The following is a 265319-nucleotide window of genomic DNA, read 5'->3' as shown; positions in this document are numbered from 1 at the left end:
AAGAACAAAACTCCAGGGCCAGATGGATTCACTGCTGAATTTTATCAGACATTAAGAGAAAACATAATACCCATTCTCCTTAAAGTCTTCCAAAAAATAGAAGAGGATGGAATACTTCCAAACTCTTTCTATGAAGCCAGCATCACTCTATTATCAAAACCAGGCAAAGACACCACAAAAAAGAAAATTACAGACCAACATCCCTGATAGACATAGATGTAAAAATACTTAACAAAATATTAGCAAACAGAATTCAAAAATACATCAAGAGGATCATACACCGTGCAAGTGGGATTGATCCCAGGGATGCAAGGATGGTACAACATTCGAAAATCCATCAACATCATCCACCACATCAACAAAAAGAAGGACAAAAACCACATGATCATCTCCATAGATGCTGAAAAAGCATTCAACAAAAATTCAACATCCATTCATAATAAAAACTCTCAACAATATGTAGAGAAGGCAAGTACCTGAACATAATAAAGGCCTTATATGACAAGCCCGCAGCCAACATCATACTTAACAGCGAGAAGGTGAAAGCTTTTCACCTACGATTGGGAACAAGGCAGGGATGCCCACTCTCTCCACTTTAATTCAACATAGTGCTGGAGTTCCTAGCCATGGCAATCAGACAAAACAAAGAAAGAACAGGCATCCAGATAGGTAAGGAAGAAGTCAAACTGTCACTGTTTGCAGATGACATGATATTGTACATAAAAAACCCTAAAGAATCCACTCCAAAACTACTAGAATATCTGAATTCAGTAAAGTTGCAGGATACAAAATTAATACACAGAAATCTGTTTCATTCCTATACACTAACGACGAACTAGCAGAAAGAGAAATCAGGAAAACAATTCCATTCACAATTACATCAAAAAGAAAACTTAGGAATAAACCTAACAAGGAAGTGAAAGACCTATATCCTGAAAACTACAAGACACTCTTAAAAGAAATTAAAGAGGACACTAATAAATGGAAATTCATCCCATGCTCTTGGCTAGGAAGAATTAATATTGTCAAAATGGCCATCCTGCCTAAAGCAATCTACAGATTCAATGCAGTCCCTATCAAATTACCAACAGCATTCTTCAACGAACTGGAACAAATAGTTCTAACATTCATATGGAACCACAAAACACCCTGAATAGTCAAAGCAATCCTGAGAAGGAAGAATAAAGCAGGGGGGGTCTTGCTTCCCAACTTCAAGCTCTACTACAAAGCCACAGTAATCAAGACAATTTGGTACTGGCACAAGAACAGAGCCACAGACCAGTGGAACAGAATAGAGAGTCCAGTTATTAATTCAAACATATATGGTCAATTAATATACAAAAAAGCAGCCATGGATACACAATAGGGAAATGACAGCCTCTTCAACAGATGGTGTTAGCAAAACTGGACAGCTACATGTAAGAGAATGAATCTGGATTATTGTCTAACCCCATACACAAAAGTAAATTCCAAGTGGATCAAAGACCTGAATGTAATTCATGAAACTATAAAACTTTTAGAAAAAAAAAGGCCAAAATCTCTTGGATATACCCATGAGCAAATTCTTCATGAACATATCTCCATGGGCAAGGGGAAAAAAAGCAAAAATGAACAAGTGGGACTATATTAAGCTGAAAATCTTCTGTACAGCAAAGGACACCATCAATAGAACAAAAAGGTACCCTACAGTATGGTAGAATATATTTATAAATGACATATCTGATAAGGGGTTTACATCCAAAATATATAAAGAGCTCACACATCTCAACAAACAAAAAGCAAATAATCCAATTTAAAAAAATGGGCAGAGGATCTGAACAGGCACTTCTCCAAAGACAAAATTCAGATGGCCAAGAGGCACATGAAAAGATGCTCCACGTCGTTAATCATCTGAGAAATGCAAATTAAAACCACAATGAGATATCACCTCACACCAGTTAGGATGGCCACCATCCAAAGACAGACAACGACAAATGTTGGTGAGGATGTGGAGAAAGGAGAACTCTCCTACACTGCTAGTGGTAATGTAAATTAGTTCAACAGTTGTGGAAAGCAGTATGGAGGTTCCTCAGAAAACTCAAAATAGAAATACCACTTCTAGGAATTTACCCTAAGAATGCAGGAATCCTGTTTCAAAAAGACATATACACCCCTATGTTTATTGCAGCACTATTTACAATAGTCAAGAAATGGAAGCAACCTAAGTGTCCATCAGTAGATGAGTGGATAAAGAAGAAGTGGTACATATAAACAATGGAATATTATTCAGCCATAAAAAGAGAACAAGTCCTACCATTTGCAACAACATGGATGGAGCTAGAGGGTATTATGCTCAGTGAAATAAGGCAGATGGAGAAAGACAAGTATCAAATGATTGCACTCATCTGTGGAATATAAGAACAAAGAATAAACTGAAGGAACAAAACATCAGCAGACTCACGTAAACCAAGAATGTACTAACAGTTACCAAAGTGAGAGGGACTGGGGAGGATGGGTGGGATGGGAGGCAGAAGGGGGAAAAAGGGCATTATGATTAGCACCCATGGTGTAGGGGTGGGGCACAGGGAGGGCATTGCAACACAGAGAAGTAGTGATTCTATAGCATCTTACTACCCTGATGGACAGTGACTGCAATGGGTTATGTGGTGGGGACTTGATAATGGGGGGAGTCTAGTAACTGTAATGTTGTTCATGTAATTGTACATTAATGATAGCAAAATAAAAAAAAACCACACCACTTTTTCCAAACGAATTGGGTTTTAGCACCATGAAACAGGTGAGGTAGGCAGACAATGGCTCACCAGATGTTAGCAAGGAAGCAGGGGACTTGGCCCGGTGTCACAGGGCAGTCAGATAGAGTGAGGGGTGAAAGCAAAGCAGTTTTAGTGCCCTCTGTACAGGACAACAGCCCTGGCCTGCCTAAGTGAGATGGCCTGGCTGCTTACTGCCAGCCTTCTTTTATGACATTTTCAAGGGGCAGAGAAGTCCTTGATTGACAGCTGTTGGCTCTCTGGGTCTGTTCTGATTGGTGAAATGTCACAGTCTGGGTTGTGCCTGTGCTTCTGATGTTTCTTATCTGGGGAGACCCTGGACATTTCCTGAGTCATCTTGGACCCTGTGGCTTCATATGATTCACTCTGAGTCATTTCTGGCTCTCTGGCTCTGATTAACTCCCTGAATCATTCTGGTGGGCCCCTGTCTCTTTTTCATCCCACTCATCTCTGTCTTTCTGCCTAACACGAAGATATCTACATCCTAATCCTCAGGAACCTGGGAATGTGGAATCTACATGGCAAAAGGAACTTTGAGGGTGTGATTAAGGATCTTGAGATGAGAGATTATTCTGGTTACAAAGGTGGACTCAGTATAGTCACAAGGGTCCTTACACATGAAAAAGGAAGGCAGAAAAGTCAGTCAGAGAAGAACATGTGTCCGTGGAAGCAGAGGCCACAGTGATGCAGTTGTTGGAAGGGACCAGCAGCCAAGGAACACAGGAAGACTCTGGAAGCTAGGAAAGGAAAGAAATAAATTCTCCTCTAAGCCTCCAGAGGAATAACCCACCCTGCCTTCCACACCCTGGTTGTGAGCCCAGATCCACTTTGGACATTACAATTGTACCAACTCTACTTGCAGTTTATTCTTTTTTCCCTACACATCCAAGCAATTCTCCAACACCAGCCGAGTGTCCTCTAGTTCAACTCAATTCTCACATGATCTACTTGGAAAGAATGTCGGATTCTACAGGTTAAGGATTCAGTCCTGCAAGACTGCACCCTCCCCTCTTCAGAGGCCCATCAGAAGTCCAGGTTGTCACCTATAATGCTGACAGACCACCCCCTCCTTGGGTTTGACGAGTTTGCTAGCGTGGCTCACAGGACTTAGAGAAACAGTTTACTTATTATATTTCAGTTTTACTTTAAAAGCATGTAACTTAGGAAAAGCCAGATGGAAGAGATGGGTAGGGCAAGGCCTGGGAGAAGGCAAGGAGCTTCCATGCCCTTCCTGGGGACACTAAGCACCCTCAACCTCAGTGTGCTCCAACATGGGAGCTGTCTGAATTCCACCCTTTTGTGCTGTTAATGGAGGTTTCATTACATACGCCCAGTTGATGAAATCACTGGCCACTGGTGAGGGAACTCAACCTCTCAGCCCTCTCTCCTCCTCAGAGCTTGGGGGAGGTGACCTGCCCGTTCCAACCTTTCGATCAATTGGTTGGTTCCCCTAGCAACCAGTCCTCACTCTCAGATGGTTCTGAAAAATGACTCATTAACATAAAAAAGAAACTGTATAACTGTATTGTTCTCTTCAGTTCAGAAATTCTAAGAGTTTTAGGAGTACTATGCTTGGAATGGTGACAAAGAATATACATTTCTTATAAATCGCACTCTAACAGCTTCTGAACTCCAGAACTGTAAGAAAATAAAATAGTGGTGTTTTAAACCAGTAAGTTTGTGATTATTTGTCATAACAGAAACACAAAACTAATATAGTAGCCAAAGAGAAGGGCTCTCTGCTCCTAATTCAGAACCTCAACCAATGTCTAGAAACATACACACTTAGCAAATGTTTGAATTGCCAGAGTTCGATGTGTAATTCCGTTTGAAATCCAACATGTAAGACGAGATGTTAAAATACAGGCTGTAAAGACCTCAGTTATAGAGTTCTCCCCAAGTAAGGATGATGGTGTGCATCCCTCTGGTAAAGCCCTAGTTTTCAGCAGCTAGAGAGTATCTCCAATAGTGTCTACTTTATTCATGACAGGGTCACAAATGGGCATAGACTCTGTAAAAGGAACTACAAAGACAATGTAATATCAGTCTCAGGAAAGGCCACATTAAACAGTATGAACTGTGCACATCCTGAAAGTCGGGTCCAGATGTACTCGGCGGCAGGGAGTTCACAATGCAACCAGAACAGTGGGGGCCGGGAAGGGAAGGGGGAAGCAATGCTGTGGTCCTTGCCCAGTGCGCTGACCTGGGTACTGCAGATGAGTAAGGCAGAGTCGTGCCTTGGGCCTCCAGGGTCACACTGCCTGGGCTTGACTCCCAGGCCTTCTACTTGCCGTAATCCATCAAAGCTGCAGGGGGAGTCAGGCAAGACCTAGAGTTAAAACAGCCCAGTGCTCACCACGCCTTACACCATGGGGTACGGCTGTGTCTGCTCCGAGGAAGGGGCACCTCTTCCATGACAATGGCAACATCTACACTCCAAGATGTCTTGGCTGAATCCCCCTCTGGCAGGGAAGCATATGGACAGAGGGTCAGGCACCTTTTTGCAGTCCTTTGCCCAGGGCAGCGCCTTTCTGTAGTTTGTCCCCCATAGTGCCTTTTTAGACTTGACACAGGGGCCAGATACAGGCAAGCCTACCAGGATGAAATCTTGGGCAACTTACCCATCTCTCAATAAACCTCAGCTTTATCAGTATCTATGTCTCCTGGGGCTCTTATGAAACTTGCATGATTTACATAAGGCACTGAGCACACAGAACATGTTCAACATTGGCAGTGATTGTAAATGTATAAAACACTCAGGACCCCATGACACCATTTTGTCTTAAAAAAAAAAAAAGCCCCCAGAACTGTGCCCTCTCCCCAGCGCTGGGTCGGAGGCCACAGAAGTCTCCGGGGTGCCTTCCTCTGGGCCTGCTTGCTTATGTTGCTTGTTAAATCTTTCTTTGTGCGTTATGCCCTTCTAGGCCTGCTTGTAAAACTGCAGGATGCTGATTTCCTTACACATAATATAATTCTCACAATGGATATTTAAAATTTATGGCCAAATCTCCCACGTGAAGGTGGTCTGGCAGCCATAATTTTTTCCTTCTGTACATAAATGACTATTAACTTGTTGGCATTTTGCAGACAGGTTTTGATGAACTATGATATTTTGCTTAAAATCATTCCAAGAATAATGTCAGACTTGGTAATTGCCTTACCCATGACCACCAGCAGGCAAAATTCACCTCCACTGCACTGCTTATGTTCAAAGGACTCAAACTTCAACCACAGACAGAGCTGTGTGAGGGTTTTTTTGACTGCATTTCCTATTGGCAGGCCATTGGTTTGTTCTCGTGTCGAGAACAACAATAAAAAAAAGCTATATGACTTTTGGGCAAGGCCTGGGAGAGGGCAAGGAGCTTCCTGGGGACACTAAGCACCCTCAATTTGAGAACCCAGGGCAGATGGCTTCTTCTCTACAAGGTTACACAGCTCTGACTTAAAATATCTGTAAGTTGATTTCCAGAAGCATAGAAATAATGCTGCAAGAAAGGCTTTTGTAGGCTCTTTCAGATTACAAAAAAAAAAAACATGGCAGATGGTTTAACATAAAAACAAAGCAATAATCAAAATTTAGTCATGGTGGCAATAAAAATATTTCGGTTTGTAATTTGGTGCTTAAAGCAAGTGTTGCCAAATAACAGACTATATTAAAATGTTCACTCATTCAGAGCAAGATCAGACGAGTTTATATATGTAACATTTATATATGTAAAAATGTACACATGTGTCAAGGCTAGATTGCCAACAATCTTTACTTAGGAAAAGTTGTCAGCTATTCTGAGATTATATCCTTCCAACTTCTTTGATGTTAAGATGTTCTTCATGTAATGATCTTCATAGCAAATGAGAGTTATCAATCTGTAGGAAATTTAAGATTCAGCAGCCTCTAAAGTTTTGTTTTCTTTGGAAATGTTAATCCTCCATTAAATTGAAAAGCCTCAGAACCAGAAATTGACTGCATTTCCTATTGGCAGGCCATTGGTTTGTTCTCGTGTCGAGAACAACAATAAAAAAAAGCTATATGACTTTTGGGCAAGGCCTGGGAGAGGGCAAGGAGCTTCCTGGGGACACTAAGCACCCTCAACCTCAGTGTGCTCCAACATGGGAGCTGTCTGAATTCCACCCTTTTGTGTTGTTAATGGAGGTTTCATTACATACGCCCAGTTGATGAAATCACTGGCCATTGGTGAGGGAACTCAACCTCTCAGCCCTCTCTCCTCCCTCCTCAGAGTTTGGGGGAGATGTCAGAGTGGGGTGGGGCTGAGGGGGCATCACAGGGGCACCAAGACCTTCAACACATTCTCAGACCACCTCAAGGCAAATAGGTTTACCACAGCCCACCACTTAGAGACCTACTGAGGAGAGTTATAGGAGTGTTTTTTCTGTTTATGAAACACAAATGAAAAAAAGAGAAAGTCAGGCTTGTTATGTAATATATAGTTTCATTAGGACCTTTACTCAAAAGTTGATACTGTGTATCATTTGAACTCAAAAGTTGATACTGTGTATCATTTGAATGCATTACGAATGAACTTTCTCACACATATTCACCAGAGAACAGCTTCCATGCCATGCAACCTTGAGTAAAATTGCTTTTCCCAGATGGGCCTTTCTGTCCTCCACTGTAAAATGGGGTTGCTAATGTACCTCCCAATGCTAACATTATGCACTTACTGGCTCCTTCAGCTTACAGATACTACTCTGCTCTCTAGAATGTTTAGTGGGAGGATTTGAATATTAAGTCTTGCCAGCCATTACATAAAAGGCCATGTGCACCAAATTTAAATACATTTTCATACATCACTTTATCCCTTCTCTTGCTTCTTAGAACTCTTCTTTCATTATGTACCCTCCTCCTGAAATCCCTCCATAGTTCTTCAGTATTAAATCAGGGACCAGGCAGGTGATGAAGAGAGAGGTGCACCTGCAGTGCAGGAGGGACAAACTGAGAAGCCTGTGAAAAGGGACTCAGCCACTCGCTCCAGCCACACAGGGCAACCAGCCAAAGCTGCCAAGACAACATGCAGTTCTGACTTTGAGTGTATGACCATTATAATTTTTATAGTTGGCAACTACTTTAAAAACCTAAGAACCTAATAGCCATGTCTAAAGGATGTAACTGGCAGGCTATGTGTTTCCAATTTCAGCTAAAGGATAAAAATTCTGACAAATTTGGTCATGTAACCCTGACTTGTTTTAGTGTCACCGAAATACACTCTTTTCATTCTGTTCTTGAAGTCAGCAAATGAGTCCAACATTCTTAATCTATAGACGAGGGCATGGATCATGGGCTTTGGGGGAAGATCTTGATACAAGCTCTGATTGTACTACTTGCTACAGCAGGAAAGATTTTTGAACCTCAGTTTCTCTAGCTCTAAAATGAAGACACTAATTCTTACCTTCTGAGTTTTAAATGGTTCCCACCTTTGTCTCCTCCGTCCAGGCTGGACATATCTTTGGACACATCCTGGTCCTCTGCGGTGTCCGTTGTCCAGGACCAGCCTCCTTGATTTGGCAGAAACTTTATGGCCTATACCTTCTGCCCCATATTGTTGTGGACCTTTTAGACCAGCTCAATCTGTAGTGACATTTTCCGTTAGATGTCTTTTTACTGTCAAAAACATCTTTTTTGTTGTTCCATTGTCTCATTCTGGATTTTAGAGAATGCATTGAAAATGATCAACTCCCATTTTTAAATTCAAGTCTCAGAGTAAGATTATTTGGAAAGAACATGCTCAGAAGTCATATAGCTTTCAAATTTTTATTATTCCTAAGCATTACCCTGTACATAAAACCATATAATCACCCTGCAGTGATACAGAACTTCGATGCTGGATAATTCGGAGTTAGAAAAGAGGGAGCTTTTTAACAGTTGCTTTTTTAATACCTACAAGGACCATTTTCAGTAGGTACAACCAGGAATCTGTCCTACCCTGCCGGTTAAGCAGTGTCAATAACTAGGATGTATTATCACAGCTGCTTCCTCTTGTACCCCCAAAACACAGCCCTAGTTCTCAGCTAATAAGATTCTGCTCTAATTTTGCCCTGGGCTATGTCCAGACTTGATGGTGAAATGGCCTGGATACCCTGCAGCAGTGGAAGCCCCAGGAGTGCTTTCCGTCAAAGCTGTGCTTTAGTGATAAGCCCACTCTCTCAGGAGATAAGCAATGCCCTCCTGCGGCAATCCATTTCAATAACTGTTCAGCATAGGTTTCTCTAGAGATTTGTTTGCATTAAGTTCCCCTGATGTCACATGGAGGTGGTGATCTGGAAACAGAATTAGAAATGTTTGGGGGAATTATTCTGAGAATGATTGATCAAGGAGGGTGGTAATGGAGTATACAATACTAATGAGCCTTCCTTATTTGGGATAAATGATCAGCTGTCAACTGTTCATAGTCCCTGCAGCTAATAAAAATGAGCCACACAAATCAGTAAATGTACACAATGTACCTGAAGTACAGAGGGAACAAATGTTATGAGACATTCTTGTGTGTGCTTAGAAAGAACTGCCTATAAAACTTTGTTATGTGGCCAGAAAGCAGTTTGAAGAATAGGAGTATGTTGTCCAGCTGGACAGTAACTGGAGACCATGAGCATGATGGAGGAGGTCAGTCAAGGAAGCCATTTTAGTGATGTTGCTAAACAAGATCTGAGGGGCCTCGCCAAAATTGCATTTTATGTTCTCTACCACCACCACACAAGCTCCCCCCCATCCCCCCCACCACACAAGCTGCCCCATCCCACCCCCCACCATCAAGACAAAGGCTTTAAATCTTCATACTCAACATTCATAAGGTTTTGGGACTCGTTTTCATCTTTATAATGATCATTATTTTTCTTGGACAAAATTTTGGGGTGGGGACTACAGTGTGACTTCCCAGAAGTTTTGCAGGCCTATAGAACAGTATTTAGAATCAACTTAGGACAGTTAATCAATGAAACAACACAAGAGACTCATATTTTAAGTTCACTTGCAGTTGCACACCTACAACACCCTTTCAGGGTCTCACGGGATGGTGGCTGAGGTTACCCCCTTCACCGTGGAGGCAGGTACATCCTCTTAACCTCCTGTTCCCTCAGCAACTTACTGAGCATCTGGTCATCTCACTCACCTCCCACTCTTCCAGGAGAAGCCCCTGACCAGTGCCTAAGAGCTGATTTGAACAAGGAATCTAAGGCTCATCTCACTGTGTGGCCAGCCCTGTGACAAGGAGCTTCCTTCAGGCCCAGGGACAGCAAGAAACAGGAAAATTGGAGACTACAAAATTTTATATTACAGAAATTAGAGTGAGTCCAGACTTGTGAAATTTCATCAAGATGAGAACAACAGAATTTCTCTTATAAGCCAAAAATAGAGTGTTCAGGAAGCCCTGCCCTGTGAGCAAGTCACAGTAAAAGTCAAAGGTGATTAGTAATACTACAGACACTCAGGCCTTCATTCATTCAGACTTTGGAATGTGGTCCAGCAGTTGCCAAAGATGTGCCTCAGAAAAGGGGAGAGAGAGAGAGTGAATGGGCTGTACACCAACCTAAAGGACTTGTTAACTTTATCACTAAAGTAAAAACCAAAGTCCTCAAAATGGCTCACCAGAACTTCCAGGGCCTTCCAACTCCCTCACTTGCCCTCGCCGGCTCCTCTTTCTCTTCTCTCTCTCCTCCCTCACGGCAGCCACTCTGGCTCATTGCTGTCTTTGAATGTGCCAGGCTTTTTCCTTTGCCTGAAACAACCTTCTTCCAAATAGCCACCTAGCTCCCTCCCTCCCCCACTTCCTGTCTGGTTCACCCACAACCTACAGTCCCTCTCCCCACCCTTCTTTTATGCTCTCCATTTACCATCTGACGTTCCACATATACAGCTGCTACCTTTGTTGTCCTTTCTGACTGGAATGTAAGCTTGAGGAAGGGAGAGACTTGTGCTAAGTCCCCAGCAACTAAAACAGCACATGCTGAATTCTAGGTGCTCCCAGACATATTTGCTCAATAAATGGATGTGGGGGAGAGTGGCTGAGATGCATATGTGGGCCATATTCAACTCCCATGCAGAAATGTTTTCTGGCACGACATTTGATATTTTGCTCTTAGGAAGAGCTATAGAAAATAACTTTATACAAATGACAGTCTTTCCCAGAGTTTGAAAATGGCTTTTAGTTACTCAGCATCTCTCACACAAGAATCAACACAAATTCCTTCAAGAATCCAGGGCCAGAGACTTCCCCCAGCATAACACTTATTTGCATTTTTAAATTCTGACTATGCAGACCATATACAGCACCTTTCTCTTAACTGCCAGGAAAACACCACTGTTGTAAATAATGCACAAAAACTGTGTGTGTTTGGGAGGAGGGGTGCAGGAGGCTGTTCTAATGAATACCTGAGTGTTTTGTAAGTTTTATAATTTTCACTTGCTAGATATATTTATATTGATACAAGACCGTGTGTGTATTTTCCAACTCCTTACCATGCTGCATGAATTAGAGGTAATGTTATTTTACCGTTTCCTAGGAGACCTCCTGATCCTTAAGATTGCTTGTTGAGTCCTCTGAAATAGAGGGAGTGCAAAAGTAGAGCTGAATATCATTGAACTCGAATAAACCAAAAGAAGAGTTCATCTCCCAGAGCATGGGGCTGGGGGCAGACAGAAACGGGAAATGAAAAGAGAAGCAGGACCAGGATGGGGAAGGGGGACTGTTGTGCTCTATTGCCTCCAACCTGACCTACAGGTAGCCTGGAATCTTCATTTCTTCACTGAGTACTGCATTCACGTTGGCCTCTATCCAAGCAGGTTTAGTAGGAAAAGTATTAACACCTGCAAGGTGGTCCCACAGCAAGTCCCTAAGGACAGAGGTTCCAGTATAGCTGAGGGAAAGCTGGAGGAATAGGCCAACTCCAGCATCTGTGGCCAAGTGACAAGGCCCTGTATCATGTAACAGACTGCAGCTATGGACCGGGAGGTGGGGAGGCATGACTGAAACCAGCAGGTCCCACAGTTGGCTACAAAAAGAGAGCGGGGCTGTCCTCGAAGAACAAAATCTACATGCCAGAACAAGCAGGGTTTGTTTAGGTCTAAGTCTTGGCAACAAGTTTTAGCTTTGCAGCGATCAGAACAGCTGTACTGGGAGGCCTTGGGCAAGGCCGGCAGCCTTCCTGGCCTCCCTACCCTGGGTTGTGTTGTGTTATATCCTCAAACAGCACCTAAGCATTAAACCTTTGGTTCCTTTGCACAGCACAGCTAAGAAAACAAAGCCACTCCCAGGCCTCCTGTGTGGCTGCAGACAACCTTTCCTTTGCCCTCCTCCCCCAGACTGAAGCCAACTTGCCCCTTAGTTTTAGGGGGGAAAGCATTGAAAAAATGGGTTGTGGTTAAAGACAAAAACAGAAAACAAGGAAGCTATGCTACAGGAGAAGCCTGTCATTGCAGGAAAAGCGGACGAGGCGTATCAGCTGGGACAGCCGGCCTGCCAGCTCAGTGATTTACACAGCTTGTTCCTGAGAACCTAAGGAATCCAGAGCTTCTTTGGTGATTTTGCAAATGAGAAGTATTTCTGCTTAAAAAAAGAAAGAAAGAAGGAAAAAATACAGAAGGTCAAGTATCCAGTGCTTACCTCTTGCCTGTTTTATGTATTATGCTCTGAAGATGCTTCAAAAAAGACTTACTAAAACAAAGTGTAGAAACCACTGGTCTCATGAATTTTATAGAGAAGGAAAATCTGGGCAGGATTGGTTAAGTGCCATTTCCAGAGTCAAGAAATAGTGATCAAGGTGACCAAGCCCCAAACCCACTGCTTCTGGCTCGGTGCAGCTCCTACCCACCCCAGAACATTTATCTTTAGAGGTTAGGAAAATTTACACTCAATCTGGAAAAATGAAAAGAAAGCCTGTCACTTGAGATTTAAGTACTCACTCCCTTGCAGGGCTGCACACCCACTGCTAGTGTTTAGGAGCCCCACTGAAGCAACAGCCATAGCCATGTGGGACCTGTCCTATTTGCTCTACTTTCCAGGAGTGCCATAGAAATCCTAGAAACAAAAAAAGGATGGAAGGAACTTGCAAAATTCCCAGAGTAGACCATATTTTTCTATATATCTGATTTTCAGAAATTGAAGCACAAGTATCTGATTTTAGACATAAAAAGAAGAGAGAAAACATTGGTTCCTACCTGCAGTCTCCGAAGTCTCCTTGCCATTCCGTTTCCAGACAAGTAGGCAAGATGAACCATCCTCTGAGTGTGGTCTGTGGACCAGCAGTGCCCTGGCCTCATCAACATCTCCAAGCCTGGGCCCAGGTGGGCCCTTTAACAAGATCCTCAGGTCATTTGCATGTTAAAGTGAGTATTGGCCTAGATCTTGAACAGGTGCTTCCCAAAGAGTGGTCTCTCAATGAGTAGTATCTGCTTCACCTGGCAACTTAGTAGAAATGCAGATTTTTTTTCACTGTGCTCCAGATTTACTAAATCAGAAAACTGTGCAGATGGGACTCAACAATTTCTTTTTAACAAGCCCTCCAGAAGATTTTGACCCACACTAAAGTTTGAAGACCACAGTCCAAAATGTGAGACAGGCTATGGATAAGATGAAGGTTCCTGTGGCCAGGATTCTCCCCTGGCCCTGGTTGGCTAGCTCACTACACATGTGGGCAATATGTTGCTACTGACTCTATATAAAGAATTCCACCCAGTGCTCTGGGTGACTCAGTGGCATGGCTGCAAAACTGCGGGAGAGCAGAGCAGAGGCTGGAGTGGTGGCAGTGCCAAGGACAAAGGCCCAGAGGATGGCTGTGCAGGTAGAGAGGCTGTGGGGAAGTTGGGGTTCCTATGGCCAGGATCCTCACTGAACTTAAACCACCTGATGATGTAACTGGCCTGTTGCTAGGCCACTGCTTCCACACCTTTAGGCAATAAGCTGTATTGTGCTATATAGAGAGCTTGGCCCAGTGCTCTGAGCCGAGGTAGAGATGCTAGTGCTCGGCCTACTGCTGGGAGAGCAAGCCGGGTAATAAACCCCTTCGCCCCAAAGAACGTTTTGCTGTCAATTTCTTTGATCACATTGAATCCATAGCGAACTTGCCCAGGGCTGAAACCCATTGGCAAGATACAGGCACAACTCAGAACATTCACCCTAAAAAAAGAGAAAGGAGAAACCAGTATTTCCCAAATTGTGTTAAGGTATTGGTAGGTGTTTAAGTAAAGGGTTCATGGCCAAATATATTTGGGAAATACATAGTTAAAACTGTTGATTTCTTAAATTTTTCATGGTAAAATTTAGTTTATTGTGCACTGTGCATCTCTAAGATAGTTGATGACAAGTTCCAAATTTATGTGGGAACACTTTAAGATTTAAGCTATAGCAGTCCACTCACATATTTCATAATGAGTTGCTAGAAAAAAGTCGGGATAGTGGCCCTGGTACGTTTACATACACTACCTCATTTAAATGTTATAACAACTCTCCAAAACACTGAAGAATTATCCTCCAAGATAATGAGGGGACACAGTAGTGGAAAAAACAAAACAAAACATAGGCTCAAATAAGTTCCCTAGCTTTCCCAAGGTCAGAAGGTTCATAAGGGAAGGAACACCAAGAAGTTGGTCTGCTAGTCAACTGCTGTGGATCAAGTGAAGGTTCCTGTGGCCCAGATTCTCACCTGGCCCTGGTTGTCTAGCTCACTGTGGGCAATATGTCGTTATTGATTCTATATAAAGAGCCCTGCCCAGTGCTCTGGGCGATAGGGTGGCATGGCTACAGGAGAGCAGAGCAGAGGCTGGAGTGGTGGTAGCGCCAAGGACAGAGACTGGGACAGCTGTGCGGATAGAGAGGCCCAGAGGTAGAGACTGGCTTGCTGCATGCAGACTCTCTCTAAGTGGACGGGATTCTAGTGGGTCTACCACTGTGGGAATAAAGTTGTGTATAAGTCTTTCACCCCAAGTATGTTCTACTGTCATTTCTTTGGTCACATTGAATCCATAGTGAACTTGCCTGGAGCTGAAACCCATTGGCAAGACAATTGTCCAGTGTGCCAATCTATAAGAATCTCTAAAATATTACTGGAAACGTTAGGGGATGGAGAAAATTGTAATTTACTAGGGCAGTTCTTGGGAAGAGAACTTCAAGGCATGTGTTGGGATACTTTGATAAGCAGCTAAAAGTCAGAGATTGAGAGTCAAGGGAGATTCTGGAGCAACACCAGCTAACACCTGGCTTGGAGCTCTTGTGCTGAGCTGGTGGACTAATATGAGGCATTGCTAAGTGGATCAGAACATTTTAGGAGGTTGATCTCTGCTTTCAAGGATCATCTGCCTCTTCCTTTCCTCCCAACAAAGCGCTCAGCCTTCCTTCTGTGTAAATGTCGAAAACAAAAAAGGAACTCCATTGATTTGGAGGATATCCAAATTATTAGCCTGCCTGTGGCAAACCTATATATAAGATCAACTTGAACATAATCAAGATTCAGTCACATAGGTCTATCAAATGCCAATGCCTGTGTTCCTCCTAAATAAAGCCTTCTCTCATTAAGCACTTGATTCATGTATTTACATAAAATTACTAGATGCAGTGTAACCGGTAATGCTCTACTTTGACAACAGCTTAAGTTGGTCTTGAGATAAACTGAACTGTGCTCTTAAACATTTTGCATGGTTGCCCATTGTGTTAGTGTGAGAATGGAATTTATTAGTGGGGGAATCAGCTTTATTACAATCCTTTCAAGATATTCTTTAATGACTTTTATCCTCTTTTATATTTTTAAAACCTGCATTATAACCTGGAACTCAGGCAAGTGCTGTAAGTCAATGCTCTCAAAGAATCTGAAAGTGAAGTCACACAGGTTCTTGACATGTGATAAACGTAGTTGTTAGAAGTCTAAAATACACTATTTCTTCAACATTATTTTCATTTGAACCAGTTTAAGAGACTAAACACTTATGACTTAAGCCATAAAAATCCATTCACATATTTCATAATATATCTCATTTTATCAACAAAGGATTAACAACTTGAATGTAAGAAGCAGGTGTAGCACTCTTGATAGGTCAAAACCTTAACACCACCCAGACAAGTTGATAATTTCTGGGCACAGTACATGGCATGCGTGAATCTGGTTTCAATATGTTTTCCATAGTATAGCTCAGAAAGTCATAGAGCCATGCCCTACCCAGACTTCCCTTCATAGTGGCAGAAGTATGTGCTGATGATTGAAAGGTCATGCAAAACAGATGTGAGGGCAGCTGGATTTTCCAGCTATGCTTCAATGGACTTAGCAGTGGTGCCTGCCATTACCAAATAGCAGAGAGATTTTATTTCAATTGAGTAAAAAAAGAATCTTAGGCAACCTTGTCAGTATAATTGGCCATATATGCAGTTTCTCACTGAGGTCTTACCTTACCAGCTTCCACTTTTTAAGACTCACAGTGTGAACTAACTTCATCACATTGCAAAGATAAGAATGAACTAGGGGTCAACCATCTTGACCTGTTTTCCAACATCTTATAAATAGGCGTTTTTTGACCTATGTGCAGAAGTAATTTTAATTGCCCTTCCAACAGCCCTCTCATTCATTTGGTATCATATTTGATGTTATCTAACACTTCAGACCAACTTATTCTCATTATGCCTGTGCTTCTTTGTAGCCAAGGGACCAAGAACAGGAAATGGTGCATTGCAGAGAAGGCTACCATGGCATAGGTACCCTTCAAGAACAGACAGTCCATTTGCAACCCCCCTAAATATTGACAACTGTGTGGCAGGCAACTGTAGTTAAATAAACAGAGGTTTTAAGTTTTACATATTCTATCAAAATTAAGTAATTCCTAAACCTTATTAAAAAGAGGGACTCTGAGAGAATGTGGATGAAATTGTAAATTTTCTCCTCAACCTACTAGAAAGTTAAGCCTCAGACTTGTCAGTTAATAACTACATGTTTTTAAAAAATCATTTCTCTGAGTTTTTATTTTCTCATCTCTAATATTTGGGTTAAAGATACTGGGCTCTGAGTCTATTAGAAACTTACATTGTATCACCACACAAATTACAAAGACTATACAAAATATAAGTTGTTATTATAGATCTGCTGGACTTGGTCCTTCATGGTTTAATTTATTGTGAGGAGGAAACTTAATCTCTTTGCTATTAATGAATATGAATTCATTTTTCTATATGACAGGGGTTTAGGCTTATACAGAAAAACTTCTATTAACTGAAAGCCAATTAACTAACACAAACCTTCAATTAGGAATGTTTTAGTCATTTTAACTGTAGGAAAAATGAAATCATTAAAAAATACTTTGGTTATATCTTAGTACAAATCTAATAAATCTCTTAAATATTCAGAACTGTTCGATTATACTGGATGTTTATAGGGTAAGCTTTGAAAAACACAATATTATGTTGTTTGCTTTGCATATTGAAGGTTTAACAACAGAGAATGAAGTCAGAAGAATGTCTTGTTTGACTTTCCAATTCACCAAGAATTTGCATTGATGTTTTAGATAACAGAGGTTTCATTCTAGGAGAGAACATAGTTTTTATTTTGTACACAGATGTATCTATTAGCAGTTTGGGTTTGGTTCCAAATTCATCCTTCAGTACTTGCTCTATGATTGTAAAATACTCTTTAAGTCTTTCTCCTTTATAGTGAGCAGTGTTAAGCTGCATCAGCCATCAGCCAAGCGAGCCAAGTAGTTTAGGGTCAGGTGCGGATCCTGGCCATAGGAACTTTCATTTTCCCTACACTCACCCCTCCAGGATTCTCGCCTCACAATGTACACATGCTCAATCTTCTGCAATGGTCCCTGTGCAAGAAAGCTGGAATGTTGTAACAACAAAAATTTTAATAATAATAGTCATCGTCAAGCTTGAAGAGATCGATTGCCATCAAATGGTCATTCCAGCATTATTCAAACCAGTCCCAGTTGATGATTTGCACTTTCCATGGGAGGCCAGTAGAGGTAATGATAGGGAGTTCCATGTACATCCAGTGAGTAGCAGTGTTTGCTAGAGTGTGTGCCCAATCCACAGAGATATTAGAAATGATTAACTTCAAGGACAATAAGATGTATGTTTTAATGGCACTAGTATAGGCAAATCTTGTCCATTGGATAGGATGCATGCAAGAGAGTGGTCCTGTGATAGGACCATGGCAGGAAGGGGTTCCCATCCAGGTCTAGTATAACATACCTTTTACTCCTTTTCCTGTGGTGGTTACTGAGGGGTGTATGTATAGTGCTACTGGAAGTACGTGCACCTGCCATAAAGATAAAACGAAACTCCCTGGCAAGATGCTCTTACCTTCCAGCCATTTAGGGTAAACTACTGTGATTTCTAGAGGCCACTCTGCCATTACGCCAGGAATACATAGGAGGCCAGCCTCCAGGCCTTGTTCCCAAGGTGCCATGAGGGCCAGCCATCATTGATCCATGTGTTGAAACGTCCAAGGCCATATCCACTGAACAGTCTCCAGGGTTTACTGTTGGTTATGGTAGCAAAATATTATTCTGGTAGCCAAACCTCAGCTGTAATTATTCCTTCTTGGTTTGTACTTGCAGTTGTGTAAGGGAGGCAGACATATGTGTATCAGCATGTCTATGGGGCTCAATGCCCCTTTACAGCACTTTTCATTCAAACACCGTAGCACTGTCCATAAGCAGACTGACTATTCCCATAGACTATTGGTTTGATTTCAGGCCATATTTTAACAAATCTTTGTATCTCTCTATCATGCCTGCCCTGGTAGGATTATGTGGTACATGAAACTTCCACTTTATCCCTAATTGTTGCACCCATTCTTATAGTGTATATCCAGTAAACTGGGTGCCTTGATCATTCTCAATTACCTGCGGTCAGCCATAGACTGCAAAGAGATGCTCTAAGCCTTTTTTGGTCATTTGCTGGTCTGCACAATATGCAAGAAAAGCAACCAGAAATCCAGTATCTGTGTCCACACCAGTCACAACATATTGATTCCCCTCTGACATTTAGTCTATCTGCCACTTGACAAGGGACACTGGCTCCTTAGCAATTGTCCAATGTTGCTGTGGGACTCAGTGTAACTCCCTTTTATAGCAAAGAATGCACTTCTGCCATGCTCTGCTGACTTATTCAAAGGTCAAAGGCAGACCCCACTGACAGACTATAGCCCACATTTTTTTCTACCCCACATGCAACAAATGTTGATGTACCCATTGGACCAAATCAGAGGCAGACTTTCCTTCTAGCCAATGTATGGGCCAATTCATCTGGTTCATCATTTCTTGGGGATGCCAGTGGCAAATGGTCTGTCACATGATATACTGTAACTGTTTTAGTCTGACCACAGGCCCATAAATCTTGCCACAACTCTTGCCCTGAAGGAGTTGGTAACCAACCAACCAGTTGGCATTGGTATCATGTTGGTAGCCACAGGGTCAAGCCCCAATAGATGGTCCAGCTGTCAATGCAGACAAGTATTGGGGAGGGCTCTTGGGTGATCACAAGCCATACTGTCCACAACTCAGCCCATTGACTGCTCTTCCCCTCCACATCCTCCATCCATATTATCAGTCTTAGAATGGTAAGCTACCACTCTACATTTTGGGGGCTGCCTATGGCTGGAGCCATCTGTGTACCATGCATCTTCAGGTATAGGAGCTCTTCCTTCCTGATTAAGGCTCTTGGTTACTAATGGCTCTAAAGCAAATTCTTCCTGCCTTTCACTAGTATATGCCACTCACCTCAATAAGTGTTAGAGTTCTTCACTCAAGGGGTTAGTAGAGAGGGTGCTACAGTGCTATAGGTATATGCCCCACTTGGCCAGTTTAGGCATCTGTGCCACACCACTCTGTGGCTTTTGGGTCCAGTCTTGTACCCACCCAGTGATGGAATAAGTGGTTATTACCATTATCGGGGCCATTCTGGTGATGGGCTCTGTAGCCAGCAAGGCATGGTACACATAGCCAATTGTTTCTCTGGTAAGATGTACCATACCTCTGCTCCTTTCCAGAGTTCTGACCAGAATCCAAAAGGTTGGAGAGTTTGTTCAAGCTGTTTCCAGAGACCCCAGCCATAACTATCTTAGGTCATATGAACATCCAGCTCCCAAGGCCTTGATGGCTCTATTTGTCACGGTAAAGGCCTCTATGGACTTGACTGCCCGTTTTGCTGTAGTAAAGGCAGATGTCTCAGCCCAGTCCCACCTGACACCCTTTCATACCAAACAGTACTAAGGGCTTCAGAATTTGTGCCAAGTGCAGGATAAACACTCCCCAGTAGCCTAGAAGACCCCAAAACCCCTGTAACAATGCCAAGGTTGTAGGGATAGGGAAGGCCTGGACTTTATCTATGACCACCTCTGGGATAACTTTAGTCTTACCCAACCAGATGACCCCCAAGAATTTGACTGACAAACCAAGTCCCTGAACTTTGGTGTTCACAGCCCAACCTTTCTCCTGTAGATGTTGCAGCAGTCTAGATGCTGCACCTTCTAGATCTGCAAGAGAATCAGATGTGAGCATTATATCATCAATGCAATGGTACAGCCACACCATTGGCAGTTTCTCCCACGCTGCCAAGTCCTGGGCTACAAGTCCATGGCAGATGGTGGGGCTGTGGAAGTATGCCTGTGGAAGGACGGTGAAAGTTGTTTGCTGTCCTTCCCATGTGAAGACAAATTGTTCCTGACTTTCCTGCTCTGTATCAACAGAAAAGGCATTGGCAAGATCTACAACATAATGGTATGTTCCTAGTTGATTACTGAGGGTATCCATCAGGTCTGCAATAGAGGGGACAGCAGCATGCATAGCAGGTATGACTTTATTCAGTTCTCTCTAATCCAGTCATATGCCGGGTGCCATCTGTATTTTTTACTGGCCACACAGGAATTAAAAAGGTTATAGGTAGGCTTTATAATCCACCCTCTTCTCCAGTTCCTGGAGGGTTCTGACCTTCATGGGGCCCTTTAGAGCCTTTCTCTCAGTAGCAGACCTAAGTGAGGGGCAAAGGAGCCATTTGCAATACTATAACCGTCATTCCTGCCATAAAAAGCTCCTTGTCCAAGTCATAATTTACTGGGTTATAAATGGCACTTCTCATGCTTAACTCTTGTAACACCTGTTGGAGCTCAGTATACATCTGCTATCTAGTGGAGGAAGATGAAGTCACCCTGGCTGGACCATACAGTGTGAAGTGCAGCCACTACCCACTCAGAAAGTGAATGATTCTCTGGGGTCTGGTGTGCATACTGCAGTCACTGCCACAAGGCAGGGTGAGTTGTCAGAGAAGTCAGCTTTCTCATCTCTGATCCAGACAGAATGATTCCCTCCAACCCTACATTCCAAAGGTGCAGGAGCCAGGCTGATACAGACTCTCAGGGGTTCTGCCAAAACCAGGAGCCCAACTACACCAGCTCTGCCTGTTTATAGGGGTGAAGAATAGAGTGCTCCATGATCTGGGGAGAGGGCTGCACATCTCTCAGAGGAACCTGCAGTTGCAGCCTCTTTATTTTCTTGACTACAACCGGGTGGGATTTCAATAGAGAAAGGGTTGGCACTCCAGCACCACCTCTACCTCTTTGCTCTCCTCCAGCTCCTCCACCATTTCCAGGGCTGACAACTGACTCTCATTCTGCAGAGCACCTCCTCTGCTACATCCTTTACCTTCTCCACAGTGTCTCGCAACAATGCTAGCTCAGTCTTCAACAGCTCTCTTACTTTTTCCTCAATACCTCACAGCTCACGTTCTTGTACCGCTTCTTCTTATGCTTCTCGCAGTAATCCTCCTTCATGGCCTTTTCCTCTTCCACAGTTCCTCGCCCCCCTGCTGTCTCATTCTGCAAATAATCTTTTACCTCCCCTACAGCACCTCACAGATCACGTTCTCATGCTGCCTCTCCTAGTGGTTCTTACAGGGGTATGTCCTTCTCCTTCATGGCCTTTACGTCTTCCACAGTGACTCACAGCAATGCCACCTATTCTTCAACAAATCTTTTACTTCCTCCTCGGGACCTCGCAGCCTGTGTTCTTGTGTTGTCTCTTCGTGTCTTACCATTACACATCCTTTACCATTTCAATAGCACCTCACAGTGATGCCACCTCAATCATCAGTGAATTTTTTTTCTTCCTTCATGACCTTTACTTCTTCTTGTGCTTCTTACAAGAGCATATCATTTTTATGGCCCTTCTTACACTGTGAGGAATAGCCAAACCATGGTTCCCACAACCACCCAGGCAGTTTCTTTAAAGACCTATTTTGCAGAGGGCCTCCTTGACTTCCTCAGGCAACACCTTCACCTCCCCCCAGTCCTGGGGAGGGGTCCACTCCTTGAGGAGGAAAGCCACCTCAGACCATATGCCCAGTGGAGGATACCTGAGTGTCTCCCCATCCATAGAGGTAACCTGCTGAAGTACTCCTCCTGTGAAGGCATATTACTGGTTGTTTTTAAGCCTGCAGCAAATCTTGCTGAGGAATGCCAATTGTCTTGTCTATGGGGGATTGCCTCCAGGCAAGTTAACTCTGGATTTGGTGAGACCGAATAAGAAAAATGGAATATTAGGGGTAAAAGGGTTTATACCAAGCTTTAATCTCATGGTGGCAGGTCAGGTGATGGAATCACATCTGCCTCTGAGGCGTTTTCCATCTGTTTTTGTCTCTGCCTCTAGGCAGAGCACTGGCTGGAGCTCTTTATACAGTAACACCAACAATAATGGCTCATTGTTAATGGGTATGTAAGCATTAGCCTACACGGAAAGCCAATTATATCATCAAGTAGTTTAGGGTCAAGGTGAGGATCCTGGCCATAGAAACTTTCATTTTCCCTACAACTGGGAATTACAGGCCTTGTGCTCATAGCAACCCTCCAACTCCCTCAGCACACCTACCCACCAACCTTGGTTACCTGCATTCTGGACTGTTTCCTTGTTCTTAGCCACCAAGGACCAGCACTGGCATTAGCAACTAGAAAACTTCTCTGCCATTCAGGGGGCTGCAACCACACTTTCCCCAAGGTCTGACTTGAGGATGTCAGGATTCTTGAGCAAGCAGTGGTAGAGAATGCTTCTGGGGTCAGGTGACATTAAAATATAATCACCTAAGCAAAAACTTTTATTTGCACAAAAACTAATATTGGTATGATATGTCACTGGAGTTCAATTTACTTTCCTATTTACCAAGGTAACAGCTTGGCCTATCAGTGATACCTTCAGGGAAAAAAAGTCAAGACACCTCTATGGCAATAAAAGTCCACTAAGATACTTTAAACAAGCAATGGTATTTTTGAGTAAGTGCTTAGAAAGCACCAGCTGTGTGTGATTTACAAGCAAAAGAAGAAAACAGGGAAAAAAGAAGAAAAAACAAACCTAAGTATATTTGAACTAGAGAGCAAACATGACAATTTAGAATGTGAAGATGAAAAACTAATTTGGAAACAATTCATTAAACAGAAACTTTGTCCTTTGAAACACGGATGCCTTAGAGACTGTGTCACTCGATTCACAGACCTGGCACAGAGTTTTCTTTGGGAACTAGATTTGCCTATAGAGAAATTGAAAACTGATACTATCTGTGAATTGTAAATTGTCTTATTTTTCTCCCCAAGGTCAGTGATCAGTGGTTTTCTAACATGTAAATGTTTTATTTTTCTACACTAAGCAACGGCTTCAAGCTTTATTATATGTGATCACACACAGTTACAAACACAGGAAAAAAATTACCTTCTTGGCAAACTTTCCTTTGATAGGGCTCCCCCAGTGCTCTGCCATTACTGCCAATCACTAAACACACCTTGTTTTTTCCCCAACTCTGGGTTCAAGGTGTGGAGGACACACCTTTCTTATTAATCATTGATGCAATCTTGCCACCTACTCAGACAGCTTCTAAATCATGGAATAAAAAGTTCAGTAATATAATACCATACATGAATGGTTTGTTCCAAATTCTCTTCATAAAGTAAACAGTTGAGCGATCAGACACTTGCCACATTAAAAATACTGTGAGTATCTCCTCAGTATGATAAATAAAGGGGCAACTTTGGATTTGGGGAGGGAAAGGGATCCTTTCACAACTTTTGAGCCTGCTACTTCCTGAGTTAAATGCTCTCATTCATAAGTATAACACAACACTGTATCAGTCTGAGACTTCTGTTGGGTAGCCATGTGTCCCAGTCCCTTTCCTCTTTTAAATTTTAAATACTGCAAAGGAACCATTTTCCCTGTGAGGCTCCCACACTTGGGATGAAACCTTCTCTACGGAATTTTTGCACCCTATTAATTAGTGGTTATGAGTGGGAGCTGCTCTCTCTCAGCAACTCCTATTCTGCCATCAGTCAAGTGTGATTCTGCAATAAATTCCCACGAAGCAAACTATTTCTGGTAATTCTCCCTAATTAACACCAGGCCTGCTAATAATACATCAGTACCTATGTGTTTCTGATATAACCAAGATCTTGTCTGAGGGTGTTCAAAAAAGAAAACGGCCAACCTAAATTAAGCTTTTGCTGGCAAAAAGCATTTTATATGTAGTTATGTAAGACAACCTTTGATAATCTTATATTGGGGACATTTTGACCAGAAAACACTGAACAACAGGGAGGCTGGTTCTGGTTTGAGTACTGAATGGGGATTTACTGTGAACACACACTGTTGAGACTTAAGCCTATAAATCTTGTACTGGATTACTGTTTCTTAACGAACGAATGACAGATCTCTTATTTTGTTGGTGCATTTTAATGTGCAATGACGTGATTGATAGAAACCAAACAGCAGCTATTAAAGTGTCAGATGCAGACTTGATGCCCTTATAAGTTTGGCTTCTGGAGTTTAATATACTGTGAGCAAATAGACTCAGAATTTGTCTTTTATTTCCAATATACAGCCTATAATAGAAACATTCCTAACTTCATACAGTTGGAAAAAATCTTACTCAAACCAATAAATGAGGAATAGGTGATCATACGTAGTTAAAGAGGAGTTTAGCATGAAGTAACCCATCCCAGACAATGAAAAATGTGAAAATGTAGATGATAACTTGTGTTGTTTGAACATGACATTATGATACAATATAATGCATGATACGACAGGTTGTTCCAATAAGTAACTTTGGCAATATTTTTTAAAGACAATAGAGCTATTTGTCAATTCACAAACAATTGTGTACACAAACATTAATTGTGTAAATGCAGAGCATAGAAATGGAATTAAATTCTGAAGTAGAATTAATGTGGCAGTACTTATAAATGTTTTGTTTCTGGGACATTTTGACAGACAATTTTCCTAAAAGGGAGATTTTTCTGAGAATTTTTACATCTCATCCTAGTCTGTGATCCTGTTATTTTCTGATGATGACTTAATGGAAACCACTTGCCACCCGAAAAGAAAAGCCAGGAGAGCTTGTCTCTGTCACTGCAGCCATTTATTTATTAAGTATGTGCACATTAAGGTATTACTATGCTGATTATATTTCTCTTGTGTTTTTTAATTAGAAAATGTATACAAAAGCGTAATAGCACAGACATACAAACTTAAAAATGTGAAGAAACAGAAGACAAAGTTTAATAGATAAGGCAAATGATACATTGAGAATCTAAACCCAATACCTTAAAACATCTGGGGGATTAAACAGGTCAAACTGAAACCCCATTAGACTTGTGTAAAATTATTCAGTATGTTTTCCCTTCTCTTATATCTGAAAAGCCTCTCCTTTCAATAGGGATGACTAACTATAAACTCCAATCACAAAAATACTAATATAATTCTAGCTTCACACTTGAACAGGGAGTGGAAAAAACTGCTTTCTATAAAAGTGGTCCTAATACAATACCCCCTTAAAAATAGTACCATGAATCCACTTTTGTTGTAGATAATTTTAATTATAATGCTATACTAATATTTTGAAGTTTTAAACTCTTATTTCTATTTGTCATAATACTGTGACCAAATGAGCAGGTTTTAGCTTTAGACTCTGAATGTAACCTGAATCAGTGGGAAATACAGATGCTACTAGAAGCATAAGCAGTGGGGGGGTCACTTTTAGGCTGCTATTACAGGGAGCAATATTGAGTCTTTGTAAAGCTAAAGAAATATTATAAATCTGAGCCCATCACAAGCATTCTGAAACTGGGAAATGCAAGGAGGGGATGTTTTATAGAGTCATGTACTGTGTTTTAATCTGTATTATACTAAGTACAGCATTCCAAAATATACATGTAGAGAGACTAAAAGTAAATGTTCTGCAGTAAGGACGTAATAATTAAAAAATGCTACTGATGTGGAATATTTATAATCAGAAAAATAAATATTCAGGGAGCTCAACAGAAGAATAAAGTGCTCTGCCAGTTATTAAAAGATTAATGCTTGCATATTAAATATGGCATTCCCCACTGGAAAACACAGAGATTCTTCTGGGTTTTAGTGAATATTGATTTCACAGGATTAACTGTTTTAGGAACAGATACAAAGCTTCACCAAAAAAGAGGACAAAGCACAAAGACAAAATGATAAATTAGGAAGCAATGTTACCCTTTCAGGGATAAAATTTAGAGAAATACAACACTATGCTCCATGAATAATATGTAGGAAAAAAGTCTAATAAAAATGATACCCTCAATGTAAGATAATTTTATAAGAAATCCAGGTCAAATAAAATTCTTTGAAGAAAATACCCAAATGTCATTGACTTATCAAAGACTATCTTGGTATACAATTAATAAAGGCAAAAAAACTGAGTAACAACAAAAAATCTCTACCACACCAAAACAAAACCACCAACTTATTTCCTATTGTGTAAAGCAGGAGACTGACATTAAGATACATGACAATGTACATTAGCCAGAATGTCCTCTACAGGTGGTTTCAGCAGCAATGAGAAATAAGGCACAATGCAATTCCAGCTCTTTATTTTAAAATGGACTTCCTACCTCCCTACAAGCTGCAGGGTGAGGAGGTAGTTTGGGGTTGCTATTGGTGAAGTATTCAGTTTGCCACTTTAAGTCCATATTTTTTTATCCCCAGTTAATTATTATCTGCATATAATACGAATCTGCTAGACCATAAATTAACAGCTTTCAGGACAGATGCCTTGAAAAGTTCTCAGGGAGGTCAAACTAATATTGTAGACTAAAACCTCCCTCTAACAAACATGCATGCAATGGAAGTGAAGCTGTTAGCCAATGATGGTGCAGGAGGGCCTCGAGGCTCAGCCTCAACTGTAAAAGCATCTTGCCCCCATTGGGTTTAAATTATAACTTAGTGGAGTCATTGGCTTTCATCCATTCTGGAAACAAAGACGAAAAACTATCAAATGCCATAATCTATTTTCTTACTGGGCACATATCACTAGATCTACAATATTACCACAGTTGTTTCTCTGCCTTCATGTGGTGTCTACGTAAATTTTTCCCCAAATGAAGAAAGAAAATAATGGACCAGTGTGAGTAATTAATCACATTCTCCTGTATTACCAACCTCTGTGAATAAAACCTTTCCAAATTTTATGATCACATTTGGAAGTGGTTCATTTATTATTAAGAGCTACCAAAGGAAAACAGAACTTTAGATTTTATCATATCCCCAAGCCAATCTTTTATTTTTCTTAAGCAGAGTCAAAGAAAAAAAATTACTGCAAAGAGGGCTCTCAGACCTTCATCAGTCAGTTAGTAGTATAACTCTGAAACTGATCTAACTGATTCATTGTCTGAAAAGGGTTAAATTTTTTTATATAATCCTCTGATTTACAGTAATTCCCAATATTATTCTTTTCTACTTTGTCTCTTTAACTTAGCATGAGGGAAGGGAAAAAATGTAGTTTGATCAATATAGGTGATGTAACAATACACAATGAATAGAAATGGTAGTATTTTAAAAAGGCAAAAATTTGAGACTTGTAAGCTATATGGTGGCTTTTCGGGGAGCAAGAATGAAAGAAAAATGTAGTATCTCTTATTGGTATGACACATTTTGATCAAAAATCTCATTGGTGTTTCCTACTGGAATGATCAACTCTAAGACAAAAAAACACGTACTTACAGCTTTTTAAAAAACCGACACCTATGATTGTTAAAATTCTTTGTTTAAACTCCTATTCACTGTTTTAAAGATAAACACCATTATTTAAAAATACAATGTTTCACTTACAGCGTAAGGCATTTTCATTTCCTTTTACAGATTTACACGTAACTACCTAACAAGGAAAAAAAAGTGTAATTATTTGAGCATAAAGGTTAGAGGTTTTTATTCTGAAATTTAATTCACTAATTTATTCTAAGATGAATTTAATAGTCAACCAGGAAATTGGTTTTTATAAAAGTTATTTTATGGGCAGAAAATACAGGAAAAGTAATAAATGCCAAACTGTCTCTCTATGAAGCCAAGTATTTTCTCATAGACTTGATTTTTAAGCTGGAATTTATCCCTTCAGGGTCACTATTATTTTTCAAAACCCCAAATAAATATTAAATCTAAAAATTAATCGGTAATTTGAATTTTCCTTTCTCTTCAAATTTCTTCTTTTTTCCTGAATTGTCGACTTAAATATTCACTGAATGAGCATGTTTCTTGCAAAGTGGTTTGTCCTTCTTGGAGAAAAAGGTCTGACCTTCCAAACTTTCACAACATACCTGAAAAAGAAGCATTATTTAAGAGAATACCGTTATTTTATCAATTATGCCTAAGAAGGGGAAAATGATTTTTCACCCAATGGATAAGACAAACATATTTAGTTGGTTGTGTTAGACACCCTGATATTTCAGGCAATTTTTCAAAAGCAATGAAGAATGAATTTTTCCTAGAATGCATTCTAATTTATTTAAATCACTGATCATTACTTTTGCTTATAGGGAGTGAAGCACTTGGCCCTAATGAACAAATTAATACATAAAGAGACAACATTTAATATAATTCTCTTCCCAAACTTCTAATCAATGCTTTACATTTGCTTCCTGTTGTAGGGAACCAAAGCATTCAAAGAGAAAACACAACATGATTGCTTTGCCAAACATTCCAAAGCCCCAAACAGTCATAGAATACCTGAGGGGCTTTTTGAGTCATTTCTTTGTTTCTCAAAGTGAAAACTGTGGTTCACATCTGACCACTGGTTAATTATAGAGTCAGTTAACTACCCACATTTAAATCTTCTTGCCTTTCCTATTGCCTTTGTTAATAATAATATTCATGAGCAGCTCTATCAGAGAACAGAAGGCACATCAGCTAGAAGCTGTTGCTTTTTATAGACTTTATGACATCCAAGGGAAAGATGAGGTATAAACAAATTAACAAGATCAATGGTAATGTTTAGGGAAATCATTTGACTTCAATTAACATTACTTTTTCCCCTTCATACAATAGATACTGAAAACTATTTAATATATTGAATCTAATTTAAAAACAAATCAAACATCTGAATGGAGTACCTTTGCTGGATATTTACTAAACTAAATATTTTATTTTAGGTACTGTTAATCTCTGAATCTATCCTCATCATTAAAAATAAAACCAAAATATTAAAATATCAAATGAAACAAATATATCATTACATGTTTACTATAGTCTCAGAAAGAAAAGAGTATTCATGGACTACTGCTAAGGAAGGAAACAGATCAACATATAGTTTGTTTCCAGTGTTAATAATAGATTTTTATAATTATTTATTTCTCTTTTAAGAAGTACCTGTTTCCAAAAATTACTAAAAATACTCTGGTAAAACAGTTTAAAAAAAAAGTAAAGGACTCTCACTGATTTAAGAAATATAAAAATCCTCCTTATAAACAAAAACATGTTAAAATAGGATTTCTCTAAAGGTGCAAGCATCTTATTCTGTGCCAAATAATTTCAAAAAGTGCCAAAAATTTTAATAAGCAACTTTAAAGTAAAAATATTCTTAAGTTTGAAGAACTGAAAGATATAAGAACTGGTATTTCCATTTATTACTAAGGCAAGAACTAGACATACTGTGCTCCTTTAATTTAGAAATAAGAATATACTTACTGAGCACACAAAACAAGTGTCATGCCAGGTGTAGCCCAGAGCTTCCAGGAACATGTCACCAGCTTCTATGGGAAATTCACATCCATGGCATATGGTACCAAAGAGGGCATAATAATCTATATGGGGACAAGTTTGGGGGAGGAGAAGACACAATTTAAACATGACATAGTTTTAGAATGATACTTCCTAGACAGTAGCAACAAAATTAGAATTAAGTAAGATGATAAAGATAAATTTATTAATAATTGGAATATCTTCAAGTGGCATAATATTTAGCTTGAGATATATGTGTAGTATATTTTTCAGGTTACCCTTGGCAAATGTTACTTATACAACTTAACATCCTTTATTTTTCCATGTAATCCTCATTTCTCTCCAATTACTTAAAAGCCCAAATACGTATGAAGAAGAACACTGTTCTCTGATAAGTTATCAATAGAAATGACTGTTTCAAAGAAATACAAAAGAACTTCCAACAGCTAGCAACAATAAAACTAGTGATCATAAATCAAGAAGTATCTGATATTAGCAAACTTCACAGCATGTCTGACTTGTTAGGAAGAAAAAAAAGTTACAGGAAACTTCCATGAATAAATGCCATGACTGAGTTTCTAGCTGGACTGAATCTAGCTGTACAATAGTACCAGCCACTATTTCTTTTGCTGTATTTTCCTTTCAATTTTATGATTTTGTGCTGAAAATCCTTAGCCAGAGAACACCATTTACTTGACACAGACTACAGTTATAAAATACTAATAGGATTTCCTTTGGAAGAAAGTAGTTTTGGCAAGATGTTTCTTTATTATTACTAAATTAGAACTTACTGGCATTTTTTTTTCTTTCATGCAGTTACTCTCACTACTTGCGTGTACTCCTGCTTGAGCTGGAGGAGAAAGTAGGCTATCATTTGTAGCTTGATATACCTTTCTTAGCAATCTACAATATTCCTTAGCACCATTTGCTCAACAAACATGCACAGGGTTCACTGTTCTAGGCAGTGAGAGGGGAGTATAGCAGTTAAGAAGGCAGACGTGGTGGTTCTCCACACAGGGCTTGTATTCTCATTAGAATCAGGATGTCATCATTGATTGTATTTTCAAAATAAATGATAAAATTTCAGATTGCGGTAATAAATTCCAGGAAAAGAAAATAGTGACAAAATATAGAATTATTAGGGAAAGTATGTAACATTACATTACATAGGGGAGGGTATTAAGAGGGGCTTCTCTGAGGAGGTAACAATAATGCTGAGACTTGAAAAAAAGGAATCACCACAGAAAAGCTGAGTACGAATATTCCATTAGAAGAAACAGCAAGTACAAAAGCTCTGAGGCAGGAAGGATCTTAGCATGTTCAGAAACAGCAAGAGGCAAGGTATGGCTAGAATCCAATGATAGCAGGTAAGGTGGCAGGAGATAATGGTGGCCTTAGTAAGCAGGCCCTAGCAAGGAACATAACGTTTACTCCAGAGAATACCATGAAGGGTGTCAAGGACAACCTAATTCACATTTAAACAAATAGTACCCACAGCTGCTATTTGAGGGTTGGGGGAAAGAAGATACATCATTTTAGTTGGCAATTACAATGTTCAGGCAAGGGGTTAAGAGTAAATTGAGTTTAGTTGTGACAGTTCACATGAACAGAAATGAATGAATTCAATATGCATTGGGGTAAAACTGCTAGAACTCACTACTTAGATTGGATTATGGGGAGAACAAGGCAAAGAGCAGAATCCAAGATGACTTCTAGGTTTTGGGAGAGGGGACAAATGGGGCCATTTACTGGATTGGGGAAGACAGGGTTATGAATAAGGTTAAAGAGAAAGAAGAAAAGGTTTCTTCTTTTTTTTCTTCATAAAAGAAATGTTATAAAAGTTCACTTACAGCCTTTGGGAAGGAAAAGGAAGTGTTCAGAGTCCAGGTAATAAGACTAATATATTAGATTGGTCCTTTCTTGCTGCCTAGTTTATTAAAAAAAACCTTACTAAGGGGGCAATCCAAGTCAGGACTGCCCTCCATTCAGGAAGAGTAACAAAGGCTTTCCAAGTCATTGTCAAGGCAATTATCCTAAAGGATAAATTACTATCATAAGAAGTTTAACATCCCTCTTGTTTAGAACCACTCACAATTCACTGGAGTATAAGAGGTACCTTTAAACTACAGGATTTGATAGAATTTCTATCTATAAATTATTGGGGAGTGAAGAAAAATTTTTCCCACTAAGTAATGTTTTATGTGCTCACTTCTCTTAGTAAAGTTGAAAATACTGTTAAGACAAAGATATAAAAAGTACACATTTTTTGCTACATATTCAAAGTAATATTAAATGCCCCTAAAACAATTAGGTAAACTATGTTGCCTAATACTTCCTTTCAACTTTATAGCAATACAAGGGTTAATGTTTTATTTTTATTCAAAACTTAAGAAACCAATGGCTTCAGGATCTCACCAGTCTCACAGTACGGGTCACCGTCTTCCAAGTGAAAAACATTATTACGAATGGGTTTCCCACAGGCCACACACACAAAACAGGAAACATGCCAAGTTTGTTTCAAAGCATTGATGACTTCCTGTTACAGAAAAGTAATTGGATGTAAAGAAAGATGACAATACACAAATGCTTATTCTACTAGCTACACCAACACAGCCCTTTTAAACTGACCCAAAGTAGACACACACGCTTTGTTTTGGCTTTGAGCTTTTCATCTAAGTAACAGAAGACACTTAAGGAAAGACTCACAAATCATCTAAACTGATGTACTCTGTAATATGTGCACTTTTCACAAATACACATCAATAAACTTATTTGAAGACTGATTGCTGTGTTATTTAAATGTTATACATGTGGTGAATAAAGTAAACATTTCATAAGTGCTTGCTTCAATACATTCTGCTTTCTCTCAAAAGGGTGTCAGGAAACATTAACTTAACAAAGGTTTCATAGTATTATCTTGAGAATGTCATGGAGGAAGGGCAAAACATTCAAAAACTAAAACAAACCTATGCTTTGGTGCATTATGGAAGCAATAACATAATCAGTATAATCCAATCAGTTTCACACATGTTTAGGATTTTGAAAATCAGCTGTGACTGTGCTAAGCACACACTCAAATGAGAGATTCTCATCAACAGTGGCCCTATGGTTAAATATACTAAATATCAAAGACTTGAGCCAGATTTTAATTACTCAAACGTTTTGGGAAGTTAGTTTTGCAAGGAATCATTTCTTTGGATTGAGAGATGAAGCCATTAATAATTCCTTTTGAAGTATAGTTACTAATATAGCAATTTACTCTTTCCATAATATCATAACAAAGAAGGATGCTATAACATAAAGTACAGCTGTAATTTTGTAAATGAATTACTTATAAAAAGCAAAATGGAAGAAAACACATCCTAACGTTAATAGGAATTATCTGGGATTGGAAAATATATAGTCATTTTAATTTTATTCTTTCCATTTTTTTTCTGTATTTTCTAATTATTGTGTTTTGTATTTTCTTTCATAATGAAAAAGTCAAAATAAAATAAAATGATATAGAACGAATTGTTAGCCATAGAAAATGCCACAGTTCGCTACTGAAGGGCAATGGAAAGAAACAGCAGTTGTTTAGATGCAAAAAGATCACCATGAAAATGTACAACAAACATGTATTGAACCAAATCATTTCTCAAAGCTTTGAGATATACTTCCCCTCCCACACTACCATTCTGTCTTTACTAGGTAATCAACTAAAACAAAAACCAGAGAATCTATCCCCTTAGTGAAGTTCTGGCCCATCTCTAAAGCTATGAGTAAAAGATTTCCATTCCCTAGAATCTCATTTGGTTAGTTTTAAGACTCTTACTTGACTTTATTAATTATATAAGAATCCACAGAATACATTTATATACTAAAACAGTATTCATATATATTCCACATATAATTTTTCATCTGGGGAGTTACAGCCTGAATCATTCTATTCTTTTGTTCCCTACATACTGTACAAATTAATAATACAGAAATATTTCATGTGGTCTATTTATAATTTAAATGTCCTCAAAGTTTTAGACCCATTTAAAGATGAATTATAAAATTGAGGCAACGCAATAATCACACTAAATTTTTCTCTCAACTGAAACAAATTAGTTTCATTATATTTTCATATTGAAAATATTAGAATTCAGCAATGCCATCTCCAATTTTATGTAGAGAGTTTTGTACAAGATCAGACACCTTGACTGCTTCTAAAATAAAACTCCATCTCCTGGCCGCCCATAGGAAATTCCTACTTTGTAATTGTAAACTGAGTATTTCAGAGCAGGAAATTTATTCATTCATTATTATTTATTATGTATCTGACTCCTAAATTACTCCCTTTTTGGGGGGAAAAAAGGTGTGATTTGATTATTTTTTATCACATATATGCTCTCTTAAAACTGGAGTTATATTTTCACACATTATATGCATTCAAGAAAAATATATCATTTATAAAGCCTCATGTTTTATATATTTCATGAGATTTGTGCCCTGTGCTTGAACCCTGACAAGTGGGGAAATGCCGTTCTTATAAAAGCTATGGAATTTAATTTAAAAAACAGTGAAGGTGTCAGTTCTGAGAACTCTGATGTGTGTGGTCCTGTACAACCTCTTCATTCCTGCGCAAACACGGTCTGGTTGAGGTAGCACACCCCCACTAAATTACTTTTTCCCTACAGTGGCTAGACTTTCACAAGACAAGCCAGTACTCAGTAAGACAAAACCAAAGACAGCTTAACCCCATGAGTCTGATACACTTCCCCAGAGGCCCATTTACTTCTACTTTATAATAATAAATAGTGATGAAAGCAAAGAGGGGATGAAGCAAGAAAAAAATAAAAAGTAAAAATGATGGAAGGGTTTCAGAACAAAAATTATTCTACTCTAAAACTCAGACTAAAAAGGTTTCCAATACTTACTCCAAGGATCTTCCTTTGGCATCGACCACATTCAGGAGCAAAGAATTTCTCATAGCACAGCTCACAATATAGGGCTCCCTTTTCCTCTACAAATCCAATGTAGGCCATTGTATTTTTGCAGTGAGCACAGTTAAATTCTTCTGGGTGCCAAGATTTCCCCAGTGCCACTAGAAATGGTCCCCTGCCAGAAGAAAAGAGATCAAGTTAGTTCAAGAATAAAAGTTTCTGAAGTTAGCCTGGATAGAACCGCTTTTACAAATAACTAAATACTTGCTCAATTCTCTCTCTCAAGTACTGAACAAGAATGCTATAAACTGACATAGGAACTCTCTGTGTATTTATGTAAAGAGGGGAGAGGAGTAAGAGCACTTAAGAGATTCCATCAAGAAAGGCCATTTCCCCCACTTTTTTCTGTCTTCAGGGAATTGGTGGTTATGTTTTTTGATGTGCAATGGGTGTCTTGTGTCATTTCAGTTATGACTGAAAATGAGAATGTAGAAAATGACATAACCAGAAAAAATATGGTTGAGGCAGAAATGAGAATCTGAAATTTCTATAAAATAAGCAAAAGTAAAATCTCAATTTTGTAATGTCAGACTCTTAAAAATGGTAATTACCTGAGAAAACAATGTAGTCAATTTCTCCTCTCCACACATTCTTTCATATTAAGTATTTCTGAACTTTTATTAAACACATCAAATTCTCACCTTCCACAATGACCACAGAAACTGAAAGCTGGGTATTAGAAATCGTTTGAAACTACTTAGAAAGGTTTTACTTAATTCAACATGACTGATTTTTAATGCACATTTGTATCAAGGTAAGAAACATTTGTAAAGAGATTTTTTTCCATTACATACTATACAGTCGTGAACTGATAAGATGGGTTTTGGTTTGCTTGACAGGAATCCATTATGAAGCCTTATCCAATCATGAAGCCTGCAGAGATGAACCATTCTAGCCTCTGCAAAACACTTTTCAGTTACATTACATTAATTTTTTATTCACAGAGTAGCTTTACCTCCAAGGCACTTATACACTTATCTAATTTGTCCATGCAACATTCCTGTGAGATAGACCAGGACAGTTATTATGAACTCAGTTTAACAGATAGAGAAGCTGAGATAAAGAATGTTTGAAAGATATGACAAATATCATAAAATCACAGGTTGAGTGAAGGCCAGAAGCTGAATTTCTTCATTTCTAGTATACTATACTAGTCAACTGACATCTTGTCTTTGATCCATTACCATCAAGTTATCATCACTGGGTGACCAAAGTGTACTAGTTAGTAGCATTAGGTATCTGATTTTGAGGCAGATTATTAATAGGAAAAGTCATAGTACTGAGCATTATAAAGTCAAGGCACTTTTTTAGTCTCTGCCAATAACATAAACCTTGGTAATTCAGTAACTGTCTCCCTTTGGGAAAATCTTTGCAAATATGCTGCTGTTTCCTCAGAACCACCACCTAATTCTGTAAGAATCAAGAAAGTAAAAAGGCCCTTGATGAATGATGAAAACGTGTCCTGTGGGTATAAGAAGGCATTTTCTAGCCCCACTTTTTGTTAACTTTTTTAATACCTGGATGCCATTTTGTACCAGCTAGTGCACACAGCAGCCTTAGCATCTGAGCCAAGTAGTTTATTACTATTTGTTAAAGCTTAAGGTACTATAGTTTTGTTATCACTAACAAGGAATTTCTTTTACAAATTTCTGCTGGGGAAAAAAAAAAAAGAGGGTTAGAGATCACTATTCTGCAACCAGGTATGTTACTTTCAGCAGACTGTGCTATCCAACAAGTCCTGCTTTACAGATTCTTTCACTTTGCTTTCTCAGTATACACTTGGCAAACAGTTTACTTTCAAAGATAAACCACAGTGCTCTGAGCTTTTCCACTAGGTAGGTATCTGGTTATACATGCTTAAAAATCTGCCAAGCTACACTTACTATGACTATAACATGGAGTACGGTAGAACGTTGGGTTTCATGCTACCATTTGTCTGGACATTAAACTGGATTCAAAACAATTTGCTAGGGTGAATTTTTTATTAGGGCACATTCTCAGCTCATCCTTGAGGTTGATGGCTCCTTGAGGCCGTTATTCTTATTTAGCTTTTCAGTTAGCAAAAAATGTCAATGTAACCTTGAACTGCTCGTTCTGTGTAAGCACGAATGTTGGCACACACTTGGAGTAAAAGAGCTCTACTCCTGGAACATGTCCACTGGTGCTACAAGCTATTTCACAAAATTCATCAGCGAATAAAAGACATTTAAGAATAACTCAGAGACAATCCATTTTCTAAATTTTCTAAAAAAAGAAATGTGTTGAGATCAGGACAGAATAGCAAAAAAGCAGGTTCTGTGATCCATCAGACTGGGCCTGACCTATTCCACAGAATTATTCCTTTAGTGACCAGAGCTGAGTGTGGTATTCAGTCTGCGCAGACACTTGGTATAAGAAATCGCTTTGAAGTTCACCTTGCTCTTCCTGGAAGGTGCTCTTTTCACAGTGTTGTTTCTCGGATCACATAGGGCCATTTTCACACAGATTCCTCAGACAGATTCCTTTTGGGTTTCTGTAATAAGTTTTTTGCTTGTTCTCAGCAATAGGTTTATTTCTATTTCATTGTATAGTAAACTGAAAAATTAACTTTCTCTTTGTTGACTACTAGAAGGCTTAAAGCAGAATTTAGTCTACCACAGGCAAATGTGTCATTACTGTAGATTTTGTCCAGGCTCAATGACAAATTTTTGTCTAGTCTTCATTTTTAATGGTCCCATCCATGATTTTCATTCTTCTTTTGCTCTCTTTTGTAATTTAGAATTATTTTCTTTTATTTCATGTATTCCTAACAATGTTTTTAAAAGCTTTCTGGAATAAAGTCCACTACAAATAAAAGTTACCATCCAGGAAAGGTAACTTTAAGGTATTTCCTTAGTTTCTTTAACAAATTTGAATAGAGAAAGGTCTTAGCGACAGCAAAGAAACTCCCTGTGCTCCTTTAAAAAGTAAGCTGAAAGAGACCCTTGTTCCTGCCAGATCTCCTTTCCCAAACAAACATGGTTAGTGCAGATACTGGCCAACCTGATAGCCTCAGCTGTGCTGAAAGGGCATCTTTCTCCATCACTGCCCTTGAAGTTACATACAGTTAAACAATAAAAATCTCTTACACATAACAAAGTACCCCCTTCAGAGACTAATTTAACAAATTCATTAATGCAGGATTAACCCTGAAGAAGTTCTTCTTGTTCCAGGATTGGGTTTCTATCTGTGAACTGGAATGACAGGCTTGGATAACTGCAAAATGGAATTTAGTACTCAGCTACCTCTAAAAGTACTCTGCACCCTCTGAGCCCTTCTTACTCAACACTCCCTGACTGATGGAGGGAAGGAGGGGAGAGAGTTAAAGCACTGATTGGCTAAGAGAAGAGTTATGGCATGAAACTTACTTTTTACCCTGCTTATCTTCTGTGAGACTTTTGTTAAGAAGAAAAAAAAAATGAAGGAAAAGGTAGGGAAAGATGACAAGAAAGAGTTCAGAGGAAAATAAATGTCTACAGAAAGTCAGAAAGGTGAAAAAAATTGCAAATTTCAACAGGCACAGTCTAACAGGGATTTAGCTTCAAAATCAGAGGCTTGCTTCTTACTTCCTTGTTATTCAATTCTCACAATAGCTCTCAGTGCCAGAAATGACCTCCATAAATAGATGAAGAAAACATCAGAAATGAGAGAACTTTCCTAAGATCATGTGGATGATAAACTGTAAAGATGAATCCTCGTAGGCCAAGACACTACAGATTAAAAATTATATTCAACTAGAAGTTAGTACATCAATAAGAGTTAAAAAAAAATCAAAATAAGTTAATCAACCAAAGTTTAAAAACAAAGCCATAGTTCATGTGTTCCAAAATAAAAATAGAACCTAATATTCTATTTCATTAGATATAGTAATATAAATGTATAAACCAGTTTTATATTGTGCTCAACCTATATGAAGGCCTTGGCATGAGGAAAACCTATAGGAAGGCCTTGGCATGAGCAATGAATCCAGGAACAGCACAACCAAAGGCAGAGAGTAAGACAGAAGAGATTACTGGGAGAGACTGTACAGGCATGGTCACAAAGACACCTGCAGGGAGAGAATAAAACAGAATGGAACACACTTGAAAGTGACTATCTTTCACGACTTGCAATACTCCAGATTAGAAATATTAACAATCCTTCCTAAAATTTAGAAGTACCATGTTTTTGACACCTTAAATTCTTCGTTTCTAGTTGATTATGCCCAAACTTTCCAATTGGAACATTAAAAAATATAGTTTGATTTTTCACTGAGTGTCATCTTTAACTTGCAATCCCTTCAAAATACTGCATTTAAAAGGCTGAGAGACCAACTGTAGCTTTTTATTTTAAAGACTTAAATGACTTGCTCCTCAAAAATAAATGCACACGTAAAATAATCCTGAACATAATAGTGAATAAAAGAGCAAGTTCTAAAAAAGGTAACATTAATTGCTAATTAAAAAACAAAAGTCTACTGGAGAAAACTATAGTCATTTATTTATACTGCAATTATTATAAAACCAGCAGAATAGGAAAAATATGATTCCACATAACAAAGCAAGTGGGACATAATTTCAACTTGGCAAGATTAATACCATACATTCCTACAAACATTTTTTAAAAGTTCATTTATCAACTAAACAAATATTTACTAAATACAATGAAATGTGCCAGGCACTGTTCTAGGAACAGAGATTATGGCAGAAAACAAATTCAGAATAAGCCCTTGTCAGTAAAATTGCAGTATTTCCAGCATCTCTTGCCTGGCTTTACTGCATCTCTGTATCAATAGGTGTTTCCAAGGGATGGAGAGAAGTAGTACATCTCCTTATCAATAGGTAATCAATGGGCCAGCAGTGCATATCTGGACCAGAGAGATTGGGTGGGGTCTCTTCTGCTGCAGCTGGTCACAAGAGAGATGTGGGACAACTGCTTGTAAGAAATTAATGGGTTTCTCCCATTTTATTTCTCCCTTTGACTGATTTTGGTTTCAAAAGTATTTAGCCCTGGGATTTTCCCCCTGGAGGTGTATCTGGCATACTTGGCAGGATCTCTGAACCCGAAATCTTTCTACACAAGTGCGACCCTTGGGCAGGCTGCCTCTAGGGGTGGTGGGGAGACCCCAATGGTTGCAACAGTAGAGGGTACAGATTCACTCAGGAGAACCCTATGTGTGGGGATTACAACTGGGGAGCCCCTAGTGGGAAATTGGTCTAGGGTAAAGCAACTCCTAGACCAAGAGGGGTGGGGCCTTCCCCAGAACTGGGGAAGGGTGGAGACACTGGAAGCTGCAGAATTAGCCCTCCATGAGACAGAAGACTGCTTAGAGGCCCTGAGTGGCTGTGTAGCAGCTGGGATTGTAAGATCTCTTTTCCTCAAGATAGTTTAAAGTATTATTGAGGAGAGAGAGAGGGTTATCAAGGAGAGAGAGACATGGGCAGGAGACAGACACACTTCAGCATCACTTGGAGGAGCTGGGCAATGGCCTATGGAATGCCCTTAAGGAAGAGAGATGGTTATTGAGAAGACGGGTTGCACTCTTAGAAGATTCCTTAGCAGTGAGGGAGGAGGCAGCCAGAGAATCTGTGCTGCAGGAGGCTGTGGGGGAGGGGGAGGAAAGAGTGATGCCTTCAGCCCCAAAGATGGAGATGTCAGGAGAAGATGAGGGGGTGTGGTTGAAGGCTGATCTGCTGCCAAGGCCAGCACCCAAGGAACCAGCCTCTCCTGTATTAAAGGCCTGTCCAGTTGTAATTAAGAAAGTACAAACACAACAACGATGGGCTCCTAGGGGGGAGGAGCTGCCCCTTCCCCAGGTTGTGGAGCGCTCCATGCTCTGCCCCTATACCCAGGATGAGCTGGTGGACATAGGCATCTGGTTTTGGCAGAAGCCGCTGGAACCTCTGTCTACATAGCTTCTGCGTCTCTGGGATATGGGGGTGGAAAACATTGTTATGTTGTGTTCTGAAATGAGTAGACTGGCTTCCCTTCCCACCGGCAGTGGTTTCAAAGTGCCCTTCACACCTCAGGTAATCAGGCACTTCTGGATTATCTGACAGCAGCCATCAGGAGAGTTTGGCCTAATCAGGGTGATTTACCATACTTACCCACTAGTAGGAAAATATATGCAGAGGTCCAGCAGGTGTTATGGGAGCTGGGAATGAAAAATATCACCTATAATATGGACCCAGTGAGTTGTTGCTCATCATAGGAATGAGATATCTGGTGCTTAATACAGCTCCCTCATCTCTTTTTGGGTCCCTGGTGACTATTCTTGCCCCCCACATAGGGCAACCCGTAAGTGAGGCTACTTGTACTTTAGCACATCTGGGGGAGTTTGAAACAATAAGAGTATGGAAGGAAGTATAAGCTACAACTGAAAGGAGAGGTGCAAAGGGCCCTGTGAAGGTCTCAAGGACCCAGATGTGGGTTGATTTCATAAAGGCTGGGGTAGTGAAAGAAAAACTTGATGGGCAGCCTGAAAGATCTTGTTAGAACTGTGGCACCAATTAAAGCCAGAGCAGTAGTTCAGGTCCAGGACACAGAAGCCAGAGGCAATGCCCCATGTCTGGCCTGTGTCCCTGCAAGACTTCGTAGGGGATAGTACCCAGGCTCCACCTGGGCCCTCACCCCCACAGGACAATTGGGTGACACAGTTCGACTGCAGGGAGGGTCAAGGTCCCCACCCTGGGGGAAGTGATGAAGAACATAGAGGCCACATGTAGAATTAGCAATTTATTGGTCCCCTGTGAATGTACAACGTGTCCTGGCGCTGGTGGACACAGGAGCTAAGTGTTCTCTGATTTATGGCAACCCTGAGCATTTCCCTGGGACCCTTGCTGTAATAGGTGGCTACGGGGGTAAGGTAATTAGAGTGAAGAAAGCCCAAATCCAACTGTTGCCGTATTACAAGAGTTTTTACTGTTTACCTCCAAAGAGTATGCTGTGTACATTTCTCCTATCCCTGAATATATTTTGGGGGTAGACATCCTGCAGGGCCTGTGGTTACAGACTCCTGCAGGTGAGTTCAGACTGAGGGTACGTGCAGTAAAGGCAGCTCTGAGGGGACATGTTAAGCACCCACCTGTAGCTCTGCCTGTACCCTGGTGAGAGACATACTAAGCAGTATAAATTGCCTGGGGGGCACAAGGAAATGTTGAAGAAACTCTACAGGAGTTGGAGGAGGTGGGCATCATAAAGCCCATTCATAGTCTTTTTCATTCCCCAGACAGCTCCTGGCATATGACCATGTACTACAGGGAATTAGAGTCACATCCCCTTTGCATGCTGCTGTGCCCTCTATAGCAGTCCTTATGGACACCCTCAGTCATGAACTAGGGACGTATCATTATGTTGTGGACCTTGCTAATACTTTCTTCTCTATTGACATAGCACAGGTAAGTCAGGAACAGTTTGCTTTCATGTGGGAAGGCCAGCAGTAGACATTCACTTTTCTTCTACAGGGTACCTCCACAGTCCCACCATTTGTCATGGACTTGTAGCCCAGGACCTGGCCACATGGAAGAAACTGCAAATGGTGTGGCTGTATTATTACACTGATGATATTATGCTCACATCTGATTATCTTGCAGATTTAGAAGGGGCAGTTCTACAGGAGAAAGGATGGGTTGTGAACAGCACCAAGGTTCAGGGACCTGGTTTGTCTGTGAAGTTTTTGTGTGTTGTCTGGTCAGGTAAAACTAAAGTTATTCCTAAAGCAGTCGTACACAAGGTCCAGGCTTTCCCTATTCCTACTACTGTTGCAGTATTACAAGAGTTTTTGGGTCTTTTGGGCTACTGGAGAGTGTTTATTCCACATTTGGCACAAATTCTGTATCTCTTATACCAGTTGGTATGAAAGAGCATCAGGTGGGCCTGAGATGAAATATGTGTATCTGCTTTTACTGCTGCTAAGCAAGCAGTCAAGACCATACAGGTTTTGAGTGTAATGGACTCATCAAGGCCTTGTGAGCTAGATGTTTATGTAACTGAAGATAATAATGGATGGGGTCTTTGGAAGCGGCTTGAATGGACACACCAACCTATTGGATTCTGGTCACAACTATGAAAAGGAGCAGAGGTCTGGTACACCTTGATAGAGAAGCAACTGGCTATTGTGTACCACACCTTGCTGGCTATGGAGCCCATCACCAGAACAGCTCCGACCAAGGTAATAACCACCTATCCCATCATCGGGTTGGTGCGAGACTGGACCCACAGGCCACGGAGTGGCATGGCACAGACACCAACAGTGGCCAAATGGAGTGCATATTTACATCAGCATAGCATCCTCTCTACTAGCCCCTTAAGTGAAGAACTCCAGCACTTATTAGGGCCAGTGACATATACCAGTGGAAAGCAGGAAGAACTTGCTTTTGAGCCATTGTTAGCCAAGATAACCTGAAGACACTTAATATACAAATGGCTCTAGTTGTGGGCAGCCCTCGAAGTGGAAGGCTGTGGCTTTCCATCCTAAAACTGAGACAATATGAATGGAGGATGGAGAGGGGAAGAGCAACCAATGGGCTGAGTTGCTGGCAGTAGGCTCATAATCACCCAGGAGCCCTCCTCTGCAATTGTCTGCACCGACAGCTGGGCCATCTATCGGGGCATGACCTTGTGGCTACTGACATGGTACTATGCCAACCAGATGGTTGGTCACCAACCCCTCTGTGGGTAAGAGTTGCGGCAAAACCTATAGGCCTCTGGTCAGACTAAGACCATTACCCTATGTTATGTTGGCATCCCCAGGGAATGATGAAGCAGGCACACTGGCCCAGGTGCATTGGCTAGAAGGAAAGCCTGCCTCTGATGGGGCCCAATCAGTATTTGTTGCACAGGGGGCAAAAGACAATGTGGGCTGTAGCCTGTCGGTGGGGCTTGCCATTGACCTTTGAAGAAGTCAGCAGAGCCTGGAAGGAGAGTCTTGTGTGCCCTAAGAGGGACTTACACGGAGTCCCACAGCAACATGGGACAATAGTAAAGGGGCTCATACCCCTTGTCAGGTAGTAGATAGACTGTATTGGGCCTCTGTCCATATCAGAAGGATTATCAGTATGCCATGGCTTGCTTGGATACAGCTACTGGCCTACTGGTTGCTCTTCCTGCACGTTGTGCAGATCAGCAAACTACCAAGAGGGACCTAGAGTGTCTCTTTGCAGCCTATGGCCAGCTGCAGGTGATTGAGAGCAATCAAGGCACCCACCTCACTGGACATGCATTACAAGAATGGGTGCAGCAATTAGGCATAAAGTGGAAGTTTCATGTACCATATAACCCTACTGGGGCAGGAATGATAGAGAGATACAATGGTTTGTTGAAATCTGGCCTGAAGTCAGACACCAACAGTCTACAGGGTTGGTCAGTTCACTTTAGGCCTCTCCTATACAACTGTATGTACAAACCAAAGCGGAGTTATTGAAGTTAGGATATGGCCAGTAGAGCAACATCCTGCTGCCAGCCCCACCTACATTAAACCCTGGAGACACTGTTGAATGGATGTTGCCCTGGACATTTCAACACATGGACCAGCAATGACTGGCCCTTCTGTCACCTTGGGGAAAAGGCCTGGAAGCTGGCCTAGGGTATTCCTCACAGCAGAGTGACCCCCAAAGATCATGGTAGTGTACCCAAAACGTCCAGGAGATAAAAGCATCTTACAGGAAGTTTTGTTTTATCTTTATGGCCAGTGCATGTACCTCCCATAGTCCTATATATTGACCCATCTGTAACTCCCACAGAGAGTGGGGTGAAAGTCTATTATACTAGACCAGGATGAGGTCCCATTCCTGCCACTGTCCTATCATAGGACTACTCTCTTGCATGCATCCTAGCTGATGGACAAGATTTGCCTTTGTTGGTGTCATTAAAACATGTATCTTATTGCCCCCTTAAGGTTATTTTTTTCTACAGTCCCTGTGTTCTGGATGTGCCCCCTGGCTGTAGCTGCTGCATGATGATTGCTCTGAACTCCCTACCTGTTCTGCTACTGATCACCTGTGGAATGGGCGAGCTACGGACTTAATCTGCCTAGGACTATGAACCTAGCTGAAGCCTCCAGCTTGAGGATTATCATGATTTTACTGCTGTTGCTATTTTATGTCATTAGTCTGGTTACAATGCTCCAGTTTTCTCAGACAGGGGCCACTGTGGAAGATGGGGAACATGTAGATTGTGAGGCGAGATTTCTGGAGGAGTTGGCTGTGGCTAAAATTGCAATATTTCCAGAATCTCTCCCCTGGCTTTAGTGCATCTGCGTATCAATAGGTGTTTCCAAGGGGTGGAGACAATTAGTCCATCTACATATCAATAAAGTAATTACAAGGGCATGTGAGGGTTTATCTGGACCAGAGAGGTTGGGTGGAGCTCTTTTCTGCTGCAGCCTAGTCAAGAGAGAGATGGGATGACTGCTTGTAAGAAAAAAATGGGTTTCTTAATTTCATTTCTCCCTTTGACTGATTTTGGTTTTAGAGATATTTTGCCCTAGGATTTTCCCCTGGAGTTACAATATGACAAAAAGGATTATATAGAAGGAACTGAGTCTCCTAATCAGATGATAGTGAGTTAATCAAGATATTGTCCTACATGGGTCTAACCTAATCAGGTGAGCACTCAAAGGGGTAAAAAGCAACAGGAGATGCTCTCCTGCTCCGCCTTAGGAATAAAGCAAATAGTCATGTTGTGAACTGCCTAGACTGGGGATGGACTCTAGGAGCTGAGGGCTTCAGATCTATAACTGCAAAGAACTGGACTTGACCAAAAACATCAGTGAGCTCAGAAGAGGACACTGGTCCCCAGATGAGAACTGCAGCTGAGCTGACCCCTTGATTTCCACCTGGTGAGATTCTGAGCAGATGACTGGGCTGACCCATGCCTAGAGAATAGACGTATGTTGTTTTAGTCATTTGAGTCTTTTTCTTTTAGTAGTTCATCTAAAGGTTTGTCAATTTTGTTGATCTTTTCGAAGAACCAAATTCTGGTTTCACTGATTTTCTCTATGTAAAAACAAAGTTCTCTATTTAATTAACTTCAACTGTCATTTTTATTGTTTCCTTCCTTCTGTTTGCTTTAGGTTTAGAGTTTGCTCTTCTTTTTCTAGTGTGTGAAGGCAGAGGTTATGTTATTGATTTGAGATCTTCCTTCTTTAATATAGGCATCTGCCACTGTAAGTTTCCCTCAAGCACTGCTCTAGCTTCATTTAATAAGTTTTGATATACTTCATTTTCATTCATCTCAAAAGTATAATTTCTTCTTTGATGTCTTCTCTGACCCACTGGTTATCCAGAAGTCTGTTGTTTAATTTCCACATATTTTTGAATTTCCCAAATTTCCTTCTGTTATTAATTTCTAATTTCACTTCATTTCTAGTCAGAGAACATATTTTCAAGGACTTCAAACCTTTTATATTTATTGAAACTTGTTTTGTGGCTCAGCATACAGTCTCTCCTGGAAAATATGCATTTGAGAAGAATATACAGTCTCCTGTTACTAGATACAATGTTCTAGAGGTATCTGTTATGTCTCTTTAGTATACAGTGTTGTTCAAAACTTCTTGTTGACTTTCTGTGCAGTTCTTATAACTATAACTGAAAATGGGGTACTGAAGTTTCCAACTATTGTTGTTAAACTGTTTATATTTTCTCTTCTATTCTGCCATTTTTTGCCTCACACATTTAGATGTCTATTTACTACTATTATACCACCTTGGCAGATTCAACATTTTATCATTAACAACTTTTTCCTTAATGCCTAATTTATGTGATTAGGCATTAAGCTCTCTTTTGGTTACAGTTTGCATGATATTTTTCTATACTTTTACTTTCAACCTATCTATGTCTTCTAATCTAAAGTGTATCTGTTGTAGGGACAATATAGTCAGACTGTGATTTTGTCTATCCTGCCATTCTTTTAATTAGAGTGGTTAACCTATTTACATTTAATGTAATTACTTATAAAGCAGGATTTACAAATGCCATTTTGTTATTTGTTTTCTCTATGTCCTGTCTTTGTTTCCCCTTTCCTATGTGAAAGAAGAATCAAAGTTATCAGCTGACAGTGAGAATGGGAAAGGAGGTATGAGAGGCTTAAGGGAAAGAAGAAATGAAGTGGCTTTCTGGGAGAATGGGAAAGTAAACATACTAGAGAAAATCAGATTTTTGTCACTATTAAGAACCCACCTGATATTAATCGTCATGAATTTAAAGTAAAATTGGTTAGTATGGTTGTGGGTTTCCTTCCAGCCACATCCACCTGTTCAGGTATGGGCCCAGACTAACAGTTGATTTTTATCCAGGTTTAGTTAAGTAAATATGATCAAGTGAGAGATGGGCAAAGGAACTGAGGATGTATGTGAGGGAGTGATTATAATGACTGACTATGGAATTCAGACTGAAGAGAGTGTGGATATCGGGACCCGAGGGACAGAGGCAATTATTTGGATCAATGGATTAGAGGCTGCTAGGAGGTATGGGGTAGTCAAAGGATTGTTGGAGTTGAGGTAAAAGAGTGGAAATACAGGTGGTAATTCCTGAAGGAGTGGGATTCTTAGAAAAGAGGTTTGGAAAACAGTTAATGGTGATAAGATACATGAAAATGGGGACTACCTGTTAATCTTTATACTCTATGGTACCTGCTGTATGGCAACTTGCACATGAGGCTTTAAAAAATATATTTATTTTATTGAGATATAATTGATATATAACATTGTAAAAGTTTAAGGTATAGAATGTGTTGGTGTGATATGTTTATATATTGTAATGATCACCACACCTTAGAATTAGCTAACACTTCGTAAGTTTTCAGTGGATATGTTATATACAAATAACAACTTTATAAGCAGATTACTGAACCTTATTGCTTGCCATTCCTTTCAAATAAAAGAAATTGGTTTGTTGAAGCTCACCCCTTTTTGTGCACCAAGAGATTTCTAGGTGTATCTCTACTGGAGTTACATTGATACGGTTGTTGATCTGCTTGTTTGTATTTTTTACTGGAGCATCACTATATTAGCTTGCTAGGGCTGCCTTAACAAGGACCACAAAATGGGTGACTTAAACAACAGGAATTTATTCTTACAATTCTGTAGTTTAGAAGTCTATGATCAAATTGTGAACAGGGTAACTTTCTTCTGTGGTCTCTCTCCCTGGCTTATAATGGTCATCTCTCCATGTGACTTCACATGGTCTTCACCCATGTATGTCATGTATGTCTGTGTCCTAATCTCCTCTGCTTTAAGGGACACCAGTCATATTGATCATGGTACACCCTCATGTCTTCATTTTACCTATTTAAAGACTCTAATACAGTCATATTCTGTGACTTTGGGGGTTAGGACTTATTATTATTAATTTCAAGGGGACACAATTCAGTCCATAACAGTAACCTTAAGGGAAGGGAGTATATCTTGATTTCTGTATCATTGGTGCCTAAAAGGGGTGACATACAAAATACTTAAGGAGTGTTGCTTATAGAGTGACTAAATTTATACATAGATGAAAAACTGGAAAAGTGAGCCTCAGACTATCTATTTGAGTCTAGGAATGCATATATGTGATACAAAATCATTTTGGTGGGGAAAAAAGAATCTTTAACTGTTCAACCTATTATTTATTCCCTTTTTACTCACTTACATACTCAAACATTAAAAAGAAAAGTATACGGTTGTACTCTTAAGTTATGGCAAGGCTGTTGAAGTTTTTTTTCTCCTGATTAATACAGTAGTATATATGACTGTGTGTGTGTGTGTGTATTCATACTAGTAATATATGTTAAATATCTTGGTACATATTTTCTTTATACAAAATTAGAACCATACTTTGGAGTTTTATATTTCTATATTTTCATCTTAATGTAATGCTATTAACATTTTCCTAAGTAGTGGTAGTTAAAAGCACTGATAAAATTTAAAATTAGATCTGGGTTCAAAATTCAGTTTCTAGCATTTACTATCTATGTGACTTCAGGCAAATAAATAATTTCTCTGTACCTTGGTTTTCTCATCAGTGAAACTGAGGCAATTATAATAACTGCCTCACAGGGTCGTTATGAGAATTCAGGTAAAATTCTTTGGACAACATTGGCATATGCTAAGAACATATTAAACTATTATTATTATTATTATTATTATTATCCTAAAACAGGATCTTAATGGCACTATAATATTACACATCATAGATGATGAGAATTTTTGTGATCTTACCAATTTTTTACTGCAGTGAATTTTAAATCTTGGTCTATGTCTTGCTCATAAATCTTGGTCTTCGGTTTTGGTTGCTTCCTTAAATTCAGGGGCTAACACACTAAGCCTAGAAACTTTTTATTTTCAAGTCAAATCTTGACCAAAAGGGAAAATAAATAAAACCTATCAACAAGGGAGCATTCAGAGATTGAAATGGATGATAAGACAGGCAAAAAACTCTGCTGGCCTCTCCTTCGGGTAACTGAGATGGCTCTCCTCAAAAGAAAAGTTCGAAAATCACTAAGCAAGAAACAAATCAATAATGTTAAAATTCTCTCACTGGAATAAACAATGAGTGCTTACTTCAGGCAAAAACAGAACAAAAGCATTTTTTTTTAAAGCATTCGATACTTAAGAAGAAATGCAAGCACCATAAATCCCTTACTTCTTTCACAAAGATGCTAAAGCTAAATCTGAGTGGTTGAGTTAACTCTATGTAACACAAGTGGTCAAAAGATTTTAATGCCACTAGACCTAAGAGTCAAGACATAAGCTACAGTTTTCATAAGTTAAAATGTGAAACTAACTGGGAAACTAAAATGTGGCTTTGGCTATATTAGCCTGATTTTCTATTTTCCTTTAATACCAGTAGTCCAACATTCAAACAGTCAAAGAAATGGTACTTCTATCATAAATGGATTGGAAATATTCCATAGCAAACTTAATCAAAAAAGTCTCAGTAGAATTTATCCATCTGTAAAAGGCAACTAATCAAATTAATGTCGAAATAATACAACTCAGGCAAAACAACCATACTGTTTTCAAGATTCAAATAAACCAAAAAAAAAATTTAAACATATGACACAAATAAAATGATCTATACAGTTTTAAGCTAACTATGTTCTGTAAGACATAATCAGTTCAGTGACTCAGGTTTCTGTAGCTTTCCAAAAACAATTAACTTTGCTAAAAAAAGAAAAAGAGAAGAAAAAACATAATTGGCCTTAGTTTTCCTTTACTTAAAAAATGTTTTTGAAGACTTGGATTATTTAGAAAATAAATGTAAAATAAAACAATATAAATCATAAATGAGTAATACAAATTGCACTATAGAAAGCAAACAATACACATTATAAAATTATCTTAAACTTCTCAGGGTTTGCCAGGTTAATTGAAAATAACAAGCCTGCATCTGCAGCCTGTTTTTAACAGGTGTCCAAGAGAATGTCACTTGATCTAAGGCCTTCTTGCTTTGGTAAATGATACATTGAGGCCTAGAACTAGAATTATGCTTTGACTACGTTTCTGAACTGACCTCAATCTATTCAAGCTGCTTTAGCATCTGAGCACCAAGCAAATGTGCTATGTTAATTACCGTTATGTGATCTTGACATGAACTAATTCCTGTTCCTATTAACTTCCCTAGTAAATGAAGCTTTAATGCTTAATTGATAAAAAGTGCTGGAATAATCCAGAGTAATATAAAATTTAAAAGACGAGGGACCACTAAGTGATGACCATTCGTGCTATTGATACAATATGTGTTTTATTTCAAATGGCAAGAAGATTATGAATTAAAATCATATCCTGGTCAGGCATTAAAACTGAAACCAAGGCAGGCAGGGCAGGGGTAGGGACAATAATTTCTATTTAGGTCTTCATATTTTCTCCACAGTAAGTTTCTCAGATGTGCTGGTAGTAGTGATTATAGGATGTCACAGAATATGATAATCAGACATGAATCAGCAAATGATATGGTTTGACATTTTGTTAACCCATCCGATAATTACTTGCTTACAACACACAAACAGCAGTGATTCCTATCTCCACAAGGGGTACTTTTATCTAGAAGACAGTTATCTCGTACCATAACTTACAAAACTAATGTTACAAGTCAGACTTAATTTTATTTTATTAATACTAAACACTGAAATATAACAACTAAATACAGTTTGTAGTTAAAAACAGTGCTTTATTAACTGGATGGAGCACAGCAGCCCCACATTAGATTTAAAATTAGATTAAATTATTTCTGTAAGGCAGTGACCCTAAAGTAGTACTTGTATGAAAATACATCTAACCAAATCGATATTATGGCATGACAATGAGGGGGACCAGTGTCATGCATGATCTGTTCAGGTCAGCCACTCACTGGGTGCCTTCTGGGTGCCAGATACTGTGCAAGACTTTGAAAACATCTGCTGATTTTCTCCTTCTCCCCATAACCACTATTATTACTACCACTGCTGCTGGCGAATTCTTGTGAAGCAGGCGCTTACTGTGGAAAATACAACTTCAGTGAAAAATAACAATTTATAAAATACTGTATTGATTCTATTTCAATACACAATGACATCTGTCTTTATATGTGTATGTTTTAAAAGTATGAACTAAAATACTAATAGCAGTTATCTTGGGAGGTGGAATTACATGTACTTTTATTTTTGCCTGCTATTTTTCCATATTTTTGAAATGTCACAATGAATGTGGACTACCTTTAAAATACAAAAGCTATTTTACTTTTAATCATGTACTGTGTACTGTGTTCTTGATACATTTATTATTTAATAGTGGGTTAAGTAGATGAATATTTATATTTGGTTCTTAAAGCATTGAGGCTTCTTGGGCTCCATTTTCAGTGCTATCTAGAAACATTAAGCAATAACTTTTTCAAACAGAATACATTAAGAAGCAGCACATCAGGGGAGCAGTCATTTCAACTGATTTCTCACTGCCAACAAGGCAACTCAGAGGCAATGAGGTCCTGCTGGTAGGAGTCCTTGCCGTCAACATTCATACCTGTACCTTGTAACATTTTAAAAGCCACTTATTAAGAAACATTCAGAGATTTAGTAAGTGACCATATAGTACAATAACTTTTAAGATCTCTGGGCCTTTTTTCCTTCTTGGAATTTAAGAAACAATAAAACAGATTTGGATAAAAAATATTTTTAAAGAAGGAGGTTATAACTTAATCTAAAATTTTAAGCATTTATGAATAAAATCTGAAGGTAATTATACCTTCCAGTGCTTGTGTGTGACAACCCAATCTTTTTTTTACTCTAGGGCTCAAAGTTCTTTATTTTACATCACTAGTTATTTTTCATCTACATGAAAGTCCTCACTTTTATAATTTGTGAAATAATCAAGTTCAGATAAATGATCTTCAGAGTTCTTTTGAGTCTTAAAATTTTATTATTCTCTGAAAGGCCATGATAATCATGATTTTTCCTAAGTTCTAATAGGAATTAGTAACTAATAAAGTGATATTTTTAGTCTTATTTCCACAGAGAATTACTTTTCATTAAATAGGTCCTAACAAATATTTATTATTTATCTACTTCAATTACAACTAGTACATAGAAATATGGCAAGAACATTTGCACTAATAAAAAAATTTCAAATTTTTCATTTGATTTTCATTTATCATTAAAAAAAATCAACATTGGTACAAAGTACTGTCAAGAAAATTTCAAAAAAAAAACCCAACCTGATAACCTGGTTACAGTGGGCACACATTGGAGTTCGTTTCCCCGCTGGAATATGCTCGGCTCTTTGCACTAAAGTGTCCTGGTCACTTGGCTGGGGCTGACTTCCAGCTGAGCTGACTGGTGCCACTGCTCCTAAGGATGTCACACTGTTTGAGATTCTTCCAGTGGAAGGTGCTAGGAGTTAAAACACAGAAGGATTAGAATGAGATTCTCTAATAATCAAACTTTTTCAAATAATCAAATGATACGAGTTTTAAAAATAACCTATTCACTCACTTTTCACTTACATTTATGAAGGAGTTATGTACCAAGCACTGGACTGTGACTACAGAGATAAATAGAAAAGAAAATCAAAGATTACAACACAAAGGAAGAGATGACAGACGAATACACATGACAGATGAGTTGTAGGAAAAGCAGAGTTACCTCTGCTTCCAGGAGGAAATGTGATTCAGGTGAATATTGACAGCAAGATATTTCTGGTCATCCAGACATCTCTGCTAACCATTAATTAGATTTAACTCCAAATATATCACAGGCACATTAAAAAATTCCAATGTATTAAAGATAACAAAAACAAAAATGAACTCACTATATTCTCTGTCTTCCTGTTTTCTCTAAAAATCAGTCACCTGGTCAAATAAGGTACCTATGTAAGAATTATCCCAAGGCATTCCTCTCCCTCCATCTTTTGTTATAATGGGAACTGCTGTTCTAACAAACAGTTCTTGATTCTGCCTCTCATCTCCGTTCCTACAGTATCGTCCTGGTTTAGGTCCTCCTTGTCTCCTACTTGGACTAGCTGCCAAAATGTCCTGTCCTCCTTAAATTCATCCTCCCCACTGCCACCTAGGACTGAAATCTTAACCAATCACAACCCTGCACAAACTGTTTCAAGGCTCCACCTGTGATCACTGTGATCATCGAATGTAGTTTACCTTTCTAGGCACTGCACACAGGCCCCGGCAGCCCCATCACTCACTGCTGCCCTTCTCTTCATGTTGCAGCCAATACCTAACTGCCTCACTTTTCCTTGTGAATGGAGCTATCTATGCACAGGCTGTCTATGCTGTCATTTCCCTACCTTTCTTTCTAGTTACCTAGTAACGACTACTTACTGTACAAAATTCAGCCCAGAAGTCAACTACTTCAAAAATCCTCCCTGAATTATCTCTCCCTGCTACCTCTTCCACATAATCCAGATTAAATGTTTCTCTTCTATATTCCCATAATTAATTTTCTGTGAATGCCTTTATTACTGCTTCTACTACATATACCTATGTTTCCTTCCAGAACTAGACAGTAAGCTCCCTGAGGGCAGGAACTATGTGTGTCTTATTCATCACCCTAGTAGCTAGTACAGTGTCTGGAATGAACACATAAATAAATGAATGAATAAACTGGAATCAATGCATACGTGAATAAATGAGAAAACTGAAAGACTGAAACCAACAGAAGGCCTGCTTCTTACTGGCAGGCAATTAAAGTGAGATGGAATTGAAAACACATGTATTTAAAAGGTTTAAAGGAACAACTTTTAAGAAAAACATATAAATAATGTGAATTAACAATGTCTATGTGGGTGTATTGACAGGATTCATATTAAAGGTATGGTTAGATTTCGATAAGATTAATTAGGATACTGAAACAGATAATTCTCCCTCACCAAAATAAAGCCTGTTTGCAATGACACACTTACAGACCCGGAAGCCCAGGGTTTATGAACACCCAGCACATGTGCTACAGCACTCTGCCTGGCACCTGAGCTGTGAAATGCACTCTGCAGGCCAGGGTGCTCTCCTACTGCCCATGTTTCTAGTAAGTCAGCTGGACTGGGAATGGGTGGACACGATAACATGGGTGAATGTAGTAACCACATTGTTTTTACATGTGAAATCTTCATAAGAGTGTATATCAATAATACCTTAATAAAAAATAAATTTAAAAAATTTAAAAATTTAAAACAAAACTGTATATATACATCTTTCTACCTATTACCAAAAAACTTTCTTATAAATAGAAAGCAAAAAATCAGTATTTCATCAAGTGAAAAAGGGAAGGTTCCAAATCACTTCCATTTTGCCTTTTTAAAGAGCACTATGGAGTAGATACTTTTAAAACATGGATTAAGTTCAGGATTTCAAACAGTGGGAAAGTTACCAATTGAAAAATCTGAAAATCAGACCTCAAAGAGAGTCAAGCCCTTTCATCTACCATATGCCTGTATTTTATCATATTATCTATGCATAAGCCCCAAAGTACTGAGTCACTGAGACATTTTTAGCAATAAAAGAGTGTGGTAATTCTCCATCAGTCATTGTAAAATGGGACAAAATCCATCTGGCCCATGCCTCAAGGAGAAGGTACACGGGGAACTAACTTATTACATGAGAAGCTGTTCTTAAACATGAAACATGTGACTGTGTCTGAAACACATATAAAAAGGCTCTACACTTACTGCTGTCCCTTCCTTGGGAAGAACAGCCTTGCTTTCTGTTCCTGCCCCACTTTAACCACTCTGGATAAGACAGAAAATCTCACAGCTCCATTTTGTTGCTGTGTTGGTAGCATACTGGCCCGCACACAAAGCCACAGAAGTCCTGCTAATTACCAACCAAGCCCTGAACATTTCCAAAGCACAGTTATTTCCCATATGAATAATGTGATGTTTCACTTCCGCAGATTGAACTTCTCACTACTCTTGCACAGGACTGGGCAACTCTGGAGCTGTTAAGTGCCAGCCCCCTGCTCTCCTGCCTAATGGGGAGAAGAGACATGAGAAGGTGAGGTCTTGGGAGGAGGGGAGGCACCACAAAACGAGCCCTGCTTCCTTCATATTTCTGTGGAGAATGGCACTACACACAGAGAAAAACCATCTGCCACAGGTAGCACACAGACCAAAATACTTCAAATTTATTGAACCTATCATCATCACTTTTATGTACAAAAAAATAAATGTCTCTTTAAAGACAGCTTAAAGATGATAATCTACTTGTTTGAAAACAAAATTTTTTCCCTCACGTTCTAGTGGAACTATTAAATAGGACCACTGATTAGCCCCATTTCATAGTCTAGGAATCTAAGTCACAAAGAATTTAAGTGATTTATTCAAAATGAATAATAAGTGAGTCAGTAAAGTGTCACAATGAGAATATTAGAAGGAAGTTAGTTTGACTCAGGTTTTCCTTTTTAACCTGAAATCTTGAGCAACTTCCATTAAATTTGGTTTCTTTTGTGGCTAATCCCTACTCCACTGGGACCATGTCTGAAAATGTTTTTCTTTTGTACAAAATACACTTCATCTAGAAAGGTAAACTACCAGCTGCTCTCCAGACCAATAGTGATTGGTGAAAACATCTTTTTCTAACTTTAGAATGGTTATTTATGAGTTGTCTAAAGGTTTAGAATGACATACCTTCATACATATTCTATGCTTTTGTCTGTTAGCATGACAGTCAAACCTAGTATTACAAAGATTATCAGAAAATACATAAATATAAATTAATGGGAAAACCTAGCTGCATACCAGAATATATTCTCAGTATAAAGTTGCCAAATAAAACATGTCCAACCCACAATGTATTGAGTTCCCAGTTTTTAAAGTATTTGTCTGATATACATGAGATTTCTAAAGGTAATAGTTTTTTTAAAAAAGTAAACAGATCCTGACTTACTAAATATGAAATTTAATTTACTACAAAGAAATAAATTTCTCTCTCAGACTACAGACTATAAATTGGAGACAAAGAATTTTTAAATGAACCACATAACATTCATTAATTTAGAAGAATACTTACCCCTTGTTCTTATGGAAATCTTTGTTATATATCATTTGGAAAGATAAAGTCAAAATTCTTTATCCTAGAAAGATCTTAGTTGCATTTTTCCCCCCAAGCAGATGATTCAGGTTTGCATTACTTAGCAAATAAGTTAACACAAGGTTTGATCAATCTTTTCCTGAGATTTAATTTTCTTTTCTAATCGTGTAAGGCCTTAACAAAATAACTATCAAGTTTATCCAAGTAACTTCTGCACTGATGGGCCACATAAGTATAATACTGGGGATTTATATATTATGTTATATATTACAAAGGTAATATATAATACTATAAAATACTATGTAATACATAAGGAATTAGAAATTATCTAATTTCCTACTGTGTGCTTCAAAAATAGCTGAGCTCACTAAAAAGGCACTTGTTAATAAAAATCGTTTCCAGAAGGAAAACACAGATTAAAACCAGTAGAACTCTTGGTAGTACCATGTGTGAATTCTCTGCAACAGATGTTTTCTAACTGTATTAAGAATAAGGTGGGTTATTTGATACTTTTGCTTTCTACCGCTGTTAAAAAGACTGCTAACTCTAAACCAATCCACTTGAAAAAAAAACAGTAGTGAAAATTATAATGCATACATTAAACAACTGGCCAGACTGTACTTGAATAGGCATGAAATTCATCAGTTAACTCTTTTCGTTCAAGTCAAACTCAACTACCAGTAAAATATTCTGATATATACTGATATGTACTAGGTAAAAAACTACTATATTATGTCAAACCTTACTTGGAAACTTAACCAAGTCAGCTAAGGCTGGGGGGTGATATCCCAAAAGACAAAGTTAAGGCAAACAGATGTTGCTCGTGTCATTTAAGGTAAGTTACTCTTACTAGATGTAGTGCTTTTGAATTAGTGAACATATTACTCATCAGGAGAGCAAATCTGGGTTGGAAGATGAACTGCTCATGACAATATGAGAAGTAAATCACGTGATGAGTTCTCACCCCTCTGTAGTACATCCTGATCCGGTCCACACCACCCTCTTGTTTGGCTTATTGCAGCGACTGATGCCAACAATACAGCAAACAGTAAAAACTGGTCAGATCATGCTGCTGCTCTGGCTCAAAACACTTCAGTAACTCCTTTCTAACTCAGAAGTACAACCAAAGATCCTATAGAATCTGACTCTTGCTACCTCTCTAACCTGACCGGACACTCTTCCTTTGCCCACTACATACAAGAACATTGACTTCCTTACAATTTCTACAAATGACCAGTATACTTCCGATTCTATTCCAGTACATTCTATTCTGTCTGCCTGGAAATCGTTCCCCCAGCTGTTTGCATGGCTTGCTCCCTGCCTCCTTTAGGCTCTCTGCTCACAGGTCCTTTTATCAAAGTAGCTTTCTCTGACTACCCTATATAAAATAGCAACCTCCTCCCCCATAAACCAGCATTCTCTATACTCCTTAACTGGTTTGTCTTTCTCCATAGCACTCAACTCCATCTATTGTATATTATATTCCTTTTGCTGCTTTTTATTATCTATCTTCCTACACCTTGAGGCCAGGGACACCATCTATTCTGTTCATTGCTATAATCTCTAGCACCTAGAACAGTCCCCAGGCATATTGTTTAATAAATCTTTGTTTTGAGAATGAATGACTCTAGCACCAAAAGGACTGTCTTCCTACTAAAAGAAACCAGACTTCTTAGTGAAGCAGCTGATTCTGAGGAAAATAATGAACAAAAAAAACTCCAGAATATCTTGTCAAAAGTTAAGTAAGGTATCAAAAACTACTCCAGAATATCTTGTCAAAAGTTAAGGTATCAAAAACTACTCCAGAATATCTTGTCAAAAGTTAAGTAAGGTATCAAAAACTACTAAAGTTGCATCAAATGGGTTTGAGGAAGCAGATGAGACAGCTGAGTATTAATAAGAATAGTAACTACAAAGGATTAAAATACTTCAAATATGTTTAAACCCATGAACTCACAATGATTCTGGAATTTAAAAAGAAAAAGCATTGATCATTTTTTGGGAATGCTAAGGCAACAATTCATTATTTTAAAAACCAGTAAAATGTAACAAGGGAAACAAATCAGCTTTAAAAATTTATCACTTTATAACCAATCACATTTCATGCATATCCCACTCACTCTCCTGCCATCTCTGAACTATTTTAAGCAAATTTCAGATATATCATTTAATCTACAATATTTTCAGTTATCATCTCTATAAGAATACTTTTTAAAAACCTAGCCATAATAACCATTATCATACCTAAACTAAAATTTTCCTTATTGTTACCAAATAACCAATTTTCAACTTTTTCTTATTATTCCCTGTACTAGTTTATTATTGCTGCTGTAACCAATTACTAAGGACTTATTGTCTTAAAAAAACACAAGTGTACTATTTTATAGTTCTCCTACATGGTCATTACTGGGCCAAAATCAAGGTATTGGCAGGACTGTGTTTCTTTCTAAAAGCTCTAGGGAAAATTCATTTCCTTGCTTTTTCCAGCTTCTACAGGCAGCCCAAATTCCATGGCTCGTGGCCCTCTCCTGCCACCTCAAAGCCAGCAAAGCAGGCTGAGGCCTCCCGCTGTATCACTCTGACCCTCTCTTCTGCTTCCCTCTCCCACTTCTAAAGATCCTGTGATTACACTGGGACCACCAAGCTGATGCAGGATAATATCCTATAAGGTCAGCTGATAAACAACTGTAATTCCATCTGCACGGCCTAATCCCCTTACTTTAATTTAACATGTAATATAACATCTGCAGTTCTGGGTATTAGGACATTGACATTTTTGGGGGGAGGATTATTATTCTGCCTGCAACAAACTCCAACACAGTATTAATCAGGATGCAACTAAGGTCCATATATTACATTTTGTTTGACTCTTAAATCGCTTTTAATGTGTAATTCCTTCCAAATCCCCATCCCTTGCAGTATACATGCAGAAGAGACCTAGTCTCTAGTTAAAGGCATGTGTATATGTATTTAAACTTTTTTCTGTAATAAAAAGAGAAATACATGGGAAATTTTATACATATGATACTTACTTTTTCATCTTTACAACACAGCATTATAAGGTAATATTATTATGCTACTATTTAATGGATCAAGAACATAAAGCTCAGAAAGGATAAACGACTAGCTCAAGGTCTTGAAAAGCAGTAACATGAAGCAAATGTTTTCTTGAACAATTATTAGGTACCTAAAAATGTGCTCTGTTTTATCACCACAATGAACAAGGAAGACATGATTTCTGCCCTCATGGAGAAGGTTAAAGACCAGTAAGCAGTCAATTACGTCACAGTGGGGTAAGTGCTAGAATGAGGGACAGATAATGAGTTTAATTATGGATATTCATCCAGTTCAAATTGATAGTGAGAGCCTAACAATGCAGCAGGCCCTATGCTGGGCACAGGAGTGAAGTAGAGGGGATAACACGTATGGTCCTTTCCCTCATAAAGCTCACAGGTTTTTTTTTTTTTGGTTTTGGTTTTTTTTTTTATTTGGAGGTGCTTTTAGTTTATCTAGTAAGTACTGATAGTCTAAGGAATATATGAACTCAGGAAAAAGATCTGAGTTAGAAGAATTGATTCAAGAGTCATAAGCATCTTGATGCTCTCTGAGGCTGGGGGAGTTAATGCAATTGGAAAGGGGCAGAACAGCATGAAAACAGAGGCGCCCCTAAGGCATAAGGCAAATAACATAAATACTTTGGGACAGAAAGAAGTAGGAGAAAAACCAGGGCAGTGCATCATGGAGTCCAGAGGAGGGCAGTGGGGAATTTGGGATCCAAAACCATCTCTGACTGCCTCCAAAACCTATGTCCCTATGCTTTCATCATCAAATATTCATTACATGCCTACTGTGTGCCACGCCCTTCTCCAGTCACTGCCTTGACTCATGAAAGCACAGAGACAGAGCTCCTTAAATGTGATCTCCACCTGCAAGTACTAACTTCCGGATCAGTTTAGGAGGGAATAGTGGTAACTAAGATGAGTAATTTCTATTGTTTTAATTATCTTAATGAGCTTTCTAGAAGAAATCTACAAGTAGGTTTGAAAGAATTATTTTTTAATTGCCCTGGTATGACTAACAGCTTAGATTATCACTTTTAAGCCCTTCATGTATTCTGTGAAAGTTTCCAATAGAGACTTATCTTTCCCTTAAACCTGGCTGCCCATACTTGTCAGCCATTATAATTAATGGCTGCAAAGTCCTTGAAATAAAACATATGGATATAAGACTAGATTCTTCATGTTTGAGAAACATTTAAGAAGATTTATATAACTGCTTCAAAAAGGAAATGTAGTTATAGATTTAATATTTTTGCCAAGGACAAACAGGCTTGGAGCATTAGAATGTTGTATCCATTGTACAAACTTTATGCTGATGTAGATATTCCAACTGCTACATTTGAATTAAGATGAAGCAGCAGAGAAAGTTATGGCAGTAAACCTAGGGATAACCATAAAATTTTTAATAAAATTCCATATTTCATTCTTATTTAAGTCAGAATAGAGCTGACATCCAGACATTAAAAGACAAATACCATATGATTTCAATTATATGCACCAAAACAAACAAAACAAAAATAGGCTCATAAACACAGCAACAAACTGGTGGTTGCCAGAGGGGAGGGAGCCAGGAGATGGGTGAAATAGGTGAAGGGGTAAAGAGGTACAAACTCCCAGTTATAAAATATGTAAGTCATGGGGATGAAAGTACAGCATAGGGAATATAATCAATAATATTGTAATGTCTTTTTAGGATGATTGGAAGGTAACTACACTTACCATGGTGAGCATTTCACAAAGTATGTAATTGTTGAATCACTGTTGTACACCAGAAACCAATATAGTTTTGTATGTCAATTAACTTTAATAAAATCATTGAAAGCCCTCCAAAACAGGGCTGATATCAAGAACACTAATGCTCCCCCCCTAAAAGAAAAAAGACAAATGTTTACATCCCTAACACGACAGAAGTCATATGTGAGGTTTTCTGGTGTGAAAAACAAGTGGCTCAGCTGCAAGGAGTGTTCCTGTTATAAACACTGAAGCTAATGTACTTATATAAATAACTGGGCTACATCAAAGTGACATTCTGGCACTCTTGCAGAGATAAAGTATTATAGTTCAACATCTCAGAGAATATGTTCACAAAGGTATGGTAGCAATTTTACACATACTAAATTGGGCTGCAGTGATGGCAACACACGTGCGTATTATCGTGTCACAGCCATGGCTCTCTCCTCTGCCCCTTCCCCAACCATCTCAGACAGATGGTGGCCAAGAGCAGCACAGAATCTGTACATTTTGTATGTCAAGATCCTTATGTTACAAGCATAAACAACAATCTACTTTTCATAATCCATGCATGAAATCATATCCAGTAGAAATAGAGAGGATTTAAACTTAAGCCAAGATCTAGGATCAGAGGAAAGCACATTCTAGAGAGGTTTGTGCAAATTTTATTATATCGAATCAAGGATTTTTTAATTCAGTGATTAAAAGCAAAACTGGACAGATTAAACTATTATCATTTCTCTAAGCAGTGGAGAATGCTGGTATGTATGCCATTAAGAACTGGAACAGGTGCGCCCAAGGCTGAGTATCAAGTATTTCTGCAACTTCGGAAGGTTAGTTTCTTCCATTAGCAACCAGTCTTTCAACTCTAAGAACCCAGATTAAACTGGATCTAGAGGGTCTTAATTAAAGTGAGTGTGGGGACTTGGATTAGGTCCAGTTCTCTTTTTGTTGCATCACACATCATCAAAATGTGGGACACACAGACATGCCTTTTTCTCCTGCCCAACTGACTTTACACAGAAAACTTAAATTTGGTCAGAGTTATAAGCAAAAGTAATCTGGTTTGCAACTTGCAGATAAAGATATGAGATCTCAAAATATCTGGTTCTGACATCATTCAATTAAAATTTGACAAATGATTTACTTTTCACTTATATACAGGATTTTCTAAGTAATCTCAGTATCACCACTCCAATTTCTAATTTTATAATGGGGAGACAAGCCCATGCTTTAATTGAGGGTGGTCAATGTGCTTCATGTTAAAAAAAAGAGAGAGTGAAAGAGGAGGGAAAGGAAGGGCGAAGGGGGGTAATAAAGAAAAAGAAACAAAAAGGAAAAAAACTCAGATAAAATACTTTAAAAAGCAAAAACAAATCTTTGGCATGACTAAGGACCTCAGTAACAGGATCACTGGTGAACGTGTACAGAGACTCTAGGCTAAGAATTTATTTAAAATATTAAGCTTGGAGAAGTTTGCTTGTCTTTGGATGAGAAAACTGTAAGGACATAATAACATTAAAATTATTTATATTCACATTATATCTAGAGCTCTGACATATGAAACTCAAATGGATGTGGCTTTTACCATATTCCCACCAATTTTCATCTATTTATGTAAGTGAGAAAGCAGCTTATTCTCAGAAATAAAGGAGAAAGGTACTTCAGGTTTGAGTTGCTCAGATAAAGAGAACTGTTTTAATGTTAAGTAAAAACAATGAAGCAGAAAGGGAAAGAAATTTATGCCTGGGACACTCCTTACATTTCTACTACTCATTCTCTATGATAGCACTCTCAATTAAAGTTATTAGATCTCTGACATAAACGAAACTTTATCATCATTATCCAAAGTTACATTTGACTTTCACATCTTTTAAAAGCAGAAAACACTGCTCAGCTATTTTACGGAGGTAGCAGTATATCTAGCATAATGACTAGTGTTAATATATACTTGCATTTCTAGTTCTGCTAATTTCTAGCTGTGTGAACTTAAAAATGTCATCTTCCTGGGTCTTAGTTTTCCTCATCTGTAGAACAATAGCAATAACAGCTACCTCAATCTGTGAGAGGGCTAAATGAGTCAGTGTAAGTAAAGTGCTCACGTACAGTTCCTCGAATGTGTGAGAAATGCTTCATAAATGGCAATTATTACTACAGTCTGAAATAAGATCTTACACAGTTAAAAAAGTAAAGTATCCACTCAGTCAACAACTACTTACTACTGTTTCAGATGTAGGTACTTCTAGGTACTCTTCTGGTATAAAAGATAAAACCAAGAATAAGATACCTGCCCCAAAAGACTGTATCTTCTTTTACAGGTGATGCTTACAAGCAAATAGGCAACAGAGTGCCTTAGCTATCAAGGGTGCTCACGACCCCCAATAAAGTTTGTATCTACTGTACAGAATTATCAAGCATAATTTTTCTTATTCTTATGGTACAAATCTAGGGTTAGCAGTTTTTTTCTATAAATGGCCAGAGAGTAAATACTTTAGGTTTTGTAGGTCATATGGTTTATGTTGCAGCTACTCAACTCGTCATTGCAGCATGAGAGGAGCCACAGTCAACATGCAAAAAAATGAGTATGGCTGAACTCCAACATAACTTTATTCCCCGAAACAGGTGGTGGGCCAGATGTGACCAAGGGTCACAGTTTGTCAACCCCTATTTTAAACCATATGTATTAATAAGTAATAATTCTTTAATGAAAGCATATATGAATAAGTCCAGATATCTTCCCTTATAAAAGGTTCAGTATTTTAATCTCAGGATGAAAGGAAAATGGGGAGAAAGAAGAGCTTTCACAACTGCACACTTGCATCAGCACTGGAAAGCTTCTGACATGGAAATAAATTCCAATAAGAGGATATTTAGAAGAAAAGAAAGAAGGCAGTTAACAGTAGTTACTTTTATTTTTTCCTAGCTGAGAGTCATGGCTTGAAACAAAAATCTACTTGTTCTGTAAAGAGACAGAGCATATTTAGATGTTTCACACCAGTTTTGACAATGGAAAAGCTACAGTCAGGCCTTTACGGCAAGTGGACTGTTTCAGTTTAATGATGTCAGAATGTAGGGGAGCAGATGGCAGTAAAACATTAGAAGAGATGCAGCATATGCACTGGTAGCAGTTTACTTATTCATATAAAAATTTTAAAATGGAACCAATAAATCTACCCATCTTAGCTAAGCAAATCTAGTTACCTCGATTTATTACTGCAATGTAAAGCCTACAATGAAATTTGGGATGGTTGTAGAAACAGTAATTTCCTTTCTCACCCCTATCTCCTTTGGACTTCAAATAAAAGATAGAATTTACATCCACTTATAAATGAGATGCACATCATTCAGTCTTTGATCTAATCAGATCTCACAAATATATCTGAATTCTCCTTGGGAAAAAAAGCAAATAATATATCAGATCTCTCCAAAGTTCTGTCCATAATGAGTAAGCAAGTTTTACTTTATTGCTAACACGCAGAAAATGCTAGAGGCAGGGTATGATGGAGGGTCATGTTAACTAGACTCTTACCTAATTTTTTCAAATAGAGTTCAGATGCAAAGATAATGTTGCTGGAAACAGATCTTAGCAGTTGTTAGTCAACTAGTTTATCCTTCCTATACAAAGCAAGAATCCTTTCTACACAGTCCTAAGAGATTCAGTACTCTTTAAGTAAATTCACTGATGTTATCTTGTGATACAGGAAACTGTACTATGTAGTTAATTATAACTGGGTTCAAGTCACTGTAGGACTCGGGACAATTGTTTTTACTTCTCTCAGACTCTGTTGCCTAATTGGTAAAATGATGCCCATTTAAAATTTTAATGACACCTATTGTACATTCTGAATAAAAAGATACTTTTTAAAAAACTGATACACAGTCTTATATTAGTTTCAAATTTACAACACAGTGTGGCTCAACAGTTCCCTATTATTAAATCCTCACCATCCTCACCACCACTACTACAGCTACTATCTATCAACATAGGAAGATGATACAGAATCATTAGCTGTATTTTCCATGCTGTCCTACTATCCCCGTGACCAACCTACATTATAATTGAGAATATAGGATACTTTTAAAAACAAAGCATTATAAAAACATAATTATTACAAGTAGTCAGTGACGCCTGCCATTTTACTGTCACATGAGGTTGTCTGCTTCCTTCAAGGCAACCCATTCTATCCCCGACCCCAAATACCCAAATGCAAATGGTGAGTACTCTCCAAGACAGTATACAACAGAAGCTAAAATTACTTAAATATTCATTTGGAAAGGTAAGTTTGTGTCTTTTTCCCTTTTTATTTTGACCAAAAGAAATTTCCTATGTCCTTAAGAACCTTCAAATGATCCCAACTTTTCTATTTACAGCTTACTTGTACCATGCTTCTTCAAAACATTTGTAGTTTCTATACAAATCTCATTATCAGTTATGAACCCTTGCCTTTACTACATTAATGCTGTTTTCATAGACAAAAGCAATTCACTAATAAAAACTTATATACATATTACTTGATATATATAAAGGGAATGATGCTGTGAGTAGAATATAGGGAAATTATTTGTTCAGTATGGAGTACCAGAGGTCAAGAATGTCTAATATTAAGTTATAAACTACTACTAGTGTACTGAATATGTCATCAGAACATCAACTAAATGTTTTTCCTTTCCTGAGTAAAATGCCTGCCTCCATGGACATATTTAACAAAAGTAAAAAAAAAATTTTTTAATCCAGTAATTTCTTACCAACATCAGGGTATATAAAAATAAACAGGATGTGTGTGTACACAGAATTAAGGAAAGCATGAAAGTGGCATTATTTTAACAAGCTATAAGAAAACAGCAAAAGGAAAAATTTTAGCACAGCTAGAAAACACTACTGTGAAAGAAAATATAATAAAGCCTTTTAATTTCAATGGTTCTGTGAAATAAAGTCACACTGTTTTTTATAGAAAACGTGGCTTAGAGTATCAGCCAATACTGTGTAACTCAATGATTTTCTGAGTAAGGGATTATATTATTTATTACTGCTTATTGTAATATTAATATATTTAGGTATCATTACAAAGACTTTCAAAATCAGCATATTTTAAGAATGAGAAAGAAGAAACTTACGATAAATGAAAAAATTATTAGCTTCTATATGGACTTAAGCGTTCTGAACTACATACAGTAACATGAGTATTTAATTTTTGACCAATGGGACGCTATAGAATTTCTCTTCTTTTGTCTTCAAAGAAGGCCCCTTTCCAACTCAATGTTTATTTCCATGACAACAGAGTACAAGTGCTTCCTGCAAAGGCTAGCAATGCAGTGAGGATCATGCCAAAGCTACCAATCTCCTATTTACAACTTCTGCAAAGAACTGAAAAGAGTAAACATTTAGAAAATGCTGATATTTAGGGGAAATAAATACACTTGCCAGAGGAAATGCTGCAAAAATAGACTAGTTATGTTACAAAAGGAAACTTTGACTTATTTCTCAAATAAAAGATGTGGTTCATTCAAGACTTATTTTTTGTAAGCAGATGCATTATATGAAAAAACTAAAGATATATTCAACCAATCATCTCTGCCATAGTCTGATTTACTCAGAACTAAGCATAGTTTGTCTAAGCCAAACACTATCTTCTCCCATGTTTTACCAGAGGATACATAAATGCTCCACAGGAAATAAAGTTCCATGGAAGAACTTTCTTTTTTTTAATTCAACCTGATTGTTTTAACCTGATTATTTATTTTAATTTTATTTAACCTAATCCCAGTCAGGTTAACATGTAAGAACTTCCTATTTTCTTGCTTTTGGAATTCTCTCCATTCCCACTGCTGTTGCCCAGGGTAATATTCATTATCATCAGCTCTATACTAGGTTATGTCAATGACCTCTTAAATACTAGTCTCCAGAACTCCAATTTTAATCTCTACACTGAGGTCATAATGATCTGTAAAATACACTAACATTATAAGCATCTTTTAATAATGCAAATCTGATTATGTCACTTTCTAGCTTACAAATCTTTTAAAAGCTTCTTTTCTGCATCAGTCCATACTCTTTTTCAAAGCTCTTTCTGACCAGGCTTCCATTAACCCACCCAACTTTCTTTCTGGCCACTGTAGAGTCCTGAACATAGTGAACTACTTGCTCTTCCTCCAGGAAGCCAAGTTCTCTGGGAACTTTTACACATTTTGTTCCCTCTCCAACTTGGCCCCTTCCTAAAAATATTCAAGGGGCATTGACTGCATATGATTTTCCTTGAGGAACAAACATTAATGCTTTATCCCTGCATAAAATACAATTCCACCATAACCAAATACATATTCTACCTCAAGATTGTTATCAGTGAAAATGTATTGGTCTCTTCTGCTTTCCATTGATCCAGACCTCTTCATGCCTTCTGCTCTGGATCTTACCATCTGATTTAATTCTGAACACTTTTTACTGATACCTGTTTATTTACCAGTGCTTTGCATCCAAGCTAATTTTTCCAGTGACAAAACAGATGACCTTTCCTAATATTTCCTCTACACTCCACTGCTTGATTCTTTATATGCCATAAATTCCCATAATTTTTGAGAAAAAATATTCCTATCATAGGGCTTCAGATCTATTATTAATTTTTAATTACTGGAAAGAAATAATAAAGTACTACTTATAGTACTGCTTATGTTCACAACTTTATAAAGTCTTTCTGGAGTTTAATGTTTCAAGGAGAGTGGAGTCCTCTTCTCCTTAAGCAATATGTGTAGTTTTTAATGGCAGCCTTTGGCAGGCAATGTGTCCACCTTTGTTCAGTGACTGTTGTGGGAAATTCAAATCTGGTAGGAGGAAAGAACAACATCTTGTGAATCCTTCAAATCATAAGAAGATGTGCAAAGTAAGACAAACTGACCAATCCACCCACTCACTATTCACTCATTGACATTTTTGAGGGCCTAGGAACTGTGCCAGGTATTGTTTAAGTGCAATAAAACAAAGATTAATAAAACTTGGCCCCTGTCCTTAAGGAAATCTAAAAACAGTAGTAAAAGGCACATATTTTAACAATTAAAATGAACATGATGAATGCTATAATAAAATCATCATCAAATTTTATAGGAACATAGGAAAACAACAGGCTGCTATTTAGAAGCTCAAGAAAGGTTCACAATGGAGATGACATCTATTTTTAAAGGGTGAAGAGATATTTTGCAGGGGTAAAAGAGTGGAAAAGCATTTCAAATAAAAGGAGCAGTCTGTACAAAGCACAGAGGTATTATGCCCAAAGAACAGTATGAACTCCCAAACTTTAGTGTGACTTGACTACTGGGAACATGAGGAAAGGTATTACAAAATTAAGCTGGAGAAGTAGTTAGCACAAGGTTGTAATGGACTGTAAGCCCTGTCAAAAAGCCAAACATTTAATGGAGGGGTAGCAGAGAGCCCAAACACTTTCAAACAGGGAAGTCACATGAGGAGACATGTTTTGTTGGATGGTAACAATGTAAGTTATTAATTCTATCACTAAAAGGAATAAAGACATTGAAGGCTCAAAATGCTCCATTTAGGAAACATCTCTGGCCTCCTGAAATTCATACCCCATGAGGCAGACATTCCTATTCTCCAGGGCCACCACCAGTCAGCAAACTGGGTTTAATGAACAAGAGGCCTGATGTAGCAAATCACTGCTTAAATTCCAATGAATTAGTCATTCTCTACTTGTATACAATTCAACTAAAGTTGGAAAACTGCTGTACTTCCAGCATACAATGGTTTATGACTTCAAGACAGAATTTGTGAAAAAATCTGACTATACTTGGTAAAATAGTAATACTTTATACATAAACTTACATCAAATGAACTAAATTTACCTAATCTGGTATCTAATTACATAGCAAATTAGGTCACCCTACATAAGCACAAGAATGTATTTATAACGTACACCATTAAATACACAAAGGTTTTGAAAGTATCTAACGACTTACTGATTATACACTACAGAAGGTTTCAAGCATGAAAAAATCTATTAGACGTAAAAATATAGTGAATTAAAATATAAACTTAAAAAAGTACAAATTCCCAATCCCAATTCTGAAAAATAAGAACTCACCTTTTATGTACTTTTTTAGATCAAGTCAATGTTTCTCAAGTGACTACTGCATCTGAATCATGGAAGTACTACGAAAGACAGTGGACAAGTAGGAAACAGTATTGCTAGCTTACAAGCAAATCAAGCTTGGATTCTTACTTCTTTTGTACCTTAACACTTTCATGCAGACTATGAACTTTTGAACATTTTGCATTCCAAAATATTTAGCTCTTTGTCAGTCACTGGCAAGCTTGTGTACGTGTGGTGGTGTAGGTTAAACTACATGCCTGAGGAAAAGAAGATGATCTAATCTAAACTACAATGCTGTTACATACACACCTGGTTCCTATTTGTCAACTGGTATAGCATTATTATGTTCTGGAAAGACTTCTGAGCCTAACATTTAAAATCAATTTCAGTGAAGGTAATAAAAACCCATTACAGGTTCTGAATATACTAGTAGCCTTAAATTTAAATTAGCCCTTTCAATGAAGTCCTTTTTTTTTTTGAGGGCTATCATTTCAAAACTAAATTAGTCACCATCCAATAGGCAGAAAGTATGACTAAAATGCTTATTTAATTACATGACCTTCAAACTTTTTCTTAACTAGAAAACACAGTAAGAAATACACTTTACTTACTGACACAAAATAAATGTGTATATGTTTGTATATATATATATTCACATATAGGTATGTGTGTTATATATATAATGTAAAATAAGTTATCGTATTTTCATAACATGATACCTATACTCAATAAGTTAAAGTTACTTAACATATTAAAATATCCTTCAATTTTCTATTCTCCTCTATTTTTGGGGGAAATACTGGCTATAATCCATTAAGTGGATTGCAGGATCAACTAGGTGAGTTACAGACTGCTTAATGATTTTGATCCCATCCTTTCCACCCAACTGTAGGAATTATTTTAAAATGGCATCACTGGTAATAGTTACTCTTTGTTGGTGGAAGGTAAAGGGGAATAAGAAGTCTCTTTCCCCCCTTTTTCGTCCATACTAGAGCACTGCTGTGAGTTATCAAGAGAAAGAAGCCGTAAGTTCTCCCTGCGAGAGAAGCAACACCACCTGCCTTCACACTTTGTCTAGTCCACACCAGCCAAGCAACCTGCCTTTCTGGCTTTTGTGTCCCTTTGGCTGGTGGTGCACCTTTCCCAGGGGACTTAGGAAAAGCCTAAGAACCTACTCAGCAACCACCTTGTAAGTCAAAAGAAGTTTTTCATTTGTATTAGGAAGACCTTGAAACTATCAAGACTAAGTGGATCCCGAGGTGCTTTTGTTTTGTTTTTAAATACGGAATGCTGTTAAGCAAGGTAGAATAAAAGAATCTGAGTGACCACAAATTTTCTATTTATTCTTCGATTTTATAAAATAGTATAAAATAATTTTTACATAATTATAGCTCATTAAATGCCATGTAACACTTAGAGCAAGATAAACAGCAGGCATTCCACAAATACTTTCTGATTTAAGCTAAGCATCATGATGCAATTCAACTATGATTTTTCAATGGCAAAACCTATCTTGTTTATATTAATCTTTTATAATGTTATATAATATACAATGCTTTATTTATACTGTTATAATTTTGCTCAGATTAAATTCACATATTTTCTTTGAAAAATATATTAAATAATAACCATTTGAATCATGATTATAGTTGCATCATTTGCTTTATTGTAATAAATTAGGTTCAGAGAAGAAAGGATTGTGTCACCCTCTTGTGGTGATTTTGCTGTAGTGTATTCTCCAGAAGTTCCACACCAATGAGAACTTACTCTTTTCCTTTCAAGAGGCAGAATAGTATTTTGACCATAGTTTCTGAATTTCCAAAAGTAGTACATATACTTTGTGTCCTCCCTTCAGTTACTACCTCAGAAATTTAGTCTTCTCCCCATCCTGTTAGGAAACATTCTGTTCTCTTCCACTTACCATACCATAAATCTTAAGTTATTTTCTATATTCTAATGCACATACAAAATAACCACAGCAAATCTCTATCACCATAAGTAAGCTTGAAATAATTGGACATAATTAAAAATGTTTGGGGCTGAATTGCCCACATTTTTTCTCGAGAAAATAGGTCTTGCTAAGTTGTTAGTCAAGAAATTTCAGAGGCTTATGATATTACTCTAAATATTTCAACTTTTCAAAAGTAATAGTGTCTTCTTTAAAACAGTCTAGATCATATGTAATGGCCTATTCTCTTTCCCCCTCAACACAAAACTTCTAACTTCTTTGCAAAATTAGTAACATGCAGTGGTGTTTCAAAACCATACAAAATGACACTATGAATAAATTTTAACTATATACATAATTAGTATTTTTCTAAAGATAATTTATTTACAATAAATGAAGTTCAATTTGGTATTTAACATACTTAAACACTACAGGAAACACAAAACAAAGATAAGTCTCTAATTAACTAAGATCTGCTCTTACAACTATAAAAAAATTCTTAAGTAATAATAAATGATCAATGCTTAAAGCTACCCTATTTTAAAAAGCAATCCCATATGTATTCAATCAATATTCACCCCAAAACTGAAGAGGACAATTATAGAGAGGACTAGGTAAAAAAGCACATTCTGTGGCAGAGGGATCAGAACTTTCAAAAGCAAGGTAACATGGCATGTCTTAGTAACTGAAGATGTTTTAGTAAGACCACAGCACTGATTATTAATTTGATTATGACACTGAAGAGTAGGTAGGAACCAGAGTGAAAAAGGTCTTAAATGATAAGTTAAGGAATAGTGAGACACAGTAAAGCATATGCAGCAGGAGAGTGACATGACAAGTCAGAGTTTTAGGAAGACACTTGCTGCAGTACAGAGGACAGGTTGACAGGTTGAGAAGGGGAGAGGGAAATTAGTTAGAAGTTGTTTGCAGGGACATGGGCCTGAACCAAGGTAATGATTCTGACCACAGAGAGGAAAAAGGAAACTTGAGACATACTAAGAGGTGAAATCATCAGATGTTAGTTATTATGAGAATATGGGGGGAGAAGCAGACTGTCTAAGTTTTATTTCAAGCTTTGGTGACGGGATAGCTATATGTGGGGAGGTTGGGGTTCCTAGGGCCAGGATCCTCACTGAACTTAAACCACTTGATGTGACTGGCCTGTTGCTAGGCTACTGCTTATATAGAGAGCTGGGCCCAGTGCTCAGGACAGAGGCAGAGATGCTATTGCTAGACCTACCACCGGGAGAACAAGCCAGGTAATAAACCTTTTCACCCCAAGAATGTTCTACTGCCATTTCTTTGGTCACACTGATTCCAAAGCGAACTTGCCCGGGGTTGAAACCCATTGGCAAGACACTATACCATTCCCAAAGATAGGCACTGATATTTTTGGACATGCTGTGTTTAAGATGCCACCTGGAAATAGCAAGTAGGTCAACACGTTTGAGGATACAGAGTTTAGGAGAGAGAGGACTGTAAATTATCAGTGGCTAGATAGTACAAGTAATCTGGATGAAAGATTATCCAGGGAGAGTATAAAGAGTGAAAAGAGATGAAGGATGGGACTGGCAACATGTATGTGGTTGTGTGTGCGTGCATATGTGTGTATACATACATACATACATACATATATATAGTCCCATCTTCCTTTCAAGAGAGGTACTTTAGTCCTTTAATCAGAACTTTTGTTCATGCTGGGAAAACAGGTATTATTTAGTCTGCCTTCATTTTGCAGATTAGAAAACTAAGGATCAAAGAGGTTAAATATCTTTATTTAAAGCTCTTTATCCACAGGAGTGAGTGAAAACTCAAGTTTCCAGACTGAGCCCAAGCTGTTCCATCCTTCCATTCAAATGTTCTCTTTCTGGTCTTACATCCTTCTGCTTCTGCCTTGTAAATCTTCAGAGGATAAGACGTCAAAAATTCTTTCTTCATAATTGATGGTAATAAATGTTTCTGTTGTTATTTTGTATGTATCATCAAAACTAAACTGTATTCTCAAGGCTAACCTTCTAACAATGTGGTTCGTTAATAAGACACCAAATTTATAACTGAACACATACTTCCTGAGTACTCTAGGAAACAGGGAAATACCCGTTCTATAATTCTATAATTATGAATAGCAAGTGACAACTGTGCTGAACATACAGAGAGAGTGTTATGAGACACTTCAGAGAGACAAATAGCTATAGCTATTTTTTGCTCTCCTTTTACAATCTTAGATGGTGTAGCATGGGTTTCACCAGTGATTTCCACCATATAACCCAGAACACATTTTCATAATTACAATTAAGAAAAGCAAAAGGCAAGAGATTTCTTTTGCCTACCTGCTTGGTCTGGCCGTTGCCAGCTTGGTGACTTGATAATGCTCATGGATCCTTGTGGCTTGAAGGCTGCAGCAGTTGTGAGACTGGCCACCCCTGGCCTGGCCGAGGCTGGGCTTTCCTGCCTCTCAGGCATGCTCCGTGCTGAAGCTACTGATGGAGTTAATTGCTGAGAAGGATCCTGGGTGTTGCTGGAAAGAAAATAAGAAAACATTTATGGTGAAGTATAGCAATCTAACTTAGCAATGATCCTTCAATCTATAAAATCTCTAAGAAAAACAAAATATTGACATTCAAAAAAAGAAAAACTCTAAAGCCATGACAGACTGCCTCTCATTAAAACAAAGATCCAAAATATATAAAGAATGTACACAACTTAATGTAAAAAGAATAATAATCCAATTAAAAAATGGGCAGAGGGCTTGAATAGACATTTTTCCAAAAAATGCATACATATGGTCAACAGGCACATGAAATAATGACGATCATCAGGAAAATGCAAATCAAAACCACAAGGAGGTATCACCTCACACTTGTTAGATTGGTTATTATCAAAAAGACAAAAAATAAGATTTGTTGATAAGGATATGAGAAAAGAGAGCCCTCTCCTACACTGTTGGTGGGAATGTAAACTGGTGTAACCAATTACAGTATGAGGTTCTCAAAAAATCATGAATAGAACTAACATATGATACAGCAATCTCACTTCCGGGTATTTATCCAAAGAAAACAAAAAACACAATTAAAGGAGATATATGCAACCCTATGTTCATTGCAGCATTATTTACAAGAGACAAAATAAGAATGTAACCTAAGGGTCCATCAACAGATGAATGGATGAAGAAGGTGTGGTACATATACACAATGGAATATTACTCAACCACAAAAAAGGACAGAAACTTATCATGAGAGAAAACATACATGGACCTACAGGGCATTATGCTAAGTGAAGTAAGTCAGAGAAAGACAGATACTGTATGATTTCTTTTTCATGTGGAATCTAAAAACAAAAGAAATGAACAAATAAAACAAAGCAGAAACAGACAGAAATACTGGAATAAACTATTGGTTACAAGACTGGGTTGGGGTTGAGGGGAAAGTGAAATAGGTGAAGGTGATTAAGAGGTATAAACTTTCAGTTTTATAAAATAAATCACAGTGGTAAAACATACAGCATAGGGAATACAGTCAATAATATTGTAATAACACATGCTAAGGAGACAGTAATTAGACTTATGGGAATCATTTCATAATACATAAAAACATTAAATCACTATGATGTACATCTGGAACAAACAGCATATTGTATGTCAGCTATACTTCAATTTAAAAAAACAGAAAAAAAAGGAAAGAAAAAGAGTCCAGTTGCATTTGTCTAATTGGAAATTCTCTTGAAAAGGTCTACCATGAGAAATTAGGCTACTAATTATATAGCCAATCCATTTATATAATGAGTTAATTTCCTCTTCCTATTTCTATCTCAACATTTCAGAACAGTTAATATTAAAACAACTAATTATTGGAGAATACCTGATAATCTCTATGAAATGGCACAAATCTTTCCCTTTCCACCCCACCCCACATTCTCCAGGCATTTTATGAACCAAGATTCTCTGACGTCTCACCAGTCACTCTTTTCACTCACATACTCATTCATTCATTCAATAAATATTCAAACACCTACTGTATGCCAGACATTGTGCTGTGCACTGACCACACAGTGGTAAACAAGAGACAACATCTCCAGTCTAATAGAACATCCAGTGTTCTATGGTCATAATACAGGAAAATAGGCAAGACTGCCATTGTCCTCTCTCAATCAGTTATTTGCTTAACGGGCCTTAACTGTGCTGGCTCCAGTTTAATTTAGAACACATGGTTTTTAGTAGCCAGTCACTTGTTATTTATAATTATATACTATCATTTCAAAAAAAAATTTTAAGTAGCTCAAATTATAAAACATGTATTTTTTAATGAGATTTACTATAGCAGTAATGATACAGTAGCAGGGATGATATAATACTACAGCAATTTCTCTTAAGTATTATAGTAACAATAATTATAAAAATAATAATATATCCTGATAACTTTTCAGTAGAAATTGAGGAACTGGTTGTTTAAGTAATTCCATGCACAGAAACTCAATTCCTTCAATAAGTTAAATCAAAAGCTGAAGGAACAGATTGATAGAGATGCTATATTAATGACTTTAGTAAAATAAATACCCTAAATGGTACTATTTAGGTTGAGATTATTACAACAAAATTTCAAATTCCATCATTTTCATTACACTGTCAAATGAAAAAGAATTTACCTGATTTTTCCCATGTTTCTTGAATCTTGGATAACATCTAAAAGAGTAGTAGGCTTGAGACTGCCTATCCTTAGGAAGGGCTGCTTGCAAAGCTGGCCTCTGACTGATATTTGGGAATTTGGCTGGTAACAGTCCTGTGCAGTCATATAAGACTTTCTAAAACATGAGTGGCTCACTGTGCCTTAACTATATAAACAATGGGGTTTATGCTAAACACCTGCTTTAGTTCTGATAATCTGAGGTCTGGTATGAACTAGGCACAGCATACCACATGAGGAACCCCAGTAAAAACGCTGCTTAGTTGTAGTTTCTGATGAGCTTTTCTGGTGGACAACACTTGGCACGTTGTAGGAATCAAGCACATCCTGGGACTTGGATGTGACTTCACTGGGACGAGGACTTTTGGAAACTGGAGTTTTCTTCTTGACGTGATCACATGCATGTTTTTCCCTTGTTGAATATGCTTTGTATTCTTTCACTGCCATAAATCTTAGTTGTGAGTGTTAACTACATACCTCAGTTCTTTAAGCTCTCTAATGAATCGTCAAACTTGGAGGTGATCTTGAGGCACCTCTCTGACACTGAACAGTTTTGAAAAATTACACTACAGCTATTTTAACCTTCTTGGCTTATTGTTCCCTATTACTGTTTTCCCAGATTCAAGTGCAACAGAGCCATCACCTTTTATCTTTAGTCAGTTTAATGAAAAACTAAAACCTGCTTTAATGTGAAAAGTGTGGACACTTGAATAATTTTTTTCATAAATAAAAAGTGAAAGATTGGCAATGCTGAACTTAGTTATTAAGATGACCCAGTAAATAATATTAATGGAAACAGAGTTTAAGCATTCTACTATAGTGGTTTATAAGCACATTTTAAAAGCTTTGGGATGGACAAATTATTTTACTTCTCTAAACCCCAATTACCTAAACTTTAAACAGGGATAATACTTTGATCATAAGAGTTTCATGAGGCTTAAATAAGATAATTATGTACTAAATACTTAGCAGACTCTAAGGCATAAAATATTAACATCTGGAAAGGATAATTATTTTCAATATTTTTACAGATTACAAATAAATGATTTGTAATCATTTATTTGTCATTTTAATTCTAGTTAAGTGATGCAGAAAAAATGATAATCCATATAGACTCAGTTCTGAGAAGAAAATTTATGACCAAGAAATAGTATAAATTACAATGAAACAAAAATACAATCTGGAAATATTAACAAAACCCAAATCATCATTTAATGTTTAATAATCTGAAGGAATTAAACTATAATTCCAGGAAGAGTGCCAGACAAAATTACTTAGAAGAAAGCGACGAGGATGACAGGCCTACTAGAGTTTGGCTGAGGGAACTGGCATTATTAGCTGAGGGTATGAAAAACACCCAGGACACGCATTAAGAGCAATCTTCAAATTACGTGACTTGTGGATTATGACTACATTCTGTTTGCCTAAATTGTTAAGTCAAATCTATGGTGAGATAGATTTGGTTCAATAAAAAGAAGTACTTCCTGATATGAAAAATTGTCCAAAAGGAAAAAAAGTGTTTCCTAACAATGCCTTTTGTGAAAGACCTGTCTCTAGGAGATATTTAAGAGGATGGAGATGTTGTAGGGTGAAGGCTAAGTTACACTTCAGCATGACATTCGGAGCCTTCTAAAGATAAAGCTACAATCTACCTGTCCAATCCTATCTCCTACCATATTGCTATCCAAACTATATTCTGACCCTGCCTTTCTGTCCAAAGTCTCCATTTTTCCCAGGTTCCACACAAAATGTACTTCCCCCAACTACACCTCTGCACCCATCCAAATTCTATCCATAATTAATAGTGATAGCAGTAACAATAATATCCATCATGCACTGTGTACTATACTATACAAGTAACATATGTTATTTAATCATTCAATTTTCTAGAAGTAAAGACATTCCTTCCTTTCAAATCATGGCACATATGAACTGCATGGCATACAGTTACATTTCATTTAGTAAGAGCCAGGTTTTATTTTTTTTAATTAATAGTAACTTCTTTATGTATTTTGTCTCCTCCACTACATTATAAACTACCTGAGTCTGGGGTCTTTACTGTGACCTTGGGTATGTTACTTAAATTTGGTAAGTTTCCTTACCTATAATATGTGGTAAAAATATCTAATGATAAGTGCATTTATTAAATAAATACCCCTCATTTCTACTAGGAATTCTGCTTCCAAATGTAGTCTGTGGATAGTTTTGGTACCTGACACAATCTTGCTTCCTCAATTTTGGGACCTGACACAATCTTATTTCCTCATTTTTATTAGCCTGCTAAATAAACAAGCACTGAAATGAAATCTTAAGTTAATAGGACTTCCATCTCAAGAATACCAAACTTTTTGTTTTATATTTCAAAAACTGAAAATGGAGAAACATAATACTAACAGAGCAAGGGTTTCTTTTCAGAACTGGGCTAAAGAGGAAAAAAGAAAAAGTTAACTTCCAGATTCAGCAACCTGATTTATCTTGAGTTTACATTCCTTTCCCACATTTGTTTATTATAACAAATAAATTTCAGCTACAGATTGGGAACAGTCATAAATTTTAAGTCTATTTTCAAGGGAAAACTGTTCAAAGAATACTCATGAGGTAACCTTTATTCTAATTACATGTTCAAATTTTTTGAAAAGCCAGGTATACATTGCAAGTTTAATTATCAGTGTTTAAACAGTTTTTAGCTAAAGTCTTATAAAAAATTGATACACTAACACACAGACTCTAATGCGGTAGGAAAGGAGTATTTCTGGAAAGGTCACAACTATAAGCAAACTTTTCTTTTAACAGAATTCTTCTGTCAGAACTCTACACAAGGACCTAGACATACAGAGGAGCCGTGAGTCACCTTCCTTCCAGAATCCTTTGTTTGCAAGAAGACTTTTTCTATTTTCCTAAGCAAAATTCTTTAGACCTTTTTTTTTGGTATCATTAATATACAATTACATGAGCAACATTATGGTTACTAGACCCCGCCCATTATCAAGTCCCCACCACACACCCCATTACAATCTCTTTAGACTTTTTTGTACCAAAATTCAAAATGCTGAATATACTATAATGGAATGAAACAAGTTTGATATTATACTATATCATAATTTTAAAGATTACTGTCATATGAAAGCAAAAATCAGACATAAAATATCTCTGGCATTATCCCAACTGCTCATCTCACTACATTAGCGAAGTCTTCTCAGGAAATACTGCATTTCCTCTGGAAAACAGGAGTTTTCCAGAATGCCAATTAGCTTACCTTGTCAAGAAGCATTTCCCTTTCCCAAACAGCAAACATATTTAGTCTGTGTGTCTACTGCTGTTAATCCAAAGTCCTACTAAAGACTACCAACCCGTGCTCTAGAGGTGAGCCCACATATAGCTTCAGTCAGTCCATAACTGCATGAACACTTTTTTTTTTTAAGTAGGCAGTTTATTTCAACAAGATGCTTGACTTGAAGGGAAAACTACCTAGGACTCATTTCTTTTGGAGTAATTTATCCCTATTTAAAGAGAGATTGCCCTACATGTAATAATAGCTATGTACAAAAAGTTTAAAAGTTGTTCTTGGTTTTATAATGATAAATAAAAAAGATAAAAAATCTTCAATTGAATAAGGTATACAAGGATTTTTATGTTTTTTTGTCATCATTGCTGTTAAGCAGTGAGAGCAAAATAACTTACTGGAATGTAAAGATAAGAGTTGAATGAGCATGCCGCTAAAGGAGAAAGGAGTACTTTTACAGGACCAGTATTTTCCCGCATCCCATCTCCATTTGATGGCAATCAAAACATACCATTGGCCATTTAGTTTTTAAAAAATGCAATAGGTGCTTTTCTGGAGAAAAGATCTACAGCATTCCATTAGGTTCTCAAAGAGATCTTTTATTCTAAGCATGGTCAGTAACCTGTCTCTGTACAGACTTAGCCTTGACAGTGAAAGATATCCACTCATTTAACACTCAAAATTCCACAAATATAAATAGTTGCAGTTTTTATCTTAGAGCAAAACTTACAATGATCTCTCTCTTCCTGTTTAAACACTGCCCTTAAAAGTTACCTAGAATTGGCCAGAGACGGGTAAGATTCCTCAAGGGAGGAACAACCTAAGACAGGCACAGTCGCAGGGGGACCATCAGGTGAGAAATTGGGGATCAACAGAGGTGAGGCTTAGAACCTCACCCCCCACGTTTTGAGAGAAATCTTCTGCATCCGTGGATGTTTTGTTGCCCTTGTCTAGCTTGGATTCATACTTAGTCTATAGGCACAGACCTGATCATCTACATTTGCTCTCTTACAGCACTAAACTATGTTTTCTACCTTTATCTTGCATCTACCTACCACTTCAGCATTTTATTTTAAAAAATAAATAAAATAATAATAATAATAATAATAAGGGAGAAATGTGGGATTCACATATAAATCAAGTATAAAAATCAAACAAATATTCATATTTGACTTGATTGTTTATAGTTCATGATGCGTGATCAAAACCGAAAGTTTTTGTGATGACTGCCCTTGTACTGTTCACCATGTAAGAACTTATTCACTATGTAAGAATTTGTTCACCATGTAAGAACTTGTTTGTTATGCTTCAGAAGATTGGAGACTGATGAGAATTAGGCTTGGAGGGGATTAATGATTGCGCATTGAGTCCCCTATACAGAATTTTATTGTTATTAACAACCATTTTGATCAATAAATATGAGAGATGCCCTCTCAAAAAAAAAAAGAAAAAAAAAGTTACCTAGCATTATGATTAAGTAAAGTTGACCCTTGAAAAATAAGGGTTTGAACTTTGCAGGTCCACTTACACATAGATTCTTAAAAGAAATACTGGACAGTACTGTAAATGTATTTTTCTTATGATTTTCTTAATATTTTCTTTTTTCTTTTTTATTTTATTTAAGAATACAATCTATAAATAGTATAACATACAAAACATGTACTAATTGACTATTTATGTTACTGGTAAGGCTTCTAAGAAGTCAAAAGTAGGGTGTTAAGTTTTGGAGAAGTCAAGTTATATGCCAATTTTCAATTGTGCAGGGGGTCAGCTCTCCTAACTCCCAAGCTGTATAGTGGATAGGATATAAGCACTTGATCAATAGACAGCTTATATCAAATCAGGCTTTTACTAATTATAGTGATAGCTGTACATTATGCCATTAATTTTGTTGTCAGTAACGATTTTAAATTTCCTTAAGATTGTAACATTTGTATACACTTGGGATGTTTTTATTTTTTACATAATGCCTAATAACTATTGGCATAATTGTTAAGTTTAGGGAAAAAATTAATTTGTGTGTTTCAGTGTTTTCCAGATATGGTGAAAATTAAGCCATTTGCCCAAGGAAAACATTCATATTTAAAATCTGTCAGATAGTAGACAATCAAAAACCAAATCTTTTATACTCTTTTCATTTTTTCAAAATGTATAAAGGTATGTTTTACTAAACATTTGACTCTTCTAGTACAGTTACATCCATGCAATAAAAGGCAGAGTTCTACTATAATTTAAATACTTGCACAACTACTCATAATTTCCTAACAAATATCAAGTGTCACAAGATGAAGTAAAATATGTCCCAAGAGTTAAAAGGCAAGTTAATAATCATACAAAATAACATGCTTGTGCATTAGCGTTCCGCTGAAATTACAGTTAATTTGAAATGACACAAATCAGCTTTGGCTTTCTCATCTGGCCTGTTAATGTGGTGGTTAAGTGTTACAGAAAGCAGTATCTTTTACAGCAAACCACCACTGATTCTATCTGCTCCCACAGTACCTTGTGTTCCTAACACGGATAGAGCCAGTCGATTTCCTCGAGGACTGGAGATATGAAAAAGCTAAAGGCTTGGACACAGGGCTGATGCAAAGTGCATCCAGGAGCGAGGGATATTGTTCAGGATTGGAGAGCCTGGTGAGCATTTAGAAAGAGTTTTAAGTAAAAAATCACACTACCAAGAGCAGAAAGTAGTTTTCATAGTCTATGATTTGGAACATTTCCAGAAAGGAATACAGAGAGAAGAGAGACAGGGAGAACAAAGCAATATAAAAAGAATGAAAAGAAGTGCTAAGGGTCTATTATACTATTTTACTCACTAATATAGATTTGATTACATTTTGACCCAAATTGATAAAGGCAATCATTTAGAAAGTCTTTAAAAACTACTAGAAATTATGTAGTAAAAACAAAACTACCCCACAAAAATAAGTTTTTCTTCTTTTTTTAGGAAGAAGGGTTATTATAGAGAACAGTGAGCCATTAGCTCACCCTCAAATATAATCAGTGTGTGGGATATGATATAACTACTTGAAATTTAAAATACCTACTCTATTCCAGATATAAAAACTAAAAATTACAAAAGCCCCAAACTCAGTAGACACAACATGCAATAATCCACACAACTGAGAAGTATCACAGATAAATGATAGTAATGGAAAGAGATAAAAGGGTGATTAAAAGAAAAGTTCAGTAACAAACACTGTAGGATAAAGCCACAACCTGGATAAAATGTCCACAGTACAATTCAATCTCATAATAGAACTGTGACTGTTTCAAATGGGGACATTCCCCTTGAGTTGAGGTGACTTGTAAGCCCGTGAAAAGTGTTGAGATCACGTCAGAGACACATTGTTCATGCAGTTCTACCTGGTTTTTGCAGCTATGACAGCAGACACAGTAGCAGCTGCACTGCTCAGAACTGCAGCAGTGTATCTAGCAGGAGAGGAGAAGGTAGAAAAGTTTCGAGAACCTTCCAAAGAACTTGCCACATTTCTTGTGGAGCTGCTTAAATTGACAGAGGAGAGGAACAAAAGGTAAAGTGAGAAGAGGCAGCATAATAAAGGTAATTTATTAATTACTTTTTTAATTTATTAATTAATATATTAATACTTAGACATAAAGATGTGACATGTCAAGTATAATAGGTGTTCAGGTCCTTTTTTTACTGCTGCTATGGTTTTCCTTAGAAATTAAAATTTGATGTGTAATCCTCAGCAAAACTGATCTTTAAAATACAAACACTTATGAATGTATTTAAGTTCACTGTCTCTAAGTCTATTTAAAGTTAAATCAATATCCTATAGTAACACACATTTGAAGATTGATTTAACAACTAAGTAGGCAAATAAATTTAAACATGAAGTTTGAATTTCTAGAAGCAGAGAAAGGAAGGTTATATCAGTGTTCCCATAAATCTCTACATAAAGTTTTACATTAGAGATGATATATACCCAGAGCTTGACACTTTAATGATATTTGTGTTTTCAGGAGAAGCAGGTACAACCAGCAGAGCTGCCTATTCAGAAGCAGCAATACATATTAATATGAACAAGAAATAACTGTTAAAATATTGAGAGTAATGCTATTTGGGGAGGGCAAACACCTTTGTAAAATAAACAGCAGAAATAGTGAACATAACTAAAATACCACCTTCTCTGTTGATGTTTTCTATTTCTGGTTTTAGTTAGCTCTGAAGATTTATAAAATGCTGGTATGAAATTTTATCTTCAGAATTTTGATTACTTAAAACAGTAATTACTTTCCTTTGGTCTTTAAGAAAAGAGCAAATTCCTGAACAAGAATTAACATTCCACCTTAGGACTATATTTTCAAATTGGTTACCAAACTGAAATTGAGATATTTTTTTAATAAATGAAAAGAAGTCTAAAATGCATAATATGAAACTTGTAGTCTCTCTTCCTTATTTATGCATGCAAGTTATTCATGAACATCCTTGCTATTTTCAAAAATTTGTGACAGTGGCCACCTCCAACACAAATAATTATCTGCCAGGTTAATGAGAGCTCACATGTCTAAAACTGTGAAGGCTGACATCAGTCTCCCTGTCAGAAGAATTTGATAATCCACTATTTGATAACTGATAGCTCAATTCTCTGAAACTTTAGAAACCATTAGAAGGCAAATAAAGAAATAGTGGCAAGCCACTTAAGAAAAAATTATTTAGAATTATTTAAGTATAATTTTTTTGCACGTATATAATTTAATTGAACTTTATGGCTACATTTTTAACAACTGCTATGAATGAGTAGAAAAGGGAAAAGAATGGGGGCTGGAAAGAAGAAAGAAAGATGCTGAGTGGTAGAGCAGGGTAATACAAGAGTCATGCAAAGTGGAAGAATAAATTACCAAGTGATCCAACTTTGAGTTTCTCAATTACTTTGCATCTTTGAGGCAGTGGCTACTATTTGGGGGAAGTTATGGCAAATAATAACTAGAAACTTATGTCTATTTTTTAAAAATCAGAGAAATTACCCTCCTGTAAGAAAAGGAGACTCTAATGACTTTGTTTCATCGTAGTGCATCACAAATAATAATATAAAAGGACTTACTATCAGCATAGTCCCCCAAAACTGTTTGGGAAGAATTAATCGGAATACCTTTAGAATATATCTGGGCCCTTGGAACATAAGATCTCTATCATTCCTTTTCTTACAGGTGAATGTTCTAATAAAGTGAAGTAGACTTATGACAAACTCAAGACAACTGACTTTCCAAATCACAGTGAATAAATAAAAGGTACAGGCTTCCTGAATCTAAATTAGAACTTAGAATCTAAACAAAAAAGAAAGCAGTGTAAAGTGGTGTTCCAAGACTGGATACCAAGCTTTATTTTCTATGTATTGTGATGTCAGTTTAATAATCTATGATCACTTTTTTCTTTTTAGTCAGTTTAGCATACAGTTTCACCACCAGCAATAAATTTCAACATACCAAAAAGGAAAAATTCTACTAGAATGCGTAGTTACTTTAGCAAGTGTGGCTACTTGGCTACCAATATGTAAAACCTGAGGAGTTGCAGGTGGGTGAGGTCCACTCTTAGGTAGGTCTTCCAGAGAACTGTCAAACCTAAGTTTTCAGAAGTAAAATAAGGCAAAAGACATATTAATAAAGTACAGACGTTCATCATTTATACTACCTTCACATGCACAATGGTTCCATTTGGGGTATTTTTTTTTAACTTCCTATCTGTATAAAGTTAAAACCAAAACCTTCACCAAATACAGGCTTCTTTCCACTCCAGTTTTTTAACATGGCTACTTCCAGGTGAGGGAAGAAAGGTGGATGGGAATTCCCATACACTGACATGTATTTTGCATGCTTCAGAGAAACTAAAGCTCCAAGAAGTTAATTAAGTTGCCCAGTATCATATACCTAGTAAGGGTCAGATGGAATTTGAACCAGGTCTCTCTGTACTATTTGCACTACATAATGCTTTGTAGCATCTTGTGGAGGAGCTGCCTGAATATTGGACTACAAGAAAGCAGCTAGGAATTTCCTTCCAAGTTAAAATGCTGCTTCTGCAGATGTGGAATTACACAGATGTTGTTTATCTTGATGTAAACAAAGTATTTTATCAAGCCACACAACAAATGAATACACACATCCACTTTGAGTATTTTTTACTTTGTTTTTCAGATGTCCATACCATTTTTCCCTTTGAATGACAGAATTAAATTTTAGAACTACCACCATGTAAAGAAAAGATGAAAAACTTGATGTGAGAGGTTTGAAAGAAGAAAGCACCAAGTATAGCACTTCAGGAAGAAAAAATAAATAGAAATACAAAAGTACACAGTATTTTTTTAAAAGCCTGTGGATAAAAAAATAGAATAGGTTAGTCCTGTTATACTGATTTTCAAATGAAAAAATGAAACACTAAAATAAAGACAGAGAAAAAGAGAGACTATATTCTCATTTTTAAATTTAGCATTGGTCATACTTTTATCAGTGTGTTTTTAAAAAACGTAGACAACTTAAGAAAAATGTCATGGTACTAAAATGATATTTGGCTCTCAGGACAAATTCAGCCTACCACCTGTCTTTGCATGGCCTGTGAACTAAGAGCGGTTTTCATAGTTTTAAATGTTTTACTGAAAAGAATACTATTTCATTACACAGGAAAATTATATAAAATTCAAATTTTATCACCTACAAATAAAATTTGATGGAATATGAACTGTTTATTCGTAAACATGTCTATGGCTACTTTCACAGTATACACGGAGTTGAGTAGCTGTGCCAGACCACATGACTCACAAAACCTAATGCACGTACTATTTGGATCTTTACAGAAAAAGTCTGCTGACTCCTGTTCTAGTGCAAAAAATCTCCACACAGTTACCAAAACAAACTTTAACAATACAAATCTTCCTATCTGTTGCTTAGACCTTCCAGCACTGTTCTAAAGGCAGTTATGACCCTGCGCTACCTAACTCTCCAGCCTTATTTATGGCATTCTTCCACTTCCTCTGTCTGGACCTGGTCCAACAGGTCTTTCATCTTTTCTTGAAAGAGGCCAACCTTCTTTCTAGCCCAAGGGTCCACAGCTGACCACTTCTCACTTTCTATACCCACTTCTCTACCACACCCTCATTAGGCTAATTCCTAAGTGCCCTTCTGGCCTCAATTTAAGTGTCACCTCCTCAGGGAGGCCTCCCCGATTCCCCAAATAATCTTAGGGTGCCCATATCATTGGCTTTCATGGCACCCTGTACTTTCGTCACAGCATTTGTTATTTACTATTTTAATTATACAATTTGTGTGGCTACTTGTTTAAATCTGGATGTCCTCACTAGATTAGAAACTCCCTGAGGTCAGGGACCATTATTTTTACTGGTATAAATGAAGTGTAACAAAGTACTTACCACAAAGTTAACAACAAGTTAAGTGTTTGTTGCATAAATGCATGAATGAAATTTAATGTTTCCAAACACAGAATTCAACTCACAATATACATGTTGCTTAGAATATATTTGTACCTTTTTTCTAGGGACTATATTGCAATTCAAGTTAAAAAGATATTACCACCTAAGAAAAGAAGGGACATATCATCAACCTTGAAGCAGTTACTGAAACTCCAAAAATACCTTTTATAAGAATTATTAATACTCGAGAAAAAAAATACAGTTATGAAGAATTATCAATGTTTGCATATCAATCCCTTTATGAGGACAGGTAAGAAAAGGAAGTGAGTTGGAAAAGCTGAGTCTTACAACATGTCCATGAATTACGATGACTGGAAAAATGAGTGCCACTTGAGAAAATAAAGCTGATGTAACTCATGAAATACCTTCTATAGCCAGATTTCCAAATTTCCAAATAAATGCACTTGGGAGGTTTCTCATGTGTTACACACACACAGGTTACCTACTGCTTTGTTTAGCCAACCTCTGAAAATACTAGACTTAAGGAAATCTTAACCTACCTAATTTAATATGGGATAGACATCAATATCTATTCTCATTCTGTTATTCCCCTAATATTTATTCCTTTTAGGGATGGAAGCAGCTCTGATTTAGCAGCACCTTTGGTGCAGCCAGATTTTCTGCTTTGTCTGTTACTTAAGTGAGTTTTCATTTATCAGCAGAGAGAGGTATAAAAACTTTCTCCTTCCCAGATGTGTCTGGAGAGCTGGGCTTGCAGCCTTTTCACCTGCTTTTTGCAGGATAATGTTTTCCATTTCTCCTTCTCCACTGTGCGGAGTCCATGTTCAAAAATGCTATAGTTTCTCTGAAAACAACAAAAAATTACCTTTACCTTCTATTTTCCTGTTCCTCTTACCAGCCAAACTGCGAAATAATCGTGTATTCACGTAGTCTCCATTTTCTAACCTGCCTGTCACTCTTCAACCACACCCTCTGGACCTCATTCCACAACCTCTGTAAAGCCACATTTTTGCCAAGGTCACTAATGAACTCTTTGTGGCTAAATTCAATTGACAATTCATATTCTCAATTTTCTTTTTACTGTGGTAAAAAACACAATATGAAACTTACTCTCTTAACCATTTTTAAGTAGACAGTTCAGTAGTATTAGGTACATTCACTCTTGTGAAACATCTCCAGCATTTTTCCATCTTGTAAATGTGAAACTCTATACCCATTAAACAACAGCACCCATTTTTCCCCCTCTCCCCAGACTCCAGTAATCACCTTTCTACTTTTCTGTTTTTACAAATCCAACTACTGTGGATACCTCGTAGAGGTGGAATCATACAGTTTTATCTTTTTGTGTGCATCCTTTCTTTACTTAGTCTCAGAATATGACCCAACTGACCAGTCATTTTGTCCTGTCTTCTGTGCCTTGACCCTGTACACTTGCTTATTTTGAGTACATTCACTGGTTGCCAGATGTTAAAGCTCCTCATCAACAACAAAATTTCAAAATGCTAATTTGGCTCATCCATATTTTGATAGAATTATTTGCAAACTACACAAGAATAAATTCTTCACAAAGGCTTACAGTATCTGAATGTAGAAACTTTCCTTTGCTGCATAAAAACTTCAAATATCCACCTAAAAATTTCAATACCTTATTACTTTCCATGTGAGTATCATAAAACAATCAAATAGAATGACTTATTCCATTCCCACATGGCAAATTCTCAGAAAGAGGAGAAATACAGATACCATGAAATATGTGTTTTATAGCAGGTAAAGGCAGATAATGACAGTAAATTTCCCTTGGTATTCTTTTCACTCTTCCACAAAGCAAACATTCACACAATAATACTGCCAAGCAGAAAGTGGAATATTTCAAGATCACAGCTGCATTCTGTAGTTTTGGGGTTCACTGGCCAAGCAATGTTATTTATTTTAGCCAAGGAAACTAATAGTCATCTGGAAAAATAAGTATCTTCCACTGGCTGTCTGACAATAAATATGGTGAGTATGTTCACTTGCAACTGAGCTCCCTTCTGGAAAATTTAATCAACTAAACCTCAGCTGGAAATTTCTGGCACTCTTAATTACAAGCTAAATTTATTGAGTTCAATACCCTTTGTTTCTGTAGCACCCTGAAAAACATTATTTGAACCTAATTCTACGTTACAGATAGCATCTTGAAAAATCAGCAAGTAGGGGCAACCTTGCTTTACACATGAGGGAGCAGAGAGGACTGTTAGAGGTTAAAAGATTATGAAACGTGAAACATAAAAGATTTTCAAACATGAAAACACCACCCCAAGTGAGGTTTATATCTTTGTGAGAGCAAAGAAAAAGAACTGATTCCAAATTATTTTTCTTGGAACATTCCACTTAACAGAAGCAAAGGAAGCAGGGAAACACAATGGGAAACCTCTGAAGGACTGGAACCTAGTATTTGTATTGGGGGAAGTGTGGTCTCTCTGTTAATATATTCCATTTTGTTCATACCCTTCAACTTCTGCGTTGACTCTTCTTAACTACTTCTCTGCGTTGCTTTCCCTAATGGATTTTACCATTATTAAATCATGTCCATCTTAATATTATGTGAACTCATTAGACTATTCTTTGATCTCTATACAGAAAATGTTCTATGGGGTCAGAAGATTAAGATAGATAAAGAATGAGCATATGTTATACTACGTCTTTTAAAAAAATACCAATATAAAGATTTTAAAGTTTAAAACCAGTTTAAAAATCACTCAGAACAATGCCTGATAAAGTATCCCCTGATAGTAAGTCTGACTCCCTTAGTAACTACTGGGTATTTACAACTAATCTTAGTGCCTCTCACTCTGCACCATCAATTTCTTCATTGGATCACTCCTACTGGTGATTTCAACTAGTTAGGAACAGCTTTCGCTACAGGGAAAAAATCTGCCGTTTTGTAGTATTAACATAATCCTATTATTATAAAAATAATTTATATATGATAAAGGTATTTTTTTTCCCTGAATCAGAATAAAAGGATTAAGTATTCAGTGTTGAGTCAACCTCTCACCTACTTGAAATTGTAAATGAATCTGTCTCAAAGCCTACTGTTCAGCAGCCACCCCTGGTGAGTCCTTGGAGAAGCCAGCTGTCTCAAGAATGCCACCACACCTAAAGCTCCAGTGACAGCATCCTGCCAGCGTTCCACAACAAAAGGGCCACCGTATGCTCTAGCGAAATATTATGGATCAACAACAACATATTATTTCAATTCCCACTTTGTGTAGGCATCCTCACATATTCTACTGCCCACTTTAGTTTCCTACCCTCATGAAACTTACATCCTAACTCACTTTCCTTTAGCAAACCCTGACCATCAATCCTATCATGTTTTGCATCCCTATTTACCTGCCACAACCAGAAATGTAAAACCCTTTGGGTCATTAAGCACCTCCTGGACTCTTATTTCCTTACTGTTTTATGAATCTTCTAATCTGTTCCATTTCCAATCCCCTTCAGCCCTCACAAATCATCTGTCCTTCTACTATACCTGCTATCATTCTACACCTTTTTTGACATTCCTTCAAAAAGAGGTTCTTTTTCTCTCATACTTCCTATGATTACAAAACTGGAAAGGAGCAAGCATCCTCCTCATTACTGTTTCTAACATCATCAGTCATTTCTAATCCTTCAAAATTCCAAGTCCTTTGAGGCTCCTGTCATCAGACTATACCACTCACTACCTACCCAACTCACTGTCTTAACACTGTTTGCTTTAGGCCCTGGTTGTTAGACTTTCCTTTTTATCCCATTCCAACAATCTTTTTGATGGATTCAATATGGTGTGGAATCAATGAATAACCTGATTGCTAAATTCTTTGACTTCTTCACTTCAATGACATTTCTCTAAGGTTAAGTCTTAGGCCTGGAATATTTCCTCTATGTACTTCAGAGAGAATAACATATTGAAAATCTGGATTTTAAGCACCTTCTTTTTTCCCAAGTTACTCATTTACCCCTTGATTCTAGGGGTAAACCTCTTACCAAAATCACTAACATTTAGCAATTTTCCACTATCCATCAGTTCCCCACCCCACCCCCCATCAATATTCTAATACTCCTGTCAGCTGTTCCTCTAAAAGACAAATCCTCTAATTCCTCCTTCTCAGTTAGTACCTCCACAGTGTAAGCCACTACCATCTCTTGCCTGAACTAAGGGATACACATAACTAGTCTCCCATATTCATTATTTCTCCCTTATAATAAAATTTTCCATAGTATTCAGAGTGATCTTTTAAAACTCACATCAGATGTTACTCCCATGAATAAAATCCTGTATTGGGCTTCCCCATTAGTTGGAGTAAGAATCTAAATCGTTTAACATGAACTACAAAGCAATAAATGATCTGGCCCCTGACTACTTCACTCAATCCCTTATCATTCACTCCTTTATTTACTATGCTCCGATCCAGTCACAGTGGCCTTCTTTCAGTTTCTTAAACACACCAAGCTGATTCTTGTCCCAGGGTCTTTGCACTTGCTCTATCCTCTGCTTGGAGAGCCTATCTCCTGCATATCTGCATGGTCAACTCCTTCAGGTCATTCACGTTTCAGCTCAAATATCTTCTTTTTCCTTAACTAGTATCCAATGACTTTATTCCCCTTCTCCCCTCTTTATACTTACTATATTGCCTATATTATTTTCTTATAAAATACACAGTAATGTAAAACTATATATATATATTTTGCTTTTTTATTGCATATCTGCTCCACTAAACTGTAAATCTATGACAGCACCTTGCCTCTGCTATAAAACAAGCACCTGAAACAGTGAGTGGCACAGAATAAGTACTTTATATGCATTTGCTGGATTTGTTATGTACAATATATAATAAACATGAGCAGGGACCACTGTAACCATAAGGTCTAAGATACAGGGATAATGTTTAGGGAAGAAGAAAACAGAGCGGTAAATTTAGGTCAAGGAAACTAGCCCATGTTATCAGCTAAAATTGATTACTCATATAACTTCCTCTGACACAAAGACAGTTTTCCCATGATTTTTCAGTTGATTTTCTTGGGATTATATATCTAATTGTCAGAGATTAATGCCAAGGATTAAACATAATATGCCAGGTGAGATTTTACTAGTGTAGAATAGAACTATTGTTTGCCTTATAATTATAGAAGCCATATAACATGACAAACTCATACTGGGTTTATTTTCTTGTAGCTTTTCTCTTTTTAATATTTGTTTTTGCTAGTAGTACCCCCTTCCCGCACCAAATATGTCCCAGAAAAGCAAAATGACTTAATTCAAACTACATAAAACCATATTAAATTTCTTCCTTCCTTCTTTCCCTTCCTCCTTTCCTTTCTTCCTTCCACTCTCTCGCTCTCTCCTTTTCTTTCTTTTACTAGATTCGGTCCATTTTCCTAGCTTCACAATATATTTTTGAAGGATTATGGAACAGGTATACTGTATCTCCCTGCTTCACAACATCAACAAATTTAGGCAGCAAACTGTGGAGGTTCTCATCCAAGTCACTCATTGATACCTTAAATAATATCCTTTGGTTAGAAACTCCTTCAACCTGTTAAGAATCTAAAAACTTTGTAATCATTAGCCTCACTGCATTATTAAATTCAATGGATCTTACAATCCTTTCTTTGATAACTTGTTAAAATTAACATTTCTCCCAGTCTGTTCAAAATGTGTTAATTTAGGTGTGATTTGTTTCTTGAAACTTAATTCAGGTTCTTGGCAATTCAGCCCTCCTTTTCTCCACACTCACTTGCCAGGCTTTAAAAATGATTTCTAGACTTCTTTCCAAGTAGTCTCAAGTTGAAATTAGTTTTTAGTTTAGAAGTTAATCTTTTCTTTTTTGAACATCAGTATTGTATTTACCTGTTACCAGTCTTCTATTTTCTTTCTCATTCTCCAGGACTTTTTTTTTTAAGTGCTCATAGTGTTATTTAGCAAATATCATCTGGAAATTCTCTAAATACTTGGGCTATAAGTCACTGACAAAAGAGACTACAGAAAACTCACTTAGAATCACCTTCTACCTAGGGCTTCAGTTCCCTACAGGATATAAATAAACTAAAAACTTTTTCAGTATTTATCTCTGGGTTTGCGTGATATTTTTTGTGTGCGTTTATCTTCAACAATGAGCATTTACTATTTCACAATAACTCTTGACAAATCACTTTTTTTTCACTTTTTCATCTCTTAAATTAATGTTGACTAGTTGTCTTACCTTTCACATTTAAATGATTGCTGTGTGTACATTTTCTTAACATGTATGTGGTACTGCTTCAATATCCCTGCTAAGATATTTGCCAACTTTAATGAGATATTTGATTCCATGGCTCTAAGAAAAGGGTAAGTTTGAGTTCACAAATTTTGTTTAAAAGTGTTGCTTCTCTGTTTCAAAACCTCAAATTCACTCATTTTCTAATCACTGATATAGTACTTAAAGTCATAAGAATTTATTCTCAAGTAAGAACTTTTGTGAAATTATCAGATATACTCAAATATTTTTTCTCCTTAAGAATTACTAGGATATCAAGTTATAGAATAAAGTATGTGCAAAGACAGTAAATGTATACCCTAACTCAAAAATTGCACAGGTATCATCCTAGCTTCAACACACTCTTCTAGTCAATGAAATGAATACAGATTCCTCAGGAATTAAGTAATTAGGTGCATCTGGGAGGTGAACACCTATCACAAAATTGTACATACAAATAGCACTCAACATACACACATTAATAGATGGAAAATTAGAGAAATAAAAAACAGTAGACATGGATATTATCCTTTTAAGATTATGTAATTTGAAAGCAGAGTTCCTTAATTTGACTGTGGAAAGGAAAATTAAGGTATCTAAATATCCATAGCTGTCATGTGTTTTATACTATATTATAGACCAATTATTTTAGTTTTCTTTTATACTATCATACTATCTCAATAAACACACCCTCACATAACGTAGATGGTGAAAAACTTAGTCGTCTGACACTTTCAATGTGACTAAAATATGTAAAATTGAACAGTGCAAAAGATAGAAAATTAAGCTTTCCATCATGGAGAAGATTGCCTATTATCAATGCTCCTAATTAATTTTTTGAAGTAGTGATTTATTTTGAAGTTAAAAAAAAGGTAAACTGCAGGAAGTGTCTTCAATGTTGAGTTTTAGGTAGGAAGATCAGTTCCTTTTATTTTCTGGTTTATTTCAACAAAATAACTTTGATGTCTAATTTACCTCTAAAGATTAATTAGAAAGAATTTACCCAAATAGCATGAGAGAGAAGCATTGCTGTTCTGATAAAATTTATAAGGAATTTCAGGGAGTATTCCAAATTAATAAAGTCAACTTTCGCATATTATAAGTACTGATTTTTATGGAAAAAATCTTTATAAGGGGTAGTCTTTGCACTTTAATTTAGGGAAAGTATATAAGCATTTCCACAATTAAGCAGAGAATTAAACAGTTTGTGTGTGAAAACACACAGTAGATAGGGACTATGGTTCTTGTCTCAATAATTTTAAAGTACTGTTCTCACAAGGAACTAAAGTGTAGTAATTACTTATGTTCAATAGATGGCAACCTTTACATTATAGTTACCAAACTAGCATTTGCATGAAACAGTACAATCCACCAGTAGAAAAATGAAAGATAAATTATAAATATTCCATATTTTGCAACAGACAAAATGATTGCTTAGTATGGTTCCACTTTACCTTCAGTACAGATATTAATGTCTTGATACTTTTATGAAAATTTTGCCTTTTATTTATATTCAATTAAAACATATATATATACTGTGCTCTAAACAATTTCCCTAAATTCAACAATTAGGGAATCGAAGAAATATGCAATTAGGCAATAAATAAAAAATCTTTAGTTAATGCTAGCTAGTGCCACATATGGTGTTCACAGAGCTTACAGTCCAGTTTAGGGATACAGGACATGGAGACAAACACCTGTCCAAAGCAGAAAAGGAGTCACCATAACAGGTAACAACAATCATTCCAACAGGGTCCAGAATAAATTTTTCCTTGATGATAATCTGTCAAGTCGAGCTGGTATATGTTATGGACTGAACTACATCACCCCTGCCCCCAAACACATATGCTGAATCCCTAGCCCCCACTGTGACAGTTTTTTGAGACAGGGCCTATCAGAAGTAATAAAGGTTAAATGAGGTCCTAACAGTGGGGTAAGACCAATGAATTTATAAAAAGAGGAAGAAACACCAGAGCTCTCTCTTCATGTGCCCACAGAGGAAAGACCATGTGAGGACACTGAGAAGGTGGCCATCTGCAAGCCAGACAGACAGACCTTGCCAAAAACCTACCCTGAAAGCTCCTTGTTCTTAGATTTCTAACTTGAGAACTGTGAGAAAACAAATTTCTGTTGTTTAAGCCACCAAGTCTGTAGTACCTTGTATGGCAGCCTGAGCTAATACAGTATATCTCTCATTTAAGCAGTTTACCAGAGAAGGCTCTTAAAATCTTCACACCTACTTTCAAGTTGAATTTGTATATTTCTATATTTGTATACTTATATACTTATATATGATGTCCATTTATATATTGAATGTATAGATTTTTACTTACATAGCTATGGTTGCATCCAGGAGGAAATACCATGCCTATCAGAATGCCTTTTATTTCCAATTTAAATTATTTTACTAAGACTTGTGTCTTCAAAGAGCTCACATTCTAGGTGGAGATTTAGGACATGTAGACAAATTAAGACAAATTAGAAAGGGAGTGGTAAAAACTATGTGGTATGTTATTGGAGAAGTGAGGTTCTTTCCACTGTAGAGGGTGGAGGTGGTACAAGGTGGGTGGGGCTATGTGGCTGGAGTTGTAGAAAGAAGTAAGAATATCTTGGAAGAAGGAGCACTTGCACTCAGCCGTTATTCTCAGCGGCACACTACTGACACTTTGGGCAGAACGACTTCCTATGGAATTATTCAGGGCATTATGAGACATTTAGCATCCTTAGTGCTTCCACAGAACCCTCCTGACCTAAGATCTGTATGAGCACCCACACACTTTCAAAGGCTACTTAGCAGCCAACACCTCCCCCAGAAGAGAAATGAAGGTCAACTTTTAAGGAGGTGACGAAAACAGCAGAGGTGTTCAAATAAAATGTATTATGTGACTGATTAAATGGCTAATATATTTGATTTTAAAATGCTGCATATGTAAAGTTATAGCATGCAAAATCATAGTAATATTAAATGCTGCTTACCAGTTACAAGAGTTGATTACATTTACTCAGTTAATCTTAATTTTCTATTTTGAAGCTTCTCATTTTATTGATTCATTCATATAGCCCTGACTATATGTCTAAATACCTTTACTTTTTACTCCCAGGATACTTCTGGTGTAATCAATAAACATCCTTACTCAAGACAAAGAAAAATAAATGTATCTTCCTTTTGTCTTCCTACACCTTTCAGGCTGCCCTTACTTGATCTTTCACTTTAGTGATTTCCCTAATTGGTATTTGTGACGTGGGTTGAAAATTTAAGGAGCAGGGATCAGAAGTGATAAAGACAGAGAGAATGAATAAGATGATAAAAACAAGGAGCCTGCTGAAGAGAGCCTGTGCAACTGAGGCCCAAACTGGGATCTCAAAGAGAGAGAATGGCTCCTCCAGGTTGTCCCCACCTAGGCAAAATGACCAGGCTTTTCACCTCTCCCTCCCTCCAATCAGCTCAGTGCATGCAGATGGCCCCAAGAAGGCTGTAACCTCGGAAGAGGAGGCAGCTGCAACTGAAGTGACATGTGAAGGGGTTGCCCCAGGGAGGCACCCTGCCACCCACACCCGCCAGCAGCAGTGGCTTCAAGTGAAGCAGTGTATGGAATAGCTTCACAGTGTCCACCGTGGATTCTTACTTCATATTTTAAAGAAGTGAAAACTCAGGGGCAGAAAGTAGTCAGTTACAAATCTGAGGCTAAAAACACGAATTTATCATTCCTTGCTTGCTACTCTGGAATGCTGATGTCTGTTGTGGAAACAAGGAGCATGGAAAATATTTTCTTGGTTTAAGGGATTTCCTAAGAGGGACAAACAAACAGAACGAGTCCAAACAATTCTAGACAGGTTTTTACAGAAAGAACTAAATTGTCAACTTCATCGCTAAGTTATGAATAGAACATTACATACCAAATTTCTATACATGAAAAGTTTTATTTTTGAATAATTTTGTGTGCTCTTTAGAGGCCATTCTGTTCTCTGCACATATAGTATACAAATGCCTCCTTTTTATAGGTCTTCAATGGGTCTAATGGGAAAAGTATTAAACTGGCAACCATGCTGGGGGCTGACACTAACTAGGTAAATGTACCCTTTAAGCAAGTTGATTAACCATCTTGGTTCTTCATTTTTTCTAATTTTACTTGAAAGTAGTTAGATACAATAATAAGACAACTTCCCATTTAAAATGCTGTGGACTGTACTGGGAATATAAGTTATATGTACAAGTATTATGTTTTTATATCATGCTTCCCTTTACATACCACATTTTGGCCTTATTTTCTTTTCTGTCATGCTTCTTTCCACCTCAGGGTCTGCAGCCCTATTTCCTCTGCCTTGAACACTGATCCCCACCTCATTACATGGCTGACTTCTTTTCCTCTCTTAGATGATGGCAATTAGGTTATCTCCTGAGGGCCACACAATCTAAGTAATCTCTTTCTGCCTAAACCAAATTTCCTTTATATTAACGTATTTTATTATTTTGGTAACATGATGACCCCAGAACATCATGTTTATGTATTTACCTGTTATTCACTACTGAATCCCTAGTACGTATCAGTGCCTGGCATTTAAGTATTTGGTAATTACACAGGTAAAAGAATGAATGAAGGCAATAAATGAATATTTGTGATTTATATGATCTTAAATACACATCAGAAACACAATAATTGCAAAATTTATCTAGGGATATCAATTCGTCCTATGTTTCTGAATAAATATGATTAAAAGAAGGAACTACTACTCTCTGTTTTAATGTCATAGTTTTTATTAAACCAGCTATTTTTTATCTGAGTCCTAGTAAAAGGCATAGTAATATGTGCAAAATGAGTAAGTTTCTGTTTCCACAAATTATGTTTTTCAAGGTAACAAAAATATTAACTGTGTGGGAGACATTCCATCTTCTAACTAGTAAAACAGTATAAGAAAAAAAGGTTGAAAACCCTAAAGGATAACTTTTCAATTTTACATTAAAAACAAGCCTATGATAAAGAAAGTCTGTTTAAGAGAGACAAACAAAAACAAGCTATAAATTAGGTCACTAGACTTAGAATAATATTTTTCCAAGAAGCTTTTACAATTTTTGGCTAGCTTTTAAGCTAGGAATATATGATGTCCCAGAAGATTAATTGAACACAGGAATTCAACCTCTGACAGGGTCAAATAGAATGTCCTTTGTGATCCTGGCTGAACATTTACCCTCATACTCAAATATGGATCATTCTATTTATCTAAGTCTATGCTTTCAAAAAGACATTAAATACTTTATTTTTATTAGGCAAGGTATTTAAATTTTTTTCAACTACACCTATTTCAAGTTATAAAGATCTATACATGTTCTCTTTACAAGGGAAAAATTATTTTATTTACCTAAAACTCTCTTTCTAGTAGTTCTCTCATATTCTAGAATTTGGTTCATGGTTGAAAATACCATGTTTACTCTATCCACAGCATTTAATTTCATCATAATTTGATTTCATCTTCTTTCAAATATCATCTTTTATGATCACTGGAGAATTATTAGGTATAGTAAAACCTGGACTAAGAAAACAGATTTTCTCATAAAGGCCAGAAACACAGTAATAATGGACTGATGGCAGAATCATAAGATCACAATCAGTATCTGAAGAAGAACTGATATAATAAAAGAAAAACATTTTAATATATTATGAAGTATAGCAGAAATGAGCATAGATAAATCTGAGAATTATTTTTAAATACCTTTGATATGCCAAATTCTAAATAGTAATCAATTACTAAACAAAATTAAATATTAGTTACTCAAATTATCAAGCAGCTGTCTTAGCCTATGGTTGAAGTGAAAAAATAAATAAAAACCTGGAAAAAATAAAAACGGAATCTTGAAGTCAGGCAAGATCCTCCAGTTAATTATTTTCACACTAAACTAATTCTGTGTTGTGCAAAGTCTAAGTGATCTTATTAGATGTTATGTTAAATAATATAACAATTCAGGAAAAAAATCAAATATAGGCTTTTATCACATTCCATGCACTCACATTTTACCCAAGTGATACTGTAACAAGTCTTGGATGGCACTATTACTAGCTTCAGGGAAACAGAAAACAAGTACAAAGCTAAGTTAAAGGCAACTTTATTACTGTATTTTTTCAAACTTCAAAATGCATTTATTATTCAATTTAGATCTGACATATAATACATTATGTTACAAGATAAGGCATTTCTGGTCAGATATTTTAGCTTCCATGTAGTGCCCAAAACAGCTTCCTAGGAATAGCAGCAATGCACAATAGTTCATATCACTAAGTAAAATATTTCTCTGACATCACATAAAGAATCATTTATATTGTAACATGTTCATTTTCTTTTATGTTCATTTCCTCTGATATAAAACAAAGCAAAGCCATCTTTTCCATATCTTCCTACTTAATGCCTAGATGTTGTCCATACCTTAAAAATATCCACCAGTTTAGAAATACTTCCTTTGCTAGAAAACAGGATTTAAAAAACAAAAAAACAAAAAAACTAACCAAACCAAAGAACACTGTATTTCCCCATTGCAAATAAGAGCAGAATTCTCTTCTTTCTTGTTTTAGGAGCCAAATCTGGGCCTCCTTCTCTTCAAATAGCCATCCCAAAAAGTTCCTGCTTTAAAAGATACCCAAATCTATAATGAACTCTATTGTAACAAAGTCTTCACTGTTTTATTTTGCTTCTCTTATCTACTTATTTCAAATAATTTAAAATCTACTTTGAACATTATGTAATAATGAACTTAAAAGTAATCTTGGGAAATATAATAACATAAAGGAAGTATTTTGCAAATTAGATGAGGACAGGATTTACTCATCTGCCTCTGCTAGAAATGACCAACCAAATTCAACTTACAAAAGAATTCCCTTTCCAAGGTCACTACCCTTACAACGGAAACAGATGTAAATTCACTGAATAGATTTAGTTCCTTAGTTTGCTCTCCTGAGCTACCAACTAGCACAAAATATGTTCAACTTCCTCATTTTTACAATGGTTAGAAAATATAGAAAAGGGTCTCTTTTTCATAAGGCAGATGTAATACAGATTTTGCTATGAAGTTGGAAAAAAAAGTGAATGAAAAGGTACATGCTGGCTTGGGGGGTGGGTGCAAGACTCATAAATCACTGTACGTTAAGAGCACGTGCTGAAACTTCATGGTGCCAGTCACGTAACTTTGTATATTTGGGACTAAAGATGTGAAGGGGAATCTTTTCCCTGTGAAAATAAAAAAGAAAAGAAAGGAAAAGAAGAAAGTAATAGAAAAGTCATAAGAAAGAGAAAGAAAAAGTAAGTTTCTACACTTAGTTCATGCAGAAAACATGCCTTATAAAAGGTTAGTTCCAGAGCGCTATTTTAATTAGTAGCAAAGATTCTAAGGATAGAACACCTTTAAAAATACAGAAACTAATCATAAGGCCTCTTGGAAACATCTTTTATACTCAAAATAAAGTTACTACAGACAACACAAGAATTCATTCACAAAGATCTATAGTGTTAGCAAAGCACCCCAAAGACATCCTTTGGCCCACTTATTTCAACACTAAAGGAAAAAGCCTTAGGCATAAAATCCAGACAATATCCACTAATTTGAAAAAAATCTATAAATTGTATATTTAAGTCCCTCAAAGGGCACCAAAGTTAAATGCTTAGCTTCTAGTTGCAAAGACAAAATGCCATACCATTATACTTGAAAATGTGAAAAAACAAATTGAGACCATTCATGAAAGGAAAGCATTCAATTTACCAGAAAGTGGACAAAAAATGGACTTACTTTGCCTTCTTTGTATTATCAGTTTCGGAATCTGTCACTGAAATATAATAAGGAATATCCAATATTAGTTTGTTTTTAACTTTAAAATCACTTAAGCAATTACGCATACCAATTAATACCAAATGATCAAGTTGCAAAGAGCCATTCAAAAAAACTACATATCATAGTATAGAGCTAAGTTGTCATTAGCTCTATACTATAGGCAACACTATTACTACTACTAATTCTATTCTTCCATGTAACTCTCCTGGGCTGGTTCCTTATTTGCAGTACCCATATTACACATGACATAATATAAATGTAAACTGTCTCAGGAAAATTACTGTTTTCCAGTCATTGTCCATCAGTTCAAATGCTACCTTTCTGTGGCAGAGAACATTCATCTATTAAAATCTCTCAGTATTCACTTACGATGTTCAGTCCCAGTGATCTGGGCAAGGATTCGGAAAGAGCGAGACTGAGTCGTTCCAGTTCTTGGGCGCCAGTCTTCAGTGTCTTCCATCAGCCTCTTCTTGCTAGCGTCACTGTGAGTGGGTATGTGATAAAACTCTGTATTGCGTTCCACAATGTGTTTCCTTGGTGGGCTAGGGTTAAAAAGGAAAAGGAGCACTGAAAATTCTTAAATTACACTAAGGATACAATATCCTCTGACAAATTATTTATGATTTATATATTTAATCCTCAATGTTCCTTTTTAAATATATTTTCCATTTGTAAATATACTCAGCCTCAATTTTTTTAAAGGGTATCCTTCTAAAAAAGACTAGGTTTTTTAAACATAGAAAAGGCCTTATACACTAATATAAAATAATAGTATAAGTATCTATTCAACAGGAAGGTTACCGTTTAGGTGGGATTTTCCTTTTAATTGACAGAAGAAGGCATCAGAAGAGAGATTTTTCCAGCATGAAGAAAAGGAAAAGAAAAGAGTAAGAAAAAAAAAGGGAAATAACAAGAAATTGAGAAGCCCACAGTAATTAAAATCAAACAATTATAAATTACTTGTATTGTTTATCTTATGCCTAACAAAACATACATATGGACTACATTCATAACCAGCTGAATATCAATATACTGCTAAAATGTATTAGCTTTCACAAAATTAAATGATCATGTCTTCAGTAGGCCCAAGAACCAAGATGATTTAGTATAGGCAAACCAGCAATCCCAGACACAATTTTGAAAAGGGTCAAAACTGTTAGTTTCTACAGTTTTCTCATTCACGTGTACAGATATTCATTATCCTAAATAAAGTTGTGGGCAGGGGGAGCACAGCGAAGAAGACCTGCGTTACAATAGGAGCCAATGTAAATCCTGACTCTGATTTTTTTAGATGTGTGATTTTGGACAATCTCACTGAGCCTTAGCTTTTTTAATTATAAGGTAAGACTATCATATAAAGTAACATTGTTCTGAGGATTAAATAAACTAATACCTGTGAAAGGAATTTGTAAACTACATTGTTCAAGAACTCTGAGTTTGCTAAGACATTCATTTTTCTATTAACAAAGCATAAATGTTAAGGAATTTACAAAGTATATTATTTTAGCACTTTTACCTAAGATCTACCAAACAGTAAATACTCTTCCCTTCTCTCCCCACACATCCCAAAATAGGATAAATGCAACTTTTGGAGTCTATGAGTTTAAATTCAGAAGAGAAAAAGGAAGTTCAGTCTAGACTAGCAGACTACTGGTACAAGCTCTAAGCAGGGAAAGTGCTCAAAGAGTGTTAGATATGAGTAGCAACACCTGCTAGGTATAAACTCACAGTGCTATCAGTCATGTAACTGTTGGCATTTTTAACAGTTACACTGTCAAAAAAACTATCTCAGTTTTTGCCCAGTGAAAAGCATGACAGAATTAATATTAACACTGGCTCTAGAGTCAGACAGTTAATAGTTTTAAGCACTATATCTGCCACTTAATGTGTGGGTTATCTAAGTCATGTAATTTCTTCAAGTCTCGATTTTCCCCATCTGATAAATGGGGCCTGCATCCATCTTAAAGGGTTGTTTTGAGAAATAAACAATATAAAAATTTATGTTAAGTGCTTTTCACAGTACGTAATGCATAGTAATTAACCACATAATGTATTCTTTTATGATTACTAGAAAAGTTATTTACAATGCATGTTCTAAGACTATGAGTCATCTACAAATATAAAGAACAGAATAAACAGCATTTACACACAAAATTAGAAATACTTATAATTTATAGTAAAATTTAGGATTCCAGAAGTGAAATATTTAAAAGACCTTTTACTAATACTGTACAAAGCCTAATTCTTCAAGACAAAATTTCTAAAAATTAGAAAATACTTGGCACAGAATACCTTCACAAACACACTACCTTTGGAAGATACAAGTTCTTTAACAGACAATACTTCATCTTATGCAATTACCTGGAAAGCTTTATAGTTAGCCACTAAATATTATCATTTTAAATTTCTCTGTAATCAGTCAGTAAGTATAGTTTACTCTAAAATGGTGTAAGACTATTTTACCCTCTGTAAAAAATTTGGTCTATAAAAATAAACAACTGTATTAATATACCAAGAATAACACAATGATACCACCTAAGAATAGTTTTTAGTCAAGACACACTTGAAAAGGTACAGTACACCTTGGCTTAAGGTATGCCATAGTTTAAAGCCTTTTGTTAATGAAGTTTCTCAATATTTACTTGGTGTTTTCTGGGTTTGAAACTCTAACCTCTGATGACTATGATTAAAAAAGAGAATAAACTGAATGATTTTATTTTTACAAATATATTTGAGAAAGAACATAAACATAGCCACCAAGACCAAATAATATACTTCAAAATATAAACATTCAAAATTAGCAAATTATTCAAACTTTTCAAAAAATACTCAATGAGGGAGCCCTAACTACAACTCTAACTCCACTATACACTGTCTCTAATACTTATCTACTCTCTAAAGGTTAAGCTTGCTAAATTTTTCCACTTGCAGAGAAGTGTGGGTGTTCTAATGACATCCACTGATTTTCACTTGAAGCTCTCTAGCATGGAAAACATGTTTCTTAGGCTCCTAACACATTTGAGAAGTCTTGCAACGAGAAGATACTAACAAAATCTGCTGATTGTGTTACACTGAAAGTAAGATGGAAAGTTACACAAAGACAATGATAAAAATTCCAAGAGAAATCATTGATCAAGTACTTACACAGTGCCCGGGTTACTGGAGGAGGAATGATACACACAAAAAACATGTGACAGAGAAGACATTGATGTTCCCAGGATGATGGAAAACAGACAACAATGAGGCCAAAAAAAAAAAAAAGAAAGAAATGAAATGAAATAAAATTCAAAACAATGAATTTACATGAAGATGTTACACAAACATCATGCTCCAATATAAACAGGTAAACACAGACAGAAACAAATGTTAGTCTAAATTTGGTTACAGGGTTACACAGAAAGATCCACTACTTTTTTTTTTTTTTTCAATTTTAGGGTTTTAGATGTACTATGCAGAAACAGATCATTTTAGAATCAATTGTCAAATCAGAGTAGAATAAAAAAAAAAATCTTTCACTCTCACTTATGTATATATTATCAGCAAGTGTAATTGTTTCACATTAATTATCCTAAATCATATATTATAAAGAAATAATGACCTATTTGAAAATTTTCTCTTGTTTTTAAAATGTAGTAACTATGACGAAAAATAGAGGAACAGTGAACCATAAATAGGGCTATCACTCAATTTTCATATGCTCCCCTGTCTGTTATTACAACTGCCTATATTGATAAGCAAATTTCATTAAGTTTAGAACTGATTTGTAGACACTCTATAGTTCAATGTATTATCAGTACCTAATTATTGCCCAGGAAGGCATGTCTGATATGATACAGTAAAGAAATTAGGTTAATAACATCTGAAGAAGAAAACCTCAAAATATAATTCACTCAACCTATTTAGTATAGAATCATTAAAAAGTTATGATCATATTTCATTTTAGATAGAGAAGACTAACGTATAAACTCTATATAGTTTGTCAAAACATTGTTGCATCAATCCTTCTGCAATCAAGTTTAGTCAGAGTAATTTATAAAAGTAGTAAGAAAACTGTCTACCAGTTTTAATGCTAAGACTTTGCAGTATAGCTAAAAATTTCCACACATCAAAGTCAGTTTCATATATTCAACAGAGGGCTGAGTTTCACTGAATTGGGGGTGGGACACGGGAGTAAGTTGATCTCAGTAGTTATCAGTATTTATTCTTCTTTAGCCACAATGCAAAGCATCCTCTTCTCTGCTTTGCTATTTTAAACAGTAGAGAAACAGTTTTTCAAAATAACCTCCCCTGAATGGAACAGAATTTTAGACAAATAATTAAACATTGTAAAGTTTAAGAATAGTTTTAAGTCAACATGAAGCTGGTTGGGGGGATGTTCTGTGGTGTAGTGAGGAATAGCAAGCACAGGGCTGATTGGTTTCAATCTAAAGATGCCAATCTGAACAAATATGTTCACACACACTTTAGAAAATGTGTCCAAGTGGAACAGCTCATCATACACTGCCGTGGCATCTGTGCCAACATGAGCAATGACCTGGCTGCTCACCCTGGCTATGCTGCGAGCTTCCCTGTGCCCTGGGCAAGGTGTAAACTACAGAAGTCTCTTCTTCCTCAACAGCGAAATGGATTATAATTTCTCTGTCTTTCAGACTTCTTGTAAGGACATGTGTTTAACATATTTGAAGGCACTCTAAAATCTATACAAATGTAAGTTTGTTTGGGTGGATCCCCCAACTGCTCAGTATAAAAAAACATACTATCAAACACAACTATACTTAATGTACATTATTCAGTCACATATCCTCAACTCACTCAATTTATTCTCAAATTTATAATCATTAAAAACAAATATTAATTCAAAGTAACAGAAATAAGTCCAGGTCACAAACGTGATACAGAGGAAGGCACAACAAAATATGGCTTCAAAGAACCTAGGCTAGAATCTTAGCTTTATCATTTATAAGCTGCATGAATTGAGAATATTAGATAAGCTCTCAGAATCAAAGTTTAAATGAGAATTAAATCACATAATGCAGTTAGAAACATCTAGCCCAATGCATAGTAATACCTAATAAACAAGTGCATCTGAATCTTGAATTTTAAAAATATACATTTAACCTAAATGCTTATTTTTCCAAGTCCCACATTTTCTCCTTTATGATTCAACATGTTTATTATGTTGTAACATAATTGGTCAAAGTCTTTGCATGTAAGAACTTAACTTTAAGTAGACAAACAATAAAATCAGGATATGGGGATGTTTCACTTGTACATTGGTGTGCAATATTTCTGTGTGTACCACGTTAAACTATTCAATTAGTGAGACCACAGCCATAGTGGAATCCAGTTGCTCTAATAATTCAATAGCTATTTTGTGTCAAAAATGCAAATTCTATATTTCTAATTCTATTCTATACTGTGATGATAAAGAAATTTCAGCACATGCTAAGAAAAATCATAACAATATATAACTTAATTTTAATGAGTTAATAATTATTTTAAATTCTTATCTAATGTGGTTTTTATCTATTTTTAAAGCTAGTTATCACCAGCCAATTTACCATCAACACCAAAGTAAGGTTTGAAAGTTATACTACAGCAATTCACAATGTCTGTGCCAACTACTTATGACATTTAATAAGTTAATAATTACCTCCCTTCAAAGGTATGCATAAACTTTTTATCTTCTAGTGACACATAAGAGGCCTACACCTCCCAGCAATACTGAAAAATCAAAAAAGTTCTTAGAGACTTTTCTTGGGAAACACTGTTTTTTTTAAATGAATTTGGAAATCAACTCAGTTTTATCTTCGCCTTTTACTAATGGTACACACGTTTATGTTACCTCCTCTACCTTAGTCTTCTAACAGTCTTCACCGATACAAATTGCATTCCCCCAAGAGTTACCTCTTTTAAACCATTACACAGCAAACCCCACATTTATTTGTTGACAAAAGTTAACACTATTATTTATTACCATAAAGCACTACACCACAACATAGCAATGCAAACCAAACTTATTGTGGTGTTTCTAAATTACTGTTTTGCAAAATTTAACTTAATTTTGCAAATATCAGGCATCCATGCTGTTTACTCATATATAAATCACCATATTTCCTCTCCAGTAATGTGGATACTAACTTTGTCACTTGTATTTTCTGCAAAGAGAAAAGCATTTAAAAATATTACTACCATATCATTTTATTTTATCTTCCAAGGCCAGGTTCTTCAAAATACTACATGGGAACTGTTAGAAGAAAATTGCAGTCCAACAACATTGGAATTAATGAAGGATGCATGAACGACTTACCTCTTGAAAGCAGTGGCACATGATAATGCAAGGGCATATGGAAAAGGAAAAAGTAAGGCACTTAAACTACTTGAGGCAAAACAGCTTCCCTTCCAGTTTGGAATACAAAGTCCCATTTTACTCTGAGTAGAGTAAGGAGAGTAATAGAGAAACTATAAAGCCAAGACCAATCATTTGTGTATGTAGAAGAGAGATTAAAAATTTCTTAAAGTGACTTTTCATTATTATGTATGAGAGGAACAGGAATGTTTCATTGTGTTATTAAGAAATATTCTAAAAATATCAACAATTATAAATTGCATACTATTTGGATGAATAACTATTTCTCAGTATTGATGCATAATTAATAAGCACTTGTTTGTGTCTTACGTTTAAATAAATTTGGGTAGGATGTCTATCAAACTGGCAAATTAACTAGCTACTTTAAATCACTTAAAAACTAATAATCTTCCTGCTTTGAAGAAAAAGATAACTTATGCATTTAACTTCACATCCTTCTGAACTCTTAAACTTTTGGTTACTGGCAAAATTTGGTTTAAATTATTGTTAAACTAAAAAATAAGTTAACAACTCTCAACTTTGAAAGAGTTTTGTTGCAGATCTTTTGTAATATTACAGGTATGGGAAATTTAATAATTACACAATAAGTAAAAAGTCTGAGTGATTTCAGAAAACCAGTTTGACACCGATGCAGGAAATGCATTCATCAATATCACAAAACATGTACCCTTCAGAATGACACATCACTGATGAGTAAAGTGTGTGACTTATTTTCATTTCTCTAACCTAAGTGTAGTGAAAAAAAAAAAAGCATTGTAAATTTGTCCTAGAATTTTACAAAACACCACACTTTGTTTACAGAATAATCAAGTTTTCATTGCCCTAACCTCTGGATAGCACTTAAAGTCAACCCATTTTTAAACTCATCAGTTTGTAAATGCAAAACAGTTAACTTGCTTGTTCATGATGAAAATATGTAAAAATACCTTTTCTCCTGAATGCTCGATGCTGGATACCAGGCATGTGCTCAATAATCACATGTTAAGAAGCCACCATAGAGGCTCTATACTACACCACTGTTTACAGTTTGCTTGAAAATAACAACCTTTAGGTCATTTGAAGTTTAATCACCAAAGCTGTATTTATAAAAAACAAAATATAAACTTTGTATTTTTCATGTTTTAAATGTAGAACTTTCCATAACCTCAATTACTTTTACCTCTTGCTCACTAAGACTTTCTTATAAAACCCCAAGTATTAGTAGAGAAGATTTTGGTTCAGACACTTCCTTCAATAGACTTTTTTCTCCTGAACCTGGAATTTAATAAACATAGCAAACTTCTGCTTTTAGTCATCTTTGTGGCTAGCATTTGACAGGCAGCATCTTTCCTTTCAGAATATCTACTTTGACTACTTTAAAATCTATTGTCTTAAAATAGACATACAAAAAAAAAAATACAACCAAAACCACCTCAACACTACATATTCTTCCTCACATGAAAGAAGAAATAACATTCTTTCCCTTTACCCTTCCTTAATATATACATCAAAACCTTAAAAAGTCACCCACAAGCACAAAACCGGATGTATGACCCAGCAGCCATTCTCCCAGCCCCTTGCTCGCTCCCTCAGCAGAAGCCTGGAACCCTTCCACCTTCTTTTTCACAGCCCCAAAGTTGCCATGACAGCAGTGCTGGAGAGAGCACAGCCCCTTTAGTACAGGAATTCACATTCACAAGGGATTACCTCAGAAAGGACCTAGCCAGGCAATTATTTTGATTATCTTTTCCTGGGAACTGGCATTGGTAAAACCCATCATGCATGCAGATGATTTCCCTTTGTTTCCTTCTTAAAGTACATTTTTGTTTCAATAAATCTCATCAGAATGATTGTACAAAAATGACTTGGGCTTCAAGTATGGCCCCTGAATTCCAAAGAGTAAAATGACCAACTACAAATGGAAGCTGCTGCAAAAGACTTCAACCAATTTTTAAAAAAAATGTACCCCCAAAAGGGAAAAATTAAAAGGAATGGATTTTCAAAAACTTCTGCAAACATTGTATATTTAGGACTCATTGCTTTAAATCCATTCATTTTAGAAATATCTTTACAGTGAAAATATTCTCTAATTTGCTTCTGATGTTTTTTAAGCATCTTTTGATGTTACTATTCTGTCAATACTACTTGCTTTTAAAGACTAAATTCTGGCTTAATCTTATCTGAAAAGAATGTTGCTAGGTAGCTGACCTAAGCTATTGTATCCTACACAGACATGAGTCAAAATTAAATTTGTTTTCTGTGTTTTTTAAGAAAAAAAGCTTCTTAGAAACTCCTTCCTCTCTCTTTAGGATGAGATACATAAACTGACACAACTGTAACCTCTCTGTTTAAACTTTTGGTGGCTGACAAAAGGATGGAAAAATTGAGTAAGAAAGATTCAAGATTTGCCTTGCATTATAAGTGCCAGCTGCTCAATGTTTTTCCAAGACTTGGAGAAAGAGTTAGAGTATGTTACAGGGTTGATAGCATGTCACAGCACATATTTAGGTTTGGATTAACCTATAACTGCCTAGCCCAAAGTGCTATATGTATATAATATAAAGCTACAATGTTAACAAAGCAAATAGAACTTCACCTCCCTTCCTTCAAAGAACAGCTGACTTTGGGGGGTTGTAGACTAAATGTTTCCTGAAAATTGCCTCAAAAAAGAGTTTTGGTAAGAGCAGAAAGCACCCTTGGCCACCTACCCATTTTGCTGTTTACTGTCACCCTGGGATCCTCTTCTCTGTCCCTCTGCTAGCTCCTGAGCAGTCTCGGAACACACGCTGGTGACTGTGGGCTGCCGTGGGACATTAACTGCAGGTTTACCAGCGCTCAGTGCAGATGAACGCTGGTCAGCACTAAGATTGGCATTAGCATGCAGTCCAGACGCAGCGAATGGGGGAGAAGTGACAGCAGCCACAGGTGGAGGGGAAGCATGTGATGAAGTGGTCGCATGGGCTGGGGTGAAGGCAGACGATGGTGATGGGATGGATGTGACTTTTGGTGAAGACACAGAACCAAAGGGCCGTGGTGCCTTATTGTAGGCCATGTTGGATGTGGAAGTGACTTTGGACACAGCAGGAGATGTAATGGGCACAGGTTTAACTACTTCTTTAGGTTCTCCCTATTTAAAATAAAAATAAACATACACAAAAACACCAAATACATGCAGAACAGATTCACTGAAAAGAACACACAACTAGTTTTCAAAAAGACAAACACAATCATGTTAGCAGCCCAAACTTAACGTTTCCAGATAAAAACAATGAGTTGATAATAGCATAACATGCATGCTAACTGGTCCCAACATGCGTAACACAGATGCACACACTGAGCAAATATTTTTTTATAAAAATTCAAAACAGAGCAAGAAAAGTATCAAAAAGCCTAAAGGTCATCTTAAGCATCAATTTAGACGTATTCCAAAGGAAAACTTTTCAATATTCCACAATAAACAAAATATTGCTAACAGAACATTTATTTTAAAATATCCAGTCTCAATTATAATTCTTTCAAGCGTTTTTAATTATTCTCCAGAGGACAGATATTTAATTTAAACAGAAGCAGCAGCACATTTCTAAGTCTTCAATTAAAAAAGAGGGGGGGGGCAGGAATAAGATCATGTTAATCTAGCTCAGAAATGTGCACATTCTAATTATTTTCAATCAAGAAATTGTTTAAAAGGAAAAATGTAACTAAAAAGCAAGCAAATAAATCCAATCTTTTCCCTTTTCTATAATCTACCTGTTTCTCTCTCTGGAATGTTTTGAGGTATCATGCAGAGATGGAATAAAATTCTTTTCCTTTTCCAAAATAAATCGTTAAGAGTCAGTAGTTACATGAGGGAAAATTCACCTTAGGCATTTCTTCAGTGCCATCAGCCAAAGAAAAATAACTTATAAGAAACATCAACTACTCCTAAAATTTTAAAAAGCATACAGTGGTGGCTCTATTATGTTTGATTTTAAGGGAAAAAATGGTAATCTAAATTAACCTTGTAGAGATAATAAAGCTAACTGAAGGGGAAAAGGTAGTGTAATGCTTCAGCAAATCGATACAATAAGTATTTCAATAGAAAAGGCAGAAGTAAATTTAAGGGAAAAAAAACAAAAGCATAAACCTAATGTATATGAATATGGTTTGGAACACTTTGAGGAGATATATGAGAGAAAAAGTATACTTGCCAATAGCTTAATCCAAGAATACTCTGAAAATGTAATTAAAACCTTAATAATATTATTAGTAAAATGTTATTAAATACTTTTTATGATATTCGTTTTCAGTAACCACTTATTTGTTCTCTGTAGAATATGTGACTAAAGATAGGCAAATTAAAAGTTAATGTGAATGTAAAAAATCTGGGCGGAAGTTATTGACTATACGGCATTGGAAATGATGTTTTAATAATATAGGTACAATTACAGATGGTACTTCTGTATATGCTCATTTCCATTCTCAAGTCATCTTCAAAGGAAAAAGAACTGTGAGGAAAATTGCTTAAAACTATCAATTGTCAGTATGGCCTGAGACAGGAATGGAAATCACAGCAGTTCAGGAGGGACTGTCAAATGGTACCTAATGCTACTAGGTTACAAACATACCTTTTGAACGGGAACTGGCTCAGGCTTGGGTGTAGCAGATGCTCTGAGTAGGGGAAGAAATAAGAAATGGAAAAAAAAAAAAACATGAATTTTTGCAAACTTACAAACATTTTATTAATGGAATTTTTATTTTTATATACCTTAACATACTAAATCATAACTTACAGTTCCATAATTCATGGTTTTGACTATTCACAATCTACTAATTAGTTCATGTAACTCAAGTGCTACAAGATCCAAAACCTTTACACACTAGGTATTCATTAGCTCTCTACAGACTCACATGAGGAAAGACAAACACCAGTCCTGTTTGCTAATACACCCATGTTTAATCTTTAAATTAAGGCTATTCTCCACCCAAAAGGGCAAAGTATAATGAACATGACTTTCTGATTCTTGAATGCTCCTGAAACATCTAATCTGAATCTCTACCACCAATGATACCTGCCTTTTTTCCTAACATCCATGAGTACATCCAAAGGATAATGGTCTCTTTGTGAAGACAATGAACAAATTCTGGTTGAATTAGGTCACCAAATGAGTATTTATTTTGTATGTATATTCTTAAGTGCTTATGTACGTATTATATTTGTTATGCTTACACTAAACTGTAAATTATCCCAATAGTCTGCAGTTTCGATAAAGGAAATGACCATGTCCCATTTGTGTCTCTGTATCAGCACTGTGCCTGGCATGTAATCGGTCACCAATAATGAGTGTGGAAAGGAGAAAACAAGGAAAGGAAAAAAAACCAAAAATCCATGCATAGAACTTGACTCCAAATTCAAATTAATTATTTTTTCTTTATCAAATGTACATCACAACAGTTCAATGGTCCTCCCCTCCCCCTGCAGCAACCACTAGTCACTTCTCAGTGCTTATGAGTCTACTGCTGCTTTGTCCCTTCTGTTTTGCTTTTTTTAATACTCCAAATAAGTGAAATCACATGGTGCTTGTCTTTTTCCACCTGGCTTATTCACTAAGCATGATACCCTCTAGATCCATCCATGTTGTTGCAAATGGCAGGATTTCTTTTCTTTTTATGACTGAATAATATTCTATTGTGTATATGCATCACTTCTTTATCCATTTATCGACTGATGGACACTTAGGTTGCTTCCATATCTTGGCTATTGCAAACAGTGTGGCAATAAACATGGGGTATATATATCTTTTTGATTCAGGGTTCTTGTTTTCTTTGGGTAAATTTCTAGGAGTGGAATTACTGGGTCAAATGGTATTTCTATTTTTAGTTTTTTGAGGAATCTCCATACTGCCTTCCACAGTGGTTGCACCAATTTGCAGTCCCATGAACAGTGTAGGTGGGTTCCTATTTCTCTGCATCCTTGCCAGCATTTGTTGTTTCCTGTCTTTTGGATAGTGGCCATTCTAACTGGTGTGAGGTGATATCTCATTGTGGTTTTAATTTACAGTTCCCTGATGATTAGTGGTGTGGAACATCTTTTCGTGTGCCTGTTGGCCATCTGAATTTCTTCTTTGGAGAAGTGTCTGTTCAGGTCCTCTCCTCATTTTTTGACTGGGTTATTTGTTTTTTGGGTGTTGAGGTGTATGGGTTTGTACATACCTCATATTAATTATTTTTAATATATGTTTTTTGTATTACTATTGTCTCTTTGGTAAGCATAAACTAGTAATAACAATAACTGATTTGATCAATTGTCTCATATAATCATGGCATATAACTAAAGAAGCAACTATCATTATCCCCACTTTTCAGATGAAGAAATTCAAAGTTAGAGCAAGTAAATTATGTAGATGGACTATGGTCAACAGTTCTCACACTGCAATATACTGGCTGTAGTCAAGGATAGTAACTAAACAATTGGGAAAGTTTCCAATGATTTAAAGACTATTTACCCATTATTAAGGTACATGCTATATTTAATAATGCCAGAAGTAGTTGGATTCCTCTTTTATCACACATGCCTGAACATAAGTATAGAATTCAAGAAATGTAACCACAGTAGGTAAATTATAAGTGATAACAATTTTAAGCTACAAACCATGAGATTGTTTTACAGAGATAACAGATCACCAATTAAGATGAAAGCACAGGATATCTGGACTCTGACCATAACCTAGTAATGAACTCTGATCAACATTTTTAGGGGCAATTGAATTTTTCAGTAACAACTGATTTGGTTAGCTAGAGCAAGCACTGACTAAATAAGTGACTAAACTAATGAGAGGCCACAATGGATGCTAACATTAGATTACTGCAACAGAGAATTATACTCTGTGCAGTTGCATAACTTGCCATGTGTACTCTCAAATAGACAATTTCTCTTTTTGCTTATGGGATTATTATAACAAGCAAAGAAAACAAGTATAAGTACAGAACAGTGGAATCTTACTTTCACTGACATTTCACAGTAAGATGCAATTATAAAGGATCTATTTATTAAAACCATCTAAGGCATTAATTGAAAGTTTGTCATAATAGAGGAAATGATATACTTTCTCATCTGGATACTTAAAGGTAGATGGATCTCTTCTAGCAATGTTCTTCCAAGAAAAGAACATGATGTTTAACAGTCACCAAGTTTCCAAACAGAATAAAATACATATACCTACATCTAAGAAAAAAAAAAGTCTTTCATTGCTCTTAGGTGACTCCTGTTGAAGCACATTAGCGGCAGCAGAGCCCCTAGTGGTTAGTTTTTGTGCATTTTGGAGTCTAACTTCTTACTTTGTTGAGAAAGCACTGAATAATAATGACTCCTAACATAATTTATGGATTGAAAGTTCTACAAAAATACTGCTTGAAATCTTGAATTCACACAAAAAAAGTTTAAATCTGAAAGCCTGAATCTGTTTGCCTTCTGACAAAGTCTCACAGGTGCAGTGGCATGAACTAAAATGAGGAGTCAGAGAAAGGCTGGGCAAAATGCCCTAAAAATCCTAGGATGGAGTCCATTACACATTAAAAACCCAACAATCATTTTAGGAAAAACACAGACTGGCTTATAATTAAATGTCAAATAAAAGAGCTGACAGGAGATGCAATAAAATTTAGTTCTTGGTTTAAATATTTAAGCAAACAACAAGTGAGTTACAAAATCAATGAAACTTAGAAGGTTCCTTAAGAGTTACTTTAGCATATATGCCAATCAGGTATTCCTGTGACCTCTGTTTGAATATTTACAGGAGCCCACAATTTAAGCCATATAATTTTTGAATCCTTATATTTAAAGTGGGCTTCATGCTAGTGTGTTATTTTGCTTTTTGGAGTAAACAGAAGAAGTCAGAACTGTCCTCATTAAAAATACTTGGAAAACCATTTTTAACACACAACATAAAATCTGTAATATGCATGTTACATTTTAAAAGAAAAACAGGCTATATAAATCTTACATTTAAATGTAATTACATACTCTCAGACACTTAAAACTATTGTGGTTCAGGAAATTCAGACTATGTAACAAGTGAAACCTGCAATCTTAATGAACTACAAGTGAAACCTGCAATCTTAATGAACTACAATAACATAAGTTTTTCAAAAAATCAAACTTTACTGAATATCAAAGAATAACAAAATAAAAAGATAAACCATCTTTTACTTTCAAATGTGTAGATATTTCTTTTAAAGTTAATACATAATGCTTGTGAGAGTACTCCGTATGTTGCTGGATGAACTATACATTATTATAGCTCTTTTGAAAAATAATTTGACATTTATGAAAAGCCTTAAAGAAAGTTCATACCCTTTGACATAACAATCAACTTCTAGGAATCTACCATAATGAAATAATGTGAAATATGAAATTATGAATAAAGATATTCATTCCCTACAGTATAACTTACAATAGGGAAAATTGGAAATAACCAATTAAATACACAACATTGAGGAAATGGTTAACTGTAATATAATCACATGAGGAAACATTATGAAATGATTAAATCATTCTAAAAAAGAATTCTGAATTGCATGATAATATGCTTGCTTTATGATGTTAAGTGAAAAAAGGAAGACATAAAATAGCATACAGAGCATGAGCACTGCATGGAAAAACACCAGTATTTTAGTAGAGGTTCTCTATGACCAATATTTGTTTACTCTCTTTTGTGTGTGTTCTCCAAATTTTATACAATATACATGTGCTACTTTTTGTAAGTTAAGACTATTCCTCAAAGCATGCTTCACAGAAAACCAATTTCCAAACCAGAAAAACAAATAAACAAAAATAAGATTCTGTTGAGCAGCTTAGCCAGAGGACTTCTCAGAACCTTTAAATGCCCAAAGAAGAAAACACTGTGGATTACTGCTCTTACCTATTTATGGAATATTTATTTATTTAGAATACTTATTTATTTAGGAAACTTTTCTCAAGACTAGAGTGAGGAAGGGGAAAACCCTGGGAAATACTATTTTAAAGAATCAGTAAAGAAAGTAAATCTTTGTTAGTCTGAAATGTTTACATAAGTCTCCTACAAGTAACTCCTACAAGGGAAAAATATTATAATCCATAAAGTCCTCAAAACCTTTTGTTATACAGAATCTTTCTTACTGAACTAGTGCTTACTTGAAGTTTAATAAGATACCCAGAAACTGTGAGCATAATTTAATCAGTGTTTAAGAAGGAAAATACTATTTTCTTCACCAAACTGTAAAATATACTTCCTACATTACCTGAAAAAACCCTAATATATGAATAAGAAAAACTATTTCTCAAATTAAATTTTTATCATTGTCTTTTTTTTTAGAAAAATTTTATATTGAGCATCTGCTCCTTTACTTTGGAAATGTCCCAGATAACTTAAAAGCAAATAATTTTGTATAGACTTTTAAATAAATGAATAGCTTTAAAAACTGGGGCATAATTATTAAAAATTATTCCTACATTTTTCTCTTCAAATCCTGGGTAATTTGCAATGGGATAACATATCTCCCTTTCAACTGCAGTGATCATCGCAACTTTACTTTTGTGTAGTGTTTCAAATGAGCAGAGATCCTGGCAATGGCTTAGTGCCATGGAACAATTTGCTTATTGTTCTCTCTTCCCTTAGTGCAAAGCACTGTACAGGAGTAAACCATGACAGTGAGAGACTAGTGCCTTGGCCCAGTACTATTCTCAGCTCAGGAACTCAAAGAACAAAGCTGTCAGTGTGACTAGAACTATCTATTTGGAAGGCTGATTAATTTTTGTAAGAGCAGTATCCAAAAAAAAAAAAAATCCCTGATGCATTACAAGCTTCAGAACTTGCTGAACAGTTGAAAGAAGTTCTAAGTTGTAATGGATTGTATTAGAAACTACAATTGAGCTGTTCTGGTTAGAATAATGCATAGAAAAAATAATGCCATAAATAAGCAATAGCTCTATCAAGGATATGATTCAAATACAAACCAAGCAAAACTGCATTTTATGAACTATCTTATATAACATTTATTTTTAAATAATTATTACATTTTTCTAATACTGCATTGTGAGTAACATGTTTTTAGTTAAAGTAGCCAATGAATGTTCATGTTAGTGTTAAAAATGAGAAATTAAGCAACAGAAATAGACTGATAAAGGTTATTCACATTACTAATGTCTTGGTGACGCCTTCAACCATATCTAATATACTTAACTCATAAACAATTATACAGAAAAGAAGAAGAATATTTAGCTCATCTTCTGTGAGATGAGCTGTATCTTAGTTTCCCACAGCATGACCATCTTTGGGATCATTGACCTCAGGACCCATAAACACTAGGGTATATCATTAATCACTTTAATTGCAAAGTTGTCAATTTGCAATAACAAAGCAACTCAAGATGGGGGGAAAGTGAGCACTCAAGTGTGCAGAGGGATGTCTCTCTAAACAATTCCCCATATTTTATAGTACTTCCAGTGAATCTACTTTCCTAAAGACTCAAACCTTAAACATTTATATCACTTACACCAAGGTTATCAGCGGTATTCTTCTAAATGATCTGAGATATGTAAAGATTGTATTTTCAATAAACAAAAGCACAAAATAGTCATGTATCAACATGTTATAATATCTTTTAGCTTATAAAAATTGGACTCACCACATGCACATGTACTCATACACACAGGCTCACTTTCTCACTCCTTTCATCTGCTCTGTCTTAACTATGAGAACTAATTAAGTGCAAGTTTTCCTCTAGAGAGAAAGAAATAATCCAAAGCAGGATAGACTTTGACGAGTGGGAGAAAGAAGGTGAGAAGACAGAAGCAAGGGAATTGCTTTAGCCCCTCTGAGTACCTGGGGCTTGAGTACCTACTGCTTGGGTGCAGCCTGAAATTGGGTGTGGCTCTGATAAACTCAGAACAGGCAACTACCACCTGTTAATTACCTCTCTAGATAAAGGCTTTTGTTGTAAACATCCTTTTCAGATGATAGGCTTTGAGCAGGGGGTGGGGGGGTAAGGAAGGAAGGAAGGGAGGAAGGGAGGAAGGGAAGGAAGGACTTGTACTGAGCATCCCTGAGCGGACCTGCATGGTTACACTGTTTTCAAGGAAAAAAAAAATGAGGGGAGTAGAGAAGGGAACACTAGGCTACATTTAAAATATTTCCCATTATACAAGCAATAATAGCATCAATGTCAGCATTACAGCTATCTTTTATTGGGGTCTTACTGGGAGCTTAACAGTGAATTAAAGGCCTTATATACAATATATTGCATAAGTTTCAGAAATAAAGCCTAGAAATGTTAAATAATTTGGACTGCTGAAAAGCTTAATGCCAATGTCCACGTTTTCCTCCCTCTAATATATCCATCCTACCCAGCAGAAGCCAACAAATTAACAGATATTTCTTCCTCTCATAATATGCTGATTTGTTTTCTGTATTAACGTACACCAACTCAATGCTATCAAGATCTCCAGAAATGCAAATTGAATACCAATTAATTTAAATAATGAGTTTTGGTGTCAGTTTTATATATAACTTGACATCCTTCACTTGAGATCATCCTTTCATGTCTGGTCATTAATATTTATTGAGCCAGAGACACTGTTCCAGGATTTGGGAATACAGTCATAAACAAGTCAAAGGTCCCTTGCCTAGAATCTACATTCTAATGGAGAAGGCAGATCAGTGAATTAATAAGACAGTTTCATTTAGCGATAAATGCAAAATTTCATATTATTCTACCTGATTTTAGATAGAAAATATATATATATTTTTTACTCAACATTTATTTCAGGTAAAACAGTTTCATCTGTCCATTGTGCCTCAGTCTACACTCAAAATCACCACAGAATCATTTAAGGAAAAAAATGCACTTTTCTAATTAGTATTTATAAAGTAATTTCTATCAAAGAGATGTTGAAGAGATTGCATATTTTAGATGTGCTCAAGGTTAAATAACAAGAATTACAAAGTTTAGGATTATTCATTCTTATTATGGGTAAAATTATTTTACAGTGAAAATACTATTTCAATAAAGGTTTTTATACAAGAAATCTATTTTACATGCCCCACTGTTAAGAAATGACAAACTTCATTACAAAGGGCCAGATAGTCAATATTTTAGGCTTTGTGGGTCACAGGATCTCACTTAAGCTATTCAAGCTCTGTCATTACAGCAAGAAAGATGACACAGACAAAATGTAAATGAGTGAACATGGTAATGTTTCAATAAAACTTTATAAAAACAGACAGGGGCTAGATTTGGCCTGTAGGTCATAGTTGCCCAACCCAACTTTAGATCATTTTATGGTTTTGATTGTAACAAAACTTTTGGGAAATAATCCTACATGAATGACCAAGGCTTTTTTGGACTCACGTCTCAGAATCATTCTACATAAGGAAAAACCCCTAATTCAGTTTGTTCAGACACTGGTAGGTATTAAGAAATGAGAGTTGAGCTTATTATTCTTTCTGTGGTTGCAGGATATTACCTTTCAATTTTCTCAACTACTTTACCTTAAACTTTCATACCATTTGCTGAATGACCCATTTAAACTTCCAAACCACCCATTCAAATAAAGTTCACCAAATGGAACTATATTGAAGCTTGGTGTAGGGATAGTATTAATATTATTGGATTAAGGATGACATTTTAAGCATTATTTTTAACTCTGCTCCTCAGCATCTCAATCTCAGTTCATTTGCTAATAACATGATAAAGGCTACTAAAAACCTCTCTAATCTTCTGCTTCTATATATTATAAATGGAACTATTAGTAATGAAATTGTGCTTTTAAAAATTCTAAGACAACAACTAACAAGGATAAAACATGTATTCTATAAGACAAGAAGCTGAAAAGTATTTTTCTTCTTTCCCATTTTTTTCCACCAAAATCCTATACATTTTTATCAGGCATGGGTTGTAATACTTTCAGGATTGATATAAACAAGTCATCTAGAGTTGCATTCTCTGAAAAACCTACTAGGTTTATATCTTACTTTGGGCATAACAGTAACTACTTCTATTTAATATATTCTCTTCCAGCTCTAATCAGGTAAAGAAAAAAAATTATCAAAACAGTACTTTTTTACTGTATGAAAATAATAGGATTTGCAAAGCAAAGCAAATAATAAGCAAAAAATTAGTAGAAGTCCCATTTATACATCTACAGTTTTCCAGATCTTTCATAACACTATTAAAACGTCCTTCAACAACAAATTTTGTTATAATTCGTATTAGGAAAGTAGGCTTCAATAACAAACCATATGCATAAATGGATTTTCACAGACTTCCAGCAATGCATATAAAATTAACTGCTGCAGGAAAACCTTGATAAGGGTCAGATGTTAGAGAGTAGTAGAAAAATGCTTGTAAAAGTAGTAGAAAGCAGTATAAGCCAGCACAACCCATGACCCAGTATTTGTCTACTTTTATTTTTCTTCCTTTTAGGAAAAGTTTAGAATCCTAAAGAGACAGAGAAATCCAACCTTTTATATTTGCACTTTCTCTTATCAAGCTTTCACTGATAGAGGTATTTTCCAAGAACTAGAAGAAATAGCTAACTGAGCGTTGCAAGTCTAGATTACCAATAAAAGTAGCTATTCTACAGTTTTTTAGCTGGTACAACAAGGACAGTAATCCTCCCCTCGCAGAATTGTTTTGAGGATGGAATGAGGTCATGTGTGTCACATACCCAGAGGAGTGATTTACACAAAATAAGCAGTGACAGACACCACTTTCTTATCCTTATATGGAAGATTTGACAATGGGTTTTTGGAAATTATCCTGTTTCTCATTATATACTGTTACATTACCTACCAGGATAAGTTTCAAGAGAAAATAACAACAAACAAAAAATGGATAAGAAAATACCACTTACTGAGTGCCTACCAAATGCAAATAATTTTGTTTGGCCTATTAAGTAAAACATCTAATGTACTCTTCTTTAGTAAGTGGTATAGTTCTCATTTTAAATATAGGAAGCAGAAGCTCAGATAGGTTAAATACTTTGACGATTCAGAATTTGAAAATGACAGAACCAGGATTTGAACCCAAGTCTTCCAACTGCTTTATACGTAGCTCTAACACTCTGCCTTCCAGGAATCATACCAAATAAAGTGAAAGTTACAAAAGTAACTTCAGCAAAGAACTTCAGAGGAAAATGGTTTTAAACAATGAATAATTATTATCTTTCTTTTAACTAATAATTATTCATTTTCATTGCTGTCTTTGGTTTAACTTATATAAACAAAAGTTACTGATTGTAATACATACATCATATATATATTTATGTAGTTAACATACAGAGAGAGTTGATATATGTAGGTATCTATCTACCTATCTATAGAAATTGCACACTTTATAGCTTGAGCAATATATACATAAATAAGGGTTTAAGTTTTCAGAGAATTCCCAGTTAAAGTTTAATAAGCATGCAAAAACAGAGAAACAAAAGCCTTCGGTCCATTCTTCCCTATTTTTCCAGAGAAGAGAAACATTTCTCCCCACAGCAATAAAAATTCTCTAATAGTTTCATTTTCCAGCAGGATGGGGCTGGAGGTGAACATCACCTTAGGTGCTAACAACATCTATGGTGTTCTGTTCACAACAGAAACCAGCTTCTGAAATTAGTAGTCATCCAAACCCCATGATACCCACCACATTACACAATCTTCTTGTGGGTATGTGTCAAGAACCTCTCCTCTCCCTCACAATCTTGAGAAAATAAAAGGGACTGACACCATAGTCCCCATTACAATTATTGATGGTGATATGCTACCAATAATCCAGAGTGAATCAGACTGCAGATCTAATGTATGCTCTGAGATACAGGGGTATATACTGAGCATGTAAGATTACAGAAGTAACCATGATGGCTCCTTTACAATTTGGTTTTGGCTACATATTCATACATACCTAATCACTGAATATAGATCTACATACATAATATATATCTAGCCACTGTATAACATATTTTTGATAGTGCTCAATTCTTTTTTAATCAGCCTGTACTTTCATAAACAAACACATGCCCTTTTGTTATGATCAGAATGTAGCTCCTGTAAAACACCAGATTTGTTATGCTTAGCACGGCATTCTATATTACCATAAATTATTTTAGCCAAGTACCTTCTCATTTCTGACCAATATGTACTATACCCAAATGTCACTTCAAGTTCAAGATAACACTTGTGCTATATCTCTTCCTTCAATTAATTTATTTCATTAACTTATTAACTAATCCCACAAATATTTATTGAGCCCCTTACAGCACAAGCTCTGTTGTAGGACGTAGGCCAACAGTAATGAATAGAACAAACCAAATTCCTACTTTTAAGTGCTTACATTCTATTTGGGAGAAGCAGACTAATAACAAACAAGCCAAGTATATCACTCTGTAATGAACATGATGGAGCATAAAAAAGCAAGACAGGGACAGAGATGTTATGTTATATAAAGGAGTCAGAGCAGGCCTCTAATAAGCTGAAATCTGAGCAGAGATCTGAAGTAGAGAATTCCAGGCAGACCTTAGCAAGCCTAAAGGCTCTGAGGCAGGAATGTGCCAGTGAAGCTAGAGTGGGAGTGAAAGCTGGGAGAGCAGTGAGATGAAGCCTGAGAACCAAAACACATAAGCTACTTTATGCCACTGTAAGGACCTTGTCTTTTACTCTTCTCAGTGAGATGGAAAAGTATTCCTCAACACAGTACTTCATTCTGTAACAAAGGTAAATCCAAATCTCAAATTAAAAATAATAAAAATACAGTGTTGAGCAATAAACCCGCATGTGTGTTTGAAATTAGCCTGTATAAATTACTAACTAAAAGAAGAGGAAGAGAGAGGGACTAAAACTTGCCTTAAATCTTAAATATACAAATGAAATAAAGCAAAATATCTAATTTGTTCTTCATTCATCCAAAGTGTAAGATAATGCTCTTTGAGCTTCACATTTATAGAGTCTCTCTCCTATGCCATTATTAGAGATACAATTTTGTCACTTTTTCCAGATACATCTCTTTTTCTATTCTTGTCTAAACAGCAAACACTTTTTGTAAAATGGGTATTTTTTAGGTATTTCAATGAAATTCAAGGGGACAAGCATTCAGCATTTAGCACAGCCTTATTGCAGAGAGCACAGAAATGAAAACTTCACATTCTTTATAGTCTCAACTTCAGTTTTTTTCATTTAACACTTAAAAAATAATTTTGAGTAGGTTTAGGTTTTTCAAAAATCTGGAGATAGTTAAGAGTCAAAGGAATTTAAAAAGTAATGATCTAATAACAGTAACCACACTAGTGGGGGGTGAGAATTTAGTAATATGGGTAACTGTTGAATCATTGTGTTGTACATCTGAAACCAATATAAGATTGTATATCAATGATACTTCAATAAAAAATAATAATCAAACGTGGCTATTCCAATCATAGATATGCCAGGTTTATCCTTGTTTAATAACTTTAAGAAAAGCCATTAATTTTACATTCATTCACAAGTAGAATCTTGTCCAACATCCTCATCACTGAATCTCATTAAATTAGTTCAAAACATTCAATATAATATTATCTAAATATAAAAAAGGAAAACTTAAAGCCAGCAAATGTTCAAATATGTTCATTTTTTAAAGTTAACTTCATACTTATACTATCACATAAAAAGGCCTGAAATGCATTCAATTGTTTATTTACTCAGTTTATTTTTATTTACAAAAAGTGAATTTTGTTCATAAAGACAGGATTACTTATATTTCTGATTGATAACTTAATGGAGTTTGTTGTAAAATTGAAGCTACATTAGAATTTCAAAGCTTTCCAATGTTAACAAAGTATTACCTATTCTTTTAAAAAGGAATGACATAAGAGAAATTAAAGAAGACACTAACAAATGGAAACTCATCCCATGCTCTTGGTTAGGAAGAATAAATATAATCAAAATGGCCATCCTGCACAAAGCAATATACAGATTCAATGCAATCCCTATCAAATTATCAACAGTATTCTTCAACAAACTGGAACAAATAGTTCTAAAATTCATATGGAACCACCAAAGACCGCAAATAGCCAAAGCAATCCTGAGAAGGAAGAATAAAGTGTGGGGGATCTCACTCCCCAACTTCAAGTTCTACTACAAAGCCACAGTAATCAAGACAATTTAGTACTGGCACAAGAACAGAACCACAGACCAGTGAAACAGAAAAGAGATTCCAGACATTAACCCAAACATATATGGTCAATTAATATATGATAAAGGAGCCATGGACATACAGTGGGGGAATGGCAGCCTCTTCAATAGTTGGTGCTGGCAAAACTGGACAGCTACATGTAAGAGAATGAAACTGGATCACTGTCTAACCCCATACACAAAAGTAAATTCGAAATGGATCAAAGACCTGAATGTAAGTCATAAAACCATAAAACTCTTAGAAAAAAACATAGGTAAAAATCTCTTGGACATAAACATGAGCAACTTCTTCATGAACATATCTCCCCGTGCAAGGGAAACAAAAGCAAAAATGAACAAGTGCGACTATATCAAGCTGAAAAGCTTCTGTACAGCAAAGGACACTATCAATAGAACAAAAAGGCATCCTACAGTATGGGAGAATATAGTCATAAATGACAGATCCGATAAAGGGTTGACATCCAAAATATATAGACAGCTCATGTACCTCAACAAACAAAAAGCAAATAATCCAATTAAAAAGTGGGCAGAGGAGCGGAACAGACACTTCTCCAAAGAAGAAATTCAGATGGCCAACAGACTCATGAAGGATGCTCCACATCGCTTGTCATCAGAGAAATGCAAATTAAAATCACAATGACATATCACCTCACACCAGTAAGGATCACCACCATCCAAAAGACAAACAACAACAAATGTTGGCAAGGTTGTGGAGAAAGGGGAACCCTCCTACACTGTTGGTGGGAATGTAAATTAGTCCAACCATTGTGGAAAGCAATATGGAGGTTGCTCAAAAAGCTCAGAATAGAAATACCATTTGACCCAGGAATTCCACTTCTAGGAATTTACCTAAGAATGCAGCAGCCCAGTTTGAAAAAGACAGATGCACCCCTATGTTTATCGCAGCACTATTTACAATAGCCAAGAAATGGAAGCAACCTAAGTGTCCATCAGTAGATGAATGGATAAAGATGTGGTACATATACACAATGGAATATTATTCAGCCATAAGAAGAAAACAAATTAATATATGATAAAGGAGCCATGGACTCCTTTAAATGTCCATTTAATGGTAATTTCATGATAAAATAATATCATGAAAAGGTGCCCACACACACAAACAGATCTAGCACACACACACACAAATAATAATTAACACAGGTTTCTGTGTTCACAAAAAAAAATATGTGGCACATATACACAATGGAATATTATTCAGCCATAAGAAGAAAACAAATCCTACCATTTGCAGCAACATGGATGGAGCTAGAGGGTATTATGCTCAGTGAAATAAGCCAGGCGGAGAAAGACAAGTACTAAATGATTTCACTCATATGTGGAGTATAAGAACAAAGAAAAACTGAAGGAACAAAACAGCAGCAGAATCACAGAACCCAAGAATGGACTAACAGTTACCAAAGGGAAAGGGACTGGGGAGGATGGGTTGGAAGGGAGGAATAAGGGCGGGGAAAAAGAAAGGGGGCCTTACGAATAGCATGTATAATGAGGGGGAGGGGGGCACAGGGAGGGCTTTGCAACACAGAGAAGACGAGTAGGGATTCTGCAGCATCTTACTATGCTGATGGACAGTGACTGTAATGGGGTGTGTGGGGGAGGATTTGGTGAAGGGGGAGCCTAGTAAACATAATGTTCTTCATATAATTGTAGATTAATGATACTAAAAAAAAAATTCTTATGACAAATAAAATTATAATGAAAACTTTAAATACAAAAAAAAGGAATGATATAAAACATTAGAGTATATTCTCTATTCTAATAGAAAGTCTGAAACTAGAAAATCAGCAATATATTCCCCCTATTTTACAAAAGGTAAGCTTATCATCCTGAGAAAATTAGTCCCACTAGTGTCTGAATCTAATATATTAAAGAATGACCCTAGTCATTTACAATCTTAACAGTACATAACTCTCAACATACATGCCTCATAATGCAATCATGCCAGTTCAACAACACCCAAACTGGTCTACATCGTTCAATGGGACAAATCCAGTGATCAAAAGCTTGAAAACTGTGGTATTGTCAAATTCCTACAAAAATTTCTAAATGCACATTCTCAATTTCATTATTTATCTCATTAATAGTGACCAAGAACAAACAGTTCAAACTGACATCAGTGTCCAAGGACCACAAATTGAGTAGCACTGATGTAAGCCTCTCTTTTCAAACTTTTTATGACAATATACAGCCAGAAACGTATTCTGTATCATGACCTACTTAGTACAAATATGAATCAATAAAACACACAGTTTAATGTACAATCCATTAAAATATGTCCTATAGACAATTAAATTTTTTTTTTAAGTGGGGAGAGGAGATGCTGATCCTGACCCAATAAACAATGCGTAATAAGCCTCAGTTTGATAAACACTAATCTTCACTCAAAGGCAGTGAACTCAGAAGGGACTAAAAGCTTGAGAGATCCTATAATAAATATGATGGCTGGATAATAGTGGTTACATAACAAATATACACTGAACTGAAATGGCCTGTTCATAGAACAGTATTAAACTAGTTCTAACTTCTGGGAAGTATTGCATTCAATAATATCATGAAAAGGTGCCCCCACACACAAACAGATCTAGCACACACACACACAAATAATAATTAACACAGGTTTCTGGCTTGGATGTGTCTGTAAAGCCAAATTTCACCACATTTGTTTTCAACAGAATTATAATCACCAAGAACAGAAGGGCTGACCATATATTATTATATGTATTGTTCCAACAGTGAAATCTTCTAGCAAGTACTTATAAACTGAAGTAGATGACGGAGATTTTCCTATTTGATAATGTGTGAAAATATAGAGAATCCAAACACTAATACCTAACTCTTAAGTAATCTGAACTGCATTAGATTTCTTAGTGAGAGAAAGACACACCAGCTAATCTAATGTCTCCTTTATGCTGGTGTTATGCATCCCCTAAAAGATGTCAAGAGAATGGGAATAGGAGATTCCCATCATACTTACTTCCTCTTTTGATGAGATTAAGAGAGGGACCTGAAAACTCACAAAAGATTTGAACCAGTTCACAGAAAAAACACACAATGTGCTCTATACTGTGTTCTTAAAAAAAAAAAAAAAAAAAACTATTTACAGTAAATGAAAAAGCACTTATTAACTTTGGCATCGAAGTTCCTGATTGCTTTCAAGATAACAATGTTTCTTTTCTTCAATAACCATTCTGATATTTAACTCTTTTGGCTACTTTTCTAAGATATTCTTGCTGAATACCAATGAAATTTTAATTAAAAGGACTATCTCTTACTTAGAGATGTCTAATTGGAATGGGCTGCCCACGGTGATGTTCTCACAGGAGCTTTATCACTGTTTCTGGAATTGTTTTGTTGAAGGCTAGACCCACAAGATCTCTTCAAGCTCAGAGGAATATGAGCACCTCTACAACACAGTCTGTATCATACACTGTTCTTTTTCATTCTGAAAATCTGTCTATATTAGCTAACTCTTTTATTTCTCTTAGGTATGTATTAGCCATAACAAGGTGGAAGAGTCTCAGAACAGACTGGCAAATAAAACCAACGTTAGCGCTGGCTTTGAAGACAAGCAAATCATAGGATAAATTTTTAAAATTCACCTAAGTCTTTGCTTGATTACTTTGATAAGCTGTGTAGCCCCAAGAATGTCCAGTATCTCAGAGAGCTAAAAAGCAGATGCCCAGACTCTAATCCTAGCTCTTTCAGTTACTATTTGTTTGGCCTAGGACAAATTACTGTCTGTCTTCATTTCCTCACCTGTAAGATAAGAACAGTAATGAACACTTAAGGGTTATTGTAAAAACTAAATGAAAAAATACTCTGTAAGGTGCCCAAAGTAATGCTTGCCATATAAATACATATTATAGTGTCTAATGTATTTATCCTTCTCTATGACATGAAAACTGAACATAAATGGCAGCTATACTCTCTGCTTTTATGAGAAAGAGTCTAACATTAAACACAGTATAGTTTTGTGAAAGCTACTTCATCAGTCTCATTTCAAAATATGTCTGTTCTTGGCTACCATGATGGGGAGTATGAGGTGATGAGAAATGGAAGCAATAACTCAGTTCCAAATCATCCCTAAAATACACTATCACCCCTAATTGCCCAGAGTGAAAATGAAGTCTACCTGTCTTCTAGATCATTCTTTCAACTAGCAACAATCTGTGGCTTGCTGATGGTTCTGTTTGTTTCTGAGAAGTTAGATGGCAGATGGAAGAGAAAGCGGTCTGTATGGAATCATCAAAGTGAAGTCAATGACTCCTAAATTTCCCTCAGGCACTTCACTGAATCCAAGGTACAAGGACAACACCTAGGCTCATCATGGCACAATTATAACTTGCCCTCGGAGGTAACCTTTGGGATAGTGCCGCCTTGGATGCCTCTGGCCTTCAGTGATTGGCACTGGACTCTACATAGATAAGAAACTATCATGGACTAGTCAGAGCACAGGCTCTGTTCCCAATCCTCCTGAAGAAATTCAGCATATTAAAACTTTCTCCAAAAGAACTTCTAAGTACCCAAGTTGTATGAACAAAAAAAGTTAAGGCACAAATAGACAAAGCCAGAAACCTGTATGCTACAGTATATCCCGCGTGTTTCCTTCTCTCTCATTTGCATCTATGCTTATAACCCAAAGGCCCAGTCATACATGGCAATAAAATAAAATAATTACAGAACAGAGTTAGGAACTGAGTTCATGGACCACACCCAAAGCTGTGGATGACCAGTGTATCTCAAGTAATGTTAGGATCCATGCTTAAGCAAATTAAACTTGCATTATAATTTTTGTTCCCATTTTGACATGCACAACATCTAAGAGTTTGACTGCTTTCACACATGACCTTATTTTCAGCTGCCTGTCACAGAAAATTGTAATTTAGCATCTCACTGATCTCCTGTTTTCTAAGAAAACCCTCTCCAAAGCAAACATTGATATACGCTTATGCTTTGGTGTTCCTATGAAAACAAGATGTAGCATGACTCACTGGTCTTCTTGTTGAATTATATGTATTATGTGAGTTCTGAAGAAAAAGACTAGCAGTTAAATGTGCTGGAATATTGATGAGTATGACTATAAGAGACCAACTATTTAGAAGGAACAGCTGAAGAAATAGAGCAGCCTTGCAAAAATTGCACCAGATAGAAGGTCTGGTTCAGATAATTACAACTTCCTATTTCTGGAGTCACCAAAAATATTTTCTGGAACTTAGATATTTGTGTAGACTAAGTTCAATAAAGCTGGATTCTAAAAAAATTCTAGGCCAGTTTCTGAAATTTAACAAAACTCTCAGGAAAGGCTTGACAAATCAAAGAATGCACAGATCTTAACATGCCATTTAGACTGACTTTACACAATATCAACATTAAAATCATAAAAAAATCTTTTTTATTTTTCCAGGTTTCATGATAGACAAACAGTAATAACTTGGTTTATGCCAAACTATCAAAATCTCCTACTAGTCTAATCAAAATCCCTCATTCTGTAAGTTTATTTTCTTTATTTTACCAAAAATATTTAGCATGAATATCTACCCTTAAGAATCAAGTATCATTCCTATAAGCTTATCTGCTCTGGACAAAAAAATTTCACCATAATTACTTGCAGAGGAACCCAACATTTGGCTTTATTAAAAATACCCTTCAAGATCAATATCCACTGACATAATTTCATTCTCATTAAGATTTTTGCTACCAAAAAAAAAAACAAAACTCCTGACAGTTCATTTTACAGAAAAATATAGTAGAGAACTGATTTATTTATGCTCTCACCTAGACTAAAGGTAAAGCAGCAAATCAAATCTGAAAGCCAAAATTTTATTCCTAAACTAGATTAGTGTTACAATCCTTGGTTACATGTGAATGTACTTTAAGGTCTAATATTATAAAACAAGTAAAAGCATAGCTTATCTGGTTGAAGTACCAGCAAAGGCAGAAAATTTAGAATGCATTCCTGCCACTGGCATCCTGATACCACCACTGTAGGACACTTCAGGGTAGATTTAATAGAGATGATTCTCTTATACTGTATACAAACAGAAAAACTGAAGTTCAAAAAGAATAGGTTGATACTGTTTCACTGTCCTTTTACTCTACTTGACATCTTCGCCTTTTCTATGATTCAATGTTCTCATTTGAAAAAAGGAGATAATTCCCACTCATTTACCTCACTATTGCAAGGAGAGAGCATAATATCAGAAAATTAAAAGCATGCATTTCATTTGAAGCCAATCAAGGCTCAGATCTCTCAATACTACCTTCCCAAGAGTAAGTTATTCCATGTTAATTAACTTCTCTGAATTAGTTTACTCATCTGTAAAAGGTTACTACTTATCTCTCACTGGATTATTCAGAAGATCAAATGAAGTAATATATGTAAATTATCTAGCACTATACCTACAATTTGTAGTCAATAAATAAAATAGCCTAGAGTGTGTATAGTATTTCCTCGTATTTATAAAATGAATCTACTTAGTACTACAATCATCATATGGTACTCCATAGGCAGATTCATTATAAGCTATCTCATCACAAATTCACAATCTCACCACTCTGGTACTTCAGTAGTAACTGAAGTAAAGGATTCAAATGAGTAAGTTTACATATTAAAGATAAAGTTAAAAACAGAAGGATTCTTCACATTAATATTCAATTCTACTAGGCCACAGTTCTATATATCCTAAGGAGAAACAACATTTGACAAACTTAAACACACTGGAGACCAAGATAGAGAGAGATATATATTAAGAGGCATTTTATTATATATCATGACGGTTACTTTATGACAAACATGCTCACAAATTTGATAACACTACTCTCTTCCTTGAAACTGTGATCTTACACCATAAGTATTTGTCAAAATTATAATTGTTATTATATGACTATCTCTTTTATTAGCTATTGCAGCAGTTTCATGAGGCACCATGTCTATCTTGTTCACCACTGTATTCCTGAAATATGTGTTGAAAGAATGCATAATCTCTGTGTATCTATACTGTCAGACTAAAAGAACATTTACCAGAACATGTTTGTTTTCTCTAATGGCATGCAAGTTTTACTTCTTTACCTTCCAAATATTTTTCAGTATATGTATAATTGTTTAACAAAAAAATTATCCACTAAGTATTTTCTTAAAGAGGAAAGTGCTTGAAACAAAAGATAACAGAGAACAAGGAAAACAACTGCATTAATTTGAAAGCTACTTAAAACTCAAACGATTTTGTAATCTCTTGATAGAAGATAGCCCTAAAAGGGATTACAGAAAGTACTCAGAAAACAAACAGTACACAAAGAAAAACAATTAACTAGTTTTAAATAATAAAATGATGAAAATTGCATAAAGACAGGAAGATGGGAAAGCCAATAACAAAAGGGAAGATGAATGTCTCATTCCTAGGAAAGACTTGGATGACAAAGTGATTGCAAAAATGTATCTGAAAATAACACTGTGGAACAAATACTTCGAAGTGAGTTTTTTAACATGTATTCTTCTGAAAATATTTTCACATTTCCCAGAAGTTTACTCAATCCATTCATCCTCTGCCATTCCTATAACACATACCCCCTAAAATGTTAAATTTCATCATATATATATATATATATATAATATGCATCTTTTAGCTACCTAAAAGATACATAAAAGAAGTAGATTTCAAACATGCAGCCACTAAACACAACATAAAGACAGCTCTGCAATTTGGCAAGTAAAGATGGGCTCCAGGGTCACAGGCACGGCACACTAAGTCAATCCATAATGAGTGAGTGGGTCAGTAGCTCACACAGCCTTTAGGGCCCGTAACACCAGGAAGTGCTTTCTGTGGGACACTGCAGACTCCCTTGTTGAATTCTGAATTCTCACAAACTTTGGCTTAGCACTGAATATTTATATTGCCATAAGAAAAAGACCGAATTTTTTTTTTTAATTTGTTAAATCACCTTCCCAAAATGATAGTGACAAAATGGCATGTGAAGTAGAGCTGTAAGTAAGGCAAATTCTTACCTATCAGAATAGGAAGTCAGTGAATAATAACTAAGACTGATGATCCAAGAGTTAGCAGATGATTATTATTTAGAAATACCAAGTTAATTACCAAGAGAAAGAACATGTTGCCTCTGATAAGAGACACCAGGTAAGGCAAAGGGCAAAAAAGGGACTGCTGGGGTTTCTTGTATATAAGCCTTTTAATTGCTTAGAATATTTGCATATTTGCACAGTATTTTGATAAAAATTAAGTGAAACTTTTAAGAAGTATATTTGTTGATTCAAAATAAGAAACAAGGCAGTAACATTAGTGATATACATATAAAAAGAGAATTTATGACTAATAATCTCAAATACCACATAAGAAAATTAGATTTACTGAAAAACAAAAGAAACCCACAAAAATACATATATCAACTAACATAGACACCTCCACTGCATTTCTAGCAACTCCCCTCCTGCCCCGTGTGTGGATGACTTGAAGTCAGCCACCTTGCCAGCCCTTTTCAGACTCTATACTAACACGTCACAGATGTACCTGACATTTCCCTGAGGCAACATTTTCCCCCCACTGCCACTGTATGAAACTACAGCAATCTTTTTTCAGCCAATATCAAACATCACTATTTTATGAAGCAAAATCTAAAGGAAAATTATAGTTTCTCCTCTATGATTCTTTTCTTTCTTTTTTTTCTTCCTATGGAAAAGTTCATATTTTTAAATTTATATATTAACATACATTAAAATGAGATTTGATGTAGAATGAACTTTGCTATATTTAAGAGATTTTTTATACCTATTTTTCATTCAATTAGTCAACAAATGTTCTGCTGAGGTCAGAGAATGCATAATCAGAAGTTAATCTTTAATACTGTCTCTTTAAGTGACTTCTAGCTACACAATATTTACAGAGTTAGAATTTAGTCTGTTTTCATTTTTATTTTAAAAACAGACTCAATCTCAGATACAGTCCACTTCACAATACAAGCTTTAAAAACATCTTTTAAAACAATACTTTCATTTTCTCCCTATTTTTTCCAACCACAAAAATGTTACCCATATTTCTTTAAAGAAATCTCTCAGGCACACAACCTGACAAAACTTGGTGATATTTTAAAATTATACTAGAGTATATATTACTCTGTCAAGAAACAGTTGTCACTAAATAAAATATATAACTTATAAAGAAGATTAAACTCATATTCTGGAAACAGTTAACTGGAATGTCACATAAAAAATCATCAAAGTGTTTGTTTTATAATTGCAGTAAAACACACGTACATATCCATAGGTCATTTCAACTTGGAGAAGCACACTCTGGTTAGGAATTAGGTAGCTACTGAGAACAGTAGTTAAGCAAGCTTCAAAATCATTAGGCAGAGTCAAAAATCCTACATCAATTAAGTAAACATTACAATGCAGTATCTTTTCGTATTTATCATACAAGAAATAATCGGTTCATATAAGGAAAAAGTTAATCAGTCCTTCTGTAGAGAATGCATAATATATTTCCTAAAGCTAAAAAAGAAAGGAAGCTTCCTCCATTCCTCCATTTCTTCTTAGAGAACAATTCTTCAAGGATCTTAACCTTACCTGAGGATGTGGAATAAATAAACAGTAAGGGCCAGTGGTTAAATAAATGGGCTTTGAGTAAGAAAGACTTGATTCTCGAATTAAAATGTTTGTAGAGGGATCCCAGTAATCTGCTTCAAGTTCTTTAAATTCAGCAAAGATTCAGGGCCTTGGTTTTGGAGAACCTAAGGGGGAATGCCCCTCAGTTTACCGCACACTCATAAATTCATTAGAATCCAGCTTTAACACAAGCAGTTTACACAGTCCCTTGTGAACAGTAAATCAAGTAGTCTTCATTCAAATTACTAATTTTTCTATCCTTAGTAACTGGCAGAATGGTTGGCATAAAACAGGTATACAATAAATTTATGAAATAAATGTTAATAAAAAAATTGAATAGCTTCACTGAAAGAGAAAAAAAAAGCACCTGTGGATTTAACTGAGTTGGATATAGACTAGCTGCAAAAACTCAGAGGGGCTGATCCTTTCTAGAAGAGGCATTAAAATGACTTTGCAGCCTCATGTCACCAATCCCATACTGCCCTTGGCTTTCCATTGGGATAAATGCTAGGGTCATCCTCTCACCTTGTTAAGTTCGAGCGAGCTTTTATTTATTTATTTTTTTGGCATTTCTCATTCTCTTTTTTCTGTATCTGTTTAATTTTATTCCAACAAGGACCTTGACCTCATATTTCAGGTAGAGTATATTTCTGAGAAAGGTTACACACTATTTTCATTGATTTCTTTCTAGTAATGCTTATGCAAATAAGTTACCAAATATTATGTGGGGAATTTTTAATAAGAGAAAAAAATAAAAACATCATTAATTATAATTATCAAAAATACTCCCTTTTGTCCCCACAAGTATGAGAACTGCTGTTATATGCTATAGAATTTCTAAATTTGAGTTTTAGAATTCCACACTTTTAGTGTTCCAAAATTAGACACCTTTGGAACTGCAAGTCATCAAAGCTTAAGTCAATCTGTGGTGTCTCTGATGGATATTTTGAAGTGGGCCAACTAAGCTAAAATGCCACTGAAGATAATACACCAAAGTTATTCTGAGAACTGATAAGCTCTAGCCAAAACCGCATTGTTTCCTTGCATCTTTCAATGTGTGACAACAGATAGAGCTTAAAATAATTCTACAAGGACAGTAGCACATGTTAAATGCTTTCTAACAAGTCTTAAATTCCTCATCTTCAGTGATTCTTTTAGTCTTTACATACTAGTTCAAGAAGTAATGGAAAGATTTCTACCAAACAGATAATGTATAAGTCTTTTTGAAATGTCTTAACTTTGAATACAAAAAGTGAGAGTAAAATGTATTTTATATAGAAAAATAATTCATATATAATTATAGATTAAGACAAGAATGATATTTAAGACTATGGAGATGTCTTAAATCAAACCTTATAAAATAAGCAAACTAAGAAAACATACTCTGATAATTCTATTGAATCATTATATAACTATGTAATTTCATGTAATTAATATGTGTGTGTGTGTGCGTGTGCGTGTGTATGAACTGACATCAGCTGGACATTGTACCACTGACTTCAGCAAGCATATAAAAAGAAGCTTTATATTCTGCCAAGTCATTATACAGATACCAGTATCAGTATCATGACCATGTTACTGAAGATTTATGTTCCTGAAGTATTTTAAAATCATGATATGTGTAAGACCTCTCTAGACTCTAAGCCTTCTGATCGAGCTACAATTTACCAATCTCAGTTTTCCTAGCAGTTGTAAAGAACTTGGCCCAGAGATGCTTAATGAATGTTTAAGAATGGATGGGTGAAGTAGCTGGCGAAAATCCCTTCTGATGATAAAGAAGCCATCCAGACAACCAGAGCAAATAAACACAGAAGAGAAAAGCGACTACTTAATTCACTGTGCCAGAACAGAGGGGTACTCGCATAGGTTGACAGCCTCTACATAATGCTGGTAAGCGACAAAGATGAAAGAGATTTCAAAAGGAACAATCCTGGAGGGTAATAAACTCTATTGGCAGTGACAAAAGAGACAGGGCGGGGTGGCAAAAAACAGGCACTGACTTCAGAGAAAAGAACCAGAAAATAAAAAGTGAGTCAAAGCATAATCTAAATTTAGTACCACAACAGCACTTTGGCCAAAGGGCACTTATACACATGTGCGTGTACAGTGTGTGTGCACAGGCGTGAAAGAAGAGGCAAGTAGAGAAGTAAAGACAGGCAACAGAAGGAAGCTAACATGGGGTCATTAGGTTTCAGTAGTCCCTAAGGACACCAAAATGTTACACTAAAGATGCATCTGTTAAACTAAGGGAAGTACACTGTAGAAAAGGATGGACTCTAGAGCCTGGCTGCATTCAACGCACAGCACTGCCATTTACTAGAGGCGTGACCTCAGGTAAACCACCTAATCTTCTGTGCTTTACTTTGCTCATATATACAGTGGTGAATGAGAGTAATATTTACTTCACAGGGAAGATGCTATGAGTTGTATGAGTTAATATATAAATCAGTTAGAACAATGATTTGGCTATTATGAATTAATGTGAAAACTGTTCTAGCACGTGGCTCTTCTCATTTTTACTATCTTCCCGTGTACCTTGGTGGCAAAGCATACCTCAGACAATGAATGTTATCAGAAAAATCCATTCAAGAATTGATCTATCATACAGGTAAAATACAAAGCTTTCAGACTACTATGAATATTAATGTGCCTAATAACCAGAATTCAGTTTAAACCAAAAAACTACCCCAAAAGAAACCTCTCAAGATTTCTGTGACATAGTCATATGCCAAAAGCAGAAGGAAATGAATCTTCTGAAACCTGAAGAAAAATTTACAAGCACTGGAATAAATAAAGGTCAGCTTAAATTCTTACTTTCAAGACTGCTGCTCACACTCCATGAAAACTCACACTGCAAGTGAGGCAGAAGAGAAGGGTGAAGAGAGTGCCTGCTTTCCCCTATTAGTGATTTTTTTTTAAAGATCAAAAATAGTGTTTTCCATCTTGGCATGTTAAAGACATAGTAATTGTGAAGAATTAATACTCTTTTGAAGAAAGAGAAAGATATTATGGAAATTTTGTTTCCTTTCTGAAACACAAACTACTTCGAGAGGAGAGCCAAGTAACAAGGAGACAGAATGAGTCCACAGGCTGGTTCTATCTGTATGGATGGAGATGAATTAAAAAGTAACAACACTGACGATTCATGATGTCTCAAAGAGTTGCCATTCAGCTGACCCATGCCCCCTCAACATTCCTACATGCCACATGAGGAACAAAAAAGAAGCACTGTTAATTGAGTATACACAACATTTTGTCCAAACACTCTGACATCTCTAAGGTCTGTTCCCTTCTAAAGATAAGGAATAGATATAACCTCTGACCAAAGAATTCTATTTCTAGACATTAACCCCATAGTTACTCACACATGTATGAAATGAACCATATTTAAAGTAAACCATTACAGCATTGTTAACAGCAAACTAAGTGTCCATCCATAGGAAATAAATTCAATATATTTTGGCACATCCATATAATGGCATATTATATACCCAATTTTAGAAGTAAGCAAGTTTTTTTTATTTCTGATATAGAAGGATCCCCAAGATAACCTTAAGTTTAAAAAGTTTAAAAAAAGCAAGATATGAGACAGTACACATAGTATCTACCATTTATAGGAAAAGAGAGGAAACTGTACACATGTATTGCTCTCACATGTATAAAATACCTCTGCAAAAGTATAGCTGCACAGTGTTTCAGTACATGGATATAAAATATATATATATATCTAAGGTTGCTCTAAGGACTGAGAGACAGGAGTGGGGAAAAAGAATTTCACGTCAAAAGCTTCGTACCTTTTGGATTTTAAACAATATGAATATATTACTTACTAAAAATACAAATTAATTAACAAAATTTTGCTTAAAACCTTTCTAAAAAATGAAATTTTCCAGAAGTCCCCATGGCCAGTAAATGGCAGAGCAAAGACCCAAATCTTAGACTAACACCCAAGTCAAGAATATTTTCATTACACCATGCTGCCACCTACAACTCCATCTTTGGCACCTTTTAATAAGTGTTATTTATAAAAAAAAAGACTGAACTCTCAGATATATTAGATCATGCATGTTCTAGTACAAAAAGTAAATTTTACCAGGACATACCTTCAGCTATATCTGACAATGAAGCCCTTTGTCTATGTAGTCTCCTTCACTTAAAGAGAATAACTCATTTATCCAGGAGATTCAGATAGTAATTTCCTATAGTCAAAAATTTTTCTCAGGTTTTAACTGAATTTTACCAGCTCCAAGTTGTCATATATATAAATTTCTTTTCCAAAACACTTTTGCTGGAAGCAGTAGTTACTTGCAAGAGTTACTGACTTGAAGATTTTAGACTACTCAGATGCCAAATCTCTTCCAGTAACTTTGGTCATTCTAATGGTTTAATCAATGAGACAAAAGATTTCTAGATCTTTCTGAAAAATTGACAATAGAAGCAAAGAGTGTGAATTCTAGTTACAATCACTAATACAGTCTTCCAATTGTAAACCCTACTTTCTAGTAGTTTCCAGTTTAGAGAGTATTTATGCATTCTCTTCTACAAAAAGAAAAATTCTAAACTAAAGAAATATGAATATGCTAAAATCTAAGTTCTTACTGTCAGAGTTCATGTCCCTCAAGAGTCTTTATCTGGGAACACATATAAATAGGCAACCTTACAGAAAAATGAGAATGCATATACTATGATAAAGAGTATAGAAATCATTTAGCAACTAACCATATGCTCTGTTTAGAATCTCTTCACTTAATTAAGAATATGAAGCTTCCAGGCATTATACTGACCCATTATACTGCAGACATTATATATATTACCATGAGAATGAGGGTCAATTAATTATGCATACAGTACCCTAAACTTTGGATCAAAGAGCAAATATGCAAAAAAATGGATGTTCTCTGCAAAAAAATCACTTGTGGAAATCAAGAATGTAGTATACCAAGAAGAACAGCCAATTAAAGCAAAACATAGATTAAAAGACAAAGCGACCATCATTATTTATTTAGTACCTTACATGGCTTTTTCAACTCATGAAATACTGCCAAGGCAGTGAAAGTTTAGGATTAGGTAAGATATTTGTTAGTCAGGTACTCATTTACATAAGAAGAAATGGAGATAGAGTAAGAAGTTGGGCCAGCCGCAGGAAATCAAATCACTGTTGGCAAGGTGACTGCATAGCCAAAGTGGTGAGCTGAGAAAGACCAATTTATCTGTGAACTATACTGGGCTTAGAGGGAAGTGGGTGTGCCCTAAAGAAGATTAGATGAATTCCTAGCATGTTTTTAAAGCAGAATAATATGAGTGACTCACAGGGAGTAAACAGGCACTTAAAATCTGATGTCTTTTGATTCACCCCTTTATTTCCTCTCTTATCTTCCCTTAGAAAAATGTCATAAAACAGCCCAATTCCTCATCTCCTTAAGTTGAAAACTGGGTGTATATATGAACTGTTTCTACTGAAGTTTACTAACATTTAGGCATTATCCTTTGAGCTCCGTTTTAGCCCTCTACAGGGAAAGTATCATTCCATCTTACTCCTATCTTCCTTGTAGTAAATACATTTCTGTTAATGTAAGGTTCTTCCTTCTAGTTGCAAAGACCTCTTCATTAATACATCACGGCAAATGAATTTCAAAAGAAAATGCTCAGGGCTTGGAATGAATGTTGGATAGCATTTCAGTCAAGTGGTAGGCATGGGCTCTCCTTGATTAAGGAACCCAGGTTAATCCTCAATCAGCCACTTTAGATAGAGGTAGCCTTGTGAAAGTTACTCACACTATCACTTTTTCATCTTAAAAAAAAGTACTCTTGTACACACATACACACACACACACCAAGTGTGAAAGAACAAAAGGTGTAAAAGATAGCAAAAAGATTAAAGCAAGACTGGAATCTGATATAGATCAGATCTCTCAAAGAGAACAGAAGTCAGACATATCAATCATGGCGATGGTGAGAAACATAATGATAAGGATGGGAATAGGACTTATTTTAGTAATAAAGATAGTCAACAATTGAAAGATTATTTAATAGCACTGAACTTACTAGGAGTGAGAAGGGGTATCAGTACTGATCTGTATCCCAGCAGTAGCCCCTTAATGACTCTGACAGAAAATCTCCATTGAGTTTACAGAAGTTGGACACCTACAAAAAGTACCATAGAGCCATAAAGAAGGACCACCAACTAAGATGACTGGCAGCCTGGAAGGGGCTTTTAAATTCACTCCTGGGTAATAAAAGATGGTAAAATAAATCAGTTGAACCTCCTGTCTCACACTGTCTCCATAGTTATAGTCAATTCAGCATGCTTAATTCAACATTTTAAGGCAAAGTGACATAGGTAGAATAATGGCCCCCCAAAGCTGCCCCCATCCCCATCTTCAGAACCTGTAAACAATGCTGAATTACATGGCAGTGGGGAATTAAGGTATCCTTTAAATCTGCTAATCACATGACATTAAAATTGGGAGATTATCCTGGATTATCCTGTGGGCTCAACATGACAAGGGTCCTTAAATGTGGAAGCAGGCATCCAAAAAGTTGCTGTTAGAATAATGTGATGTGAGAAACTCCGTAACTTTTGCAGCCTTGAAAGATGGAAAGAATGGGAGCCAAAGAAAGCTGGAAAATGAAAAAGAACATATTTTCCCCTAGAGCCTCCAGAAAGGAAGACAACCCTGCCAACATGTTAATTTTAATTTAGTGAGACCCACTTTGAACTTCTGACCAGAATTTTAATATAGTAAATTTGTGGGGTGGTTTCTGCCACTGAGTTTATGGTAACTTTTTATAGCAGTGCAATAAGAAACTAGTACATAAAGAAATAAAATTTGAAAGACTTTTCATGAAAATGTTACAGTAAACATTTTAAAGAATTGAGGTATTTAGTGTCAATTTATCTAGAAAATCCCATTATTCAAAATTATTCCCTGAGGTTTTGGGGATAACTAACATTTTATCACTAATAAGTTTTTTTTTTTTCCCCTTAAGCCTAAAATCATTAACAGTTAACTATAAACCTAGATATTATGATGCTTACTGAGATAAACAAAACATAACTAGATGTAATTTCTAATACCTTAAATCGATTAAATATCTAGATTTGAAAAAGGAATGGCCTCTTGCCAAAAGGAATGTTAAGATCGAATATATTAAGTAAAAGTGAATTATAAAAAACAATATTTAAGTTTAAAAATTTGACATCCCTGATGTCTTCATGCCTCTTACCATCGATTAAATTTAGCTTTATATTTTTTAATTACTTCAAATTACAGATTGGATATTATAAAAATCAAGAACACCTATTTATGTTTCAAATCTTCTACTGATAACAGAATATTTTATTTATATTTAATATCAGAGAAATAATTAAACACATTAATGTATTGCCCTAAAGAGCAAGAGTATCAGGAAACATATCTGGAACCTCTCCAGAGTAAATTCCAAAGATTTCCAAATAGCTTTTGTATGATATCAATAAAAAAGGTAAATGCGAGGAAGAAAAATACTACTTATATATACTTCTTTAGGGGAAGCTTACCTTCTTTTTCTACATTGTTACTTGCAATTTGAAACTATTCTGCTCTGAATACAGATGTGGGTGTGTGCACATGGGTGTGTATGTGTGTGTGTAGAAGATGCTCTCAATGGGTTGTTGTAGAAACAAACCATTTTCTACCCCGGGAGGAAATTAATAGCAGGCTCTGTATTAGTAATGCAAATGCATTTGGGTCAGAAATATTTTTAAAAATCCATCACTACATTCAGTTCTATGAGAATATATTTTTCCTGAAACAAGCTTCACTAAATGCTAATGGCTAAAACAAATTTTGTATCCATCCATCATTTGTATTATCTGCACAAAAGTGGAAAACAGATACTTAAAAATACTACTCAGTTGGGCTTACACCTTCAAAGGCTTTTGCATTATGAGTCAACAGTTTCATTTAAGAGATTATATTGTGACTACAGTCTAAAAGTTTTTATAAAATGCCAAGGAATAAGACATATTTTTAAAAAGCACTGTTTTCTAAAATGCTCACTTTTGAGAATTTCTCAGTTGTCAATAACTGGATAAGATAATCATGATTTTTAAAAAAATCAATCCTTTCATCAGAAAATAGATGAAAAACATATCTAACCAACATGACCTTAAGGAACAGCCTTATGCAACTGTGAAAAACAAACAAGACTAAGTAAAAACAACTAGACTGGAGCAGTTTGTTTTACCCAGCATCCAGTATTCCCAACAAGCTTCTATTATAAAGGACAATAAAATGAAGGATGTTCATACTTCCTGCCTAGGAAACATTACTTAGAATTGGAACACAGTGCTCTTGAAAACAGTGACCTCCAACCTTAAGAAGAATGTCTCCTTAAGAAGCTGTTACTCACAAAATGCTGAAAATACAATAATCCATGATGTGATCTGAGCAACATTCTTTCTTGTAATTTTTCCATTTTTGGTTATGTGTGTGAGGCACTGGGTAAAAGGAATGATCCCTTTAAAAAAATAAACAACAAAACCAAAGTATTCTTCTCAAAGAGATACCACCTCATAAGATACAAGATACCATCTATGTTCATGGATGGATAATGAAAAGTGTTAACACATTAAAATTTTGTAAGTTTCATGCCCCATTATTTGTGATGTAGAGAATTGCTTAAAATTACTAAAGAGGCCTAAATAACCCTTAAGAAATTCATAGACATTAGAATTTTATTTTTAAAAACATTTATAGGCTTAATTTATGCAAAATACTTATCAAATGCTCAGGTTTAACTTTTTCAACTAATCTAACTACTCTAAAAAACAGGGGTCCCAAATTTATGAGTAAATAAACTGAAGTTCTAAGAACTGAAGTAACCTGCCCATAGCCCCAGAGCTAGTAAGCGATGAAGTCAGGATTAGAATTCTGATGTTGGTGACTGGTCTCACTCAACCAGAAAAACAAGTCTATGCTGCCCTCAAAGAAGTAAGCTGCCTTTTCTTCTGGAATTAACCATGGCAAGGTAATTCCCCTCTTTGTATCAAGAGAATTTATCAGTTAATCTTATACATACATATACTTCCCAAAATAGACACTATGCAACAGTAGAAAAAACTTACCAGGTATGAATTTGTTTCTAATTAAATAAATGACAAGACACCATATAGGTAATGCCTTAAAACTGTTTGTCTCAAAATAAGACTGGAATATATTAGCAAGGCATCACAGTGTGCTGGTGGAGAGGCATAGCACCTAGTCATAACAGATTCACCACTGACTCAATGTCTCCCTGGAAAATGGGGAAAACAAATAAATAAAGAGTATGTGCCTATAGTGGGCTGAATGGTGGTCCCCAAAAAAGATATGTCCATGTCCTAATATCAAGACTCTGTGAATATAACCTATTTGGAAAAAGGGTCTTTGCAAATATAATTAAGTTAAAGATCTTGAGATCTGAATCACCCTGGCTTACCTAAGAAGACTCTAAAGCCGATGGCAAGTGTCCTTATAAGGAAGAGAAGAGCAGAAGAAAGACACATGAAGAGGAGGAACTGAGGCACCCAGGAAGGGAGAGGCTGGAGTGATGAAGCCACAGCAACGTTGACGGCCACTGCAGCTGCGCAAAGCGAGAGCCGTCCTCTGCAAGAGCTCCCAGAGGGACTGCAGCCATCCTGCCACCTGGCTTTCAGGCTCTGGACTCCAAAAACTACTGTTGTTTTACCACCTAGTCCATGGTCGTTTGTTACATCAGCCACAGAAAACTAATACAATACAATATCAAAACGGAGTGTTGAAAGGATTTGCTAAGATGGTGAATCCAAAGCATCTTAATCTATAAATATACAATAAATATTAGCAATTACTATTAATGAATGAATTTTTAAGATGGGCAGTCTTTCTACATGCAAATGTCTGTTTTTACACTTTTCCAGGGAAGAAAATGTTACATATTTCTTTCCTCACTGTAAAATGATCTGCCAAAAGGTACTTGATACCCCAGTAAAAATAATTTAAAAATTAGCAACTGTAACCATTGAGCTTTGTTTTTAGGAAAGACAAATAAATTCCTCTTTTAATGATTTTCTCATTTATTTCACTAGCTTGGGCTACAGCTAAATGTATTAGTAGCTTTGGAAGAAGTACCATTCACTCTAAACCTATTAAATAAATGAAATACAAGGGATTTGAGATCATTAGTAACAGCTGGAATTATAAAAACAGGGTGAATTATTTAATAAAGAAAAGGGTGGGGGAAGGAGCCAAGATGACGGCGTGGGTAGGGCAGCAGAAATCTCCTCCCAAAATCATATATATTTTTGAAAGTACAACAAATACAACTAATCCTAAAAGAGAGACCAGAAGATACAGTAAAACAGCCAGGCTACATCTGCATCTGCGAGAACCCAGCACCTCACTAAGGGGGTAAGATACAAGCCGCAGACCAGCAGGACCCAAGCGCCCCCCACCCCAGCCGACCGGCGGGAGGAGAGGAGTCGGAGCGGGCAGGGAGTGGGAGCCCAGGACTGCTAAATACCCAGCCCTAGCATCCGCACCAAGAGCGCAGACACACATTGCATGGTGTGCTGAAAATTAGGGAAATGGAACAGTAAAATCCACGAGGGGGTCCCCACAGCCAGCGGCCATGGGACAAAAGAAAAGAGAGTGCTTTTTGAAAGTCTTAAAGGGACAGGGGCCTCACAACTGTGAGGAAGCATCCTGGCACACTCAGTCCAGCAGCTGGAAATCACGGGGAACTCCAGGCGCCCTAACCTCGGGGGCGACAGTGCAGCTCTGAGGCCCCTCACGGCAATAAACAGCCTTCCGTCCATTCACCATCTGGGGTGGCCCCGCCATAGCAGGGCAGCAGACTGAGCACGAACGCACCCACAGCGGCCACCCAGAGCCTCCTCCGCAGCCTCCCAGGCCAGACTCAGAGTCCCTGCCGGCGCGCAGAAACCCAGCAGAGACAGAGGAAGCCGGGACAGGGCGCGAAGGGTCGCTGTTATCGCAGGAGAGCACACCTGGAGCACCTGCCAATCCCACCAGGCTCTGGGCTGCCCTGACGGCTGCCCCACCCACGGCGGCTGAGGAAGTAAAACCGGAAGCTGCTCCTCATGTGTGGGTACCTAGCACAAGCAGCAGAGAAGGGCAAGGCGCAGGAAGGAACATTGTTCTCCCAGCTAACACATGTGTCAACTGCCTAGGACTACCTCCATCACCATGAAAAGGCAGAAGAATTTGATCCAGCCCAGAATTACCAAAACAACCCATGAGAGGGAGCCTGGGCAGATAGATTTAACCAATCTTCCTGAAAAAGAATTCAATATAAAGGTCATAACAATGCTGACGGACCTGCAGAGAAATATGCAAGAGCTAAAGGAACAAGTTAGGAGGGAGAATACAGAAATAAAACAATCTCTGGAAGAACTTAAGAGTAGACTGGATGAGGTGGAAGAGGCCATTAATGGAACAGAAATCAGAGAACAGGAATACAGAGAAGGTGATGCAGAGAGAGACAAAAGGATCTCCAGGAAAGAAAGAATACTAAGAGGACTGTGTGACCAACCCAAACGGAACAATATTTGCATTATACGGGTACCGGAAGAAGAAGAGAGAGAAAAAGTGTCTTTGTAGAAATAATTGGTGAAAACTTCCCCAAACAGGGGGAGGAAATAGTCTCTCAGACTATGGAAGCCCACAGAACTGCCAACACAAGGCACCCAAGGAAGAAAACACCAAGACACGTAATAATTAAAATGGCAAAGATCAAGGACCAGGACAGAGTATTAAAGGCAGCCAGAGAGAGAAAAAAAGGTCACCTACAAAGGAGAACCCATCAGGCTATCATCAGACTTCTCAACAGAAACCTTACAGGACAGAAGAAAATGGCATGATATATTTAATGCAATGGAACAGAAGCACATTGAACCAAGAATACTGTATCCAGCATTATTACCATTTAAATATAAAGGAGGGATTAAACAATTCCCAGACAAGCAAAAGTTTAGGGAATTTCCCTCCCACAGACCACCTTTACAGCATATTTTAAAGGGACTGCTTTAGATGGAAGCACTCCTAAGGCTAAACAGATGTCACCAGAGAAAATAAAATCACAGCAAAGAAAGCAGACCAATCAAATAGGAACTAAAGGCAAAAAATAAAATCAACTACTCACAAAAGCAGTCAAAGGAAACACAAAAGAGTACAGAATAAAATACTAACATACAAAGAATGGAGGAGGAGGAGAGAAATAAAGAATCATCAGACTGTGTTTATAATAGTTTAATAAGCAAGTTCAGTTAGACAGGTAGATAGTAAAGAAGCTACCCTTGAACCTTTGGTAACCACGAATCTAAGGCTACAATGGCAATAAGTACATACCTATCGATAATCACCCTAAATGTAAATGGACTGAACACACCAATCAAAAGACACAGAGTGACAGAATGGGTAAAAAAGCAAGACTGATCTATATGCTTCTTACAAGAGATTCACCTCAAACCCAATGACATACACAGATTAAAAGTCAAGGGATGCAAAAAGATATTTCATGCAAACAATAGGGAGAAAAAATTAGGTGTTGCAATACTAGTATCAGACAAAATAGACTTCAAAACAAAGAAAGTCACAAGAGATAAAGAAGGACATTACATAACAATCAAGGGCTCAACCCAACAAGAGGATATAACCATTATAAATATATATGTACCCAATACAGGAGCACCAACATATGTGAAACAAATACAAACAGAATTAAAGGAGGATATAGAATGCAATGCATTCATTTTAGGAGACTTCAACACACCACTCACTCCAAAGGACAGATCCACCAAACAGAAAATAAGTAAGAACACAGAGGCACTGAACAACACACTACAACAGATGGACCTAATAGACATCTACAGAACTCTACACCCAAAAGCAGCGGATACACATTCTTCTCAAGTGCACATGGAACATTTTCCAGAATAGAACACATACTAGGCCACAAAAAGAGCCTCAGTAAATTCAAAGAGATTGAAATTCTACCAACCAACTTCTCAGACCACAAAGGTATAAAACTAGAAATAAATTGTACAAAGAAAAGAAAAAGACTCACAAACACATGGAGGCTTAACAACATGCTCCTAAATAATCAATGGATCAACGACCAAATTAAAATAGAGATCAAGCAAGATATGGAAACAAATGACAACAACAACAAAAGCCCCATCTACTGTGGGACGCAGCGAAAGCAGTTCTAAGAGGAAAGTATATAGCAATCCAGGCCTATTTAAAGAAGGAAGAACAATCCCAAATGAATAGTCTAAAGTCACAATTATTGAAATTGGAAAAAGAAGAACAAATGACGCCTAAAGTCAGCAGAAGGAGGGACATAATAAAGATCAGAGAAGAAATAAATAAAATTGAGAAGAATAAACCAATAGAAAAAAATCAATGAAACCAAGAGCTGGTTCTTTGAGAAAATAAACAAAATAGATATGCCACTAGCCAGACTTATTAAGAGAAAAAGAGAATCTACACAGATCAACAGAATGAGAAACGAGAAAGGAAAATCACGACAGACCTCACAGAATCATTAGAGAATACTATGAAAATCTATATGCTAACAAGCTGGAAAACCCTGAAGAAATGGACAACTTCCTAGAACAATACAACCTTCCAAGACTGACCAAGGAAGAAACAGAAAATCTAAACAGACCAATTACCAGCAAAGAAATCGAAGTGGTAATCAAAAAACTATCCAAGAACAAAACCTCCAGGCCAGATGGATTTACCTCAAATTTTATTCGACATACAGAGAAGACATAATACCCATTCTCCTTAAAGTTTTCCAAAAAATAGAAGAGGAGGGAATACTTCCAAACTCATTCTATGAAGCCAGCATCACTCCAATACCAATACGAGGCAAAGACCCCACCAAAAAAGAAAATTACAGATCAATATCCCTGATGAACATAGATGCAAAAATACTCAACAAAATTTAGTAAGCCAAATTAAAAAATACATAAAGAGGATCATACACCATGACCAAGTGGGATTCATCTCAGGGATACAAGGATGGTACAACATTTGAAAATTCATCAACATCATCCACCACATAAACAAAAAGAAGGACAAAAACCACATGATCATCTCCATAGATGCTGAAAAAGCATTCGACAAAATTCAACATCCATTCATGATAAAAACTCTCAACAAAATGGGTAGAGAGGGCAAGTACCTCAACATAATAAAGGCCATATATGATAAACCCACAGCTAACATCATACTTAACAGTGAGAAGCTGAAAGCTTTTCCTCTGAGATCAGGAACAAGACAGGGATACCCACTCTCCCCACTGTTATTCATCATAATACTGGAGGTCCTAGCCACAGCAGTCAGACAAAACAAAGAAATACAAGAAATCCAGATTGGTAAAGAAGAAGTCAAACTGTCACTATTTGCAGATGACATGATATTGTACATAAAAAACCCTAGAGACTTGAATCCAAAACTACTAGACCTAATATCTGAATTCAGCAAAGTTGCAGGACACAAAATTAATACACAGAAATCTGTTGCTTTCCTATACCCTAACAATGAATAGCAGAAAGAGAAACTAGGAAAACAACTCCATTCACAACTGCATCAAAAAGAATAAAATATCTAGGAATAAACCTAGCCAAGGAAGTGAAAGTCCTATACCCTGAAACCTACAAGACACTCTTATGAGAAATTAAAGAGGACACTAATAAATGGAAATTCATCCCATGCTCTTGGCTGCAAAAGAATAAATATTGTCAAAATGGCCACCCTGCACAAAGCAATCTACAGATTCAATGCAATCCCTATCAAAATACCAACAGCATTCTTCAATGAACTGGAACAAATAGTTCAAAAATTCATATGGAACCACCAAAGACCCCAAATAGCCAAAGCAATCCTGAGGAGGAAAAATAAAGGGGGGGATCTCGCTTTCCAACTTCAAGCTCTACTACAAAGCCACAGTACTCAATCACAGGCAATTTGGTACTGGCACAAGAACAGAGCCACAGACCAGTGGAACAGAAGAGAGACTCCAAATATTAACCCAAACATATATGGTCAATTAATATACAATAAAGGAGCCATGGACGTACAACAGGGAAATGACAGCCTCGTCAACAGCTGGTGTTGGCAAAACTGGACAGCTACATGTTAAGAGAATGAAACTGGATCACTGTCTAACCCCATACACAAAAGTAAACTCAAAATGGATCAAAGACCTGAATATAAGTCATGAAACCACAAAACTCTTAGAAAAAAACATAGGCAAAAATCTCTTGGACATAAACATCAGCGACTTCTTCATGAACATACCTCTCCGGGCAAGGGAAACAAAAGCAAAAATGAACAAGTGCGACTATATCAAGCTGAAAAGCTTCTGTACAGCAAAGGACACCATCAATAGAACAAAAAGGCATCCTACAGAATGGAGAATATATTCATAAATGACAGATCCGATAAAGGGTTGACATCCAAAATATATAAAGAGCTCACACACCTCAACAAACAAAAAGCAAATAATCCAATTAAAAAATGGGCAGTGGAGCTGAACAGACAGTTCTCCAAAGAAGAAATTCAAAGGCCAACAGACACATGAAAAGATGCTCCACATCGCTAGTCATCAGAGAATGCAAATTAAAACCACAATGAGATATCATCTCACACCAGTAAGGATCACCACCATCCAAAAGACTAACAACAACAAATGTTGGAGAGGTTGTGGAGAAAGGGGAACCCTCTTGCACCGCTGGTGGGAATGTAAACTAGTTCAACTATTGTGGAAAGCAGTATGGAGGTTGCTCATAAAACTAAAAATAGAAATACCATTTGACCCAGGAATTCCACTTCTAGGAATTTACCCTAAGAATGCAGCAGCCCAGTTTGAAAAAGACAGATGCACCCCTATGTTTATTGCAGCACTATTTACAATAGCCAAGAAATGGAAGCAACCTAAGTGTCCATTAGTAGATGAATGGGCAAAGAAGAGGTGGTACATATACACAATGGAATATTATTCAGCCATAAGAAGAAAACAAATCCTAACATTTGTAACAACATGGATGGAGCTAGAGGGTATTATGCTCAGTGAAATAAGCCAGGCGGAGAAAGACAAGTACCAAATGATTTCACTCATATGTGGAGTATAAGAACAAAGAAAAGACTAAAGGAACAAAACAGTAGCAGAATCACAAAATCCAAGAATGGACTAACAGTTATCAAAAGGAAAGGGTCTGGGGAGGATGGGTGGGAAAGGAGGAATAATGGGGAGGGAAGGGGGCATTATAATTAGCATGTATAATGGAGGGGGGCGCACCGGGACGGCTGTGCAACACAGAGAAGACAAGTAGTGATTCTACAGCATCTTACTATGCTGATGGACAGTGACTGTAATGGGGTTTGTTGGGGGGACTTGGTTATGGGGGGTGTCCAGTAAACATAATGTTCCTCATGTAACTGTATATTAGTGGTACCAAAATAAAAAATAATAAATATATAAATAAATAAATAAATAAAAAGAAAAGGGAAAGGGCTCATTACCCAATAAGTGAAATATTGTCACAGGTAATGTACAGCTATTGAAACACAGTATTTCTTCTAGCCCAAAGAGACACATCAGCCACTTAAGCATTCCATGAAGTGTACTAACCAGGTCAGGCCCCCAAACCTCTTCTCACCTAGAAGGTAAAATGTATCACTGAAAGCTCCTTCCCACAGGGCTATGGCCTACTAACAAATGGCAGGCAAATGAGAAGTAAACGTAAACCCTTTATAAAGCAAGTCCCCTTAAAGGCCCAAAATGCAGGGCCTCTGATTTGTGTTGGAGCCAAAAAGGGACTCTCCATTTAAATTAATCTCTTTTGACTCCACTCAGTTATCAAAACAGTAGATAAAACTGGAACAGGAAGTGCAAGAGAACAGCATGCTTCTCCCCTGCCCAGGGCACCTGCCACACCTGAGGACAAAAGTTGAGGAAGTAGAACTAGGAGACTCTGACCCTGTAATGGCACAGTTTACGTCATTCATTGGTAAGTGGAGCCCAATAAATATCAAATTAGGACCAATTAGGCACAGACTCCAGCTCACAGGGGAGGAAGATGATCTGGATGGACAGTTGTACCGCCCACCAGCATCCTCTGCAGGTGGGTAAAGAAGATGTGTACGGAGGCTCCGGTATCACAATGGGCAGAGGCAGTAGAAAACAGAATGAATTACCTCACTTCCCAGCTGGCAATGGACACAAGAAGGGGCTGGATATAAAGGAGCTGCCCCACAAAACTGTTCTTGCCCATCTGTGGGTACAATTTAGTGTAGTCTGATTTAGCATCACACACTTATCTCATTAGTCTCACTTAATTCTGTACTTCCATTTCCTAACTGTTGGTAAAAGTATTTTTAGGAAATTTTCACCCTCAGATGCACTATTGAATTCAACAAACATTTTAGCACCCAGCATGGGCCAGTCTACAGGAAAGGCCAGAGCATATTACAGTCAACAAGATAAGCATCACCCTTGCCCTTAGGAACTTACAGTCCAGTAGTAGAGGCAAATGGAGGTTTATACTAATGAGATGATTTTTTTTTTCTCTTAAGGCCAAAATGTTGGAAGAGGTGTCCTGTGTTAAGGGGCACTAAGTGTAGCATGTGGGATTATGCTCCTAAATATAGATTATGTAATGGTTCTAGAATGGCCCAGTTCTGACCTTTAGGGAAACCAGGGAGCTGCAGACCTCACCAGCTCAGGTGAATCTATCTCAAATAGCTGTAGAAATACAAATGGAAGATTGAGTATACAGTCAAATGGATATGGCTCTCCCAGAAGTCTGCATCATTCTGATGGCCTCTCACACCCACTTGAATTACAGGTTCTGTACTTACCTGTCATGCCTTGTCAAACAGCCCTGCAGCCCTTTTAAGTCAGGGACTTTGTCCCTGCCTTCCCCCACAGTAAATGCATGGGAATTAATGCAGACTCACATCAATAAAAACCTGACTAATATTTGTTAATATAAAGGGTAAATAAGTGTTACTCATGGGAAAAAAGAAGAGAGAAAAACTAAACAAAATAAACAGAACAGTTTTAAATAGGAGATGTGACAGAAAGGAGGCAAGGTGGATCAGCATAGCTGCTCAACAGAAAGTTATTCAACCAGCTTTGGAACTACCGCCCTCACCAATGAACACTTTCGTCTCCACCCCAACTCTCTCTAGCCCAGGCCTCCATTAGTTCCTGCCTATACCCATGAAAGATTCTCCTCATGGACTCCTTTCTTTCTCCACCCACCACCTACTACACACAGCTAGAATACCTGGGCTCATCCTCCTGGCAGTTGACCTTAGGCACTGTTTTCCTCCATTTCCTTACCTTTAATGGAATAACACAATCCATATCTCAAGAGTTATTGAAAGGATTAAGTAAATTGTATGTAAAGCATTTAAAAGAATGCCTAACATATGGTATCTGTTTGATAAATATTAACTCATTATTATTATTAAATCTGTTTTTACTGCATTGCAAAACAACTCTTCAGTAGTTTCCCCTTACTCAGTACCAAAATTCAGAATTTTCCTTATGGTAGCTGAGATCTTTTATAATAATCTGAACCTTCTTCACCCGCTAGTTATCTCCTACTTTTCCTGTTCCCTCAAAAACTACACTTCACTGAAGTGTAAGAACAGTGTGGCTTTAAGCTGTCCTCTCTGCCTACAATGAGTCCTTTCCTCCATCAGTTGAACCCCTGGCAAGCCCCTATTCTATATTCAAGCTTCAGTACATGAATTCCCTCATGGGTCATCTTGGCTACCTCCTTCAGACACCTTCTTCTATGTTCCAGATGTCGATTGTACATACCTATATTCTGACAATATTCAACTTGTATTATAAAAATGTTGTGACATCTGTGGCCCCAATTTTCCCCTACATTTCTCCATTCTCCATGTGCATCCTAAAGCACAAAGACAATCTACAACATAAAGGAACTGGGGGTGTGAATTATATATTATATATTGATACACATGCATTAAGTCACAGAAAACTCTGTTCATCTTGTCTGTCATTCACATACTGCTGAGATTTTTACAGTTCTTTCAAGTTTCTTAATTTATGTTTAATCCTAATACTTAGCCCAGCTCATCTCATCTCATTTAACGCCTGAGAAAATGAGCATTTTTGTACTAACTTATAATTTGCCCTGTACTTTAATCACAGAATCATTCTGAACTAGGACCTCTCTTCTCTAGGATCCTGGTGAACTTTCTCACTGCCCTTAGTCTAAAAAATCCTGTCTTTTCAGCACGAAACTTCAGATGCCTCAACAATGGTACTCTGCTCCTTCCTGCCATCACCATTCATCCTACCTGTGTGTGTGGGGGAGGGGGGCGGCAGGGGCTGTACTTCAGTATTTTTAAGGTCTCTATGTCCACTGAAACTAACACAAACTTGTTTCCTATTTCTGTAATTCAATTAGATATAGTTTATTCAAATTCCAGTCACGCATAATTTACATGCAAAAATCAAAAACAGCACAACAAATTTTCAATAAAGGAACAATTCATTTGACACTCTGGAGTTAATGCTTTGGCTCATTGGAGCAAATATAATTCTCATTAGAAAATGACATCTACATGAACATTATAGAATCCATGAAATTTAAAAAAGAGATAGTGTTCAATATTTCAATGTGTCAAAGAGATTAAAATCCTACTTTGAAAGAAGCAGTTAACTATCTTATCTTTCAAGTACAAAAATGCTTTTCTTAAGTTTCGGTAACCAAAAATATTCTCAGTTACAAAAACATTCTGGACTAATAAATAATCCATTATTTCAAAGTATAGTCCATATAATTCCAGTAAAACAAAAGAATCTGGAAAATCCCTTGTATTCATTGCAACAGGATGAATTACACAGGAAAACAATGTTATAAACTTCAGCCAAAACAGGCAAGATAAAGGCAGACTCAATTATAACACTGGTCACTGATTTCAGGATTATTATCTATGGATTTTTATTGTAATGCAGAAATCAATTATTGATGTATCACCCAAGAAATTAAAATTCATACACATGCAAAAATAGATGAATGAAAGACTATTTTTCATGAGCATTTATTTATACTTGTGAGAAAGGCTGTTAATAGGGGCCATGGCTGGCAAAATAAATTATTAGGACTAGTAACATGTAGAAACTTACTTACAAAGCTTATTTAGTATGAAAATGTAGGCTTTAAAATACATTAAAGAAAAAGTAAACTACAAAGTTAGACAGTATAAATACTTCACTGCATATGTGTTTTGCACACTTGAGCTATTTCAGTCTTTGAGAACTTAATAGCGACAACAGCCACTGGGAACAGTTGGCAGTAGCTCGAAATTCAATCCTTTCAAAAGCTCTGTGGTCAATGGACAAAATGTTTACCTGAAACACCAAAGAGACTGCTATTAAATATGCAAGAGTGACCAGTTTGTCACTCTATTTAATAATTTATTCTGAATTACTTCTAAATTTGTCAGGCAAATGCAGCAAAAATTACTGTATTTTTCAAAGGAGCATTCTCTATAGTTCAAAACAACAAATATTCATTGAGTACCTTTTATGACCAAGCCATAGTGGTAGGCACTGGAGGATGTGATAAATAGAACATTATTTCTGCCCTTCACAGTTGGGAATGATTTTCTTGCCACTTAATCAGAATGCACATTTTATCTTACTCAGCTATTTCTTTTTATACAAGCAAATACTGTATGTTTCTCATTTTAAAACTCTGAAATTAAGCTTTTTTTTTCTCTTCCTTAAAATGATAATGAAGGTTAATTTGGTAGAATCTGCTGTTGCAGAAATACATAGTCTTTTTAATTTGCTAATAAGCAGATGAGATCAAGAGAATCTTCTTGTTACTCTACTGTAATTTACTGTTCTTTATTCATTTCATAATTTTAAGTTACTCTTCTAATGTTACTCTACTCCTTCAAGTGTCCTGCTGTCTATGTCTTTCTGTCTCTGCCTCCCCATTCTCATGTTTTCTATCCTCAGTCTCAAATTCCCTTGGATGTCCCTGCTTGTCTGCCTCTCTACTTTCAGATGGCTTAAAATGTTTTTGGCCAGTGGTTTTCAATCTGTGAAACACATATTGAGCACTGGAGGCAACTGGCACATAGTTTTAAGTTTTCACATCTGACCCATGAATTAATCTGTATGCACCGTTTGAAGTCTGCTAAATCACGTATATATTTGGATTTTTAAATAAATGTAGATTCTTCTTCATATTTATAGTATATGCAATTACTAAAAATACAATTGTTACCTTAATGTGGTATGGGAAGAACTGCCTATGAAAAATTGACATAAATAAAAGAGTCCTTATTTAGGTTAGAAACCAATGCCCCACACTGTGAGCTCCTTGAGGAGAGGTGTAAGGACTTCTTTCTATCCTCAGTGATCAGCACAGCAAGTGTTCCATTAGAACATACGAAACAAATGTTTAAACAGAAATGTTTAACATACAGGCATTAAAACTAGGAGCTCTGCCTCACCCCACCACCACACTCTGAGGTCATGTTAATTTATTCTATTAACTCACAGTCTGCTCTGAGCTACATACAAATGAACTGAACAGGTGGGAGATTCAGAAACATGAGTCTTTCTGATCTGGAGAATGGGGTAGATGGCCAACTGCTTACCAAAGTGCGCAAACAGGAGAAGATACAAATTCGTGATACAAGGTGTAGAGCTAGGTTTTGATCATGTTAAGTTTGAGGAATCTGTGAGACATCCACAAGGGAGGCAGTTCTGGTGACGTGCTCATCCCAACACATGCCTGGGGCCTGGCCACCTTCACACTACTTCAGAGGGTCTTCCTATGTCTGAGAGCTCCTCCTCTTTCAGAACCTAGCCCAAGGTTCAGCACCACCAGAAAGCCTTCCCACTTAAATGGTGATCTGACTTCTTTGAACCCCTGGAGCACATTTTGTCTCTTCTTATCCCAATGAAGAGATATAAATTCCTTAAAGCACAATCATAAATCACTCCCTTTAACACACCCTTTACAACTGCTAGTCATAAGGTAAATCTGGAGTAAAATTCAGTTATTAAATATTTGGAACATTATAAATTTTTCAACTAAAGTAACTAATTACAGTGTTGATGACAGATTATAAGAGAACATTATTTCTAAAAGTTTCATAAAAACAGTCCAGAAGTTAGAAATTTAACTTGATTTTAATATGTTGCTCAGGAAATTAAAAGGAATTCATATGAATTAGGAGGGAAGAATGAGAGAAAAGATTTATTTTTTTGTTTATCTTTCTGACTTAATCCACAGCAAAAAAAGAATCACATCTGCATTGTTCCTCTAAGGAGAACAAGAGGAATTAGAATAAGCAAGACTAGGTGTGTACTGGTTCTTTTTTGCTGCCACAAATGATTGGTTAAAACAATAATTTTGACCCAAAGCAGTATTTAGCTGGCAGTAAGTATGTTTGTAAATCTACTAATCCACTGCACTCTTTTAAAAATCCATAATTACATTGTCCCATCAAAACCACTCACTCAACTAAACAATTATTTCTTCCAACACTTGCATCATCACCTTTCTTTCTCAGATAACCACCTACCTGACTGCCCTCTACTTTTCTCCTTATTTCCTCCAGTCACACCCATTTTGTTGCTAAGAAACAAAATAAATATGAACTCCTGGGACTTACTTTACAATAGATACTATGTTCGTAGTCACTTATCACCTGAGGAGAGAAGTAGGAAGACAGGAGAGAAAAGTTAAGTCCTGGGTTCTATATGAGCTATTTCATTTAATCTTTGTAACAGCCCCAGAGAGCAGTTATTTCTATGTCCGCTTACAAATGGCTATGTGAAACTTAGTTATATGACTTGCCTCAGGTCACACAGCTACAAACTGGTGGAACCAAGGTTTGCACAAAGTTTGCCTAATTTCAACACCCATGTTACAACCATTCCCCTCCTTTATATCTCTATTTTGGTGGCCTTGTTTAAATACTCTGCACACACACAAAAATCCTACACATTAAAATTCTGCAATAAAGCTTTAAAATTGAACAGGTTTTAAATGTATTCTTTCCTAGGGTTGTTTTCCCAAAGGATTACAGATTGAAATAATATTTCCTTTAGAGGAATAAATAAGGCTTATATGTTAAGAAATAACCATACACTTTCAAGTTCAGAGAGAAGAATTTCAAACTGCAAAATACACCCTGATGAACCTATACTTACCAAATCTATTGTCTAATTGCTACAGACTATCAAAAAGATGAACTCTAGCCTTCAAGTTCATGTTCAACAATCTTGATCCCTACCAAACTGAAGAAAAAGAGACATAAGATAAATACTTTTTTATGTCTGCTTATTGATTTGAATTGACAGTTACGGTCTACTTTCCAGATGTTATATTGAGCAAAAAGTTCTAAAAAAACATGTATTTTTTAACAATTCTGGAATCCTTTCTCATAGAATGCATAGCTAGAAGCCTGCTTAAAAAACTGTATCTTTAAACTTTAATATTGAAATAAATTAGGAAATACAGTCAACATGCTAATAAACTTCGGAGGAAAAAATAAAAGATGACATTCTGATTTAAGAAAGGCAACCATATACGCAAAGCAGCAACCAAATGTATGCTCCTGTGTAGTGGCCCACTAGCTATTTAGCCTCCTTTTTTTCTTTTACTCTCATTCTAATATATTCATTTGGTCTATGAAGACTGCATTAAAAAAGAATGTTAAATGCCAAGAGGAAAAAAGTAATCTGAAATGGATAATGTGCAATTCAATAAAAAGAAAAGATAATGGCACTAATATCTTTTAATTCATATGAATTGAAATACCCCAAGTAGAAAACTGAAAATTTTGAAAAAAAAAATCCTCTCTAAAATCTTGTCTCTATACCATTAGTGAGAATGAGTAGAGCTGAACCCATAAAGCTAATATTAATAGGATGTTAAGCAATCCATTAAGAAGAAACACAAGACGGCTAACAGCTTCAGTCTGGTTCAACAGCTTTTTCTTTTTTCTTGAAACTCAATGTGCCTACTAAATTATTCCAATCTGTCATTCATTAGTAGTAGTTGGACCTCTGACAACTTTTTTGTTGTTTGAAGGATGAGGAAAAAGTGGGAGGCAGAAAGAGAAGACATCAATATTTTTCAAAACTCAATCCTTGTAGATCTTTCACTTCCAATCATACTAAATAAAGTCTAAGGAAAAAAATAAAACACCAGACATGCCACTAAAAAAATATAAAAAACCAGGAAGATTAGAAAAGTTATATATATTCTCTGTGATTCCAAGAGGATTAATTTTAAAATAGAAAATAAGGACAAATACATAAAGGATTTTTTAATGATCAAATGCTGTTTGAATATCCTTCTGTGACCTACCTTTCACCTTAAAGTCAGCAGAGTTGTACAAGTCACTTTGCTAACCTGGCAGAGTTTAAGATAATTCCAATAAAGAAAGTCCAATTTCCTGATTCTCTCAGCCAACATAAGCAAACTTAAAGTGAGTTTGATCTAAGAGCACGCTCTAGGGAACTTATCCATTTATAGATGAAAAACCAGAACAAGAACCAGAATTTAAGGGAACTAAGAAATCACCCATGACCTCATTTTATAATCAAGAAAATGGAGGCCCAGAAGTTCAGCAACTTGCCCCATTTCCTACACTATTTAGTGGCAAGTTTATCTATGCCATGCAGAGAATTATTGGGAAAAAAAAAGTTAAAAATCCTACTCATAGAATCCAACTCTAATATAGTTAACAGAGTTATTAAACATGCAAGCTATAGAAAGTAATTTTCATCTTTTATTAACTGGAATAATGTAACTTTAAAAAGGATCCACTTTGACTTGGATTCAAAAGCATAGGCAAAACGCACTGATAACTTAAAAGAAAGCATACTGGTATTTGCCTTATTTCCCCAAAAAGGAAAAATAATTTCAAATAAAAGTGTTCATTGTCCAGGTGTAGTACTCTTAGAATCAGTTCCAGTTGCAGAAAATTTTTTTCCAATCCTTTCCAAGGATAAAAGACAAATCAAAATGAAATCTTCCATACCTCCACATTCATTAGATACCCAGGATACAATGAGTCAAGTCTTATTTTTTAGATATGATAGATATATTTACTACATACTCCCAAATTAGACTAGATAGAAAAAGTACTTATAAAATAGCTTTAATTATAAGGAAGCATCTTTACCTTTTCTTACTTAAATCCTATTTTAGGATTATTGAGGTTGGGTCTAAAGACCAATTAAATATACATACACATATATTTTTATTAACAGATGAATAACAGTAATACCTAATGCAAAAACAAATCTGCAAAACAAAATTGCTGGTTATTTTCATTTCAAAAACAAAGACAGTTTTCTCTCTTATAGGGATTCTTGGATGGAGGTGAGCAGAAATCAGCAAAAGTGGTCATCTACCAGTGTTTCTACATAACTGGAAGGAAAAGGCAGTGCCACCTCTATTGGCACCTGAAATAATGTAACTTTAAAAAGGATCCACTTTGACTTGGATTCAAAAGCATAGGCAAAACACATTGATTATTTAAAAGAAAGCATACTGGTATTTGCCTTATTTCCCCAAAAAGGAAAAATAATTTCAAATAAAAGTGTTCATTGTCCAGGTGTAGTAGTCTTAGAATCAGTTCCAGTTGCAGAAGAATTTTTTTCCAATCCTTTCCAAAATGAAATCTTCCATACCTCCACATTCATTAGATACCCAGAATACAATGAGTCAAATCTTATTTTTTAGATATGATAGAGATGTATTTACTACATACTCCCAAATTAGACTAGATAGAAAAAATACTTATAAAATAGGTTTAATTATAAGCAAATATCTTTACCTTTTCTTACATCTATTGGGGAGATGTTTGATCTGCCTTCTAGACCCTCCCTCCAATACTGAAGTCCTTTATCTCTCAAATCCTGCTATAGGACTGGCAGAGCAGCTATAACTCTCTAAGCCTTTCTCACAATTTTGTATAGACTCAGGGAAACTTTAATTTGATTACAAACATTACAGTGACCCACAGACCCTACAAATGGAGACCTCTACACATTTCCCACTACCTCTCTGAGCCCACTTATAGCAGTCTGCCTTCACTCCTTTCAAGGAATCTAGCTGCTTTCAAGGAATATAGTTGGAGAAACTGAAATACTATACATGGAGTAATTAATTACATGGGCAGTATTGGGTTACTAACTAACTAGCTTTATTTGTATGACTATTAACTATTTAGTTATATTTGTATATGATTTATGGAATCTGCCTTGTTATTCTTGGTTATATCTAGTGATAATTAAATGCTGAATCAAATGGCATAAACCTATCTTAGGAGTTCAGAGGGGAAATAAAAAAATGAGTTACAATCCTTATAAAGACTATGAGTAGATGATGAGGTTTGATATGGGGTTTGTGGATGAAGAGGCATGTATTGGCAGTGAATAGGTGGAGAGGCATTCCAGATGAAGCAAATTTCATGAGAGGACATAAAGGTATGTAAAGGACAGTAAGAAATCAATCTTAAATGGTAAAATGGTATTCATGATGAATAGTGCTATCAGGAGAGGACAATTTAAATGGACCTAGGTCTACTAGAGAACCCAATCCTCTGAGCAGAGAACTCAAGTCTGGATGGAATCTTATAGTGTGTGTTATACTGGTGCCCAGCCTGGGTACTTTGGACCCCTTCTACCAGTTTGGTACACCCATCCCCAAGGTGCTCCCTGCATTGCTGCTAAAGGTTCACACCAGCAATTATCTGTGGAAGCAACAGAAGCTACCTTCCAGCCCTCCCCTACATACATTCTCTCTCTCTGTCTTCCAAAATAGCGCTGGCCCATGATTAACAAACGCAGGGGAGAACGACAAAAGCCCAGTTCTCTTGCCTCAAGGCAGAACAGAATCTATGGTACAATTTTGTTTGCAAATTCCACCCTAGATCAAGCTGAGGCTAGACATCCCCTGAGACCACATCCTTGCTCATCTCAGTTTCTTCTGCTTCCCAGTTCTTCTTCACTCACTTCTTTGTAACATTTGAAAGAACTCCCTTAACATATCACCTGCACATGAATCCCATCTCATGTCCTGCTTTTAAGGAAAACAGACTAGACTAAGACAAGTCTATATAGGAAAGTACTACATATTCATGAAGAAAAGCACATGCTTATGAAGAAAACAGTCACACAGAGAAAGTACGATTATAGATCAGTTAGTGGAAGGAGAATGCAGAGCACTCTGATTGGTGAAAAGTGGGATAAAGAGGGTAAGGTGACTAGAAACCAGTTAAGGATGCTGTTGTTCAAATTCAGAAATAAGTAGGGAAAAAAAATTTGCTTTGATATGAGAAAGAGAAGGAACTTAAGAAGAAAATGGTCTTAGTATAAAGAAGAATAGAAAATAACTCTTCAAAGTTTTTTTTTTCCTTAAAAGGCAAAAAGTATTTCCTTGGTAGCATTGCCAATGTTATACCATAAATCTCTTAAATGAAAATCTCTTTTCAGGCTGGCAATACCTAACACAAGAAGTGTTCAAAAACATTAGAAGAGTTATAATAAATACAGCAGAACTCTAAAATTCTTTCATATTTTGGATCCCTGAATATCTATATTCAGAAATATGAAGACAAGATTAAGTAGTATCTCCAAATGTTTATACAAGTTAGAGTTTATATTAAGGAACTTAAAAGAATCTTTATTAGAATCAGTAGCAGATTACTTAAATTGGAAATGCATCCAAAAAGGGTAACATCTGTTTTTCATCTATTTTTATGGGACTGAGAAGTGTTTTCAATAGAAAATACTATACTGGGTCCTGGGTCATAAAATAGCACAATGTGGAAACAGTGGGTTGGTAAGAAAGAAATGATACTCAGCTCAGGAAAAGAGATTATATCCTACATAAACTTTCAACTTTAGGATTTGAGAAACAGCCCGTCACCGTGTATATTTGTTCGTTTGACATTTCAGACTTCTTGATTCTGGTTCCCTTTCAGAATTCGTATTTAGTAAAAATGTCTATAAATAAAAATCATAACTTTTAATTAATTACTAACAATTTTTTGTCTACATCCCAATATATATAGAACAGAAAGGATGCTACAGAAATAGAAATTCTTAGGTAAGATTATTTTTATTTATTTATTTTTTGGGGGGGCTGTTCCTTTTTATTGAAAATTTCAAATATAAACAAGAATTGGTAAAACAGTATAATGAACTCTTGTGTATCCATGACTCAGCTTCAACAGTTCTCAACAACTGGCCAGTCCAGTACTGTTTCATCTGGTCATCCCCCAACCTCCTTATTTATTTATTTATTTATTTTGTTATCGTTAGTCTACAATTACATGAAGAACATTATGTTTACTAGGCTCCCCCATTCACCAAGTCCCCCCGACAAACCCCATTACAGTCACTGTCCATCAGCATAGTAAGATGCTGTAGAATCACTACTTGTCTTCTCTGTGTTGTACAGCCCTCCCCATGCACCCCCCCACATTATACATGCTAATCGTAATGCCCCCTTTCTTTTTCCCTGCCCTTATCCCTCCCTTCCCACCCATCCTCCCCAGTCCCTTTCCCTTTGGTAACTGTTAGTCCATTCTTGGATTCTGTGATTCTGCTACTGTTTTCTTCCTTCAGTTTTTCTTTGTTCTTATGTATGTGCCAATTTGGTACTGGCACAAGAACAGAGTCACAGACCAGTGGAACAGAATAGAGATTCCAGACATTAACCCAAACATATATGGTCAATTAACATATGATAAAGGAGCCATGGACATACAATGGGGAAATGACAGTCTCTTAATAGTTGGTGCTGGCAAAACTGGACAGCTACATGTAGGAGAATGAAACTGGATCATTGTCTAACCCCATACACAAAAGTAAATTCGAAATGGATCAAAGACCTGAATGTAAGTCATGAAACCATAAAACTCTTAGAAAAAAACATAGGCAAAAATCTCTTGGACATAAATATGGGCGACTTCTTCATGAACGTATCTCCCTGGGCAAGGGAAACAAAAGCAAAAAGCAAAAATGACCAAGTGGGACTATATCAAGCTGAAAAGCTTCTGTACAGCAAAGGACACCATCAATAGAACAAAAAGGTATCCTACAGTATGGGAGAATATATTCATAAATGACAGATCCAATAAAGGGTTGCCATCCAAAATACATAAAGAGCTCACGCACCTTATCATTGTTTATATACACATTAAAAAGTATAGCTAACAGCTATCAAAATTAAATTACATATAACCTTTGATTCAACAGTCTCACTAAAAGGAATTTCTTACACAAAATAAAAACAAAGAAACAAAACCAGAAAGGGAACTGGTTAGAATGTCATGATGACTCAAGGTAAATCTGTAAGTCTAATAAATTCATAAAAATTTTCCCTATTCAGTTTTAAGACCAAATTGACATTCTTCCAGTCAAGTACATATATGTTATCCTGAATATATCCTTTTAATAGTCCCAGGAGAGATTTCAAAAAATAAAATTCTATAGCCAAATACATTTGGAAGGTACCACATCCTCTCAAAGATTTACAGAACACTCAATTTATGAAAGACTAGAGGTATTTTTCAGGGGAAATGAAGTTTTCTAAATTTTACAGACTAAAGAACACTTTTGTAATCATCAAAAACAGGATTTGTTTTAAAATCCTCCATAAATACCTGGTAAATGATAACAAACTTTCTTATAAACCTAAAGGTTCAAAACTATCATTCAATCACCCTCTCTTCATTCCCTCTTTCTCCACACGGGCCCCTCCCTCCCCATGATACTGCAGTGGTTTCAATTTTATAATTCATAATTACCATAGGGAACTTACTGAATATATTTTTTTGGTACTTACTTCCAAATATCCTGATTCCTATCAGTATTTTTAACAAGAAATCCATGGATTTCAATGCAGGTCAATTGTTGGGATGCTCAAAATACCTGACATAATCAATGAAATGATTAGCTATTTTATAACTGAAGCCAGAGTAATTTAAAAAACAAAACAAAACTGTTAAGTTCAGAAAATCTGGACTTCAAAACCTGGACACATTAAAAAATATTTTTCTACTTTTCCAGGAAAAAAGGCAAGAAAATAAAAGCTTCATGACTTAAAAAGAATACCCTCCAATATACTGGCTAGAATATTCAGCCCAAGTTTTGCCTTCAATAAGAATTCTTAGCCTGTATTCCACTGAGAAATTTCTGGAATTTTTTAATTCTCTGAAATTACAATTTTTATGATTACGTGAATACGTGCCTTTTTATGGGGAAATAATCCAAAGCTTTCACCAATAACCATATTGCTCAATTACCCAATTTAAGAGCCATTATATTTTTAACTTACCTACTTAAAACAGTGGTAGCAGAAACACTTTGTAGTTAACATCATGAATCAGACACACACAAACACATTCCTCAGTGTTGTTTTTCTCAGAGTCAAACAAAAAGCAATTTACCTTTGCAAAGTCATATTCAAAGAGCCTGTACATCCCTTTATCTTATTCTGGGCTTCAAGATGAGTCATTCCATGTGCATTTATTCCATCAATGCTGAGAACCACATCGCCTATTCTCACATTTGCCTGGGATGCTTTGCCGCCATCTTTTAGCTGTAATAAATATATTTCATTAGCAGTGTCACTCTTTAAAAAATAAATAATAATAAACACAGGTGAAAATTACACTTTTATAGCAAAAGAAAAACATGGACATACTATTAGACAAACTAATAAAAATTATCTTGCTTAACAAGTTAAAATTCAAATGAACTTCACATTCATTTTCTTAAATTATTTGCTCTCTAAAAACCTAAAATGACTTTGATAGAGGTTCCCTGATAATCCCTCCATTTCTTTTTTGTGTTAACAGTAGTGTGTGATTGTTACAAATGAGGAAGAGAAGTAGCCAAGGAAATGACATTTTAGCAGATGAAAAGAGTAAACTTAATAGGCTACTTAATACTCCTTTATAAACAACATTTTAAAACTCTTTAAGCAGCTATTTTTATTTGCGCACAAACAATACAGAGGATCTACTGAACAATCATTCGCGTTGAGTACACTCATACCCAGTGTGGGGGACTGAATTCTTTCAGATCATGGGCCCAAGTATCTTTTTAACTGGATGTAGTTCCTGTTCTAAGCATTTAGCAGGAGGAGAAGGAAACAAGTTGTGACTGAGACTGTCAGACTTTTTTGTGTACACAGTCTTTAATTACAATCTTTCTTCTCTTCTCTATTAAACTTTCTATGTATTTACATTGTTTCATCTCTTCAAATTTCATGTGTGTTTCACTGCTCCAAAAGAAGCAAATAAATATAAAATTCCAGTGAAATGAAAGATGATGGGATTTTAATATGATACCTAGAAGCATGGAACAAGTACAATAAAAAAAAATATTCTAATTCAAATGACAAGGTCAGAATTCAGTAAGTATAAACAGATCACACTGAATACTGGGTCTTTGAAAGACACATGAGACTAGGCCCAAAAAAAGAAAGAAAATAAACAACATTCCTCTAATAGGTAAAATTAAAGATTATATTTGTATAGAGTTTCTATTTGGGATGATGAGAAAATTCTGGAAGTGGAGCTGGCTGAAAGCTGCACAACACTACAAATGGCGGAAATGCAACTGAACTGTATGTTTAAAAATGGGCAAAATGTACAACTTTTGATGTGTATACTGTTTTTAACCACAATTTTTTAAAAAACACTAAAAAAGCTAAACATTTTGGAAAACATTTTATCGAAAGTACTTTTCACCAAAAAAAAAAATCCCTCAACAAACTCAACAAGAATTGAGCGCTGGAATTCATAATTTGGAAACAACGCAATAAATACAAAGGATACTGTATGTTCAGTTAGGTTTTGATTACCGTAAGTTGGCAATTATTTCCTTAAAAATAACAATCTGCAGCAGTTATGGGAAATAGACTGATAGGTCCTTAAAAAGCTAAACATACAGTTAGTTACCATATGATCCAACTATTTCACTCTGAATGAACTGAAAGCATGGACTTGAACAGATACTTTATGCCAATGTTCATTAAACCATTATTCACAATACCCAAAGGGTAGAAACAACCCAAATGTCCATCAACAGATGACTGGATAAACAAAATGTGATATATATACACACAATGGAATCTTTTCAGCATTTGAAGGAAAGAAGTTCTAATATACACTACAACATAGATGAGCCTTGAAAACATGCTATGTGAAATAAGTCAGATGCTAAAGGACAAATACTATATGATTCTATTTAGATGAGGTATCTAGAATAGGCAAATTCAGAGAGACAAAGTAGATTACAGGTTTCCAAGGGAGGAAGAAATGAAGTTATTGCTTAATGGTTACAGGGTTCCTGTCTGGAGTGATGAAAAACTTTTGGAAACAGGGGTGATGGTTGCACCACACTGTGAATATAACTAATGCCATTGAATTATACACTTAAAAACGTTAAAATGGAAAAGTTTAATACTACTACTATTATTAAAAATTAATGATGTAATATACAAAAACCAACTGAATCATATACTTTAAATGGGTGCAATATATGGGAAGCGAATTGCGTCTCCATAAAGCTATTTTTTAAAGTTAAAAAAAAGTGACAATCAACGCAGACCAATCCTAGTACACAAGAACATGTATTTGGATCTAAAATAGAGAAAATGTATTGACTGCTAGATCCATCAAGGCAAGGCCCATGTCTGCATTTTCTCCCCACTATACCCTTAATGTCATAAGTGCACATGACACACTACACACCTTCACGGAATATATACTGAATGAAAGGAGCTAAGAAGGATATGCATTTAAAACAATTAACCAGAAATAGAACACAGCTAAATTACCTGATCATTCCTCACATAGAGTAGCCTTAAAATAGAAACCCTGAAAATCATGGGCATTTGCTCTAAATGTACCCAACAAAAGCAATCTAAATACTCCCAATCCAGTAGTAATTTAAAGACAATAAACTATGTAGAAAGAAATTAATCTTATCAAATCAAATGTCATGTCTAGATAAAACTTCTTACCTCTTTGTTCTAGCTGCCTACTACATTCTCAGACCCTGTTACCTCAAGATGCTGAAATTCAACTTCTCAGAATTACCTTTCTAGAACTACTTTTATTCTAACTGCTACTCTTATTTTCAGATCGTGGAACACAGAAATCCTGTATCCCCTGCCAATTCTCTCTCTTCCTTAGGTACCACATCTTGGGAAACTGCTAAATTTTGTCAATCCTTCCATTCCTCTCCTATGCTAGCCCATATCCTGATCATTTGTCACCTTGATTTTGCCTACTGCCTCCTGCAAGAGACATCCATCCATACACTCAAACTCTCTATATTCCTCCCCCTTTCCTTCATCTTCATATTTCCATAAGGATGACCCTACTACCACTTCACACTGGAGAATTTCAATCATGTCAACTATTTATAAAATAAGGGTGAAAAAAACTTCAACTATCTTCAGCTTCTATAAATGCAGAATAAAGCTCATCTTTAGAATAAAGTCTGAAATATAAGTTATCTAAATCTGTCACCAATCTGTTTCCGAAATATGTTATCTAAATCTGTCACCAATCTGTTTCCGAAATATAAGTTATCTAAATCTGTCACCAATCTGTTTCCAACTTCAAAACAAGCTCTGTAAGGTCAGGAATCACGTTCTGTAATTTGCTCTTCTCCAAGAATCTTGAATATTGTAAGGATTAGAAAAATTCTGATTAAACCATGGTGAATAAGAAATCAGTAAGTCAGTACATCAGTGTAATATGCAAAATTCTAGTAGAAATATACTTAATTCTAATAGAGAAAAATAGACTCTAATCTGAAAATGAGAACCTTCAACTAATAACCAGGCTGAACTGACCTAAGGTCAAAAATCAAACTGTATTTCCAATAGAACAAAGTAAATCCATTTTGGATCATTAGTGATATGTTTTTCCTAGGACCTCTGAAGAGATATCACAATACCCCTTGGTAACTTTATCTAACAAGTGTTAGGAAGAGCTTAACTGTATTTAATCTCAACCTTTGTTCAATCAATTATCAGAAATGGAAATAAACACCCATCATCATCTGTACAATCTTTCATGTTATTCAAACTGTTGAACAAACTCGTTGTTGCCTACAGCTTTTTGAGCTTAGTAATATCTGGGGGATATTGGGTTTTTGATACTAACTTCTTTTCTAAATCTCTAAACATCTTTATTATTCAATACTTAGGTTTTCTACTTACAAAATTTAAACTAAAAAGCATGAAAATCCTGAAATTATGCTTGTATGTACAGTAGGAAAACTCCAGTGCATAAAAACAAATTTAAGACTTGTTAAAGGCGGTATCTCACTGCATAGTCCTATGAGCTTCATTTATCCCCAGAACCACTTCCTCAAGCCATTCACTTATTAGGAAGATATTATTTTCCTGTAAATTGGGTAGGGTATACCATATTAAAAATTGTGAGCAGCTAAGGAAAGACTTACAAAATCACTCATTATTTGCATAGCTCACTTATTTCTTGGTTTTTCTAAGTCTAAATAGCTTGCATTTGTTCGAAGTAGTAATAACTTTCTGTCATCAGTAAATCTTGTACATATTATATGACAACAGCCATAAGTGTGCATGTATTTCATAAAAGCACGATGTATAGGAAGGAAACAGTCATGGGAGACCCCTGGGTCAAGTTCAGTATAAATCAAACTAATCACAAGCAAATGATTCTCCTTTGATCTTTAAGTGCATTTTCAGTACTGTTGTCCAATTTTCCATAAACTTAATTGTAGCTATATGCTTCATTAAAAACACTGCTTTGTGGTCTCAGTTAATTTGCAAGCATACATGGCTGCACATGTTGGAAGTACCTCTAAGCTTCTGTTTACTAATAGAAAAATGAGGGTAAATTCCAAGAAGGATGCTCTTCAAGAAAATGTTCTCTTTACTGAGCCTCCCCATTAACTTAGGTAAGAAAGGCACTAATATCAAAGACCTGTACTTAGGCTAAAACCACTAGTGATGCATTTCAACCCTTTTATTTATAATTTTGGGTTACATGAAATTTTCTCTTGAAAAGGAAGTCCAATCTTCAGCAAGCAACCCGGTAGACTGCCAGATCACTGGGGGAGTATGGGACGATGTAAGGAAAAAAAAGTTATCACAGACTTGGGCTGCCCCACCTTTTGACTAGGAATACCCAGAGGTAAATTTTCTTGAGTCATTTTAGAGGAGATGCTCCACTCAACAGTGTTTTTCTGCCCTGAGAAAGAAATGACCAGAAAAAAGAATTAGGATGACTTACTGAGCACCAACAGTATGTCAGGAACTTGGGGAGGCCCTTTGTTGTTCTTTACCACTATCAGGTAGTTTTATTCTGTTTTACAGATGGGAAAAGAGAGCTTCAAAGGGATTAAATGCCTTGCCTACATCCATACAGCAAGTAAGAATACAGTACTGAGCAGAGGCTTTGAAGTTAAGGAAACATGAGTTCACATTCATGACCTGCCATCTATTTAATTGTGGGACGAATGTGCTTTGCCTAAGCTTCACCTCTCTCTCCTTGAAAATGGGGACTAGAATTCCACTTGCCTCACAGAACTGTTGAGCAGATTAAATAAAACACCAGCAAAACACATACCACACAAGGCAATGCTCACTATTACACTATGGTACTAGTTCACACAGGCTGAATGCCTACTTCAAGAACCTGTACACAGAGGAGAGAAGACAGCTTTTCAAACTGACCAGTTAGACCTCCGGACTTTTCCCTTCCCTCCCTAAAGAAAGACCAAACATCCCTCCTTCATTCATTCTCTTCTTCCCACTGCTTCTCTAAACTTGAACTTTCCCCTCACTCAGCAACAGAGCTTGAAAGACCACAGATTCAGAACCCCACCTCACCATGTCCACTTTCCCTGTGTGCTACTCTTCAAGTCTGCATTTTCCAAATTCCATTCCCTCATGGCACCACTCCACAGGACAGTTTGGTGTGGCCACTGATCCAAGAGCCCAACAGGTAAGAATCAGTAAAGTGATGTTGGTACAGAAGCCTTGAGTTGGAGGTCAGGGAAGGAAAGAGAGTGAAAAACAGAGCAAGGGGAACAGAAGAGGGCACCAGTACAGAGGATAGACTGGTAACCAAGACCAAGAGAGGACATAGGGTCATGAGGGATCCCAGGTTGGGTAAACTAGATCCAGGCCTACTCCCTGGGTGTGTTGTACATCTATGCGCACATGCACAAAATAATATCCAAACTGAAGAGAACATCAAAATAACAACTAATTATAGAAGAAAGAAGATTTTATGCTTTGGCTTGAATAACTAACTTAAATGACTATAATTTACAACTATGATATAGAGCCAATTAACTCAGTAAAACTTATGTGTGCCATTAACCATGTCATTAACTTTATTGTACTAAAATATAAGATTTAAGTAAGTTTTGCCCAAATTACTTAGCCTCCATACAAACACATGGTTCCAGTAGCATTTCTTCTTAAACTTTTTTAAAGTAGTACTACATCTTCACAAAACGGCATTGAAATAAAATACTAATATTTCAAGACGGCACAACAGGAAGATCTCAAAATTATACTAAATAGAAAAATTATCTTATCCACAAAGAAGCATGCTTTTTGAGATTCACAAAGTTAGTGATATACCTATTAGGCTAAACCTTTCCTGTAGCTATTACCTCTTAAGAGCACATCACAAAAACAAACCAATCACTGAACTCATAGAAAAAAAATGAAATCAATGAAAGCATTATAGAGATTTCATTTTTAAAAGTTAGAGCCCAATATAGTATATACCATTTTAAATAAGTCTAATTACCTAAGGTTTCTCTTTAAAACAAGTGCTTAATACAGCTGCTATGTTGCCCAAAGCTTTTTCATAAAGAGGCAAAATGTTTAGCCATAGAAACTCCACTGTCTTAGAATTTTCTAATGAAATGTATCCTTCCAAATTATAGAGAATTCTCAACATGCACATAAAAACCTCTATCTGCCTTCTCTATGAAATAAACCAGTAGTTACAAACCTCACAAGTATCAGCAATAGAAATAATTATTGAAAACATATATGCCCAAGTATATCACAGAGATCATTTTGCAATATAGATAATACCATTTTAATAGTCGGATGTTTACTAAGAACAAATCATGTTAGGTCAAAGGAAATTTACTTTAGTAATTATCCTACTATATATTACAGGTAACAAGTAGGAGACAGGTATCTATGTAAGGAACCACTAACAACATGCCAGTTTTCAACCTTCTGCATATTTTCAACAAATATGGAATGCTTGGAAAAGTATGACCCTAACACCATGGGTATGACAGGAATGCCATCAGACTTAGTAAATGTAAAAACGGAATATATAAATATGACAGCAATAGAAAGAAACACTAACAGAAATTTCCCATGTCCAAAAACCATGGGAACTAAGTCATGGGAAAATAAAAACTGTTTTCTAAAAATGCTGTTACCAAAATTTGGAGAAATCCTGACCAACAGGATTTTCTTAAGGCAAAGGAAAGCACTGAAAAAGGTCTTATTTTTTAAAACACCTAATTAATGGACAATCTTTAATTTTGCTTTAAAATGTATTTTCTAGTACCTATTGTAGAATTAAACACTTGTATCCAGACATGTGAACCTATGGTTCAAAGTCTGCAGGTTTTTATCTCCCACATACTCCCAGATGACCGTGAAGATGACTTTTTGCACCACAACTCCCCAAAAACATGTAAGAATATATGAGCATTACACCAAAATGGACAACTCACACAACCTGGTTTCCTGCCGAATGGTGAGTGCTACTGGATCACTGTCAAATATCACAAACAAAAAGTCATAGAGTTTTTAAGCACGAAAAGTAAGCAGAAGTAAAGAACATTTGAGAAGTACTGAGTTTTTTTCCAAACATAACCTTTAATGTTTTTTCAAGCCCCAATTTATTTACTATGACTCCAGTATTTACTAATCTGTCCTACAATATTATGCTCAGCATTTACAATTATTCAGTCTTGCACTATTTATTGATATATAATTTTGACACTCAACCCACCTATCAAGGCTATTCAACTACATATAAAATGTCCATTTTCAGCTTGTTGTCTAATGAAAACATGTTCTAAAATTTGATGCTATTTTGGATTCATTTTAATTCCTTTTATGTGAAATAAAATGATTTTGCTTTTTGTAAGTTAGAATAGTGAGATAGAACAAGCCACTGCTGTGAGTAAATTTATAGACTTCTGACTCATGTGAGCACTGGTTACTGTAACTATGTTCCTTATTTTTTGGCTTATGAGTCAAACCGTAATCAATTTTACCCAAAAGTCTGAGAATTCATCTTATATGGCAGCAATGAGGAGAATACTTCAAAGTATGTGTCATTATGATTTACAAAACCAAAAGAAATAAGAGGGTGATTATGTTCTCTTTCCTTACGTAGCCACTGAGCTTCCTAGTCCAAAAATAGAGCTTCTGTTAATACTGTTGTTCTAGTAGTCTAAATGTATGAGTCCTTCTTTCTGAACTAACATCTTTATTCTTTTCTACCAGCATCTTAGTAAAATAAAACATACTTTCTTAAACTGTAATTCACTATTAAGATCCAACATAACATTTTCATTTTCTAGCTAAATCTGTATGTTTATGCCCAGAGATTCAATAGGCTTTTTGTTAACATGTGAATAAAATTTTACCAGAAGTGTGAAAACATGGTGATTCGTAAAAAAAAAAACATATCCACAAACATATCAAAATCAAACAAATTTGTTAAGTACACAGAAATTAATGTTTATATGTAGTCCACTCTATAATAATAAGGAAAATGATAAATAAATATCACACTATAACAGTTAAAAACCAATTAGTTACCTCTAGTTACCTGGGTACAGATGAACACTGAAAGTCACACATTTCAACCCTCCCTCCTCACCAGGTTCTGTTCATGAGATGAACACTCTGAAATTTTATGCAAATTGTGTATAAGTATATAGGTATTTTCCACTGAGTTGGTCCACAGCTTTCCCCAAATTCTCAAAAGCATCTATGTCCAAAATAAATGTTACAAACCTTATAACAGTGTTTTTCAAAGTGTGGTTCCTAAACCACCAGTGCGAGCATACTTCATGACAGGGGAAGAAAATCACAAGCCCCTCAAAACCCACAAGCTAAAGATGTTCCAAAACAAACAAACAAAAAATCCTTTAGCACTAAGAAAACTCTAAAATTTAAAGCAAGGTTAGTATTTATTCAAAGTGGTGCAAAGTCATTTTTTCACATGCTAATGGAAGATAAGTGTTTAAAAAAAAAACAGGGACTTGCTTTCTAAAACCTTTTAAAATCTGCATAGTGTAAATCACTAGCATTTAACAAGGACCCATGCCAGTAAGGCACTCTAATGCAATACTGAATTCTGAGAAAAGGTATAAAAGAACAGGCATGGCATAAAAAGAAAAGAAATCCTTCCATTTGCAACAACATGGATGGATCCAGAGGGTATTATGCTCAGTGAAATAAGCCAGGTGGAGAAAGACAAATACCATATGATTTCACTTATTTGTAGAATATAAAAACAAAGCAAAACAGCAGCAGACTCACAGACACTAAGAAGTGACTAGTGGTTACCTGAGGGGAGAGGTTGGGCTGGGTTGAGGGGTGAGGCAGATAACAGGGCACAAAAATTTTCAATTTTTCAATCATAATGTAAGTTGGTCATGGGGACTGTAGTACAACATGGAGAAGACAATCACTAAAAAAAAAAAAAGAACAGGCATGGCCCTTCACCTCACCTACTATTTTACACAATTTAACTTCATGTATGTGTACATCTCCATAAACCAGTGCTCCTCAAACTGTCTGTGATGAAAGGTACTATCTGAGGGGAGAGTATTTCCCCTCAATCTGCCATGCATTCCCATTCTTCTGTAATCTATAATTAATTACTGAAAAAACAAAACTAAACAAACCATACAAAATATAAGACCAAGTTTTTTATTATCAGATTCAATGGACAAAAAATTACTCTGACAAATGATAAAAGTTTCTAAATACTTCTTCATTTCTATCCTTATTTCATCTCAAACTATAACCAACAGTTTGCTGGTCTATGAACAAGCAAGGAAGTTCCTTCTAGGCAATGTCTATCTTTTATTTCTCATTAGGTCCATTGTACATGGACTTAAACATAATACACAATAAACATTTGATGAATTACCACAGTGGAAATCAAAGGTATTTAATAGGCTGCTACTCACTTCCAATTTTTTTTTTTGCTCTTACAGTAAACATAAAGTGATTAATAAGATGGTACGTTTATTCTGGCACATTTATCTTTTCCTTTAGTAATTGTTTCTAAAAAGGTATCCATATTTAAAGTTTTTATCTATGACACTACATTGCCAGCAAGAATATTTACAGCCATTTACATAATTCTCCAAACTGTGGATGAAAGCGTCTGTTACCCACACCCCTGCAACCCTTAGTACTACAAAAGAAACCTGAGGGTAATTCTCACTCTACCACTAACAAATCCTGTGACCTTGTGCACATCATTTACATCTCTAGCCTCATTCCATTCAGCTATACAAGAACGTTCGATCAAATGGTCCCTTTCACTCTAAACCACAATAAATATTTCCACAGCTGTTTACAATCTCTCAGTAGTCTAAACATTCACTGTAACTTATGACCATTATTCACTTAGGCATTAAAATAAGTTTTGTATTATTCTCCAATGACTTCATTTTGTTATTTTTATCACTACTGCAAAACACTAAAATGGCAAACATGGGTGCTTGTCAAAAATCTGAAACCACACCAACATTAGAAACCCAGAAGGGTTCAGGGCTAACTAGGAGGAAAGAGAATCTAATCTAGCTTATCCACTTTTTCAGACCCCCAAATGCTTTTTCTTTTAGAATGACAGTCTACAGAACAAGAATCTTCTTCTCACTGGTTGCAGTTGAGCTCTCTGGCATTAAACACTGAATTTGTTCATCACTCATCTGTTCATCATACATTTATTGAGCAATTACATATGAGCCAGATGCTAATGACTGTAAGAATGGATTATAAGGCTAATGAGGAAAGTAAATTTTCATTTATGCCATAATTTAACAAGTTCTTGCCAAGTGACTCTTGTGTGCCAGGCTATTGTAGGCATGGTGATACAACAACGAAAAAAATGAGGTCGTTGCACTCAACAGAACTTAAATTCAGTCATGGAGAAAGAGACAATTGGCAAATAAACATGCAAATAAATAATAAATAAAAATTATATATAAATGTCAGGAAGTATTAAGTATTACAAAAGAAAAATAAAGCACAGAAAGAGGATAGAAGTGTCAGGAGATGCTCTTTTAAGGAAGGGTAGTCAGGAAAGACTTCCTGGGGAGGTGACATTTGAACAGAGACCAGAATGAAGTAAGAGAAAGAGCTATGCATGTATCCAGAGAGAAAGCATTCCAAGCAGAGGGACAAGCAAAGGTAAAGACTATTCTGGGACATACAGCATAGTAATGAAATGTCTACGAGTTATCAGTAACACAAAAGACTAGAATGACTAATATACCTAGGTGTCATGAAAAAGATAATGAAATTCTCAAAGATAAGAAAATTTCTCTAAGATAATGACAAGTGCCCTTAGTAATGAAATATGGATAGGAATTTGCAGAAACAAAATGGGAGAGATTCATGTGCTCTAGGCAAAAACAAAAAGCATGTGAAAGACATGATAACAGGAAAACACTTTCAGGGAATGGCAAGACTATCTGTATCATAGGGATAAAATGACAGAGGAACTGAAAGCCCAGACTGGCCAGGTTGACAAAGCCACATAATAAAGGGCATGGTATGTGACAAGAAGTAACTTCTGAAGAATTTAAGTTTACAAGTTGATTCTACATCAACTAGTGTGGTCTCCTTAAAAATTGTATTGCTTAAAACAGATTGCTTACATTAACTACTATCACTCCTGGATGCCACTCTTCCCAAGAAATCCAGACTTATCAACTCTTGATTCCTTTCAGTGCTTTTTCTACCAGGCACTTTCTCTCATCCCTTAAAGATGACAACTAAGTCTTTTGCTTTGTTCCTGTCTCAGGCAGTGTGGCCTCAGCTTCCTCTGCACATCTGTAGCCTTCATAACAAAACTGATCAACACTTGGACCCAAAGAGTTAACATCTCTATATATGGAATTATTTTATTTATCTGTTTGAGATCTGTTGAGGGAAAAAAAAAATCTAGGGACCCTTTTCCTTTCAGCTCTCTTTGTTTAAGTCAGAACTCCCACCAATACCTCTTAAAGTTCTTGTCTTTTCTTGCAGTTGCTGGTTTATTTTTCTAGCCCAATAAGCCAGCCTCACAGTTGGCTCTTATCAAGATAGCACCAAATGTTGGAAGATACTTCTAGTGCCCTGTTCTCTAGTCACAAAACATTGATCAACTCTAGTTGTTTCACTCTCTCCACAGAAAGCAAATGGACAATCACAAACAGCAGTTAGAAATAAAACAGAAATGTTCTTACGTCAGTGCTTCTATTTTTTTCCTTTTTGTAACTAAGAGTAAAAGAGATTGAAGCAATACTAAATGATTCTTGTTCCAGTGCGGTTCGTGCACCACATGTTTCTGAGCTTTGGGTAACACTGGACTTGGCAGGGGGCAGGGTGCTGACAGCACTTAGGGAAAGCCTGTTGAGCTGTGTCACTGCTCCCAGTTGTGCAAAGTCTGCACAGTGGTGGGAGTGAAGGAGCAGAGGGGGCTAAGATTTTTGTTTCCCTGGAAGAATATGCCTGAAGCATACTGTCTGCTGTTTTGATCATTACATCAGCACTTAGATGCATCAAACCACCTTTTCCTCTCAGAGTAAGAACCCAGAGTCACTCAAATATAATGATAATACTAAAGCCATTATTGTTATAGGAAACAAGAATTTATGAGCATAAGTTACAGATAAATCTAGAATCTATATAGAGCTTTTTTGTGTAAATCAAAATAATCAGTACTACCAATGGCTGATCATTACTGAATTGTGAGGGAAAAAAATGAGAATTATTTTACTTAAAAGATGGTTGAGGGGGGAAAGGATTAAAGATGGCAGCGTGAGAGGTGAGACATAGGCTTCCTCCTAAAAACCGCATATAATACAAAAATATAATTAATACGACTAATCCTGAAAGAGCAACAGGAAAGAGGACTGCGCCAAACTGTGTACACCTGGAGAAAATAATAAACCTCACGGAACAGGATAACATACCAAAGCCGTGGCCCAGCGGGACCTAAGTCCATCCCCAAACCCAGTTCACCAGCGGGAGGAAGAGAAACAGAACGGGGAGGGAGTGGAGGCCTAGGATTGCTGAATACCTAACTCTGGAGATCCGCTCTGGGAGCACAAACCTACATTTCATGGTGCTTTCATGACAATCTTGTGATTAGGAGGTTGGAAAGCTAAGGCAGGCAGAATACCTGGAGAGACTGAGATTCCAGCTGCTTGTGGAAAGCAGGGATCCATATCTGGGCACTGTGGGACAAAAGAAAGGCGAGCAGTCTGAAAGACTTCCTAACAGCAAGAGGGCTGCTAAAGGGGTAAGGATTGCACAGAGCTTACTGCTCAGTAGAAAGGATGGGAAGACAAAATTGTCCAGGTGTACTCTGCCCAGCAGGTTGGGAACTTTCTCAAACTTCAGGTGCTCCAGCTCCCTGGCTGGCTCAAAGAAACCTCTCTGTGAAATGCATCCTACTGCACCTTTCTCGCGGCCACCCCACCTGGCTCGCAAACCGGAAAACCCTACCCTGGCATTAGGCCAGCCAGAGGGAAGCCCCGTCTACAGCAACTACAAACACAAAGCATAGATGCTTATACCAGTGTGCTGGGCCCACTGGTTCTGGCACTGGAGGCAGGCACAGCAGCCAGGAAGCAAGGAAAAGCTCTTTCCTCCCCCCAGGCAACAATACTGCTCCCCTGCGACCCCCAACATTGCTTCAGGGGCTAAGCAGCTCTAGAGAGTAGAACTTGTGGGCACTAGAGAGCACCATATACAAATATGAAAAGGGAAAGAAACCTGGGTCTAAGTAAAATTGTGAATACAACACCTGAGAAAGATTCAAATGAAATCGACCCCATGAATTTTCCTGAAAAGAATTTCAAAATAAAAACAATTAACATTCTCATGGAGATACAGAAACATATTCAAGAACTCAGGGATTAATTCTGGTCAGAGATCCAATCATTGAAGAGCACAATGGAGGGCAATAAAAGCAGATTAGATATGGTGGAGGAGATGATAAATGAAACAGAAATTAGAGAAGAGGAATACAAAGAAACTGAGGCACAGAGAGAAAAAAGGATCTCTAAGAATGAAAGAATATTGGGAGAACTGTGTGACCAATCCAAATGGAACAGTATTTGCATTATAGGAGTACCAAAAGAAGAAGAGAAAGAAAAAGGGATAGAAAGTATCTTTGAGGAGGTTAACTACTAAAAACTTCCCCAATCTGGTGAAGGAGAAACTCTCTCAGGCCATGGAGGTGCACAGATCTCCCGACACAAGGGACCCAAGGAAGACAACACAAAGATAAATATTAATTAAAATGGCAAAGATCAAGGATAAGGACAGACTATTAAAAGCAGCCAGAGAGAGAAATAAGATCACATATAAAGGAAAGCCCATCAGGCTATCATCAGACTTCTAAGTAGAAACGTTACAGACCAGAAGGGAGTGGTATGATGTATTTACTGTAATGAAGCAGAAAGGCCAAGAACCAAAAATACTTAATCTGGCAAGATTATCATATAAATTTGAAGGAGGGATTAAACAATTTCCACATAAGCAAAAGCTGTGAGAATTTACCTCCCACAAAGTATCCCTTCACAGTGTATTCTGGAGGAACTGTTATAGATGGAAGTGTTACTAAGGTTCAATAGCTGTCACCAGACGTAATAAAACCACAGTAAAGAAAGTAGAAGAGTTAATTACCAAGTAAATGCAAAATTAAATCAACCATCCCCAAAGTCAATAAAGGGATAGACAAAGAGTATAGAATATGACACCTAATATATAAAGAATGGAGGAGGAAGAAAAAGGAGGATAAAAAAAGAACCTTTAGATTGTGTTTTAATAGCATATTAAGTGAGTTAACTTAGACTCTTAGATAGTAATTAAGTTAACCTTGAACCGTTGGTAACCACAAATCTAAAGCCTACAATGGCAATACGTACATACCTATCAATAATCACCCTAAATGTAAATGGACTGAATGCACCAATCAAAAGACATAGAGTCACTGAACGGATAAAAAAACAAGACACATCTATATGCTGCCTACAAGAGACTCACTGTAAACACAAAGACATACACAGACAAAAAGTGAAGGGATGGAAAAAGATATTTCATGCAACTAATAGGGAGAGAAAAGCAGGAGTTGCAGTACTTGTATCAGACAAAACAGACTTCAAAACAAAGAAAGTAACAAGAGATAAAGAAGGACATTACATAATGGTTATGGGGTCAATCAAACAAGAAGATATAACCATTATAAATATCTATGCGCCCAACACAGGAGCACCTACATAAGTGAAACAAATACTAACAGAAGTAAAAGGGGAAATAGAATGCAATGCATTCATTCTAGGAGACTTCAACACTCCACTCACCTTGAAGGAGAGATCAACCAGACAGAAAATAAGTAAGGAGACAGAGGCATTGAACAACACATTAGAACAGATGGACCTAACAGACATCTACAGGACTCTACACGCAAAAGCAGCAGAATACACATTCTTCTCAAGTGCACATGGAACATTTTCAAGAATAGATCATATACTAGGCCACAAAAAAAGCCTCAGTAAGTTCAAAAATATTGAAATTGTACCAACCAGTTTCTCAGACCACAAAGGTATGAAACTAGAAATAAATTACACAAAGAAAATGAAAAAATCCCACAAACACATGGAGGCTTCACAACATGCTCCTAAATAACCAATGGATCAATGACCAAATAAAAACAGAGATCAAGCAATATATGGAGACAAATGACAACAATACTTCAACACTGCAAAATCTGTGGGACACAGCAAAGGCTGTGCTAAAAGGAAAGTATACTGCAACACAGGCCCACCTCAGGAAAGAAGAACAATCCCATATGAACACTCTAAACTCACAATTAACGAAACTAGAAAAAGAAGAACAAATAAGGCCCAATGTCAGTAGAAGGAGGACATAATAAAGATTAGAACAGAAATAAATAAAATTGAAAAGAATAAAACAATACAAAGAATCAATGAAAGCAAGAGCTGCTTCTTTCTATAAACAAAATAGATAAATCCCTAGCCAGACTTATCAAGAAAAAAAGAGTCTACACACATAAACAGAATCAGAAATGAGAAAGGAAAAATCACAGTGGACAACATATAAATACAAAGAATTATTTGAGAATACTATGAAAAATTATATGCCAATGAACTGGATAACCTAGAAGAAATGGACAACTTTCTAGAAAAATACAACCTTCCAAAGCTGACCCAGAAAGAAACAGAAATTCTGAACAGACCAATTGCCAGCAACAAAATTGAACTGGTAATCAAAAAACTACCTAAGAACAAAACTCCTGGGCAAGATGGCTTGACCAATGAATTTTATCAAACATTTAGTGAAGAACTAATACCAATCCTCCTTTAAGTTTCCGAAGAGTAGAAGAAGAGGGAATACTTCCAATCTCATTCTATGAGACCAGCATCACTCTAATACCAAAACAAGGCAAAAACACCACAAAAAAAGAAAATTACAGACCAATATCCCTGATGAACACAGACGCAAAAATACTCAACAAAATATTAGGAAGCCGAATTCAAAAATACATCAAGAGGATCATACAGCATGACTAAGTGGGATTCATTTCAGGGATGCAAGGATGGTACAACATTCGAAAATCCATCAACATCATCCACCACATCAACAAAAAGAAGGACAAAAACCACATGATCATCTCTATAGATGTTGAAAAAGCATTCGACAAAATTCAACATCCATTCATGATAAAAACTCTCAACAAAATGGGTATAGACAGCAAGTACAGCAACATAATAAAGACTATATATAACAAACCCACAGTCAACATCACACTTAACAGCAAGAAGCTGAAAGCTTTTCCTCTAAGATCGGGAACAAGACAGGGATGCCCAGTCTCCCCATTTCTATTCAACATAGTACTGGAGGTCCTAGCCATGGCAATCAGACAAAACAAAGAAATAAAAGGCATCCAGAGCGGCAAGGAAGTTAAACTGTTCCTGTTTGCGATGACATGATATTGTACATAAAAAACCCTAAAGACTCCAATCCGAAACTATTAGATTTAATATCTGAATTCAACAAAGTTGCAGGATACAAAATTAATACACAGAAATCTGTTGCATTCCTATACACTAATGATGAACTAGTAGAAAGAGAAATCAGGAAAACAATTTCATTCACAGTTGCATCAAAAAGAATAAAATACCTAGGAATAAACCTAACCAAGGAAGTGAAAGACCTATACTCTGAAAACTACAAGAGACTCATGAGAGAAATTAAAGAAGATACCAATAAATGGAAACACATCCCGTGCTCATAGATAGGAAGAATTAATACTGTCAAAATGGCCATCCTGCCTAAAGCAATCTACAGATTCAATGCAATTCCTATCAAAATACCAACAGCATTCTTCAATGAACTAGAGCAAATCACTCTAAAATTCATATGGAATCACAAAAGACCCCAAATAGCCACCTGAGAAGGAAGAATAAAGCTGGGTGAATTATGCTCCACACTTCAAGCTCTACTACAGAGCCACAGTAATCAAGACAATTTTGTACTGGCACAAGAACAGATCCATAGACTAATGGAACAAATTAGACAGCCCTGATATAAACCCAACCATATATGGTCAATTAATATACAATAAAGGAGCCATGGAAATATAGTGGGGAAATGACAGTCTCTTCCACAGCTGGTGTTGGCAAAACTGGACAGCTACATGCAAGAGAATGAAACTGGATTATTGTTTAATCCCATACACAAAAGTAAACTCGAAATGGATCAAAGACCTGAATATAAGTCATGAAACCACAAAACTCTTAGAAGACAACATAAGCAAAAATCTCCTGAATACAAGCATGAGCAATTTCTTCCTGAACGCATCTCCTCAAGCAAGGGAAACAAAAGCAAAAATTTACACATGGGACTACATCAAACTAAAAAGTTTCTGTACGGCAAAGGACATCATCATCAACAGAACAAAAAGGCATCCTACAGTATGGGAGAATATATCCAACAAGAGGTTAACATCCAAGATACATAAAGAACTTACAAGCCTCAACACCCAAAAAGCAAATAACTCGATTAAAAAATGGACAGAGTATATGAAGAGACAATTCTCCAAAGAAGAAATTCAGATGGCCAACACACACATGAAAAGATGCTCCACATCACTAATCATCAGGGAAATGCAAATTAAAACCACAATGAGATATCACCTTATACCAGTAAGGATGGCCAGCACTGAAAAGACTAAGAACAACAAATGTTTGCGAGGATGCAGAGAAGGGGGAACCCTCCTACACTGCTTGGGGGAATGTAAGCTAATTCAACCATTGTGGAAAGCAATATGGAGGCTCCTCAAAAAACTAAAAATAGAAATACCATTTGACCCAGGAATCCCACTCCTTAGAATTTACCCAAAGAACACAACTTCTTAGACCCAAAAAGACATGTGCACCCCTATGTTTATTGCAGCTCTTTTTACAATAACCAAGATATGGAAGCAACCTAAGTGTCCATCAGTAGATGAATGGATTAAGAAGAGGTGGTACATATACACAATGGAATACTATTCAGCAATAAGAAAGAAACAAATCCTACCATTTGCAACAACATGGATGGAGCTGGAAGATATTATGCTCGGTGAAATAAGCCAGGCAGAGAAAGACAAGTGCGAAATGATTTCCCTCATTTGTGGAGTATAACAATGAAGCAAAACTGAAGGAACAAAACAGCAAAACACTCACAGACTCCAAGAAGGGAATAGTAGTACAAGAGGGGAGGGGTGTGGGAGGGCTGATCAGGAGTGAGAGAGATGGGGATTGAGGGGGGGGGGGTATTATGTTTAGTACACATGGTGTGAGGGGTCACGGGGAATCAGTGTAGCATAGAGAAGGCAAACAGTGAATCTGTAGCATCTTACTACACAGATGGATAGTGACTGCATTGGGGTATGGGTGGGGACTTGATAATATGGGTAAATGTAGTAATAACCACATTATTTTTTCATGTGAAACCTTCTTAAGAGTATATATCAATAATACCTTAATAAAATTTTTTTTTAAAAATATGGTTAAGGAGTACATGAAGTATACTAGCACATAAGCTATCTTCTCTCTGTCTGTGTGCGGGGAACAGGAAGGGAGGGGTAACAGTTATATTTTTTAATTATTGAAAGTATGTGTAATTAACAGATAATATTTTAAAGTCTACCTACCATTTGTTGAGTACTCAATAGAGGCCCGGCTTGGTAGGCACGTCTCTACTTTCTCTTTTTACAAAACCTTCCATCTCTACATGTAAAATGACAAAGCTCAGGGGACAAATGAAAAATACTACATTTGCTCTTCTATCTCAAATTAACATTTTGCCTTAACATTTCTTTGACATATCAAAATATCTATTCAAAAAATTAAATATTAAGAATACACTTCCAAGAAAATCTATCTGGCAACCCTCTGGTTAACTTTGTCATTGTTCTCAGCTGTCAATTATTACAAGCCATTCTCTCAACTTCCAAACAAAATGGAAAATAGCATTCAATATTAGTTGAGCTAAAAAACTTTTATTCCAGGAGAAGTCTCTAACTACCATGAGTTCCCCAGCTACACTATTCATCATTGTAGACATGAACTAGAGACCAATGTACTCACATGTAATGTCTAATAGCTCAGAAACACTGAGGTAAGAAACATTACTTGCAACAGATTCTTTAACCACAGGCACACTTCATGGACAAAAAGTTGCTCTGCACAGACTATTTACTGTTAAAAGAACATATGGGATGTGAACAGTCCCCAGGAATGGGTTGTTCTAATTTATCTGAATTCTCTCAGACTGTTCAAAGTTCAATTGGACAATTTCCACCATATCATAGATAAGTTTTCACAAATGCCTAAGGTGCCTAACTGGTTTTCTTGGTTTCACTGGAGATGGCTGGTAATTACAGGTATGCTTTGGTTAGGTAACTATATTCCTATTATGTTAATGTGTGTGCACAATTTAATTAGTAGTTTAAAACCTATCCATGCTGAAGTTACTCTACAAGAAGATATGTCAAAGAAATAATCAATCTTCCCATGTTTTCTTCCGCCTGCTACTTCTATAGCTTTTCTTCTTCCTACCTAATCACAACCTTTAAATAGAACTCGTGCCACATGTCGAATTTACCGAGTATCATAATTCTTCCAAGTGGTAAAGACACCTCAAGACAAATGCTGGGCATAGAAGCCACAGGGCATAAATATGCAAAGAAGTAAAAAGCTAACCTTTTCAAACAATAAGGCTTCTCTCTCACTTACCAACTTAACATTTCCCTGTATGGCCCCGGAAGATGACTGGTTAGCCAGAGACGGGTAAGATTCCTCAAGGGAGGAACAACCTAAGACAGGCACAGTCGCAGGGGGCCATCAGGTGAGAAAATGGGGATCAGCACAGGTGAGGCTTAGAACCTCCCCCCTCATGTTCTGAGAGAAATCTTCTGCATACGTGGATGTTTTATTGCCCTCGTCTAGCTCGGATTAACACATAGTCTACAGGCACACACCTGATCATCTACATTTGCTCTCTTACAACACTAAACTCAGTTTTCTACCTTTATCTCGTATCTACCTACCACTTCAGCATTTTATTAAAAATAATAATAATAGAGAAATGTGGTATCCACATATAAATCAAGTTTAAAAATCAAATGAATATTCATATTTGAACTGACTGTGTGTAGTTCATAATGCATGAACAAAACCGAAAGCTTCTGTGATGACTGCCCTTGTACTGTTCACTATGTAACTTATTCACTAGGTAAGAATTTGTGCTCCATGTAAGAATTTGTTCGTTATGCATCAGAAGATTGGAGACTGACGAAAATTAGTCTTGGGGTGGATTAATGATTGTGCATTGAGTATTGACCCCCCTATACAGAAATTTATTGTTGTTAACAACTATTTGATCAATAAATATGAGAGATGCCCTCACACACACACAAAATATATATATATATATAAACAGACTTCCAATTGTAAAATAAATAAGTAACCGGGATGTAATGTATAGCATAAGGAATATAGTCAAAATATTGTATCAACTTGGTATGGTGATAGCTGGTACCTAGAATTATCATGTATATAAATGTTGAATCACTGTGTTGTACACCTGAAACTAATGAAATGTAATACTGTGTGTCAACTACCCTTCAATAAAAAAAAAAAAGTTGCTCTGGCATAAAACCAATGGAATAGAAACATATATTTTATCAGAATTCTCTAAAGATTTATAAGCAAGCTTCAAGAGTAAAGATTTTTTTCAAATAAATACTGTTTTTGTTTGGTTATATTTTATTTTGTTTAGGAGGAGCAAGACAAGGACAAACACCAGGCATTTTGCCCTACCAAAGTGACTTGAAAATCCAAAACTCTTCTCCTTGAAGCAATGTAAAACACATAGACACACAAAACAAAAACTGGCAGATAGGACCCATCCCTAATTGAAATGGGTTTTTTAGTATATTTATTTTCTTCACTCTCAAATTTAAAACTTAATTAAATGTAAGTATTTGAATAAATGTATTAAAATCTCCTTTCTTAATTTTCACTTCATAATTACTCCACAATCATAAAAAAATCAATCAACACAAGCTCCATTTCTTGAAGCGGACTCAATATTTGTTTCCAAGAACCTTTTACAGATTAAGGATGTATGTCAATTTGTAGATGTCAAAAAACAGGATAGAAAAGAGAGCAGTATGCTGGGCTGTGGAAGAAAAACTTTTAAAAGCTCTTTATTGACTTTAAGATACATAGAATAAACAGGGAAAGAATCTGTAACCCAATACCTAGAATCAAAAGCAAAAAAATTCAGAGATATTGAAATTCAACAGAATTTCAAAAGCTTGACAAGGATTCCACAAAAATACAATGAGGGAGATTTTGGAGGGTTGTTATCCCTGTGAATCTTCAGTGTGACTTGTGTTTTTAAAAACCTTTTTAAGTAGCAATATATAGCCTTAGGCTGCATTTTTTTAAAAAAAGCATTATCCACATTAGAAAAAGTGTTAGTCCCATTGTATTCTATATTTAAACTATATTAGAAATAAAGTGTAATTGAGTACCAGAGAAACAGCCATAGCCAGAAAAGAAGATCCAGAAGTTTTATCATACCAAGAATTCCTTATTAAAACGATGGTGTTAAAAAAGACTGAGTGTTTAATATAATGTGGACTAGAATGTGTTTTACAAAGCAGTAATTTCCACACTTGGCTAATCAAATTCTCTCAGGGCACTCTTTAAAAATACAGTCTACAGAGACTTGTTACAAGAGATTCTGATTTAGAAAGTCTCAGTGAGGACCCAGGAATCTAACAATCCTCTAGGCAGGAACTAGGATCCCCATGGGGGTACAACTTTCAGGAAGGAAGATACCAATTCTCAGCACAATTAAGGGCTTGAAAACATTCAGAACATTCCAGAAATAAAATGGTTTCCCCACAAAGTAATGAGATTCCTATCCTGGGTATGACTAAGCAGAAGGCAGACAGCCATGTGCCATGGTACTGTAAAGGAGATAGATGAATTTAAAAATGAGAAGCAGAGTACTCAAGAAATCACTGGTGAGTAAATGACCAGACACAAGAGCACCATTACACAATTCCATACACATCGTAAATGGTCCTTCTCCATGTCAGTAATACACCCATGAAGCTCTGATTCTCATTACACATCAGAGTTATTTCACTCAGACTGCAAACATCTTTACTTTACATACAGAAATACTATAAAATGAAATAGAAATTTCAACTCAGCTAGAGATCAGAGTACATGAAATTATATTATTAAATAATAAACATACCTTCAAAAGACAACACTAAAATAACTTTTGTTAAATTGTTATGACACCGGTAAATGGAAAAAACAAGGAAATAGGAGGTGTCCTAGGCCATACAGAATGCTGATTATTCAGAGAATTATAAATTCTCTCTACACAGGATATTTAAATTGTCCCATAAAGATGGAACAGTAATCACTCCAAACAGAAAAAAAATGTTGCACAAGCTAAACCCAGTCAATTCCCCTGTCATTCTGCATAGATTAAACATAAACTCTCATGTTAAGTAACTTGATGTTAGACATCAAGTATCACAACCTACAGCTTAGGAACTAACAGAAACAAAACAGTGAGTAAATAAAAGTGCTACAACTCTAGCAGTCTCGAATAAGATGTTCAAATGATTTTTCTTGCATTTTTAAGAGATAAAACGCAAGTCTCAAGTATCAAAGTTGGTAAAGGTAATCAGATGTTTGGGCCTTTTAAAACATCTTTTAAATGTTAAAATGTTTAAAACAGGACTATCATCACAAATTGGGTGGTTTAATTGGCAAAAAAGAGAGAAAGAGAGAGAGAGAGAGAGAGAAGTTCATTCTGGTGGCCAAATAAATACAAACTTGGCAGATCTCTAAAATAAATTCACATATGACTTGGACAATATGACTGCTATTCTTGTACCAATGTGAGGTTGCATCATCAAAAAAATCCTCCTGCATGAAGAAAGGTGATTATAAAAAAATAGTATTTTGGAAGAGGTCAGTGCAAAATATCCATGTTACTCAGTTAAAAATTCTACTGGCTACAGAAAGGTCAAGGAATCCTCTTACAGTAATAATTTAGACACTGAATTAACATTCAAGCAAGTTATTTTCAAAACAAAGTATACCCACCACTAAATTCTTCTGTCCTGAGCTTGTTCAGCTGTTTAAGAAAAAAAGTGGTGGGGAGGAGTAGTTTAGACTATATAATCTAAGGGGTCTCACCACTCTAACAAATTTCTCTTTCTACGCCTCTGTTTTGCTACTACTGATTCCATGCGGATATGGGAAATAATCTAAGCCATTCCCCACAACTATTATGTCCGATCTTGAAAACAAAACAGTAGTCATTATCATAAACTTCTGTTTACTGATGGAAACACTAACAAAACTTTCAAAATGGTGAACTAGAAAGGAAGAAACTTCACCACGTGTCCATCCTGTAAAATATTTGATGAGTGCCTACACACAAAGACACCTGTTTCAATATACTACCTGGTACAGGCTTGATGCTAATAATAGAGAAGAGAAGCAAAGGAGAAATAACATTGGAAAGGTAGATGTTTTACATGTATTAACTCATTTAGCCTCATATAAAGGCTGCAAAATAATCATTTAGCCTCATACAAATGCTGCAAAGTAAGTACTAGCCTTCCCAAGTTTTAAGTGAGAAAACTAAGACAGAGAGAGCTTAACTAGTCTACATTCACAGACCTAGGAGGTCACACTGCTGGGGCTGGAACCCAGGCAGTGTGATTTCAAAGTCTACACTGGGATCACCAGCCAGGGTGCCTTCTCACCCAGCATATCATCTGCCATTGTCCCTCTTGAGGTAACGCACTGCACACTCCAGCCTTATGCACAGGTTCTCATCTTGAATAGTTTATTCTCTAAATCCCATCCATCTGTTCCTCCTACTTAGAAAAACTAGGCTGGGTAAATCAGGAAGGAAAGTTCCCTCTCTTGGCGCTTAACTCTAAATTGTTGCCCTGATTACCTCTCTCTAAGCTTCATCCAGCTTCCATCCAATACAGGTATCCAAACATCACACAAGTAAAAAAAAAATCCTCAGTCAAAATTTCTAATCATCCAGACCAAAAATGAAGAGAAAGAAAGAAGCAGAGGAAAAGAGGAGAAAGGAAGGGTAAGGAGGAGACACAGGGAACAGGAAGGGAAGAAAGAGAAAGGAAGTGGCAGAAAAAGACAGAGGCTCCACAATCTCCTTTCTTCTTTTAAAAATCCCTGCAGTTCTCCTACTGAATATTACTCCCCAATAAAATTATTACTCCAAAAATAAAATTAATAGCCTTATCTGGGGAGGTGAGAAGTCAACTTGCCCAGCACCTGCCTTCCAAGATGAGGTATTACCCTATTTCTCCCAACATTTTTATTTTCATGGGAGGATGCTCCCTGGCATGCCCTTAATGAATGATGTTGGAAGCCTCTCTTTGAAGAGACTGGTGAGGATTAATACCTACTCAAATATGATTAATCAATGAAATATCATACAGCACAGCTTCTCAAAGCATCTGTGAAGAATCAACATTTTTAAATCTCCAATTTGTTTCAGACCAATACTTTAATAATAAAGTACAAAAAAGTCAGAAAAATTAATTTAAAAATATATAAAATATAAGCCCCAAATATTTATTAGATTCAATAGACATAAAATTAATGAGTCAAATTGCTATAGAAATTACTCTCAATTTCTGAACTTACCTTATCACAAACCGACAACTGTAAGGACACTTTGAATTACACTGTTTAGCACATCAACACTTCCCATGCCCTGACAATTATATTATGTTAAAGAGCTAAGAAATTTTTAGAAATTAAGAAAACATTTTTTTCTAAGTGTCAACAGAAGTTACCATTCTGGGAAATTCTGATTATGAGCAAGTTTTAAAACTTAGTTCTTTATGCCCTTTATTTTAAAATTTAGTAGAAATAAAATTTTTTAAAAAACAGCTATCAAATCAGTTGCTATAGCTTATTTCATGGCACATAAAATACCCCAAACATCTTTTCGGCCTTATCTTTTTATACTTCTTGTGTTCTTCCTCTCTTTACTCAGCTTCAATGCCCCAGTATAAAGTGAAAAATATTATGCATAACATAATAAATTTCTTGGGACTGTATGTAATTATAATGGGTATTGATCCCCTAGTTTGGAAGACCTATTAAAATGTTAGTGTTTACACATGTTCCTTTGGCTAAAAAATAATGAGGTAATTCACAGATGTTAATAAAATTCACTTTTCAAATACTCATAAAGGTTTTAGATGCTCTGAAAGGAGCTGCTGTTGCTGATAGGTGCAATAACTTATAATACACACACACACACACACACACACACACATACTGTGAGTTATTTAGGTAAAAATAGTCACCACTGTCAAGTAATATAACTTATGGATTCTGTTATATAACAAGGTTTTTATACTGAGTTTCCTCCACAAAAGATTATTTTTCATCTATCAGGAAGCTAAACTAAAATGTGATAACTGAATGTTGCCAAGATGTGGGGAAATAGTCAATTTCAAACATTACTGATGAGCAGTTTGGCAATAAGTATTAAAATTACAAATGTGTATGTATTCTATTTGATTCAGCAATTCTACCTTTGGTAATTTATCTTACAAATATCTTCACACATGAGGGTGGAGCCAAGAGGGTGGCGTGAGTAGAGCAGCGGAAATCTCCTCCCAAAACCATACATATTTTTGAAAATACAACAAATACAACTATCACTAAAAGAGAGACGAGAAGATACGGGACAACAGCCAGGCTACATCTACACCTGCGAGAACACAGCGCCTTGCGAAGGAGGTAAGATACAAGCTGCAGCCCGGTGGGATCCAAGCACCGCTCACCCCAGCTCCCGCCGGGAGGAGAGGAGTAGGAGTGGGGAGGGAGAGATAAATACTCAGCCCAAGCCATCTGCACCGAAGAGCAGACACACAGTGCGTGGTGTGCTGGATACTAGGGAAACGGGAAAGTAAAACCTGTGAGTGGGTCCCCACAGCCGGTGCCACTGGGACAAAGAAAAGCAAGTGCTTTTGGAAAGTCTTAAAGGGACAGGGACCCCACAGCTGGATGGAAGCGTCCCGGGACACTTAGCCCAGCAGCTGGGAATCCCAGGGAACTCTGGGCGCCTTAACCCCCTGGGCGGCAACGCAGCTCGGAGGCCCCTCACGGCGATGAACAGCATCCGGCCGGTTTCCCCTCCAATGCTGCTCCACCATAGTGGAGCAGGAGCCTGAGGCAGGCCATGCCGACAGCAACCGCGGAGCTTAACTCCACAGTGGCCAGGTGAGAATCAGAGACCAAGTCTGCATGCAACTGCCCAGCACAAGTTGCTAGGGGTCGCATTCTCCCAGGAGAGAAAGGCCACAAACCAGCAAGATGGGATATTCTCCCAGTCGACACATGCGCCAGCTCCCCACAACTACCTCTATCGCCATGAAAAGGCAGAAGAATTTGATCCAGACCAGACTAACCCAGACATCCTCCCCTGAGAAGGACTCTGGGGAGATAGATCTAACCAATACCCCTGAAAAAGAATTCAAAATGAACGTCACAACCATGCTGATGGAGTGGCAGAGAAATATGCAAGAACTAAGGGATGAAGTCCAGAAGGAGATTACAGAAATAAAACAATCTCTGGAAGGATTTATAAGCAGAATGGATAAGATCCAAGAGGCCACTGATGGAATAGAAACCAGAGAACAGGAACGCATAGAAGCTGATGCAGGGAGAGATAAAAGGACCTCCAGGAATTAAACAATATTAAGAGAACTGCGTGACCACTCCAAAAGGAACAAAATCCACATTATAGGGGTACCAGAAGAAGAAGAGAGAGAAAAAGGGATAGAAAGTGTATTTGAAGAAATAATTGCTGAAAACTTTCCCAAACCGGGGGAGGAAATAATCATTCAGACCACGGAAGTACACAGAACTCCCAACAGAAGGGACCCAAGGAGGACAACACCAAGACACATAATAATTAAAACGGCAAAGAACAAGGACAAGGAAAGAGTTTAAAAGGTAGCTAGAGAGAGGAAAAAGGTCACCTACAAAGGAAAACCCATCAGGCTATCATCAGACTTCTCAACAGAAACCTTACAGGCCAGAAGAGAATGGCATGATATATTTAATGCAATGAAACAGAAGGGCCTTGAACCAAGAATAATGTATCCAGCACAATTATCATTTAAATACGGAGGGATTAAACAATTCTCAGATAAGCAAAAGTTGAGTGAATTTGCCGCCCACAGAACACCTGTACAGGGTAATTTAGAGGGACTGCTCTAGATGGGAGCACTCCTAATGCTAAACAGATGTCACCAGAGAAAACAAAATCACAGCAAAGAAAGCAGACCAAACAAATATTACCTAAAGGCAAAAACTAAAATCAACTACCCATAAAAGCAGTTAAAGGAAACACAACAGAGCACAGAATAAAACACTCAACATATAAAGAATGGAGGAGGAGGAATAAGAAGGGATAGAAATAAAGAATCACCAGACGTGTCTATAATAGCTCAATAAGCGAGTTAAGTTAGGCAGTAAGATACTAAAGAAGCTAACCTTAAACCTTTGGTATCCATGAATCTAAAGCCTGCAATGGCAATAAGTACATATCTTTCAATAATCACCCTAAATGTAACTGGACTGAATGCACCAACCAAAAGACACAGAGTAATAGAATGGATAAAAAAGCAGGACCCATCTATATGCTGCTTACAAGAGACACAACTCAAACCCAAAGTCATGCAAAGACTAAAAGTCAAGGGATGGAAAAGGATTTTTCATACAAACAACAGGGAGAAAAAAGCAGATGTTGCAGTACTAGTATCAGACAAAATAGACTTCAAAACAAAGAAAGTAACAAGAGATAAAGAAGGACATTACATAATGATGAAGGGATCAGTCCAACAAGAGGATATAACCATTATAAATTTATATGCACCCAACAAAGGAGCACCAGCATATGTGAAACAAATACTAACAGAATTAAAAGAGGAAATAGAATGCAATGCATTCATTTTAGGACACTTCAACACACCACTCACTCCGAAGGATAGATCCACCACACAGAAAATAAGTAAGGACAAAGAGGCACTGAACAACACTCTAGAACAGATGGACCTAATAGACATCTATAGAACTCTACATCCAAAAGCAACAGGATACACAGTCTTCTCAAGTGCACATGGAACATTCTCCAGAATAGACCACATACTAGGCCACAAAAAGAGCCTCAGTAAATTCCAAAAGTTTGAAATCCTACCAACCAACTTTTCACACCACAGAGGTATAAAACTAGAAATAAATTGTACAAAGAAAGAAAAAAGGCTCACAAACACATGGAGGCTTAACAACAGGCTTCTAAATAGTCAATGGATCAATGACCAAATCAAAATGGAGATCCAGCAATATATGGAAATAAATGACAACAACAACACAAAGCCCCAACTTCTGTGGGACGCAGCAAAAGCAGTCTTAAGAGGAAAGTATATAGCAATCCAGGCATATTGAAAGAAGGAAGAACAATCCCAAATGAACAGTCTAAGGCCACAATTATCAAAACTGGAAAAAGAACAAATGAGGCCTAAGGTCAGCAGACCGAAGGACATAATAAAGATGAGATAAGAAATAAATAAAATTGAGAAGAATAAAACTATACAAAAAATCAATGAAACCAACAGCTGGTTCTTCGAGAAAATAAACAAAATAGGTAAGCCTCTAGATAGACTTATTAAGAGAAAAAGAGAGTCAACACACATCAACAGAATCAGAAACGAGAAAGGAAAAATCATGATGGACTCCACAGAAATACAAAGAATTATTAGAGAATACTATGAAAACTTTATGCTAACAAGCTGAGAAACCTAGGAGAAATGGACAACTTCCTAGAAAAATACAACCTTCCAAGACTAACAAAGGAAGAAACAGAAAATCTAAACAGACCAGTTACCAGCAATGAAATGAAGCGTGAATCAAAAAACTACCCAAGAACAAAAACCCTGGGCCAGATGGATTTACCTTGGAATTTTATCGGACATACAGAGAAGACATAAAACCCATTCTCCTTAAAGTTTTCCAAAAAATAGAAGCGGAGGGAAAACTTCCAAACTCATTCTATGAAGCCAACATCACCCTAATAACAAAACCAGGCAAAGAACCCACCAAAAAAGAAAACTGCAGACCAATATTCCTGTTAACATACATGCAAAAATACTCAACAAAATATGTGCAAACCAAATTCAAAAATACATCAAAAGGATCATACACCATGACCAAGTGGGATTCATCCCAGGGATGCAAGGATGGTACAACATTCGAAAATCCATCAACATCATCCACCACACAAACAAAAAGAAAGACAAAAACCACATGATCATCTCCTTAGATGCTAAAAAAGCATTAGACAAAATTCAACATCCATTCATGATAAAAACTCTCAGCAAAATGGGTATACAGGGCAAGTACCTCAACATAATAAAGGCCACATAAAATAATCCCACAGCCAACATCATACTGAACAGCAAGAAGCTGAAAGCTTTTCCTCTGAGATAGGGAACAAGACAGGGATGCCCACTCTCTTCACTGTTATTCAAGATAGTACTGGAGATCCTAGCCACAGCAATCAGACAAAACAAAGAAATACAGCCAATCCAAACTGGTAAAGAAGAAGTTAAACTGTCACTATTTGCAGATGACATGATATTGTACATAAAAAACTCTAAAGACGCCACTGCAAAACTACTAGAACTGATATCGGAATACAGCAAAGTTGCAGGATACAAAATTAACACACAGAAATCTGTGCAATGAACTAATAGAAAGAGAAATCAGGAGAACAATTCCATTCACAATTGCATCAAAAAGAATAAAATACTTAGGAATAAACCTAACCAAGGAAGTGAAAGACCTATACCCTGAAAACTACAAGACACTCTTAGAGAAATTAAAGAGGACACTAACAAATGGAAACTCATCCCATGCTCTTGGCTAGGAAGAATTAATATCATCAAAATGGCCGTCCTGCCCAAAGCAATATTCAGATTTGATGCAATCCCTATCAAATTACCAACAGCATTCTTCAACGAACTGGAACAAATAGTTCAAAAATTCATATGGAAACACCAAAGACCCCAAAAGCTAAAGCAATCCTGAGAAGTAAGAATAAAGTGGGGGGTATCTCACTCCCCAACTTCAAGCTCTACTACAAAGCCATAGTAATCAAGACAATTTGGTACTGGCACAAGAACAGAGCCACAGACCAGTGGAACAGAATAGAGACTCCAAACATTAACCCAAACATATATGGTCAATTAATACTCGATAAAGGAGCCATGGACATACAATGTGGGAAATGACAGTCTCTTCAACAGATGGTGCTGGCAAAAATGGACAGCTACATGTAAGAGAATGAAACTGGATCACTGTCTAACCCCATAAACAAAAGTAAATTCGAAATGGATCAGAGACCTGAATGTAAGTCATGAAACCATAAAACTCTTAGAAAAAACATAGGCAAAAATCTCTTGGACATAAACATGAGCAACTTCTTCATGAACATATCTCCCCGGGCAAGGGAAACAAAAGCAAAAATGAACAAGTGCGACTATATCAAGCTGAAAAGCTTCTGTACAGCAAAGGACACCATCAATAGAACAAAAAGGTACCCTACACTATGGGAGAATATATTCATAAATGACAGATCCGATAAAGGGTTGACATCCAAAATATATACAGAGCTCATGCACCTCAACATACAAAAAGCAAATAATCCAATTAAAAAATGGGCAGAGGAGCTGAATAGACACTTCTCCAAAGAAGAAATTCAAATAGCCAACAGACACATGAAAAGATGCTCCACATCGCTAGTCATCAGAGAAATGCAAATTAAAACCACAATGAGATATCACCTCACACCAGTAAGGATCGCCACCATCCTAAAGACAAACAACAACAAATGTTGGCAAGGTTGTGGAGAAAGGGGAACCTCCTACACTGCTGGTAGGAATGTAAATTAGTTCAACCACTGTGGAAAGCAGTATGGAAGTTCCTCAAAAAACTCAAAATAGAAATACCATTTGACCCAGGACTCCACTCCTAGGAATTTACCCTAAGAATGCAGCAGCCCAGTTTGAAAAAGACAAATGCACCCCTATGTTTATCGCAGCACTATTTATAATAGCCAAGAAATGGAAGCAACCTAAGTGTCCATCAGTAGCTGAGTGGATAAAGAAGATGTGGTACATATACACAATGGAATATTATTCAGCCATAAGAAGAAAACAAATCCTACCATTTGCAACAACATGGATGGAGCTAGAGGGTATTATGCTCAGTGAAATAAGCCAAGTGGAGAAAGACAAGTATCAAATGATTTCACTCATATGTGGAGTATAAGAACAAAGAAAAACTGAAGGAACAAAACAGTAGCAGAATCACAGAACCCAAGAATGGTCTAACAGTTACCAAAGGGAAAGGAACTAGAGAGGATGGGTGGGAAGGGAGGGTTAAGGGCAGGGAAACAGAAAGGGGGCATTACGATTAGCATGTATAATGTGGGGGCGGGGCTTGGGGAGGGCTGTGCAACACAGAGAAGACAAGTATTGATTCTACAGCATCTTAGTACGCTGATGGACAGTGACTGTAATGGTGTTTGTGGGGGGGACTTGGTGAAGGGGGAAGCCTAGTAAACATAACGTTCTTCATGTAATTGTAGATTAATGATAACATAACAAAATTAAAAAAAATATCTTCAGACATGAGTGAAATCATGCACAGTTTTGCTATAATGCAACATATGTGTTCCTAAAAACCATTGTGCTATGCAAAATCATGCCATAAGAACTTTATGGGGAAAATACGGCTTACAAAAAAATCAGTTTAATGGCACAACACACTCTGGGACTTTACCTTGAAAAAGATCATAAGTTTGCTAGTATAAGTGGGATATAACTGGGGAATTGATTACTATGACATGATGGAAGGAGAGTTATCTTAAATCAGATGGAAAATTGCAGTAACACCAGATGTGGATGGAGGTGGCTCACAACACACTGGTGAACTAAACAGATGTTGAGGTGTGTGTATTTTTTGTATTCCTAGACAGTTTGGTTCAGCTGAATGCTGTTTTCTATGTTCACCTAGAACATTTCTCCCAGACTAAATCACACATAAGCAAATGCAAAATTCACATTATGCTCAAACTGTTCCGATACAGCGAATGTGTTGGAACAAATTCACATTTCAAAACAATCTATCAAGACTGAACCATGATGCAATAGGAAATCTGAACAGATGATGGCAGAACTGACTGTATGTAGCATTGTCTGTAATTATTCCTAAGTTATGGGAAATCAGTGAAATTCTTGGCAATTGTAAAAAAAAAATGAGGATTTGTTGATTTTACCTCAATAAAGCTGAAAAAATGAGGAGGCTTTTAAGGCAAAATATACATATAGCACAGATTGGATTTTTTTTTAAAGGCAGGGTACAGAACAGTTCACAAAATGCAGCCATTTGTATAAAAAAGGGGACATGAACATAAATTCACATCTATCTTTACATGCATAAAATATTTCTCAAAGGAGACTCAAACTGTACTAATCACAGTTACTGATTTGGAGGCTCAGAACAGGAGATATAGGTAAGAGGTTACTCATTTGGAACTGGGCAGAATAAACAGATTATTTACTATATATCTTTGTTACACTTTTTTATTTGAACACTATAATGTATTACTTAATATATAAACAAATAAATGAAAGTTTAAGTTTACTCTCAATTAAGGGGAGAGAAGTCATGAAGAATTACTTTTTTCCGCCATTTTATATTTCAGCTCCTGTAAATGAATACCTGTGGTCATAGCAATAGAAGAAGATAATTTACATGCCTTTTGACCATAAGAAATGTCTTCTGCAAAGATGGCTTCACTTTTCCAGAAACACCTATTAACACAAAGTATATTTTAGTGAACATTTAGTCTAATCAATCTTATCTCTAATTATTTTTAAAGTGTTCAAGTTCTCATTCATATGAGTAGAACTCCTTTTACCTACTAAATTAGAGCACAATGCCCAACCCTAAAGAATTCCATGAAATAATTTGCAATAAAAACCTATCAACTCAAATAAAATCAGAAATGAAAAAGATGTTACAATACCATAGAAACAAAAAGGAACATAAATAGAAAAGTATGGATAATTACGTGCCAACAAACTGAACAACCTAGAAGAAACAGAAAAGTTCCTAAAAACATACAACCTATCAAGACTGAACCATGATGCAACAGGAAATCTGAACAGATACTAGGTAAGGAGACTGAATTAATAATCAAAAATCTTCCAATAAACTGAAGTTCCAGGACAAGATGGCTACCCTAGTGAATTCTACGAAACATTCAAAGAAGAATTAATACTAATCCTTCACAAACCCTTCCAAAAAATAGAAGATGGGACTCTTCCAAAGTAATTCTGTGAGGCCAGCAGTACACTGATATCAAAACCAGACAAGGATACCACATAAAATAAAATCACAAGCCAATATCCCTGATAAACAGATACAAAAATCCTCAACAAAATATAAACAAATGGAAAACAATACATTAAAAGGATCACACACCATGACCAAGCCAAGATTTATTACAGGGATGTAAGGATGGTTCAATATCCAGAAATCAATGTATTACATTGATGTAACAAAATGAAGGATAAAAGTCATATGATTATCTCAATTAATGCTGAAAAAGCATTTGACCAAATTCAAAATCCATTTATGGTAAAAACTCTCAACAAAGTTAGTGTACAGATAGTATTACCTCAACATAATAGAGGCCATCTATGACAAGCCATAGCTAACATCATACTCAATGGTGAAAGGCTGAAAGCCTTTCCTCTAAGGTCATGAACAAGATAAGGATGCCCACTATCTCCACTTTTATTCAACACAGTATTAGAAGTCCTAGCCAGAGCAATTAGGCAAGAAAAAGAAATAAAAGACAGCCATGTTGGAAAACAAGAAATAAAACTATCACTATTTGTAGATGATATGATACTATACACAGAAAATCCTAAAGGCTCCACCAAAAAACTATTAGAACTAATAAATGGATTCAGCAAAATTGAAAGATACAAAATCAAGACACAAAAATCTGTTGCATCTCCATATATTAATAACAAATTATCAAAAAGAGAGGTAATGAAAACAATCCAATTTATAATTGCATCAAAAGGAATAAAATACCTGGAGTAAATTTGACCAAGGAAGTGAATATGACACGATATTAATGAAAGAAAGTAAGACAAAAATAAATAGAAAGATATTCATGCTCATGGATCAGAGGAATCAGTTCTGTTAAAATATCCACATTATGCAAATCTACAGATTCAATTCAATCCCTATGAAAATTCTAATGGCATTTTTCAAAGAAATAGAACAAATAACCCTAAACCTTATATGGAACCACCAAACAACCCTGTATTAGCCACAACAAAATTGAGAAAGAATAACGTAGCTGGAGGCATCACGGTCCCTGATTTCAAGTGATATTACAGACCTACAGCAATAAAAACAGTACAATATTGGTGGAAAAACAGAGATCAATGGAACAGAATTGAGAGCCCAGAAATAAACCCATGCATATATGGTCAATTAATTTATGACAAAAGAACCAAGAATATACAAGGGGGAAAGGACAGTTTCTTCAATAAATGGTGCTGGGGAAATTGGGCAGCCCATGCAAAAGAATGAAACTTGAGCACTACCTTACTCTATACAAAAGAATTAACTCAAAATGGATTAACAACTTGAACATAAGACATCAAACCATAAATCTCCTACAGGAAAACATAAGCAGTACGCTTCTTGACATAGGTCTTGGTGATGAGTATTTAAATCTGACCCCCCAAAAGAGAAGCAAAGGCAAAAATAAGTTAAGTAGGACTACATCATACTAAGAAGCTTCTGCACAGCAAAGGAAATCATCAAAAAATGAAAAAGCAATCTACTGAATAGGAGAAAATATCTGCAAATCAGGTATCTGTTAAGGGGCTGATATCCAAAACATATAAAGAACTCATACAACTCAATAGCAAAAACAAAACAATTCAATTAAAAAATGGGTAGAAGACCTGAATAGACATTATTCCAAAGAAGACATACAGATGGGCAGCAGGTACATAAAAAGATGTGCAACATCATTAATCATTAAGGCAATAAAAATTAAAACCACAATGGACTACCACCTCACATCAGTTAGAATGGCTAGTATCAAAAAGACAAGAAATAAACGTTGTCAAAGATGTGGAGAAAAGGGGACCCTCATGCACTACTGGTGGCAACGTAAACTGTAGAGCCACTATGGAAAACAGTATGGAGGTTCCTCAAAAATATGATCTAGCAAGTCCACTTCCAGGTATTTATCTGAAGAAAACAAAACATTAACTCAGAAAGACAGATGCACAACCATACTCACTGAAGCATTATTTACAATAGTCAAGATATGGAAACAACCTAAGTGTCATTAATGGATGAAAAGATAAAGAAAATATGGTATGTGTACACACACACACACACACACACACACACACACACACACACACCACACACACAGGAATATTATTCAGCCATAAAAAAGAATGAAATCTTGCTATCTGCAACAACATGGATGTCAGAACTTCATATATTTCTCACAGATCATCCCTCCTGCTTCAGTTTCCTTTTCCTCATCTTACAATGGATACATGCATATATTCATTCATTCTGTACATATACACAAACACCAATGGGAAATAGGCAATACAGCAGTGAACAAAAAAATGCAGGCTTAGGCTCTGCCTTTATGAAGTTAGTGCATACAGTAGATGACTTAAATAATTAGCAAAATTACAGTACTTAATACAACTCTCACAAATGTACTTCCTTTTTTTAATGCAAAATATTATGAGAATAAATAAATAACATGGGTATCTCACCCAGTCTAGGAACAATAAAGAAAATCCAGATGTTAGCAAGGTAGAAAGAATTTCAAAAAGAAGATCAATATGTCTAAAGATCCTGGGCCAGACATAAATTATTACAATAGCAAAATATACAAAATGTGAATGAAATATATGAAAAAAAATCATATTTGTTAACTATATTTTTCATTTTTAGCCATGAGCAAAAGACTTCTGAAATTACACCTAGGTGTGCCCACATTTTAAATTTAATCACTGAATTTGAATGAGAAATAGATGTAACACTTATACCTCACTGCAAATGAGGTACAATCCAAATGAGGCTGCTTTTTAAAGCACACATATTTGGTTTCTCAATGCTCAGCCCTGATCTCAAAGCCCAGGTTATTCCTCACTTGGATTACTGGCTGAACATCTACATTTAGCTAAGCAATGGCAAAACAACCCTTTCATTTCTGCAAGAACCAATAACCCATTTAACGATATAGTTTTCCTCTCAGGCTATCTAAAAAAGTTAAAACTCCCATACGGCATGTAGCTACACACTCAAGTCTGGCAGCTTTGAAGAGAAAAGTGCTGGTGGCTAACAGTGGTCCAAAATCTATGACTTGAAACTGGAGGATGGCACACTACATACACATTCTTCTATGTTGCAATAACATACCTGGTTAATGCAAAACAGATACCCATTTGATTAAATTAAGCTGTTTCATTATCTCTACATAAATCTTTGTGATGATAGGAAGCCACACTACAAACAACTTATAAGACTGAACTCCAGAATAATTCATTAAGGTGTTTTCCCACATTATCTGTAATAGGAAAATCAGATAGTCTCAAAAATTATCTTAACAAATGAGCAAATTTACCTTTCCAAAATCAATTTTGTATCATTCAATTGCTAACCATATTTCTATCACGATCATGCCACATTTTATATAGTTCCTTGAGTATGAACTACTCCTCTACATTTTTACCTCCATTAGAAGACTATCAGGTATCCTGAATTATTATTTTCGTTTCTGTGAATAAAAAGTAGTCATTACTAGTAGGATAAAAAATCAATTACCTTCTCTTTACTTTAAAACACTTTAAAATACCAAGCAGAAAGATTTCATTGACAGTAAATCACTATTGTTAAGACATACCCTCATAATGCTCAGCAATATCACTATGAACACAAAAACAACACACCACAAACTTATACAATGTTATGTCAATTATTTCTCAATAAAGCTATAAAAAACATTTTAAGTAAAGAAGGAATGATGCTCAACATCATTAGTCATTAGGGAAATACAATTAAAACCAAAAGATAGTTTTCCACAACAGGATGTCCACATTGGAAAGAAATTGGACCTCTTCCTCACACCAATACACAAAAATTAACTCAAAATGTAATAGCTAAAACTATAATGTTTAGAAGAAAATGTAGGAATTAATTTTGTTTGGCAAAGACTTCTTAGATGTGACACTAAAAGTACAAGCAACAAAAGAGAAAACAGATAAATTGGACCTCATCAAAATTAAAAACCTCTGTGTTCAAAGCTTCAAAGTGTAAGTGTAAAGACAACCCATGGAATAGGAGAACATATTTGCAAATCATATATCTGGTAAGAGACTTGTTTCTGGAATATATGTTTAAAAAAAAAACAACTGTTACTGCTCAATAATGAAAAGATAAATAGCCCAATTTTAAAATGGGCAAAGGATCTGAACAGAAGGTTCTCCAAAGACAAACAAATGTTCAATAAGCACATAAAAAGATGTTCAGTATCATTGGTCATCAGGGAAATGCAAACCAAAGTAACAGTGATACCACTTCACACCCACTAAGATGACTACAGACAAAATCAAGTGTTGACAAAAATGTGGAGAAAGTTTAACTCTCATAACATTGATGGTGGGAATTAAAATGTATATTCAAATTGGAAAACAGTCTCACAGTTCCACAAATGGTTAAACATAGAATTAGCATATGACCCACTAATTCCACTTATAGATATATATCAAAAGCAAAGAAAACATGTCCACAGAAAAATCTGCACATGAATGTTCACGGCAACAGTATTCACAATAGCCAAAAAATGGAAACACCCTACATGCCCATCAACTGATGAATGGATAAACATGTGATACATGCATACAACAAAATGTTATTCTACAATATAAAGGAATGAAGTGCTGATATCTGCTACAGCATGGGTGAACCTCAAAAACGTTATATAACAAGTTCAAGAAGTCAAACACAAAAGGTCACATATGATTCCGATATATTCAGAATAGGTAACTGCTGGAAATAGAAAGAAGACTGGTAGTTGCCAAGGGCCGGGGGAAAAGGAGAGAATGGGGAATTACTACTTAAAGGGAATGAGGCTTCTTCTTGGGGTGATGAAATGTTTTAAAACTAGACAGAGATAGCACAAAAATGTGAATGTACTAAAGTGCCTTTGAAATTATTCACTTTAATTCTGCTGTGTGAATTTCACTTCAACTAATACAAAGACTCAGTGTATCACATGCTGATCCTAATTCCCCTTGATTTAAAATAATACTACGCCTAGGTATTAGAATGACTAAAATTAAAAATACTGATCATACCAAGTGTTGCTGAGGATGTGTAGAAACTGGTAATCTCATATACTAGAAGTGAAAATGTAAAATGGTACAACCACTTAGGAAAACTGACGATTTCTTAAAAAGTTAAACCTATAACTTCCATATCATTCAGCCATTTTACTTCTAGGTACTTAACCAAGAGAAATGAAAGCACATGTCCAGCTTTCTTTGCTAAATAACAACCAAAAATGGGTAATAGGTTATACATCAACAGGTGAATGAATAAACCATGCTGTATCTACACAAAGGAACAACACTCAGTAATAAAAGGGAATGAACTATTGTTACCTACATCACGCATGAATCTCAAAATAATTATGTTGACTGAAAAAATTCAAACAAAAAACAAAAAAGACATACTGTATGGTTCCACTTATATAAACTGTAAAAAAATGCAAACTAATCTATAACAACAGAAAGCAGATGAGTGGTTGCCTGGGATGAGAAAATGGAGGAAGGTATTACAAAGAGCTCCCAGGAAACTTTTGGGGGTGATGGACATGTCCATTCTCTTGATTATGGTGATAGTTTTGTAGGTATACACATTTGTGAAAGTTTTCAAACTGTATACTTTAAGTGTGAACATTATATTGTATGCCAATTATACATCAGTAAAGCTAAAAAAAATTAGGGTACAGAAGATATATAATGATTCCATTTCTCTTTTTTAAAAACAAACCTTTACAGAAACCAAAAATATTTTTCTTATTAGAATATATTTTCTACTAGGATTATAAGGTATTTTTTTCTTTTTATTTGGAAACTCAAAGATGTTATTTGAATACAGTTTGTAATTCATCAAAAATAAACTAAACTTCTACAAGGTAAGAAAGCATAATTCAACATAGAAATCAGTCAATTCCACAACACTGTGTTTAAGATCTGGCATGTCTTTCATTTTAGAAAACACATGTAGGAGAGACCGTTTCATAAATTGTATTTGCTCCTGTTACCTCTTGAACAACAGGAAATGGGAATAAAGCAATTCTTAAAACTTAATAATTCCTCAAAACAGTAGCAGACTCACAAACTCCAAGAAGGGATGAAGGGTTACCAAAGGGGAGGGGTGGGGGAGAGCAGGTGGGGAGGGAGGGAGGGAGAAGAGGATTGAGGAGTATTATGATGAGTACACATGGGATGGGGGTATCATGGGGAAGACAGTGTAGCACAGAGAAGACAAGTTGTAAGTCTGGCATTTTACTACACTGATGGACAGTGACTGCAATGGGGTATGGGGGGGGGAACTCGATAATACCGGTGAATGTAGTAACCACATTGTTTTTTATGTGAAACCTTCATAAGAGTGTATATCAATAATACCTTAATAAAAAAAATTATAATAAAAAAAAACTTAATAGTTCCTACGGAATTAGGCCAGGATCCTAAAGCTGAAAAAAGTACTAACAATTATGTGACTACTTTAAAAGGAGCATATTTTAAAAGTAAGTTAAAGATCTCTATATCTTATAAAAATTACATTCATTCCTTTGATTCAACCACAAGAAACCTATAACTTAATGAGACAGAGATGATGAAATAGACTTCATCTTACTGATGCTATGAAAAAATAAAAGTTTACACATCTCGGTAACAAGGTTATGAATCTTAGTTACCACTGAAAACTTCCAAAAAGAATAAAGGAAAAGTAATATAATATGGAAATGATGTACTCAGCAAGTTAGCCAGACATTGAAGATATATTCCAAAGAGATTATTCAATATTCAATTTGTTCTCAGTCCAAAAAGAAAGGAAATTATCCTAGGATTTAAATACAAACTAGCAACAGTAAAAGGTTCTATAACATGTAATATTAACTCTAAAATATCAGATAAGGATAATCAATGTCAGAGGTAAGAGTCAAATACCTGAATAGCTCAAAAGCCTGCAAGAGGATTAAACTTCTTCCGTTGTCTCAAATACAAATGCTAGATGCCAATTACACCAGTCCTGTTAGCAGTCAAAATCAGTTTCTGGCTTTTGTTCAGAGTAAGGTAATGTTCAGAGTAAGATCACTTCAATTTTTCCACAATGAAAAAGTAGTCAGCCCCCCTAAATCAATATATCAAGGATTTCTGTAAGTGAACACAAACAAGGTTCACACTAGTATGTAAAAATTCCCATTTGGAATGTTGTTTTATGACAGAGATGGAGAGAGAATAAAGAGCTTCTGAGAGATAAAGTTTTATAAAAAACATATGGTACATAGTCATTTCTTATTATATTACAAAATTCCTGTTCATCAAAATAGCAGAAGACTCATAAACACTGAGAAGTGACTGGTGGTTACCATGGGGGAGGAATTGGGATGCGTAGGTTGGGAGAGTAAGGGGCATAAATGGGGCACAAAAATTCTCAATCAAAATGTAAGTTGGTCATGGGGATGGTAGTACATGGCAAATACAGCCAATGATTCTGTAACACCTTCCTATGTTGACAGACAGTAACTGCACTAGTAGGGGTGAGGATTTAATAAAATGGGTAACTGGTGAACCACTGTGTTGTATACTTGAAACTAGTATAAGATTGTACTTCAATAAAAGAAAATTAATGTTCACATACAGTACAAAAGAACCAGTCATGGAACTCACAAGTGTATTAGGAATCCACTCCTACCTTCTTCTGGGTAGAATCAAAATTCATTTACTGGATTACTTAATACTGCAACATTAGTATTTATTAAAAACAATAGTCTAAAAGAATTATCTACCTTTTTGAATCATTTTCCAATTTTGTACATTTGAATTATATATGATTACCAGACCAGTCACATTTTTTTTAGTCTTAATTTGGCTTCTGCTGCCATTTAGCATTTGCACAATTATGAGAAACACTGACTTACTTTAATATCGGCCTACATAAAATATTATTATAAATATCAAACAGAGAAATTTTAGAAAGATAATACATGCAATGTCCAAAATAAATTAATTCTGACCATCCTCTCCATTGGGTCATCTCACCAATTCCTTATCCACTGTTACATGGAAGGACATGGCCAGGAATATTAAGCAATATGAATAAATAATTCATACTAACTCTATTTTACTCATAAATCTTCAGGTAAACATTTGTTATTGAGGTATAATTAACACTGTATTAGTTACACATTTTTAATTTTGAGGAAGACTGAATGGAAAGCTTATTTGCAGATGTCAAAATTACAAAGATTTAAAATATAATATGAAATCATTTGAATATTAGTTTACAAAGAATCAAGTATACAGGAAAAGATTCATACAGTGTTTACAATGTTTTAGTCATTGTGTACAAAGATGTGTAGGTCATTTTCAAGTTACTATTAATTTTAATTGAAATTTGCTATAACCTACCATAACACTCATTAATAAGATTACTATCCACACTTTATGTTTGATTTTTTTGCTATGAACAGCCACATAGAGACATGTACTGATCAAAAATAAGTAAGTAAACATTCATTTTTTAAAACCTCAGGAAATAAAGAATAATTACAAAGTCAACAACTTCGATATATAAATGATGAAATCAATGATAAATGCCTACATTTATCTCCCTAGAAACATATTTATGACCTATATTAAAGAACAAAGAGAAAGCAGCAAAGATTTATATTAAGGAACAAAAGGAAAGTAGCTAAACAACATGTATGTGTCAGGAGAGTGGTGCTTAGGTAGTGGTGCTTAGGTAGGAAGAGCAAAAAGCTAGAAAAATTACATCTGAAAAGAAGGAAGACCAAAAGAGACTGAAGAAATTTTACTTACTACTTGGTATACTTTTATATTATTCAAATATTTTACAAGTATCATTAAACTTTAATTTTTAGATAAAGATACATATTTGTTTTAAAAATACCAGATACAGTCAATATTCTTGACATTCTAAAACTAATTAGTAAGGATCCTATTATGACCAAAACCATGAAAGCGACATTTTCATTACCTGATAATCAAACTCTAGAATGACTTCATCATTTATACAATATTTATTGTTCATACATGTGTCTCACAAAGAATAAAATACATGCTTATGCATTCACAGGATCTGCATGCTGTGTAATCTAATTCCCAATCAGCCTGTAAAGTTCTAGAACTAGAGATAGTGTGTCTCATACTGACATGTGTCTGGTTCACAGCTGCAAGGTTAGCTCCTCGTCTCAATCAGACATTCTATTTCCCCCTGATTAAATCTGAGACTGACAGACTGCCAAATCCTCTAGGGCAGCTTGTATTTGGTCATGAGAAGAAAACACACCTTTGTTACCATTCCAAAACAGACATCAGTAAAATGCCTCACTCTCAAGGGTGGTATACAAAGTAATTCTTCCAGCAAAATTACTTTCCATAAAAGGAGACAAGCTGTACTCTCTGTCTACTTCACTTCCTTAGTACTCTTACTCCACCTTAACTAATGGAGAAATAATTGGCCTTAGGGCAAATCCTTTGTGGCATCTGCTTTAGTAAAGGGCAAAGCATTTTATAAAGACTAAAACAGCCCAATAAAGAGGGGGGTGCTGAGGAAGAATGCAAAATACATGCTCAACTGAAAGGCCTCAAGAAAAATCTACTGAACTGAAACTGGCATTGCTGAAGAACTGACTGAAAAAGGATGAACAGTTTAAAATGTGAGAGCTCTATATTAAAGATGTGCAGATTCAGGTTCATAGGAAGATTTTTTTGCTTATGTATTTTACTTGGAATTGAAACTTTTGTAACCAAAAACAAAAAACAAAAACAAGATGTTTGTTTTATAGCTACTTATAAGGTGTATTTAATGGCAAAGACATCACATTTTCCCAAACTACTCAAAAGTAGAAGCAAGTTAATTTTAAGGATGGCACTGAATTTTTTTTTAATTTAAAGAATTTATTTCCATTTTGGAAAGACATTAGGGGAAAAGTCACTAAAAACATCTATGAAAGTAAAGAAAAAATATTTCCCCAATAAAATGGGGGCAATAGGAATTCCTGGAAAACCAGAATTAACATGAATCTTCCAAGTTAGATAAGCACCTTTAAAGAAAAAACAATTCCCTGGTTATTTGTAATTAAAACCTGTTTCAATTCAAGAATAACATCAATTACTCCAAGACAAAGTACTTTCCTCAAACATTAAAATCTTGTAAAAACAATTTAAAAGCTGGTTTCACATATAGAACCACCATTTAGCAAGCTAGAATGCTTGAACAACAACAAATGCCTGCAGTGAAAGGTACATTAGACAAAAGGAGAGCTTAATTCAGCATCTTAATAAAAATATGCAACTTGTGGGACTTGTGTAGGAGGATGGGGGAATCTAGTAAGGTTCAAAACCTGTATTTCTCAAATATTTGTGTCCTTGAACCACTTGCAGTGCTTGTTAAAAAAGATTCCCACTTTCTACCCATAAAGATGCTAATTCAGTAAATCTTGAGTGAGGCACAGGAATGTGTCTTTTTATTAAGAGCTCCAGGTAATTCTGATACAGGTGGGCCAAGAAAAACTGTTCCAGAGACTCCCCTACACACTCAAGTTTCTTAAGAAGCATACACATCCCATCTGCAAGCACCAAAGGAAAGCCTGAATAGTCCCAACCCCACCATAGGAATTGACTCACACGTTATGCAGTCAGTAAACATTTGCTGCATGGGAACAAGAAACACACTGGAATCTCCATTCCTAGCGAATTTTTAAAAGGAACACAGGCAAACTAAAAACAGCAAAAAGAAACACAGTGACATTCTGGGTAAGTGCCATGTGCTATCAGTCTTAGTGGCTTTCAAGGAATGGCCGGGGTGCAAAGGTAAGAAAGGTGCAAACAATACAGAAAGCAAACCGTAAGAACTTATCTGGATCCAAAGTTTTCTGCAAATTACTATTCAGGAGGATGGTCTCGAATCACTTAATTCTGGACAATATATTATGTTCAAATTCTGCTGAAATTACATTTTCTCATTACCTCTTTGTCCCTCTGGTCAAGTTCTACACTGGTCAAAGTTCACCGACAAAATCTATATAGGGCGAGAAAGGGCGCAGGTGCTGAAAGCTTTTAGTAACAAAGGCTCTGATGTGAAATACGACAAAATGTTCCTTATGCAGCAAAGTTAGGATTATATTCAGCTGCACATACCAGAAAATCCTCGTACAGTGGTTCCATTTATAAAGAAATTATTTTCTCCATGTAAAGAGAAGTGCAAAGGTAGGCAGTCCAAGGCAGCTCCACAATGTTATCACTGCCCCTTGGCTCTGTCATTCTTTCTCCTCAGCCACCCACAACATAGAATTCATCTACTTTTTAATTGTCACAAATGGTAGCAAGAAAGTCCAAGCGCTATGTCAATTTTCTGACTAGGAGGAAAAGGAAATTGGTAGGAAATAAGGGCATCTAACTCAGGGAAAGAGAAATAAACCCCAGCACTCATCTACTTAGACTTTGAACCTATAAAGGCAAATCTCTTAGCTGGCACACTGCCACCCCAAGAAAGTAGAGTGCCTGTAATAAGGAAAAAGGAGACAGAACATGCTAGAAAGGCAAATTATAGTATCTGTCACCCAAAAATTTATTGAGGAAAGTCATCTCAGCATTTCGGTCTACAAACCTTCCATGATATTTTGGTCTAGAGAGCTTGGTACAAGGTCTAACATGTCAACATATCCTACTCACAAAATATATTTCTTTTATCACCTAGAGCCTTAATGCTTTAGTAAGCATAGAATTTTCATCTAGAGGCTACATGTAAAAATCTCACTTAATTTATCAAAAGCTAAGGATCCTTATCTAAGAGTACTCTCTATTATCTGGTTGTATTTCCAAATATAAAAAGCATAAAGACCGTTTTAAGGAAAGAAATGCTAATACTAAGCTAGATATTTACAGGTAGCACGTACAGATCTATACTGAGTGGCTGGAGCATAACTAATATTATGGTGGCAGAAGCTAAGGGACCTCAGTGAAGCACACTGACCTTCCAGCTCAAAAGGTATTGCACACTAGTTCACTCACTTCAACCATGTAATTTCCCAACTACACATATATATATTACTTTGGCCATGAAGCGTGTGAAACAAATGCTTTTATTAAGAGTATTTTATCACTCAGTTACACAATTCTAGCACAAAAATAATATACAGCAAGAGGGACATACTGCAGTCAGAATCCTAGAGTGCCAATAGGACCAAATGGAAAAACCTAAGAGAAATAAACTTGGAGACTAGTAAAGACAGATGGGTGGGACAGGAGTACACTTGGCTAGAGTCCATTAGATAAAAGCAGAATTTGTACTTTCTTCTGCCCTCTATCAACAGATGCCCATTAGACATGTATTCACCCTATGAATACAAAACATTAGCTTCTCCTTCCTCTTCCATTCCTTTCCTTCATAACACTCCTCCTCTTAAAAGCATATAGCAATAGACACACCTGGTAGGGGTAAGTCCCTTTGGCCCTCAGCTAAACTCCCTTTTATCTAGTCATTTGACTAATCACATCAGGCTTCAACAAAGCCATTCATGACAATTTATAGTCCAACAGCTCTATATGAGTGGAGCTCACTCAAGGCATATGAGGCATAACCTTCCGTGTCTAGGTAAGTATTAAGAGTCTAGGTCTTGTTTTGTATATAATATCATACAATTATAACATTTCTCCAGGAAAACTTTCACAGAAGTCTTTCACCCTCTAACAAAGCATTTACATGCTCTAGTGAAATTCACTTGCTTTTAAGTCTGTATCTCTCAAATGACTGTGAGCTCTTCAAGGAAAGAGCTCAAATATATCTTACTTGTTTTTATATCCCCAAAGCCTATCAAAATTTACCAAATGAATGAAATGTACATCAAATTTCCCAATTATGGAAAAAAGAACTTCACAGAAACCAAATTCTTAGAAAACATACAAGTTATTGTTTTATTACTTAGACTTTGATGAAAACATTTTAGAAGGCAATGAATCCTTATTTTTAAGTATTATTTTAATATAAAATGACATTAATTTGTGCAAAAGAACTTATTTTGTTTTTAAATTTTTATATTGCTTTCACTTATACAGTATCTAATTTCATTCTCAAGAAAGTTTTATAGCAAATTATCCCAATTTGTGATTGGGAAGAGTGATTTGAAATAAATTATCCAAGCTTATACAACTTAACTAATAAAAAGTAATAGATAAAGAACATGTGATTTTAAATACAGTGTCTTTTCACTATGGTATAAGATAATTTTGTACCTGATTCTGTTAGGGTTTGGGACTCCGGGGCTTCTCCAGAGAACAAGCCACGCAGGCACGGAGATGTAAATCCAAGCAAAGTCTTTATTCAGCCAGCTAGCTGGGGCCGACAGCACCTCCCCTGACACGCAGGTTGAGTCCGAGCTGTCGACCCCCAAGCAACTTTAGGTATAGATTATATAGGATTTCCACAGCCATTACACCAACGCCCATACACCACCACAACCAATGAAGTTAAAACACACCCCATGCTTTAACCAATAAAGTTGAAACGGGGACCCGCCGCTTGCCTGACCTTTGCACGAGCATCCCTTAACGTCTTGTCACGAGTTTCGTCCCCACGAGTTTCATCCCCCTTAGGGTATGGAAACTGGGTGGCTCTCGCTCTAGGGTGTTTCCTGCATTCCTTTACAATTCTCAGTATCACCTCTGATTAGCTGTGTGTCTACGGACAAGTCACATGATTTCTTCCCTCAGCATCCTAATTTGTAAGGAGGATGAGAATTACTTGTAGAGTAACATGAGATACAAATCAGAATGTGTTAAAGAGCTCTGCAAGTTATTCACAGCATATTTATTTTGATATATAAACAAGGACAATCCTTATATGTAATGCAGTTAAATATACTGACCACACAAAGTAAAATAATGAACTCTATTGTCTTCAAAATTCATAGACAAATAATTTTATTGAAATGCCTTGTCCATGAATTTTTAGAAACTATAAAAAATTATCTCTGCATATTCTTAATTTATCATCTTCAAATTTAACTTTCCCTAAAATGTTTTCATCCATCACTTGACTCCATTTATTCAGAATAAACTATAGATTTTAATGACAATCCAGAGGCAGGATCCTGGTTGTTGTTTTTATCCTTCCTCTGCAAAACTGCATGTCACATGCAATGGAATTTGAACCTAAAAGATAAAAATGCTGAGCTGGCTAGACCGTAATCTCAGATTGGTAATACAACTAGCAGTGTGCTAGTAAAACCATACTTTGCACAGAATGTACCTTAGGAAATGTATCTAAGGTTTCAAATTGGTCCCATTTGGAGTAACTGATAGATTTCAACACAGGAGGTGAGTGGAGAGTAAGATGAAGAGGTATTAATAGTAAAGAAGTATTTCTTAATGTGTGGTATTCAAGATAATTTTAAATGATATAGGATTAAGTTTTATTTTAATAATACTTATCTGAACAATATTTTTAAATATAATAACATCATCAAAACCATGAGTCCATAACATAGTGGCACTGTCTCCAGGAGCAAGAAAAATTCAAAAGCTGGTTAAAGGCAGTGGAAAGTTTTATTCAGAATCTTGAAACAGATTTCCAACAAATTGTGCCAGTATATTTCTGCCAGCATTAAAAAAATTGGAATCAAAGACAAGTACCATGGAATGATGACAATATGGGTGAGAACAGATAAAGATGTATGTGAAAAACATCAAAAGATTTAACAGAATATTTAGGTATATCTTATCCATTTCAATATAAGAGAATAATCTAAGATTGGTTCCATTTCTCATCATGGTTTGCCTTAAAAACAATCTAATATACAAAAGATCTCTACATCAAACTCCCGTAAAGGACCATTTTGACTAACCACTAATGAGAAAGAAATAAGTAAGAAAAATGTAAAAAAACAAAGTGTACCATAAACTACTGGTTTGAGTGTGTTTTACAAAATGAAAGACACCATTGTCTCTAGAAATTACTGCTGCTATAAATTTCAACCACTGGCCTAATATTCCTGCTCACACTTCAAGCCAGACTGAGCTTCACTAAAACCTTGCATAGTTGTAATACTAACTAAACCATATTTTACTGATCACAGTAATCTCCTATAACATCTTATGTGCCTGACTTGTTATCAGAAGTAATAACACTCTCTACCACCCTTCTCTCACCCTACTTTCATCCAACAGACACAAAACAATATAATGCACAAACTTTGGAACAAACAGGGAACTGGCAAAAGCTACTTGTAGATAATTGGACTAAATACTCCAAATCATTCAAAATATAACTTACCTAAAATTTAGCAACCATTACATTCACATTAACAAAAGTTTATATTTATATTGCACACACTCTTTACCAGGTGTTCCAAGTACTTCAAAAATATCAATCTTCACATCAATCCTACAATATAAACATAGTGCTAATAACTTCACTCTGCAAATGAGAAAGCAGAGACCCAGAGAAGTTTTGTAACTTGATCAAAGTCACACAGCAATAAAGTATCAGTATTTGAACCCACAATGACTGGCTCCAGAGTCCATACTCTTTAACACACTGTAATATCCTGCCTCTCTATCCCTGTATTTGTTGTATCTCCTCTACATCAACATATAAACTAAAAAAACAAGTACGGAACTAAAACAGCAAAATCAAAAAAAGAGATGGTAGAAGTCCTTATACACTTAATGATGGTAGAAGATCAAAACATATTGTTACATTGTTACATAAAGAATGTCAGTGAAAAGTCTCTTTTTAAGGATACTCATGAAAATGTCCATAGTAGTTTTCTGGGTAGATGGATTTCAGGTTTGGTGAGATGTTTTGTTTTCTGTTTAGCTTTTTTGTTGCCATTATTTCCTACACAGCTTCAACTATGTAAAATGCATATATATAATTTTTATAATCAAAAGTAAACAAATTTTTTCCTATTGAATTAAAAAGACTGTCATAAATTACTATTTGCAAAAACAAAATAGAGTGAGAGAACAACCCTTAATTTAAAAATAACAATTCTTTATAACAAATCTGCAAACTATATTTTTAGGTGGAAAGATTGGGTTACCTAAAATACAAAGTGATACTCTTATCCACCCAAGCTAAAACTTTCAAAATATCAGAACTATAAATAATGTCCAATCCGAAATAATTACAATACTTTAAACAAGGTGGATGACTGCAGATACTGGCTTCCTCATGGACACGCTATGTATGCATGTTGACCACCAACATGTGAAGTATCAGGCTTCAGAGTATTAATCAGTTAATAATAAATTGTCAACTGTATCCATATTTCATATTGAAGAGATAACACAGGCATATTTATGACTCTTTCTTTTAGTTTAGATATGATAGAACTTTAAGAGTTACCTAATAGTTTAAAAAAACCTGGGAGTAATATGTATCAAATATTTGTGGTATGTATATATACTTTAAGACATAGCAGAATTAAATTTCCTTAGCATTACTAAACTGGGAGGTGGTTTGCCAATCCAACAAACTTCCACTATCCTTAGAGGCTATTCAAGATATGGAAGCAACCTAAGTGTCCATCGGTAGATGAATGGATAAAGAAGATGTGGTACATATATACAATGGAATACTATTCAGCCATAACTAAGAAACAAATCCTACCATTTACAACATGTATGGAGCTGGAGGATATTATGCTCAGTGAAATAAGCCAGGTGGAGAAAGACAGGTGCCAAATGATTTCTCTCATTTGCGGAGCATAACAATGAAGCAAAACTGAAGGGACAAAACAGTAGCAGACTCACAGACTCCAAGAAGGGACTAGTGTTTACCAAAGGGGAGGAGTGTGGGAGGGCAGATGGGGAGGGAGGGAGAAGGGGATTGAGGGGTACTACATTTAGTACACATGGTGTGGGGGATCACAGGGAAGACAGTGCAGTACAGAAAAGGCAAATAGTGAATCTGTGGCATCTTACTACACTGATGGACAGTGACTGCAATGGGATATGGGTGGGGACTTGATAATATGGGTAAATGTAGTAACCATATTGTTTTTTCATGTGAAACCTTCATAAGAGTGTATATCAATAATACCTTAATAAAAATATATTTATGTGATAAATTTTTTTAAAAATCCAGTGGTTCAATATGCAATTTTTTCCTCCTATATTTTTAACTATCTTAACCATTTAAGTATATAGTTCAACAGTAGTAAATATGTTCACATTATTATACAACAAATCTCTAGAACACTTTCATCTTGCAAAACTGAAAAACTATAACTATAAAACAATTCCCCATTTCCCTCCTCCCCCAGCCCCTGGTAGCCACCAGTCTACCTTTCTTCAGTTTTTATTTTTATTTTCCTTTTTAAAAAAAGACTATGACTTTATTATTAAGATTAAAATATATTAACCCCATGGTATATAATTATGGTGATGAAAATATTCTAAAATTAGTTAGTGGTGATGGTTGGGTAAGTCTGAATATACTAAATGTACTAATTGCACACTTTTTTTTTTTTTATCACTTTCAGAAGATCAGAGACTTCTGAAGGAGTAAAGGGTAACTTTTGTGCTATGTCAATTATATCTCAGTAAAACTGTTGCTTTAAAAAAAAGTGGTAGAAATAAAATTTTATATTTACTAAGGCTTTTAATCTAAAAAACATATATACTAACCCCAGTGCAAATAATCATCATCATTTCTGGAGAAGGCCAAATATGACCATGAAACTCAAGTCTATTGCATTTGCAAAAACTTGAATTATCAAAACTAAACAAGCACAAGAGCATACTCAAACAGCCTGGTAAATGAACTTGCAGATTTTGTTGAAAAAAATACTTGCTTCACATAATCACTGAAAAGTAAGTTTTAAATAACCAATTTTAAAGAAGCAAATCATCTGTATTACATTCAGTTTTACCATTAGACTAAATTCAGAAAGTAGCTCTCCATTAGAATAAATTTATCCTTAACATAGCAATCTCATTTGATGGAAAAATTTCTGTTCATAAACATTTTTTACCCCTCCTTCAGGCAAATAAAAAGGGCAGGATTTCACTGACACAGAAGGTAATAAGAGTTGATTATGAAATTTTAATTGGGATAGCTTAGATAACTGTCTAGAGATTTAAAAAACTTAGACCAGAAGATGAAGCCAAAAATCTTGAAAATGAAACTAATTTTTTCTTTCACCTTACATTTTAAGGCAAATATTATTTATTGTAAGGAGCATGGCAATGAAATTAAATGAGTGGTAACCGCTCCATGAAAAGTTATTATTATCACTGAACTATGTATTTATTCTGATCCACTTCTCATTATAATCAGTTACTCATCTTACATATAAAACAGTACTAATACAAATATCAAATATTTACAACCTCTTAAACCTCAAATACTATTAAAAAATTAACATCAGTCCTAAATAAAATCAGATTTTTCAGATTTCAGAGAAATATTTACTGTGTACCACAGAACTGTGCACTGTGTTAAAAAATAACAGAAAATATGTTAACAAGGTCTTTTCTTACTCTAATAGCAAAATGCTTTTGTCCTATTAACCAACCTGCTACAGATTTTAATACAACTAATTTTGGAAAATAACTACCATTGACTCTCTAAAATCCTGTCTTACCACTTTCCCTATGTCTACTCCAGCCACTCTGAATCTTGCTATTTCTCGAATATGCCAAGCAAACGCTCACCTTGGAGTCTTTCCCATTTGCCCAAAATGCTCTTCCCTCTGTGTCATCCAAATCTCTGCTCAAATGACACATTATATTACCTTGTTCACCTATAAATTAGAAACCTCCATTAAACCACCACTCCCTCTCCCTTACTTCTTTGTTTTGCCCCATACTATTTATCACCAACTATTTTTATTTGTTTATTGTCTCTTCTTCCCTCCCCTAAAATACTGGTCCGAGACGGCACAGACTTCATTTTAATCACACCACTGTATCCTCAGTTAAATGCCTGACATTTAACAGATGTTCAAATATGTACAGTAAATAAACCAATGAATGAACAGCAATAATTTACATTTATTTGTATGGCTGAAGTTGAGTGGTTATTTCATAATTCATAAAATTCATAGATTTTATAAAGATTATGACCATATACAGATCTCCGAACTTTGTCTATAAACGGCTACATTTGGGTCAAGCACCCACCCTAAGTCCAGCTGGCTATGGTCAGAGAAGCAGAATGTCAAATTCAGAAGCACAGAGATCTGCATACAAAGTCTGCTGATATTGCAAAAAACCCCCAGAAAGTGATAATACAAATGGCAGGCACACTGCTTAAACTTGCATAGTCTACATTTCACTTATATATTCCCTTTTATAATCAAATTTCTCCTTTACTAGAGAAGAAAATTGTTCTCTAGAGTAACTGCCTCTCAACAGCAATATAGCTTGTGTCACTTTAAAAGAACTTAAAGAAATAAAAAAATATAGTGAATGGCAGTCACTATGGAAATAATGTCTAATGGGAGATACTACTGGTGTCAACCCTTCTTTTAAATCTAAGAGTTTATGCCAGATCATGACAGATGGAAGTAGGAAATAGCCTATTCATTCAACATTTATTACACACCGTCTATAAAAGATACTTCATGAAATAATTCATACTGCAGGGTGTGTATATATATATGTTGTGTATATGTGTTATTGAGAAGGGTGCTTCTAAGGAATCTTACATAAAAACCTACAAAAAGACAAATCAATTGAATTCCAAAGATGACATGTAAGATGTGATGGATCTAGAAATATTATTTCAATATCATCAAAACAGCTACAACTGGATATTGCTAGGAAATATTTATTACTATAAGATAAACTTTACAATTATTAAGTAACCTTCACTGAGTGTTTACTATGTGGCAGGCACTTTACACATATTAATTTATTCAATTCAACAATCTTATGATATAAATATTATTTTTACCACCATTTTGACAGTTGAAGAATCTGGGACAGTTAAGTCATCTGTCCAAATATATATATGGCTGGTAAATTACAGAGCCAGAATTCACACCCAGGCCATTGTGCTCCAGAGTTTGTACCTGAATAACTACACTAAACAGCATATAGAATACTGCCCATTAAAAATATAATCTAAAAATGATTATGTTGGAAGAAAATATAAATTCTGAAGGATCATTGTAAAAAAAAAATTTTTTTAATACAATACTAATGTACTAGTTTTGGCAATAAAATATTCACAGATATTTGACCATCATAATATAATCACAATTGCCTGAAGGGTTTTTTTAAGTTTAGAAAATAATTACTATTATGTTACTTTAAATATTAAGATAAACCATTAAGAAAACTATATTTAAAGTAACATTTATTTTATCCTAGTGTATTTTATCATATTTAATGTAATGCAGATAATTCATAGGTTGGTTGAGAAGCCCTATTTTACAACTATACCCCAAAATTAATAGGAAAAGTCATTCCCTAAATTTTATAGAAAGCTGGCCTTAAATATGAGCTATGATGTTACATCATTTACTAAAGCATTACAACTTATTACTGCAGACTTACAGCTATATGATGTTGATATTTTTATCCATTAACGATGTGCTTAAGGCATGAAAATCTGAATTTACTTAAGTGTCAATGGTCAGCCTGCTCTTTTTAGATGTTAACCCTATACAAAGACCTTTCTGAAAAGTTCATAAATGAAAAACATTAAATCTTATAAACTCAACTTACCACTTGGTCACAAAACAAAAGTTTTGGCATTGGGAGCATTAACCAACCAATAGGCTAAAACATTCTTTCTAAAAATAGACACATTTTAAAACCTTTTTCAGCTCAACATATCTGATCTAGAATAAACAACCTAACACCCACTTTATCTTTGAGGCCCACTCTAACAAAAGTGTTACCAGCATAATATGTAAACAACTCCTGAATGGGTATGCAACATTTCTTTACTGAAGTAGAAAAGGTCATTTAACATCACAAGGAAAAGAAAACAGAAGCCATCTGGGAAACAAACTGCTTTTTACAGTGATCATAAAAAATTTTAAAAGAACACCAAACAAAAAAAAATGTAATCAGTGTGCAAATAATGAAAAATAATGTATAACTATAAATAACTTTTAAAACAAGCATATTAAAATGAGTGTTTTACCCAAACAGCTACTTTGCAAGGCTATATGGTTATTACTTTGCTCAAAAAATTTTTAGAATTCTTTCTCTGAAATGTCTATCAAAACGAATTTACAAAACACACCAGCTTATAAATATGGTAATATCCCAACAGCGGTAACCCACTCTCTCTAGCACAACTCTAATCCAGAGGAATTAGAATCCCTCTCAAATCCCAAATTGTTCTACCACCACCCCCAGTGTTATCCTCCTCACTATCCTGAACCTCCTTACAGCTCATTCCTGCAGTAGACATACCTCCCCCATCCCTTATCTCACCACTTTCCTCCTTGCTCACTGCACTCCAGCAACACTAGCCTCCTTTCATTTCCTTGAATACACCAAGCTTTTTCCTGTCTCATGGCCTTTGCACTTCCTGTTCTCTATGCCTGCACTGCTGTTCTCCTGGCTCTTCCCATGCAGGCTTCCTATTCTTAAGTCAATATTGCCTCCTTTGTCAGAAGGGTCTGTCTGAACTGCCCAATTTTTAAGGAGAACCCTTACTCCCAGACACTCCTCCTCTTCCCCAAATTATTCCTTAGCACTTCACTTATTAGATTACATTGCTTATTTATTTATACACTTTCAGTTATCAGTCCCCCTCACTAGAATATAAGGTCCCTAACACAAAGGACTTGGTTTTACTTATCTCTGTATTATCAGTGCCTAGACCAGTATCAATTATGATACTGAATAAATGACTCCACGCCCAGATGCAGTTATAGCAAACACTGCTGCTGCTATTTATGTCTCCACCATGGATTCTGGGGTTTTTTTTGGTATCATTAATATACAATTACATGAGCAACAGTGTGGTTACTAGATTCCCCCCATTATCAAGTCCCCACCACATACCCCATTATAGTCACTGTCCATCAGCGTAGTAAGATGCTATGGAGTCACTACTTGTGTTCTCTCTGCTATACTGCCTTCCCCGTGGTCCACCCCTACATTATGTAATGCCTCTTATTCCCTTATCCCTCCCCACTCTTCTTCCCAATCCCTTTCCCTTTGGTAACTGTTAGTCCATTCTTGGGTTCTGTGAGTCTGCTGCTGTTTTGTTCCTTCAGTTTTTCTTTGTTCTTATACTCCACAGATGAGTGAAATCATTTGGTACTGGTCTTTTTCAGCCTGGCTTATTTCACTGAGCATAATACCCTCTAGCTCCATCCATGTTGTTGCAAATGGTAGGATTTGTTTTCTTCTTGTGGCTGAATAATATTCCATTGTGTATATTTACCACATCATCTTTATCCATTCATCTAATGATGGATATTTAGGTTGCTTCCATTTATTGGCTATTGTAAATAATGCTGTGATAAACATAGGGGTGCATATGTCTTTTTCAAACTGGGCTCCTGCATTCTTGGGGTAAATTCCTAGGAGTGGAATTCCTGGGTCAAATGGTATTTCTGTTTTGAGTTTTCTGAGCAACCTCCATGATGCTTTCCACAATGGTTGAACTAGTTTACATTCCCACCAGCAGTGTCGGAGGGTTCCCCTTTCTCCACAACCTCACCAACATTTGTTGTTGTTTGTCTTTTGGATGCTGTCCATCCTAACTGGTGTGAGGTGATATCTCATTGTGGTTTTAATTTGCATTTCTCTGATGGCAAGCGATGTGGAGCATCTTTTCATGTGTCTGTTGGTCATCTGAATTTCTTCTTTGGAGAAATGTCTGTTCAGATCCTCTGCCCATTTTTTAATTGGATTATTTGCTTTTCATTTGTTGAGGCGCATGAGCTCTGTATATATTTTGTATGTCGACCCCTTATCAGATATGTCATTTATGAATATATTCTCCCATACTGTAGGATGTCTTTTTGTTCTACTGATGGTGTCCTTTGCTGTACAGACCTTTTTAATTTGATATAGTCCCACTTGCTCATTTTTGCTTTTGTTTCCCTTGCCCAGGGAGATATGTTCATGAAGAAGTTGCTCGTATTTATGCTCAAGAGTTTTGCCTATGTTTTCTTCTAAGCCTTTTACGGTTTCCTGACTGACATTCAGGTCTCTGATCCATTTCCAGTTTACTTTTGTGTATGGAGTTAGACAGTAATCTAGTTTCATTCTGTTACATTTAGCTATCCAGTTTTGCCAATACCGGCTGCTGAAGAGGCTGTCATTTCCCCATTGTACATCCATGGCTTCTTTATTGTATATTAATTGACTATATATGCTTGGGTTAATAATATCTGGACTCTATTCCGTCCCACTGTGCTATTGGTCTGTTCTTGTGCCAGTACCAACCCAGCATGGATTCTACAGATTCTGCTCTAGAAATTCCCTGCTGTAGCTCCAGGGGGAAGAGTGTTTCCGGCCCTGAGAGAATTCCCTATGAAACCAGTGAAACCCGAGTAAGTCAAGGGAAAGGGTAGGTTGGGAGAAACCATTTTTATATTGCTCACAGCTTGCTCAAATTCACTTGCTAGGCCCAACCCGCTCATATCCTCCAACCACCGCTACTCATGCTCTGGTGCCTCAAGGCATTCTCTACTTACCGCTAGCCTCTTTCAGGAGGAACTCCACTGGCAAGTCCTTGGTGACTGGCAGACACCCGACCAAGTATCTACCAAGAACAGAGGGGAGGAGAAAATGGTCGTTTTCTCCCCACCCCTTGCCCTGGATCTACGGGAGGCTCTGCGGTGGTAAAAACCTATTAATATGTAAATGAACTAAGGCTAGGTGGGATTTCTGTCATTTACCCCACACCTGCTATCCCGACACAGGTTGTATGGTCAGTGTACATGTTACTGCTGTCTTTTCCTAGATCTGATTACATATATGTCCTCTCCTACTTCCAAGCTCCTTCTCTATTCATAGTATGTTCCATGTCTGAAAATAGAGAACCACCTTCTACACCCAGGCCTAATATACAGTAAGAGATCAATAAATATGTGTTGCCTAACAGCTTCTCCTCTCTGGGCTGTATCATGAGTCACTCAGGAGAAGTGCAGTGCCAAAAGATGATACCAAGAGGACATACACTCCTATACCAAGAACTTAGCCATCTCTCCTAAAAGGTAACAAAAATAATAATATAACCTCCAAGGACCATGGTTAAAAATACCTCAATTATCTGTTTCCTTAATTCTTTCCCATGAGGTTCCTTGATCTTTCATACAAACAGCACACATACAAATACCTGCCCCTCTTAGGCTTTCTTAACCTCCCTATATGTCCAGAGAAGCCTAAGTTTGCACATGTACAAAGAATACGCCAGTTTTAGTTTTCTTTCTCTTTTTAAACAAAACACATATATATTGTAAAAATTTCAAACTGAAAAGTATACTGAGAAAACACTGACAGTTCCATCAAACCCACTGCCCAGAGCAACTTCTAAACCCCACACCATCCCCACAAAATTGTTGTTACTAACTATACTTCTGCACGCTCTTCATGTATCTAAGGTGTCAGATTTATTTCTAAAGATACATTTAAAAACTGAACTACTTTTACAGACAAATGCCCAGATGTGAAAAGAGACAAACTGTCATGAAAGAAACATTTGAAGAAATGGCTTCCTACAGAATATCCGCAAGACTCAAAGGAAAATATCACTCAGTCACCTATTTTAAAAGGCTATATGAAAGAGGAGTGCCCTTGTTGTACATTACACTAAAGGACAGAGCAGAACTGATGGATCAAATACATAGAAAACAAATTCTAACTGACACACAGGAAGACTGTACCTTGAGAGGCAAAGGGGCTTTTATATCATGTAACCTCTGGGACATTTCCTAGAAGCTTAACCCTTACTAGGATCAAAAAAAAAATGTTTCATCAGTTAATTCTATCAGTCATGCACACTAACAAATCTAGAAGCTTGACTGTAATTGCAACCCAGCTTCCCATTTGTCCTCTATTTTCATTATGACCATCAGTCATAGTTATTTTACAAATCCTGGGAATTCTAATAGGATCTTGAGTAAATTAAGACCCAAATTGTACAGCATTTTTGTTCTGGTGAAAGAACATCATGATTTAACAGAGTATATTATCCATTTAGATGTACCAAAACCATACTGCTGTGAGACCTAATATGAAGAGCAAAAATGTGAATTTATCTCTGGTACATGGCCTTAAAAAGACTAACTAGTGCTTTTTAACTTAAAGGTTACCACTTCAGTTTAGTAATGAGATGTAATACAAAACCTAGTACAGGCAAAGATTCCTCCAGAAATCTTTGGTAAATTGAACCTTCATGATTAAATTTTACAGTACTAAAATATTACAAGTAGTTTGCCAACATCAAAATGCTCTAATTTTCATCACAAAGATACTTAGAGCATCATAAAGACAACTAAGCCCTGATGTCATATAGTAAAACAGCCATTTATTTCCTAAAAGGATCTGACCTATGGTATCTGAACTCTGAAAAATGGGAAAAAGATTGTTGGCTACAAAAAGCCAACATTATTTAGTCAATGGCTGTTCCACTGTAGCTTAGGCTTAATTTTTTGCTGAAATTATTTAAGCAACAAAAGACCCAGAATAAAAATACTAAAAAAAAATTTTTTTAATAAAGCAAAGCTACATTGGTTTTCAAACATTAGTGTGCAAAACAGAACTCAAATTGCACAAGAGAAACATCCAGAAAACATGTGAGAACCTCTAAATATCCCAAAATCAAAGTCTGCGGCCAAGAATCTACATTTTAAAAAATCTCATTGATGATTTTGATAAGTAGTTTGGAAACCAGTCACATTTTTTTCTTAATCAGCTCAGTTATTTGAATATATACAAGTCTATGGCATGCATTCTTTCTTTAAGAAACACAAACTGGCTATCGGTGGTGAAAGCTGTCATCTACTCCCAGAAATATTGGCCAAAAGTCTTATTACTATTCAGTCTGACTGGTCTCAAATCCTAAGCCTAACCAATTACTAGTAGTATAACTTTGGGCATGTTTTTTAACTTCTCTGTCCCTCAGCTTCTTCATGTGTAAATCAAATATTTAAAACCATACTTCCTCAGAGGGTTGTTATGAGGATTACTTAATCAAACGTGCAAAACATTTAGAGCAGGGCCTAGACAATAACAAGAGTTCAATAATGTTAGCATATTTTCATTATTATTATTATTATTTAACATAGGAAAGATAGGAGACCCAAGTAAGTAGTAGTAGTCAAACATTCAAAGAGCACTTAGTATATGAACATACCCAGAAGGATGGATAGGCTTTAAAGATAAGAAGAAACAAAGGGAATGTGCATAAAGAAACCAAGGACTTTGGAGTTCAAAATGGGCATTTTGGACCATAAACTTAGTTGTATTAAACGGGCCCATTTAAATACAGCCTGAATACCAGGCAGAGTAATCAAGCAATAATTCAACAGATAACAGGTAGCCCTTAATATATCTTAAATAGGGAAGTAATGTGTTATTAAAAGTAGGATTTTGGAATTCCTGCCTAAACAAGGTGCCTGAGTATCCAAATAAGAGATTGATGAACTTTGGAAACTTTATCTACTAAAATATCAAAATATTATACTTAGAATTGGATACCAACTAACTAGAATCTTCCAGAATGGAGGCACACATAAGCAAAAATGCCTAGTATAAAAAGGTCAAAAGAACCATCTGTAGAATATTTGGAAGTTAATAACAGAGATACTTCAAGGGAATGTCCACAATCTTGAAAATTACATATGTAACAACACTTGTACTTCTATTTAATGTTTTTCTCCAGAACATGCGTAAGGGTTCCTTATTTAAGGGATAAAGCATTTGTTTCCTAAAGGACATTTACCTCCACTACCTTGCTCAAGAAGAGAAATACTTTCAGAACATATCCAACACAATCTCCTTTTGTAGAGATTTATACAACCTTTCTAAATTTTTTAATTACACCATTTCTAAAAGTTAGTATCTCAGAAATCATTTGAGAAATATTGGGCTAATTAAGTGGCTCCTCAATGGAACCAAATCACAACACTTAAATCCCTGACTGAATTAATAGTAAATTGTGTCAATTGTTAATATCATTAAAATGACCGTTTCCTCTTTCGGTAAAACCATATTTTCCAAAAAAGTTATATAAAGAACATTGTCCATTGTTAAATCAATTTTTGGATCCCAGGAAAAAATGTTTAATAAGTCACACAATTCAAATTACAAAGGGTGCAAATGCTTATCTAGTTTCAAACTCTTTATATTTAAAAATTTACAGCAACACACTAAAAAGTAATCCCTCCTTTCCCCATCTTTAATGACAAAACACAGAAACATCCCTGGCATCCTTACTTTTTTATCACCAAGGTTACCAGCACATACATTCTGCTGCATATACCCAGGTAAACTGAATAAACATACTGTGCCACACATTAGTATGCCTTCATAATGCCAGACTGATGGTGCTACAGAACGCTCCATAACCCTTTCGGACCTCAGTTAAGCTCCACTGGCTAATAAAGGTTAACAACGAAAACACAGTGAGGCTCCTAAGAGTGAGTTTTACAATGTCCCTAGACCATTCCGAACACTTCATAATGGTCAGTCTCCCCGCCCCAACATTTAAAGGGAGCGGGGGAAGAGTGGGATTCGACATCATACTGTAACAGGCTACTGGAGAAACTCCAAAGGTAACAACCTTGAATCTGTATGTGATTTGCATAATTTTTCAGGAAGTCTGACAGGGCACTATGCCAAAAACTGTTCAACAATGAAAAATCTTCACCATGTAATGGGAAGTAACATGTTAACACAGAGAGGAAATCCATCTAGAAACAGGAAATAAATGATAGATAATAATTCATTAAAGTTCTGGATGAAAAATTCCAATACTACCCCTAAAAATTAATAGTATCATTTAAAGTAAGGCAGCACATTTACTATATTCTCATGCAAAATGAAAAACAATGAACCACTTAAAAACAGAAACCTTGGTAGAATACCTGTGATTAAGCCCTGTAAAAAAGGAGAAAGGTGGAAACTGGCCCATCTGATTAGAAAAGATCAAAGTCTGTTGAAACATGTGCTAGCATAGGTATGAGGAAACCAGTATTCTCATATTCTCATGTGGGTAAGAGTGTCTTTATAGAGATATTTGGCAATATCCATAGAGCCCTTTGACTCAGCAATTCCATTTCTAGGAACTTACCTGACAGATATGCATATATACATGCAATATATATACATATATAGATACATGTGTACATATAATAGATTGTGTGTGTGTGTGTGTGTGTGTGTGTGTGTGTGTGTGTGTGTGCAGAACTACAGTGCAGTGTCAGTAAAGGAAAAAGACTAGAAGCACCCTGGTTGCCCATCAATAGGACCTGGCTAAGTAAGTTATGATAAATCCAAACAATGCAGCTGTGTAAAAAGAATGAAAATAAATTTACTGATTTGGGGCTAAGTGAAAGAAGCAAGATGCCAAACACTTTTTTAAGGAGAAACATATAAAAAGACATTTTTAAGGAAATTATATTGAAATGGGGGTAGTGAGGACCTTTTGAATTTTAATTTCATCTTTAATCTTTTGAATTTCAAACCATATGAATGTCTTACTTAGAGCATAAATTAACCAAACTTGAAAGAAGTGTTAAGATTGATTAGCAAATGTGACCCAGTAGATAAGTATTCCCACTGTGACCTTTTTAAAACTGCCTCTATCTTTTCTCCTTCCATCTTACTTGTTCTTTTTCATTCCCTCATTTTATCTTTACCACTTCATTTTACTTTCCTCCATTTAGACCTATAAGGGACATTTACTATAATTGCTTAGCCCTGCTGGGAGTACTATATGCCAAAAAGGTTGATGAACTTTGTTCCAGTAATTGTCACACAAAATGGATGGCAACATCAGCTGTAAAAAAAAAAATTTGAGTATTTATTTACAGGAATGGTAGAGAACTTCCACTTACGCAACAAGAAAGAAAAAAATACAAGGTGCAGGAGATGGGGGGAGAGAATATAGGACTTGAAAGAATCAGTTTTAACATTACACAGAATTCTTCCAAACCTACCTTTAAACAATCATGCAATACTGTCTGCTCTGTCCATTCAGAAATACTGTTACTTAGAAAAAAAAATCTTAATAAAAACTGAGTAGCTGTACTAGAAAAGTGATTTTCCCACTCTGTAATTAAAATACCAAAACCACAATCCAAACAGGGCTATCTAATGGCTCTGTACCTAGAATACCTGCACTAGAGATCGCTGTGGTCGCTGTTTATTAGTTGCTTAAATTAATAATTTTCTCTTTTCATTCCCATTATTATGCCATTTACTTGCAATGTGTACATACATTAATATTTCACATGCTAAGGTCTTACTCTGTCAAGTTTTATGTTACATACTCAGTATTTCTACAGCTGAAACATAATTACTCCTTATAAGACACCAAAGAAACAATCCCTTTTTTGTCCAGGGCAATGTTTGATTCTCAGTCATATCGGATTTCTCCTCCATCCAGCAGTAACTGGGGGAAAAGGCCATGACTGGACCAGTGGTATACTTGGGCAAGAACTACTGCAAACAGGGTATTGTGGACAAGGACAAGTGGTTAAATGTGTGTCTACACTGCCACCTGACCAACAACCATCAGAAAGACAAGCTCTTTGCCTTTAAGGTTCTCAAAAATAACTGCAAATAAATCTATAGGCTTAGTTTCTCCATTTAAGTAGGTAGATATTGTAACCAACCCATGCATAGGTGAATAGGTTACACAAAAACCTCCTTTGCTTAAGTCTGAAGTGCAGCTCTTACTTCACCCAACCTCTACAATATTGTTTCCTCCATCAGCTACAAAAGAGCTGCATACCAGTAAAATTCTTATTTTAACTAATGACTTTCCAAAATGCCCAACATCCATTAAAATCTAAAAAAGCATACCCTTTTTTTAAAAATTTAATTTACAACAAAACATAGATATTTTTCATTTCTTTAGAATAGACCAGAAAATTATCTTCAGAATTACCTTGAGATTCTTTATGTTTGTGACCACAATGGCAGAAAACTGCCATGTAGGAAAAGACAGGTCTCTGAACCCTGAACAAAAGGTAATACTTTAAAGAGAGGAGGCGAAATATACATTATGTAATTACAAGAACTAAATTATTAACTTTCAAACTTGGCATAATGACAGGGTAGTGGGAGGGAATGTAAAAGAAAATACTCAACAGCTTAAAATTAACAATGGGCCCATTTATTCAAGGTAGAATGGTTCTCCCATTTCAGCTTGAAAGGACTGAAAGTCTCTTTCTATCCTCCTCTAGGAGGGAAACTGCAGCTGGACTGTCTGGGGAATCAGTCAGCTATATTCGCAGCTTCAGGAGTCAAGCAATAGCAAGAAAAGTCTTCATCTTATTGCACTGAAAACTAACAGAGAATTGTTGACTTTGAGGTGATCAAATTTCATCCTTCAAGGACCAGTTCCATTAAGTTCTCCTGTAGGAAGCTAACCCCTACAAATACTGAGATCTATGCCCCTGAAACTAAGAAACACTTATCTGTATCTTTGTAATTTCAACAGCTATTGACTTTTGACAGGTCTTATGACACTGTCCAGTACTGTACTTCTTTTCTCTCCAACCTTTGTACTTCCCAATACTTTGTATCTTCTTCAATGGCTTCAAGGAAATGATTCCTTTAACTGCTGAATGAATGAATACACAGCCAAGTGTTTCACGGCTCTGTATTCCTCTATTCTGTTATACTCCCAGACACAGCTCCATACTCCAGGAAATAGTAAATTTTTTCTGGTTTTCAAATCCAACTAAAATCTCATCTGAGTTGGTAACAAGTGATCCTTCTCAGACTCTTGAGAATCAACATCATAACTATTTAGGTATTAAAATGTCTGACCTTATTCTTATCTCCTAAAGAATCTTCGTAGATGTGCTCATGGAGAATTCACTGGGGGAGCATCATCAAGAAATCTAAATATTAACATTTAAGAAAAAAACTCTAACCATACATCAAAAGGTAACACACAGCAGAGTATTTCAACTTTAGGATGCTGTACTTAAAAACTGTTATTCACAAATACATTATTATCCTTGTAATTCCATCATGAGGAACATCAACTTGTCAAAATATGGTCGAGTTGTACAAGAAGTCTCCTATTTCTTCTTACAAAACATACTGGCAAAGACCAGCAAACCCACACTGCTACAATGAAATCCATCCCCACATTTCATGGCTTCAAGGCAATTTCATAAATACAGGGTCATAAAAGGAGAGCCCGCAAACCATTTTAAGAAAAAGAAATTAAAGACAATGACATGTGATTATGCAGTTACAGTAATGCGAGGATCTTTTCAAAAGTTTGCAGAAATCACCAATCTTATCTGAGAAATCCATCTACTAATAAAAGTATGCAAAAGTCATACAATATAGGTCATGAACCAGTTTGAGTGAAATACTAAAACTGTACAGTTTGCATGCTTTAACATACAAGGTACATTGAGCGTATTCATATGCTAACAACAACAAAATCTCAAGAAAACAGAATGTTCAAGTCCTGGCCAATGGCTTATTTATCTCAAATGCATTTGCTATCACAGAGCTCCAGTGTTACAAGGAACATAAACAGCCCTTTGGAGTTCAACACAATACCTGACCAGAGGAAAAACTATACTTTTGAACTCTAAATATAAACATGCAGGTTCATAACAAGCACAAATTTGTGATTTTTTTTCTTTTCCAATTCAAGACCATAAGTAAAACAGTAAGAGAATCACTAAATTACATGTTGAAGGCATGCTTTCAAGTTTTAATTGCTTCTTGATATTATTAATTAAATAATTGGGTGGCCACTGAAACATATCCCAATAATTTTACATAATTAAAGCAGAATAAATACAAGAGAACTGATTAAGATGAGGTATACCATTAATAATACTACTACCTCAATATAAGTTATTAGCTACACATCTTTACTAGGCAATGTTACTAGGCATGTTTGAACTGAACCACAGAAGGGGTTAAAAATAACTACAATGAAAGGCCAACAGCCTTGCAGCACAGTTGGGCCAACATTCCCTTCTCTCCTCCCCCTCCTCTTCCCATCCTCTCCAGTCCAGAATGAATTGCATGCCCTAATGCACAAGGCCCAAAAAGGTCACAGGGGATGGCAGAGACTTTTGCAAGAGAACAGAAATAACTCAGCAGCTTTGTTACCATAGTCTCTTTTAATCAGTATGTTCAAAATCCTTTAATTAGCACTCTGTCTACACAAGGAAAGCATTTCTTCTGTGCCAGGGGAGGACACATATGCATGTACACAGTGTTCTGTTCTATCAGCATCACAACATGGAGCTGGGCCTCAAACCCTATGCCAGGGAACTGAAGCACACACAACATTTTTTTAAAGGCCTGGTACCACAAAATTTACATTCCATTTGCATTCCTGTTACCAAACAACAAAGTAACTAGTAACTTTGTTTCAGTTAGGTGTCGATTGGTTTCTAGACATTTTTTTGCCCCGCAAAAAATATTAAGTGTTTTAAACTAAACAATTATTACAGTCTACTCCATAATCATTAAGTAGGATATTCAAACTTAATATAAAATAACACAGAACATAAAAACAGATAATATTCAAATACTGTTCATTTCCTTATAATAAAGCTTCAGTTGCAGAAAAGAAAAAAAAATGTCTGTTCAAACAGGAATAAATCACAAGACACATCTGCACATGGATGCTTTAGATTTAAAAATTCATCCAACCATGAAAAGTATTGACACTTGCTGGCTGGATTACATACATGTATTTCCTTGTAAAATCTAATTAACTGGTATCTACACAGAAATTGGTGATGAAGATAACTACTTAAAAATCCAGAGACAAGAAACAAGGAAAACTTCATTAGTAAACTGGAATTTGCACTATTTTAATACAGATATGTCAGTGTTACAAACTTATTTTTTTAATCCTTCAAAATCAAGTTGGATAAATGTAAGAAGCAGTATGTGTATACATATTCATACATACATACATATAATATTAAACAATGACCTTTTAAACATCTGATTTGAAAAACTGTATAGCTAAATGTAAGATAAAGTTTATTATTAGGGAAGCAGCATAGCATAACTGCTTGAAAGCCAGCTCTCCAACACCAGCCATGTGCGCTTACAGCACAGTTCTGTACAGTGGGAAGTGGGAATAATACCACTATTTCACAGGTTGGCACGAGAATTAAATGAGATGATACAAGCACTTGACAAAAATCCAAACGTTTGCTGGTAAGGCTGTGGGAAGAGTAGGTATTTTCATACATTGCAGAGAAGTATTAATTTGCACATGCTTATCAAAAAAATGTATATGTTTATATAGTATATATAATTATGTATACATGGTATCCACTGCAACAACTGTAATAGCAATACCAGAAACAATATAAATATGCTTCATTTGGTTTATATGAACAGTACTTCCCTTCAAGAGAATTTTATACACTTGTTTAAAAAAAATAAAAAACTATATATTAATAGGGAACGTTATCCATGGTAAATTGTTGAGAAAAAAAGCAAGATTTGGTACAGCATTTGTAATATGCTACCATGTAAGTAAAAGAGGAGTAGATATTGATATTTATTTGAATATACCTCCCCCCAAAAAAAAATCCTGGAAAGTTATACCAGTAATTAATAGCAGTAATTACCTACTGGTGATGAAAGCAAAACAGTGCCTGACACATAGTCAAGCCTCAATAAATGAAAGCTGTAATTACTCCCCTCATCAGTATCATCATCATTATGAAAATATATCCTTAAAATTATTATACAGAGAATACACTCAAACTAAATCCATAATGAGGTAAACAGCCAAACTCAATTATTTTCTTAGGCTGAGTATCTAGTTGGAAATCCAAGCCCTTCAATTCCTCCTCAAAGGTTAGGAACTTCTGGCCATTTTACTGTTGGCTATCACTTTAAACAGAAATTGAGAGAGGAAATCACACCAAAAACAGTCATTTTATCCAATACTGATCAACAAAGTGTTTTTAATGAACACTTTTTGGAGCTGAAAGGAACTGTAAAAATCCCGTAGGTGCAAACTTGTAATGTTTCATATGAAGAAAAAAAGGTCCAGGGAATTCTCCAAATTAGTATCAATTCAAAGATTTGGATTCTGTCCCTTAGTGGCATTTCCACACTAAAAGTAACCTATTAATAAGATAGGTGACACTGAAAATAAGCTTAATTGAAATCAGTGGCCATTATTAAATTCCCTCTGCACCACATCCTGAATTACAGATAACTAAATTTGCTGAGATTAAATCCCATAAGCAATTGTTAATGAGTACAGGTCATCCAGAGAATTCACCTCAGCCCTGAGGTTCCCAGGACTAAGCACTGAATGAAGATATGTAATAAAATCTGTAAAGTTTGCTTACACTTGAGATTGTCAGAGGCATGTTGAAATCCTTGCCACCTTGCAGCCGGAAACCCCAAGGAGCTGGGCCAACCAAGGACACACTGTAGTTGCTCATGGTTCTAATGGCTCAAAGTCCAATCCCAGAAAATGAAAGAAACTGTGAAAGAAAATTATCTGGTTAACAAAAATGTTTGTTTGAAGACCTAGTACATATTTAAATGTACTTAATATAAACCCAACTAAATTATGTTCAGTATTTTATTTTGGGCAAATGAGAAGATATACAAAATAAGGTTATATTAAGTTCTCCTTTCAGTCTAAGAAAAGGAATCTATGAGCTATATACAATTTCTTGACTCACACCAATTTCCATAGCCTAAAAATTCCATATCAGAATATATTTCTAGACACTTGATCAGTTTTAGGACTAGCTACAATTTGTGGCTTCTTGCATACAAATTTTAACTCAAAGTACTTTGCAACACTTTGTTATATACAGAAGAACGAACAAGACTTTATATTTCAGGTTTAACTGAAAGTAATTTTTGCAGTTGGCAGGCAAAAATTGAAGTTTGCCTTCAATTTCACTTACTTAGATTCTAAGTTATTCTAACATATGAAAAGGGCCAACTCACATACTCTCATTCATGCTCTCCAAACACTAAACCCTTTAAAATGAAAAACTGCTTTTCAATGCACCATTCTCCCCAATCCTAAACTAAAACTTGTATATCCTCTTTTAAGGAAAGTGGCATTTCCACACTAAAAGTAACATTTACTTTTCCTTCAGACAGGCAATCATAGGTAATAATTTAGCACACTGTTATTTCAGTCAGAATCTGCTTTTTATTCTATTCGCACACCACATAGGCGAAGCAGAGTAAGCATTTACCACACAGAGAATTAGGCTAAACATGGCAGGAATACGGGTTTAATCTTAATGCATGAAAGGGAACTAGAGCTTCAGAAAAGAACCAGTGCTTCAGTGTCTTTTCTGCTGTGTTTTACACTCATAATGACTCCCGTAGCAGTACTTTCATATAATAAAAAACCAGTGTATGACCAGAGTTTGGTCTTGGTTGTTATGGTGGTTATCTGTGCATGGGAGAAATTAGAAGCAAGGAGGATTTTCTAAAATGTAATACCAAGAAACATAGTATTTACCCCCTTAAAGTATTAAAACGTTAATGAATGTACAAATCCACAATTTTAAAAAGGTTTTTTTAAACGCTGTTTGAGACACACTTCCTTGGAAAATCTGTGCTGTTCAACCAAATCATCACCTTATATTACCTATCTAAAAAACTTTTCCCTTTTTTTAGCCTATTCAGAACTTCTTTCTGATCACACCAACTTAATATTGGCAGATTTAAATATCTGAGCCACTGGATATATTAAAAGCAAACAGATTACATCTTCTCATAAGGCAAAAAATGAGGCACAACTTTCAAATTAGTTCTCAAGGAAAAATTAATCAGTGAAAATCTGCACTGCATCTACCCAGAAATAGAATGAGCTTCCCACTGGCATACAGTGCGATGAAGTACTAGGCAATAATACATTATTTTAGTACTGCTCTAACAGTTCAGGGCACTAAAAAGACCCAGCGGCCATGCCACAAGTCAAACCTTTAGATATAGGTGAAAAATGAACAATACAGAGGAAACAGGGGGCCCACACTGCTTTCCCACTACAACAAAGGAGAAGATTTTCACAGAACTAGTAGAGAAGTACTGATACTGGTTGGTATACGATAGAAAGAAGCACATGCAAAGCCAATAGAGGTTTCATAGGCAGCCTACCCCCTCCTTTTTTAATTTTTAACTTGTGTCAGGAGAACAATGTGAAAGTTAAGCTCAGCTTCCTCTGGCCCCATTGTTCCCTACAAGAAAATGTACTTAATTTATATATCAACCCATGTACATTCAACTTCCCTTTACTTGGGCGTTCCCTTCCCCACTTCGCTTGATTAAAATTTCTAGAATTTGACAAGGTCACAGCCACGCTACAGAACCAGTCAGTTCATTTCTAGTCAGTGTCTTTTCATTTCTAGTATTCTCTCTCTGCTAGCTTCATTTCCCTTAAAACATTCTGATCCCTACGCAATGATAATATTATTATTGGACTTTTCCTGTTCTCCTCTATTTGGTTGTTAGTACCTAAACTCTTCCTAAAATCCCAAGCAGACAGAAAACAGCGAGCAGCCTATTCTGCTTTCAAACACAGAAAATGTTGGAACTTCTATATAGTTCTTGATTGTCTTTCAGAGGAAATCAAGTCTCAATAATGTCTTCACTCTAGTACTAGGGAAGGAAGCTTGGTTATTTCCCACAGTTGTATCCAGCTTCTTCGGTGGGTGGAAAAAAAGAAAGGTGAACTCGTGATTAACTGTTTAGAGGGACAAGGGTTTAAAATTAAAGAGCAGAATCTTGAGATTATCTTTTTCCCCAGATTGACAGATAATGGAGGTCGGGCTGAAGAAGCAAAGCCACAGGCACAAGATGAAAGCAGCTGGCGGGAGTTTTCCAGCAGAGGTTCACGCCTTGCTCTGTTCGCCAAATAAGGCTTCCAAGAGGGCTGTTTCCGTGCAGGCGGATTCCGACGTCCTCACCGTCGGGAAGGCGGACTTGGGTTAGGATCTGGCGATCTTACCCTAGACTTGACTTGCCCTGCCCAGCACAGCCACGAATTTTCTTTCCAAGCTCTGCCCTGTCCGTACGCCCTTCCTTTTTCCACTTATTGTCAAACTCACTAACGGCAGTCTTAGAAAAGTCCCAACTACGCAATATTAAATTGTTTTTTAATGAACTTTATTTCTGGTTGCACGGAAGTTTTCCCCAAACAGGTTACACAACTGTAAATATTTGGGAGGAAATAAACACTTCGCAGTAACGTGAAAGCCAACAAAAAGTAACACGCCTTTCCCGTTTCCTCTCTTCACCCCAAGAGGCTCGCGCCGGACGCGGCTGTACCCGGACACCAAGGCGGGTACCCGACGGCGCGGTGCGGAGGCTCCCGGCGCCCGGTCGCGTCCGCCCTGCCACCCGCTCCGGGCGCCCCGCTCCCGCGTCCTGCCCGCGCCGGCCCGGGCCCCGGGGGCTGCCAGCGTCAGTCCCTGGCCTCGCGCTCGCGCCCGCTCCCGCGCCGCCCTTTCCTGGCCGCTCCTCTCCCACGCCGCTCTCCACCTCAGTCGCTCCGAGCCCAGAGAGCACCTGAGGAGTCACCCGCTCGCGAGCGCGCCCCCTTCTCCCCAGGCCAGCTTCCCTCCCCGCGTCCGGAGCACCGCGGGAGGTCAGAAGCGCGTATCCCCGGCGGACGGCCACTCACCTGGGGCCCGCGCCGCGCAGCGTCCCGCGAAGACGAGCACTGACAAGTGACTTGCGGTGCGAGCGCCGTCCCCCTCCGCCCGCGGGAACTTCCGCCTCCTGGCCCTCCCCGGCCCGCCCCCGAGCAGGACACGCCCCCGGGCCCGCAGGACCGCCCCGACGGGCGGAGTCGGCTGCCCGGAGTCTGGCGCGCGGGCTTGCTGAGGCGAGCGGGAGCCGGCGCAGCGATTGAGCTACCAAGGTTCTGGGGGAGTAGTCGTCGGGATTTCGAACAGTACCCAGCAAAGGCTTGCTCGGCGTGCGTGTTTTGTAGTGGATGCATTTCTCTCTCCAGAAATTTTGAATTGACAAGCTGTTGCTCCGGTTAAAAACGGAAGGGGGACTTTGGATAAAGCCCTGGCTATGAAAGTTCCGCGGCTTGTTTTTTAAGAGAGCTTTATGTGCCCTGAGAAGTACAGACCCTGGGGATGGCTTGCCGGGAAGGTGAAAATCGGTGACCCTAATATCTAGAAGTTAAATCCTGTGATCACACCCGAAGATAGTGATAGAGAGAAGTGTACTATATCCCAGCTCATTTTTCCAAGTCCAAATCAACAGCCTACTTTCCCTCTATAAAGTTGCTTGATTTTAGCCTGAGGAATCTATTCATAAGCAAACTTGAATAAAGTTCAGTGAACACAGGGAAAGTAACTTGCTGGCTTTGTTAAACTGTAAATTGGCTTTAAAAATGTGAATATGACAGTTCTTAACAGAGGGACATGTAAAGCAGATGAACTTCATGTGGTCCACAAGTATCCTGGAAGTGCAAACGGTCTTTAGAAGAGAAGGTCCAAAACTGCTCTATCTAAAAAGTAGCCACTAGCCACGTGTGGCTGTTGAACTTCAAAATGTGGCTACTGTGACTGAGGCACTTATTTTTTGCTGGATGTTTTAATTAATTTAAATTTAAAAACTGAAGCAGGGTAACATACTTCTGTTAAATACAACTTTATCATTTGGGTGGAACTACATTTCACTTTACCATTGAAATTTATTGCCCAAATTGAGATATGATGGAAGTGTTAAATTGCACACTGGATTTCAAAAACTTGGTATGAAAAACAATGTAAAATAGTTCAGTAATTTTTATATTCATCATAAGTTGAAATGATATTTTTATATTTAATTAAATGAAATGTTATTAAAATTAATTTCACCTGCTTTTTTAATATGGATACTAAGAAATTTAAAATTACCTATGTGACCAGCATATTTTCATTGGGTGGCTGCCACATCTCTGACACCAAATGCAATGGTGTATTTTTTTCCTACTTACATGTATAATAATAAATTATACACAGCAGTAATATTAGTACAACTTCATTCCGGTACCCGGACCTGATTCCAATGTGTGTAAGTATGTAGGAGGGGGTCTTCCCACACATGCTTACACCAAACAATTCTCAAACACCAGCAGGGCATTGGACAACTCAATTCTGATGCTATGTGCCCGGAGACAGCACCAGATTCCCAGGTTAAGGGCTCCCATCCTACAAGACTGCCCTCTACCCCCGACTCCAGATGCCCCAGGAGGTTGCCTGTGTTTCTGACCTACTGGCTACAGATTGCAGGTTCCCATGATCTCTCCCTTAGGTTCGATTAATTTACTAGAGCGGCTCACAGAACTCAGGAAAACATGTTTGCTAGTTTAATAAAGGATACCTTAAAGGATACAAGTTAACTGCGAGATGAAGAGACATTTAGGGCAAAGTCCTAAGTAAAGGAGCTTCTATCTCATGGAGCTCAGGGCCCAAGCTTGGTGGCACATGGAGGTGTTCTGGTTCCCCAAGCATAGATGCTCTCTCCCACCAAAATGCAGGATCCAGCTGAGCAGAGCAGGAAGGGCAAAGCAGAGAGAGAGAGACAGAGCAAAAAGCTCTTCTCAGGGGTTTTTGTGAGGGCTTCATTGCATAGTCATGGTTGACTAAATTATTGGACATTGGCTAATTCAGTTTCCAGACCCTGTCCGTGGGTGGGGGTCCAAAAGTCTCTCATTAACATGACAAAACACCTGTTCTGCCTTTAAGACTCTAAAGTGTTTTCAGGAACTGTGGATGAAGACCAAATATACCTGGGAAATAGATATTTGGATATTTGGTAATATGAATGACCAAATACATATTTCTTATAACTCATTATATCAGAGTAGCACTGGCCCATAGCTTTCATGTCCTTCTCCATGAATGTCATGAAATGTTGGAGGGAAGGTTTCCTACTGTGAGAACTGGTTTACAGAGTGCTTTAATATATGTTATCATAAGACTGACATCTCACTGAAAAGTTAAATAGTAAATAATAAAATTGTGCCATTTACAAATGCCTACCATATCTTAGAGAGTGTGGGGATTTTTACAATAGCTTTATAAAGCAAATATCATACACATTTATGGTTAAGAATATTGAAGTTGCAAAAGATTACAGCTTGTGACAGTTCCACAGGGCAATGTGTACAGATACCCTGTAAGAGTCCATCTCTGCTCCTCTTCATTGGTTTGCTGTTGATAGTTCAATTGTGCCTGGATAGCTAAGGTTGATAAAGACATCAAGAAGTGCAGGTAGGATATGGAGGTATGACCAGGACACTTGCATCTTGAGGTGATGAGGAAGAGTTGAGAACAAAGGGAGGGTTGCTTATTTATGTAACTTCTGTTTTATTAGCCTATAGATGTTAGCCTGCCTCTGAATCCTCTGCCTCCTACCACAGTTTAAAGCCTGGAGTAAAGAGTAAATGAATCAAATTAAATATGATGCATAGACTGTAGTCACCCAAATGTCCTCCAAAGAACCAACTGTGCCAAAATGACATGGGCAGATTGTTAAAACTGCATTTTCCTGGGCCCCACCCAGCACCAGGATCCTTGTAGGCGGGCCCCAGGAATCTGTGTTTCCAACAAACCCTGCCCTCTCACCACCACCAGGTAATGATTGAGCTACAGTGCTTGGAAACCACTTCCCTAAACATATCCCTATATTCCCAATTTACTGTTCAATGTGCTTAGGTGAGAACCATGCATCCCACATAGCATCAACTCACTCAGTTTCTTCATTAGAGAAAATGATAATTATAAATAACCTTTTGAGGATATCATGAGGAGTTATGATAAGAGATAACATATATATAGCATTGTGCAGCATGCTTGACACCAAGCAGATACCATATGAAACTTTCCTAACCAACTGATTAGGTTTATTTATGTATCACAGAAGTCAAGTAGGGACCTTTCACATTCATTACACATGTACTATGTTCTTGGTGACTTAGTATACATTATCTATTTTTTATTTTGTTTTATTTTATTTTTATTTTGATATCATTAATCTACAATTACATGAGGAACATTATGTTTACTAGACTCCCCCCATCACCAAGTCCGACCCATATATCCCATTACAGTCACTGTCCATCAGCATAGTAAGATGCTATAGAATCACTACTTATCTTCTCTGTGTTGCACAGCCCTCCCCATGCCCCCCCCCACATTATACATGCTAATCATAGTGCCCCCTTTGATTCTCCCCGCCTTATCCCTCCCTTCCCATCCATCCTCCCCAGTCCCTTTCCCTTTGGTAACTGTTAGTCCATTCTTGGGTTCTGTGAGTCTGCTGGTGTTTTGCTCCTTCAGTTTTTTTCTTTGTTCTTATACTCCACAGATGAGTGAAATCATTTGATACTTGTCTTTATCTGCCTGGTTAATTTCACTGAGAATAATACCCTCTAGCTCCATCCATGTTGTTGCAAATGGTAGGATTTGTTTTCTTCTTATGGATGAATAATATTCCATTGTGTATATGTACCACATCTTCTTTATCCATTCATCTACTGATGGACACTTAGGTTGCTTCCATTTCTTGGCTATTGTAAATAGTGCTGTGTCTTTTACAAACTGGGCTGCTGCATTCTTAGGGTAAATTCCTAGAAGTGGAATTCCTGGGTCAAATGGTAAGTCTATTTTTAGTTTTTTGAGGAACCTCCATACTGCTTTCCACAATGGTTGAACTAGTTTACATTCCCACCAGCAGTGTAGGAGGGTTCCCCTTTCTCCACAACCTTGCCAACATTTGTTGTTGTTTGTCTTTTGGCTGGTGGTGATCCTTACTGGTGTGAGATGATATCTCATTGTGGTTTTAATTTGCATTTCTCTGATGACTAGTGATGTGGAGCATCTTTTCATGTGTCTGTTGGCCATCTGAATTTCTTCCTTGGAAAACTGTCTGTTCAGCTCCTGTGCCCATTTTTTAATTGGATTATTTGCTTTTTGTTTGTTGAGGTGCATGGGCTCTTTATATATTTTGGATATCAACCCTTTATCAGATCTGTCATTTATGACTATATTCTCCCATACTGTAGGATGCCTTTTTGTTCTATTGGTGGTGTCCTTTGCTGTACAGAAGCTTTTCAGCTTGATATAGTCCCACTTGTTCATTTTTGCTTTTGTTTTCCTTGCCTGGGGAGATATGTTCATGAAGAAGTTGCTCATGTTTATGTCCAAGAGATTTTTGCCTATGTTTTTTTCTAAAAGTGTTATGGTTTCATGACTTACATTCAGGTCTTTAATCCATTTCGAATTTACTTTTGTGTATGGGGTTAGACAATGATCCAGTTTCATTCTCTTACATGTAGCTGTCCAGTTTTGCCAACACCAGCTGTTGAAGAGGCTGTCATTTCCCCATTGTATGTCCATCATTATCTTTTTAAATTCTTAGAACCACATAAAGTAGGTATTTTTTTTCAGAGGCAGAAACAGAAACTTGAAGATTAAGATATTTAACCAAAGGCACACAACTAATTAGTGATAGAAGTAGAGCAGAGGGTCTGCCTCCAAAAATCATGTCATTTTCATCTCAACACACTGCCTCTTGGTAACCATCCAGCTTAAAGAGCAGAGAAAGAAGACGGAAAGCTATAGGAACTAAAACTATTGAGGGCCATAGAGGGGCAATCTGCTGCAAATTATGGAAATTAAATAAATGCTATTACATGTGTATGAGAGCAGGTGAAACTCCTGAGCCTCTTCTAGTACAGCATATGTCTTAAGTTGTTTTGAAATGAACTGCCCCTGAGCCATTCTATTCTGATTCCCCTTCTCTGCCTCCCTTATGACTAACATTTATGAAATGGGTGACCATGGTTTGAAAGACAGATGATGACTACAGACCAGCAGGAAGATAACTTATCCATTGGAAATCACACCAGCATCTGTAGCCCTGTTAACTATGGGCTAAACAACAAGGCACTCACCACGAAGAAAAACATATTAAAAGCTTCAGTTTATCATAACCAGTGCACAGAAAGCTAAAGTAGAGAGGGTAAAAGGTAGATAAAAAAAATTAACTGATTTAACTATTCAGCACCAAAAACACACGTAATCTGATTAAAATCTTCATTGGTTTGCTGTTTATAGGCAGAGGACCTAAAAGACATTTTTCCCACAGACACATGAAAAGATGCTTCGCATCACTAATCATCAGGGAAATGCAAATCAAAACCACAATGAGGTATCACCTCGCAACTATTAGAATGGCTACTATCAGAAAGACAAGAAATAACAAGTGTTGGAGAAGATGTGGAAAAAGAGAACTTTCAAGCACTGTGGTAAGAATGTGAATTGATACAGCCACTATGGTAAACAGTATGAAGTTTCCTGAAAAAATTAAAAATAGAAATACCCTTGACCCAGTAATTCCACTTCTGGGTATTTACCCGAAGAAAACAGAGTCAATAATTCAAAAAGGTATATGCACCCCTATGTTTATCACAATATTATTTACAATCGCCAAGATATGGAAGCACCCTAAGTGTCCATCAATAGACAAATGGATAAAGAAGATGTAGAATATGTATATATATATATATATATATATATATATATATATATATATATATATATATATATATATAATGGAATGTCATTCAGCCATAAAAAAGAAAGTCTTGCCATTATGACAACATGGTTGCACCTAGAGGGTATTGTGCAAATGAAGTAAGAGAAAGACAAATACCATATGATTTCACTTACCCAAACCTAAAAAAATAGAAACAAATGGAAAACAAACAAACAAAGCAGATTCATAAATACAGAACTCAAACTGGTAGTTAACCATAGGAGAAGGGGGGTAGGGAGATGGGTGAAATAGGTGGAAATGATAAAGAGATATAAACTTCCAGTTATAAAATAAATAAATCATGGGAATGAAAAGTACAGCATAGGGAATATAGTCAATAATATTGAAATATTTTTGTATGGTGACAGAGGGTAACTACACTTATCAATGTAAACATTTCATAATGTATATAATTGTCTAATCACTGTTGTAAATCTGAAACCAATATAATATTGTATATCAACTATACATCAATAAAAACAAATTTAACTTCTCATCACAAGAAAAAAATATAACTATGTATGGTGATGGATGTTAACTAGACTTACTGTAATCATTTCACTGGACAAAAATTGAATCATTAAGTTGTACACCTGAAACTAGTCTAATGCTATATGTCAATTATATCTCAAAAATTTTTTAAACCTTAAAAAAGATTAACTGATTTAGCAGGAAATGTTTTTATGAATATTCCATCTAAACACAGTATTTACCTAAGTGTACAAATGTTTGCTCCAACATTTTATTATCCAGTGTATGACTCAGAAACCTCTTGCAGTACTTCAAAAATAACAGAAACTTTTAATTACAAGATAGCATGGCTGTAAGGATTCTTTAAGTTGCACCCAATAAACTAGAGAGTGCCCGTCTTTAAAAAGTACCTTCATTACTCTAAGTCAATTTATCTTTTAAATCCTAATCCTGAAAAATAAATAAACCACTCATAGGTATGAGGATTTAATGTTTAAAACCTAGAATAGAGAGGATGTATTTACTATTCTAATACCTACAGAAACATTTGGTAATCTAGGGAGAAAGAGATTGAAGGCATAATATCATTCTAAAGCTTACTAGGAAGTCTGGAGAAGGGCCAGAACTAGAGCAGGCACAGACAGAGTAGGAAGGAATAAATGGGTGGGAGACTCTAAAAGCAATCCAGGAAGCCTAGGTAAGCATAAATGTGTGATTTAGGAAGAAGTTAAAAACAAGTGTTAGCTTTTTATAACTAGCTTCAAGTTTTCCAGTCTGGGTTTGGGGAATGGCATTAATAACTGATAGAGAAGGAAGAAAACCAACATTTGAAGGGACAATTCCTTACAATGGCAGTTTCTAATAAGCAAAAAAAGCCAACTGGTAAGTGAGGGAAATTAATAAAGACAGATATTAAGGGCACTGAAGAAAGCAGCGTGGAACTCCCAAGTTTAAGATTTAGAAGGAGAGGAATATTCTTCACGATAAGATGAGGTTTAGCCATTCTAATGTTTTACTTAGACAAAGTAATTTCCTTGAGGAATCTGGTGGGTGATTGAAAGGATGGAGAATATGTGCTTTTGGAGATGAGACAGAAAAAAACATGTAGGTCGAAAGCTCACTGTCTGAAGAAAAATATATGTGAAGAAAGCCAAGAAAGTAAGAAATGGTCCTGGCACACAATTCCCAATTAGTTGGTAGTGCCAAGAAATTAATCTCTCCAGCCTGGAAGGTAGGGCCAACCTCATCCATTTTTCTCAGTTTCTAAGTTTGCCTTGATGTAAAATGAGTTGAGAAGCAGTGGGGCTAGAAAAATAAAGAGAAAAAAAAGAGAGAAATTTTTAAAATATTGGCTTTCCAAGACATAAGAATAACTTGTCCATTTGTATTAAATAAATTAAGGAAAATGTGAAGATTTAGAGTTCTCACCATGAGTGTCCACTCAGAAAGATCTTATCTATCAAAGATATTAGATCATTTTTTGGAGAATACACTGTGCTCACACCTCTATACAGAGTCCATTTATTAAATTACCTTCAATTAAACACCTTGGAGTGTACCATCTGTTCCCTCTCAGGACCCTGTTTAGAACATTATTGATGATTCTTTTTATCATCTTCTTGGCATAAATCATTAAAATGCTATGTACACTTACTAACTGAGCATATGCTATACCCCAAACTCTATTGATACAAGTGATTTTTAAAAGCACATTCATTTATTTTAAAAGCATTAGGATTTCACTGAGATTTTTTTAATTGGTGACTTTTAAAATTAAGCATTTTAGGATTATTAGAAGCATTTCCATTTGATTAAAGATATGTGATATGACCCATCATCACTTAGAATCTAGAAATAACCATTTTATTTCCACATTGTCAACTTCCTAACCAATAAAAGAGCTAGGAAATTTTTGATTATTCTGAATCACAAGTAAAATACTTCTTAAATCTAGACCTTGTCATGTATATATAATAAACCAATAACAGAAGTTATCTTTGGGAGATGGGACTATGATGCTGTTAATTTATATTACATGATTTTCTATATTTCAGATTTTTAGAGGATATTTATTATATTATGGTGAGAATAGAACATATATTTGTTTTAAAAACTCCATGAATAACTAAATTCATCATGATAATACAGATTTTTTAATAGATTTTGAATTAATTTTGAAAATTAATTTTAAATTAATTTGCTTTTAAATCTTAATTTTTTTAAGTATGGTTTTTGTCCCAAAACACTGAGGCAAAGGAATGAATATGGATCAATAACATATATGGTTTTGGTCCCACACTGCTGATGTAATCCATTAGGTAGGCTTTCCTATTGTCTGGGGTTAGGAATTTCTCATGCTTTTCCACGTATCTCTCCATCCGTGGTGGAGCTATGAGGACATAACTGTTAACAAGGCTAGTGTACAAATAAGGTCATTTAAACAAGCAGTATTTTGGATTGGAAAGATCCTTGGGGAAATCTAATCTTAACATGTTTTATTTACAGTAAAATCTCTCCATCCAAAAGACAGTACCTCTTCTAAGTGTTGTTAAAATCCCAGAGTTTACATACTCTGGGAAAAGCAAGGAAACCAATATTTTTATTGGAAGGTATCCACATGTGTAGTCACAGTGGAATGCATGAAAGTATGACATTCCTAGCCAAAATGTAAGGGATGGAGTACCAAGAAGGATGAATCAATTCATCAAAAATCTGATTAAACCATAGAATTGTTTTTAAGATAAGGAATAATATGAAGGAATGAATACATATCAATAACATATACCAAAACAGATCAATAACATATACCAAAACATATGCCAAAACTTAATTCTACTGATGATACCCAATTTACACATCATATCAAATTCTGCCAGTCTGTGTTAACATGCACATACCTACTGGCATTTAATTTCAGAATAAAATAAACCCTGGATAATTATTCAAAGCCACTTTCTGCCAGTTGTGAAACTGATGAAGAAAGTAGGCAAGACGTTTTTTAAAACCATGAGATATGAACCTGGAATCTTTAAATATTTTCATAATCTGATTATTTCACATGACTAAATATTTTTAAACCAAAAGTTTCAGCCAAAATTTGATGCCTGCTTCTTCTCAAAATTTTAAAAGCTTTAACAAAGTAACTGCTGTTTGCTATTGTACAAATAACAAAATCCATCCATTTTTATTTAAGTATTAACATTTTGGATGTTAAAACTTACATTTTAAAATTCATGGGAAAAGTCTAAATCTAAATGTTACCAATGGTTGCCTTTGGGTGGTGAAATTTGGTGAAATTTTATTCTACTTCTATTTGCTTTTTGTACTTTTTAAATTTTCTGTAAAACCATTTTACTTCTATAATCTATGATATACTGAAAATTAGGAGAACATTTTAGTACATAATACATATAACAATTTATTTACATATATATTGTTATAAACAGTGGCATATACACATAACAGATACCTTTGGGACAAACTGAAATTTTGAGTAATAACCATTACTTATTAAAAATTTACGAATAGCTAGACATTCTTCTGAATACTTTGTAAGTATTGACTTATTTCATCCTCACAGCAACCATAGGAGCCGGTACTATTACTTTCAGATAAGGAAATGAAAGGAGAGAGTTAATGTAACTTACAGTTGTGTCGCTGGCTAATAGGCAGAGCCAGGTTTGGCACTCATACAATTTGACTCTAGATCACGTGTACTTAACTAAAACTGTAACTGCTTTTACAGAGTATATTATGAAAGTTTGTATCTCTAAAATGTTCTTTTCAGGCAATTCTGATTCAGCCCCATGTGGTTTTAATTCACAATGTAAACTTCTTGATGATCTTTGTTTTCGCATAAGTGACAAGGAGGTGAATAAGCAGCAATAAGGTAAAATGATGGGTCATAAGAAAAATCATTTCAAGATTGAGACAAAAATCCCTTAGCCTGATAACAAGGAATATAATAAATATTTTAAGCTGAAACCATTATTTCTATTAAGGTTTAAAGCCTTCCCACAGACAGGGGCCTCTTAATAATAATTTATTTTTTCAGTATGTGAAGAAAAGTGAAAAGATCAAATTAAAATCAGCACAGAATATTTGGTTTTCTCTATGAATTTCTTCTAGGAAAGAAAATTTGAGAACACATACATGGCTGTTCCATCAGTACAAAGTCAAACATTCAAATCAAATCTGAAAATGAAGTATTCAAATTTGGTCTAGTAAAACCAAACTATTAGATATTTTTAAATACCCAATTTTCTTTCTTTTTTCAATTTAACCCAGATAGTTTATATAGGTATATTTTAATCAATTTTAATGCACAGTCTTAATCAAAGCTATACTAAATGTTAAAAGAAAATTTTATAATGTTTTTAAACAAATACATTCAAGACATTAATGTGGCAAAAAGTACTGTGAAAAACATGGGCAAAATGAACATCGCATTAAGGTAAATGTGACACGTTTTCCAAATTAAGATCATTTGAACATCTCTTTTAATGAAATTTATTAGGCCATTAAATCTTTCTATGCAGGATTTAACCTTCAGAGGGAAAAAATGAGGACATTTTTAGTTTCCTTTATATAGATCTGATCAGATTCCTTGACAAAATTCTTATAACCTTGTTCTTAAATTTAACATAATTTCATATTACTTATAAATTATATTATCTACAATAGAATTTTATAGTATATATAATTTTATATAATTTATAAATACACTTCTGTATTTGTAAAATACCAGTTAAATCAGTGTGTTATCATTTCAGAACTTAGGCTCAGTAACACCAAAGTGTTTCTGTCCGAAAAACAGGAGTGTATAAAATTTTTGAACAAGAGGTCCTACTGGTGTACAAGGGGACAGAAACTTTGGAGTATAAGGAGACTTCTAGGTGCTTTTTTATCAAGAGGGAAAAAAATACCCCTACTAATATCAAAACCCTACCTATTTCACAGATACTTCAATATGAGTAGCAGGGACAAACAAATATCAGTCCCTTCTAGAAAAGAAATGAGTTGGTTCATAAGAGCCTGAGTCAAAGTATCAACTGTTACATGTAGATCCAAATATAGTGCCTCCTGGCAAAGAGACAGCATACAGCAAGAGGCAGAGCTGGTCGTCACCTGATAGCATTGCCTGAGTAACTCGAGCTAAAGTTCTGCTTGTTGTGGGAACAAATACACTGAAAATCCAGGCAGAGAACAAATCACATTACCTCAATTTTAGAATGCTTTTCGAAGGTGGATTTTAAATCTCCTGATAGGTCTTTTTTGTTTTTTGTTTCACTTTTTATGATGGAATTTTCAAACACAGAAAATGAAAAGAATAATATAATGAACTCCCAATGTGTCTGTAACTCTGGGGGGGGGAATATTTTCCCAGCCCCGGGCAAATTACCTTTCAAACTGAAATCAGTCAAAGGGATGAAGTGGGAGAAGCCTGTTTATCACTTACAAGCAGTCGTCCACTTCTGCTTGCCAGTGTCTCTCATGACCCAGCTGCCAAAAGGGACCCCACCCAACTTCTCCAGTCCAGATATGCCCTGCTCCCCCTTGTAATTATCTATTGATAAGGAGATAGACTACTTCTCTCCACCCCTTAGAAACACCTATTGATATGGAGATGCACTAAGGCCAGGCCGAGATTCTGGAAATATTGAAGTTTTACCCACAGTATCCATTACCCACCCTCAACCATTATCATTATTATTATAATTTTAATTTTAAAGTTTTATACATAGTTTTTAAACATAGACATGTTTTATACATGACAAGATGGTGCAAACTATTTTTCAGTTTAAAGGAAGGAATGTGATTTTTAGTTCATCCTTGTTGCACTTAAAGAGTTGGTAAAAAAGAGTACTCTTGGCAGGGTTTTTTTTTTTTTCAGATTGAAATTCAGTGCAAATGAATCATTGTGAGGTCTCCATCTATTTAAACCAAGCATGGTCAGAAATTCACTTTTAGTAGTTCAACTACAGAATAAACGGACTCTCAGGGACACACTCATGCTAATAATAAAGCTCACTGGAAGTTGATGAGAAACCCAGAAGTTCAATATTTGAATTTATAATAATGGATACTTGAGAAGCAATCTGGAATATTCAAGCATTTTACTTCCAGGAAAGTCTAATTGAAAAATAAAATTTAGATTAGCTGTTTGCTCATCAAAAATAGAATCAGAGTAATAAGAGGTGGACGGAGTTAGGGAGAACCTCATCCTGTTGGGGTAACCAGATGGGCCCTTCCTCACTGAGTGATTACTTCGGTAGTTGACTTAAGATGTACATAATAACACACTTTGGCCAGGTTAGGGCTGGGGAACACGAGGAAGGAGCTTACTTTCAAATTCTTGTTTGTTAAAACTTCTAATTTATGTGTTTTTCTATTACTAAAACACTTCACTAGGATGATAACCAATTTCTAAGGTTATAGCTCACCTGCATAGCATTTTTAAATTAATGTCTTATATATGAAAGAAACTCTCAGTCCCCTTGCTGAAGTTTAGAAAGCAATCTACTTAGAAATTATTGACTCCTATATATGCTATCTACCTTCCCTCAGGTCATTTAGACTTGAATATTGGCAAACACGAATACAGAATTTTTTTCCGGTTTTTCAAGATGTCAGACAAAGGACTCTGGGTTTGTTATAGGACTGTTAGAGAAAGACTGGCCTGTAACACAATCTCAAGGAGATGACTTCCCGAAGAATCAAAGTTTCTGCTTAAATTTTCAACTTGAACACCAGAAATTTTTGTTTGTCATTTTGCAAGTTTGTTTATTCTATTAATATAGTTTCTCTATAAAATTAATGAAACAGATTCTTCATTTCTTCATTGTACATGTATGTGCTACCAATTTACTATTACTATATTAGCTTTTTTTAAATCAAAGGGTTGAAGATTAAAACAATTTCAAAAGTTCTCAGACAACATGATTAGAATTGCTCTTTAATTAGCTGTGTCTCATCATAAGTAACAAAGGATTAAATAAAGTGCTTTAGTCAACAGGGGTGTCATGACTTCCTTCATTTGTTCTAAGAGGCTTCCTCTCTAATCCAACCCTGGCCAATCCTTAAGACTTTGACTTGATCAACCAGCTTGTCTACTGACATGAATTCTTAAAAACCAATCCCATCCAGAAGAATAATATGGGAGAGCCTTTCTTTGTACCCTCACGGATTATCAACACATTCTGACTGTGGCATTTGTAAAGAACACAGTCCTTCTCTGCTAGTCTATTCCAACATGGTTGGCTCATAGAATAAGTAGTAACAAAAAGGTGGGGATGCTGAGGAATTTCCTTGCTCTAGCGTCTAGGATACTACTTTGTTGCAATTGTGAACCTTGCAAGGTGTACTTACTGATAGGAGGAGTGACCTTTGAGGTTTGTTAACAAATTTTCTCTGTACTATTTAGTTATAACAGCTGACTATAATTTTTAAAGCTTTTAATAAAATGTTTTTGCTTTGGTTATTAAGGGTTTAAATTAATGATTGTGTCTTTATAGGATGAGGAAAGGGGAAAGTGGAAGGAGTAGAGAAAAAGAGTAGTAAGAGAGAAAGCATGGAAAACAAAGAAGAGACATTCAAGATGAAAAGGAAAGGAAAAAGGGATGAGAGAAGACAGGACATTGCTTAGGAGGAAAAGCAGGATGCAGAAGGAGAAATTATAACAGAATGAGGGACAGTTTGATTGGTTCAATTTCAAAATAATCACTTGGCGATTATTTTGTGCAATAGGACCCCAAGCACCACCCAGAAGATAAAAAACTCTCATGTAAATGAGGTATAAATAGTCAGTTCCCATCATGTCCTCTTTATTCCCAAGTTAACTTTTGCTCCTATTAATTATTCCAATGCTGTTACCAAAAGTTATTGATCTTTTCTTTTCACTCTCTTTCTCTTTCAATCTTAAAGTAATGAGATGACCTGTTCTTTACCAGCTGCAGGGAAAATGGACATTTCCATAGCCAGGATCCTCACCTGATGCTAATCTACTTGCTCACTATACACGTGCAATGACGTAGTTGGCCTACTACATAGGTTCATGCTTACACACCTGTTGGAATTGTGCCATTACTGTCTGTGTTGCTATATAAAGAGCTCTGCCCAGTGCTCTCCTCTGGCTGCCAGCTGATGCAGACAGAGGCTGAGGGAAATTGCAGACTTGCCAGATGCAGATGTGATTCTAGCACTCAACCTGCCTCCGTGAGAATAAAGCTTGGTATAAACCCTGCTACTCTCAATGTTCCATTGTCCTTATTTGGTCTCAGCAAATCCAGAGTGATTTGCCCAGAGCAGAGACCCTCCAGCAAGACATCAAAAAGCCAGAAAAGAGGAGCAAACATGTTTAGGTGAAGGAAGAATGAGTTTTCAGGCATGTTGTGGAATGACCCCATTCCATACTGTCAAGACATCTCCTGAGCTAACAATGCTCTTCTGCTAAGATTCTGTAATATAGAACTTTTGTTAGTAACAGCCCCTTCTACAAAAGGAAAGCTATAGTTTAAATGCCTTGCCTATCTGTGGCTCCCCCATGAGCGAGTAACAGAAACAGAACACAGACCTCCTGAGGTCAGATTCAATGTACTTCCCACTTCACAATGTCTAAAAATACAAATAAAAAACTCCCCAAAGCAAATAAAACTGTATCCATTTCCATGTTGTAAGTTACATCCTAGAAGCCTGAAGTTTAGTAAGACCGATTTTTTAAAATTCTAGCTTTTTGTATATACACCTGAATTTGTACCAGATTGATCTATTTAAATGAATTTTACTAAATAAAATTTCCTTAAATTTCATATTATGTCTAATAATCTAGTAACACCCTATAATAGTTTTAAACTGTAAGAACCCTTAGAAAATTTTCTTCTATGATTTTTAAATAGAGATGCCTTTTGCTAAACTGAGATCTTATTTGTGTTTTATTTATACATTTGAATTACTTTACTATATTCCAACAGTGTCACCTCTACAAATCTGTCTTGCTGATGCTAGATCTCAATTTCAATGTCACTTCCCTGGGGCAGCCATCTCTGACTGTTTAAAGTAGATTATCCACACCCACATCCTCCCACCCCCACCTTATTTGTATTTTTATAGCACTGTCACTTTTCCTTCCTAGCCCTTCCTATGATAGGAATTATATAGTATTTGTGTAATTATTGTTTAATGTCACTGTCGCATTCTAGACCATAAGCAGCATGAGGCAGAATTTGTTTTTTTCATTAGTACATCCTCAGCACCTTTCACACAGTTTAGCACGGTAAGTGTTCATATTTATTTAACAAGTGAATGGATGTGTTCCTCAGTGTAACTGCATATATTTTTGTACATATGGCTTAAGAGGTAAGAGGTATAGCAAATGACAATCACTCCCTTTGTTGTGTGCCTACTGTGTGCAGTGCACTAGGTTAGGTGTTTAATATGCATGTTCTCACAACCACCGTATAAGATAGCTACAATTTTTAATCACTCTTACAAATAAGGACACTGAAGTTTAGAAAGATTAAGTAATTTGCCCAGGGTTACTGGCTAGTGGTTGAACTTGGTTGTTACAGGAATTTAGGAAGTAAAAAATGTAAGGAAAATATTATGCTTCTCTTTTATTTCAAAGGGTAATCTATCCATTTTTTTAAATCAATGTTATACCAACAATGGGGAGGGGTGAGAAAGGGAAATCTCCTTTTTTCCTAGCAAACATTCAGTTTCAGATTCTGCCACTTTGATTCCTGCTTAACAGATCCCAGTTGCAATACTTTGGCTTTATTGTCTATGGTTTAAATGAAAAAAGTTCAGACTTTTTATTCCCACTTCCATGTATCTATATTTGTATGAGTTCAAAGAGGTAAATGATAATTTTACTGATCTTTGTTTTTCCTAAGAATGCAAAGAAAAACAGGGTAGGAAATAGTAGTAGGGTGTGAGGTGGTGCAGAAGGCAGTTAGGAGCCACAGAAAGTTTTTTTTTTTTATTATATATATATTTTATTTTGTTACCATTAATTTACAATTACATGAAGAACATTATGTTTACTAGGCTCTCCCCTACCCCAAGTCCCCCCCACAAACCCCATTACAGTCATTGTCCATCAGCATAGTAAGACGTTGTAGAATCACTACTTGTCTTCTCTGTGTTGCAAAGCCCTCCGCTTTCCCCCACACCCCACATTATACATGCTAATCATAATACCCCCTTTCTTATTACCCACCCTTATCCGTCCCTACCCTCACATTCTCCCCAGTCTCTTTCCCTTTGGTAACTGTTAGTCCATTCTTGGGTTCTGTGATTCTGCTGCAGTTTTGTTCCTTCAGTTTTTCTTTTGTTCTTATACTCCACAGATGAGTGAAACCATTTGATACTTGTCTTTCTCCGCCTGGCTTATTTCACTGAGCATAATACCCTCTAGCTCCATCCATGTTGTTGCAAATGGTAGGATTTGTTTTCTTCTTAGGGCTGAATAATATTCCATTGTGTATATGTACCACATCTTTATCCATTCATCTACTGATGGACACTTAGGTTGCTTCCATTTCTTGGCTATTGTAAATAGTGCTGCGATAAACATAGGGGTGCATCTGTCTTTTTCAAACTGGAGTGCTGCATCCTTAGGGTAAATTCCTAGAAGTGGAATTCCTGGGTCAAATGGTAAGTCTATTTTGAGCATTTTGAGGAACCTCCATATTGCTTTCCACAATGGTTGAACTAATTTACATTCCCACCAGCAGTGTAGGAAGGTTTCCCTTTCTCCACAACCTTGCCAACATTTGTTGTTGTTTGTCTTTTGGATGGTAGCTATCCTTACTGGTGTGAGGTGATATCTCATTGTGGATTTAATTGCATTTCTTTGATAACTAGTGATGTGGAGCATCTTTTCATGTGTCTGTTGGCCATCTGAATTTCTTCTTTGGAGAACTGTCTGTTCAGCTCCTGTGCCCATTTTTTAATTGGATTATTTGCTTTTTGTTTGTTGAGGTGCGTGAGCTCTGTATATATTTTGGATGTCAAGCCTTTATAGGATCTGTCATTTATGAATATATTCTCCCATACTGTAGGGTACCTTTTTGATCTATTGATGGTGTCCTTTGCTATACAGAAGCTTTTTAGCTTGATATAGTCCCACTTGTTCATTTTTGCTTTTGTTTTCCTTGCCCGGGGAGATATGTTCATGAAGAAGTCACTCATGTTTATGTCCAAGAGATTTTTGCCTATGTTTTTTTCTAAGAGTTTTATGGTTTCATGACTTACATTCAGGTCTTTGATCCATTTTGAATTTACTTTTGTGTATGGGGTTAGACAGTGATCCAGTTTCATTCTCTTACATGTAGCTCTCCAGTTTTGCCAGCACCATCTGTTGAAGAGACTGTCATTTCCCCCTTGTATGTCCATGGCTCCTTTATCAAATATTAATTGACCATATATGTTTGCATTAATGTCTGGAGTCTCTAATCTGTTCCACTGGTCTATGGCTCTGTTCTTGTGCCAGTACCAAATTGTCTTGATTACTATGGCTTTGTAGTAGAGCTTGAAGTTGGGGAGTGAGATCCCCATCACTTTATTCTTCTTTCTCAGGATTGCTTTGGCTATTCAGGGTCTTTGATGTTTCCATATAAATTTTTGAACTATTTGTTCCAGTTCGTTGTTGGTAATTTGATAGGGATTGCATCAAATCTGTATATTGCTTTGGGCAGGATGGCCATTTTGACAATATTAATTCTTCCTAGCCAAGAGTATGGGTTGAGTTTCCATTTGTTAGTGTCCTCTTTAATTTCTCTTAAGAGTGTCTTATACTTTTCAGGGCATAGGTCTTTCACTTCTTTGGTTAGGTTTATTCCTAGGTATTTTATTCTTCTTGATGCAGTTGTGAATGGAATGGTTTTCCTGATTTCTCTTTCTATTGGCTCATTGTTAGTGTATAGGAAAGCCACAGATTTCTGTGTGTTCATTTTATATCCTGAAACTTTACTGTATTCCGATATCAGTTCTAGTAGTTTTGGAGTGGAGTCTTTAGAGTTTTTTATGTACAATATCATGTCATCTGCAAATAGTGACAGTTTAACTTCTTCTTTACCACTCTGGATTCCTTGTATTTCTTTGTTTTGTCTAATTGCCATGGCTAGGACCTCCAGTATTATGTTAAATAACAGTGGGGAGAGTGGGTGTCCCTGTCTTGTTCCTGATATCAGAGGAAAAGCTTTCAGCTTCTCACTGTTAAGTATGATGTTTGCTGTGGGTTTATTGTATATGGCCTTTATTATGTTGAGATACTTGCCCTCTATACCCATTTTGTTGAGAGTTTTTATCATGAATGGATGTTGAATTTTGTCGAATGCTTTTTCAGCATCTATGGAGATGATCATGTGGTTTTTGTTTTTCTTTTTGTTTACGTGGTGGATGATGTTGATGGATTTTTGAATGTTGTACCATCCTTGCATCCCTGGGATGAATCGCACTTGGTCATGGTATATGATCCTTTTGATGTATTTTTGAATTTGGTTTGCTAATATTTTATTGAGTATTTTTGCATCTATGATAATCAGGGATATTGGTCTGTAACTTTTTTTTTTGTTGGGGTCTTTGCCTGGTTTTGGTATTAGGGTGATGTTGGCTTCATAGAATGAGTTTGGGAGTATTCCCTCCTCTTCTATTTTTTGGAAAACTTTAAGGAGAATGGGTATTATATCTTCTCTGTATGTCTGACAAAATTCTGAGGTAAATCCATCTGGCCCCGGCGGTTTTTTTCTTGGGTAGTTTTTTGATTACTGCTTCAATTTCTTTGCTGGTAATTGGTTTGTTTAGATTTTGTGTTTCTTCCTTGGTCAGTCTTGGAAGGTTGTATTCTTCTAGGAAGTTGTCCATTTCTCATAGGTTTTCCAGCTTCTTAGCACATAGGTTTTCAGAGTAGTCTCTAATAATTCTTTGAATTTCTGTTGGGTCCATCATGATGTTTCCTTTCTCATTTCTGATTCTGTTGATGTGTGTTGATTCTCTTTTTCTCTTAATAAGTCTGGCTAGAGGCTTATCTATTTTGTTTATTTTCTCAAAGAACCAGCTCTTGGTTTCATTGATTTTCTCTATTGTTTTATTCTTCTCAATTTTATTTATTTCTTCTCTGATCTTTATTATGTCCCTCCTTCTGCTGACTTTAGGCCTCATTTGTTCTTCTTTTTCCAATTTTGATAATTGTGACATTAGACTGTTCATTTTGGTTTGTTCTTCCTTCTTTAAATATGCCTGGATTGCTATATACTTTCCTCTTAAGACTGCTTTTGCTGCGTCCCACAGAAGTTGGGGCTTTGTGTTGTTGTTGTCATTTATTTCCATATATTGCTGGATCTCTATTTTAATTTGGTCATTGATCCATTGACTATTTAGAAGCGTGTTGTTAAGCCTCCATGTGTTTGTGAGGCATTTTGCTTTCTTGGTACAATTTATTTCCAGTTTTATACCTTTGTGGTCTGAAAAGTTGGTTGGTAGGATTTCAATCTTTTGGAATTTACTGAGGCTCTTTTTGTGGCCTAGTATGTGGTCTATTCTGGAGAATGTTCCATGTGCACTTGAGAAGAATGTGTATCCTGTTGCTTTTGCATGTAGAGTTCTATAGATGTCTATTATGTCCATCTGTTCTAGTGTGTTGTTCAGTGCCTCTGTGTCCTTACTTATTTTCTGTCTGGTGGATCTGTCCTTTGGAGTGAATGGTGTGTTGAAGTCTCCTAAAATGAGTGCATTGCATTCTATTTCCTCCTTCCGTTCTGTTAGTATTTGTTTCACATATGTTGGTGCTCCTGTGTTGGGTGCATATATATTTATAACGGTTATATCCTCTTGTTGGACTGAGCCCTTTATCATTATGTAATGTCCTTCTTTATCTCTTGTTACTTTCTTTGTTTTGAAGTCTATTTTGTCTGATACTAGTACTGCAACACCTGCTTTTTTCTCCCTATTTTTTGCATGAAATATCTTTTTCCATCCCTTGACTTTTAGTCTGTGCATGTCTTTGGGTTTGAGGTGAGTCTCTTAAGCAGCATATAGATGGGTTTTGTTTTTTTATCCATTCAGTGACTCTATGTCTTTTGATTGGTGCATTCAGTCCATTTACATTTAGGGTGATTATCGATAGGTATGTACTTATTGCCATTTCGGGCTTTAGATTCATGGTTACCAAAGGTTCCAGATTACTTTCCTTACTATCTAAGAGTGTAACTTAACTGACTTAGTATGCTGTTACAAACACAGTCTAAAGGTTCCTTTGTATTTCTCCTCCTTTTTCTTCCTCCTTCATTCTTTATATATTAGGTATCCTTCTTTATATATTCTGTATTTTTTGTCTATCCCTTGATGGACTTTGGGGTTAGTCAATTTAATTTTGCATTTGCCTCACAATCAGGTGCTCCACCCTCCCTACCGTGATTTTACTACCTCTGGTGACAGCTATCCAACCCTAGGAACACTTCCATCTATAGCAGTCCCTCCAAAATAGACTGCAGAGATGGTTCGTGGGAGGTAAACTCTCTCAGCTTTTGCTTATCTGGAAATTGTTTAATCCCTCCTTCAAATTTAAATGATAATCTTGCTGGATAAAGTAATCTTGGTTCCAGGCCCTTCTGCTTCATGGCATTTAATACATCATGCCACTCCCTTCTGGCCTGTAAGGTTTCTGCTGAGAAGTCTGATGTTAGCCTGATGGGTTTTCCTTTGTATGTGATCTTATTTCTGCCTCTGGCTGTTTTTAACAGTCTATTCTTATCCTTGATCTTTCCCATTTTAACTACTATGTGTCTTGCTGTTGTCTTTCTTGGGTCCCTTGTGTTGGGGGATCTGTGGATCTCCATGGCCTGACAGATTATGTCCTTCCCCAGATTGGGGAAGTTTTCAGCAACTACCTCCTCAAAGACACTTTCTATCCCTTTCTCTCTCTCTTCTTCTTCTGGTATCCTTATAATGCAAATATTGTTCCACTTGGATTGGTCACACAGTTCTCTCAATATTCTTTCATTTTTAGAGATCCTTTTTTCTCTCTGTGCCTCAGCTTCTTTGTAGTCCTCTTCTCTAGTTTCTATTTCATTTATTGTCTCCTCCACCATATCCAACCTGCTTTTAATACCCTCCATCATGTTCTTTAACGATTGGATCTCTGACCTGAATTCATTTCTGAGTTCTTGGATGTCTTTCCGTACCTCCATTAGGATGTTGATGATTTTTCTTGGGAGTTGTATTAACAATTTTACTCTAGACAAGGTTCCTTTGGCTTTCCATGTTTGTATATGGCGCCCTCTAGTGTCCAGAAGCTCTATTCTGGAGCTGCTGAGCCCCTGAAGCAATGTCGGGGGTCACAGGGGAGCGGTACTGGTGCCTGGGGGTAGGATAGAGCTGCTCCCCGCCTCCTGGCTGCTGTGCCTGTCTCCACTGCCTGAGCCAGTGGGCTGTTCACACAGGTATAACTTTTTTGTCCCAGAGCAGCCAGATATGGATCCCTGCTTTCCACAAGCAGCTGGAATCCCAGTCTCCCCAGGAACTCTGCCTGTATTAACTTTCCAACCCAGTAGTCATGCGAGTCTCATGAAAGCACCATGAAATGTAGGTTTGTGCTCCCAGAGCAGATATCCGGAGCTAGGTATTCAGCAGTCCCAGGCCTTCCACTCCCTCCCTGCTCCGTTTGTCTTCCTCCCTCCGGTGAGCTGGGGTGGGGGAGGGGCTCGGGTCCCACGGAGCCACAGCTCTGGCATGTTACCCCATTCGCTGAGGTCTGCTCTTTTCTCCAGGTGTGTGCAGTCTGATGCCGTCCTCTTTCCTGTTGCTCTCTCAGGATTAGTTGTGCCAATTCAATTTTCTAATTGTGTCCAGTTTTAGGAGGAAGCCTCTGTCTCTCTTCTCACACTGCCATCTTTAATCCCAACCCTGTTGTGTGTTTTTTTAACAGTAATATACCAAAATCTGTAATTTCTGTTCTAACTTTGGAAGATCAACATTCCCCTCAGGTAGATTTCTGTATCAGTTTTGAAAATACTATTTCAGTTTAATGAAATCAGTTCGATTAGGAACCCAAGGGTCTTCCATAAATATTTTATAGGCTGAGAGGCTCAAACTTTATAACTATAAAGTTACATTCTTACTAATGATCTATTTTGCAGAGAGGCCTACCTCAGATTCTTGATCTGTTACTATTATAGTCTGTGATAATATGTGAATATGTGCAACTTTCACATCATTCAGCCCTTTTTGTTTCTGGAATCTGTTTTAAGGCATTAAGACTATTAAGCAAGGAATTATTTCACTGAATCACTTTAATTTTTTGCTCTCTGCACATTATACAGAAATCTATTGTTTTTCTGAGGCTCTGCTAGAAAGCAAGCTTAGCTGGTGAGCTTCTTACAGAAATTCATCACATAGTTGAGTAACTAAGCCCTCTTGAGTGGGGCTCAAGGTAAATCTTCCCACAAGAATGTAATCTCCACAAGGACTTTTTAAATTGTTTTTGTTGTATCTCCTGGGCTTGGAAGGGTATCTGCCACATTGTAGGTGCTCAGTAAATATGTGTTGATTTAGGTTTAAAAATCCTTATATTGAATCAGGATTTAAAGTGAGGAATTTTTTCAAAGCTCAATGATGATTGGTTTATAAAATAAGTATATATAGTACAATTACACTTAACTCTTATAGACAAAGAAAATATTGTCATATTTGCTCATAGGTCCTTAAACAAACAACAACAAGAACAGTCGTTAATCAACTAACCCAAACTTTTCTTTCTCCTTTAGACTGAGTCTTTCTTTTGAGGTATACTGAAGAATGCCAAGTGTACCCACTACTTGATTTCTATAAACTGTGAGATTTCTTGAGATAAAAGGAACAGTAGAAACTTGTTGAAAGAGAGGTAATGTCTTATACAGTGGAAAGAAGCTATTGAATTGGCCAAATTTGAGAGGCTTTAGTATGGAATTATTGCTGTTCTTCAAAATAACATTGTAATTGCAACTCTACCACTTCACTTCTCACTGAGTACTTTTTCCTTTTATTTCCTTTCAAAGTTATAAACAAATTTTTAATGAATGCTGTCTGTACATGTGATAACAGGTATGCAAGGATAAAAGCTTTTCTATATGTTCTGTTTATTTCATGGCACTTTTTAGCAACTGTAAGACAATATGATATAGAGTTCAAACATGAATGCAAGCATCATTTCAAAAATGAGACAACATGGCATACAAAGTGAAAGAAAATGGGATTTATCGAGTGTCTATTGTATACCTAGCTCAGGGGGAACACTGTTTTCCTAACACAGTTTCTTCAAAACCCCAGAATATTTTCCAGTTTAAGGACTCATGTACATAGGCCACTACCATGAGAAAGATGGATTAGAGAAGACATCCAAGTTGACTGCACACCAAATGAGAGGCTTGAATGAGTAGAATAGAATTTACCTTTAATAAAGCCTAATAGTCCATGAATTTTGATATGGCTTAATTCACAATTCCACAAATACAACAATAATACCCAGAAAACAGTTCATTTTTTCAAACTGACTTTTAATCCTGTCATGGGTAATCCCCACAGATTTTCAACTGTGTCACCCTTGCTTCCCTGCACTCCTACCACTGGCACCACTTTAGACAGTTTTCATTATATTTTAAACTTAAGACAGAAGTTTTGGTAAATGCATTCTTTCTGTCCTCATCCCTTTGTATCCAAGGGTTTCAAATTATTATATATGGTATATCAATATCTGATTTCTAGATTAAATTCCTAGCATATTTGAGATTTATGTTGTTAAGTGGGAACCACTTGAGTGTGTAAAAACTGTAAATGCATCCCTATCAAGACATCTTTTCATTAATGCAGCCTTGGAGGTATTTTGAGTCCTAAATTTATTTTAATATCATCTTATTTTACTAGAAACCATGAACAGAGTGAAACTTTTTCCTTAATTGGCTGTTTTACTAGATATCATCTTGATTACTAGATATTATCTTGCCAAATGAATGACAGAACCAAAAATAATGGATTAAATTGTTAGATATCCTGGGAGACGGCTAGAATATCTTGGGGGTGCTTTTGAATCTCATGTCTCACTTGTTTAAATTGGGAAATGTAAAAAATGATTAAAGTTTTCCTTTCTTGTTACATTGTATATTCCTGTAGATATAGATTGAAACCACATATTAACAATATTGTCCAAAGTTAAGAAAGACACAAACTCAGAAAACATAGTTCCACCCTGCAATTTTAAAAAGGTCTTTGAAGAGGTCCATAACTTTGGCAATGTTTCAAAACCAGCTGGATCAGAGTGATCCAGCTTAATAATACACACTTGATCTTAGCCAAAAGGCGAGAAGCGATTCCAGCTTAATATAGAACACTGCAGCCCTGAAGATTTGTGAAAGCTTTTCTCCAGAGAAGTCTGGAGCAAACTAATGTGTGATTAATGCTGACGGACTCAAACTTCCTTTGGGAGACATTTGTCAAGATTTCCTGAGAAATGAGATTGTGCTTCTAAAAGAACAGATCAAATAAATACACAAACACTATCACCATTTTCTTCATTTTTTAATCTACTTTGAGACAAAAATTTTTAACACATAATTAATCACTCACTCTAGTGTGTTAGATAATATATAAAAAACCAGTACTAGACTTAGTTCAGTTATTTTTGGTTAGCTCTTTCTTTGCATTTCTGATAAGGGAAAAACAGTAAGTATCTTCAGTTGATCTGTGCTTGGTGATCACATAGTGACCACCGTTTAATGAAATAGGAAGCCAATTCATTAAACTATCTAGACAGCTAAAGATGCTGAAGCTTCATTCATTCATTCAATAGGCAGTCTTCTAAGGATGTAAGTACTATAACTAATAATGAAGTCTGTGCCTACATGGAGTTAATATTTATGTGTCTGATACACAATAAAAAACAAATATATACAGTATTTTCAAGTGGTGATAAACTCTGTACAAAGCCATAAAGCAGGATAAGGGAACTGTGAGTAATGTCCTGGGATGAGGTGATATTTTAGGGCAAGAGCTTTTTGAGGAGGTGAAGTTGAAATACACTGTTGAGTGATATGAAAGAATGAGCCACACAAATATTTGAGGAGGAACATTTCAGGTAGAATAAAATGCAAAAAAACAAAGAAAAAGGAAAAAATGTCTTCAGAAAGAAATGCATTGAATTTATTTTCAGAACAGCAAAGAGGCAAGTTTTGCTGAAGTCAAATGAACTAGAGGTAGAGAAGTCCAATATAAGGCAGAGTAGCAGTCAAAGGCCAGATGTCAAGCTGTGTAGGCTGTGAAGTCTGGATTTCATTCCAGTATTCAGAAAGTCATTGGAGGGTCTTTAACAGGGGAAGGACACCATTCCATAAGCACAGACTTTAAATGGTAAAAATGAATCACAGAGACCAGTTAGGAGAAGGATAGTGGCTGGAATCTAGGTGTGGAAGTGGTAGTTATGGTAAATTGTATAACTGCAAATAATTGAGGAGTGTATCTGAAGGTATTTATTTGCTGATAGCCTAAATATGGAGTGTAATTAAAAAAAGAAAGAAGAGGGATCAAGAATTATCCCCACATTTTGCCTGAGAACATGCATGAATGGGACACTACTTACTGAGGTGTAGAGAGTGGTCAGGGTGAATGGGAGAGCAAAGATTTTTAAGGGAAAATCAGAGTGATGCTTAATGATATAAATATGTATGAAAATTAGATATAAATCTCAAAATCTTAGATGCTACAGCATAAAGCTCACATTTATATAGAAGTCAGGAGACTAACTTACATTTCTAAAAGGGAACAGGCATGGGCATTGGGAAGAGCTGCTCTCAGTTTTCTTTTTTATACATTTCTGTGCTTGTTCAAGGCTTTTTAAAAATCATGTTTGTGTATTACTTCTATTTTTTAAAAATGTAATATACCAATAGTAAGTTCATGAGAATTAAGCAGTTTCATGAGAGAGTGTATAGTAAGCCTATAAAATGAAGAACCAACTTCATTTACCTGCTTAGAGAGGTTTTAAAACTATCCGACCTCTAACCCCTTCAATGAGCCTTTGAGGCAGGGAGGTGCATCTTCAGCTCCCCCACCTAACTTTACATTTGCATTAACATCAAATTGTTGTTTGAAGTTTTCTTTCTTTCCCCAGCTACACTTTATGCTGCTTCACTCGTAGTATGATATGCCCTGCTTCAGGCTCTAAAATGGCTTATACACATCTATCCCACAAGCATTTGTCATCTGTCCTAATCCAGTGGCTGATTAAGACCAAAACCAGTTGGCCTTGATTAGCTACATGAGGCCTGTTTGTTTGCTCTTTGGAGCTAGGTAGCAAACACACGGCGATTCCAACTTGCCTGATGCCTTCACCATGAAATCAGTTAGCATACTAGCTGTCATGAAGTCACTCTTTCTGTTTAGATAAGACAGTAGCCAAAGCTCTCAGAGATATTTTAAGAGACCCCTATAGAGAAGGGATTTGGGTCTCTATTAATACACTTGGTCCTGGGATTCCTGGAACACGGGTTTTCTACTGATCTCCCCTCACATTCTTCCAATGAATTGCCCTTCTTCCCACACTGGGGTCTTATTTCAAGGGTGTTCCCTACCTCACTTGTAATGTCAACTTGCTATTTTTAAAGATGTGATTGTCAAATCATTAATTCATATTAATGTCAGCTTTATTGAGGGGTGATTTTAAATGTACAGCTCAGTGGGATAACAAATGTATATAGTTGTGTAACCACTGTCACAATCAAGATATAGGACAATTCTGTCACCCCCAAAAAGTTCCCTCACTGTAGTCAATCCTCTTCTGGCCCCTCCAGTTGCTGGCAGCCACTGATCTGCTTTCTATTGCTGTGTTTTGCCTTTTCTAGAACTTCATATAAATGGAATCATATAGTATGTAGTTTTTGTGGACAGCTTCTTACCCTCAGCAAAATACTTTTGCAGTTCATCTATGTCTTTGCATGTATAAGTGGTTTGTCCCTATTTATTGCTACCACATATTTCATTGTATGGATATACCATTTGTATTCATCCATTCACCAGTTGATGGATCTTTGAATTGTTCACAGCTTATATAAACTTATTAAAAAGTTTACAGACTTGATTACAAGTTTTTGTGTGGACATATGTTTTATTTCATTTGAGAAAATAGTAAGAAGTAGGATTGCTGAGTTGGGTTTAAATCTATCATCTTACTATTTGTTTTCTGTTTGCCCCACTTGTATCTTTCTCTTCTACTTCCCTCTCTCTTCTCCTGAATTCTTTTGGATTAACTATTTTTAGTATTCCATTTTGTCTCCACTATTGGTTTATTAGCTTTAGCTCTTTAGTATTTTTTTCATGGTTTCTTAAAGGATCTATAATATATATGTTTTTTAACTTATTGCTGTGCATTTAAATAATTTTATAGCACTGCACATGTAAGAAACTTGGAACAATGTTCTTCCATTTCCCTTCTTCCTTTGTCCTATTTTTGTCATATATACATATGATACTACTATTACTTTTGTTTTAAAGAGTCAATAATCTTTTAAAGGGATTTAAAATAGAAGAAAAATGCCTTTTATAATTTCCCATCTTTTAGCAATTTCTGGGGATCTTTATTCTTTTTGTGGATCCAAATTTCTATCTGGTTATCATTTTCCTATTGTTCCTCCTCTAACACTTTTTTAGTGTAGGTCTGCTGATGATGAATTTTCAGTTTTTATTTGCCTCAAAATGTATTGATTTCCCCTTCATTTTTGAAAGAGATTTTAATTGAGTATCAATCCTGAGTTGATAAGCTTGCTTTTGTTATTTTGTGGTCCCTCTGAAACCTAAAAAACAAAACTTAAATGCTTAAAAAGAAGAGAACATTAACAAGAACAAGAAATTAAAGATAAATGGGGGCTTAACCGTACAAGTGGGCAACGGCTTTTCTGTACCACTACTGAATTGCTATTTCTATTTCTGTAGTGCTTATCTCCAGAACACCAAGCCATAGCACCAAACTTGGTCTCTCTTTCTCTCTCTCTCTCTTTTTTCTGATCACATAGCTAGACTATTTGTCAGCTAAACTTAGAGTTATGTGTTACAGTGTGATGGAATTTCTGTCAGTAAGGAGCAAAAGAGATATGTGCCACTACTCAGTCTGGATCATACAAACCTCCAATTCACAACCTGCTGTGTATTTTTTAAAAATCTATTGGGGTGCTCTTAAAAGTCACATATTGAAATGGCAAAGCAATGAGAAGGAAGGAACTGAATTACCACTTGGAATAAAGCTGTCTAATTATCAGGAATCCCTGTATTGACTTTATATGAACAAGTAGATAAAAGCAAAAACCATATGTTAAAGCCACTAATTTGGGGGGATTGGTGTGGAACTTAGGCTAGTGCTACCTTAATGCACTGTTCTTCCTACCACAGCTCCTAGTTCTTTACCAGCCACTACACAAATGAGATTCCAAACACACAGAGGTTCATATTCTTTCTGTTATTTCTTCATAAGACTAATTTTGAGAACATTTAACATGATAAAGTCATGCAGAGTAAAGGTACAGACATGGGCTTGTAAGTCAGTCAGACTTTCGTTTGAGTCTCTGATCAACCATGTACTAACTGTGAGACCAAGTTGTAGTTTTCTTACCTGTACAATCAGAATATTAATCTTTACTTTAGAGTTTTCCATATAGTTTACATAAAATACTTATAGAGAGTTCTTCACTCAGAGCCTGACACAGTAAGAATGAATAGAAGCAAGTACTATTATTCCATCTCCAATATATTGTTGATGCCGTCCATTTAAACAGTTTACAAAGTATTCTATTATATCTCATATGTGCCATCACTAAAGAGTAATTATAGTTAAAAAATTTTTATAAGTTATTTCTTCTTGAAGATACACCAGAATATTTTCTACAATGTTATAGTATGGTTAATTTTAGATGAATCATTCATAAAATAAAGGAATAAAATCCTCCTTCCCATATAAAGCCTTGGGTATTATCAATTTTAAAATAAAGAGGCAAGTTCAGATGTACTTACAGT

The 265319-nt window shown here is 36.2% G+C and overlaps 1 protein-coding gene and 1 long non-coding RNA gene across 18 annotated transcripts; both read right to left on the bottom strand.

Moving 5' to 3' along the window:
• Nucleotides 1–24574: 24574 nt before the first annotated feature.
• Nucleotides 24575–236032, bottom strand: PDLIM5 (PDZ and LIM domain 5). Of its 17 annotated transcripts, none has more exons than XM_057502450.1 (18): nucleotides 235900–236032; nucleotides 232592–232729; nucleotides 164145–164296; nucleotides 111432–111474; nucleotides 109536–109954; nucleotides 103623–103637; nucleotides 101280–101297; nucleotides 100848–101020; nucleotides 100437–100473; nucleotides 84451–84585; nucleotides 82366–82503; nucleotides 81499–81630; nucleotides 73365–73552; nucleotides 52382–52556; nucleotides 34653–34833; nucleotides 32164–32284; nucleotides 29716–29831; nucleotides 24575–28349 (listed from the first exon to the last, which is right to left on the bottom strand). In XM_057502450.1, exons 2-18 carry the CDS (start codon nucleotides 232685–232687, stop codon nucleotides 28260–28262), a joined length of 2229 nt encoding a protein of 742 aa, XP_057358433.1. In that variant the 5' UTR covers nucleotides 232688–232729; nucleotides 235900–236032; the 3' UTR covers nucleotides 24575–28259. The 17 variants fall into 17 exon arrangements, with proteins under 17 accessions (XP_057358433.1, XP_057358435.1, XP_036769984.2 ...); XM_057502452.1 differs by having other exon boundaries at nucleotides 82366–82500; XM_036914089.2 differs by having other exon boundaries at nucleotides 109536–109627; nucleotides 235900–236031.
• Nucleotides 79105–81492, bottom strand: LOC130683811 (uncharacterized). Its single transcript, XR_008997802.1, has 2 exons — nucleotides 80458–81492; nucleotides 79105–79770 (listed from the first exon to the last, which is right to left on the bottom strand). It is a non-coding gene; the product is annotated as an uncharacterized LOC130683811 (long non-coding RNA).
• Nucleotides 236033–265319: the final 29287 nt, after the last annotated feature.

This window comes from Manis pentadactyla, chromosome 5, assembly GCF_030020395.1.
Source record: "Manis pentadactyla isolate mManPen7 chromosome 5, mManPen7.hap1, whole genome shotgun sequence".
Lineage (NCBI taxonomy): Eukaryota > Metazoa > Chordata > Mammalia > Pholidota > Manidae > Manis > Manis pentadactyla.
Note: the sequence above shows the minus strand (reverse complement) of the source record. Positions and strands in the feature narration are given on the sequence as shown.

What these genes read in the sequence shown, in the direction of transcription:
- PDLIM5 (XM_057502450.1), bottom strand. Translation starts at nt 232,687, where the DNA reads ATGAGCAACTACAGTGTGTCCTTGGTTGGCCCAGCTCCTTGGGGTTTC. An exon ending in GTCATAGCTGCAAAAACCAG is followed by an intron (nt 81,631 to 82,365) that starts GTAGAACTGCAT and finishes AATGCTCACCAG; the next exon opens with GCTCTCCAATCCTGAACAAT. An exon ending in TGACCCGTACTGTGAGACTG is followed by an intron (nt 29,832 to 32,163) that starts GTGAGATCCTGA and finishes GTCCCCATATAG; the next exon opens with ATTATTATGCCCTCTTTGGT.